The sequence below is a fragment of the Bos mutus genome, chromosome 19, assembly GCF_027580195.1.
Source record: "Bos mutus isolate GX-2022 chromosome 19, NWIPB_WYAK_1.1, whole genome shotgun sequence".
Lineage (NCBI taxonomy): Eukaryota > Metazoa > Chordata > Mammalia > Artiodactyla > Bovidae > Bos > Bos mutus.
The window spans coordinates 34,158,278-34,436,909 of NC_091635.1; the positions used below are offsets into that span (position 1 = coordinate 34,158,278).

At 47.8% G+C, this 278,632-nt stretch overlaps 11 protein-coding genes across 41 annotated transcripts in view; 7 read left to right on the top strand and 4 right to left on the bottom strand.

The window, feature by feature from the left end:
• The first annotated feature begins 3,000 nt into the window (after positions 1-3,000).
• Positions 3,001-23,727, top strand: ACE (angiotensin I converting enzyme). 3 transcript variants are annotated; one of them, XM_070390035.1, is made up of 25 exons: positions 3,001-3,352; positions 4,001-4,168; positions 4,789-4,882; positions 5,290-5,433; positions 5,832-6,023; positions 6,540-6,637; positions 6,983-7,155; positions 7,522-7,745; positions 8,058-8,202; positions 8,473-8,571; positions 8,820-8,942; positions 9,501-9,712; positions 10,329-10,465; positions 11,294-11,452; positions 11,773-11,860; positions 13,662-13,805; positions 13,938-14,129; positions 16,712-16,809; positions 17,009-17,181; positions 19,283-19,506; positions 19,779-19,923; positions 20,652-20,750; positions 22,537-22,659; positions 22,926-23,113; positions 23,280-23,726. In XM_070390035.1, exons 1-25 carry the CDS (start codon positions 3,104-3,106, stop codon positions 23,507-23,509), a joined length of 3,921 nt encoding a protein of 1,306 aa, XP_070246136.1. In that variant the 5' UTR covers positions 3,001-3,103; the 3' UTR covers positions 23,510-23,726. The 3 variants fall into 3 exon arrangements, with proteins under 3 accessions (XP_070246136.1, XP_070246137.1, XP_005905390.2); XM_070390036.1 differs by lacking the exons at positions 3,001-3,352; positions 4,001-4,168; positions 4,789-4,882; positions 6,983-7,155 and having other exon boundaries at positions 5,295-5,433; positions 23,280-23,725; XM_005905328.3 differs by lacking the exons at positions 3,001-3,352; positions 4,001-4,168; positions 4,789-4,882; ... (7 more) ...; positions 8,820-8,942; positions 9,501-9,712 and adding an exon at positions 9,804-10,236 and having other exon boundaries at positions 23,280-23,727.
• An 8,395-nt stretch (positions 23,728-32,122) lies between these two features.
• Positions 32,123-43,279, top strand: LOC102273543 (angiotensin-converting enzyme-like protein Ace3). The gene is made up of 15 exons (XM_014481309.2): positions 32,123-32,261; positions 32,359-32,495; positions 32,903-33,061; positions 33,328-33,415; positions 33,594-33,737; positions 34,490-34,681; positions 34,799-34,896; positions 34,976-35,148; positions 35,449-35,672; positions 35,774-35,918; positions 37,647-37,745; positions 38,134-38,256; positions 42,172-42,356; positions 42,855-43,046; positions 43,107-43,279. The coding sequence occupies exons 1-15, from the start codon at positions 32,123-32,125 to the stop codon at positions 43,277-43,279; spliced, it is 2,271 nt and encodes a 756-aa protein (XP_014336795.2).
• A 3,006-nt stretch (positions 43,280-46,285) lies between these two features.
• On the top strand, positions 46,286-69,082 carry KCNH6 (potassium voltage-gated channel subfamily H member 6). Of its 3 annotated transcripts, none has more exons than XM_070388860.1 (14): positions 46,286-46,361; positions 47,180-47,410; positions 52,708-52,869; positions 53,041-53,246; positions 56,428-56,853; positions 58,344-58,743; positions 60,157-60,356; positions 60,554-60,806; positions 63,662-63,855; positions 65,559-65,668; positions 65,946-66,051; positions 66,136-66,326; positions 67,880-68,066; positions 68,387-69,082. In XM_070388860.1, the coding sequence occupies exons 1-14, from the start codon at positions 46,286-46,288 to the stop codon at positions 68,669-68,671; spliced, it is 3,027 nt and encodes a 1,008-aa protein (XP_070244961.1). In that variant the 3' UTR covers positions 68,672-69,082. The 3 variants fall into 3 exon arrangements, with proteins under 3 accessions (XP_070244961.1, XP_070244963.1, XP_070244962.1); XM_070388862.1 differs by lacking the exon at positions 65,946-66,051 and having other exon boundaries at positions 58,344-58,498; positions 58,658-58,743; positions 65,559-65,643; positions 66,158-66,326; XM_070388861.1 differs by lacking the exon at positions 65,946-66,051 and having other exon boundaries at positions 65,559-65,643; positions 66,158-66,326.
• A 3,039-nt stretch (positions 69,083-72,121) lies between these two features.
• On the top strand, positions 72,122-103,298 carry DCAF7 (DDB1 and CUL4 associated factor 7). Its single transcript, XM_005911116.2, has 7 exons — positions 72,122-72,486; positions 91,838-91,996; positions 92,674-92,785; positions 93,160-93,278; positions 95,973-96,182; positions 97,108-97,225; positions 98,416-103,298. The coding sequence occupies exons 1-7, from the start codon at positions 72,349-72,351 to the stop codon at positions 98,586-98,588; spliced, it is 1,029 nt and encodes a 342-aa protein (XP_005911178.1). The 5' UTR covers positions 72,122-72,348; the 3' UTR covers positions 98,589-103,298.
• Positions 103,299-106,430: 3,132 nt separating this feature from the next.
• Positions 106,431-113,827, top strand: TACO1 (translational activator of cytochrome c oxidase I). Its single transcript, XM_005911115.3, has 5 exons — positions 106,431-106,898; positions 107,192-107,298; positions 108,762-108,889; positions 109,694-109,871; positions 110,207-113,827. The coding sequence occupies exons 1-5, from the start codon at positions 106,619-106,621 to the stop codon at positions 110,405-110,407; spliced, it is 894 nt and encodes a 297-aa protein (XP_005911177.2). The 5' UTR covers positions 106,431-106,618; the 3' UTR covers positions 110,408-113,827.
• Positions 113,828-117,592: 3,765 nt separating this feature from the next.
• MAP3K3 (mitogen-activated protein kinase kinase kinase 3) lies at positions 117,593-178,388 on the top strand. 4 transcript variants are annotated; one of them, XM_070390047.1, is made up of 17 exons: positions 117,593-117,958; positions 125,813-125,934; positions 127,507-127,599; positions 137,017-137,057; positions 142,960-143,059; positions 148,508-148,621; positions 154,066-154,186; positions 164,987-165,120; positions 168,847-168,908; positions 170,783-170,850; positions 171,039-171,131; positions 171,718-171,909; positions 172,408-172,556; positions 173,170-173,301; positions 173,781-173,910; positions 174,275-174,452; positions 175,644-178,388. In XM_070390047.1, exons 1-17 carry the CDS (start codon positions 117,955-117,957, stop codon positions 175,870-175,872), a joined length of 1,962 nt encoding a protein of 653 aa, XP_070246148.1. In that variant the 5' UTR covers positions 117,593-117,954; the 3' UTR covers positions 175,873-178,388. The 4 variants fall into 4 exon arrangements, with proteins under 4 accessions (XP_070246148.1, XP_070246147.1, XP_070246150.1 ...); XM_070390046.1 differs by having other exon boundaries at positions 117,594-117,958; positions 168,847-168,920; XM_070390049.1 differs by lacking the exon at positions 127,507-127,599 and having other exon boundaries at positions 117,594-117,958.
• Positions 178,389-179,794: 1,406 nt separating this feature from the next.
• On the bottom strand, positions 179,795-182,183 carry LIMD2 (LIM domain containing 2). Its single transcript, XM_070390074.1, has 5 exons — positions 182,042-182,183; positions 181,212-181,306; positions 180,989-181,033; positions 180,769-180,908; positions 179,795-180,694 (listed from the first exon to the last, which is right to left on the bottom strand). The coding sequence occupies exons 2-5, from the start codon at positions 181,251-181,253 to the stop codon at positions 180,535-180,537; spliced, it is 387 nt and encodes a 128-aa protein (XP_070246175.1). The 5' UTR covers positions 181,254-181,306; positions 182,042-182,183; the 3' UTR covers positions 179,795-180,534.
• Positions 182,184-184,621: 2,438 nt separating this feature from the next.
• On the bottom strand, positions 184,622-212,755 carry STRADA (STE20 related adaptor alpha). Of its 23 annotated transcripts, none has more exons than XM_070390056.1 (15): positions 212,167-212,314; positions 211,724-211,877; positions 203,874-203,929; positions 201,400-201,457; positions 199,221-199,249; positions 193,554-193,656; positions 192,921-193,042; positions 192,628-192,831; positions 191,371-191,479; positions 191,144-191,267; positions 188,922-189,093; positions 188,292-188,396; positions 186,280-186,521; positions 185,958-186,000; positions 184,622-185,489 (listed from the first exon to the last, which is right to left on the bottom strand). In XM_070390056.1, the coding sequence occupies exons 3-15, from the start codon at positions 203,883-203,885 to the stop codon at positions 185,337-185,339; spliced, it is 1,476 nt and encodes a 491-aa protein (XP_070246157.1). In that variant the 5' UTR covers positions 203,886-203,929; positions 211,724-211,877; positions 212,167-212,314; the 3' UTR covers positions 184,622-185,336. The 23 variants fall into 23 exon arrangements, with proteins under 23 accessions (XP_070246157.1, XP_070246153.1, XP_070246151.1 ...); XM_070390052.1 differs by having other exon boundaries at positions 203,850-203,929; XM_070390050.1 differs by lacking the exon at positions 211,724-211,877 and adding an exon at positions 211,878-212,087 and having other exon boundaries at positions 203,850-203,929; positions 212,167-212,310.
• A 3,701-nt stretch (positions 212,756-216,456) lies between these two features.
• On the bottom strand, positions 216,457-236,802 carry CCDC47 (coiled-coil domain containing 47). Its single transcript, XM_005911106.3, has 13 exons — positions 236,526-236,802; positions 230,074-230,342; positions 229,540-229,647; positions 228,861-229,035; positions 226,929-227,050; positions 226,574-226,639; positions 224,673-224,774; positions 224,175-224,285; positions 223,187-223,272; positions 221,825-221,883; positions 221,424-221,533; positions 221,025-221,192; positions 216,457-218,081 (listed from the first exon to the last, which is right to left on the bottom strand). Exons 2-13 carry the CDS (start codon positions 230,335-230,337, stop codon positions 218,001-218,003), a joined length of 1,452 nt encoding a protein of 483 aa, XP_005911168.1. The 5' UTR covers positions 230,338-230,342; positions 236,526-236,802; the 3' UTR covers positions 216,457-218,000.
• A 489-nt stretch (positions 236,803-237,291) lies between these two features.
• DDX42 (DEAD-box helicase 42) lies at positions 237,292-273,185 on the top strand. 2 transcript variants are annotated; one of them, XM_070390044.1, is made up of 18 exons: positions 237,292-237,477; positions 247,134-247,370; positions 249,097-249,247; positions 254,515-254,576; positions 255,866-255,902; positions 256,738-256,887; positions 260,196-260,300; positions 261,767-261,886; positions 262,954-263,130; positions 263,656-263,784; positions 264,673-264,772; positions 265,370-265,417; positions 265,929-266,026; positions 267,285-267,561; positions 268,316-268,542; positions 269,852-269,962; positions 271,022-271,123; positions 271,562-273,185. In XM_070390044.1, exons 2-18 carry the CDS (start codon positions 247,150-247,152, stop codon positions 272,288-272,290), a joined length of 2,844 nt encoding a protein of 947 aa, XP_070246145.1. In that variant the 5' UTR covers positions 237,292-237,477; positions 247,134-247,149; the 3' UTR covers positions 272,291-273,185. The 2 variants fall into 2 exon arrangements, with proteins under 2 accessions (XP_070246145.1, XP_070246146.1); XM_070390045.1 differs by lacking the exons at positions 237,292-237,477; positions 247,134-247,370; positions 255,866-255,902 and having other exon boundaries at positions 249,198-249,247.
• The window catches only part of FTSJ3 (FtsJ RNA 2'-O-methyltransferase 3), an 8,368-nt gene continuing 2,706 nt past the window's right edge, over positions 272,971-278,632 (bottom strand). Inside the window, exons 7-21 of the mRNA XM_070390075.1 lie at positions 278,586-278,632; positions 278,390-278,505; positions 278,164-278,268; positions 277,981-278,081; positions 277,669-277,749; positions 277,431-277,577; positions 277,170-277,305; positions 275,569-275,750; positions 275,293-275,407; positions 274,947-275,209; positions 274,617-274,710; positions 274,438-274,532; positions 274,164-274,347; positions 273,980-274,074; positions 272,971-273,897 (exon numbers count right to left, since the gene is read on the bottom strand). The exon at positions 278,586-278,632 is cut by the window's right edge and continues 148 nt beyond it. Of these exons, the coding sequence (XP_070246176.1) occupies positions 273,705-273,897; positions 273,980-274,074; positions 274,164-274,347; positions 274,438-274,532; positions 274,617-274,710; positions 274,947-275,209; positions 275,293-275,407; positions 275,569-275,750; positions 277,170-277,305; positions 277,431-277,577; positions 277,669-277,749; positions 277,981-278,081; positions 278,164-278,268; positions 278,390-278,505; positions 278,586-278,632 (1,954 nt within the window). The 3' untranslated portion in view covers positions 272,971-273,704. The remainder of the gene's footprint in view (positions 273,898-273,979; positions 274,075-274,163; positions 274,348-274,437; positions 274,533-274,616; positions 274,711-274,946; positions 275,210-275,292; positions 275,408-275,568; positions 275,751-277,169; positions 277,306-277,430; positions 277,578-277,668; positions 277,750-277,980; positions 278,082-278,163; positions 278,269-278,389; positions 278,506-278,585) is intronic.

A 278,632-nucleotide genomic window follows, 5' to 3' on the forward strand; every position in this document is an offset into this window, starting at 1 on the left:
TGGGTTCGATCCCTAGGTTGGGAAGATCCCCTGGAGAAGAACCCACTCCAGTATTCTTGCCTGGGAAATCCTGTGGACAGAGGAGCCAGCCCAGTGGGCTACGACCCACGGGGTCCCACGGAATCGGACAAGACTTGGTGCCTAAGGCTGCACACGGACATGGCGGATATGAAGTGGTGTCTCATTGCGATTCGATCTGCATTTCCATGATGACTGATGGAGCTGTGTGTCTTTTTATGTACTTATTGATCAGGTGTGTTTCTCTCGAGAAGGTCTATTCAAATCCTCTGCCCACTTTTAGTTAGTATGTCTTTTTATTGTTGAGGTGTAAGAGCTCTTCATACTTTGTGAACACAAGTCCTTTGTCATATTCACGGTTTGCAAATATTTTCTCTTCTTCTGTGGGTTGTCTTTTTTTTTTTTTTTTGTCCACACAGTGAGTCTTCCCTTCACCAGGGATCGAAGCCCAGAGTCCTAACCACTGGATTGCCAGGGAATTCCCTCGTGAGTTGTCTTTTCATTTTCTTGATGGTCCTTTGAAGCATGAAAGGTTTTAATTTTGATGAAGACTATTTTGTCTAATTTTTCTTTCGTCACTTGTGCTTTTGGTGTCATATCTAAGAAGCCATTGCCTACTCCCAAGATCACAAAGATTTATACTTGTTTCTTCTAGCATTTTTATGGTTTTAGCTCTTACAGTAAGTCTGTGATTAATTTTGGGTCAATTTCTGTAAATAGCATGAGGTAGGGGTCTAACCTCATTCTTTTGAGTGTAGAAATTCAGGTGTCCCAGCTCCATTTGTTAAAAAAAGACTTTCTTCCCTTTCCCCCTACCCCAAGAGTGCCATTTAAATTGTCCTCATATCCTTGTCAAAAATTGATTGACCATAAATGCAAAGGTTTATTTCTAGACTCTCAATTTTATTTCGTTGTTGGGTGTATTTTCTAAGGGATTTAAAAAAAAATAATTTTATTTAGTTAGTTAGTTTTGGCTGCACCAAGTCTTCATTGCTATGCAAAGACTTTCTCTAGTTGTGGCAAGCAGGGGCTACTCTCTGGCCATGGTGCACGGGCTTCCCATTGCGGTGGCTTCTCTTGTTGCAGAGCATGGTCACTCACGCATGGGCTCAGCAGTTGTGGCGCATGGGCTTAGCTGCTCTGTGGCAGATGGGATCTTCCCAGACCAGGGATCGAACTTATATCCCCTGCATTGACAGGCGGACTCTTAACCACTGGACCACCATTGAAGTCCCTAAGGGATATTTTTCTAACTGTGGTGATTGGTGACCTGTCCTTCCCTAGAAGAGTGATGCAGAGATGGGGAGCTCTCCAAAGCAGACTGCATTTCCTGGGCAGGTCAGGCCCTCATGGCATCGTAATCACGTCCTCCCCCAGGATTCGGAACCCTCTCCATCGTTCTGCTGGCAGCTAGACGGCAACTGACTGAGCTAAGGGCCTTATCTCTTTACTACCCTTAAGGTTATTATAAATACCAAATAAGATAACTTGTACAAAATAATTTAGAAAGGTTTAAAAAGGTACCCAAATGTAAGTTGTATGTACTTTTAGATCATCTTCCAACCCCTTCAGCCTTTGTTTTTATGGTTTTTCAATGAGGCCAAGGCTGTTCCATGCTGAACTCAGTCCCTCACCCAGATGTTCTATAGACATGGTCACCAGGCCATGTGTCTGACCTGAAGTTGGAACACTTGCCCCCCAGCCTCCCAGATCCAGTGCTCAAGAGCTCCTCAGAGATGAGGCCCGGCTCAAACCTGGCTCCCTCCTGCTTTCCACGCTTTCTTTCCTGATAGAGGAGAAGGACTCCCTGGTTTCAAGCTAAGCCTCAGACTCTTTATTCTCTCTACCCTTCCTCCCACTCCAAGACCCCTGCTTTGGGGCCTGAAGGGGTGCCACTCTCAAAATCTCCCCCACCCAAGCCTTAGTTGATGGGGAGACTGTTCCCTCCTGGAAGACAGCAGCTCCCTGTGCACACGACCCACAGCCTGAAAGCCTTAGGACCACTGGATTGAGAGCCGGCAGGCTCTGCAGAGGAGAGGCCGGACCCCCGTCCTTGGTGGGACTGCTCTGATCCCAGGTGTCCACTTTGCCAGTCCTGAGGTGTCTACTGGTATAAAGCCCTCCTCTCCCCTTCCTCCTGCCTCCCCTCACACAGGGGGAAAGACTGATGGGGAGTGTGGAAACCTGGGGTGACTGGGAGCAAGCCATTCAACCTGGGTCTTAGCGTCTTCCTCTGTTGTCGCTGTGGTCATCTTTGTAGCTCTCCAAGTTGGCAAGTCTGTGTGATTGTTCTTGCCTGAGCAAATGACAGCTTGTGTGAAGGAAGCAGGTATGCCTGTGGCTCTATGTCTCCCCTTCCAGAACAACCCCCCATTCTTTCCCCCATCTGACCGCCCCCCCCAGTCCCCAGGTGAACCGGGGTCCCTGAGCACCCCCCCCCCAGATGCCTGCAGAAGCCTAGGTGCTCCCCAGTCCATGCAGGCCACACCCAAGGCCTCGTGAAGAAGCAGGACCGGGTGACGGTCATTAACCCTGTCTCGCGGCACTAGCGACTCTGCGGACAGCTCCCCCACCTTGTCACTCCGAGCCCAGAGAGCCCCGGGCGGTAAGGCCGGAAGACTGAGCGGCAGAGGCCGCTGGGCTCCGGGTCCCTGCACCGAGGCTGAGTGATGGAAGGGGAGGGCACGCCGGCAGACTGGGGTATTCCAGCAAACTGCTGGGTCTCTCAGCTTCATAGGTGTGGGGTGTATGTGTGTGTGTTGGAGGAGGGGGGTTCTCCTTTCTAGCCTCCCCTGCGAGAGCCTGACCTAAGGCCCGTCCGCCACTCCCTCCCACCCCCACCCCAGCTGCATCTCGCCGGGGGCCGCCTCGGCTCGTCCTCGGTCCGGCGCCCCTGCCCGGGGCGGGCCAGGAAGCCTCGGTCCCCGCCCCGCTCCGTTAGGCCCGCGCGGCGGCCGGGGGACTTTGGAGCAGAGGAGGAAGCGCGGCGGGGCGGGGAGGTGGGGGTGTGTCGGAAGGCGGCCGGGTTTTATAACCCGCAGGGCGGGCGCTGCGCGGGAGAAGGGGCTGCGCTGCGCACCGCACCATGGGGGCCGCGTCGGGTCGCCGGTCGCCGCCGCTGCTGCTGCCGTTGCTGCTGCTGCTCCTGCCGCCGCCGCCCGTGATCCTGGAGCTGGACCCCGCGTTGCAGCCGGGGAACTTTCCCGCCGACGAGGCCGGGGCGCAGATCTTCGCAGCCAGCTTCAACTCGAGCGCCGAGCAGGTGCTGTTCCAGAGCACCGCCGCCAGCTGGGCGCACGACACCAACATCACCGAGGAGAACGCGCGGCTCCAGGTGGGCGCGCGGGCCCGGGGCGGGGGCGGGGCCCGGGCGGCCAATCACAGCCCGGCGGCTGGGCGCTGGGGGGGCGGAGAGTCCCCGCCCCGCGCGCGCGCCCCCGGCCCCGGAGCCGTGGGGTCGGGGCGGGGCCCGCCTGCCTCCTCTCCAGCCACCACCCCGCCCCGGTTCCCAAAGCGGTCCCCGTAGACAGGCAGTCGGTTCCCTGGCCCGGTGCTGGGCCCATGGTCCTGCCCAATAAGGAACCCAATAAATGAGGCCGGCCACTCTGACCCCGAGTCCTCCCAGGCGGCGGCGCCGGGGGTGCCTCCGGGCTGGATCCGCGGCAGTCTTGCTTAGGCTGCCCGCTCTGCTCTGGGTTCTCCACTTCTCTGGCCGCACACCTTCCCCTCTCTCCTTGTACCTGTCACCTTTCATGGCTGTCTGATCACCCTCTCCTCTCCCTCCCTCTCTTCTGGCGCGTTTCTGCTCCACCGCCTCCCTGAGGCAGACTCCCCCGCCGCCCCAGTTCTTCACCCGCAGGGCCCAGTTGAAGGGAGCAGTGCTCCCATCAGCGCCGGTCTCCAGAAGCCCTTGACCTTCCTCCCCTCCCCGAGCGCCATGGCGTCCCCTGTTTACCTTCTCGTGCCCTCCTGGTGCCCACAGGAGGAAGCAGCCTTGCTCAGCCAGGAGTTTTCAGAGGCCTGGGGCCAGAAGGCCAAGGATCTGTTCGACCCGGTCTGGCAGAACTTTACCGACCCCACGCTGCTGCGCATCATCGGGGCGGTGCGCACCCTGGGCCCCGCCAACCTGGACCTAGAGAAGCGGCAGAAGGTGGGCCTGAGGGGTGGAGGCAGAATTCCCCAGGGTACCCTCCCAGTGTCTACGGTGGTGGTGAGAGGTGGGGCTGTCTGGCCAGGAGGGACCCCAGGATCTCTACTGGCCCTGACTGCAGGGGAAGCCCCTGTGAGCAGAGTGGATTCCTGAAGTATTGATTTCCCTGGAGATGGGGTGCGAGAAGTTACTTTATATTAAAGCAAGTGTCATGGAGTAGAAAGCAAAATTCAAGTAAACAGTGGAAGATGAAACAGGGGTTTTCAAAGTTTCTCCACAGGTGGTTTGTTTTAAGGGCTTCCTCCGAAAGGTGGAGAGGGTATCAGGGTCAGGGAATGAAGGGGATTTGGTCTCAGTCAGGTGGTGGCCGAGCTCAGAATTGAACCCTGCTCCCTAGTTCTCAGGACGCCAGTTTCCCATCTCCACAGGCGGGCTCCAGTGGAAGCGAAACCCGTCCATTCACGTTCAGATATGCTCCGAGTGCCACGAGGCGGCCTTGTCCAAGCCGCATCCCCCCTCGGGGCGTCTCCCCTGTTCCTCCCAGCAAAGAGAGGAGGGGGCAGCCAGATTAATTCCAAGGGCTGTTCATCACTAACATTTTCTCAACTCTGACTCCCCAGTACAACTCTCTGCTAAGCAACATGAGCAGGATTTACTCCACTGCCAAGGTCTGCTTCCCCAACAAGACTGCCCCCTGCTGGTCCCTGGACCCAGGTAACGGGCCTGAGTCTCCTGTCTGTCTTCCGGGCCTTCCTGACCTTCCCCGCCACCCCTCGGCTCCCTGAGGATGGCACATTTCTGCAGAGGGGGGCGGTAAACCCAAAGGCCTGAACCTCTGATCAGGACCAGAGTGCCTGATGCCCCCACACCCTGCTCCTCCAGGCCGACTGACTTCTGGAATCTCCAGCCTCCAGCCCCGACCCTGCCCTCACGTGTGCTTTTCCTTCCCCATCACAACTGGCCTTCATCGTCGCCACCTGGTTTTCCCTTAATGGGCCCTCTCATCCCCCCAAGAGTCCTCCACAGGCCTTAGACCCCGCCGTGGTTTTCCTTACAAACCTCGTCTACTGCTGACTTCGAGGCAGCAGTCTCTGAACTGACCCTGCCCACCTGTGTCTCAGAGCTCACCAATATCCTGGCTTCCTCGCGAAGCTACGCCCTGCTGCTGTATGCCTGGGAGGGCTGGCACAACGCCGCGGGCATCCCACTGAAGCCCCTATACCAGGACTTCACTGCCCTCAGCAACGAGGCCTACAAGCAGGATGGTGAGCACACCCACCGGCCTCTGTGTGGGCACTACCCTCCCGTCTTCTGTCTCCACTGAGCCCCGAAACACACAGAGCGGCCATTACGATGACTCCCTACACTGGTCCAAGGTCTCACAGATGGTGGATGGCCAAACTGGGCTTTAGCCCCATCAGCCTCATGCTGCCCCTCCTGGCACTCCTCCCAGCTGTAGGGCTTATATGTGTCAGGACCTGTTTAGCTGGAGTTGGAGCAACCATAGTTAGAAAACTGAGAGCGGTAACCCCCAAGCTCTCCCTTGCAGTGAGCAGGCAGATACACTGGCCCTGAGCCGGGAGAATGGCCAGGTGATAGCTGGGGGGGAGGTGCCAGAGCCTAGGGCCTGAACTGCATCCCCAATGCCACCCGCCCCCTCTAGGCTTCTCAGACACAGGGGCCTACTGGCGCTCCTGGTATGACTCTCCCACCTTCACGGAGGATCTGGAACGCCTCTACCAGCAGCTGGAGCCCCTCTACCTGAACCTCCATGCCTATGTCCGGCGCGCACTGCACCGCCGATATGGGGACAGATACATCAACCTCAGGGGACCCATCCCCGCTCACCTCCTGGGTAAGGACCAGGGTCAGCCTCATCACGTTTCACCTTTCAGAGCATCGCATTGCTCACTCGCCCGCACGTGAACCTATAACGTCGATGATCCTTATGATCACTGCTGTTCAGAGCGGGGCTTAGGATGCGCGAGGGACGTGGCACAGGGCAGAGAGCTAGTAAAATGCAGAGCCAGGAGCCACCCTGAAGGCTTTAGCTCCAGTGGAAGAGGAGAAAGAACCCCACTTTATCCCCCAGAAAGCCAGCCCTGTGGGCCGGTGTCAGGGCTGGGGGAGGGCAGGGACCTGGCAGTCAGAAAGGACCCCAGCCGCATCACCTGGGCGCCTTGGCCTCTGCCAGCCCCAGGGAACGCAGAGCACTCGGGAGTGGGTGGGACTGCTGTGTGAGCCCAGCAAGCGGGCTGTGGCCCTGCCGCGCCCCAGGTCCAGACACCGGGGTGCTGTTCGGTGACACGCCTAGGGAAGCAGGCGCTGGCTGGGCTGGGCACCAAGCTGTCGGCTCCCCTCCTCTGTCTAGGGAACATGTGGGCCCAGAGCTGGGAGAACATCTACGACACGGTGGTGCCCTTCCCCGACAAGCCCAATCTTGATGTTACCAATGTTATGGTGCAGAAGGTGAGCTCGGAGTCAGGCCCTGGCAGGGGCCATGAGGGAGTCAGGCATGAGGAGCTGAGGAGCCGCAGCCTGCAGTGTGTCCCCACCGTGCGCTGGGCGCCAGTTCTTCCCTCAGGACCCCGCTGGGAGGGGAGGGTGGCAGCGAGCAGCAGGCCGCTTTTGTGTATCCTCTGTAGCCAGTAGGGGCCCGGCCTCCGGGAAGGGAGGCCACGGAGCAGAGGTGCTCTTCATGAGCATGGAACTGACCCGAGTGGGGGACCCCAGACGCACCCCCAGGGCAGCCGGGGTGGGCTCCAGCAGCTGGCCCCTGACCCGAGTGTGCCCCCCCCACCCCTCCACCCCCAGGGCTGGAACGCCACACACATGTTCCGGGTGGCGGAGGAGTTCTTCACCTCCCTGGGGCTCTTGCCCATGCCACCCGAGTTCTGGGCGGAATCCATGCTGGAGAAGCCAAGCGACGGGCGGGAGGTGGTGTGCCACGCGTCCGCCTGGGACTTCTACAACAGGAAAGACTTCAGGTCTCGATGCTGGAGGCGGCTTGCAAGGCTCCCCAAGGCCGGGCAGCCGGGCCACAGGGAGGCCAGCTCCCAGGCCCACGTCTATCCCAGCTCTGAGACCAGCCGGGAGGCTGGGTCTCTTCCAGGGCTGCAGCAGGCTGCTTTCACTAGGCAGCTCTGACAGGCAGCAGCCTTGTACCTTGGAACCAAGGGGAAAGGCTGGGTGTGGCTGGGACAGGGTGGAGGTTTGCCTGTTTCCACCGGTTCCTGGGAGTCCGGGACAGCGCCCGCCTGGCTTCGTTCCCTCAGGCACCAGCCTCCCTGAGTGCTTTCTGGTCCCCGTGCTGCCCGTCCTTCACCCTCACCCACACGCTCTCCCTGCCCCAGGATCAAGCAGTGCACGCGGGTCACTATGGACCAGCTGTCCACGGTGCACCACGAGATGGGCCACGTGCAGTACTACCTTCAGTACAAGGGCCAGCACGTCTCCCTGCGCCGAGGCGCCAACCCTGGCTTCCACGAGGCCATCGGCGATGTGCTGGCCCTCTCCGTCTCCACTCCTGCACACCTGCACAAGATCGGCCTGCTGGACCAGGTCACCAATGACACAGGTATGCGGGGGTAGAGAGGACCCAGCCCAGCCCACCCAGACCCCACTGGGCCCCCCAGCAGGACCCCACTGGTCGCTGCTCACATCTGCCCATCTCGTTTCCGCCTCTCTGCCCCACGTCAGGCAGGTCTGGGGATCCACCCAGGCCTCGAGGCCTACCCTGCATCCCAGCTCCACTGCCCAAGCATCCTCTTCCAAGCAGGACTCCATGGTCCCTGCCCAGCCTCACCTCCTGCCAGCCTCTCCCCCAGGGCCCCCTATCCCAGCTGGACTCCCCTCTCCCTCTGACCTCTCTCTTCTCATCTCCCAACAGAGAGTGACATCAACTACTTGTTAAAGATGGCACTGGAAAAAATTGCCTTCCTGCCCTTTGGCTACTTGGTGGACCAGTGGCGTTGGGGGGTCTTTAGTGGGCGAACCCCCCCTTCCCGCTACAACTATGACTGGTGGTATCTTCGGTGAGCAAAGAGGGATGGAGAGGGGCCTCATCCCGGGGGCCCTCGCCACCTTCCCGGGTTCCCTCCTCTCCAGGAACACCTCCCCCCTCCTCCTCACAGCATTCTTCTTTCCTGCCTAAAACTCCATCAGACAGGTGGTCATCCCCAGTTCTCCAGGGTGGGGAGGGTCGGCCAGTGGGAATGCCTGCTTGGCAGCCTTTTCTGCAAAGGGAAAATCAGCCTGTGTACAACCCTCAGGTCCTAAGACAACTTAACCACATCTTTTTCCAGAACCAAGTATCAGGGGATCTGTCCTCCGGTTGTCCGAAATGAAACCCACTTTGACGCTGGAGCCAAGTTTCACGTCCCAAATGTGACCCCGTATATCAGGTATTGCCCCCAGTTCTGGCACACCTTAGTTCCTTCCCCTACGCTGGGCCCCCATATCCTGGGCTTGTCCCCATCCTCCCCTAGACCCCCAGCAACCTGGAATTTGAGTGGGCCTCTCCCCTGAGCCAAGCTCGGTTCTCAGTTCTCCCCCAAGGCAGCCCATGGCCCAGCCTCTGCCCTATGGAAGCTAGCTGGGCCCCAGGCAGGGGGCCTCCGCCATCCCCCTCACACCCGCCCTGTGCCTGTAGGTACTTCGTGAGCTTTGTCCTGCAGTTCCAGTTCCACGAAGCGCTGTGCAAGGAGGCAGGCCACCAAGGCCCCCTGCACCAGTGTGACATCTACCAGTCCACCCAGGCGGGGGCCAAGCTCCGGTGTGTGGGGCTGTGGGGGAGTGAGGGGAGAGCTCAGTGAAGGGTGTATCGGGAGGGGGCACCCCACCATGCCAGTGGAGGGAGTGCTTCTCCACTCCCCCTCCTTTTCTTTCTCTCATCAACTGCTTGTTGAGTGGGCTTTCTGGCTGGCATGCATGATAAGTCGCTTCAGTCGTGTCTGACTCTTTGCCACCCCATGGACTGTAGCCCGCCAGGCTCGTCTGTCCAAGGGATTCTCCAGGCAAGAATACCAGAGTGGGTTGCCATGCCCTCCTCCAGGGGATTTTCCCACCCAGGGATTGAATCTACATCTCTTACATCTCCTGCATTGGCAGACAGGTTCTTTACCACTAGCACCAGCTGGGAAGCACTTCTGGCTGGCGTGGGGCAAGACAAATGTCCCCCTTTCACAGGGCTCCTAGGCCCTGAGACTTAACACTGCCATTCTTGCCACCCAGTTGGGAGAGAAGTGGCCAGAGGCGGAGCAGGTGGGCAGGGCAGCAGCCACAGACCCTGGCCTGAGAGCCCTGTGCCCACAGCACCCGCTCTGCCCAACAGGGCGCTGCTGCAGGCAGGCTCCTCACGGCCCTGGCAGGAGGTGCTGAAGGACATGGTTGGCTCAGACAACCTGGACGCTAGGCCGCTGCTCAGCTACTTCCAGCCGGTCACACAGTGGCTCGAGGAGCAGAACCAGCAGAACGGCGAGGTCCTGGGCTGGCCAGAGTATCAGTGGCGCCCACCGATGCCCGACAATTACCCGGAGGGCATTGGTAAAGCCCGGGGCAGGGTGCCGTGGGTTCTCAGCTCTAGGTTCGTGACCCAGGCCCCCAGTTCACAGTTCCCCATCAGCTTGTCCAGCCAGGCCCTGGCGTCCCCTGAGCGTTCGGCAGGGCGCTGGGGTGGAGTGGGCACATCTTTCCAGCCTCCTGGGGAGGGCGTGCCCAGATCTGAGGCCCCCGGCGGGGGGCTGGCTGGCAGGCACACTGCTCTATGAGGTCATACTGCAGGATCCGCTCTTATTGGCCGGGGGCGGGGACTGTAGGGCTCTGCTCTCCTGCGGCCATGGGCCATGGTTGGGCTGCTCCAGGACTGCCTCGCCTCCTCCTCCTCCTGCTCTGCTGTGGGCGCCCCCTGCTGGTCCCCAGTGAGGGGACCACCGGCCAGGGGACCACCAGCCAGGTGACAGTCAACCAGGAAACAACCAGCCAGGCAACAACCAGCAGTGAGACAACCATCCGCCACTCAACCACCCATCCCTCAACAATCAGCAGCCCGAAGAAAACCCAGAGCCCAAGTGGGATTGGCTGGGGGGCGGGGCGGGAAGGCCCAGGCGGCGGCGGGAGGGCGAGGGGAGGCCTGTCTGTGTCCCTCTGCTCTGTCCCGTAGACCTGGTGTCCGACGAGGACGAGGCCCGCAAGTTTGTGGAGGAATACGACCGGAGATCCCAGGTCGTGTGGAACGAGTATGCCGAGGCCAACTGGAACTACAGCACCGACATCAGCACGGACAACAGCAAGTTGCTGGTAGGGGCCCCTCCAGCCCAGCACACGGGCGCTCCTCGTCCCACAGGGCCCGTCCTCTGAAACCCAAGGCGCTACAGGATGCCCTCCCGTCCCCAACATCACCCCAGGGGGACACGTTCTCAGAGTTTGTGAAAAATCCTTGCAGCGTATTGAAAAGTGTCCAATTTCAGGTCCAGGTGGGCACACACCCAGTGCCTAACAAAGGTTGTCTTTCATTAATAATCTGTTGTTGGTAAAGGAATAATTTGTGTGGAAGTAACTGATGCCAAAGTCAGTTTTTAAAAAGACTGAAGGCTCCTGTGTGCCACCATAGCGAGGGCTACACCTGCCCCCCAACCTCGACCCCCTCCGCGTCTGTGTGGCCGAGCGGAGATCATAACCAAGGTGAGCCACAGAGAAATAACATTTCGTAAAGACCCATATGTACTGGCCACTGTTCCTTGGCACTCGACATCTATTGCCTCGTGTATTCCTCAACGGTCTTGCAAAGCCAGTGACCTTATTCCCATTTTACAGCTGGGACCCTGAGGCTCAGAAGCCACAGAGAGAATGCCAAGCTGCCTCTGTCCCAACAGCATTCAAGATACGGGGTGGGGTTTCCTTCTCTGCCTCTCCCACGCGATATCTTGCTGGATGAGGGCATGTGTACTGCACACAGGACATCACAGACAGTCCAGGCTGAGGAAGGTCTTTATAGGCAAAGGCAGCAACGTGATAAAGCCGCCCCCTCACACCCAGCCTCTTCGGCTCCTGCACGATGCCTCCTCCTAGGAGCCCTTTCCAGAGCTCCTCCTGGGCCTCATGATACGGCTCCCCCTGTGCCTGCAGATGGAGAAGAACTTACAGATGGCAAACCACACCGTCAAGTATGGCACCTGGGCCAGGAAGTTTGACGTGACCAACTTCCAGAATGCCACCATGAAGCGGATGATAAAGAAGATTCAGGATCTAGAGCGGGCAGCACTGCCCACCAAGGAGCTGGAAGAGGTGGGGAACTTGGGGGTAGGGTGGGGCAAAGGGGGTGGAGGATCCCAGGTCAGGAGAGGGTCCTAGCTCAAGGGATGGCATGTAGCCTTCATGCTGCTTCCTCCTCCTCAAGTTGTCCAGTCATGACTTCTGCCATGTCTGTGCACACCTCCAGACTCGTCTATGCACACCCCCAGACTCGCTGAGAAGGGAGGGCTTCGGGAGCCCCCTCCCCAACCCATAGCCCAGCAACCCCCCCCCACCTCCCACCCCACGCAATGGTGCCGGGGCAAAGCAGGGGGCCAGATCTGTAGCTTGCTGCCCCTCTGCTTCCCCCGCAGTATAACCAGATCCTGCTGGACATGGAGACCGTTTACAGCGTGGCCTCTGTGTGCCATGAAAATGGCACCTGCCTGCGGCTCGAGCCTGGTGAGCACACTGGGCGGTGAGCGGGAGGCCCGGGGAGGCTGGGGTGCTGTCCACGAAAGGGAAGTGTTCAGTTCTGACTCAGGAGGTCAGCACACCCAGGAAACTCGCTTCCCTCTTTTCCACCCGTGGGGCTTCTCTGCCACTGCTTAGAACCAGCCTGGCTTCATCTCTGCGCTGGTCCCCCAGCTTCTGCTCTCTCTAGTCCCATCCTCCCTGCTCCACCCTGTGCTCTGCCCTTCAGAGCAGGTGTATCTCAAATGTTTCTCTCAGGGGCTTGGACTTCCCTCTAGGCACCTACCTCCCCTTGCGCTCCTCCCTGGATCCCACCCCACCCCGAAATTGAAGCCTCAGCCTGCAGAAGCCATTCCCACCTCACTCCCTCCAAGGCCGGCAGGAATGGACCAGCTCTGGCGAGTCCTCTTCCTCTCGCAGGAGACTAGCCAGTCCTTCTTAACCTTCCCCCTTCTGAAGAAGCTCAGCCCAACACCCCAGTACCTGCACACAGAGACTCCCCACCCGCTCTGACCACGCTCCCCTCACCTTCCCAGGGTCAGGGAGCCAGAGACATAAACATTTTTCCTGAGGAATCTCCACCCAGAAACAGTCTCTTCCTGGCCCTCCGCCCAACTCCCACTTCAGAACAATCACAAATAGAAATGGAAATGGAAAATAAACAAGAGAGAGAAACAGTTTTCCTAGGACAGGGTTTGGCCTGGGGGTTGTGTATGAGGGTAGGCACGCAAGTGGGGGTGGATGTACATGTGTGTGTGTTTGTTTATGGACAAGAGTGTTAGAGGGAATGTGGCCTCCACCCCCATCAGTCAGCCCTTTGATCTGGGCCTGGGCTGTCAAATCGCTGCCGGTAGTAACAATAAGAGCATCCCCAAAAACAGAACACTCACATCAGCAGAGGACGGATGAAAAATTCTCAAAATGTGTTTTCCTCCAAACAAGTTACCTTGAATGTGCTTCCTCTGTGTAAGGGGGATGCACATAGCATATCTCAGCTCAGAGCGCGGTCAGCGAGGGGTGGATCCCCGCAGGCCTCCGTCTCAGGCCGGGTCAGGCAGGAAGCGGGGCCACCTTCACACCTGACCCCTGTGCTCACGGCCTCCTCATCCGAGCTCTGCGAAGGCCGTGTCAGCTCCATGTAACCCATAGCCCAGGAGGCCACTCATACAGGCATGGCTCTGACAGGACACGGATCCAAGGTGGTGCTTGAGTGGATCTCTGTACTTGGCCTGCACAGCGGTTATTCAGGCAGTTCAGTTACAATGTGTGAAAGGCACCCTGGGCCCCGTGGGGACGCAGAGATGAAGGAGCCCAGTCCCTGCTCAGGGTCCTCCTTCCCCTAGGCCAGCATTATCCCCATCTCACAGACGGAGAGAGGTCAGGAGGAAACCGACCAAGAACCCCCATCTTTTGACCTCCAGGCTATTTCTCCCAGGGAGGGGTTGCCAGGGGACAAACGGCGAGCAGCAGCTCTGGGGCCTGGGCCCTGGGTTTGTGCCCCGGCTTGGCCGCTTCCTGGCTAGGAGACACAGCCATGCCACCAGCAGCTTGTGTGGAAGGAGGCTCAAGGGCACCCCTCACGGGGCTGCTGCAGCCCTGTAGTTGCCTGAGGTTGCGTCTGTGCAGTGCCGAGCCTGGGCCTGGCACCTGTAAGCCCATAGAAAGGGCACCAGCCTGTCTCCAGTTTCCCCCGACCTGTGCTGCCCCTTCCTGTCTTTTCCTAGCTCTGGAGGAGGTGGGAGGTGAGCCAGGAGCTGGGGGCTCAAGCCATCCCACCCCTCCCACCCAGATCTGACCAATCTGATGGCCACATCCCGGAATTATCAGGACCTGGCCTGGGCGTGGAAGAGCTGGCGTGATAAAGTGGGGCGGTCCATCCTCCCCTATTTCCCCAAATACGTGGAGCTCACCAACAAGGCCGCCAGGCTCAATGGTGAGTGCTCCCTGCAGGGTCACCGGTGCCCTCAGAGGTGAGGGGGGCAGTCCTTGAAGGAGACAGGGAGTGCTCCAGGAACGGTCAGGTGTCCAGAGAGCCTGGGCGCACCCCCCACCCCCACACCCACAGGCTACCAGGATGGCGGGGACTCCTGGAGGTCCATGTACGAGATGCCCTTCCTAGAGGAGGAGCTGGAGCAGCTGTTCCAAGAGCTGCAGCCGCTCTACCTGAACCTGCACGCCTACGTGCGCCGGGCCCTGCACCGCCACTACGGGCCCGACGTCATCAACCTGGAGGGCCCCATCCCAGCCCACCTGCTCGGTGAGCGCCAGCGAGACGGGCCGCAGTCCAGGGGCAGAGGGCAGACTGGGAAGGGTCTGCAGGGGACACTGGAGCCTGGGGCAGGGCAATGTTGCCAGGCCCAGAGTGGGGTGGGGGGGTGGGGGTGGGAAGAAGAGCCCCCTACTTGCACTTGGTGCCACGTTTGCTATAGATCCACATGGTACCGGTCACCAGGGATGGGGCAGTGCACAGAGTTCACAGGCCTGTGCTGGGGAGACCACCTCCCAGGTCACAGCACCAGACGCCATGAGGGTGAGGAGGGGGCTGGGAGTGGGAGCTGAGAAGCCCTCCCCAGGAGGGGGCTGTGAACAGACCCGTGAAGGGCGAGAGGTTCTGACAGCTGGAGAAAGTAGTCATGTCGGGAGAGAGCAGGGTAGACTCGACGTTCAGGCAAAGGAGCTGGGAGAGTGTTGCTGTTGCTCACTCAGTTGTGTCGGACTCTTTGAGACCCCATGGACTGCAGCACACCAGGCTTCCCTGCCCTTTACTATCTCCCAGAGTTTGCTCAAACTCATGTCCATTGAATTGATGATGCCATCCAACCATCCCACCCTCTGTCTTGCCCTTCACCCTCCTTCAATCCTTCCCAGCATCAGGGTCTTTTCCAATGAGTTGGCTGTTCTCATCAGGTGGCCAGAGTATTGGAGCTTCAGCTTCAGTCCTTCCAATGAATATTCAGGGTTGATTTCTTTTAGGATTGACTGGTTTGATCTCCTTGCAATCCAAGGGACTCTCAAGACTCTTCTCCAGCACTACAATTTGAAAGCATCACTTCTTCGGCTCTCAGCTACTTTTTATGGTCCAGCTCTCACATCCATACATGACTACTGGAAAAACCGTAGCTTTGACTATATGGACCTTTATCAGCAAAGTGATATCTCTGCTTTTTAATATGGTTTGTCCTTTTTAAAACTAGGTTTGTCATAGTTTTTCTTCCAAGAAGCAAGTGGCTTTTAATTTCACGGCTGCCGTCACTGTCTACAGTGATTTTGGAGCCCAAGAAAATGAAGTCTGTCACTGTTTCCATTGTTCATCTATTTGTCATGAAGTGATGGGACCAGATGCCATGATCTTAGTTTATTGGATATTGAGTTTTAAGCCAGTTTTTTCACTCTCCTCTTTCACTGTCATCAAGAGGCTCTTTAGTTCCTTTTCACTTTCTGCCATAAGGGTGGTGTCATCTGCATATCTGATGTTATTGATATTTCTCCTGGCAGTCTTGATTCCGGCTTGTGCTTCATCCAGCCTGGCATTTTGCATGATGTACTCTGGATAGAGGTTAAATAATCAGGGTGACAATATACAGCTTTGATGTACTCCTTTCCCAATTTGGAACCAATCTGTTTTTCCATGTCCAATTCTAACTACTGTTTCTTGACCTGCATACAGCTTTCTCAGGAGGCAGGTAAGGTGGTCTGATGTTCCCATCTGTTTAAGAACTTTCTGCAGTTTGTTGTGATCCACATAGTCAAAGGCTTTAGAGTAGTCAGTGAAGCAGAAGTAGATGCTTTTCTGGAATTCTCTTGCTTTTTCTATGATCCAATGAATGTCAGCAATTTGATCTCTGGTTCCTCTGCCTTTTCTAAATCCAACTTGTACATCTAGAAGTTCTCCATTCACATACTGTTGAAGTTTAGTTTGAAAGGCTTTGACAGTTACCTTGCTAGCATGTGAAATGTCCCCTCAACTTGGGGACCCTCATTCTCCAGGGGTTGTAAACTCAGATGCCCTGAGTGCATGAAATGGGCAGTCAGAGACAACAAGGGGTGGCAGGGACTGGGCAAGCAGACGCCATGGGGTTCCTGTGTCTGTCGGACCATCAGGCCCTCTTCCTGGGGGGCTCCTCACTGTGAACAGAGAGACCAGATGGGACCACACACCGTTTACAGATCATGAGGGAGACCCCCTTCCAGCTTTGGGTCTAGTTCTTTGCAGCTCAAGAGACCAGCCACCCTTGGTCTCTCTGTGGTTAGACCAGAGAATGCCAGCTCATTGGCCGAGAAACACAGACCCCAAGAAGGAAAGCAGGTGCCCACTGGCCTGGGAGCTGGGCTTAGAGCAGAGCTTGCGCCCCCATCCCATTCTGGCTTCTCACTCACTCCTACCTTCACTGGCTTGCACCCATAGGCTCCACTCGATGTCAGCTCAAGCTTAGTCTCCTTTGGCCCTGAAGGTGGTAGTTGCTCAGTTGTGTCTGACTCTTTTGCGACCCCATGGACTGTAGCCTACCAGGCTGCTCTGTCCATGGGATTTCCTAGGCAAGAATACTGGAGTGGGATGCCATTCCTTTTTCCAGGGGATCTTTCCGACCCAGGGATTGAACCCAGGTCTCCTGCATTGCAGACAGATTCTTTACCATCTGAGCCACTTGGGAAAGCTTCTTTACTCTTGTCTTGCCCTAAGTGCTGAGACATCAACCTCTCCTAAAGGAGGGCAGTTGGGTGGTTCTTTTAATTTTGGTTTTGTGCTGGATCTGGCCCCTCACACTGTGTGACGGTGCTGAGCCTAAAACGCAACACTGTCTCCCCTCTCTCTGCCTCTCGTCCTCTGCCTGCCTCCAGGGAACATGTGGGCACAGAGCTGGTCCAACATCTATGACTTGGTGGCACCCTTCCCTTCAGCCCCCAAGATGGATGCCACGGAGGCCATGATAAAGCAGGTCTGCACTGGCCCCCTCCTCGCACACCTGCTCCTCTAGGGTGGCCCCAGGGTGTGGGGCGGGGAGCCCTGCCCCAGGGGGAGAGGGCCCCCTAATTCAGGAGCTGCTTCCAGCTTGGCCCTCCCCCCAGGCCCTCCCACAGTGGCACACAGTCTGTCCCCACCGTCCCCAGCTTCGGCAGAGCTCCGTCTGTTTGCAGGGCTGGACACCCCTAAGGATGTTTAAGGAAGCAGACAATTTCTTCACCTCCCTGGGGCTGCTGCCCATGCCCCCTGAATTCTGGAACAAGTCGATGCTGGAGAAGCCGACCGATGGGCGGGAAGTGGTGTGCCACGCCTCCGCCTGGGATTTCTTCAACGGCAAGGACTTTAGGTGCGTCCGGGCTACAGGTCCTGAGCCCAGAGGCCAAGGAGACGAGTCCGAGTCTGAGCTGGGGGCGGAGGGTTCAGAGAGGTGGGCCTGGCCTCAGCATGGCCACCAGCTTGTGGCAGGGGAACCCCATCCACCACACAAGGGTCTCCTTGAGCACTGACCAGCTGCGTCAGCTCAGGGTTCCAGGTCGCAGTTCTGGGGGTGAGCCTTGTGTGAGCCGCCAGCCAGCCTCCCTCTCGGGCAGGCCCTGGGCACAGCGGGCCTCTCCCTGCTGCCTGTGCCTTGAGATAGGGGAACACACGGGGGTGTGGGGGCTTCACACAGATCTGCTCGCACCTCTGACAGGGCTCAGGAGCTGTCTTCATTGGGGGACAGTGTTTCGGTTACTGCTCTGAATCACAGCAGCCCAAAACCCGGGCTGTAAAACAACTATTTGACTGTGCTCATGATTTTTTTTTTTTTATGATTTTTTAATTATTATTTTGAATGTATTTATTTATTAATGGCTATGCTGGGTCTTTGTGGCTGTGCGAGGGCGTTCTCTCGTTGAGGCAGGCAGGGGCTCCTCTCCAGTTGCAACATGCGGGCCTCTCACCGTGGTGGCTTCCCTCATTGCGGCTCACAGGCTCCAGAGTGTGGACTCAGTAGTTGGGGCTCATGGGTTTAGTTGCCCCGTGGCATGTGAAATCTTCCCCTACCAGGGGTCAAACCCGTGTCCCCTGCATTTGCAGGCTGGTTCTTAACCACTGGACCACGAGGGAAGTCTGCTAGTGATTGTATGGGCCAGGGATTCAGGCACTGCTCAGTGGAAGTGGCTCATCCTGCCTTGCAGGGTGGAGACCTTTGCTGGGGCAGCTCTGATGGCGGCAGAAGGCTGGCATGGCTCAGCGGGGTTTCGGCTGTGCTCCTGGCTGTCAGCTGGCTTCCTTGGTTTCTCTGTGTGGCACATGCTGGGGCAGGGACACTCATGTGGGTTCCTGCATTCACATGCTGGGTGCCTGGGCTGGCATGGCTGGAGCAGCCGGGGTCTGGCCGGGCATCTCTCTCTAGGAGAGCTTGGATGACCTCATGTGGTGGCAGCCTCAGGCGGTCAGATTTCTTACCCAGTGGCCAGCATCCACAGAGCAAAAGCAGCCAGATCTCTTAAAGACTAAGTTAGTCCAGAACTGGGACAGGTCACTCCTGCCACATTTTATTGGCTAAAGCAAGTCACAAGATTCAACCAGTCACAACCCAGGTTCAAAAGAAGATTAAGAAGTTTCCACCTCTTGGGAGAAGTGGCAGAGATGGTGAAGTATCTCTGATGAGAAGAGTGGACTCAGAGGTCCTGGAACAAAGTAGGCAGGTTCACTGGCTCCCCTGGCCTTGGGCTCTTCCTTCAGAGGCGTGGAGACCAGAGCTTCAGGGCTGGGCGCAGACAGACTCTCAAAGCTGAGGTCTCCTTGGGGAACCTCGCTCGTACAGGGAGTCCTAACAGAAGGTGGGCAGACCCCAACTTGTCACTGGGGCAGCTCTTTCCACTCACCATAGAATAACAAAAAAAGGGGTCCACTGAGATGAAAAGCTCTGGTTAGATCCAAGGGTAAACTTCCTCAGCTCACAAAAGGTGGAAGGGGAAGTGGAGCCCCTGCTCGGACAGCTCGGCAGATGTCCCATCAGTCCTGGCCCTGAGAAATCCCAGGGTGATCTGCCTGCTGGCATCGGGCACGTGGGGTGCAGAAGAGCCCAGACACCATGGTTTCCTTCAGGAAGTCTGAGACCAGGGAGAGACAGACCGTGAGAAGAGGAACCACAGGACCCACATCCTGGAAAGTCACTGAGCGTGACTGAGGGTCCCCGTGCCTCCAGAGCACATACCTCGCACAGTCAGAAAGCCACACACACAGCAGTGCAGGCTCGAGGTGTTCAGGGGAGCTGGAGGCAGGGAGTGGCCTGGAGGACCATGCTGTAGGAGTTTCCAATCCCCAGATCGCCTCCATTTCTCCTTTTGGTTTTCCTTCCCATGATGCTGTGGCGGTCCTGGGGACCTGCTCTGCGAGCAGGGTTGGCCGCTGCCTTTGCCCAGGGCTCCTTGCTGTCTCTCTCCCACCCCGTGCTCCAGGATCAAGCAGTGCACCTCGGTGAACATGGAGGACCTGGTGGTGGCCCACCACGAAATGGGCCACATACAGTACTTCATGCAGTACAAGGACTTGCCCGTGACCTTCCGGGAGGGTGCCAACCCCGGCTTTCACGAGGCCATTGGGGACGTGCTGGCCCTCTCAGTGTCCACCCCCACGCACCTGCACAAGATAAACCTGCTGAGCAGCGGGGACGGCGGCTACGGTGAGCGAGGAACGGGGAGATCCAAGCGGGCAGAGGGGCCGAGAAGGGGCAGCGAGCTTGGGAGGCAGAGAGGAGGCTCCATGGGCCACAGGCGGTGCCAGGACGGAACACAGGGAGCCAGGGGACAGCCAGCGGGGAGAGCAGGAGGGAAAACCCGTCCCAAGAGGCAGGTGGCCCCACCCATTCCACCCACTGCACACCTGCTCAGCCCCCTGCTAGGCTATGGCGGGAGGCATCCCTGGATCTGACGTCGGGCTCCCTTCTCTTGGCAGAGGAGGATATCAACTTTCTGATGAAGATGGCGCTCGAGAAGATCGCCTTCATCCCCTTCAGCTTCCTCGTCGACCAGTGGCGCTGGAGGGTGTTCGATGGAAGTGTCACCAGGGAGAACTACAACCAGGAGTGGTGGAGCCTCAGGTTCTAGAGCCCTGCTGCGGGGTGTGGGCCGGGGGTCTCCACGGGGTATATGCCGGCACCTGCATCTGTGTGTACCTGGTGTGTCTGCATGTGTGGTGTCTAGGGGAGTGTGTGTGTGTGTGTGTGTATGTGCGTGCCTGTGTTTGTATGTACGTGGCATGTCTGTGTGTACCTGGTGTGTCTGTGTGGCATGTAAGTGTGTGTCTGTGTGTGTGCCTGCATCTGTGTGTACCTGGTCTGTGTGCATGGTGTCTAGGTGTGTGTGTGTGCTTGTGTCTGTGTGTACCTGGTGTGTCTGCCTGTATAGTGTCTAGGGGTGTGTGTGTGTGTGTGTGTGAGCGACGGGGTACCTGGGGGCAGGGACTCACAAAGGCACAGCTTGCAGGAGTTGTCAGCGCCCTGTGCAGGCCCAGGGCAGGCACCATATTGCAAATCAAGAACACCAACTCTCCCAGCTTGATTCTCCCCAAAAAGTGAAAGTGTTAGTCACTCAATCATGTCTGACTCTCTGTGACCTCATGGACTGTAGCCCGCCAGGCTCCCTGTCCATGGGATTTTCCAGGCAAAAATACTGGAGTGGGTTGCCATTCTTTTCTCTAGGATTTCTTCCCAACCCAGGGGTCAAACCCAGGTCGCCTGCATTTTTGATGGATTCTTTACTGTTTGAGCCACCAGGAAGTGCTGATTGTTCCCAAACCCTCCCTCTAATGTGTCTTCCTCCTCTACAGGCTGAAGTACCAGGGTGTCTGTCCCCCACTGGCCAGATCTCAAGATGACTTTGACCCAGGGGCCAAGTTCCACATTCCTGCAAGTGTGCCTTACGTCAGGTAACAGGAAAGGGAGGAGGGCGTCTGGAGGGGCAGCGCCTCCGCGTGGTGTTGAGACACCTTTGCTACCCCTTCCAAGAGCTACCTGCTCCAGGAGCTGCCGTCAGGGCAACCTGGGGACCCGTGTGTGGTGCACTGTGTCTGCGCCTCTCACCTGTAACCAAGACTGACGTTGTTTCACTCTTGTGATACCATGAGAGCCCCCGCCCTCCAGACGGTTGAAAACAGAAAGTTCAGTATAACCAGCTAATGGTTACAAGACCTTGGTTAGTTAACATGAACCATGACCCATGGCCAGACCATGCCCTGAGCACTATTTTCTCATTTTTACAGCATTCTGTTCCCTTGTATGTATTGAACATATTTCCTGTGACATAATTTGAGTTGTACCTGGGGACCTTCTACCCACTGGAGCTAGGACTAGAGGCCCAGCTGGATGGAAGCCTGTATTGTTAGGGGTATGGGGTCACAGCCTTGGGATTAGACAGTACAGGTTCAAATCTCATCTCCATGACTGTTCCCTTGAGTAAATCCCTCCATCTCTCGAGCACCAGCTTCCTCACCTGTGGAATCCCATTTCATAGGATCGTTGCAAGAGTTCACATCTTAGCACACAGTTGTAATACAGAACACGCTTGGGGACTGGTGGCCATAACCCACCATCATTAAATCACTGTCTTAAATGGAATGCGGAAACACAGCAGCGCCATCAGTCGTGCAGCCACCACGTGCATGCGCCCAGTCAGCCCCTCTCCCTCTGCGTGCTGCAGGGGAGCACTGGCTGGGGGCTGGGAAGTGTGATTAGAGGAGCTGGAGCCCTCCCTCGAGGCAGAGATCTGGGGCAGAGGGCCCCTGTGCTCCCCAGGCCAGTGAAGGAGGGCTTATGTCCATCATGCCCAGCCTTCTACCCCAGCACCTGGCTCAATGTCAGCACAGTCAGGACCTAATAAATAAGCATGAGGTGGGTAAGCTCTGTGCCTGAGTCCAGGAAGGAAGAGAAAGCCTGCTCAGAGGCTCCAGGGAGCAGCGGGGTGAGCAGGGAGCCAAGGAGAGTCAAGGGCACCTCCATGCAGGCCTGACCAGCCAGTGTGCCAGGGTGACCTACAGAGAGACCCTCCGCCCGCCTTCCCAATGTGCTTCTGAGCTCCTGAGCTGGCACTCACTTTCACACAGAAGCCGGCCCACGTGACGGCTAGCTTCCCGGCTTAGCACAGATAATTCTCCAGGAGGGAGCGGGCAAAGGGATCGCCCTCCAGATTCTGACCAGCAGCCTTAGCAAAGCACATACAGGAAAGGCCAGGAAAGACAGTGCACCTGACTTGTGCCCAGCCTTCCCGTCTGCACTGCTGGTTCAGGACATTCCAAACCTCCCCACATTCAGAGAGGCTGCCCCTCCTTGACGGGCAAACTCCTGCAGGGAATTCTCACTGCTTTGGGATAAAGGAGGTCATTTGGGCTGGCTTCCCTGCCCGGTCAGAAGCATGACCCTGTAGGCAACGCCTCAGGGACAGAGATGTCATTTCTGTGTCCAGAGCAGCCCGCCACATCTCTGATGGGCTCTGCCCCACTCGGCCTCACCCATGAGCATCCCTAGCTCTAAGAGTCTCTCCCAAGATGCTCCATGCGGAGGCAGCTCTGTGGTGAGAGGCGGGGAAGGAGGCCTGATGACTCTGCAGGCCAGGACGGGCTCACCCTGACGCCATGGCAGGCAGCAGGAGGCAGGGTGGCTGGGGCTCGAAGGCGCTGCCCCCAGCGCCCACCCCAGGCCTCGCCTGCCCCCCTGCAGGTACTTCGTCAGCTTTGTCATCCAGTTCCAGTTCCACCAGGCGCTGTGTCAGGCAGCGGGCCACCAGGGCCCCCTGCACAAGTGTGACATCTACCAGTCCAAGGAGGCCGGGAAGCTCCTGGCGTGAGTCTCCTCTGGCCTTGCTCTGACCCCTGTCCTCCCCACGATGACCTACTTCCCAGTGGAGCTCTTCCCAGAACATCTACCATGGCCTCGGCCAGGGTCACCCTTTCCCCAAAGCCCCAGACCTGCCCAGGCCCTCAGTCCCGGGTGGGGAGCGGAGGCTGGGGGCAGGGGTAGAGAGAGCTGGTGTGAGACTGGGACGGGGTGGGAAATAGAGCCTCCCAGCCTGTTCCTCTGACTCGGTTCCCCGCCTGGGGCTCCCCCAGGGATGCCATGAAGCTGGGCTTCAGTCAGCCGTGGCCCGAAGCCATGCGGCTGATCACGGGCCAGTCCAACATGTCGGCTGCCGCCATGATGACCTACTTCAAGCCGCTGCTGGACTGGCTCGTGACGGAGAACGGGCGGCACGGGGAGAAGCTGGGCTGGCCTCAGTACAACTGGACGCCAAACTCGGGTACCGCCACCCACCCCCCTGGGCCCCGGGGCAGCCCCAGGGCTCGCTCAGGGCTGGGGCCCTCCCAAGATAAGGCAGGTTGGAGTCCCGCCGCCGCGCTCAGGGTTGGGGAGCCAGCGGTGTGCCCGGCCTGGCCCAGCGCCCGCTCTCGTTCCTCCCCGCCCAGCTCGCCTGGAAGGCCCCTTCGTGGGCTCCGGCCGCGTCAACTTCCTGGGCCTGAACCTGGAGGAGCAGCAGGCCCGCGTGGGCCAGTGGGTGCTGCTCTTCCTGGGCGTCGCCCTGCTGGTGGCCACGCTGGGCCTCACCCAGCGGCTCTTCAGCATCCGCCACCACAGCCTCCGCCGGCCCCACCGTGGGCCTCAGTTTGGCTCCGAGGTGGAGCTGAGACACTCCTGAGAGGAGACCGGGAGGGGCCCTGCGCTGCTCCTGACGCTCACCCCAGCCCCTCGCCCTCCTCCTGCCCCCTCCTCCTCCTGCCCCCGCCCCCCGCCAGTCCTCTGGACCTCCGGCCATCGTGGCCTCTGCCCCCCGGTCCCCAGAGACCCAGAGTCTCCCTCACGTGGCACCTTCTCCCCGTCTCCCTGTGGATACAATTAAAGGTCCTGCCTTCCCATCTGCGTCTGTGTCCCTCACGGGGAAGCTCCCTCGCTTCCTGCCAATCAAGGGCGTCACTTCTCGGGGGTCTTCATCTCTTTCCAAGAAGAGGCTGGAAAACGCCCCCCGAGCTCTGGCCCCAGCACCACCCAGCGCCCAGGCCAGTCCCCTCTCCAGCCCGGGCAGCTGGCCCCTGGCCTGCTGTGGCAGGCAGGCCTGGCCAGGCCTGGGCACTGGCCCAGGAGGGCTCTGGGCGGCAAAGAGGGAGCAGACATTCTGGGCTGCTGGAGCCCTGCCCCCGCTATTCCCATAAACGGTCCAGTCCCCGGACTGAAGGCTCCCAGCTGTCCTCCAGTCCCCGGGGGGAGCGCCTTGCTGGCTGAAGGCACAGAACTGGCTGGTGCCTGCCCCGGCTCCATGTCCACTCGCACACATGCTCAGAGCCACCGGAGTACTGCCCACAGGGCCCAGGGTCAGCACCCTTTGCCCTAGCCGGGCAGAAGGGGGTGCCCACGCAGGGACTGACTGCAGGGACCACCCCTGCCCCTGCCCCTGCCCCCAGCACATGCCTTCACCCTGAGTCTTCCTCAGAGGCCAGCCTGGTTTTGAGGGAGTATCATTTTGAGGGACATTTTAAAATCATTTATCTAGATGTTTATTTTAGAAAATCTAGAAAATACAGAAATGTGTAAAGAAAAGCCTTTTTTATATCAACACTGAGAGACAAGCACTGTTGACATTTGGTGTACATATTTCCAGCCTTTTTTTCTCAACACTATATTTTAAATCTGATCACACTGTGTTTACAGCTGTGTAACCTTTTTCCAGGTAGCATGACTAGACTGTCTTTTTCTTAATATTTAAATGCCAAACCTAGAACCTGGCCAAAGCCTGGCCCCCCTGGGAGGACCCTTGGCCCTGTGCCCTTTCTTGGCTTTGGCCCAACCCTAGTATCTGTCCTCCTAGTATCCTCTAGTGCCACAGCTTTTGCAGCCCCGCTGCCAGTCTCTAGCTGCTGTTGTGTCAGTGTGTGTGTATCTGTGTGTTTGTGTGTCTCTGTTAGTATGTGTGTCTGTGTTGGTGTCTGTGTGTTCCTGTGTCTGTGATTGTGTGTATCTGTGTTTATGTGCCTGTGACTGTGTGTGTGTGTGTGATTGTATTTGTGTGTGTGTGTTGGGGGGCACGTAGATGCAATCATGCAGGCCTATTCCATGGGTCAGGATGTGGAGTTGAGGTATTCCGGATTTGCAAGAGGGTGGAAGTTTATGATTACTTGAGACAGTGGAATTTATAAACATAGCCTCTAAATAGTTCCAAGCCTTCTACCACCCAAGTCTTCTTTAATGACCCCCCCTCCTCAGCCTGATGTTTCAAAAGCTGTTTGGCAGACAGAGGTCATTGTCATATGACCCCCTTCCTATCTTTACAAGCTTCAGGGGTTCCTGCTGCCAGTCAGAGTCTGTGGGCAGCACTCAAAAGGTCTGAGCTGCAAAGAAGACTTAACAGCCTTATATCCACGAGGGCTTTTGAAATATTAAAAACGTTTAGACTCCTGTTTCTGCCTCCTCAGATGATCGAGGTGAGGCCGTGCCTACCTAGGGGATAGCTGAGGGGGTGGTGACAACAGGAAGAGGGGCCATTCTGACATTTTCTGCCAGTGACCTGAGAGCTGAGCCCTGCCCAAGGCTGCCCCTCAGGGACCAGCTCTGATCCATGCGGGCCAGAAGTGATGATGGTTTGTCCAATCTCCGCACCCTGCCTCAGGCTGCCCACTCTGACTCTGTAGGGAATCGACTGGCTTCAGATTAGGCCTAAGTCAAATCCTACCTCTGAACTTGACCTTGAGCAACTTACTTCCATTTTTTGAGCCTCCAATTTCACGCCTGTGAGATGGTTCCTATGATAGTTCTTATGAACCCTCTCATGATTGCTGCAATTGGTCGGATGAGACAATGTAGAAATTCCTGGTGCCTAGTTTCCTGATCATCATCTCCTGATAAAGATTGCTTCATAACTGCCTCCCACTTCAAGCATCCCCTCGAGTCTCAGCCCGAGAGAGCTGGAAGGGCAAAGTTAGACCAGCCCCTCCCTGAAGAGATGGAGAAAACCGCCCAGAGCAGCTCACTGCGAGCTGGATAGACATTCTTCACGATTCCTTCCTGTACTATCGGATGTCCTCCCACTGGGAGTGCAGTGGGCTCATTCACCTCCAGGCCTGGGCTGCCTTAAGTTCTGGAGACCTTCAGCTGTCATCTCCTCGTCCTCTTCAGTCTCTTCTCTGGGACTCCTGCCAGGCCCTGCTGGGAGCCTCCTATTTTGTCCTCTATGTCTCCTCATTCCCGCTCGTATTTCTCATCCCTCTCTCTGTCCTGTGCTCCAAGTGATTTCCCTGGCTGTGTCTTAGCCTGTGCATTGAGATGACTACTTTTCCAATTTAATAACCATACTTTTTTTTTTTCACTTCTATTAGTTCTAGACCTCCCGTGTCTTCACAAAAGTTTATTCTTACTTCACAGATCCTGTTCCTTCTCTTATACTTTTAAAAACCTGCATTTTAAAAAAATTGCTGTAATATATACCGAGCATTTACCATCTGACCTTTTTTGGGGGGCGGGGGGGCTTGACACAGCATGTGGGATCTTAGTTCCCCGCCCAGGGATCAGACCCATACCCCCTGCACTGGAAGCACAGAGTCTTAACCACTGGACTGCCAGGGAAATCCCCATTTTAACCGTTTTGAAGTATACAGTTCAGTGGCATTGAGTATATTCAATTACTGTGCAGCCATCACCATATCTATTCGAGTCCCCTTCTCTTGGGTACACATCCCAAATTGAAATTCCTGGGTCACAAAGTAATTCTATACTCTTTTCCACAATGGCTGCACCATTTTAGTACCAGCAGCAGTGCACAAATGTTCCAATTTCTGCATGTGTTAGCCATCACTTGATGTTTTCTGTGTTTTGTTTTTTGGAATTTTTTTGGTAACAGCCATCCTAGTGGTATCTCAGATTTTGATTTGTATTTCCCTAATGATTAGTGGTATTGGACATCTTCTCAAGTACTTATGATCCATTTAGAGATAATCTTTAGAAAGATATCTAGTGAAGTCCTTTGCCCATCCTTGAATTGGCTTGTTTGTTTCTTCACTGTTGAGTTTGGGGAGCTCTTTATATATTCTGGCTATTAGTCACTTATCAGATCTAGGATTTGCAAATATTTTCTCCAGTTCTGTTGCTTGCCTTTTTACTCTGTTGTTAGTGTCCTTTGATGTGCAAAAGCTCTTAATTTTCATGAGGTCCAGCTTGTCTGTTTTTTCTTTTGTTGCCTATGCTTTTGGTAGCATATCCAAGAAATTATTGTCAAATCCAATGTTCATGAAGCTTTTCTGCTATGATTTCTTCAAAGAGTTTTACAGTCTGCGTTCTTATGTTTAGGTCTGTAATCCATTTTGAGTTTATTTTTGCAGATGGTGTGAAGCCTAGTTAAGTCCCTTTCAGATTTCCCTAATGCCTGTCCTTCCTTGGCTGTGGTCTAATCCATGCCTGTGTCCAGAGTTTAGCAGAGACTCTGCAGCCGAGCTATGTGGATTTGAGTCCCACCTCCACTGTTTGCTAGCTGTGTGACTATAAGCAAGTTTCCCAACCTCTCTGTCCCTCCTTTTCCTCATCTATAAACTGGATGTATTGATCACAGTACCTGCCTCGTAGTTTGTTGTGAGGATTCATATCCCAAAAGCCCTCAAAAGGTCCCTAGCCCCTGTACAGTGCTTAGTGGTGGAGGTCATTACTAACACTAACTGCGTTGGATTTCCTCTTGTACATGGTATTCTTGACCTATGAGCCATCTTCACTGGAATAGCCTTCCACAGGGGAGCCCTTCCCAGGCACACAGCAGGTTGTGAAGGTGTCCTCAGGATTGGTTTCATGGTTGTTTCTTGCAGAGTCCTTTTAGAAAAGTAGCCATCTGCTGGCTCCCCTGATGGAGGCATTACTTCCACTGTGGCTGACTATTCTCAGGTGGGCGCTGATGCTGCAGCCCTTTGCGCATGGATGCACTTTGATTGCTCACATGGGCTCCCACTCACTGCTGCATGAGCCCTCCTTGTCTCCCAGGCATCTGAATAGTCCCTTTCCTTGCTTTCCATCTCAGCTCTGTATTTTGCATTTTTAAAAATACTATATTTGACCCCAAATAGCCAAAGCAACCTCGAGAAAGAAGAACTAAGCTGGAGACATCACACTTCCTGATTTCAAACTTTATTACAAAGCTACAACAAACACAACAGTTTGGTACTGACATAAAAACAGACACATAGATCAATGGAACAGAATAGAAAGCCCAGAAATAACCCCACACATATATGGTCAATATGTTTATGACAGAAAAGTCAAGAATATACAATGAGGGAAGGATAGTGTCTTCAGTAAGTGGTGTTGAGAAAACTGGATGGCCACGTGCAAAAGAATGAAACTGGACCCCTGTCTTATACCACAGACAAAAATCAACTCAAAGTGGATTAAAGGCTTCAAAGTAAGGCCTGGAACCATAAAAATCCTAGAAGAAAATACAGAGAGTAAGCTCCTAGACATCAGTCTTAGACAAGATTTTTTTTTAATTTGACACTAAAAAAGGCAACAAAAGCAAAACTCAACAAATGATTCTACATCAAACTACAAAGCTGATGCACAGCAAAAGAAGCCATCAACAAAATGAAAAGGCAACTCCCAGACTCAGAGAAAATATTTGCAAATCGTGTACTATCTGATAAAGGGTTAAATATTAAACATACATGAAGAATTCATAGAAGTCCAAACAACTACAGGAAAAATTTGATTTAAAAATGGGCAAGGATCTGAATAGACTTTTTTCCAAAGAAGATTTACTGATGGCCAAGAAGTACATGAAAAGTTACACAACCTCACTAGTCATCAAGGAAATGCAAATCAAAACCACAATGAGACATCACCTCCACCTCTTAGAATGGCTATTATCAAAAAGACAAGAACTGTTAAGTGAGAGCAAGGAAATGAAGAAAAGGGAACCCTTGTGCACTGTTGGTGAGAATGTAAATTGGTGCAGCTACTTGGAAAACGGTATGGAGGTTTCTCAAAAAAAATTAAAAATAGCCTACCATCAGTTCAATTCAGTTCAGTTCAGTTGCTCAGTTCAGTTCATATATGTCCGACTCTTTGTGACCGCATGGAATGCAGCATGCCAGGCCTCCCTGTCCATCGGCAACTCCCGAAGTTTACTCAAACTCATGTCCATTGAGTCGGTGATGCCATCCAACTATCTTATCCTCTGTTGTCCCCTTCTCCTCCCGCTTTCAATCTTTCCCAGCATCAGGATCTTTTCCAATGAGTCAGTTCTTCTCATCAGGTGGCCAAAGTATTGGAGTTTCAGCTTCAGCATCAGTCCTTCCAATGAATATTCAGAACTGATTTCCTTTAGGATGGACTGGTTGGATCTCCTTGCAGTCCAAGGGACTCTCAAGAGTATTCTCCAACACCACAGTTCAAAAGCATCAATTCTTCAGTCCTCGGCTTTATAGTCCAACTCTCACATCCATACATGACTATTGGAAAAACAATAGCTTTGACTAGACAGACCTTTGTCGGCAAACTGATGTCTCTGCTTTCTTGTATGCTGTCTAGGTTGGTCATAGCTTTTCTTCCAAGGAGCAAGTGTCTTTTAATTTCATGGCTGCAGTGATTTTGGAGCCCCCCAAAATAAAGTCTGTCACTGTTTCCACTGTTTCTCCATCTATTTGCCATGAAGTGATGGGACCAGATGCCATGATCTTAGTTTTCTGAATGTTGAGTTTTAAGCCAACTTTTTCACTCTCTTCTTTCACTTTCATCGAGAGGCTCTTTTAGTTCTTCGCTTTCTGCCATAAGGGTGGTGTCATCTGCATATCAAAGGTTATAGATATTTCTCCTGGCAATCTTGATTCCAGCTTGTGCTTCATCCAACCCAGCATTTCTCATAATGTACTCTGCATATAAGTTAAATAAGCAGGGTGACAATATATGGCCTTAATGTACTCCTTTCCCTATTTGGAACCAGTCTGTTGTTCCATGTCCAGTTCTAACTGTTGCTTTCTGAACTGCATACAGATTTCTCAAGAGGCAGGTCAGGTGGTCTGGTATTCCCATCTCTTTAAGAATTTTCCAGACTTTGTTGTGGTCCACACAAAGGCTTTGGCATAGTTAATGAAGCAGAAGTAGATATTTTTCTAGAACTCTCTTGCTTTTTCAATGATCCAACGGATGTTGGCAATTTGATCTGTGGTTCCTCTGCCTTTTCTAAATCCAGCTTGAACATCTGGAAGTTCACAGTTCTACTACTGTGGGCAAGAATCCTTTAGAAGAAATGGAGTAGCCATCATAGTCGACAAGAGTCTGAAATGCAGTACTTGGATGCAATCTCAAAAACGACAGAATGATCTCTGTTTGTTTCCAAGGCAAATCATTCAATATCACTACCAGTAATGCTGAAAAAGCTGATGTTGAATGTTTCTGTGAAGACTTACAAGACCTTCTAGAACTAACACCCCAAAAAGATGTCGTTTTCCTTATAGGGGACTGGAATGCAAATGTAGGGAGTCAAGAAACACCTGGAGTAACAGGCAAATTTGGCCTTGGAGTACACAATGAGGTAGGGCAAAGGCTAATAGAGTTTTGCCAAGAGAACACGTTGGTCATAGCAAACACCCTCTTCCAACAACACAAGAGAAGACTCTACACATGGACATCACCAGATGGTCTACACTGAAATCAGATTGATTATATTCTCTGTAGCCAAAGATGGAGAAGCTCTATACAGTCAGCAAAAACAAGACCAGGAGCTGACTGTGGCTCAGATCATGAACTCCTTATTGCCAAATTCAGACTTAAAAAAAATAGGGAAAACCACTAGACCATTCAGGTATGACCTAAATCAAATATCTTACGATTACACAGTGGAAGTAACAAATAGATGCAAGGGATTAGATCTGATAGAGTGCCTGAAGAACTACCATATAATACAGCAATTCCACTCCTGGGTATGTATCCAAAGAAAATGAAATTATAGTCTTGATATCTGCACTCCCATGTTCATTGCAGCATTATTTACAATAGCTGAGATATGGAAACAGCCTAAGTGTCCACTGATGGAAATTAAAAATGTAATACACACACACACACACGTGTGCATGTACACGCACAGGAATACTATTCTGCCATGTAAAAGAAGGCAAGCTTGCCATTTGCAACAACATGGATGGAACTTCAGAGCATTATGCTAAGTGAAATAGGTCAGACAGAGAAGGGCAAATACTGTAGGATCTCATTTATATGCAGAATCCAAAATACAAAAGCCTGCCCAGTGGCTCAGCAGTAAAGAATCTGCCTGCAAGGAAGGAGACACAGGAGATGCGGGTTCAATCCCTGAGTGAGAAGATACCCTGGAGGAGGAAATGGCAACCCACCCCAGTATTCTTGCCAGGGAAATCCCATAGCTGGAGGAGCTACAGTCCATATGGACTAGCCTGAGGGGCTACAGTCCCTAGGGTCGCAAAGAGTCAGACATGACTGAGCAACTGAGCAACTGAGCTCACACAACAACAATAACAAAAAAAAAAAAAAAAAAAACCCAAACAAAACAAAACAAAATTGAACTCATAGATATAGAGATGGTGAATGCCAGAGGCAAGGGTGGGTGGGTGAAATGGGTGAAGGCAGTCAAAAAGTATAAACTTCCTGTTGCAAGATAAATAAGTCCAGAGGGTGACATGTATAGCGTGAAGATAATAGTAACCAAATAATAACCAAGCAACCAAAAAGTACTTTTTTTTTTTTCATCCTGGTAGATGGCCCCTTACCTTCTGTGCCTCCTGACAGCAAACTCATGGTCTAGGGCTCTCCCTTGGGAAACAGGTGTAAGGACAGTGAAAGAGAGGAGGAGCCCTGGGTCGATCATACTTCCCTCAAGAGAGAAAAAGGCCAAAAAACGTGAACATAAGCAGTCAAGTCAGAAGAACATAGAAAGACAACTGTGCTTCCAGAATCCAGAGACCCAGAGAGGTCTTTTCCTTCCGTCTGTGCATTCATCCATCCTCCCACTCACCTGCTCAGAAGTAATGCCAGCCTGTGGAGGGAGGGGGTTCATCAATCCCTGGTCAAGATCAAGGGTGGCTCCAACGCCAGGGAGAAGTGACCAAGAAGAGTGGAACAAGCTCTGGTCTAGACATTAAGAGCCCTGGTTGTCCTTTTGGCTCTGCCACTGACCTGGTGTGAAGGTGGTACTGCTAGACCATTCTAGACCTCAGTCTCCTCACCTGTAAAATGGGGACAGTTGGGCCAGAAGTTAGGCGGGGCCTTTCCCTTTCTGACATTCCACGGCTGACCCTTTAGCCCCTGATGTCACAATATGGAGCTGGACCATGATTGGGCCACAGCCTCCTCCGGCTCTGCTGTTCTTTTGGTCATGGGAACAAGATGGACTTGCCCTGGCCCTTCCCTCCTTGTGCTCTTCTGTTGTGCCGTGGCTCAGGGTGACCAGGACTCAGGTGGGGCTGGGACCTGAAGGAGCGTGGGATCAGACCCAGGGACCAGGCAGGGGCAGGCCCCTCCCAGGACAATTGACGCCCATCTCCTTCTCTGCAGACCAGCTCTACAATGAGACTGTGGCAAAGGCCTTCCTAGAGTTTTACGAGCGAACAGCCCAGGTTGTATGGAACCAGTTCATGGCGGCCGCCTGGAACTATGTCACCAACATCACAAAGAAAAATCAAGAGGAGATGGTGTGGCACCACTTCCGCCCCTGCCCCTTCTCCCTTTGTTCTTCTCAGGAGTCACAGTGCAGGGGTGCTGGGGGGCCAAGGAATCACACCTTTTGCCACTCTTCCAGAGCTAGATGAGAGAGGGAAGCCCCAAAGCACATGTCGGAACAGACGTCAGGCTCCAGGCCTCCTGGAGCCCTGAAAGCTGTCTGGGCTAGAACCTCTAGCTTCTTTCCTCTTGTAAATATCACCTGCTTGCCTGTAGGGGGCAGGTTCCCTCCCTTCTTGCTTTTGGCAAAGTTTCAATGACTCCAAACCCTTTAAAGGGGCTTTGGAAGGAGGTTGTGGGGCTGGGCCCTGGAGTTCCATGTGACGCCCTCACCCTCTCCTTCACCCTCACACGACAAACATGGTGACCGTCCTTCCAGCTGTACAAGGACGTGGAGAAGTCCCAGCACACACTGTACTTTGGCACGCGGGCCCGCATGTTTAAGATCGCCAACTTCCAGGACTCGGACGTGAAGCGCATGCTGAGTAAGCTGCTGAACGTAGACAAGGCGGCCCTGCCCAAGGAGGAGCTCCGGGAGGTGATGGACGAGCCCCCAGGTCTCCAGGCACATGCTCCCCACCTCAGGGGTGGGCAGGCCGCCGGGTGGGGAGCCGCCTGGGGCTGGAAGGAGTTTGGGGGAGGCAGAGCCAGAGCTTCCTCTGGGTGGGTGGGAGAGGTGAGCAGAGGCTAGTGGGAAGATGGGACGATGCCTTGGCCAGGCCTGCCTCTCCCAGCTGGTGGGACTAGCGCTGGGGGTGGGCCCATGGCTGCGGACCTGCCCTGGGTGACACCTGTCCCCCCCAGTACAACGAGATTCTGGCCTACATGGAGACCACGTACAGCATGGCCCAGGTCTGCCTGAATGAGGGGCCCTGCCTGCCCCTGGAGCCTGGTGAGCACCCAAGCCTACCCCCACCCACCCCAGAGTCTCAGCACAGCCCGTTCCAGTAGCCTCCAGATTCCCACCTTCCTCCCAGCCCCAGCTGCACTTGGGGAGGGCTACCCACGGCGGGACAGGGCAGGGGGCCGGCTGGAGTGAGGTCCCACCTCGGCTCCTTTTCTGGGTACAGACCTCGAAGAAGTCATGGCCACCTCCCGAGACCAGAAGGAGCTGCTGTGGGCCTGGCAGGGCTGGCGGGACGCCGTGGGTCGCCAGCTCCGCATGACCTTTGAGCGCTACGTGCAGCTCAGCAACAAGGCTGCGAAGCTCAATGGTGAGGCCCCTCACCCCTCACCTGCCAGCCCATCCAGCTGGGCAGACTGCATCCTGCAGGGGGCTCAGGGCAGTGCTGGGAAGGGTGAAGCCAAGTCTGGGTAGGACCTGGAGACAGGAACCCTGAGTCCTGCCACTGGGGAGTGCAGAGCTGGCTCACTCGTCCGTGTGGATCCACAAACAGCAACTGAGCACTACTCCTGGGGTGTGCCGTTGCTGGAGAGGGTCTGAGGATGCACAGGTGGAAAAACAGGGAAGGTGCCCACCTTCCCCGGGCTTACAGGCCTCTGGGAGACAGACGCTCATTTCCAGTCACCACCCATAAGTGCTGAGAAGGATGGGGCTTCAGAGAGAGAAGAAGGGACCCTGTTTCAGCCAGGTGGGCGGGGAGGGCCTTGCTGGCATTCATCCAAGGCCTGAAAGATGGAGCAAGCCGGGCAACAAGAAGCCCTCGGGAGGATCTGAAGAAAGGCAGCCTGGGTGGGTGGGGCTCCAGGTGGAGAGAGAGGAGCAGACCCTGTCTGCCCAGGCCCAGAGGATGCTCAGTGTGTGCTTTGCTAAGTGCCTGTCCATCCCACTCTCATCCTTTACGGATGGTGACTTGGTGGGGGGTATTTTTCCTGTTTGGCAGATAAAGACCTTGAGGATCTAGGAGGTCAGTTGGCTTCCCTAGCAGGTGCCTGGGTTTCCTGCCAGCCAGGCCAGGCTGAAGGGTGGGTGGGGATCACCCCTGAGCCCCCTCCCCTGTCCTAGGTTACCAAGACATGGGGGCCTTGTGGAGGTCCAAGTACGAGTCCGACACGCTGCAGGAAGACCTGGAGCAGCTGTTCCAGGAGCTGCAGCCGCTCTACCTGAACCTGCATGCCTACGTGCGCAGGGCCCTCTACCGCTTCTATGGGCCCGAGCTCATCGACCTGAGGGGGCCCATCCCCGCCCACGTCCTGGGTAAAGCCCCAGCTGGCAGCAGAGGCGGGCAGGTGGAGTAGGCCTCCCGAGCAGGCGTGCAGTCGGTGGGGAGAGACGGTCTCCCGCCTCCTCTTAACCCTGCCCCTCCTCTTCCAGGGAACATGTGGGCTCAGTCCTGGGTCAACATCTTAGACCTGGCCCTGCCCTTCCCGGAGAAGCCCCCCGAGGACATCACGAAGATCATGCAAGGCCAGGTCAGCGTTCGGGCCCCGGTCTGCCCTGCCCACCCCACAGCCCCCGGGTGGGGCCCCAAACTCTGCCTCTTCCCCACAGCACTGGAAGCCTGAGAAAATGTTCCAAGAGGCTGAAAAATTCTTCACCTCCATGGGGCTGCTTTCCACCCCTCCTGAGTTCTGGAAAAACTCCATGATGGAAAGGCCAACTGACGGGCGGGAGGTGGAGTGCCACGCGTCCGCCTGGGACTTCTACAACGGGAAGGACTTCAGGTGCTCACCCTGCGGCTGGTATCACCCCCTTCCTCTGCTCCTTCTGCTCTCCACCTGTCTGCCTGTCTCAGCGGGGTGGCAGCCGGGGGGTGGGGGGCGGGGAGCCGGCCACCTGGGGGAGATGAGTGTGAAAGCCACGCGTCTGGCCGCTGCTCGGATGTGCCACCTGGAGTACCAAGAGCACAAGGCCCTGCTGGTCTCCAGCCCAACCACCCAGTCCCTTTACAGAGCCTGAATAGGGAAATGTCTCCTTTTCCCAGGGCATCCCCATGCTCCTTGACCCCTGCCCTTTAACCCTAGGATAAAGAAGTGCACCGAAGTGACCATAGAAGACCTGCTGTCCATCTTCCACCAGATGGGCCACATCCAGTACTTCCTGCAATACAAGAACCTCTCGGTGATCTTCCGCGCAGGCGCCAACCCAGCCTTCGAGGAGGCCATGGGGTCGGTGGTCACCCTTTCAGCCTCTTCCCACAAGCACCTGCTCAACAGAGGCCTGCTCAGCCAACAGCACCAGGACAAAGGTGATGGGGACCAGGAGGATCCCAGGCCTGGGGACCCCAGGCAAGGCCTAAGGGAGGCGGGACCAGAGCCACCTCCTGACTGCCCCCACTGCTTTCCCCAGAGGAGGAGGTCAATTTCCTGATGAGCGTTGCCCTGGAGAAGATCGCCTTCATCCCCTTCGCCTACCTGATGGACCTGTTTCGCTGGAAGGTCTTTGACGGCACCATCGAGAAGGATGTGTACAACCAGGAGTGGTGGAACCTCAGGTGGGGAGGATCGCCATTCGGGCCCCTCTGGCCACGCCTGGACTAGGGTGGGCTTTGGGGGCAGCCTCAAGGGGACCGCCTGCTACCAAAGGGCACCACCGTCTCACCTCCGGGGGCAGAGCTGGGCGTGTGATGCTGCTAATCTGCGGCCATGGGGAAGCCCTGGGGTGGCATTGGCCGTCTGTTGTCACCAGACAAAAGCATCCCTGCTGAAGTGGGTAGGGCCGGCGCATGAGTCTTGGGGGATTGTGTTGAATCTGGCTCCAGCACTCAGCAGGCTCATAGCCCCTCGGGGGATCCCTGGAGGCCGGCAAGCTCGCGTGGTGGTTGCACTTGGGCCCCTCCAAGAATGGGATGCTGACCACCAGGCAGGCCTTCCTGCTCCTCCCCTCCCTTCTCTGCCTCCCAGTGGGGCCAGCAGAGGGGGTGTTTGGGGTCTGAGCTCTTTCCTTTTGGTGGAGAGTTTTTATATGACAAGGGCAAGCCCACTGCCCCCTTTCCTATTATCCCGACACACACACATACACAGACACACACACCTGTCTCTTACTCTGTCCCCAGGCCTGTCTATGGGCGGAACTGGCAGTGAAGGAGCCCCCCAGCAGTCGGGCGGCATCAGTCTTGAGTGAGGGGCACCCGTGTCCATCCCATCACCGACCCCTGGCTGTTAGATTGGATAATAATTACGCATGGGCAAGGCTTCCCCTTCTCCACCAATCCTCAGACCCACCAGCTCAGGTCTGCCAGCCACAGGTGCTCCCAAAGGGCCCACAAGTTCTGCATCAGGCCCTTAGGCTGACTTGAACCTTTACAGGTGCCCAGCCTGCCATCACCCTGCCACTCAGGGATGGCAGAGCAGGCTGCCCCTCCCTTTGTCCTCTCACCCTCTGACTCCCACCCCAAATTCAGGACTGGACCTCACTGGGGGGATTGGCAGAGTCTTGACCTTGTGCCCCCTTCAAGGGCACCCCCACCAGCCATCTGGACTGAGTGATGGAAACCAGAGGCTGAGGGAGGGGGCGACTCCCTGGCCCTTGAACAGAACCTCATGGATGAGAGAGGAGCTTCCCCATGAGGACTGTGCAGGGCTCCAGTGGGCTGACGTGAAACGACAAGCATTTCCAGAGACTTCATCCGCCCCAAAGATGGCTCTCGTTATGCCCATTTCACAGACAACACTTTACAGCCCGGCTCAGTAACAATCAACTTTCCCACAGTCACACAGCTCAGAGGGGCAAAGCCAGCAGTTATCGGGGTCTGCCCGCGACTCCGCCGTGTCCTGCTACCAACTCCCTGATCTCTAGGCCTCGCTTTTCCTCCATACCACAGGGATGGTGCTGTGTTTTCTTCTCAGCACTTCTTATCAGATGAAACCACTTGGTTGGTTGGTCCATGGCCATCCCCCATCATTAGGAGGAAAGCAGGGACCCTGCCTAGCCCGTTCCCTCCCGTGTCCCCGGAGCCAGGATAGTGTTGAGGGAGCCCGTGTGGAGAACTCAGCATGGTTCCTGCAGAGAGGACGTGCTTGATGTTAACTCCTGTAATTGTTTAATTCTCTGATTCCCAATCCCCTGTGTTTTCAACTCATTTATTTAATCAATAAAATGCATTAAGTGTCCTCCTCATGCCAAGTCGCTTTGATAGCTGTGCAAATGCTCCAAAAGGAAAAGGGCTCTGGAAATCTTACCAGGTGGCACTTTCAAGCCCCCAATTTAACACCACCCCCAGGTTGAAGTACCAGGGTCTGTGCCCTCCCATCCCTCGGACAGAGGAGGACTTTGATCCAGGCGCCAAGTTCCACATCTCTGCCAGCTTGCCCTACATACGGTAAGGTCTGGGCCACTCCAGCAGAACCGGCCTAGGGGGTGGGGGTTAGGGGACACAGGACCCAGGTGGAGGATTTTCAGGAAGGCCCCAGACCCAAATGTCCTCCCCCTGCACGCCTCCCCACCTCCTCCCATCAGACAGCACACCCTCCTGAGGGCCTTGTCCTGAGCACACTGAGCTTTCACATGAGCTCCCCTGCGGAGGGCAGCGTGATGGGAAAGCGTGTCTGCTGTCCTGAGAAGTGAGCAGGAGGGGGGAAGGGGCGCATGAGTCCAGAAGGTTAGGAAGCAGAGACCCTGCAACATCCCAGGGCCAGCCTACCTGATGGTGACCGCTGACCCGAGCCCACCCCGCCACGCCCCCAGCCGGCCTCGCCTTCTCTCCCCAGGTACTTTCTCAGCCTCGTGCTCCAATTCCAGTTCCATGAAGCACTCTGCAAGGCCTCAGGCCACATGGGGCCGCTGCACCGCTGTGACATCTATAACTCCAAGGAGGCTGGGAAGCTCCTGGAGTGAGTGCCCTCCCCCTTTCCTTGTCCTTCCCCACCTTGCTGGACGCCTGCCCTGGGCCCCTCTCCTCACTTGGCTCCACCCCAGGTCCCCTGCGCAGAGTTTGTGTTCTAGTGGAAGTTCTTCTCTCTGTCAGACTATGAGAGACTACAGAGTTTGAGAGACCATGGTCTCTCCTATGTTAATCAAAGCCCGTTTTCTCTTATGTAGCCCCTGTGGTCAGAGAGATGGTTTAGCCCCTCCTGCTAACATGCACACACACGCATGCACACATGCACGCACTTGTTCACGTTGTCAATAAATCGAACTGTCCCAGGTGGGAAGCCAGTGTTGGGGTCTCGCCTCTGCCTCCATCTTCCATCTGAATCCCCTTATTCTTTCCCTGCAAGGTGCCTGCCTAGCTTCTCAGCAGCACTTGATGCCCCCTGGAGTGCACTCTGCTTTGCCTGTCTTTTCTCAGAGGTGCCTGAACCCAGTTCCCGGGCTGATCCAGGCTGCTTTTGCACCAGCCTCTTGGCCCACTCTGATCAGCTTGTGGTCTACTTTGACCCCCTCCCCACAGTCTTTTTTCCCGGCTCTTGGTGTCTAGCCCATCCTTTCCATCCCTGCCTCTGTGGTGCAAGCTTCTGGCCCTGAAGGAAACCTGGAGTGGGGTGAGAGGCTGACCTGGGCTGGAAGCCTTTACTTCCACAGGCTGGCTCTCTAGCAAGCACTCTTACAGTGTTCCACATTAGCAGTTCATAACTTGCAAAGTGGACTTTATTATCCACATTTCATAAATGATGAAACTGAAGCTCAGAGAAGTATAATTTCATGTTGCTGATCTAGGAAGTGGCAGAATCATGCTTTGAACCCCAAAGTGACTCCAGAACACATTATCTTCCACCCTATTGCTTCCATCAGTTATAAAGGATGCTGTTCTGGTGAAGCTAGACCTGGGTCCTCTGGTCCCAGGATCGGCACTCCAGTCTCTGGGATATGGAGCCCGCCCCACTGACATAATCTTTTTCTCATTGCATTTCAACCGATTTCAGTAGGTCCATTACCATAATCGGTCAAGGTCATGTTGAGTTTATTCCTGGTTTCCCAGAGGATGAACAAAGCCACTATTTAGTATCCTAATAATTATCCACAATAATTTAGCCTCCTTTGGAAATGTAATGGGCACGTTCGTGATTCCACCATGCAGCTTGTCAGTACCCACGAGGCCAGACAGAGTTGTGAGACTAATCCTTGCCTTTGCTCCCAGGAGGGCTGCACTTGACATGCCTTCTTGTCTCCCTAGTCTTTTTGCTATTTCATCTTTTCATACTCCTGGGATTTGTTCTAGCCAACTGCCCAGGTTTGAGCTTCTCAGAATGTGTGGAACAGAAGGGGCCTCTCGGCTCCCTGCGTTCGTGTCTCTGGCTGCCCATCATTTACTCACTCAGCAAACATTTACCTGCGCACGTGCCAGCCTGCCCTGTGTCCAGCAGGGGGCAATGGGCCACAGGATAAACCCATAACCGTACACCAAGAAAGGAGCTGCTGCAGCAGGAAAGGGATTTGGTGAACGTGCAAAGAGGGGAAGGAGGTCTTGCTAGGGGACCAAGGAGGGAACTCTGTCCCTCAATGCAGGAGTACAAGAAATAGCAGACTTCCGTTTTTTTTTTTTTTAATACATTTTAATATTCATTGGATATTTTCAAGAGAACTCTTAAGTTTGTTTTTTTTTTAAATAATTTTATATTTTTGGCTGTGCTGAGTCTTCATTGCTGCTCAGGCTATTTCTCCTGTTGTGGGGAGCGAGGGGCTACTCTGCAGTTGTGGTGATTGGGCTTCTCATTGCCATGGTTTCTTTCGTAGCAGAGCCTGGGCTCTAGTGCTCAAGCTTCAGTAGATGTGACACGCGGACTCAGTAGTTGTGGCTCCTGTGTCCTAGAGCACGGGCTCAGTAGTTGTGACCCACAGGCTTAGTTGCTCCATCGCATGAGGATCTTCCCGGATCAGGGATCAAACCTGTGTCTCTTGCACTGGCAGGCAGATTCTTTACCAGTGAGCCATGAGGGAAGCCCAGCATCAACTCACTTTTGACTGAGCCTTTATCCCACTTGATCGGTGAGACATTTGACCTCAGTCTTTCTCATTTCCCTACCCCTCTCCACCCAGGACATATAAGGCTCCCAGGGTCTGACTTGGTACCAAAGCACGCTGAGGACTCACCAGTCATCTCTAGGCCTTTTGTGGAAGGATGGGGCAGGCAAGCGCTTGCAGGCGAGAAGGGGAAGGGCAAGATTCTTGGCTGCTCTTTTCCCTAATCGAGTTTAAAACTTGATTTTGCTACTTTCGACTCATCTTCCTAAGTGTGATCGCCCTGGGGCAGCCTCCAGGTTGGTGCCATTGAGAATAGAAGGTAGAAGTGGCCTTGGTCCAAGTTCCCAAATTCCTCTGCCTCACCCAAGCAGCCACGAGGACCTGATCCTGTCCATGGGCCCATTTCTGCCACCCTGGAGTTGAGGGCTCCAGGCAGTGCCCAGTTGTCACCTTCGCAAGTCTCACGTGCTGCCTGCGTCAAACCTCTTGTCCCACCCAGCCTGAAGGACTACTTCTGAGAAGGCAGACTCTCAGTGGTTGAGACTTTCCCCCACCAGGTCCTTCCTTTTCTGCAGTACCTGCCACTTGATAAAATCCTCTTACCTAAATGTAGTTATGGGATTTCGTTTGGTTTTTTCCTTTCTATCTTGATGACTTTTCTCCTCCATTTCTCTAGGGTCCTAACTACATTTTCCCCCAGTGGTCTCTGCCATGCATGGATCTACTGACCTTTAGTTTCCCCACCTTATTCTTGCCCAGTTGTTTATTAAGCAATGTATATAAGACTTTGCAAGCTACAAAGCCCTCTTTGCTGCCATTGAGTGTCTTCATCCTCACCACAGTGAAATTAATGGGGGCTGGTTTTACTGATGAAGGAGCTGAGGCTGAGAGAGGTTAAGTTGATCGTCTGTGGCTGTGCAGCCCATAACTAGCACTGCTGGGTCTTGAACCTGAGTCTTGATGGCCTAGATTTCATACTCTAGGCCTCTGGGCCTCTCAGCCCCACCTCTCTCCAGGTCAGATCGGGGAAGCAGGTTGAGAAGTATCACATACACCTTCTGCTGCCTCTGCAGGGGACGCTGGGGTGGAGGAGCCTGGAGCCCTGGCTGCAGCGCAAGCTGTCCCCCTACCTGAGTGCATGGGCCAAGCCTAAGGCTAGACCCCCTGCCACGGAGCACTTGATGAGCCTCGAGGCAGCTGACATTTCTGCAGTGCCGCAGGCAGTGGACAGAGCACATCCCACGCTTGCAATCTCACTAATCCTCCCAAACACTCCCTGGGAGACCGGAAGGGACTGAAAAGCAGTCTCTCTACTGACACTGAGCCCCTCATGGGAAAGAGTGTTTCATGACTTTAGGCTTATTTGAGTCCAGGATAATAATAATCCTCACGGTGGTAGTACTAGTAATAATAGTAATCAGACATTTATTGCCTACCTAATTATGCTCCCAGAATTGTGTTTATTTGGTCAACACAACCATCCTAAGAGGTAGGTACTGTTATTTTCTCCATTTTATGGATATGGAAATTGAGATTCAGAAAGGTTAAGTACCAGCCCAGGGTCCCACAGCTGAGTCACAGAGTCAGGATTCAAACACAGGTTAGTATTATTTCCAAGTTTGAGATTTCTTTTTCTTTTTTTTTAACTGGAGGATAATTGTTTTACTGTATTGTGTTGGCCTCTTCCATACAGAGCTTGTGATTTTATCCATTATGCTGAACATCTGTTGGGAGAGTCTGGCTAGCAAAGTCAGACTCTAAAGGTGGGGTTGGGCATACTGAGGGGTCCCAGCAGCATCAGCCAATGCCCCCACACACCCTCACAGCCGTACTTACCCTCCCAGGGATGTCCTGAAGCTGGGCTCGAGCAAGCCCTGGCCGGAGGTCCTGGAGAAGATGACCGGGGAGACCAAGGTGTCTACAAAGGCCCTCATGACCTACTTCAAGCCCCTGCTGAACTGGCTGGTCACTGAGAACGTGCGGCAGGGGGAGATACTGGGCTGGCCAGACTTCAGCTGTTCCTTTGAAGGTTTGATGATCTGACCCTCATCTCACCTCTGTTTCACCTCCAGGCCCGACCCTAGCCTGCCCTGGGCCAGCCCCTACCACAGCTCAGCCTTCACCCCTCGCCCATTAAGGATCTTGCAGTGTGACCCTGTCTGCACCTGACACAGCCTCAGCCAAGACCACAGCCCATGCCCCAGCCACTGGCTCGGAGGCTTCCTTGCCCACTGTCCGGCTAGACTGCAGGGTGGATCTGAGCACGGGGTGGGCATTTTACCTCTTGACCCTGCATGGAGCCACTGCTGGGCTCCATGGGGTACATGGCCCTACCTGTGCCATCCGCTGCTCCTCCTCCTCCTCCTTCTCCTCTTTCCTATCCTCCTTCCAGGGCAAGGCCCTCACTTTTGGAAGGCAGGTGCCAGAGGCTGGGGGAAAATGTCTGTGGCCATCAGATCCCCTCTGGTCACCATGAGGCACCCTCCCCAGCTTCACCTGCTCTGTGTGTTTCCTGTGTCTTCCACAGAAAGAGAAACAAGCAGGGCAGCATTCCTGGGGATGGAGCTGAACTCTGACCAGGTCAAATCCTGGCAGTGGACGTTGCTGGCCCTGAGCTTTGTCATGTTACTGGCAGTCCTGCTGCTGGGCCGCAGGCTGTACACCATGGAAAAAAGCTCACTGACCCAAGACACCAGTACACAAGACACCTGGTCACAGAGCACGCGGTCACAGAGCCCCAGATCACAGGATGCCAGCGCCATCAAGCCAGCATCGAAAGCCTGCTTTCTGGGCATAGCGATGGAGCCCCACCAAGTTGTCAAGAGACAGTGGATGCTGCTGGGCCTCTGCCTCCTCCTGATGCTGTGCTCCATTGGCCTCATCATTTGGATTTTCACACAGCACAACAGGAAGCCTCCGTGGATGAGAGATGAATGGGGGAGCTGGGACTAGACACCACTGCAACTGGTGAGGTTTAGGGGAAGGAGGAGGGTGGCCAAATGGAGAGGCGGTGGAGGAGGGGACTGCTTGCCTGAATAGCACCCAACTGCTATTGGGTGCAACCGTGGCAGATCTGGGTATATGGGCAGTTGTGCATTTGTGAACTCATGTATGTGAGGCCATGTGCATGGGTGACTGTGTGATTCCATGTCTGCCCTGGGTTCCAGACCAGCTTCCTTCTCCTGGGGTTCAGGATCCATAGTTTTAGTGGATCCCTCCAAACCAGCCCCTCACCCCAAAACTGGTTCTTCACATGATGTTTTCTTCAGAAATTCTACTGTGGGGCTGGACAGAGGCTGCAATACCCAAGGAGTATCTGCCATAGTTAGAAACAGGACACTGCTTCAGTGCCTTCAGAAAATGCATGCACGTAGAACCAGACACTCCTTATACATCCTGTCAGTTCATGAGCGCTGAACTCTGTATACTGGCCGGCACTGTGTTGGGCTGCATAACGCAGCCCCCAGAAGCTGCCTGTCAGCTGTCTGAGATGCAAGGAGCCTTATAAACTGCCCCATGGCCCATCCCGGCCCCAGACCAGGCCCTCCAAAATGCAGACAGTGGGTAGCTGGGCACCCAGCCAGGCTTGATTAATGATTGACTTCTTTAATATTTAAACAAAGCTCATCTCCAGCCACTCCACTCCAGAGATGGCCTTGTTCAACACACACACACCTGCTGCCTGGCCTGTTGCCCTGGGGATTGAGCACAGGGCAAACAGCACCTTTCCAGGCTCAGTGGAGGAGGGGAGGATGGGGAGGGAGAGCTTTAAGGAGGACATTGGGGAATGAGTGCTCTAGGGACAAGCCTAGGAAGAGAAAGGGAAGGCCTCTGCTCCTGCCCCTCTTTGCCCTTTCTTTCCAGCCTGGGTCTAACACAAGGGTGCCACACCCAGTGTATGGGAACTTACTGAGTTTGGAATGAGGCCCCAGGGGCCCCCGGGAGACTGAAAATCAATGTCTGTCGGAAATTAGGGGAACCTTGAGAGGAAGTAACATCACAGCCAGAAACCACAGAGGAGGCATCAGGGCTGCAGTTGAGCAAGCGGGAAGGTGGCCAAGAGATGGGACTGGCTTTCTCTAGATTAAAGATCTGAGCCCAGAAGTCAGGGATCAGGGTACAGAAGGACTGGGCCGAGCTCTCCATGGAGCCTACCTCTGTCCAGGTTTCAAGAGGTCTTCTTGAGTTCTGGCAGAGTCTGAGCACTTTCTGTTCTGACCGCAGGCTCCAGAGCACCCTCATTTGATGTCTCCGTCACTGCTGTTACTTTGCCTTGCTGTAATGTCCTTATTTGTCCCCATTACTAGCTGTCAGCTCTGTAAGGTCAGGACACAGTGAAACATCTGTAGCCAGCACAGGCCATGGCACACAGTGGGGATTTGGAAAATGTTTGAGTGAGTGAGGAAGTGAGTGAATGAGTGTCCCACTGCCCAAATTTCTCCTCAGAGCTCAGCACCCCATGCCCTGAGCCCATGAGAAACAGCCCCACCTTTCCTCCACAGCCAGCCTACCCCCCCCCACGACATGGGGCCAGCCAGGACAACTCAGCACCCCCCCCCCCAGGAGGCCACACTTGCAGCCCTCCCATCCCCCAGCCACAGTGGCCAACGAGATCCGCATCAGGCACTGTGGCTCTGCATGGCAAAGGTACAACCAGCCCAGGAAACCAAGCCTCTCACCTGGACTCCAGCAAAACTCTCACTGAGCCTCCTTGTCCGTCCTCCCTCCCCCACCCGCCGTTGTAAAGTTTCTTTCTTTGGACCTCCACTGTAAAGTTTCTTTCACTGGAATATTTCCTTCATGTCTAACTACTTAACAACTTGGTTGTCCATCAGTTAAATCTAGATGTGCAAAATGGCATCTGAGGGTCTTTATCATTTATCCCACCTCCCAGCTCAGCCCCTTGCACTGATTCCATCATCGGCCTTTGCCTAAGGTGCATGCCCTATTGAGTGCTTGCCCTCCAAGGATGGCTCCAAACTGGCTGTTGGACCCTCTGCAAAGCTTCAAGCTCACCAAGATGCTCAGTGAACAGTGGTCTCCTCCCACTCCTCTCCAAGAAGGCTCTTTCAGTAAACCTCACCCCATCCCCATCTGCTTATTCTATTGTATTCATTTTCAACCAGTACTCAGACACTTTTATCAGTGGTCACTTGCTAATACGTGGTTTTAAATCTGTTCTTTTCCCAAGCAGTATCTGTATGCCAAGAGCTCTCAGGCCTCTAAAGAAAGCACCTCATTGCATATTCCTTGTTTATTACACTGCCAGTACCAGGTCCTGGATGGGCTTGCCACTAGTTCTGCATGGGCACTGGGATTCAGTTGGAGGGCACTTGGTAAGGATGGGCAAAAGGTCTGTCCATACCATTGCCCGAGTCCAGTCCAATGGTCAGATCGGGAAAGAAACCTTCAGCAGAAGACCGTTTGAGGCCTTTAACAACCCCTTCGGCTCCTCCTCTCCTCCCCTGCTTGAGAGAGACGGCCTGGCAATGTCCAGACTGGCCCCCTGGTACCTGAACCGGGTCTGAGAGGGCCGAGGGCACAGTCCATTGGGACAGAGCAGAAGCTCCTCAAAGAGGCCCTACCCGATTGACTCCTGGCGCCGGACTCCCTCCCAGCTCCGCCCCTGAAGAGTCAGGGCCCCGCCCCTGCCCCACTGAGTCCCGGAAAAGTTGCCCCCGCCCCGCGGACCCCGCCCCGCCGCCGCTGCCGCGCGGCTCCTTTCAGCACCGCGGCGCGGACAGCTCCCGGGCGGCCAAGGAGGGAAGGACGCGCGGCGAGCGGCCGGCCGGGGAGGGCAGCAGAGGTGTAGACGCAGGCGGGCGGGCGGGGCACGAAGCCCTGCGGCCCTCCCCGGGGGCGGCGCCCACCGGAGCCGGACGCAGCTGAGCCAGAGGACAGGCGGAGAAGCAGGGAGCCGGAGCGCTGCCGGCTCCGGGCAGAGGCCGCGGCCGAAAGATGCCGGTCCGCAGGGGCCACGTCGCGCCCCAAAACACTTACCTGGACACCATCATCCGCAAGTTCGAGGGCCAGAGTGAGTGTGTGCGGTGGGTTGGGGCATGATCTGGAGCCCTGGTTCGGTGGCAGGAGTGGCCGGACCCTTTACTAACTTCGAATGGAGCAGGGTGGGGGGTGTCTGATATGCCAAACGCATATCCTTCCCTTCAATGTCCGAGAAACACCTTTTCCTCCAGCGAGCCCCTACTTTTACCTCCAACACCACCCTCCCTTCTGCTACATGGTGGGCAAAGTGCAGCTCCCCGCTTCACCTGAGTTGTTTTCTTGCCGGTTCTAAGCCCTGACCTCCCCTTGTATCCCTGCCATGCTTCCCTCCTGACTCCCCCACCCCACCCCCAACTTCCTCCAGAGGTTTCCTTTTCGCCCTCCTTTTCACCTCCTGACCGAGCCACTCTGGTCTTTCTAGGAGCTCACCCAGGCTGGGCCCCCATCTGGTCACACCCCTGCTCCCTCTCGCCTATCCCTTTCCCTGCTCCAGGAAGCCTTGGGCCTCTCTCCCACTTCACTGACCCCATTACTGCCCTGGTCTTCCCACAATTCCCAGGCCTGACTCTCCTTCCCCTTCTCTGGTCATCGTCCTGCTTCCCCCTCCTGACCATCCCCTCATTACTCCCAGGAGCCCCATGGCCTTCCCCCATGACTCTGGCCTTCTTGGTCTTCCCACCCTCCCCAGACCTGACCTTCCCCTTCCTTCATTTTGATCACAACTCTGCTCTGCATCCAGATCCAATCCCCCCCACGCACACACACACCAACCACTCCCACAAGTCCCTCTGATCTTTCCCTCCCTACTGCCTGGTCCTGGTTGCCATGGGCTCCCACCTCCCGCCCCAGGTCGTAAGTTCCTGATCGCCAACGCTCAGATGGAGAACTGTGCCATCATTTACTGCAACGACGGCTTCTGCGAACTCTTCGGCTACTCCCGAGTGGAAGTGATGCAGAGACCGTGCACCTGCGACTTCCTCACAGGCCCCAACACCCCGCGCAGTGCCATGTCCCGCCTGGCGCAGGCCCTGCTGGGGGCCGAGGAGTGCAAGGTGGACATCCTCTACTACCGCAAGGATGGTGAGGCACCCTCAGACCACAGATTCCGCAAGGCAGGCTCGGCCCCTCTCTCATCCAGGCAGAGTGGTCATGGGAAGGGCACCGACCCCGGGGACCAAAGGGCCTGGATGAATCTTGTCTCCTCAGCTGTATGGAGAAAGTGCTGGACCCTGGGTGCAATGCCTTCCAAGGTCCTTTTCAGGGGCCAGGGACGAGGCTGAGCCACCAGCTGGTCCTGGCCACATGCAGGGCCTCCCACACCATCGTCCCTCCCCCGTGTCCCCGGTCTCCTGGCTGTCCACTCTGTCACTGTCAGCCCCAGCTGTCAGGCAGCTGGGACGGAAATTAACCTTTCCTCATCTCCGTCTGCTCTGGGGATTAGGGGAGGAGTCACCCCCTCAAGGCCTCTGGGGCCAGGCAAGGCATGGGGGCGGCTGGCTTGAAAAGAGGGCTGGGTGAGGCTCTCCTTGGGGAGACAGAGTCTGGAGTTTGTGCTGGCCCTGGAGGCTTGTCCAGTTTGGGATATTACTGCCAGCCCAAGCTACTGCAGACAGAACAGAAGCATAGGGTGGGGGCCGAGGATAAGAAATTCTGGAGCCCTTCAAGGCCCTCCCCTCAGTACTTCAGTGTCTCCACTGGGTCTGTGCGGAGAGGAAAGAGATGGGTGGGAATTAGGGTCCCCAAAGTCCCTTTGAAATCACCTGGATCAGTGGCCCTCTCAGCCTGTTTCTGCGTCAGAATTACCTGGAACTTGTTTTCCAAAACATACCTTCCCTAGAAAGGGGCTGACTCAGAGGTGTGAAATGAGGCCCAAACAGGTATATTTGGGGAAATCCCCCTGGCAGTTTAGATGTTCTGTCAGGTTTAGGAACCACTGGCTTGGATTAATCCCTCGTTTCATGGGTGAAGAAACTGAGTCCCGAGAAAAAGAAAGAACTTGGCCAGGATTCTACTGCATGGGTCCCAGCTGGGACTGGACCCCAAGTCTCTGGATTCTTCCCTCAGATATATCTGGTCCGAATAACCCCAAGAGGGGTGAAAGGAACCCAACAGCCTCTGTGTTCCGAGGTGGAACTTTTGGGGAAGGAAGCCCAAGAGGGCCCTCCCTGGAGAAGAAAGCATGAGGGCCACTGGAGTGCAGGTGAAGGGCAGGCACCTTTGGACTGAGGCTGAAAGGTGCTCACGGCCTGGTTGCAGGGCCCTGGTGTGTGTGTGGAGCATGAACATAAGTGTAAACCTGAGCATGTGTGTGTGTAAGGTGTTTGAGGTGCTTCTTGGGCAGGTCCTGGCTGTCCCTCTGGCTGTAGTGATTAGGGGACTAGGAAGAACCTGGCTTAGTTTGGGAGCACTCACAGGGTTAACAAAGTCAGAATATTTTTAAAAGCTGTGACCTCGCCTCCTCACATCATTGCAGAGAGGTGACAGTCAAAGGAGTGAGAAGGGTCCCAGGGGAACAGGATGGGACAGCAGGGAATGACGGAGGCCCACAGGTCCCTCTGTCCCTCTCCTTGACCTCAGAGCCCTACCTGGGCCTGAGAGGGGTAAGAGCCGATCATAGACGCCTAGTGATGTCAGCTCAGGGCTCTTAGGGTCTCCTCAGCACCCTAACTGTGCCTGGGCCAGGGGCCGAGGTCAAGGTCAAACCTTGACCCTCTGAGATCCTCAGGTCCTCAGAACCCTGTTGGCGTCTTCTAGCCGTCAGAAGGAGCCCTAGAGACCTAGTCTTAGAGGTTTTCTGTGGGTGACAATGAAAAGTTACCCACATACCTGTGCGTTGTGCTTAGTCACTCAGTCATGTCCAACTCTTTGCAACCCCCTGGACTGTAGCCTGCCAGGCTCCTCTGTCTTCCACATTGCAGGCAGATTCTTTACCATCTGAGCTACCAGGGAAGCCCACCTTGACCCATTGTAGTCCAAGACCTTGAGCACCTTGGAGCTACCTGAAATTGGTGTGAAACCTAGAAAGGGGAACCTTCTGGCCAGCATTCCCCTAAGAGAAGGATGTGATGCTCAGATAACTTATGTACACCCTGTGGTCTACTCTGACCATGTGATTGTTTTTTCTGTTTTGTTTTTATCATATTCACATGGCTCTTATAGCCTGCTGAAGGGCATTCCCTTCCTCAGGTCAATACCTCCTCTCCCCCATCTTCCATTGATTAGAGGAGGTGTCACCACCCCCCCACCTCCTACAGAATTCTAGCTGATTTATAATCCTCTTTTCCTCTAAAGGGGTAAACCACTGATAGTTCTCCAAGTTCAAATAGAGAGTCTGTGGCCATACACCTCCACATTGTGCATCTGTGTAAAACTGTGCTCAAAGAGGCCAGGCCATTTGACAAAAATTACCCCATGAGACAGGGCTCAGAGACCCCTGAGAAACTGGCTCTGCTGCCATCTACCTTCACGAGGAAAAGTTAAGACCCTAACAGCTAGGAAGCATGGGGATGGCCGCAAGACTCGAGCCAATGAGAGTCTGGAGGGAGCCCTGGACAACAGTCCTACGGCTGCACCCCCTGGGGACCTGCCAGAGGGGCCCAGCCCCGCCTGCCTGCCTTGGCTGGATGTCTTCTCTGATGACCCCAAGCCAGAGAGTCCCCCAATCTCCAAGCCAGACTCGAGGAAGCCTGGGGCTCCTCCAGTCCTCAGCTCCAGTTCAGGAAGAAGGGTGTGGGCAGAGGTCTGGGCTCCCAGTGTCTTGTGTACACTTACCCACGAATGCCAGAGACACCCAGCGGGGAGGCAGGGTGGAGCAGCCGCACTCTTAGTGGCGGCCTTTGTGGCACCAGCTCTTCCCTGAGGGCTCACCACATGCCGGATGCAGGGTGTGAAGAGATGGGGACAATAGACAATACTAGAGCCTCCAAGGGGAGGGGCGGGGACTATGAGAAACTGAAGGAAGGGGCGCATCTAGAGGCAGAGAAAAACCGGGAGCAGTGTGCTGTCCGGGGTAGGAGGAGGAGAGACGAGCCCACTGTCCAAGGTCAGAGAGGTGGGCCCCGAGAGGAAGCCCTGCAAGAGAGGGCGAGCAGAGCCTGTCAACCACCCTCCAGGATCAGGGCGAGGGCACAGGAACACTACCACTCCCGGGCACCCCTTAGGGTGACACACTCACCCACTTGTGGTCGCCCACACTCACTCCTGAGCAAGGACAGCTTGTGATGTGCTTAGTTGCTCAGTCATGTTCAACTCTTTGCGACCCCATGGACTGTAGCCCACCAGGCTCCTCTGTCCATGAGGATTCTCCAGGTAAGAATACTGGAGTAGGTTGCCATGCCCTCCTCCAGGGAATCTTCCCAGCCCAGGGATCGAACCTAGGTCTCCCGCATCACAGGCAGATTCTTTACCATCTGAGCCACCAGGGAAGCCCAAGACAGCTTAGGGATCAGGAAAAGAATGCTCTGTTCTTGTCTGAATTCTCCTGTCTCCATCAGCGCGCAGGCAGTGAGTGTGAAGGTCAGGCAGGGGGTGTTACGTGAAGCTGCCCTCCAGCCCTCACTGCTCGGATGGGCTAGTCTTTGGTTCACTCTCAGCCTCAGTTTTCCAAAGATAGCATCAGTAGGTACAGGCTGGGGCTTGGCAGCCCCTAGAAGCATAGAGCCTGGAAGCCCTGCCCAGCTGTGCCAGCTCCCCACCAGGCCAGATTTCCGCAGTGCCAGAGAGAGTGAGGAGAGAGAATGGCCTTGGGGGTGCTGTTTCAGGCCACTGGCCAAGGAGGCTTCCTGGGTGGGTCCCAGCACCCAGGCCTTGCCCTGCCCTGGGCTGACAAGTGTGCCAGGCTCTGGTCTGGGAAGCAGGCCCACAGCCCTGCAAGCCCAGGAGTGGGTCTCAGAGGCGAGCAGGCTGCCTCTCCTTGGTGTGGATATCTCCCCTGGGGCCAGCGCAGCAGCTGGCAGATGGCTGCCTGGTGCTTGGGAGTCCGGGAATCTGATCCGGGAGATTCTTGCTCCAGGGAGGAAGGTGGGAGGGAGGAGGTGGACAGCTCGGCTGCACCCCAGCACTGAGGGGGTGAGAAGGTACCAAGGGAAGGGTGCACCAGAGGGTGATCTGGGGAAGAGGGATTCTAATGGACCCCAAATTAGTAATAGCCTTCCACCCACTCACATTTACACTCATTCTTTCATTCACTCAGCTAACAACACCTTGGACAGGTCCTGGCCTCCAGCAAACAAGACAGACGAATCTGCCTTCTGCTAGTCATGTTTACCCTAGTCCCCCGCCCTTAGCGTCCTTGGACGTGACACCCATCAACATTGAACTGAGGGATGTGGGATGACCGGGTCCCGTGGAGCAGGACGCACAGGGCATCCACCCAGCCTGCTGCCTGGCCTCTAGGGAACATGGCAGTTTCAGCTTGTTTTGTTCCACTCACCTATGGGAGAGGGAGCAAGGCCCTGGAGCAGAGAAAGAGGAACAAAAGGGCCAAGGGCTGGGTCTGGGCTGCCTGTGATGGCTGCATAAGCGGCAGGAGAGCCTGTCCCACCCCCACCCTGCCATCTATCTCCCTCTCCCTCTGCAGCCCCCAGGCCACTGCCCCACCTGCCCCACCCCTAGTCCCAGCACCTCTGCCTTGAGATGACAGGCCCCTTCCTGGTCTGGAGCTGCAGCCTGGCCCTCACTCCAGTGTCCTCGGCCCAGACGAGTCCCTATCCCTATCCAAACTGTTGTGTATGAGAGCGCAGGGCTCTCCGCTCCATGGCCCCAGCCCTCCTTGATGCATGGCTCAGCCAGTCCTGGCAGGTCAGTTTCTCAGAAGCCCAGGCTCTGCAGAACAGGGGTCCGAGTATGCCCTCCCAGGGCTCCATGCGCCATCATGGAGCTTGAGGCCTAGTGCCAGTGGGCTCGGTGCCCAGCACTTGGTGTGTTCTCAGTGAGTTCCCTCCAGCATCAGGGGAGCAGGACATCTTTGGGGAACAAGAGTACAGGAGCTGAACCCAGGGCCAGCCAGAGCTACATGGGGGTAGGAGACCCAGCCTCACTTCCCCACTTAATCCACCCCCATCTGCTCAGCTTTAATTACAGCAGAAGCAAACCTCAAGGTTAAGCCCCGAGCTGAGGGCCGAGTGTGGACTTGGGCCCGAGGCTGCATTATCTCCTAATGAGGAGCTTAGCGGCTTTCTCCACCTCTGCTCTGTGGGCGGGGCCCTGCTGGGCAGTGTCACTAACAGCTCTGGTCACTCTGCGGGCCTCCTCCCCCACCCACGGCTGCTCTCAACTTGACCTTAACCCAGCCCCCTGCCTAGCTTCCCCAGGCCAGCTTCCTGCAGGAGAGGAGCCCTCCGGGGACATGCTACCCTCCCTTCCCACGGTGTTCACAGCCTCCTGCTTCCGCTGCCTGGTGGATGTGGTGCCCGTGAAGAACGAGGACGGGGCGGTCATCATGTTCATCCTCAACTTCGAGGACCTGGCGCAGCTCCTGGCCAAGCGGGGGAGCCGCAGCCTGTCCCAGCGCCTGCTGCGACAGAGCTTCCTGGGCTCGGGTGAGGACGGGGGCAGGTGGAGGGGGTGGGGCAGGGGGGATGGGAGGGGGCGGGGCGAGGCCGGGGAGGGGGCGGGGCGAGGGGCATGGGAAGGGGAGAGGCGGGTGGCGTTTTGTGGGGGCAGCATCAGGTCCCCAGCCCTGACTGCTGTGACCCGGGCCTTGGTTCCAGATGGCTCTCACGGCAGGTCGGGGGCACAGGGGCCTGGCGCGGGCAGGGTCAAGTACAGGACCATCAGCCAGATCCCGCAGTTCACACTCAACTTTGTGGAGTTCAACCTGGAGAAGCACCGCTCGGGCTCCACCACAGAGATTGAGATCATCGCACCCCACAAGGTGGTGGAGCGGACCCAGAACGTCACCGAGAAGGTCACCCAGGTGCGGCCTGCAGGCCAGGGTGGGTGGGGCTGTGCTGGGCCCTACAGTCCCTCCTCAGGCCCGGGCTCTGGACTCCTCCAGGGCTGGGTGAACAGAGGGAGCCGGCCTGCCCAGCCTGGTGTCTGGTCTGAGCTCCAGGCCTCTTGTCCTGCTAGAGTCTGATTCTTCAGACCTAAAGGCCCACCCTGAGACTCCCACCCTGACTCCCAGCTCCCAGACCCAGGGGAGGGTAGGTCAGCAGTGCCACATCCTAGGCCTGGAGAAGCTGAGAGGGGGAACCGGCAGGACACCTTGGGACCCGCCCAAGGCTCTGCCAGTCCCAGAGAAGGAGAAGCAGAGAGAGGAGGTGTGAGGGCCATACTGAGAAGAGGGTGGGGAGCCCCAGCCCTGCTCCTGCCCCTGGCCTTCGAGGTGACAGCCAGCCCCTAGGACAGGATGCTTCCGCAGTCCAGGCAGTGGGGAGGAAACCTGGCATCTTCAACTCCCTTGGCGCGGGTCCCTGGGGAACAGTCAGGAATGCCTCAGCCCCTCCTTGGCCAGCCCAGGGCAAACTGCCCTGGGTTCTCTGTTCCAGCTGACCACACTGTCCCTCCTCCTGGGGCCTGATGCCCCGGTCCCCAGCTGACCTCTCCAGAGGGAAGTGCAGAGAGCACTGCCTAAGTTTCAGGGGCCCTGCCACTGTCTGCTCTGTGACCTTGGGCAAGAGACCTGCGCCTTTTCTGGGCCCCAGGGTCCCATCTGGAGGAATGACTTGAACCACATAGTCTCTGAGGACTCATTTGACATTGAGGGTGCTGGCCCTAGGAGGCACTGAGAGATGCCTAGGCCAGGGCTGAGCAAGGGGGTGCAGGGCAAGGTCAGGGGCCTCCTCCAGCTCCCCTGGGACTTTGCTTCCTGAGGGAATGGAGCAGCTCTTTGCCTCCCACCTCCTTTCACCTGAAGCATCCTCTGTGCTGGAGCACGTGGGCTGGAAACTCCTTGTGACCCAGCCACTCACCAAGTACAAGAGCCCTGGGGCAGAAAAGACCCCAGGCTGTAGGGCTGGACCCTTGGACATCAGGCAGGGCGCGGGGGGCCAGTGACCTGGGAAGCCCACCTAGCTGTGCATCTGGGGACCCTCAGGTTGGTGACGGGGTGATGGGGGCTGTCGGGCTGGAGAGTTGTGCATGGTCCCTGCCCCAGCCCCTCTTGGCTTTACTAACCCACCCCATATTGTCCCTAAGGAGGGGAGGAGCCTGCCAGAGCTCAGAGCATGGCCCAGAGCAGGGAAGTCACACCGGCCTCAACCAGAACTCAAAGGGCCTAGAGGGCTGTGAGCCCATACCTGGACTCCTATGTCCTGACAGCCCTGCAGCTCCGAGGTCACTGGGGAGGCCCCTCATGCTGGCCCCAGAGGCGGTGGGAGACTCAGGAGATCTGTGGTGGAGGAGGTGGCACCCTGACCAGAAGCCCCCAGGATGGGGACACGTCTTCTGACCCCACCGTCCGAATTCTGACCGCCTCCCTCCCTCTCCATGTGCTCTGCTGTTTCCTCCTGGTTGGTCTTGAGTAGCCAGGGGTGGACATGGCCATGATGACCCAAGCTCTCCGTGCTCATTCAGTCCCCTTTAGTTGAGCCCCCACGTGGACTAAGAGGGGCATGTGGGATGAGGGAGCTGCCGCTGTAAGTCAGTGGAGATAACTGTGCTGTCAGGACATTTACAGGGAGCCGGGAAAAATCAAAAAACATGGGTCAGGTCTGTGCAGGGTCAGAGGAAACTTCCCAGGGAGGCCAAACAGGAGCTGAGGCCAAGGCTGAGCAGGAGGTCCCTGCAGGGTGAGGATACTGTGGCCCCTCCCAGGGGTTTGGATGGCAGATGGGGGACCGTGTGGTTGAAACCAGCCTTTGGGTGGATCTTCCCTACTGTGATCCCATCTGCTAATGGACCCGGCTTTCAGGGCCAGAACCTTATGTTGCAGATTTTCTTAAACCAGAACCATCTGCAGGGCCCTATCCTGTGTGTGTGTGTGCGGGGTGGGGTGATGATCCATGGGACACCTTTCAGGCCCCATCCTTGTCAGGGCAGTGTCTGACATCGGATGAGCAGAGAGGAGTGATTATCGAGTGTAATGGCCTGTGCCATCAAGATGTACTAGCTTGGGACTTCCTTGGCAGTCCAGTGGTTAAGACTCCGAGCTTCCAAGGTAGGGGACATGGGTTCCATCCCTGGCCAGGGAACTAAGATCCCACATGCCGCACGGCACTACCCATAAAAACAGATGCGCCAGCTCATTAGTACAGCCAACAGCCCCATGGAGTTTGTGGTCCTTTGTCGTCCCCTTCTGCCGGTGAGGGAACTGAGGCTCACAGAAGTTACAAAACCTGCCCCAAGACAGACAGCAATGTCAGACCCCAGATCAACCTGGGAAATCTGGCTACAAAAGGCATGCCTTCTGCTCCCAACTGCCCAGGCTCACGCTGGGCAGAGCCTGGGCATGTTAGGCTGGGCCCTGGTGATCGTATGTTGGCCTAAGTCTCAGAGGTGGGGGTCGGAGGGGCAGAGCAGAGGGGGTTCAGAATGCAATGATCAACACCTCCTTGGACATGTGCAAAGTAGTCAAGGCCACCAGTACCCAGACCCATCAAGGGTCCAGGTTAACTATACACCCCCAAAATTTGATTCCTTCCGTGGAAGGCTCTGAGAGTTGGCCCCAGAGTGGGCCCTAGTGGTCCAGGCTCCAGAGGGCCCTCAGGAATGAAGAGGCTACTTTGGGGGTAACTTGTCCCCATGCAGAACCTGATCACTGGAAACTTCCCAAACCCACCAGACAGACTAGTCACCCCTCATCACCCCCTCAATCGGCCTGAACCTGGCCCCCCTTCACCCTCCCCTGTCCTGTCTTCACCCACTCCAGCCTGGCCTGTTTATGAGGGAGTTCAAACCTGGGGTCACCATGAGACAGAGCTGCCCCCCGCCTCTGGACCCCACCTCCTCCCAGCAATCCTGTCCCCTTAGGAACTGTCCCTGTCCTATGGGCCACACCCCCATCTTTGCCTCATCCCCTCTCCCCTGCACTGCCCTGCCACCCACCCTCTCCCACATCTCCCTTCCTCGGCCTCACCCTTGCATCTCCACCCCTCCCAGAGCCATCTCCCAGGCAGGGGCCACCCGGCTGACCTCTGCCCGGTCCCCACCCCCAGGTCCTGTCCCTGGGAGCGGACGTGCTGCCAGAGTACAAGCTGCAGGCCCCTCGCATCCACCGGGGGACCCTCCTGCACTACAGCCCATTCAAGGCCGTGTGGGACTGGCTCATCCTGCTGCTGGTCATCTACACGGCCGTCTTCACGCCCTACTCAGCCGCCTTCCTGCTCAGCGACCAGGATGAGTCTCAGCGCGGGGACTGCGGCTACACCTGCAGCCCGCTCACCGTGGTGGACCTCATCGTGGACATCATGTTCGTGGTGGACATCGTCATCAACTTCCGTACCACCTACGTCAACACCAATGACGAGGTGGTCAGCCACCCCCGGCGCATCGCCGTCCATTACTTCAAGGGCTGGTTCCTCATCGACATGGTGGCCGCCATCCCCTTCGACCTGCTCATCTTCCGCACCGGCTCTGATGAGGTGAGCAAACCCTGTTCAGGCCGGCCCCCCACGGTCGTCCCCTGCGCCCTGGGTACAGGTACTACCTGGCATGGGGCACCTTTGCCAAAGCAAGTGGTGGTAGGAAGGAGGGACCTCAGACATCTGTCACCTCCCAGCCCTGGAGAAGGAGTGGCTGGGGCTTCCCCTAGGCCTGGGTGCCCTCTCTGTGCTCCCGAACCCCGCCCCTTCTGGGACGGGCACTCCTATGCAGCTCACCCATCCTGCTGACTTCTACACCACAGTTACCCTGGAAATCCACAGGCTGCCTCTCAGGGCAGCCTGACTGCCTCCTCAGCCCCAGCCCCTCCACTCTGCCCACTCCGCCTCTCACGGCTGACATGAGGGCATTTTCATGCTGTTCTCGTAGCTTCTAGCCCCACTGTGTCCTTTTGTTCCATCTCCTTGGGATCAGCTTTATTGTTATTGTTGCTTTAATATTTATTGTTTATTCATTCACTCATTCATTTATTTATTTGGCTGTCGGGTCTTAATTGCTGCCTGCGGGATCAGCATTGCATCACGCGAGATCTTTCGCTGTGGGGCGTGGACTCTCACCAACTCTCTCATTGTGGCTCTTGGGCATAGGAGTTGTGTCTTGAAGGCTTAGTTTTTCCGCAACATGTGGGACTTTAGTTTTCTGACCAGGGATGGAACCCATGTCCCCTGAATTGCACGGTGGATTCTTAACCACAGGACCGCCAGGGAAGGCCCTTGGAATCAGATTTCCACTCAAATAGCTCACCTCCTGTGTTCCAGTCACACCCCAATCACCTCTGCCCCAGCCCCACACCTGCCAGCCTCACCCCCTGCACACAGGAGCCAGAGCAAGTTTCAGATCACTTATCTGACCCTGACCCTCATTCAATCCAGTCTTCAGAACTTTCAATGGCTCCCCAGTGGCTTGGAATAAAAGCCAAGCTCTTTGAGGAGACTGTAGCCACAGCAGCAGCCCCTGCCCACCTTCCAGGCTCATTCCTCACCACTTCACCATCTTCTGCTCTGTGCTCCCGTCTGCAGAACCTCCTTTGGTTCCCCAGGTGGACCGCGCCATTTCACACATCCATGCCTTTGTTCATATTGCTTGCTCCCTGTGCCTGGAATGCCCTTTCCCTCTCCCTCCTGTCTGGAGACCCAGCTTCATCTTTCAAGACTCAGCTCCTGTGTCACCTCCTCTAGGAAGCCTTCCCTGCCTTGTCGCTGCAGACTTTTCCTCCCCTTCCTCTGTGCTCCCCTTAGACTTCTGTCCTGGCAACCATAAAGCTATTTTGAGATTTAGGCTGAGAGCTCCTTAAGGTCCTACACGGTGTCCCACTGCTGAGAGCCTGGCCCAAAGCAGGCTTTCCATAAGTGTTTGTTAAATGACTACGTGACCATACCTGCAAGAGAGTAATTGTGGTCCTAAGGGACCTCAAGGTCACAGTCTCTCAAGGGCTGACCCTAGCCCTGGGGCCCCCTCCCTGCCTCTCCAGACCACAACCCTGATTGGACTGCTGAAGACAGCGCGGCTGCTGCGGCTGGTGCGTGTGGCTCGGAAGCTAGACCGCTACTCTGAGTATGGGGCGGCCGTGCTCTTCCTGCTCATGTGCACCTTTGCGCTCATCGCGCACTGGCTGGCCTGCATCTGGTATGCCATTGGCAACGTGGAGCGGCCCTACCTGGAGCCCAAGATCGGCTGGTTGGACAGCCTGGGCGCGCAGCTTGGCAAGCGCTACAACGGCAGCGACCCAGCCTCCGGCCCCTCAGTGCAGGACAAGTACGTCACCGCCCTGTACTTCACCTTCAGCAGCCTCACCAGCGTGGGCTTTGGCAACGTGTCCCCCAACACCAACTCCGAAAAGGTCTTCTCCATCTGCGTGATGCTCATTGGCTGTAAGTGTCCAGGGCCTCACCCACGAATCCCAGGTTTAGTTTTGCAATGAGATATAACACAGTAACAATTTCTGTGATTGGCAGGTCCTAAGTTTGCAGCACAGTGAATATTTGCATGTGTGTACACTAACTGTGGGCTTCCGTGGTGGCTCAGACAGAATCTGCCCGCAATGCAGGAGACCCAGGTTCGATCCCTGGGTTGGGCAGAAGAAAATGAAGGAAATGGCAACCCACTCCAGTATTCTTGCCTGGAGAATCCTATGGACAGAGGAGCCTGGCGAGCTACAGTCTATGGGATCACAGAGAGTTGGATATGACTGAGTGACTAACACTTTCACACTAACTATATACAGAATCTATAGCCCTCGATATATACCAGGGATCAGGGCCAGCTGCCTCATTTTCAGGGCCTCGTGCAAAATGAAAATGTGGAGCCCTTTATTTAAAATATTATTAACTATTTCAAGACAGTGAGAGCAGAGCACTAAACCAAAACCCAGGGCCCTTAGCACAGGTCCACATTGATGAATTGTGCTTGCCAGGCACTTTTCTTTTCAATATATGTTCATTTGGCTGTGCTGGGTCTTAGTTGCAGCATGCAGGGTCTTTAGTTGAGGCATGTGAACTCTTAGTTGCAGTATGTAGGATCTAGTTCCCTGACCAGGGATGGAACCGGGGACCCCTGCTTTAGGAGCATGGAGTCTTAGCCACTGGGCCACCAGGGAAGTCCCTGCTAGGCACTTTTCTAAGTCCTTATCAGAGGTCCATGTTTTGTTCCCATCACTACTCCATGACAGCCATAGTATGAGCTGTTTACAGACCAAGGAACTGAACATCCTAACTTGCCAGGGGTTACAGAGAGACCCAGTTCCAGCCCAGGGGGCCGACTCCCAGGGAACCAGCTCCCAGGGCTGTGTGCTCTCAGGCCCCACACTGTGCTTCCTGCCTTTCAAGACATGTGGCCTAGGAACAGGAGAGGCAGTGTGGAATGTTACACGCAGATTAAGTTGTCATGTTGAGAGTATTTAGAGATGTGAAAGCCCAGAAAAACAAAAACAAGGGGGGAAAAAAGGGTGAAAACAAGAGACCAAAAGTTTTCTTTTTATAATATTTTTACAACTTGAAAGAGAAAACAAATCTGAACTAAAAAAACCCATTGCCCTAGTTCTTTCTTCTCAGGAGTTTGGCCTATGGGGCCCCGGAAGCTGCCAAGACGCACAGGGTGGAAGGAGGAGGGCAGGAAACCCAGGGGTCTTTGTTCCCCCCCAGACACCCTGGCACCGTCCTGGACACTTCTGACCTCGCCCTGGACAGAGGGTCCCTGGCTGGGGGATCCCAGGGTGGGGGAGGCTGGAGCAGGCCTGGTGGAGATGCTCTGGAGCTCAGCCGCCGCATCCCGCCACCCTGCCCCAGCCCTCATGTACGCCAGCATCTTCGGCAACGTGTCGGCCATCATCCAGCGCCTGTACTCGGGCACGGCTCGCTACCACACGCAGATGCTGCGGGTCAAGGAGTTCATCCGCTTCCACCAGATTCCCAACCCGCTGCGGCAGCGCCTGGAGGAGTACTTCCAGCACGCCTGGTCCTACACCAACGGCATCGACATGAACGCGGTGAGCCCCTGCCCCTCGGGCCCGGGTGGGGCGGGCCGCCTGGCTCAAGTCCCAGCTCCGGCGAATGCCCCCGGGGCAGGGCGGTGGGGGGAGACCAAGGTCCCGCAGGCACTGGGCGTCCCGGAAGCCTCCTTACCTCCCGCTCCCCCAGCCCCCGCCCCGGCCGCGCCCCGCTGGACGCCCCCGCCGCCCCGCAGGTGCTGAAGGGCTTCCCCGAGTGCCTGCAGGCCGACATCTGCCTGCACCTGCACCGTGCGCTGCTGCAGCACTGCCCCGCCTTCCACGGCGCCAGCAAGGGCTGCCTGCGCGCGCTCGCCGTCAAGTTCAAGACGACGCATGCGCCGCCCGGGGACACGCTGGTGCACCTCGGCGACGTGCTCTCCACGCTCTATTTCATCTCCCGCGGCTCCATCGAAATCCTGCGCGGCGACGTGGTGGTGGCCATCCTCGGTGGGTCGGACGGGGAGGACCGGACCGGGGGTGGGTAGGGTGGGAGAGGTGTCTTGCCTGGACCAGGCGGTTCCCAGGAACACAGATGGCACCTGCCACGTGATGACCATGTGCCACAGGGGAGCTTGACACCCAGCTCACGGAATCCTTCCACCAACCCCAGCCACAGGCTCCATTTTCCTGATAGGGAAGTTGAGGCTCAGAGAGGTCTGGTAGGTGGACAGACAGGGATTCCAGGGCTGAGGAAGTCCAGGCAGGCTGCGACTTTTTCCCGCTTTTGGGAAGCTCGGGGTAAGAAGGCAAGGGTTTGTATGGGGTGGGGGGCGGGGGTCACTGCAGCTGCAGGGACAGCTGGACTTTGGAGGAAGGATAAGGGACTCTGGACAGGGGAGAGATTGGGGGGCACACACAGCCTCTGCCGCTCACCTGGGGCAGGTCACTCACCTTGGGCAGGTCACTTGCCGTGTCTGAGGTGGTTCTCATCTTCCACACCTCCCCCCTGCCTTCAGCCCACCCCAAGCCCCTGACCAGACCATCAGCCTCCCCGTCCCCTGGTGCCCCTGGCCGGGCTTCCCTCTACCCCTCCGCCCAGTCCTCTTCCTCTGGCCTGCCCTCGCTACATCCTCACCTGGGCCAGCTCCTTGCTTTCATGATCTCAGCCTCACCTGTGGCACATGGACCCCCAGAGCTCTATCCCGGCTCCAGTCTCTCCATAGACTGGAAAATTCCTTTCATCTCCAGACATGGCCATCCTTATATTCCACAGGCAGACCAAACGGCTTATCTTAATCTGAAATCATTATCTTCCCTCAAAGGCAGCTCCATGGACATCCCTGTCACTGTGAACCTCTCACTGCCCGGGCCAGAAACCTGGGAGTCAGCCAGGGAAGTACCCTCCTCCTTTCCTGGCCCACCCCCACCATCCAGGCAGCCACAGAACCCCGTCTGTTCCCTGCATTGAGATCTCTCTGTCCCATACCTGTCTCCATGTCCCTGCCTGGACCCAGTCCTCACTCTGTCCTTCCTGGGCAGGTGTCAGGAGCTCCTTTCCCACAACCCTGAACCTGGTGTACCCCAGACTCCATCTTCCACCTGCCAGTGACCTGAAATTCACATCTGTGCATGGTCTTCTGCTCAAAATCTTTTCATGGTTCCCTATGACCCATGGGGCAAATGTCAACCCCTGTGCACGGCCCTCCACATTCTGGCCACCCCTGGGTCCTGCCACCTTCCCTTTGGTGGCTGCTGCTCTAGCCATCAGACTACTCAGTTCTCTGCACCATCTGTCCCACCCCTGTTCCTCTGCACATGCTGCCACTCCACTCGGAGTACCTGCCTCACATCTGTGCCTGGCAGACCCCAGGCATCCTTCAGTGCTGAGCTCAAGCTCAGCTCCTCTATGAGCCCGTCCCTCATTCCCAGCCAAGTTTAGAAGTGCCATCCAGGTGGGAGAGAGATAATTATTATTAATAATTAAGAAGCCAGTCCAATTTAAGTTTCAGTTAGAGACATGAACTCTCATTTTGTCCTGAGTAGAAATGGACATAAGGTCATAATCCTTCTTCTACTGGAAAACTATCACTTTATAATGTTGCCCAGATTTCTAGCTTCTGGGTTTTATATGTGACCCTGGAGAGTCCTTCCCTTCTCTCAGCCTCCTCAGTCGCCTCCTCTGTAAGAGACCTTTTATCCTGTTCTCCTGCGGGCACATGTCCTGGCCTCCATCCATCATTGAGCAGACACTTAGTAATGTTTGTGCAGAATGGCCAGGCTAGGGGGCTGGACTTTCCTGTGGGAAGTGGCCATCATAATCATGGTCTGTGGCACTCTGGCCCTGGGTTCTCTGCCCTGAACCCTGACTGCTGCACAGACCACAGCCTGCTTCCTCCACCGGATTGCCTTTCTCCTGGAGGACCAGCCTTCCTAGATTCTCACAGCCAGGCTCCACTCCAGTAGTTCTGTAAGACCCTTCCCCGCCTCCAACCACTCCGGGTGGGATGAACCCCTCCCTCTTCTGTAGGCCTGTTGCTCTTGGCTCCTACTTGTTCTGAGGCTCTAGAGATCATTCTGTAATCTGTCTGTTGGGGATTTGGGGGGCTCCCATGGGTAGGACAGAACCCTAGTCATGTTTTTATCCTGTGGCTAGCACAGTGCCTGGCAGCAGAACGGCCCAGCACCCTCACCACCTGTCCCCGCATCCAGCCCAGGTCCACCCCGTGACATTGTCCATCCTAATGCCTTGCATCTGCCTGTCTGGTGCCTCTCGCTCTTCGAGGCACTTCCTCCAGCATCACCTCTGCTCCTCTGGACCGCCCAGGGGGGCGGCCAGGGCAGATATGGTTAAAGCCATTTTAGAGATGGGGACACCGGGGTGCAGAGAGGGCCATGCCAGTCAAGTGGCCCACAGTGGGAGTGGGCACCGAAGAGAGAGAAGCCTGAGGTGCTGTCCCAGGGAGCTGGGTGGTCCTGACCCCTGGTCTCCGCCACTCTGCAGCTCCATGGCCAGCCTGAGAGGAAGAGGTTGGGCAAGGAGCCTTTGGTGTCTCTTCTGCCTGCTGTTCCCTGGGTAGGGGTGGGTAGGGGCAGTTCCCAAGCAAGTGGGAAACAGGAAGGAGATTCTGGTAGAAGGTGGTCCCGAGGATCCTGGAGATAGCAAGGGGACCCACAGGCTGGGGTGGCAGGGGTCTCTGCATACTCCCTTCCCTCAGCCAGCACATCCAGCCTTGTTCCAGGCACCACCCCCTGCAGGATCCCTGAAGCTGGGCGAGGTCAAGGTTAAGAGGTCCTCAGGGAGGCTCCTCAGAAGAGAGCAGGGAGCCAGGCCCTGGAGATTCCCCCACCCCTCTGGCTGGCAGGAAAGAATGACATCTTTGGAGAGCCCGTTAGCCTCCATGCCCGGCCGGGCAAGTCCAGCGCAGATGTACGGGCCCTGACCTACTGTGACCTGCACAAGATCCAGCGGGCAGACCTGCTGGAGGTGCTGGACATGTACCCTGCCTTCGCAGACAGCTTCTGGAGTAAGCTGGAAGTCACCTTCAACCTGCGGGACGTGAGTCTGGGATGGGTGGCCCAGGTTGGGGGTGGCCCTCGGCCAGCGTGTAATGGGCCATGGCCAGTCAGCCTGCTGAGCGCTTGGGCTGCTTGGCTGGAGAGGACCCGTCTGACCGCTTCCCTTCTTTTCAACCCCCGCTCTTCATCCTTTGTCATAATCACTTCTGTGCCTCCCATGGCCAACATAATGCTAAGTATGAAGATAGCTACCAATTACGGAGCACCAACTATGTGGTAAGCGCTGGGCTCCTTCTACACAATCTCATTTAGTCTTCCTGCAGGTGGTGTTAGTATCCCCATTTTCCAGATGGGGAAACTGAGGGTCCTAGCAGACAAATGACTAAAGCCACAGTCACACAGTAAATCATATAGTCAGTGGCGCAGCCAAAATGGGACTCAAGTTTGTGCATCTCCATAGCCCAGGCTTTTCCCACCACATCCTTCCAAGCTGCAAGGTGGGAGTGGGGGGTGGGGGGGGGCAGGCAGCAGTGTCTCCCATCCATGAGCTCATGGTCCAGGTCCCAGAGGTGTAAGCAGTGATAGAGCAATCTCTCCTCTCAAATTTATTACTCAGTGGAGGAGATTATAATAACTCAAGAAGAAGAAAGAAAAAAAAAGAAAGAGCTAAATAGTTCTCTCTCTTTTTTTTTTTTTTTGGCCTTACCAAGCAGCTTGTGGGATTTCGGTTCCCCGATCAGGGATTGAACCTGGGCCGCAGCAGCCCAGAATCCTAACCACTAGGCCACCAGGGAACTCCCAAGAGCTCCATAGTGAAGAACCAAGGCAGTCTCAAGGGTGTGCAGTGAGACCAAGTAACTGTGGAGCTCAGGGTGGCCAAGGCGTGGGATAGCCAGTACAGAACAGAAGTGCCCAGAAGGGTCTGTGTGCAGGGGAGGGCTGGGAACCAGCTAGTGGGAAGGAGGGGGCAGGCGCGGCTGGCAGGGGCCACAGTGGCTGAGGCCCGGGCACTGAGCCCCCACCCCTGGCCTCAGGCGGAGGGTTCTGCTGGCCCAGCCCCGCACCCAGCATCTGGAGGTGGAGCTGAGGCAGGTTTACCTGCTCCGGATGGCCCTCCCCACCCTGCCCTCTGCTGTCCTCCCCTCCCCAGGCTCTCCCCTTCCCGCCTGGCCTGTCTAGGAGGCCTCTTGTGAGGACTCTGCCTTGGTGGGCGGCGGGGGGCAGGGGGTGCCCAGCTGCTAGGAAGCATCAGGTGGCCCAAGTGCTCAGTGGCTGGACACTCGAGCAAGAGGGCTGTGGTATCCATGGCCTGGGACATCTGCAGCCCCTGGGTGCCCCCAAGTCCTATTACCAGGGGGGTGGGCTGCCAAGGGCATGGATGGGGCACCCCCGAAGGGATTGGGACTTCCAGACTTCCACCCCTCAGGGAGAATTGTCGCGTTGGCCCAGGCTGAGGGCGGGGGTCCCAGAGCCCTGAGGAAAAGGAAAGAGAAAGCTCCCCTGCCTCCCCTACCCCCACGCTGCTGCTCAAGGCAGCCTCTCGCGGGACTCCCTGGGGTCTGCCCGGCTCCAAGCCCCTGGGCATCCCTGCCAGTCCACGCAGGAGAGGAGCTGCTGGGAGCACGCTGGGGGTGCCCAGCCGCCTGCAACCACCCTCCCCTCATTGCCACGGGGGTGGGGGAGGGGAGAGAGGCCCAGTCCCGGCTGTGGTCCCCGTTACTTGATGCTCTTGTTCCCCACAAGGCAGGCGGTGGTCTCCAGTCATCACCCCAACAGGCTCCAGGCAGTCAAGACCACCAGGGCTTCTTCCTCAGTGACAACCAGTCAGGTGAGCAAAATCGGCCCCCGCCAGAGTCTGCCCCTCCTGCACCTGAAGGCCCTGCCCAGCCTCCTGGCCCTTGGCAGGTCCTCCCCTGCTTCTCCTAGGAGAGGCCTCCTCAGGCTCAGCATCAGTGGCCCCTGTACCCCTCCTCCCCCTGTGTTCTCAGAGCCTGAGTGAGGGCTGCCCGCAGGGGTGGATACCGGCCCGCCCCCGGGGCTGCACATCAAGGTTCTACAGGCCCTGCTGGGCGGCAACTCCCTGGACAGTGAGGCCTGGGCTGAACATCCCCACCTGGCCAGCTCCCGCAGGCTGGGGCCCCACCCCTGCTCCCAGGGCTACAGCCTTCTGGGTCCCAGAAGCCAGGCCTCTATGGGGGCAGGACACCCAGGGAAGGAGATGCACTCCTCCCACCCCGTGTTCCCACAGCAGGTAGGGAACGGGGCCCCGGCTCTGCTCGAGAAGGCCCAATCTCCAGAACCAGCTGGACCTTGGCTCAAGCTTCCCTCTCCCCATCCTGCAGGTGCAGCCCCTTCCCTGAGCATCTCAGACGCATCTGGCCTCTGGCCTGAGTTGCTGCAGCAGGTGCCCCCCAGGCCAAATCAGAGCCCCCAAAACCCTCAGGGAGACTCAGACTGCTGGCCTCGGGAGCTAGGCTCCAGGCTAGAGCAGCTCCAGGCCCAGATGAACAGGTGGGTGACTGACCTGTGGGCAGGGATGGGACAGCCACAGAGGGCAGGCCCGTGGCAGGCTAGGCACGGGCGCCCCCTCCTGGTGCCTCGGGGACATCGCTGCGTGTCCCGTGGCTTTGAGAATGAAAGTGAAAACCTGAAAGTGAGTCACTCAGTTGTGTCCGACTCCTTGCGACCCAGGCAAGAATACTGGAGTGGGAGTCCTTTCCCTTTTCCAGGGGATCATCCCAACCCAGGGATTGAACCCAGGTCTCCCGCATTGCAGGTGGATTCTTTACCAGCTGAGCCGCAAGGGAAGCCCAATGATTTGAGAATGGCCAGCCCCCTTTAGCTGCAGACCTCCCCAGCCTTCTCACTGAGGACAGTTCCTTGGATGGCTTGTCCCAGCAAATCGGGAACATGCCAAGTGGGGAGAGGGGTGTAACTTCATGCCGAAACAAATTCTGTGAGTCCAGGACTCCCTGGTGGTCCAGGGGCTAAGACTCCATGCTCTCACTGCCGGGGGCCTGGGTTCAATCCCTGGTCAGGCAACTAGATCCCACATGCTGCGGCTAAGAGTTCTTAGGTCGCGTCTAAAGATCCTGCGTGCCACAACTAAGACTCGGTGCAGCCAAATAAATACATATTTAAATATAAAAAAAAATACCGTGAGCCCTTGGAAAAGGGGTGTGGCCTGTGGATGTCAGGGCTGTGTGGCAGAGTGAGGGCTTAGGGGCAACACAGTCCTGGGTTCAAATTCTGGCTTGGTAACTTACCAGCAATACTGTGTATAAGTAACAACCACTCTGGGCCTTGGTTTACCCTTTTGTGAAATGGGGGTAACCAGAATACCTGTGTCGAAGCTTCATGACGAGGGCAGAATGTCTCTTTCTCAAGCACCCTCTGGGAAACAGTGATAAGGAGAGCTAAGCATTAGGCTGGTTTCTTGTAGCTGGGGGTGGGGGGCGGGGGTGACTTCTCTGGTCACCAAGGCAGTACAGGCGTGTTTGGGTTACCTCCACCTATTCTATAAGTTGTACTGAAACATCTACTTGAGTTCTTTCCTTAGTACCATTCCTTCAAATTAAGTAATTTGGTACCCACCGTCCCTCCTAAAAAAACTTCACTGTGAGGACTAAATGATGTGTGCAGCTGCCTGATCACTGTGATTATCAGAGTCAGGGGTGTACTAAGGGGAATTTGGGCGGAGGCTGTAGATTGTAGGAGATTCCCTGGTGGCTCAGACATTAAAGAGTTTGGTCTGCCTGCAATGCAGGAAATCCGGTTCAATCCCTGGGTCGGGAAGATTTCCCTGGAGAAGGAAGTGGCAACCCACTCCAGTATTCTTTGCCTGGAAATCCCATGGATGGAGGAGCCTGGCAGGCTACAGTCCATGGGGTTGCAAAGAGTTGGATGTGACGGAAGCGACCTCACACTCATGTAGATTATAGCGGGGAAATAGCTTCATCCAGCAGGGACAGCCTGCAGCCTACAAAACTAAGGGCTGCCCTCAGGACCTAAACTGCTCTTGCCAACCCTGACCCTGACCCTGACTGTGGGGTTCTGCCTGGCAGGCTGGAGTCCCGCATGTCTTCAGACCTCAGCCGCATCCTGAAGCTCCTTCAGCAGCCCCTTCCCCAGGACCACACTGGCTACATCTTGGGAGCCTCCACCTCTAATGACCTGGCCTTGTTCCCTGCAACCTCAGCAACTCAGAGTCCAGGAACTCGGCTGCCCCGGGGTGACCCACCCCCGGCACAGGTGAGCAGTGGAGGGGACCCCCAGGGGCTTGCCTGGTGGCGGCTGCATGTCTTCCCCCACCCTTACCTTGGTCTCAGTGGTCATCTGGCCCAGGGCCTTTGTGGCCTGAGAGCAGCTGTGACTTCTGCTGTCCTCCCTTATGGTCTGAGTCACAACAGGCAGCCTGGACAGGTGGTAGCAGAGCCCAGACTGTGACCACGGACTCCACATCGGGAGCAGAGGCAGCAGGATACATCTCCTGCTGCTTCCCAACCCTGAAGTCAGGGTGCCTTGGGGAGGCTCCCCACCCTGCTTGCCCCCCTCTTTCTTGCCCCCCGCAGATGCCCAGCTATGGTGACATGGATGAATGGAGGCCGGAGCCCAGGAACTCTTCCTCTAGGATGCCCCCCTCTGCCGTGGAAATGGACAGAACTCTGACACTGTCCTCAGAACAGAAGCAGCCCGAGGGGCTCCTGTCACCCCTGGCCTCCCCTCTGTGTCCCTTGGAGGTACAGGGACTTGTCTGTGGTCCCCGCTACCCCTCCCTCCCTGAACACCTCAGCTCTGTGCCCAAGCAGTTGGAGTTCCAGAGACATGGCTCAGATCCTGGGTTCTCAAGGAGCTAGAGCCACTGTGCCCCAAGATTTTTTAAAAAAAGCACTATGAAGGAACTGAATGTGGGTAAGGTGATAGTTAAGGATGTGGGGGAGGCAGACAGCCTCTAAACTAGCCCTTCACCTAGAGTAGCTACAAACTGCCAATCCAGGTGACCCCAAACGGTGCGGGTGAAGAGGCTCGTGACTTTCCCCAGCCTCCTCCAGGGCTCTCTTTAGACAGCAGGGCTGGTGGAAGGTGGATGAGCCTCAGGCGTGGAGGTAGCTGCCAGGACAGAGGGCTCAGGGAAGAAAGGAGACATTTCTGATCTTTTCTGTATGAGAGCCTGACTCTGTGCAGAGTCGTCACCTCCCAGCTCAGAACTCTCCCCCACCATGCAGCCAAGTCCCCAGGGTTGGTCAAGACCTCCTGCCGAGAGCCTGTGAACCAGCTAGAGACGGGAGTGCCCTCTGCAGTGGACACATCAGGGCCCAGAACTCCAGCCCTCAGCCACCCTGCCCTTATGGTTCTGTGATGACCTTTGGGACCTAATGGGCAGTAGAGGGTCTCAGAGCTAATAAAGTCTGCACACTTCATGTTGGGCTGGGTGTGTAATTTGTCTGAGGGTAATCAGGTCCTCGCTGGGGCTGTAATCCTGACAGTTGTGATCTGCTTCCAAGGAGCTGTGTGTTAGGGACCTGAAGGTGACTCCACTGGGTCTTGGAGGCCCCAGAGTAAGGGGCTCTTAGCCAGGCTGGGGTGAAGGGAAGCAGAGAGGCACTGGTATGGTAGCCACAAGGAATCATGACAAGAGCTAACACTTCCAAAGCACTCTTCTGTGTAAGGGGATATCATGCTGGCTGCCCTGCAGATATCGTCGACTCTGCAACAAGCCTATGGGGTCAGTATTATTATCCTCATTTGAGAGAGAGGGATCAGAAGTAGAGAATAACTAAGAAATTTACCCATTGGTGCCAAATAAATGCTCGTATTTATTACCGAAAAAAAAAAAAAGAAATTTACCCAAGCAAGAGGAGAACTTCTGGGGTGCTGGTACTCTTCTGTTTCTTGATCTAAGTGCTGATTGTATGAGTGTGTTTCAGGTTGTAAGAATATGTGCACTCCTATGTGTAAATTATACTTTGATTTTAAGAAAAGAATATTTCCCAAAAATATATCAAAAGGAGGACATAATTTCAACCCAGATGGTCTGGTTTGAGGACATGTGCAGTCAACCACTCCACTGAAATGGGCTGTTGTTCAAAAAGTCACAGGTCCTGTCCTTTTTCCCTAAAAGAATTTTGAAAATGTATTTCTCCTTTATACATTTTGAGTTGACATCTGGAGTTTTCCACGATAACTTTAAATAGTTGCAAAGGACACAATTTCCAGTGTGTTGTAAATATTGACACTTTATAAACTGTTGCCTTTATATTGGTCCATTTAGATCCAAATAGCAATGATTCAGAAGCCAATATTGGGACTTCCTGGCAGTCCAGTAGTTAAGACTGCACTTCCAGTTAGGGGGTGAGGGTTCAATCCCTGGTTGGGGAATTAAGATTCCCACATGCTCTGCTCTGCCCCCCACAGAACAAGTCAGTGTCATTCATTTTAAAAACAGGAGAACAAGCTCTCCTTTAACAGTGTTCCTTTAACACACTCTCTGCTCATGTGTGTGCTGTGCTTTGTTGCTTAGTCGTGTCTGACTTTGCGACCCCATGGATTGTAGCCCTCCAGGCTCCTCTGCCTGTGGAGATTCTTCAGGCAAGAATAATGGAGTAGGTTGCCATGCCCTCCTCCAAGGGATCTTCCCAACCCAGGGATTGAACCCAGGTCTCCCACATTGCAGGAAGACTCTTTACAGTCTAAGCCACCAGGGAAGCCCTTTCTTTGCTCATAATTTCACTCTATTCCATTCAAAGTTTACCCAACATGTAATTTGTTACCATGGTTGAAAGTATATATTGATAACCTTATTATATGTGTTTGTGACACACACACATATAATTTTAAAAAGTAATTGTTTCTAACCTTACCAAGGCTTTAAGGGTTACACTTATTAGTACTGGGTTTTTCAAAACAACATAAATACTTCTATTTAAATTTTTACAGAAACTAAAATTTTATTGACATACACCTCTTAAGAGAGGGAATTTTTCTCTCAATTAGTTCATGTGAGTGGATAAATATTTTTTTGTTACAGTAAAACATAAGCCCAGAGAAACTTGTTCACATAAGGAAGCAGATGGTACTTTAAGGGGGTTGTTATATATATAACAGTGGCACTCAGTTCCTTGAATTCTGAGTTAATCACATCACTAAAAGCTATACTTAATGATGTGTTAAGTCACTTCAGTCCTGTCTGACTCTTTGCAACCCCATGGACTGTAGCCCCCTAGGCTCTGCTGTCGATGGGGTTTTCTAGGCAAGAATACTGGGCTGGGTTGCCATTTCCTCCTCCAGGGGATCTTCCCCACCCAGGGATCGAACCGGCGTCTCCTGCATTAACAGGCTAGCGCCACTTGGAAAGGCCCATACTTACTGTTATCACCAACAATTCATTACAATCCTCCTTTAGTTGTGTTGAAAGCAAACCATTGGAAACCATTTAAATTATAAACAGATATTACCTAGAATCGGACCTTTCTCCATTTCAAACTGAAGACACAGATACATCATTTAGGGCTGGATTAGCAATTGCCTTGGTACCCTAGTGGGAAGGATGAAATGGGGAGGAATTAACACAGAGCCACGCTGGTGTGGCTGCCGCCTGCTGAGGGCCGACCCTAGAATTCCGAGCATTTTTACGATGACAAGAACGCACGAAAGCCGAACTGTAGCTGGGCCTAGGCCCGAGTACACATCGGTGTGTCCATGTGAAAACGGTGTGTTCGCGGCCTGCCCTTGGGGTTCTGGGGAACAACATTACGGCTTAACTGGGACGCTGGCACGAGCAGGGAATTAGAGGTTCGCGTTCCGGCCCAGGCCAGGCAGCCAGGCCACCAAACTTAGAGCCCTGAAATACAGCAGGTCCTCCGGTAAGGGAGAATTTTCATTTTTACTCGACAGCGTGGAGTAGCTTCTGGGAATAGCAGCTGCAGTGGGGAAATGAGAGCAGGTCACACAAGAAGTCTCAGACACTTGGCCTAGAACTCGGAGTCCTGCTGCCTGCCTCGCCAGCCGCTTGGCCACCCACGCCCCCATTCACCCGCACTGCGCCGTTATCTCTCTGACTGACACCTTTGTCAGCCAATGATCTTTGGGATTGTGTAAGCGCCTGCCCCGCCTCCGGAGTTGGGCGGGGCAAGTAGCTGGAATGACAAACACCTAGGCCAATAGCAAGGAGGTTTCAAAAGCTAAGGGCACAATAGCCAATGAGGGGAAGGAGCCGTTCGAAAGGACGTGTCACACAGCCAACGGCCAGCAGCGCTGCGGGGGTCGCGTGGCTTCCGTTCCGAGTGGGCGGGGCAGTATCTCAAACGGAAGGTGGTTGTTGTCCGAGCCAAAGCTGGTTTGAAACTGGGGGTCGGGCCCGGCAGTCGTTGTCTGTTGCCACCGCCCCGCTTCCGGGCTAGGCCGTCCCTGCCCGCCCCCGCCCCGCCTCCCTTCGGACCCCTGGGTCCCAGGCCAGGCTCCCTGCCCGTTTTGCGCCCGGCTCACAACAGCCCGCTCCCGTCCCGGTCCTCACTGCGGCCCCTTCGCCTCCACCATGTCACTGCACGGCAAACGGAAGGAGATCTACAAGTATGAAGCGCCCTGGACCGTCTACGCCATGAACTGGAGCGTGCGGCCCGACAAGCGCTTTCGCCTGGCGCTGGGCAGCTTCGTGGAGGAGTACAACAACAAGGTGGGCCGGGCAGGGGCTCGGAACCCGGCTGGCGGGGAGCGGGCCCCGGGAGCCCCCTTTCTGGGCAGGAGCCCAGACCCCAGGATCCTCCTGCGGACTTGCCTTAGCACCACGGAGCGGTTCCTCTGTGTCTAGTCCTGTGCAGAGAGTTTCGCTCTCTTTATCGCATTTAATCCTTGAAACATTCCTGGGTATTCAGGAGTGTAGTTACTCCCATTTTACTGATGGGGAAACTGAGGCACCGTGTTGCAGCTTACCCGGGTCAGTTATTTCGTGACGGAAACAGGTCTCAAACCCAAGTTTACACCCCAGAGCTATGCCATTTATCACTAGTATCCGCTCCCCTGCTGCACTGCTTCAGTTAAGGGGCAGAAGAAGGATGAGGGAATGATGGCTGTGAAGAAAATGCGCTTACGATGGTCATTCACTTCTGGCCACACTAGATTTCTGTTAGGTCTGGTTATTGCGCAGGGTTTCCCGCCCCCTACACCCACCCGCAGGTACTGTTATTGATGGATTTGTCGGGATTGCCATCGCTGTTGCGGCCTCGTGTTCCTCCTCTTCACCGCGATCTCGTTTTGGAAATCTTGACCAGTGATCCTGCCGTTGTTTTCCAAATAGAGAAGGATGTTAACTTGCTGTATCTTTTCTTGGCATCTTTCTTGCTAATACAAATATGTAGCCTTGAGTAGTAAGTCTTTCTGGACATCCGGAATTTGAGAATCCTTCATAGAAGGTAGTAGGAGGAAACTTTAAGCTGGTAGTGCAGTATAAATTTGTTTTTGAAAGTTGTTGAATAAGTTAGTGAGAAGAATTTTCTTTCCTTTGCTCTTTAAATCTCTTCCATTTTGTATTAGAGTAAACGTGGTGATTGATCGTAATCAGAGCGACTGAGAGCCGTGCTTAGCGGTGTTTAAAGCCTGTGTACCTGCTTGACACCGTGGACACTGAGACTTAGGAAGAATAGCCTATGTGGATGGTGACAGGCATGGTGCAGGGAAGAAAGGCAGGTGCTCTAGGGTTGGATGCCCTGTCTAGTCCACTGACTGGCGGTGGGGCACTGCACAGGTCAGTTTTATTATTTCTCATCCACAGATTGTTATAGGGAAGTTCTTTTTTAAACATAAAGGTCCTGTAAAAAACATTTGAACACTGTAACTTTGTTTACAGATTTCCAGGAGCTCATCTGTTTCTCTGGAGTTAAGTCTTAACCTTTCTGGAATCCCCTTTAAGAAATTGATGAAAGCGATGGACTCTCATTACCCGGACATCATATATACATAATTTACAAACAAATCCCAGGGAATATGCACTGATCTTGGGGCCCATCCATTGCCCACAGAAAGCAGAGAGTCCTGACAAGACTTAGCTTTAAAAGACATAGCTTTATTTCCTTTTCTCGGTTGCCTCTTTCTTCCTAATGGCCGGGTAGTGCATAGCAGAGTGGGGAATAGAATTCAAGGTACTAATGTGTGAAATGGAATAAAACTGTTGTTTTAAGAATACATGTTGGGAAGAAAAAAAAAAAAAGTTGAACGTATCTTTCAAAGGGCTTGAGTCTTTCACACAGACTTTTTTGCCTTGCAAGTTCTTGCCAGGTCATATTTTGGGGGGCGGGGCGGGGCGAATTAGAAAAGAATATCTTTGTTGCTTTGTCAAGGCAAAGGGGACTACAGTGGGCTAATGCCCTCATAACTGTGTGTTCCAACCTGGAGGGAGCAGTGAGAAGTTTTATATAAATGGTTCAAAGAGAGGGTGATCAGCTCGTGGGCATTCTTCTGATGGGTTGTGATTGGTGGGTGGTGAGGTAAGTGGGAGTCAGCATCATCAACCTTCTGGTTGCCGCTGCTCTGGGCTCTACATGCTTGTGAGAGCATACAGTCAGCTTCCTCCCCCTGGGGGGGGATTTCAGTATTGAGCCCCAGGTTCTTGATGTCTTATCTCAGAAAGAGTTCAGTGAGAGACAAAGTGATAGGTAAGAAGTGGATTTATTTAGAGAGAAACACACTCCACAGACAGAGTGTGGGCCATCTCAGAAGGTGAGAGTGGCCTTGCAATCTAGTAGCCCCATTTCCAAGAGGGGATAAACTGAGCTACACCGTTAGGCTGCTGGTGGAATCAGTGGAGTAATTGGTGTCAAACCTCAGTTGCAGGAACTCCACCCCAAAGTTTGCCCTTCTATTTAGTAACTGTACGGAGCTCCTTCTTTGTGCCAGGCACACAGGCAATGCGGTTTTAGGGAGATGCAAACTGCTAATCCCAGGAGTAACAGGCAAGCAGTTACCTCTCTCTTAACTCACTTGCATGGGGTAGGCAATGCAGCATTTTGCCTTCTTTTTTTGTGTCCCCACCTATCTAAGGTTAGAGTTCTTAACGTGTGTGTGTGTGTGTGTGTGTGTGAGAGAGAGAGAGAGAGAGAGAGATGGACACCTTTGGCACCTTGAAGCCAACAGACCTCTGTTCATAATTATGTTTTCAAATGCATAAAATACATAGGGTTACAAAGGAAACCATTGTATTGAGCTATAGTTATTAAAAACACTTTTTAAGAAGTGGTGAAAATGAAAGTCGCTTAGTTGTGTCTGATTCTTTGGGGCCCCATGGACTATACAATCCATGGAATTCTCCAGGCCAGAACACTGGAGAGGCTAGCCTTTCCTTTCTGTGTACTTTAAAATTAACTCATTACGTGACATCATCCATTAATTTGAAGTAGTAGCATTTCAGAATGTTCGCTGTGGTGTGATATGAAAGAAAGCAATGATTTCTGTTAGTGACAAATCACAGATATTAATGCCGTGGTAAGTAACTGCCTCCATTTATAATGGAAGGAAATGGTAAATTTCAGCTAGAGGTTTGTGAAAATGTAAGTGTGATTTTCGAGTTCGTGGGCCTCAGGGTAAGAAACCCTGTGCTTTGGGGCTGACGGGCAGTAAATCTGGCTACCACACAGTGATTATCAGGCTCAGTTTTGGAAAAACCTAGCCTTGGAGGTGCCAGACTTGATGTTTTAAGCTTGAAAATTATTGGTTGAAATTCTCAGACTGTTGATTCTTGTTTGCTGTCAGTAGTGATTGCCGGTAGAGGACAAAATTAATTGACTCAGCAAATTAACATTGATAAAAAAGCCGAGATAGGGTCTTTTTTTCCTACTCTGAGACATTAAGAAAACATGATCATAATTTTTAAAAAAATTTGTGTTAATGTCATCATACTTTTCTGTAGTAAAGTTATTTGTAGTTTGCTAGAATTAAATCTGTTAGTGTTTCAAGGACAACTTGACTTTTAGGTGTTCATCACCTGAATAAATTTGGGAATTGCTGCAGTGTAAAGAACTAAATTCTATCATCTGCATCTGGCTTGAAGAGTCCCATTATCGATGATAATGTTTTATGTTCTTTGTGTGTGTGTGTGTGGTCTCTGCTGGGGGATAGAGCAGCACTGGCGTTGGAGAAGGATTTTCTAAAATTTAGCGTGTGTGTGACTCCTCTGAGGGACTTACACCTTCCTGGGCTTCACTCCTGAAGTTAAAAGACACCCAGGTGATTCAGACACAGGTGGTCCAGGTGGCGCTGCAAGACCATTTCCCTGGAGGTACCTGTCCATCTCCTGACCAGCGGCGGGAATCATTTTTTGTATCTGCATGTGCCTAAATATTGATTCTGCCCTTCCATCCCATGAAAAGTTCAGTCACCAGATAGCCTCTTTGAAGGGGTCTGGGTTGAGATCTCAGTCCTGACACTTCCCAGTTTTGCGTGGCCTTGACCAAGTGAAAGCCGGTGCCTCAGTTTCCTCATCTGTAAAATGAGGGTAGTGAAGAAGATGAAAGGAGTTTTAAATGTGATGGGTTTAGGAACTCTGCCTGGCACATGGCGATCACATCACAACTGTAGCTGTAACTGAAATATCATCTAGGAGAATTATCTGAGCGTTTGGTAAAGGTACGACAAAAGGTCACTGTGTTCGTTCTTTGACTTTTAAAGACCTGGGGGGAGAATCCCTTGGTTCCTTTGAGCCAAACCTACTTTGTGGTCTAGAAGCTTCTTGTTGTTGGACTTGGAGTACCATAATGTGCTAGTTGAAGCCCATTTTCTCTTGTTCTACCTGGCTTAGACAAGTAACTGATAGAAGAACTCTGGCATTTCTCCTGAGTCTTGACAGTATCTGTGGTCTTTAGACAAGTGGTATTTCCCTTGTTTTGTGGAGAAAGATGACTAGCAGTTCCTGGGCTTCTATTCCACTTAGTTGTGTATTTCAGGGTTGATTTTGACTAGAACTGGCAGTGTGATTGGGCTTTATTTTGCACTAATAGTTAACTAGCTGACCATTTGTGCTTTAAGATATAGCGTCTAGAAAACATTTTTGAGATTCTGAGGAGAAACCGTAGGTATACCTCCTGCTTTTTGAAGACTATCAGTAGTGAATCTGAGTAAGGCTACCTTGTAATTCAAATTCACATGGGATGAATGCTTGCCTTGAGAGCCTGTGTTGATTCCTATGAGATCTTTAATGCTGAGTTACTTTATCTATTTGACACATAATGATTTTGACCCTGGCATACAAGTTTTCATTTCTCAGTATTTCTGGCAGCCTTTCAAGATTCCCATTCATTTGTTCATTAATTCAATAAGTACGTATTGCATTTTAGGCACAGTGATGATACTTGGTAACCTTCTGTATCCTTTTTAGCAGATGTGAAACTGGCAGCAATAAAGAGAAAGTGTTTTGGTACACATGAGTGTTTTTGATAGCTACTTAGAATTTTGCAGTGCTCCATCCTTCTCTGGCAAGACTGCAAGCAGGAGAATTTAAAGTATCAAACTCTCTGGTTTTAATTTCCTCCTTTCTTTTTTCTGGACAGTGAGAGCACTAATGCCTCCAGGAGACCACTAGATAAAACTTGTGCTGCTTTATTGCTTTTTGCCCTGACCTGGCTCACACAGACTTCCTAGAGATGCTGTGATGTGAACAAGGGGTGAATCTGTGTTCTGTAGGTAGTCTATCCCGCCTGGGGCTATGGGGCCAGAGCTCGTTGGTTAGACTCAGAGTCAGGAGCAGAAGAGGTGCTGTGCCAAGGCAGAGCCTCTCCACAGACAGTGATCAACAATCATCAGTCAGGAACAGGCTTGAAGGGAGGACACATGGAAAAGATTAGGAAAAGCTGGTTTATTCTGTCAGAATTTTGCCTTTAGCTGGTTTTGGTTATACTAACAATTGTGGGAAAATGTGCCACTGACAAGAGGTGGTGTTATTGATTTAGATCACTTTTTTTTAACACGTGCGCACACACACACACACACACACACACACACACACACACACACGGGTTCACCTTTGTGTTCTAGTACCAGCACTAGAATTAAAGAGGAATACACAGTGTCCTCCACCGAGATAGACACAGCAACTCTTTTAATTTTTTAAAAATATAAGGTATGAGTAATGTGAGTAGTAATTTATGTTGTTATTCATGAAAGTAATTGAAAGTGAAGATGTCGTCATGCCTCCGAGGAATAAATACATAATGTTTTATACCTGCTTCTTAGGAGATATCTGACATAGTAATCTCCACAGTTTAAAAACAAGTAAAAATGATCTTGTTTCACAGGGTGTTTTTTTTTTTTTTTTAAGGCCATTTGTTTCACATGCTGGGGTAAAGTGTTAAGCAAATAGTTGCAGAAGGGTAGTGGGTGTGGGAGATAGAAGAAGTTTAGCAGGAGGACAGAGAAGACTGGAGGAAAGAAAGGGCAGAGGGGTAATAACCTAAATGTTGACAAGATGATTAAAATTGTACTTTTTGGTTATGATCCCACAATAAGGGACTGTAGTGAAGATCAGATGGGCACAGTACAGGAAGAGGCCAAGCCAGGATTCAAACTCGGAACAGCACAGTTCTCCAGAACAGGATTTTGATGGGCAGCATCAACACTCCTTGGTTTGGGGCAGTGGAAGCGGGTGCGTGCCTGGCAGCAGGAGCTTCTCCAGTTCCCCGCCTTGACAACCGTGGATAAGAGGAGAGCTTAGCTGTACAAGGAGACAGATGTGCGAGCGTCTCTAAAAGCACTGGATTAGGCAGGTTGGAAGAGACTGAATTGTGAGCAGCTTGACAGTTCCTCATCTCTGTTGCCTGGGAAGATGCAGAAACTTCAAGTGTTTATCCTAACTTGGAACAGAGTCCTGGCCTCTTTCCCATAAGAACTTCCTTGAGATCATCTAGAAGGAACTTGCCTCATTCAAAAGGAATCAGCATAGTAGCAACAGCAAGATACTATAAGAAAGAGGGAAAAATGGGAAACACATGTAAGGTAAAGTATCCACACTAGAAAATGTTTTCACCTTAATTGAACATATAGCCAGTCCTCCCGCCATGAATTCAGAGAACTTAAAGAACTCCAAGCAGAGAGAGGTACAGAAGATCAGGTAAAATGAGAGATGGTGACAGGAGGAAATGGAACCACCAGCAGATAGAATCCAGGAAAACAGTGGAAGAGAAAGCAAACATTGCCACAGAACTAAAACCCACATTGGAAAGAGAATAAAAATGAATACAAACTCCTGGAAACAGTGACGACTAGGGAAGACAGGTTGAGAAAATGAAGTGGAAATGAACAATTAGGAAGAATATAATAGATGCAGAAAATAAAGAATACCTAACTGGTATAGTTGGTGTCTCTGAAGAAGACCAAAGAAATGAAACACAAAATCTCAAATATGCAGTCAGACTATAGAATAAAGGTAGGAAGTAATGCCTTCAACTGTATATCTCAAGAAAAATGGACACAGAACACTTGGCACTGAAAACTTCCTTAGGAAAATATCTACATTTTAAGGGTGAAGAAAGAATCTTGGAGACGTCCAGGCAAACTGATCTCTTCCTCTGAGACGGGAGAAGGAGAAATTAGGCTGGCCACAGTTGACGACAGAGGCATGGAGCAGTTTGTGCAAATCTGCCACTGTCATAGACTGTGCTCATGTAAACACATGAGCATGTACTTACGAGTATATGAGATTATATGGGAAAAGGAATATACTTTTAAAATAGAGAATTTATAAAAATTGACCATGTATTAAGAAAAAAACAAGTTTTTAAGTTAAGGGAAATCAGCTGATTGGTAAAAGATAATACATATCAAAACGTATGGGATGGGATTTCCCTGGTGGTCCAGTGGTTAAGACTCTGCCCTCCTAATGCAGGCGGCCCAGGTTTGATCCCTGATCAGGGAACCAGATCCCACATGCCACAACTAAGACCCAGCAAGTCAAATAATAATTTTTTTTTTTTTTTAAACCCTCAAACTTATGGGATGTTGAGGAATCTCAGGCCCAGATATGCTAAGTAACTTCCCAAAGTGACATGGAAGGTAATAGCAGGGCCAGAACTGGAATAGTCTGTCTCCAGAGTCTTGACCATATACTGATGTCAAAAAAAAAAAAAGATTGGGGGGAACAAAAAAGAATGTTTTGGAAACAGAGAGGGGAACACTTGCCTTACCAGATCAGAGTAAACATACTGCAGTTGGTACAGTTATAGCCAATAAATACCACATCGAGTTGATGCAGTCACACAGAATGTCCCAAAGCAAATTTAAGTATCTACAGAAAAGTAGTTAGTGATAAAATTCACTGAGGAAAAAATTAATACATTCTGTGGCGTAATTGGCTTCCCAGGTGGCAGTAGTGGTAAAGAACCTGCGTGCCAATGCAGGAGATATAAGAGACTTGGGTTTGGTCCCTGAGTCGGGATGATCCCCTGAAGGAGGGCATGGCAACCCACTCTGTTCTTTCCTGGAGAATCCCATGGTTGGAAGAGCCTGGTGGGTTACAGTCCATGGGGTCGCCCAGAGTGGGATGTGACAGAAGCAACTTAGCACGCATGACATAATTAGCTGTCTACCTGGCAGAACAATTTAGAGTCCCCTATTACATGTCATATTTGTCATTGTTCAGTCGTGTCTGACTCTCTGCAACCCCATGGACTGCAGCATGCCGGGCTTCTCTGTCCTTCACCATCTCCCAGAGCTTGCTCAAACTCATGTCCATTGAGTCAGTGATGCCATCCAGCCATCTTGTCCTCTGTCGTTCCCTTCTCCTCCTGCCTTCAATCTTTCCCAGCATTAGGGTCTTTTCTAATGAATTGGCTCATCACATCAGGTGGCCAAAGTATTAGAGCTTTAATTTCAGCATCAGTCCTTCCAATGAATATTCAGGGTTGATTTCCTTTAGGATTGACTGGTTTGGTCTCCTTGCTCAAGGGACTCTGAAGAGTCTTGTCCAACACCACAGTTCAACACCACATGTCATACATGAAAATCAATTCCAGATCAAGTATTTAAATGTAAAGAAAAGTCCCACAAACATAGTAGAAGAAAACTGAGTAGGAAACTTGTTCTGGGGCAGTGGGGAGAAGAGAAGGCAGACTTTGAGCCAGTCGTTAAATCCATGGTCAACTAAGGCAAAGATGGACAGGCTGTAGTACCGCTGACCCTTGAACAGTGCAGGTTTGAGCTGCATAGGTCCACATAAATGGGCATATTTCAATGATAAGAACTCACAAGGCCCGTGGTTGGTTGAATCCAAGGATGCATAGGACTCAGATACTGAAATATACACAGATTAACCACTCCCCACCTCGTGTTGTTCATGAGTCAGTTGTACATACAAATAAAACATTTTTTTGTGAAAAGATGTGGCAAAAAATCAAAAGACAGATGGTAGGCCAAGGAAAGATACTTTCAAAACCTGACAGCTGGTAGGAGCTAATTTACTTACTGTGATAGCAAAATGAACAAAGCATATAAATAGCCTTCTCTTTGGAGAAGGAAATGGCACCCCACTCCAGTGTTCTTGCCTGGAGAATCCCAGGGACGGGGGAGCCTGGTGGGCTGCTGTCTCTGGGGTTGCACAGAGTCGGACACGACTGAAGCGACTTAGCAGCAGCAGCAGCAGCAGCAGATAAATAGCCAGTACATAGTAGAAAAAATGCAAGTGATCGTTAAACAGGAAAAGATACTCAACCTCAGGTAGTTAAGGGAAATGACCCTGTGATGTTTCTTCTCCCTTTCAAATCTATAAAAATTAAGTTTCTTCTTCTAGTATTGCTGAAGTATAGGGAAGTGATCACCTTCGTGATCCTGGGCAAGATACTCAACATCTCATTTACTCAGTATCTTAATGAAAGTAGAGAGGATAATAGTACCTACCTTATGGATATGTTGAGAGGATTAAATGAGAAGTGTGAAGCCTTAAGCACATTGCCTATACTTGGACCATTATAAGCACTCGAATATTAAAAATAGCTCCCCAGAAGTAAAAATAATAAACAAGTATGCTCAGCTTCAGTAGTAAAATTCCATTTTTCATCTATCAGAGTAGCAAAACGTTAAAGATTCTTTTCAGTGTTTTCAAAGATACGGGGAAATTGGCACTCATACGCTGTTAAATGAAAATGTAAACACACTTATTATCTCAGAGTTTCTGTGGTATTAGTGTCTGAAATGGGATGAGCAGTTACACTTCTAGCAACCTGTCCCAATAGCAGCATTTGCACATAGTGTACAAAGTATTGTTTGTAATAGCAAAACAATGGGATATAAGCACAGGAACTGTGAATAGTTAAATTATGGTGTGCTCACCACAGTTGGCTGTGGAAGAATGAGGCAGAACTATTTGTACTGACAGGAGATCTCCCAATATGGTGTTAAGAGCAACTCGCAGAATGTGTTTTATGGTCCAAGCCTTTCTGTGTGTTGTTGTTTTAACCCACCATATACACACATATACAGATGCAGAGAGAATCATTTGGAAAGTAGTTCATGTCAGACTGGGTTGAGACTAAGTAGAATTGAGGGTGAAGTTAATGGGAGACTTTACTGTGTCACTCTGTATTATATGAACTGAACATTCTCTTCCATTAAGTTTTTAATGATAGGCCAAGGAAAAATATTTGCAAAACGTGACCGTTGGTAGGAGCTGACTGAATAACAGGGAAAGCTAATTGTTATTCCTGTCAGTGCTTGGTTGGCAACGTGGAGCAGAGGAGCTGAAACAAGTTAGGCCGTGGATGAAACAGGAGTCTGAGCAAACCCATAAAGTCTCTGGGAAGATGAGGAAACATTAAATCCCAGCCGTTTCCTGACTTCTTCCCTGGCTTAGGGACAGTTGTGCAGAGGTTGTCAAACCTAGGTGAGTCAGATCACTGGGGAGGTTCTTAAGAACCTAGACTCACAGGCCCCAGTTGACACTTGTCGAATCAGAATCTTGGGCTAGCGGTGGGGAGCCCAGGCCTTGTAAAGCACTCTTTAGTAAATCTGATCACCAGATTTGGAAAGCATTGCTATTGGCAGTACAAGCAGGAGTCAGACATAGGCCCTGTTTTTACAGCATTTACTAGGTGAAATAGTATGACAGTCATGTAAGGGCTTTCATGAGGCAGTGTGGGATGAGTCATCAAATGGATGGAGTAAATGAATACAAAGGGCTTCGCAGGTGGCTCAGTGGTAAAGAATCTGGCTGCCAGGCAGGAGATGCAGGATATATGGGTTCTATCCCTGAGTCAGGAAGATCCCCTGGAGGAGGAAATGGCAACCCACTCTAGCATTCTTGCCTGGGAAATCCCATGGACAGAGGAGCCTGGCAGGCTACAGTCCCTGGGGTCGCAAGAGAGTCGGACAGGACTGAGTGACTGAGCACGCCTGAGAGACCACTGTGTTAGGAAGACTGAAGATGGTTTATGAAGCAGGTGAGATGTAATAATATTAAAAGCTCATACGCTGAGGAGGGCACCAGGCTGAGCAGCTTACATATGAAAGGTGTTACATACAACTCTGTGGGGTATGGGTAATGGGAATATCCTCACTTTACGTGGAAATAGGTTTGGCAAAGTTAAGTAACATGTCCAAGGTTCCACAGCCAGCAAGTGGTGAGTAAGGAGCCCTGGAAGCCTGATGGCCCTGCACTTTATTAATACCGGGCAGACTTGGATCGACAGGACGTACAAGGGTCTTAGAGCATGAGGGCAGTGTAAGGAGAGGGATGGGAAGCACTGACTAGATCAGTGAGGGGAAAGTCAGGTAGGCTTGTCAAAGCCTTGAACACCTAGGTAAGTGGATCCTAAGTGGTACATGTTCCCAAGACCTGATATTTTGAGCTCTGCAGAGAAATCTCCAGTGGCCTGAAAAGCACCTTTTAGAAGTAGCAGCATTTTTCTCTTCTAATTTAGCCTTACAGTATTACCTGCATGGTTAGAGAGAGGTTTTTTTTCCTTTTGTGCCACAGTTAAAACAGTGCCTGGCACCTGACAGTCACTTGGTAAATATATGAATAAATACCTGAATGCAGTATCTGGCTCAGAATCTACATGAGAGGCTGATTCTTTATTCTGCCCAATGAGCCACAAAATTTAGCTTCTCCTCTAAAGCTAAATTTTAGAGCTCCCTCCCCCACCAAGTCTGATGCGTTTTCCCTTCCCATCGTCCTTTATGTTTTGTTCTCTGTAAAGGTTGGAATGTCAGCTTTTTAATTCCTTTAAGAACTGTTCATCCTGCCAAATTCACTCTCGCGTCCTTCTCTGGTTATCCCTTGCCATTCTCACTGCCAGTCACCATAAGCCTTTAACTTGCCCACCTGTTCCCCTGTGGGTCTCCGGGCTGAGCTCCCCACCTCCAGCCTCTTCCTGGATCCGGTCAGTCCTGCCTGGCATTGCCAGGCCCCATACTCATACCTCCATGGCCTGATAGTCTGGCCTTTCAGGCACTTGCACGAGGGAGAGCCACCCCTGCCCTCAGTTGGCTCTCAGGGCTCCCCAGCCCGCTCAGGGCACGTCTCCTAGGGTCCTCAGCGTGGCTGTCTCAGGTGGTTCCTCTTGGTGCCCCCCGGCCCCAGTGGGTCATTCAGTTAGTTCCTCTGCCCCGTCTGCCAGTGATGTCTTCCGTTTCTCTGCCTCCTCAGAACCATTCCACAGACTTTTGTAGACTGCTCAGATCCCAGCTTCTCCTCACTTGCCTACTTTGAATTATTACTCTTTCCTCTAAGTGTCGGTTTATATCTGCTATGAATAAGCAGCTAATCGTATATTACCTGTGACATCACTTGTATTGTCCGAAGACAACCTTGGCAGGGTTGTGTTTTCCGGCAGTGGGTTTTCTTCTCCTTTTACATCTTCATACATTATCTTCCCTGGCATTATATGATTTTTGGAAGTCTGTAGGTACTCTATAAAAATGAATATTTAGTGTTAGTTTTCATATGGATTTTTTAAAAAAGTCAGACATGGATGGCTCAGTCTATCAATGTACATAGAAATACACTGAGGAATCTACAAAACTACTAAAACTAATAACTAATTTGGCAGAATTACAAGACCCAAGATTAATAGGCAAAAATCAGTTGTATTTTCATATAGTAGCAATAAGCAATTGGAAATTTGATTTTAAAAGCCATTCCATTTATAATAATATAAAAATGCTTAGGAATAAAGTTAATAAAAGAAATGGAGGACTTCTGTATTGAATACTTCAAAACTTTGGTAAGAGAAATTAAAGAAAACCTAAACAAGTGGAGAATAGGTTCTGTTTGTGAGTTAGAAGACCCAATACTGTTAAGACAGTAGTTTTTCAAAACTGATTGTGGATTCAGCACAATCCCAATCAGAATCTTGACTTTTTATATATGTATATGCATAGAATTTTACAAGCTACTTCTAAAATTTACACAGAAAAGCAAACACGTAGAATAGCCATTTTGAAAAAGAACTGCAAAATTGGAGAACTGACGATATCTGATTTCCAAGCTTCACTAGGAAGCTGGTATGTAGCCAGGATGCTGTGGTCCTGGTCAGTGGACAGGCATATACATCAATGGGACTGAATAGAGTCCAGAAATAGATGCTTAAATACCTGGGCAGTGGATTCTCAACAAGGAGACCAAGGTAATTCACAGGATAAAGGAAGAAGAAAACACAGGAGAAAATATTTATGAGCAGGAGTTGGGCAAAAATTTCTTAGCTCGGACACAAGCATGAACTGTAAAAGAAGAGAAATGATAAACTAATATCAAAATTTAACATTTCTATTCTTCAATAAATACTGATAAAATGATGCAACAGCCATAGACTATGAGAAGATATTTGCAAAATATAAAACCAGGGACTTATATCCAGACCATACAAAGAACTCCTCAAGCTCAGTAAACAAAACAACCTAGTGAAAAATGAAGTGAAAGAAACTATTCTATATGATACCGTACAGTGTGGATACGTGTCATTTTACATTTGTCAAAACCTAGAAGTTGTACAACACAAGAGAAAAACTTGAATGTATATGAGAACTCTACTTTCTGCCCGGTTTTTCTGTGAATCTAAAATTATAAAGTTTTGGATGGGACTTCCTGGTGGTCCAGTGGTTAAGACCCTGAGTTTCCAGTACAGATGGCACAAGTTTGATCCCTGACCAGGGTAATAAGATCCTGCATGTGGCAGGGCCAAAAAAAAAAAAATGTTTTTTTTGAAAGGCAAAAGATTTGAAAAGAGAGAATAAATATGCATGGCAAACAAGTACATGAAAAGATGTTCAGTATCATTAGTTATTCAGTTCAGTTCAATTCAGTTGCTCAGTCGTGTACGACTCTTTGCGACCCCATGAATCGCAGCATACCAGCCCTCCCTGTCCATCACCAACTCCCAGAGTCCACCCAAACCTATGTCCATCGAGTCGGTGATGCCATCCAACCATCTCATCCTCTGTTGTCCCTTTCTCCTCCTGCCCTCAATCTTTCCCAGCATCAGGGTCTTTTCAGATGAGTCAGCTCTTCGCATCAGGTGGCCAAAGTATTGGAGTTTCAGCTTCAACATCAGTCCTTCCAATGAATACCCAGGACTGATCTCCTTTAGGATGGACTTGTTGGATCTCCTTGCAGTCCAAGGGACTCTCAAGAGTCTTCTCCAATACCACAGTTCAAAAGCATCAATTCTTTGGCGCTCAGCTTTCTTTATAGTGCAACTCTCACATCCATACATGACCACTAGAAAAACCATAGCCTTGATTAGACGGACCTTTGTTGGCAAAGTAATGTCTCTGCTTTTTAATATACTGTCTAGGTTGGTCATAACTTTCCTCCCAAGGAGTAAGCGTCTTTTAATTTCATGGCTGCAGTCACCATCTGCAGTGATTTTGGAGCCCAGAAAAATAAAGTCAGCCACTGTTTCCACTGTTTCCCCATCTATTTGCCATGAAGTGATGGGACCGGATGCCATGATCTTCGTTTTCTGAATGTTGAACTTTAAGCCAACTTTTTCACTCTCCTCTTTCACTTTCAGCAAGAGGCTCTTTAGTTCTTCTTCACTTTCTGCCATAAGAGTGGTGTCATTGGCATACCTGAGGTTATTGATATTTCTCCCGGCAGTCTTGATTCCAGCTTCTGCTTCCTCCAGCCCAGCGTTTCTCATAATGTACTCTGCATAGAAGTTAAATAAGCAGGGTGACAATATACAGCCTTGACGTACTCCCTTTCCTATTTGGAACCAGTCTGTTGTTCCATGTCCAGTTCTAACTGTTGCTTCCTGACCTGCATACAGGTTTCTCAAGAGGCAGGTCAGGTGGTCTGGTATGCCCATCTCTTTCAGAATTTTCCACAGTTTATTGTGATCCACACAGTCAAAGGCTTTCGCATAGTCAATAAAGCAGAAATCGATGTTTTTCTGGAACTCTCTAGCTTTTTCCATGATCCAGCAGATGTTGGCAATTTGATCTCTTGTTCCTCTGCCTTTTCTAAATCCAGCTTGAACATCTGGAAGTTCACAGTTCACCTATTGCTGAAGCCTGGCTTGGAGAATTTTAAGCATTACTTTACTAGCGAGTGAGATGAGTGCAATTGTGTGGTAGTTTGAGCATTCTTTGGCATTGCCTTTCTTTGGGATTGGAATGAAAACTGATCGTTTCCAGTCCTGTGGCCACTGCTGAGTTTTCCAAATTTGCTGGCGTATAGAGTGCAGCACTTTCACAGCATCGTCTTTCAGGATTTGAAATAGCTCAACTGGAATTCCATCACCTCCACTAGCTTTTTTCATGATGCTTCCTAAGGCCCACTTCACTTCACATTCCAGGATGTCTGGCTCTAGGTCAGTGATCACACCATCGTGATTATCTTGGTTGTGAAGATCTTTTTGTACAGTTCTTCTGTGTATTCTTGCCATCTCTTCTTAGTATCTTCTGCTTCTGTTAGGTCCCTACCATTTCTGTCCTTTATTGAGCCCATCTTTGCATGAAATGTTCCCTTTGTATCTCTAATTTTCTTGAAGAGGTCTCTAGTCTTTCCCACTGTTTCTTTGCACTGATCACTGAGGAAGGCTGTCTTATCTCTCCTTGCTATTCTTTGGAACTCTGCATTCAAATGGGTATATCTTTCCTTTTCTCCTTTGCTTTTCGCTTCCCTTCTTTTCACAGCTATTTGTAAGGCCTCCTCAGACAGACATTTTGCTTTTTTGCATTTCTTTTTCTTGGGGATGGTCTTGATTCCTGTCTCCTGTACAATGTCACAAACCTCCATCCATATTTCATCAGGCACTCTGTCTATCAGATCTAGTCCCTTAAATCTATTTCTCACTTCCACTGTATAATCATACGGGATTTGATTTAGGTCATACCTGAATGGTCTAGTGGTTTTCTCCACTTTCTTCAATTTCAGTCTGAATTTGGCAATAAGGAGTTCATGATCTGAGCCACAGTCAGCTCCCAGTCTTGTTTTTGCTGACTGTATAGAGCTTCTCCATCTTTGGCTGCAAAGAATATAATCAGTCTGATTTCAGTGTCGACCATCTGGTGATGTCCATCTGTAGAGTCTTCTCTTGTGTTGTTGGAAGAGGGTGTTTGCTATGACCAGTGTGTTCTCTTGGCAGAACTCTATTAGCCTTTGCCCTGCTTCATTCTGTACTCCAAGGCCAAATTTGTCTGTTACTCCAAATGTTTCTTTACTTCCTACTTTTGCATTCCAGTCCCCTGTAATGAAAAGGACATCTTTTTTGGGTGTTAGTTCTACAAGGTCTTGTAGGTCTTCATAGAACCATTCAACTTCAGCTTCTTCAGCGTTACTGGTCGGGGCATAGATTTGGATTACTGTCATATTTGAATGGTTTGCCTTGGAAATGAACAGAGATCATTTTGTCATTTTTGAGATTGCATCCAAGTACTGCATTTCGGACTCTTGTTGACTATGATGGCTATTCCGTTTCTTCTAAGGGATTCCTGCCCACAGTAGTAGATATAACGGTCATCTGAGTTAAATTCACCCATTCTAGTCCATCTTAGTTCACTGATTCCTAGAATGTCGACGTTCACTCTTGTCATCTCCTGTTTGACCACTTCCAATTTGCCTTGATTCATGGACCTAGCATTCCAGGTTCCTATGCCATATTGCTCTTTACAGCATCAGTCCCTGCTTCCATCACCAGTCCCATTCACAACTGGGTGTTGTTTTTGCTTTGGCTCCATCCCTTCATTCTTTCTGGAGTTATTTCTCCACTGATCTCCAGTAGCATATTGGGCACCTGTATGCCCTTGGTCCCAGAGAAGGCAATGGCACCCCACTCCAGTACTCTTGCCTGGAAAATCCATGGATGGAGGAGCCTGGTAGGCTGCAGTCCATGGGGTCGCTAAGAGTTGGACATGACTGAGCGACTTCACTTTCACTTTTCACTTTCATGCATTGGAGAAGGAAATGGCAACCCACTCCAGTATTCTTGCCTGGAGAATCCCAGGGACGGGGAAGCCTTGGTGGGCTTCCGTCTATGGGGTCGCGCAGAGTCGGACACGACTGAAGCGACTTAGCAGCAGCAGCAGCATGTCCTTGGTACAGAATGACCTGGGGAGTTCATCTTTCAGTGTCCTATCCTTTTGCCTTTTCGTACTGTTCATGGGGTTCTCAAGGCAAGAATACTGAAGTGGTTTGCTGTTCCCTTCTCCAGTGGACCACATTCTGTCAGACCTCTCCACCATGACCCATCCATCTTGGGTGGCCCCATACGGCATGGCTTAGTTTCATTGAGTTAGACAAGGCTGTGGTCCATGTGATCGGATTGGCTAGTTGTCTGTGATTGTAGTTTCAGTCTGTCTGCCCTCTGATCCCCTCTCAGTGCCTACCATCTTACTTGGGTTTCACCTACCTTGGACAGGGTTTCACTTACCTTGGACGTGGGGACTCTCTTCACAGCTGCTCCAGCAAAGAGCAGCCGCTGCTCCTTACCTTGGACTTGGGGTAGCTCCTCTCGGCCACTGCCCCTGACCTCCAGCCCGGGGTATCTCCTCTTGGCTAGTTATTAGAGCAATGTAACTTAAAATACTACTTCATGCATATTAGAATGACTTTTAAAAAGCTGGCAATACCAAGTGCTGACAAATATATGTGGAGCTCATACACTGTTACTGAGAATGCAAATGATGCTGCCACTTTAGACACTGGCTGTTTATTATTTTTTCAAAATAGAGTTAAACATATGCTTATAAGATGACCCCAGAATTTCACTCTTAGTTGTTTGACCAAGAAAAAGGAAGGCTTGTCAATAAAACAAAAACAGGGCCATCGCTGGCAGTCCAGGGGTTAAGACTCTGTGCCTCAGTTCAGGGCGCACAGGTTCAATCCCTGGTTGGGGAAAAGAAATCCCACATGCCACATGGTGGGGCCAAAAAAAAAAAAGCATTAAACAAGTTTTTTTTTACACATAAATGTTCAAAGCAGCAGTATTTCTAATGGCTTTAACCTGGAAATAACCCAAGAGTTCATCATCTGGTAAATGGATAAATGTGGATAAACAAAATCCATATACTGCAGTATTTCAGTGATAAAAACATGGCTGAATCTCAAGAGCATCCTGCAGAAGGTAGCCAAGTCCCAAAAGACTCAGCACCACGAATCCATCTATGTGATGTTACAGAATAGGCAGAACCATAGCCAGTGTGGCTCAGTGGGTGTGGACTGACTGCAGAGGACCCCAGGAAAACCTTTGGGAATGATGGAAATTGTCTATGTTTTTCTGTGGGTTTTTTTTTGCCCTGCTGCATGGCTTGTGAGATCCTAGTTTTCTAGTCAAGGATTGAACCCAGGCCCCCAGCAGTGAAAGCTCAGAGTGCCAACCACTAAACTGCCAGGAAATTCCCAAAATATTTTACATCTTAATTGTTGTGGGAGGTTATACAGCTCTATACATTTGTAAATGTATACATTCCAACTCATGGAAATGTACACTTAAAGTGAGTAAATTTTATTGTATGCAGTTGAACCTAAATAATATCGTTTTACAAAAAAAAGATAGGAAGATACTGGTATCTTGAGACAAAAGTCAGAAAGACAAGAGTGGAAGGAATTCTGTTTTCTTCTGTATGGTTAGTGCTTATCCTCTGTTTATCCTCCCTACCAATCCGTTCCATCTTCCACTGGGTGGAAGTTCATGAACAAATGGATAGTAAGTGGCATTTCCAACTGGGCCAGATCAAGTCTGACAGCAAAGTTTGGAAGTTAATATTGGTCCAAAACTGACTCAAAGAAAAGGTAGTCAGAACCAGGTGGGACTTTCCCATCAACAGCACCCACTTTTTTGCCCATTACAATGGTTTGGATTCTCAGATGCTCATTTGGCACACTGTTCTGTGTAAACATGTTACTAGCCAATGGGGCAAAAGGCAGGGGTGGTTAGAGGAGGAGGCAGTTCGTGTACGATTGCCTTTTTAAAAATACTTACTTTTGTCTGTGCTGGGTCTTGGTTGCGGCATGTGGGATCTTTTCACTGCGGCATGTGGGCTTCTCTCTAGTTGAGACCTGAGGCTCAGTAGTTGTGGTACGTCATGTGGGATCTTGTTCCCGGACCAGGAATCAAACCTGCATCCCTGCATTGCCAGGTGGATTCTTAACCACTGGACAATGACCAGGGAAGTCCCACGATTGCCTTATTTTAGGTGAGATGTTACTTTGTTGGATGGCACTAAATGCCCACAGCACTTCTAGTCATGGAGTCACTAAAACCATGGCTGCACGTCGTCAAGGGCCTTGGGTTGCAGGGAAAGATGTAAGCAGCTGGGTAGATAATGGCAGCTCTGTGGTTGAATCAAGAGTGCAGAGAGTTGGATTCAGGAAGCCTGTCTTCAAATTTGGTCTCTGCCGCTTACTAGCTCTGCAGTCTTCAGTGTGACTTGGTCCCTCCAAGGCTGGGTTTCCTCGTCTGAGCAGCGGGTCGGCTGGACTAGATGCCCACCCGCCCAGTGGTTCTTGACTGCAGTGAAGGGTGGTACAGTGTTAGGACTGCTGATGGGCTCTGGAGTACTTGGTAACTGAGAAACCAAAGTTTACATGGCTCCATTTTGTGGTGTTACAGGTTCAGCTTGTGGGTTTAGATGAAGAGAGTTCAGAGTTTATCTGCCGGAACACCTTTGACCACCCGTACCCCACCACCAAGCTCATGTGGATCCCTGACACAAAAGGCGTGTATCCAGACCTGCTGGCGACGAGCGGCGACTATCTCCGCGTGTGGAGGGTGAGCGGGCGCTCGACTGGCCTCGAGTGGCAGCTGTGGACTCACAGAGAGCAGGCCGGGGCTGGAGGCCAGGTCACTGCAGCCAGGAGAAGCAAGTGGTAGTGGGTGGACTGAGCTTGTTGGGCTCAGCAGATGTCCTGGTCAGTCTGGCCCAGATTTCCTTGAAGTCGGGCTGCAGTCTGCCCTGGAAACTCAGGGCTCAGTGAACGTGGTATAAGGACGAGAGCCTTCTGTGGGGGTGGGGCACCTGCGGCCTCTCATTCTGCTCACAGCCAGGATATTTTTGAGTACACTGAACAAAATCCTGGGCCACTGGTTCTGTTGCAGCGTGGGAGTGGACGGTGGGCCTCGCCTCCCCTCAGCTGAGCCGTCACCGCAGCCTCTCCTGTAGCTGGAGGTGTAGCACCCGGCCAGGAGGGTACAGATACTGCTTTGGGCAGGATGAGAAGACCTCTTGTCTTAGAAGGATTTGGGGGTGAAAATTTGGAAAACAGCTGGGCGGAGGAGAAAGCTTGGAAAGAAGTAGTATTCAAGTCATTCCTCTGGGCTGTAGTATTCTTCATGATAAAACTGTCTCCACACGTCTTATATTTACTAAGGTATCATCTGAAAGAGGCATGGAAGATTTTTTGTGAAACTAAGACTGGCTGAGTTTGTAAAAATTATTCTTCCTTCAGGTTGGCGAAACAGAGACCAGGTTGGAATGTTTGCTGAACAATAACAAGAACTCGGATTTCTGTGCTCCTCTGACTTCCTTTGACTGGAATGAGGTGGATCCTTATCTTTTAGGTAAGGAGCCAGGGAAGGGGTATCCCGGTGTGAAGAAGCAGAGATACGTGTTCTCAGCTGTCACACTGGGCCTTGAGGTACGTGCAGCCTCCTAACACGGGGGTGAATGGGAAAGAGGCTAAATAAGGAATGTGATTATTAATTCCTCCTGTGGAATCGAGCTTCCCACATGTGCAAGTCTCATCTCTCCAGGCAGAGGCTGAGGCCCTGGGGTGAGGATTGAGTCCATGACGCTTGCATTCTCCTGGTACCCTCCCTGTACTCAGGAAGTGCTTGCTGCCTGTCTGCAGCTCAACAGATGAACAGGCACAAGGAGAGGGGCTGGTGCGGGACCTCAACACTGGCAGCCGCTGACCCACACTGGTTGTTTGCAGGTACCTCTAGCATCGACACAACGTGTACCATCTGGGGGCTGGAGACCGGGCAGGTGTTGGGGCGAGTGAATCTCGTGTCTGGCCACGTGAAGACCCAGCTCATCGCCCATGACAAAGAGGTACTGATGCTGCTCTGCAGGTGCTTTCTCTGCCTTAGTGTGAGGTCAGGCCGTTGTCTTCCTTTTTTGCAAGTGATGTGGAAGATAAAATGCTGATGTCTTCTCATCTAAATTGAAAACAGTAATATGTCAAACAGTGGAAAACAGTATGACATGAGTGCATTTTTGTTGACTCATATAAACAACTTATTCTGTAGTCTGTTGTTTTTCTTTTTGTGCCAGAGACTGCTGGTTTTTAATAACAGACTCTCTTAGAGGCAAACTTGGACCTGATGTGATTAAAAAAATAATCTTATAATTTTAGAGTAACACTTACCTTGAAATATATTTACTTTTTTGGGAGCAGGAAGGCAAGAAGAGGGGAAATTTCCTGGCAGACAAAACTAATTGATTAACTCTTCTGTAAACTTGTTTTATGAATTTCTAGTATGTTCACTTAATACTTACATGTGTAATACTATTTGGAATTGAATATGCTTAACTTTGATGGTGATGTTTTTCCTATGTGTATTTGAAGAGCTGAAGGGAGCAAGCTCTAATTGTATTTACAGAGCCTTCTTCTGAGTGATTTTGTAAAATGGTCATAAATCTTGTAACTCCCAGAGCTACCACGTGCTGGTCCTCCCACCAGGGAAATCACAAGATGTCTCCTGTGGGTAGTGTTTCCTTTTCTCTCCAACTCCTGCGCAGCGAGGAGTGTTAATGTCTGTACAGATTAAAAGGATGCCTAGACATTAGGTGAGAGCTGTGAGGTTGTCCACAGAAGTTGGTGACCAGGTTATCATTCTTAGTGAGAGGTCGTTCTTCAGCTTTCTGTGCTCCCAGCGCCGAGATCTGTTAAAGTCTGCTTGACTCGGTCACCATAAAACAAGGGGCAGAGGAAGAGCGTGACCTGCCGGGAGCACCAGTAAGCGCGTCCTGGCACCCAGTGGAGCAAGTTGCTACATTTTGGTTCTGTGACACTTAGCCTGTCATTCTCTGTCAGGGTCCAACCCGGAAAACTAGAGCTACTCCGCATGTTTAACCTGAGGGGATTTAATGAGGAGATGGCTCACACAGATGATGGTAAAGCTGAGGAGCCACACTGGCCACAGTGAGGTCGTCTGGGCAAGAGGAACAGCAAGTTTAACAGCCAGAAGGCCCTGAACCAACACCCTGGCCTCAAAGACAGGAACCTCAGGGTGGTTGTCCCGAGAGAAACGACACCTCCCAGCGCCTTTGGTTTTTCTCCGTCTGGATCTCTGTTGAAGTAAAGACTTGCTCGGAGGTTCTCGTTGCTGCTGGCGGGTTGGTGCAGAGGAGGGTAGTGTGTGTCTGGGAGTTGTCACCCTCTCTTGGCTTCTGATGGAATATGTGGGTGGAACCGGGAGGAAGGAGCAGTCAGAGTGGCTTTACACCCTTGGCTGTACTGCCTGTGGGCACCTTATCGCTCAGTGAAGCTGCCGGGTGTCCCTGTCCCTGGGAGTCAGAGCGCCAGCCGTGGGTGCACGTGTGGATAAACGCACCCCAGCCCTGACGCAGCTGGCCAGTGCTGGCCAGTGCCTGGGTCTGTCAGGTCTTGGAATGGCAGCCTACTTTCCTGTTGAACCACTCCTCGTTCCCACCATAGAGAGAGAAGTGCAATGTCTTCATTGTCAGCCAGAGGAAGGGCAATTTATGATGTTGATTAGAAACAGATGCTTGTTTGTCGGTGTCCCCCAGAAGGTAGAACCTCAGGGAGGCTGGAGTCACAGTGTGAGGGACAGGTTCCACTCATGTCTCCCCAGAAGTCAGCTCTTATAGTCCTTGGCCCCAGGAGATGGGTTTTGTTTGGCATTTTTGTTTTTCTTTGTTCAGCATTTTGTTCTTCTTTTTCTCTCTCTCCGCTTGTCTGGCTCTGGCTTTGTCTGTCTCTCTTTGTCCCTTTCTTTCTCTGAAACCCTCGGTTGCTCTCTGTCTGTTTTCTCATAGACGTTAGTGCAATACAAAGTTTGCAGCAGGTAATAAATGCAGAAGACAATAATTCAAAACCTAAGTTGATACACTTATGAACACAAACCAACTAGGAGAAGAAACAGCATTTGCTAGGAGAGCAATATTAACCCTCTTTGTAAATAAAGGAATACCCAAGCCTCCCGTGATTCAGAGTGGCTCTTAGCTCTTTCTTGCACATGGGTCTCAGGTCCAGGTTTCACAGCAGAACTGTGGTCAGAGGAGGGCCACTTCCACCTCTCCAATCGATGACCTCAGCCTTGATGTGGTCATGGATCTGCTCTGATTGTACATACATGAAAGCCATGAGGGCCAGGAAATAAATGTCTCAGTCTCCTAACAGGGTGGCGGGAGATAGCCACTGGTTCTGGCTTCATTGAGCCTGTCCAGGTCGACCGGGTAGAATACTTGCTGAGTTATTTGTGCTCTGTTGGTCAGCAGGGTATGTGCTATGTTATTACGGGAGGTGGAGGAAGAATACTTGGAAGGTAGCAAGTGAGAGGAAGCCTACCGGCTTCCACCGTAGGATGGTTGTCACTCTTTGGGTAATCATTGGTGTTAGCACTCTCGGTTTCCTGTCCTCACAGGCGCGGTGTGGCTTTATTCACCTCCTTCCAAGTCATGAGCAGGGGTTTAGATGAACCAGGGGACAGTAGGTTTCCCTGTGACATGAAAAGGAGGTAACTGACCTGAATCTGACTGTTGCTTCTTACTCACCAACAGGTCTACGACATTGCATTTAGCCGGGCGGGGGGCGGCAGGGACATGTTCGCCTCCGTGGGTGCCGATGGCTCGGTGCGGATGTTTGACCTCCGTCACCTAGAACACAGCACCATCATTTATGAAGACCCACAGCATCACCCACTGCTGCGCCTCTGCTGGAACAAGCAGGACCCCAACTACCTGGCCACCATGGCCATGGATGGAATGGAGGTGAGAACCCCACTTCAGGCTCACCTAGGCCTTGCGACTCTGCTCCAGCCCGGCTTTGTGGATCCAGGAAAGCGGTTCTCAGCTGACGGCAGTTTTCCCCCCAGAGGATTTTTGGATCCACCTGGAGACGTTTTGGATTGTCCCAACCGGAGGGGGTGGGGGGTGCAGGAAGGGGTGGTGCTCCTAGAGTCTGGAAGTTGGGGGCCTGTGGTACCCAGGACCACTCCCCACAACACACAGCACAGCGTTATCCCACCCCAATGTCAGTAGTGCCGAAACTGAGAAAACCTGATCTAGAATAAGGGTGTGTGTCAAGAACTTGGAGTACATAGAGAGCTGGACTCTGAGCCAAGAACAGCAGTATCTAAAAAGTCAACCATATCATTCATGCTTCTGGTGCCGAGTAGACGAACAGGCAGGTTTCCCTCTGTCATCTGGGCAGAGTCTTCTAGCCTTAGTGAGTAGACGGGGAAATGGCCACTGTATAGCCTATTGTTTCATAGAAGCAGTCAGCTGTGGGTGCACATGATGCCGTGATGAATTGTGTTTTGAGGAAGCCAGTACCTTTCAGATTTTGCTTTGGGGTTCGGGGGCGAGGGCTCTCATCTGCCCAGCTGAGCAGGCACAGAATTCTGAGTACACGCACCTGATGGCACGTGGTGGACTGTCCACATTCATGTTACCTGCCCCTCCGCCTCCCCTGCAGCCTAGAAGCCCCATGTGGCTTATGATACAGACTATAAATGACCCGTTCCTTTGTTTCCTTTTTCCTCAATCTTATAGTTACTTTGGGGACCCCTCTGTCTCTAAGAGTCTTTTAAGTCTACAGATGAGCAAGTTATATGTACACGTTTTTTTTCCCCTTGTGTAGTATCTTTTTTTCTTTTTTCCTGTCACCCACTGGGGTTTCTTGTTCTTTCTGCAGGTAGTGATTCTGGACGTCCGAGTTCCCTGCACACCTGTTGCCAGGTTAAACAACCACCGAGCATGTGTCAATGGCATTGCGTGGGCCCCACACTCATCCTGCCACATCTGTACTGCAGGTAATTACTGGAGGCGGGTGATGGGAAGGGAGGGAAGGGGAGGTTTTCCTCTGGTCTCTTTAGCATCGTAATCCTCACTCTATCCCAAGGAAGGTTTGAGAGATTTACACAGAGCGATGCCACTGAGAACCTCCCTACACTAGCACAGCTGAAACAGTCTGAACTCCCAGATGATCTTATACCCTCAGTGATACCAGAGAATCTGTATACTGTCTCCATCATATACAGTTACAGGCTTATGTTGCCCACTGTGTGCCCCCAGAATCCTGGCTTGCACAGGAGGTGCATCCAGGAGTATGAGAAGGGGCAGTCTCCTTGGCTGTAACCTCTGCCCCGCCGCCCCTGGCCCCTGCACTGAGCTCTGGGTGCCTTGACGGGCCCTGCAGAACCTGACTGGATATGCAGCATGTGGTGTGTAGTTCCCGTTTCACCATCTGCTAGACCCCAAGAGTACCCCTTAAAAATGTGGTGGCCGTCAGAGTTCTTTTATCATAGAAATAATGTCTGGTATTAAAAATTAAACAACACTGAAACAGGCCGAGGTGTATGAAACAGGAGGATGAAAGGCATCTTCCCTCCTTCCTTTCCCGTTTCTACCTTAGCAATGTAGTTTGGTGGTTTGGGGCCAATTCAGCGTGAATTTGAAAGCATGAAGCTTTTCCTGTGGGGGGCCTGTTCATGCCTGTCCATGTTGAGGAGCAGCCAGAGGCCCAGGCCCACCCACTTCCTCCGAGCCTTGCTGTGGCCTGACTTCTTCACTGTGGCCCTCGCTGATGTATGCATGTCCATAGCATGGGGGAAAATCGCATTAAATAACTGAATCATCAGAGAGGCATCTTTAACGACTCGGGTACTTTAAGTGGCTGAAGATGCCATGTGTGGGATCCCATCCCAGCTTTCTTCCCTGATGTCCACCTCAGAGGAGATGAGGTGTCGGTCTGAGTCCCTCTGCCATCCCCACTCTGCTGTGGTGAATGGGCCCTGAGACGCAGAGGTGGAGGGCTCTGCCCTTCACTGGTGCAGAGCTCTGTGGCTCAGGGCACCTGCCTTAACGTTTCCTCGTCATTAAAACCTCCCTCCATGGGGTCTGGGTGAGTGAGTGCTCTGTAAAGTGTGCCCCTGCCTGATGCAGGGCTCGTGACCCTCACTGCCTGAGTGGTGACTTGCCTGCCGGCTCTCTGTGTCCCCAGCGGATGACCATCAGGCCCTCATCTGGGACATCCAGCAGATGCCCCGGGCCATCGAGGACCCGATCCTGGCCTACACAGCTGAGGGGGAGATCAACAACGTGCAGTGGGCGTCGACCCAGCCTGACTGGATCGCCATCTGCTACAACAACTGCCTGGAGATACTCAGAGTGTAGAGTCAGTGGCGCTGTGCCCGCAGCGGGGCTCCTGTGGCTCCCGCCCCTGCCCCACCCCCGGAGTGAGAAGACGCGCGTTTCCGGTGGCCAGTACGTCTGTCGTTGCTTTGCACCCGCTGTTAGCAGAAACTGCTCCAAAGTCCCCGGCCAGCTGCCCACCGCTCGCTGTGCCGGACTCAGCGCCGCGTGGCGCCTCCTCAGCCCAGGGCTGAGTGTTTCGATTTCTCTCTCCTTTCCTCATCTCTTTTGGTTCTGCTATTAAAAATTTCTGTATATCTGTTTGTCAGCCGTCATGTTAATGAGCTCTGTGGGCAGCGGCTACGTCTGTATCCGTCTGTCGCAGATGTCTCTGTCTGCCCAAGACAGCAGTCTGGGTCCTTGTCCATGTGAGCACTTCCTGGGAACAAACACCAGTTTGAAACTGTCTTTCTTCATGTTATCCATGTCTCTTAACAAATTTCAACTTTGTATATTTTTTAATCTATCAGGCTAATTTTTTAACGAAAAGAATTTTACTCCCTGGCCTCTTCCTTGGTTTTATCACCCTCCCTGTTGACACCTTCTTCTCTTCCCTCCCTGCCTGGATCTGGCCCCAGGCCCCTGACCCTCCGAGCAGTTTGCCTTCTTGAATCACTGCCTGGGCGGAATATACCTGACTGGGAGTCCCAAACCTCCTCGGTGCTCTGAAGTCGGCCGGCTCACGCCTTTCCTTGGCCTGGCTCTTGTCGAGGGCATTCTGAGCTCCAGAATAGTCGTGCAACCCCTGCTCTTACTCCCTCAAGTACATACGCCTGTCCAGCCCCCCAGGACATACTGAGCTAGCCAGGCTAATGGGGGTGCCTGACTCCTGGGGGACGGTGGCAGGAAGGCTGAGCTTAGAGTATGTTTCGGTCCACAGTTTAAGAGTCTGTTTTTCTCTCCAAATATTAACCCCCAACCATTCTCTTTCATGTCTTGAACAGTAGACAGGAATGATGTAGCAGCTGAACTTCAGTATCTCTGTCTGTTTAGTTCACTGTGACTGGTGGTACGTTGGCCACTCTCCCGCTAGAGAGGAGAGAAAGCCCTCCTTGGCAGGTGCCCAGTCTGAGTGTCCATCCCAAACAAGATCTCTAGAGCGTGGGAGATGGTCAGCTCTTGCAGAGGATGGATTCAGGCAGGGGTGATCCCAGGCCATCGATTAAACAGAGAGCAAGAAAAGCTTCAGAGACCCAGGGCCAGCCAGTTCAGAGCCCCATGAACCCATCAGCCGCTCTGCCCCGAGTTTTGGTTCTGAGCAGTATTGGACATGGAGGCGGCGGGTGTCTGTTTCCGTTAGATGAACGAGTTCCAGGGAGGGGTCTTGTGTGTGACTCTGGTGGTAGGCGAGTCCTTGGGCGGGCAGAGTTTGGGATGTGCCCAGAGTCTGGGGGAGTATGGTTTGCCGCGCTCTGCCAAGTGCCCGAAGGTTTCTGAGACCCTCTGAGTTGAGCAGCTGGGAGTGGAGAGTAGCAGGCCTTGGCGCCAAAGATCTTGTCCACTGGGGCTCTCGCCTGCCCTTGAGAAGCAAAGCAGCTAGCTTTGTGTTTCTGGGCCCTTAAAGTCTCTTGGTTGAGTCTCCCTTTTCAGAAGCAGATGGATTGGTATCCCCAAAGTCATAGCTCTTTGCTTTCATACATGGGGGCTTGTCCCAAAGAAAAAGCCTCTTTTTCCTTTTCAGTCAGGGTATTTCCACTTCCACCTTTATTCTTGCTTCTGATTTGGGGGCTCTCCAACTGGCTGTCCGCTTGGCCAGTCCTCCTGCGTTTACCGCCAGCTTTGCCCTGCATCATTTTTGGACATGTGACACGAACCAGTCCTTGGTCAGAACCCTCCTCTGCTTGTTATTGTGTTTGATGGTTCCAGGGTCCTTCCCTCAAGGGTAGCAAGGCTAAGTTGAATGTCGCTGGCTCTGGGAGGCCGTCAGTTCCTTCCTGTGGAAAGGGTCTTGAAATGGAGTCTAGTGGGAGAGGTCGTTCTGGGGACAGGGCTTAACTCCACTGAGTTCTGAGTTAAGAGCCCTTCCCTGATCTGCACTTTTGTGGTCTGAGTGGTGAGGAGATTTGTCACCTGGAACTTGAAAGCATCCTGGAGAGAAAAGTTCGTTACTAGGAATGAGGATATTTTGGACAAAGTTGCTATTTACCGTGGAAACCAACAACTTTTGATTTTTTTTTTCTTTCTTTTTTTCCTTTGCCCTGTGGACTCCCAGCCCTGTCACCCTCCTTAGGCCCTGAGGTGTGGTCCTCTTCCTCCCAACATCCCACCTGGGCCCAGGTGAGACTCCGCAGCTCACCTGGGGGGAGAGAGACGCACACACGCATGCACGCGTGCACACGCAGTAGCTGGGATGCTAGAATGTTGAAGGCTCCCTCTCCTTCCCTTCATGCCCTGAACCAGATGGCCTCAGGGCTGAGGAGGGGATTTCTGTAGTCTCGGGATTTAGAAAGCCTCTTAGTCAGCCACGCTCCAGGAAGCAGAGATCTGCTGTAGTTTCAAAAGCAAGTGTTTGTTTAATTTGTTTAGGTTCTCAGATTGCCAGCTGGAGAGAAGAGGTGGGAGGCGCTGCCTCTGTCCTCCTTGAACGTGAGAAGAGCCCTGGGAAGGCTGTGCTGGCACCTCTTGGCTCTGGCTCTCCCGGCTGTCGCGCTTTGACGTGGTCTTGGACCCCTGAGCCACAGCCACCTTTGTTTTTCTTGTCCTTCCTGAGGGGAGGCAGCTGCTGAATATGTCAGGCTTCAGGCTCCCCATCAGAGAGTTGGCAAAAGTCCTTTGAAAGCGTGAGTGTTTACACCCAGGAGAATCGGAAGCCTTTCTTTCCAGGAAGGAACTAGGCGCACGATGAGGACTTGAAGAGAGAAGATGTTTGATGATCAGGGGAGAAACTCTTATCAGAACCAGGATTGGCTCTCAGAGTACTGGTTAAGATTTGAGAAGAAACAGAAAAAAAACTGAGACTCCAACAAGTTTTTGATGACAGGTGTGGCTGAAATTTTAGGAGGAGATTGAGGATGGGAGAGGAAATCAGTGATGATGAAGAAGGTATTCGAGGGTGGTACAGGTCTGAGGTGAGGAAGTAGGCAGACTGTCAGACTGTCATGTGGCTGTGGGGTGAGACTTCTCGGGCTGTGTCAACCTTCCAGGACCATTCAGCGATGTCTGTGATGCTGGGGACAGGGTGACAGAGGGACCCCTTCCTGCTGCATTTCAACCCTGTTGCTATTTGGTGGCAGAAATCTGTAGGAGTTGAGAGCCCCTCAGTCCTTCCAGACCATGGCTCTTCTTGGTCGTAGGTTTGTAGATGGCAGAAGCGGAGGTTGCAAGGTCATAGCGACTCCCCACCCCGCTGTCCTCTTTCTCTTCCTCTTACCTCCCCACCCTTTGCCCCTGTAGATCTCTCTTCCTGCTGTAGCCTGGGCCTTGAATTCCCAGCCTGCGACATATGTAGGAGCTTCACAGTCTGCCAGCTATGGGAGGCCCGCCTCGTATCTTCCCTCCACCATCCCCAGATCCTTTGACTGCCCGGCTTAGGGGAAGGGAGACCATTAAAGCAGAAGCCCCAGAGCAGACTCTGCCCTTTCCTGTCTGTGCTCCGGGATAAGCAAGGAAGGTCATGCTAGTCACTTCAGTTGGGTTTTCCCTGGGAGGAGAGCTGAGCCGAGCAGTCAACTGTGACCCCTGGGCCAGGCTCTCCAAGAAGGGTCGTCCCTGCACTGGCTGGGCCAGCTACTCAGTGTTGCAGAGCCTCGCCCTCTTTTCCCACCATGTCATTGCTGCTAATGGTCAAGGTCAAATATATGGCCACATGGAATGGGCCAGGTCCTCTCAGGCTCCTTTGTGGATGTGATTTTTTTTTAAGAATGCAAACATGCAGGTGCCTTCCCGAGAGGCTTGGACTGGTGTCTCCAACCAGAAACAGATAAGCTAATCAGAGTATGAACTCAAGAGGAGGGATGTCAGCAGACTGTGTAACAGCTGGAAAACGTCCACGTACCGGCCTTTAGGACAACCCAGGGGATCAGAACTCGGGATCCCTGCTCTTTAAAAGAACGTTCTCCCCTTGGGTTGATAATGCAGTGTGTTATGAAACTTGTGGAGCTAAAGCTTGGACTTGCTGGAGTCAAAGATGGATCATTTGATGTGGTTCCTGTGTATGTGATGACCCCTGTCAGTGACCTTCCAGCCTTCCTCCCCGAGCGTGAATTTGTAGCATGATTGTACAAATCTCTCTGTAGAAAATGGAGGTTTCTTGTTCTCTGAAGTGTTAAGCTCTAGCCAATCAGTTTCTGTCCCCTTTAGCCTAGTGTGTCCGAACTTAATTTCTCGCTATGTATTTAAACTTTTTCTCTGTATCATAGGTTTTGTGGCATCCCACGGTCAGGTGGAGAGGAAGCTGCCCCTTACAGAACTGTACTGTAACCATTTTTTAGAGAAACATTATTTTCACAGGACTGATTATACACAGGGCTTGTAAAAAAATTTTTAACACTGTGCTGTGAAGCCACGCTGGTAAATCTCCATTGAAGGCTACTTCAAAGGCACCTGAAAGTGGAGTGTTATATCTATGACTTTATTTCTTGCTTCCTAAGTATATTAAACCTAATTTTCACCCTTTCATTCTGTTTCAGCCTCCTGTATAAGAAGTACCGTATTTTCTGCCCATCATACTTTGTAATAAAACTTGAACATGTATAGACTGACTGAATTTCTTCTTGTGATAAATTCAGTTTTTCCCATTCTGCCATGGCGGTCATGTTCCACAGACACTGGCCAGGGGATTAGACTCTACCTCAGCCCATCACACTATCGGATGGCCTAACGCATCACCTGTAACAAAACACAGAGCATGTACTGCCTGCCAGGGGCCCATGGCCTTCAGGTTGCTTGCAGAGGACCAGGAGAGACATCCATATAAACAAATACTGGCCACGTCCCATGCGGTGACTCAGGTTCAGGTTTCCTGGTGGCCCTGTGGAGGAGAGGATCGCCTGCGCCTGGGTGGGAGTCACAGGATCAGGGAAAACTTCATGAGACAAATGCTTGAACTGGGTTTTGAAGACTGAGTTGGAGTTTTCTGGGTATAGAGAAAGGCATTTAAGGCAGAGAGAACATCCATGTACAGATCTAGAGAGGGTAGATTTCTCCCTCAGTCCAGTGATTAAGACCTCACCTCCCAATGCAGAGGACACGGGTTCAGTCCCTAGTTGGGGAGCTAAGATCCCGCATGCCTCCTGGCCAAAAAAACCAAAACATGAACCAGAAGCAATATTGTAGCAAATTCAAAAAGACTTTAAAAACTGTCTACATCAAAAAAATTTGCAGTTGCTGGAGGGGAGGGATGGTTAGGGAATTTGGGATGGTCATGTACACACTGCTGTATTTAAAATGGATAACTGACAAAGACCTATCATAGAGCACATGGAACTCTGCCCAGTGTTGGATGGCAGCCTGGATGGGAAAAGGGTTTAGGGGAGAATGGATACATCTATATGTATGACTCAGTCCCTTTGCTGTACATCTGCAACTATCACAACATTATTAATTGGCTATACCTCAATACAAAGTAAAAAATTTAAAAAATAAAGGAAAACCTAAAAAGTAAATGTTAAGGTACAGACATGTATGAAGGGTTATGTGAACACGCAGAGGGCATCTGAGCCCAAATGGAGAATTTGGAGAGCTTTCCTCTGGCGGGAAATAATGCCTGAGCTATAAATCTTGAAGGAAAGACAAAAACTAGCCAGAAGTAAGATTGAACAGCAAAGACACAGGTTTGTGGTTAATACAAGAATTGGGAGAAGCAATCTGATATTTCTACATAAACTGCAAAGTACAGGGAGGAGAGTGCCTAGCCCCAAGGAGCTTCAATAAAAAAAGAAATGGAACAATTCATAAGTGTACTATGGGCTTCCCTGATAGCTCGGTTGGTAAAGAATCCACCTGCAATGCAGGAGACCCTGGTTTGATTCCTGGGTCTGGAAGTTCTGCTGAAGAAGGGATAGGCTACCCATTCTAGTATTCTTGGGCTTCCCTTGTGGCTCAGCTGGTAGAGAATCTGCCTGCAATGCAGAAGACCTGGGCTTGATCCCTGGCTTGGGAAGATCCCCTGGAAAAGGGAAAGGCTACCCACTCCAGTATTCTGGCCTGGAGAATTCCATGGACTGTATAGTTCATGGGGTCGCAAAGAGTCGGACATAACTGAGCGATTTTGACTTTCACATAAATGTACTATTAATTACAGCTAAAAATTCAAAGAAGAACTCAAGATCGCTTTACCTGAGGTGGTGACAGCTGAACTGGGTCTTGAAGCATGATAAAGATCTTACCAGCAAGATAGTGACGTCACTCCAAGCAGAAAGGAGCAAAGAAGTGATAACTTCTATTCAGAGTACAGTGAGTAACTGCCTCCGACCTGACTCTAGTGTCAGGGCATGAGACCAGAAAAATGAGTAGATCTGAGTTTATGGAGATTTTATATAATAATAACAAAGTCTATACCTGTGTATTTTATCCATTATCCCATTTAATCCTAGCAAGGCTATTCTGGCCTCCCTGATGACTCAGTGGTAAAGAGTCTGCCAGCCAATGCAGGAAACTCGGGTTCCATTCCTGGGTAGGGAAGATCCCCTGAAGAAAGAAATGGCAGCCTTCTATAATATTCTTGCCTGGGAAATCCCATGGACAGAGGAGCCTGGTGGGCTATATATAGTCCACGCCGTGGCGGAAGAGTCAGACACAACCTTGAGACTAAATAACAAGGCTATTTACAGGTCAGGAAATTGAAATACAGGAAGTAAAGGAGCTTGCTCAAGGTTACACTAGTAATAAAACAGCCGGGGTTTGAACCCACCAGTTCAAACCAGAGGGCACAGGCTTAAGCTGTTTAACACACCAAGTCCTTTGGATTTAACCTCACCAGCCTGGGGAGCCACTGGAAAGTTGTTCACGGTCGCTGGCTTTGTTTCTTCTACCTTCTCTTCCTAATGGCCTCAGTTTTCTCTTCTGGGAGAGAAGAGGGAAAGCGCAGAGGGGAATTTGGCTCTTGAAAATTCTTCTGATTTTTCTCTCTCTCCAGGATGGCAAGCGTCAGTTACTTTTAGGGACTTTGTCACTATGGTCATCTCTGCTATTTACGTAAGACTTTATTACTTTAAAGCCGTCCCTGGTGGCTCAGATGGTAAAGAATCCTTCTGCAATGTAGGAGACCCAGGTTTGATCCCTGGGTCGGGAAGATCCCCCTGGAGAAGAGAATGGCTACCCACTCCAGTATTCTTGCCTGGGAAATCCCATGGACAGCGGACCCTGGCGGGCTGTAGTCCATAGGGTCGCAAAGAATCGAACATGACTGAGCGACTAACACTTGCACTTTATTACTTTAAAGCTCTAAGGGCTTACTTTGCGTTTTCAACCCTCCTACGTTGGTAAAGCAAGTAATAGCATCCTTATTTACAGATAGTGAAGAGGAAGTTCAGAGAGACTAAATGACTGGGCAGATCACATCTCTGCGGACGATTTCCTTACCTGTAAAGTGAAGTGACTGAACTATCCCTTTGCAACAACAATACATTTATCATTATAGACCTGCTCAGAGTTGGGAAGCCATTCTGAAGCAGAATCAATTTCATGACCCAGATACATCTCTAGTAGATCATTGTGGGACGTAAAGTCCGGCGCTCCCCAGGCAACCGAAGGGATTGAGTACAGGGCTGCCTCACGTAGGTCTGGGGTTTGCTCAGCGGGTACAGAAAAGCACGTACCAGGCTGCGGAACGGCTTTTGCGGGCGGTGGGGACGCGTTTTTGGAACGGACCAGGGAAAGGAAGTGTGTTACACCATCGAGTGTACCCACTCCCGGCTGCCGCGGGCACGATGCGGCGTCCTTGGCGTTCCGGCTGTCCTGGGCGGGCCTGAGCCTTTGGGTCTCCGGTGACGGGCAGAGGAGCCTACCGGCTCTGGACGGGCTCGTTTCGGTGGCAGACTGGGAGGGCAGACCTTGGCCCAGAGTCGGAGCCGATGGCAGCTTGGGCTGTTATCACCTTGAGCAGGGCCGCTGCCCAGTGCTTGTGGGCGCGAGGCCCCGGGGTCCGGGGGGCTGTTCCGCCCTCCGCCCTGGCCTTCCAGCCTGAGCCCCCGTGCTGTAGCGCCGCTGGGGGCCGGACGCTGCACCTCACGGCCGAAGTCCCCGCGGGGCACAACAAGTGGTCCAAAGTCCGGCACATCAAGGGTCCCAAAGACGCAGAAAGGAGTCGCATCTTCTCCAAGCTCAGCTTGAGCATTCGCTTAGCGGTTAAAGGTGAGAACCTGGCGGTCACCCACCGCTGGCAGCTACCACCCTCACTGTGCCCACGCTCTCACTTGCCTCCCAAATCCCTGTCCCCGGCCTTTCATTTCAAATGAACTGAAAACGTCTTTCCCAAAATACTTACCCAGCTTTCATTCAAACATCGGATAAAGTGTCCTAAACGAACCGAAATCTAAGCGGTGACTTGTCTCTCTTGGCTGATGGAGGGGAGGAGAGGGCGTGGATGTCTCTTTTTTCCTTTCATGTCTTATTGAGATGTCTCTGCTTACTCTTTTCTATCTCAGAAGGAGGCCCCAACCCTGAGCTCAACAGCAACCTGGCCAGCATCCTAGAGGTGTGTCGTAGCAAACACATGCCCAAGTCAACAATTGAGGCCGCGCTGAAAATGGAGGTGTGCTCTCAGTTTGACCTTCCTGTTATTGATCACAGCCCCTACCGAGCACATGTTTGGAAGGCCACCACACTTTAAATTATCAGAGAAGCGGTGTTGTTGACACCCTCATCTTAGAGCCTTCTGGTTACTCTTGGGCATTAGTTATGGGAGCACAGTCAGGAGTAGGATGTATAGATGGTGTACAGAACTGCCGGCTAAGACTGTTGAGCTGAGTTGAGGAGCTGGGGGAAAAAGAAAGGGCAGAGTATGATGTTAGGTTGCAGAAGGTTTGTTTTTCTGATATTGATACATAAAAGCAGAAAAGCCAGTAGAAAGAAGGTGCAGATGATGGTGATGGTGGGAGGGACTGGGATGTAGAACCCAGGTGTGGGAATTATCTTCAAGTCCAGGTGAGGAGACACGTGTTCTCTGGGATGGATGGGAAGAATTTGAGGAAGTAGTAGTCATCTTAGTAGCTAATAGTTATTGAATGTTTACTCCAGGCCAAGTTCTTTTTATTTTTTTTCTGGCTGCATCGTGTAGTTTGTGAGATCTTAGTTCCCCAACCAGGGATGGAACCTGTGCCCTCTGCAGTGGAAGCACAGAGTAGAGTCTTAACCACTGGACCACCAGGGAAGTCTGGAGGCCAAGTTCTTTGATAAAAACTTGGTGTGCATAATTTCACTGAATCCTCGGAACAACCTCAAGTTGGAAACTGAGGCACAGAAAGATTAGGCGACTTGACCAAGTCACACAGAAAATGACCTACTGGGAACCAGACGGACCCCAAAGCCTATTTTCGAATTATCCTACACACCGCCTTCATATCAGGTGTGTGCAGATAAGGCACACACCTTTCCCCCACCTGGGGGTCCTTTATTTCCTCTGTGAAAGAGGGAGAGAGAAGTCATCAGTTGAGTGTTCCTGGGAAGATGGCAGGGCAAGGGGACAGAGAGAGAGGTGAAGATGGGGTGCATGGGCGAGGAATGAACAGAGGCAGCGTGGGGTGTCCCCATGAGATTGGTCCCTGGAGTGTTTGTTTGAACTTTGAGGCCATGCTATTCGATGAGGCCCAGGTGTGTGATTTCTCTTAGCAGTACTCAGCAGCCCAGGGTAGACTCACAGGGGTTTCATGCAGGATAAGGTAGAGGAGGATGAGTTTTAGTAGGAGTGATAGAGGGGTGGATGTGGGATTCAGCTGGGGAAGGGAGAGACCAAAACTGGGAGATGAGTGACTGATGGTTCAGGGACAGGATAAAGAGACTGCCTTACAAGGAAGGGGTAGCACTTTCAGTTACCTCTAACATTGACCCCAAGAGCTTCCTCTCAGAGAGGGAGGACAGAATTAAAGCCTTAAGAGCCTAGGCGTCACCCCAGAGAGCCCATTCCATGGAGTCAACTTTGTGGTGGTTGTGGTGCTTGGGCTGGCATGGAGGAGGGAATTAGGAAACAGGAAAATGTGTTTGTGTTATCTATTGCAGAAAACCAAGGACATGTATTTGTTGTATGAGGGCCGAGGCCCCGGTGGCTCTTCTCTTCTCATCGAGGCATTATCTAACAGTAGCTCCAAGTGCCACTCGGACATCAAACATATCCTGAATAAGAATGGGTAGGTGTGTGTCTGGGGAGAGTGGAAGGGGACAGAGTCTCTAGGTTCTGATTCTGGGAGAGGTAAGTACTGTCGTTCCTGGTGGGGTTTCAGGTTTTACACACATGTCATCCTTAGCAGAATCCAAATGGGATCATTTGTTCTCCTTTAATGTGTTCTGTAGTGGGCAGGACCCACTCCAGTGTTCTTGCCTGGAGAATCCCAGGGACGGGGGAGCCTGGTGGGCTGCCGTCTATGGGGTCGCACAGAGTCGGACACGACTGAAGCGACTTAGCAGCAGCAGCAGCAGTGGGCAGCATCCAAAGGACAGGTGGAGAAGCAGTGCTGTCCACTTGTCTCATCTGTCCATAGAATGTCCAGGCCTTGGAATGTCCCGCCAGCGATGTACTCTCAGTTGTACAGGAATTGATGAACAAAGTCTTTGCAGCCTCCAAACTCCAGTCAGGGCAGAAAATAGAGGATTGGGGACTTCCCCTGGTGGTCCAATGGCTGAGACTCCACGCTCCTCATGTAGGGGCCTGGGTTCGATCTCTAGGGGAACTAGATCCCACGTGTTGCCACTAAAAGGTCCGGCATGCTGCAGCTAAGACCTGGGCAGCTAAATTAATTAATCAAAATAAAACAGAGGGTTAGTGTTATGTTCGGATCATTCCCTTGTCCGGAGGTAGCTGGATCTTCTTCAGGAAGAGAGCTGCTCCGTGTCTGTTTATACTCCAGGGGTAGGGTGGGAATAGTGATGGGCAGTGCTATGTGGAGGCTGAGTGTCTAAAGGGATCCATTCTGGCCCATTTCCTCGCCTATTAGGGGAATGATGGCCGAAGGAGCTCGCCACTCCTTTGACAAAAAGGGGGTGATTGTGGTTGGAGAGGAGGACAGAGAGAAGAAACCTGTGAACCTAGAGCGTGCCCTGGAGCTGGCGATAGAAGCAGGAGCTGAGGATGTCGCGGAGACTGAAGACGAAGAGGAAAAGAACATTTTTAAAGTGAGTAAGAAGCCTTGGTGTCTGGTGGACTTCTGAGAGGGTCCTGATAGACATGTTAAGTATTCTTCTCTCAGTCTCTTCTGTCTTGTGCCCGGGGGACAGGTGAGATAAAAGAGCTCGCATATTGCACAGACAATTTATTAAGTGAATACTGGATAGGACTTACTCTCCTGAGGACGAGAAGGATTCAGAAGGCGGAACACTCTGTTTCTGCCAGTGAAGACTTAAACCCAGTGATACATTTCAGGAATTTCATGCAGGTGTTTGCAAACTTCTGTCCAGCTTTGTCGTGTTATCTCCTGGCTCCTTACCTCCTGACTTTCCTTTGTCCCTAGTTTATTTGTGATGCCTCTTCACTGCATCAAGTGAGGAAGAAACTGGACTCCCTGGGCCTGTGTTCTGTGTCCTGTACACTAGAGTTCATCCCCAACACAAAGGTGCGGCTGGCTGACCCCGACCTGGAGCAGGCTGCCCATCTCATCCAGGCACTCGGCAACCACGATGATGTGATCCATGTCTATGACAACATTGAGTAGCCAGACTGTACGTGCCTCCAGGCGGCCTATTCTGTAGCACAAGCTTCTGCAGCGTCCCCTAAGACTCAAGCAGATCGGGGGAGGGTGTGGGGCGAGGACCGTGCCTAGCAGGTTAGCAAGCATAGACCTGCAGTTTTGTGGTCAGCTGAATCCCTACATGTCCATGAAGCCTCTTTGTCAGCTCTGCTGGTGTCTGAGCCCTCCTGAGTGAGTCCCCCACATCCTTCTCGATGTGGGGGGTGTGGGCAGTCAGCTGGTCAAGTTCTGATCTCAGGAATCTGGCCCTTGGGGGGACAGTAGGGGCCCTGAGGGCCCATGTACTAGAAACTACTCTTCAATAATAACAGTAATTATTGACCTGAGTAGCTGCCCTGCTGTTGTGTGACTTGAGTTTTCCTGGGTTTGTGTCCAGTTGGTGGGACCCTCTTGACTTTCTTTTAAGTCTGTGGGCTTAGTTCCACTACTCCAGTCCCAAGACTGTATTTTTTTTGATTGGCCATAGAAACGTGACTCGCAGCAGGTGCTTTGTGTTCTAGTGCTGGTCTAATGGCCTAAATCTGTCATTTTTTCACATACCTAATATCAGTCAAACGCCTACTGTGTACCAGGAACTGTACTTACAAGCTGTTCAATTGATGCCTTGTGCTGGATTTGCTCTAAGACATTGGACCTCAGGGAGAAGACGCAGGATCTCTCTCTCCTGGAGCTGTCTGAGGGCAATGTGAACTGCTGTGCATGCATCCTTGTTCTCTTCCTGTGGCCTCTGTATCCTTCTTCTGCCAGAGAACTTAAGGCTCTAGCCCAAAGGGTGCAAATGTAAGGGACTCCCACGCCTTGCTTTGTCCAGGTCCCTCTGTGTTCCGAGTGCTTTCACTGCTGAGTGAACCTATCGGTGGGCTGCACTCAGGAAAAGAAACACCACGCTGGTTTTGAAAGCTGCCTGATGCCCAGAATGCCCGACTCTGGCCCCTCTTAATCCCTGATGCCAGTTGGATGATGGGGCACTGGGAACTGGAAAGGAAATGAGAACAGAAAGAAGGGTGAAGAGCTGAGTCAGGAGCCTGGCCAGATGGGAAATAGGAGCCATGGTACGTTTTGCTCCAAAGAGTCACTTTTAGGTTTAGAGACACCAGGAGTGCCAACCACCTGTGCTGGAGCCCATCAAGTATGTGGGGCCTGGAGTAGCTTTTTGATCCCAGTTATTCACCTTCTTATAAGTTGGTTAAGGCAGTTCTGAGCTCAGTGTAATTTTCCTGAAGGAGCCTTAGGTAAATTAGGATGGAAAAGAACTAAAACCAAATTGGCTCTAAATGATAGCTTCACTTTCTAGGAAAAACAGATCGCTAATTCCACGATGACTTCAACAGCTGGAGAGTGAAGCCTGGGGGAAGAAAATCAATTAAATAATCCATTATGGTGCCAAGGCATGCGCTCTTATACCTCATTTCATAATGGAGGTACTACCTGGGATTTTTAGTTTTTATAGGAGATAACTCATCTAAATATCTGAATAGCACATCATTAAAACAGGGCAACATAAAGTTTAAATGCCACTTCCTAATTTATAAGATACTTTCATATTTTATTTATTTGACTTTCAAAACAAACCTATAAAATAGTCAGGCCAAGTATTTTATGCACAGATGATCTCATACCAAGCAGGTGAAAACTCTGTCTTGCATTCATAGACCTTGGTTTATAAAATAGTTTGGTTTTGTGAATGTTGAATATAGGTTAATTTGGAGAAATGTGATCATTTCTGATATGAGTAGTCTTGTACTAAGGAAGCCTGCTCGAGAGGGGAACTTGGTTACTCATGTGAAGTCCTCTGATCTAACAGATAGGATTTGTTACTGTGAATTCTGTAAACCAGTTTGTTTGCATCAAGACATTCTAGACAGCTCTACACTGACCCCTGGCGGTGCCCTGCAGTCTTCCTGCAGTTAATATGGGAAAGGCAGAAATGAAAGCTTTCTCAGACCTGTTCTGACTCTAGATCTGATAAAGACGTCCTTAGCTACATAAGTTAAATTGTTAAATAGCTATTTAACTGAAAATTTAAGTAAAGATGGTATGAGCTGTTTTGCTACTAGAAATTACTTTTTAAAGAATATTTTATGTCAGAGAAAACATTTACAATATAATGTCAAATGAAAAAGATTAAAAACTGTATGTATAGTGTGGTCCAAATTTTAAAATATATATGATGCTGTATATATGAAATTTTAAGAAAAGACTAGAAGGAAGTATACCAGAATAGCAAAACTGATTATCTCTGGGTGGTGATGTTATAACTGAGTTTTATTTTCATGTATTATATTTATTATGGAAGCATTTTTTAAAAAGAAGAAAACTAGTCACGTTATCTTCCTACTAAGGAAGCAACATGTGAGCACCTGGGATTCAGGTGACCTTGAAGTCAAAAGAATAGGGTCTGGTCCTGGCTTGCCTTATCTTTGATTAGTGTCTTAACAACAAAATCATTTAGCACCTTGAGCTGGCTTGGGCTCACTTTCAAGTGTCCTTTCAGTGGGCTGGAAGTATCAGTGACAGGCTTTGTCCACAGCCTTGACTCTCACTGGGAAACGCTCATGTAGTATGTAGCTGCTGCATCTCTGCCAGGGGCCCCGGCTGAATCAGACTGGAACAGTGAGAGCTCTGCCTCCAGCTAACCATGGAAATTCAGTTGTGTGGTTACTTTTTCTTTTTTCTCTTGAAAACATATGACATAGATGTCATAGAGTTGTCTTGAGAATAAAATAAGTTAATATATGCTAAGCATTTAAAACAGTGCCTGGCAGTAGTAAGCATTCAATATATGTTGGCCTTTTTTCCCACTAAGTATGAATGAACATTTTTTTTAAGCATTTTTTATTTTATATTGGAGTAGAGTCAGTTAACAATATTGTGATAATTTCAGGTGTACAACAAAGCAATTCAACCATCCATATACATGTATCCTGAGTGAACATTTTTAAAAACTGAAATGTGACCTCCCTGTGTTTATGTGCTTTGTAACCTGTCCCCCACCTTCTCCTTCCCCTTCACAATATATCCTAGATGCCTTTTGGTATTGGGATGGAGAAGTCCACTTCTTTCTTTTTAGTAGCTACATGGTATTTTATTATTATTAATATGTGTCATTATTTATTTAATTAGTCTCTATCAATGGATATTTGGATTGTTTATCTTACAGAAGATGCTACAATGAATACTTTTTACCATTGCTGTCTTGCAAAGTATTCTTCACAATAAATTTATAGAAGTGGAATTACAAAACACAAAGCAGTTTTTCTTTAGACGTAAATGTCAATATGTAAAAATGTAAAGATGTAAAAACAAAGCAGAGAACCCAACTGAGTGAACTGGCGATCTGAATATATTGTATGTTATCTCTGAATTAAAAGAATGTTCATCGAATCACGTGATAGGCTTTTTGGTTTGTTTCCCTGTTTTACACCAAATTCATTGAGATATCCCTTCAGAGAATTTATTCATTGGTATTTGTTGTTCCCTGTCATGTGTCCTGTGCTCTTGAAAAATGAAAAGCAATGTGTGCAGCCGGTGTGTGAGTGGCTGCTTAATGGGACCAGTACTCGGAGGCCCTGAGCTCTAGGGTTGGGTCATGAATCTTGGGGTCAGGGAAGGCTCAGGTGCTTAAACAGAAGTGTGAGACTAGGGTGACAGACCTGAGGAGGCCTGGCCCAGTGGGGAGGCTTCACGTGGGGAAATGAAGGGGGAGGAGACAGCATAGAAAGGGGAGATGAAACACAGAGCTCAGGGAAGTAACAGTCAGCAACATCCCCATCAGAGGCTCACCTATTCATTCAACAAATATTGTTTTTTGAATGTGCCAGGAAAGATGGTAGGCCATCTTTTTTGAATGACACAGCTTCTATTTTGTTATTGTTGTTGTTGTTGTTGTTTTTAGAGGATAGTACACTCCTGTGAGACATGGGAGCGGGCCAACCCCAAAGGAGAGGCCCAACTTCTGTCTTTATGCTTACTTTCTTAAAGGCAGTTACAGTAGAGTAAGATAAGTGCTTTGATGAATAAAGTACTAGGTGCTTAGGTGCCCAGATTTAGGGCTTTCTGTCTGGAAAGGCTTCCTGAAGGGAGCAATGTCTAGGCTTACTTCTTCCCTGAAAGAATGAGTGTAGGGGCAAGAATGGAGGCGAGGGGTGTTTGAGACAGTGAATATGCAAAGGTTAGAGGCAAGAGAGAGTCATATTTGAGGAACTACCAGTCGTTCTCTGTGGCCAGAACAGAATTTGAATGATGGGGTTGTTGGAGGTGGGAAATGGAAAAACTTAGGCTGCAGAAGAAATGGTTCCAGGTCCTTCTTAACTACATTGATGTATTTGATTTTCCCTAAGGATAATGAGGACTGTAAAATCTTTCAGGAGATCATGGCAGGATCAGGGATCCATTTTAAAAGGTCACCCTGTGATGAGAGTGATCTTGAGAAGCTGTTACACTAAATACTCCAAGTAATAGACTTGGGAGGTTTGAACTAGGAAGGTGGAGCTGGGACAGGGAGGGGAGTGGACAGATTGGAGACATGGCCACGATTAGCTGTGGGGGAAGGGAAGTGGAGAGGAAGAACTCTTCAAGTTTGATAACTCAAAAGCATCCAAGGTGGGAACCTGATGATGGAGAGAGCAAATGAGAACCATGGAGGAAAACGATCAGATCACTTTGGACCTGTGGAATTTGAAGTACCTGCAGAGTACTCAATGGGTGATGTCTCTGAAGTTCAGAAGAAAGCCCAGAAGGATCACTGCAGCGTGGGGATGTTTGAGATGGCTGGTTCAGTGACAGACAACGGAAATGGAGTCCTCAAAAAAAGCAGTTGCTAGGAAGGTAGAGGAAAAATTAGGAGACTGTTTCCAGCTAAAAACTTATGTTGTTGTATTGTATGCGCTACTATGTGCGAGGCACTGTTCTAAGTGTTGGTGACAGGGCAGTGAACGGGACATAGTCCCTGCTCCTACACGGCTTATGTTCATTGTAGTCGGAGGAAACTGTATAATTTCAGGCTATATGAAGAAAAATAAGGCAGCATATGGAAATACAAAATGTTGGAGGGGAGAGGGCCTATTTAGGCACTTTTGAGAGTTGACATTTGAGCAGACCTGAATGAAATACAGGAATTAACTGTGGGAAGAGCGTTCTAGGTGGAACAAAGGGCAGGTACAAAGGTCCTGAGCCTGGTAAGCTCTAAGTATGGAAAGAAGGCCAATGTGGCTGGAGTGATTTGAGGGAGCTGGAGAGGTGAGGTGGGAGAGGATGGCGGGGGCCAACCCCTGTTGGGCCCGGATGGCCATGACAGAGTTTGAGTCTATTCTGTGTGTGATGGGAAGCCCTCGAAGGGTTGAGAACAGGGAGTGACATGATGTTAATTACACTTTACAAGGATCACTTTGGCTGCTGTGTGGAGCACATTTGTTAGGTAGCCGCAGAGGAAACAGGCAAACCTGTTAGGAGGCCAGAGCAGTCACCCAGTACATAGGGTGGTGGCTTGCACCAGGGTGAAAGTGGTGAGAAGTAATTGGATTCAGATACATTTTAAAAGGAAAGCTGAAAAGACCTGCTGGGTGATTGGATAGAGGAATGTTAGAGAAAGAGTGAAATGAAGGAAGATGCCTCCTTGGTGTGTATTTTTATGACTGGGAAAACAGAGGAGCAAGGTTTTGTGGGGAAGGGGGAAAAATCAAGAATTCAGTGTAAAACACGGTAAACTGGAGTTGTATTTTAGACATTCCAAGAGACCCTGCTGAGTAGACAGCGTCTACAGGCAAATATTTGAATTTGAATACAGGCAAATATTCCTAAATCTAAGAGGTGGATTTAAAGAAAAAGGTCTAAAGTAATTCTTAAGAGATTTGATACCCAAGGCAAAGCCACCACTAAAGGCTCTTAGTTGACAATTGAAAGCGACATCAGAGGAAGATGTTTTTGGCGTCTGATTTATCTTACACTGAACAGGGGCCCGAGGAAGGGAGCCCAGATTGTGGCGGCCTTGGAATCTGAAGATGGAGGTGTATAACATGCCGAACAGTGGAGGCTGGGAAAATTAATTATGGTCATCTCTATTTTGAAATATCATGCAGTCAAGTACAATTGTTTTGGGACAATATTAAGTGCCACGGGAAAACAGGATAAAATTTAAGCACACTACAAAACAATATGAAGCCGTTTTTATCAAACGCTGTATATTTAGGTAGGAAAGAGACAAAATATCTCTGGGGTGGAATTTTTATTTTTTTCAATTTTAATACAAAGAGCTTGTGTTGCTTTTATGACCAGAAAAAAAGTTTTCTTCCCGAAAGAACCTCACATAATGGTTTCGGTCCTGGCCAGCAGATTCCTAGGACCCACTTCCCGGCACTACCCCAGCCCCTTAGGGTGTGTGGCTGTTGAGACCCAGGAAAAGGCAGGCAGTGGTAAACCGCTCCTGCCTCCCGGCAAGCGCAGTCTCTGGACCGGAGGACTTGCTTGGGGGTCCGGCGGCAGAGGTGGCCACACGCCGGGAAGCGCTCAGAGCCAGAACCCTCCCCGCTTATTACGCGCCGGTGTGGGGACACGGAGCGGCAGGACGTCAGCCTCAGGATCCGCGGAGAGCTGGAAGGGCGGGAGGCAATGGGGCCCCTCCAAACGTCTTCCTAAACTCCAGCCCCAAAGTAGCCGGCGGGGAACCGCGCCAGCCCGCGCGCCAGTCCGCGCGCCAGCCGAGACTTGGGTGACTGACAGGAGGTGGGAATGTGGGCGGAGCCTCAAGCGCGAGCTGTGATTGGAAAAACCCACACCTCCCGGGGAGAGAGGGCGGGCAAGTCTGCGAGGGATGCGCAGAGGAGGGTGCTCAGAGCCCTGTACGTGATTGGCTAGCAGCGGAGTGAACCGGGAGCTGTTCGGATGATTGGCAGAGGGTAGACAACCCTCCGAAACTGCTTTGGCTTCGCCTATTGGCATCCAGCGAGAGTAGGCGGGATTGGTTCATCGAGGGGTGCCGTTGATTAGCTGGCGGCTGAGAGTTAGGGTGTTGGAGAGAGCTGGGGGAGGAGGGGCGGCGGGGGCAGCGACTTCCTCCTTGTTATTGGCTGGTGAAGTGAGTGAGGGGTGGCACCATGGGCCAGCGGCTGGCTAGGATTGGCGGGTGCTGGGGTGAGTGACAGACAGGGGGGCGAGCTGCGCGACCAGCGGTTTGTTTTTCGGAGCGTTCCTGAGGTGGAGAACGGCGGCCGGACGGAACGACTTCGGGACTGAGGGACTGGCGGTCGGGCGGGCCGAGCGGCGCCGCCGAGGCCGGGCTGGGCCGAGCCGAGGAGCGCCGGGGATGTAGCGGGCCACCCTGCCCATGCCACAGCGCCCGGCCGCGGGCGGAGCCGGAGCCGGAGCCTGGGGAGGCGGCGGGGGCCCCGAGCGCAGCCCGCGCCCCCCGCGCGGAGCCAGGCCCGCTGCCGTCCCCGCCGCCCGGGCCCCCGGCATGCAGCTCCGGCTGCGGAGGTGACACTCGGGCCGGAGCCGCCGCCGCCGCCATCGCCACCATGGGTGAGTGTCGCCACCGCCCCGGCCTGTGCCCGCGCTGCTTCGCGTCGCCCCGCCCCGGGCTGAGGGGAGGAGGACCCTGGGCCGCCGCCTGACAGGCATGGACAGCCCGCCCGGCCGGGGCTGCGGACCGCCGGCGCCCGCCCGCCCCGCTCGCGGCTTAGCGGCTCCGCGGCCCAGGCGGGGGTTCTGGCTCCCCCGGCCTTCAAAGGCGGCCCCGGTCCGCAGAGCCCACTCGGCCGCCTCTTTCCGGGCCGCGCTACCAGCACATCCCGAGGAAGCGGCGGCGGGTCGAGGGCCCGTGCTCGGCGGAGCAACCCGCTCCGGGCCGAACGAGCGGGACCCCGAGCCCGAGGGCGGGGAAGCGCGAGCGCAGTGTGGGGCCCGGGCTGGAGGCTGGTGCAGGCCTAGCTGCTGTTGTGTCTTTTCCTTGATTTGCTTTTTTTTCCTGCCTGTGTCATTTCCTTCCCTTTGCTCACACAGGCCGGCCTGTGAGAGTTCCCGGGGCTTGCTCTCGAGCCCTGTGCGCGCCCCAGCGCAGGGGGGAGGGCGTGCGGGGAGACAGGCTGGGAGGTGATTAAAATGGCAATCACTGTTATCAACCGCGCGGTTGAGAAATGCGAGCTGCACGCAGATTGCTGGGGTTTAGGAATCGGCTGCCAGTGATAATACACATCCTACTTTTGGAAAAATCTCGTTGCAGTGTTTTACATCCATTAGTTTAATCTAGCAGTCTCTCTGAAATTATGTAACTTTGAAAGAGAGAAACATTCACTACACAAAAGAATCTCTATGAAATCATTTCCTTTTTAATCGATAGTTGCAATTTCTGTTGTGAAGATGTAGTCTAAGGAACGCTTTTAATGTCTTCCACACGCAGCATTTGAACTGAATTATATTTCATGTCCTTTGTGGTAATTTAGCAGACGACTATTGGAGTAGATTAAGTAGCAATAACATGTTCGATGTATTTTGCTTCTCTTGTTGGATCAGTTATTTTGATACAGTTGTCTGCAGTGGCAAGTTTTGCAGAGTATTTGGTATTGTCCTAATTAATCAAGGGGTAAACTTCAGTTAAGGGATCATTTGCACAGCCACTGATTCCATCTGTGAAGAGGGAACATCAATGTTTGCTTTGCCCTATGGCAAGGTCGAGTCGTTTTTGTAGAAGGATAAGTGTTTGCTGTGTCACATTGGGCAGATAATCTTTTGTGGCCCATCTTTACACTGGCTTTGAATGAATTGCCTTGTTCTGTTCCGTACTGCCCCTCTACAGTAAGGAATGGGTTCCTTCATTTATTGGGCTGTTTCCTTTCCATGCTTTATTTCAGAAGTGCTTGCTTTTCTGGGCAAAGTCTGTGACAGTAAGCAGAAAACGAACTCAGTGAGGCCTGGTATTTATTGAATAAATACATAATTCAACAAATACTCGTTGAGCATTTACTGTAAATGGGGAACATAATTCTTGTCCTCCCCAGGTTTCACACAGTTATCTTATGCTCTGGAATTTGATGATCACACTAAATCTTTGAATTGATTTGTGAACCTACATTTGTGATCATCTTTCTAATCAGTCTTTCCTTTTTATCCTGCGGGGACAGGCTTAAATCCCAAAGGGGAGTGTGAATACTTAAGGGTGTGCAGACCTCCTATTTTTCACTTTCTTGACTGCTAAATCAGTGTCCAGATACACTGATGAAGTGTCCACTACATTTCGTGCCTAATAATAAAATAGAGGTCAGCCTGTTTTCATATTTCAAGATAATTTCAAAAAGTTGAAATGTGTGAGCATATGGAGAGACAATGATGGGGAGCAAAGGAACTATGTGGACAGGGTCCAGAGCCCCAAAGGAAAAAGGACCAAAAACTCAGTATCTTCTCATTTGTTCCCATGTCGGTTTTTACATGAAGAAAGTGAGACAGTGAGGGGAAAATGAACTTGCCTGGTGGCTGCAGTATATTAATTGGCAGACAGGCTGGTTTAAGAACCCCTGCCTGGCTTTCTTCACCACTCTTCCCTCATACCATTCTTACTTTCTTTTAAGTAGATGACCTTGACACGCACTTAGAACTAGTACTGAATTCTCTTAGAGCCTGACCTTCAGTTTGCTTTGTATAGGGCTCAGCAAGGGTGTATGTACAAACACACACGGAGTCTGTCTCTTAAGTACTGGTTTCCATTTTGGTGATATAAATGATGAAAAGTCAGATTCCCAGGTTAGCATGTGTTAGTTGGTGTATGTAGTCCTAAATAAGTTCAAGGGGTAATAAGGGAGAAACATAGACTTATTAATATTTTATTATACTTGTTAAACTCCAGCCCAGCAAGGAAAGGACTAAAACTAATTTGAGTCCCTGCCCTTCAGGTTCTTTGGTTAACAGTCATATTTTCCTGAGCTGTTCTAAGCCCCAGACTCAAGCTTGTTTGACAGCTTGGGTTGGTAATGAAAACAGGTCAGATTTTATATTGGCAGTTAGCCCCAGTAACTTTCTAGTGGAAATTACACTTATTCTTGTAAATAATAGGAAATACTCTTTTTGTTTGTTTTTGGCCTTTTTTTTTTTTTTTTTTGCTTTGATGTTATGTGGTTATAAAAAAAATTGAAAATTGGTCGTTTTTTCTTGGTCACACCAAAATTCCCTCCTGGTTTTAGTAATTATAGTGGCAAATGCTGCTAATTACACCTAAGATTAATTTGCTAGTGCTTACTTGGGCTCTATAAATGCAATCTAAAATTTGGTGGGAAGTATTACTGAAAAATATGTAACAACTTGGAAACATTACAGGAACGTGAACTGAGTGTAGGATTTAGGATGGTGTGGTTCTGGTTTGATAACTTGGTTTGAAGTCAGAATCATTGTTTCAAGGCTGTTGGAAGCTCCCAGTTACACCAATTTCAATTCAGTTTGGCTAGAATCTGACTGCCTGTGTAGATCTAAATAGTTGGCAACTGTTTGTTAATTGAAATTGGGATCATAGTTTAATGACTCAACATGGCTATGTTACGACTAGACTTCTGATGTTTTAGAAAATTATGGTTGGCTTTAAAACTGATTTTAGGCATTTATAAAAAGTAAGTATCAGTCCAACTGAGCATAACTTAGTGAAATACACAGGATAAGAAGCAGTTTTCTTGGTTCTGACTATCTAAGCTATCCATTTTTCCTTTGCCCCTTTTGTTGAACATCTCTTCTGTGTCAGATACAGTACATGGCCCTGTATATGTATTTATTCTGTATTTAAGAAGTTATAGTTAGGTAAGGTGAAGCAGAAACATATAAACAAATAAGTGGTGTTATAGATACCTTGTCAAAACTGTAAAGATACATTGGACGGAGAGATCAATTCTGTAGTTTTGCGATTGACATACATTATCCTATAGTCCTCAGACCTCAAAGGTTAAATTTCATTAACTTAAAATAAAATATGATGGTGATGTATGGATTCTTATGAGGAAGCAATAGCTTACTTTGTAATATGTATTTTAAAATTTTAAGTCATCAACTAATATTGAAGGACTCTTATAGAAACAGAAAAATAAACCCCAGAATTTGACTTTGCAATCTAGCACAGTTTTCAACCAGGGCCTTGAAGGAAAAAGGAAAAATGTATCTTATGAATTGAGGATCAGACCTTTTTGCTTATGCTTATTATACTAGGAGATGATGTTTGCCCAGACGGACAGGATGGAGGAGGACCGTGCGGGTATGTAACATGTCATGAACAGTAAGGCAGTAAAATCAGACTCACAGACACTGAAGCACAGGATCTCCAGAGTGAGCAGTGTGATCAGATGATCTGACACAGTTGGGTAGAGTAGAGAGAGCATTGTCAAGATGAAGAAATCATTTAAATGAAAACAGATTAAATTTGGGAGTTGTACGTATGGGAAAAAGAGTGTCTGGCATCATGCAGGACAACAGTGTTTATCCAATGACTTGTTGCTCCTGGAAACTTTTCTGGGGTTTTAGCCAAGGGAATTCATAAATGGGAGTGCCTTAAGACCCTGCTTTTAGATAGAAGTAATAGCTCAGTCTGGAAGGGTGACTTCCTGCTGGGGTTAATGAGCAAGGAGCATGTTTGCCTGGCAGCCCCCATGCCTTAGGTCAGGATATCAGAAGAAAAAGTACTCGCTGCTGAATAATTACGGATAGCTATCTGCTTGAGACTGCTGACAGAGCTTCCACTTTTTAAGCCTGGATTGTAAACCCTGTTTCATAGAGCCCTTCTTTTTTTTTTTTTTCTATGAATATTCCTCACCTCTAGATCTTTAACCCCCTAATCTCTAGAGTTAACTTCTTCCTTTGTGCTTCTTTCTGGTAGCTTTGAAGTGTGTCATACCACCCCCATCCTTTGGAAATCTTTTCAAGGTTATAGCATACTCTTACCTCTGCCTCAACTTGTTCACGTGTAAAGTTCATAAAAAAATTATTGACTTCCACTACTTCCAATCTTCAGCTTCCCGATTCCCTGTCAAGATGTTTCTGCCTCTGTTACCCTATTGGACCTGCCTGCCCCTGCTCTTCTGCGGCCTTAGCTTCTGTCGCGTTCCTTTTGTCTGTTTGTTTGTAGTTCTCTTAAAGACGTCTGTGCTGGCACATCGTCTTCCTACTCTTCTTGTTGGCGTGAGTATTCACTCAGGATCAGTCCCTGAGCCTCTTCTCTTTTCCTCCGCTGTTCACTTGCTTTCACCGTCCCTTCTCCTCCTCAGTTCATTTATAAAGCTCTCATCCATAGCTGGAACAGCTTTCTTTTTTGAAAAAATCTTTACTCTGTAAAATTATCTATATAACCCCTTGCTACTCACGTGGTAAAAAAACTTTTTTACGCATGTGTTTATGTATTCTGGTTTGTATCTTGTCTAATTCGGTCTCTTTATTTGCATAACCTTGTATGTGTGTTGTTTGTCTTTTTACGCCTAGAGTTTGAGTATCTGAAAGTATCTTTCAAAACTATCTAATGTATAATACATGATAGGTAGTCAGTAAATGGTTATTGTTAATGATTAATAAAAATTCTAAAATAAAATTAAGTATTAGGATAGATTGTGGCCTCCAGTCTTTTCCCATTAACCATTTTTTCCCCATTGATGATGATAATAGCCAGCATTTTTTCAGCATTAGGTACCATGAGAAATAATTTGTAAGGTTTTTTTTTCCCCTCTTAAGTCTCACAGCAGCTCTGTGTAATGATACTTTTATTATGTACATTTTACAGATGAGGAAATTGAGGTTTAGGGAGAATAAATGATTTGTCTAAGGGCTCCTTAGAACCCAAGTCTTTCTGACTCCAAGGTCCATATAACTGCTGCACTCTAAGAAAACTATTTGTTAATTTTTTTTTTTTTTTTTAAGGAATGCATACGGTAGCACAGATAATTCAGTTAAAATCCCAATCCAGGAAGAAATGCCTGAAAGAACCACTTGATGTGCTTCCCGTCTATCCATCTCCTCAGTTTGAATTATCAGTTTAAGAACCAGTTTGCCTCTAGAAATGTATGCGACTCTGACACAACAGCAGATTCTATAACTGTGTTTCACTGTGTCGGTTGTCCTGGATTCCAGGAGATAGAGCCAAACCATTCCTCCAGTGTGTTCTCAGCGCTGGAACTACCAAACAAGTTTATCCGTTAAGTAATGCCAGGAATTGGTTAGCTTCCTGGAAACAGAATTTGTCAACCTGATAAACCAGCTCTTATAATAGCATCATCTTATACAGAATTAGAAACAATTTCTCTAGTCATACTTGTCATAGATGTGATTTGAAAAGCATGTGTGTATCTGTGTGTGAATATACACATCCATTTTGTTTCAATATCTGAGTTGACACAACTATTCTCAGTTCTAAGGCTGGTTTCCTTGATAGTGAAAATCACGTGCATTCTGCTGTTAGGACTATCAGTGGCTGCTCCTCAGAAAGCACCCGTCTAGTGCCATCTAGTCATAATCATAGTGATCCCAGTTTTCTGTGAAGTGCGTGCATGTGTCGCTCAGTCGTATCTGACTGTTTGAGACCCCATGGACTGTAGCTCGCCAGGCTCTCCTCCAGGGGATCTTCCTGACCCACGGTTGAACCTACGTCTCCTGCATTGGCAGGCAGATTCTTTACCATTGAGCCACCTGGGAAGCCCTCATTTACTATTATAGTTGGTCCGATAATTTTATACATATATATTTAATTATTTATGTTAAATTTAATATAAGTGCACGTGTGTATGCTAAGTTGCTTCAGTCGTGTTCGACTTTTTATGACCCCATGGACTATAGCCCACCAGGCTCCTCTGTCCATGGGATTTCCCAGGCAAGAATACTGGGGTGGGTTGCCATTTTCTTCTCCAATATAAATGAGTATATTTATATTATATGTATATAAGCCAGTCATTCTAGTTTAGGTGTTATACTCTAGTTTTAAAATCTTGGTTTAGAGGTTAAAAAACAAAAACCAAGCAAGTTCTCTTTAAGGAGCCTATGGGTAAATTGTGAGAAAATATAAAATAATTGATGGGCTGTATGAGTTTTAATTTTTTAATAAGTGTCTTTGTGTAAATACCCGCTTCGTCCTCATTCATTACCTCATTTACTTCATTCTTTTTGTACTACAACTGTATCACTCTTACTTTTGTATGTATTTTGAAGTGGAATTAGTAAGGAAGCTACTCTAATGGTGTTTTTCTTAGAAGTCTTGAATCTAATTTTACTTTTCTGAGCAGGCAGAGATCTCTTCATGGGTACCCTTCTCCTTCCTTCCTGCACCTCCTCAGAGGGCAAGTAGGGCACCTGAGCAGATTTGGTCCAGGACAAGGGGAGAGGCGGATGATGCCATTTACTTCCTATGCTTCATGCTGGGCTTTCCTGTACACAGGGTATTAGAATATTTTCAAGGGACAGTGATAAAGGGCAGAAGATAGGCACACTCTATGGGTGGAGTCTTGTGCTTGCTTCTTTTAAGGTGTGCCTCAAGTCCGTAAGTGACTCACTTGTCATGAAAGCAAGTATAACAACTCATTCCTCATGTTTCTTTGCAGATGAACAGACCTGTTTATTTTCAACCTCCCACTGCTATTTGAGTGGACAAGGATCTCTTGAAGGACCTGGGAGAATTTGGCAAAACGTGGAATTGGCCTGGTTTTAGGTTCTCGGGTTTTGGCCAGTTGTCTTCAATGCATGAGAACTCTAGTGCTCTATGCTATTTCAAGAAAGGGGGATTAAAAGTAATACCAATAAGGCAGAGACAATACACTGCTTGCTTGGTTAGGGAAGAAAAACAATAGAACTGCCTTTTGACTTCCCTGTGGGAAGCAGAAGGCCTGTAAACTTGTAAAGAGTTGGGAAGGGGCATTCAAAGGCTAGGCTTGTGATACAACTTCTGTTCAAAGCAGCAGCCTTGCTTGGTACCTTTTAAATATGCTCTTCTACAATACTTGAAGAATAGGTCTGTGACTGATTCTGTCTCATAATTGATTCTCCGTGAATTCATCTTTCTACTCAGTTCCCTGCTACACTGTGCTGTGTTGTTCTTCACTTCACTCCAACTTTTCATCTATTTTTCCTGGTTGAGTTTCTCTGGCACTGGAAGAATTGGTTTGTTTGAGTACCTCTCTCACTCCCAGTGAATAGGTAGATACTGCTGCCAGAAATCTGATTGGAGAGCTGTTAGAATCTATTAAAATTTAATTTGCCATAGTCTGATCTCAGTTATCCTCTTTTCACAGATAGCAAATTTATGTCATTTAGTTACAGGGTCTGTCATTTCACCTGGGCAAAACTCCCTGAGTATGAGTCATACAATTTGTGAAAGTACATTCTTTTGTGATCTGTTTTAAAGTGTCTTAGCCCATGTGCTCTCTTTCTTTGCAGACGAGCAGGAGGCATTGAACTCGATCATGAAGGACCTGGTGGCCCTCCAGATGAGCCGACGTCCCCGGGTGCCTGGATATGAGACCATGAAGAGCAAAGACACAGGTCACCCAAATAGGCAGGTGTGTGCAGCTGTGGCTGTTAACTAACTTTGTTGGGGATGAGTTTCAGATGGGAAATATGTGAGAAGCCAATGATACTCTAATACAGGTTTAAATGCTGTTGGCCCCTTCCTCTTCCAGTCTGTTGAATGGTAGGTGAGTGATGTGTACCCACAGGTATGGGTCATGATCTGGAGTCCCAGTGCCTTGTGCCTCTGACCTTGTAAATAGTATTTCATTTGTGGAGAATAAGAGTAATTTCTTTGCTAATTATGGGGACAGTATTCATTGAATTTTTCCTTTACTTATCATTTGGCAAATATTTTATCCAGATGCATGATCTCTAGCTTAGAAGGTCTTTAAACAGTATATTCTCAGGAAGAATTAATTGATTTTAGTTTATTTAAATGTAATTAGGAAGGGAAATATATTTAATAAAACATCATATATTCTGAAGGTAAGAATGAGTGATTTTGTTATTATTGTTATTTACAGCTGTTTCCCCTAGTTAACTCAGGTAATTGAGAGTGCCTGTTTTATTGAGAGCTGTGTGCTTTCTTAGGAAAATAGTTTCTATTTTGTTAACATTTCAGCTTGTGCACTGTTGAGAACTTTCTTCTCCTGTTCAGTGTTGCTGACCTCCTTGTTTGCTGGGTCCTCTGGCAGCAGAGAGGCGTGAGTGAGGGGAGCCTTCCTTCTAGTGGGCATCAGAGGGTTGTGTTCAGCGTGTTTGATGGTTTCCTCCTGTGGTTCTCTTGGTTGTCAGCTGACCTTCTCTCTCCTCATATGCACCTTGTCTACCAGTTCTTCAAAAGCACTCTTGGTTCCTGGAGAAAGTAGAAGGAGCTGGAACTTTTTCTGTCTGAGGTCTGCTAGATGTAACCTCCCAGAGTATTTCCTGCCTTTAGGAAAACTGGGGACCCCAAGTCCTTTTGTTTCAGTTATAGCGGAAGGAGTAGTTTAGAGAGCTGCTTTTATTTTTTGTGGTTACCTTGTAAACTGGGGGAGCAACAGAATAGGGCCCATTCTTGAACTGCTTTCATACGTTATTCTGATTGTGTGGGTTCCCCCTTGCTGTAACATTTCTATTCAAAGCTGCTTTTGGAAGGAGCATTTTACCAGAAGCGAATCCCCTCCCCCAGGCTTGAGCCTAATGACCTCACTTTCCTTCCTGTCTTCCTATGTGGAGTGTGCTTGCTAATGCTGCTCCAGTCAGCTGATCCTTCTCCAAATGGGACTGTAACCGTGGATATCAGTTAGTAGGTGAAAAGGGGAAGCTTTCTTGAGTTGGAATGCCCGAAAGAACCCGGCCGAGGAGTGAAGTGGTCTGTTACTGTTTAGGAATCCTGCTTAGAAGGTACTAAAGCTACTATTAGAAAATCCTGATCTTTTACTGTGCCTACTGCTGTGTTCTTGGGAGTGAAGGCAGTGGTTATAGAAGTAGAAGCCTGTGAAGAAGATTGACTACTCTCAGGAAGTAATCTTAACAAGAGATACTAGCTATTTGGATCCACAGTTTACTTGAATATCATCAGACTTTTTCTGCAGCATGAAGGATACAAATTATTAACCTCAGTTTTTTTGTTTTTAAAGAAAAAGCACAACAGCAGCAGCTCAGCCCTTCTGAACAGCCCCACAGTCACAACAAGCTCATGTGCAGGGGCCAGTGAGAAAAAGAAGTTTTTGGTAAGGAATAAAATCACCATTAAAGCTGAGATGTGCTTTTAAATCTTGCAGTGCTGGAAGTGTATGGAATTCATATCCTGGACAAATTGTTTTAGTGGATTTGTAGGCAGCACTGGTTACTCACTACCTGTGTTCTGTTACCGTTTCTCACAACAATATTATTCATAAGCAGCCTGTGTCACTGCTGAACAGTAAATTTCTGTGGTGATAGAAATGTTCTATATTTGTGCTGCCCCGTGTAGTAGCCACTGGCCACACGTAGCTGTTGAGCAACTGAGGAACTGAATTTAAATTTTTATTCAGTTTTAATTATTTTAAATTTAAATAGCAACATGTGGCTATTGGCTATGGTCTTAGCACAACTTTATATAAGGGACTATTGATTTGTTGGGCAAGAAATTGAGTACATCCTTGGAGATGTGTACATTCATCCTCCATGGACTGGTCATGAGTTCATGGGTTTCTACACATTGTGATAAACTCATCAGTGGGAAACCTATCTAATAGTCTAATCCAAGGGCATGGGGTTCTGGGGAGAATGTGAACCTGTGGAACTATCATGGCTGTTTAGAAATTGAAGCTCAAAGTTTTATGCTAACTTTAGGTAAAAGGACAATGAAAATATCAGACTAGCTTCTGCTGTTAATAAAGTCAAGGTTGTAGAGTGGTCTCTTCTGGGAAGTGTAGCGGATGTTCAGCTTCTGACCAGGAGAAATATTCTTCAGCAAAATCCTGAAAGCAGAAGGAGAAAGAAAGTCTTAGTGAATGCATTTCTGAGGAAGTGTGAGATGGGGTAAGATGGGGGTGGTGAGAGCCATTGAGGGGACAAGTGTTTACAGCCTGATATAATGAAAAGAGCCCAGCCTTAGAGTCTTGAGATATTAATAGTTTTTTACTGTAGGACTTTACAGTTTACAAAGTGAATTCCCTTTTTAAGAATTCTTGCTTCTGTTTGCTTGGGCCTGGGATAGGAATAAACAGTTTTTTCATTACCACTTCTGCCAGAAGGTCCATGCTTAGGAGGAGAGAGGACTGAAAGATCAAAAACCTAATTTAAATGGCTAAAAGATGCCAAATTGGTCTAGCAAATATCACACTGGGCTAAAGATTCAGGTTGCAGAGTCCTGGTTGACAGAAACCAAGTATTTTGGCCAGTAGGAAAGGTGGTTTGTTTGGGGATAGATTGGTGCTCGTAGGGGCAAGCAGCGCTTCAGAGTGAGAATGGTAGCCTCCTGGGGCTCAGGCTTGGCACAGCAAGGAATGCCACAGGAGCTGGGACTTCACTGACAGAACTGTTTGGGACTGAGGCCTGGAAGAATGGGAAAGCCTAATTTAATATCTCTGCTTGGCAAGACTTCAGACATCCTCCTCCCTGAGTAAACAAACTAGGCGATTAATGGAGAAAAGAGAATGGTTTGAGAACAGCTAAGTGTTCTGAGCAGCTGTGGAAGTACAGGGGCATGACGTGCTTGGTTATCCACCTATTTGATAGGAGTTAGGATCTGTGCGGTTTGTGTTTTCCCATTAGGTCCCTGGAAGCCTACCGCCTGGTTAGAGCTGGCTGCACATTTTTGGATCGGTGTGGCTCACCCTAGGTGTGATTGGGGCCCATGGATGGCTCTGTAGGCCATAATGTGCAGACTCTTTAGAAGTCATCACTTGCAGTGCTTTAGCAACAGGTGCTATTTCTCCAAGTTGACAGCTTAGTGTACTGAAAGGAGCACTGGCCCAGAAGTCATTGAGTTGTTAATAATCCATTAACGTGGAATTTTATAGTTTGGAGAATGCTGTCAACAACGACAATTAACAATAACAACAATATAAGCATGTGTGTTATACTTTAAAAATTCTCAAAGTGTTTATGCAAAGGTTTTAAGTACAGCCAGGAAGCAACCCAGGTCTTCTGACCCCTGGTCACAGTAGTTTTACCATGTGTGAGTCTGATGACCTTTCTGAACCTCAGTTTTTCTGTTTACCTCTGGAAGTTGTGAGCTCATAGAATATAAAGCACTTTATGCATTGGAACACAAGGTACGGGTGTAAAGCAGTAGTGACTGCGTCAGTTCTGTTCTCATGGAGCTGAAAAGGTTAAGGTTTTCTGCCTTTATTGGATTGGCATTACTATCAATCAGATGGTCCTTTGCAGGCTTCTGCAACTAACCTAGCATATGAAAATCCCAGTGAAGAAAGAAATAGAATCCTTATTACCACAGATTCCTGTTTTCCTTGAATCTTATCACAGAGGTAGGTAGAGGCTTGAACGGAGATGTTCACTAGTTGGTACTTGAGAATGAAAAAGTTGTTTTCTTCATAGCAGGCACCAGAAGGGCAGGCTCTTGGTATCAGCTCTAAAGGAGGAGAATTCTAGGAGCTGTTCTGCCAGCAGCGTCAGGGACTGAGAGGATTGTCTTTTGCTTTTACTGTGATAGACCTGACTCTTCAGGACTTCCTTTCTCTTTCAAGAGTTATTGATAAGATAGGCTGGCTAGTTTGAAAATAAAACACAATGCAGTGTACAAGTCTCACATTCTATCTCGTAAGAAGCTTCCTTTTCTGTGATATTTAATTAAGTAGCAGTAAGTAATGAATGTACCGTTTCATCACTGATTTATTCACATCCTCACTGAATGCCTTGCACAGCGCTAGGACTGGGGACTGAGAAAGAACTGGGGCAGGAAGACGGTTGCTCTATAATCACCTCTTCCACCGATCTCTTAGGACTTCTCTGAGTCACACAAATAAAATTATTTTTGGTGCTCTTTTCTTCTCATCTATTTACTATCTTTGGCAAAATAAGGACTCCGGTGCCAAAGATGTGGGGGCCAGCAAAGGTACATAGCAATGTGGGGGAATGGGAGTGCTACAGAATCAGAGAGAGGGTGCCAGAGATGCTGGCTCGTGGGGGCCTTTGCCAGGTCAGAGGTTCACAGACCTTTGTTTAATAAACACTTTGATTTTTTTTTTTTTTGAATTCTTGAGAATCTTCTTAGATTACATGTTCAGTTGTTGAGTTCAGACTTTGAGAAGGTCTTTTCTACTTAAGTTTGGTATCGTTGATCACTCTTGTTGCCCGTTTGCCGTTCCCAGACTGTAGCCCAGCCTGGAGGCCTGCACTGCCTTCTGGCTATGGCTCTTACTCTTCCTTTCGCCATACTGGCTCTGGTGGGCCGGGGACTTGAACCTCCCTAGGCCTGAATTTTTGTACCAGTGCTTTTTTCTCAGCAGCTGTGGCATCTCTCCTTTCAGTTCAATGTGAGCTTATACTCAAGCTTCTTAGACAAAAGAAATATGTTATATTCCCTGTACCCTAGGAATCACGCAGTCTTATTATAAATGAGAAACATGTGAAAAAAAAGAAACTAAGGTAGGATGTGACTGTGCCTAAATATATGGTACAAATTCTGAGAGGTGAAGGCGGCCAGGAAAGTGAAAGGTGGGCCAGAACTTGGGCCAGAGGAGTCACAGAGTCATTTCCGGAGAAGGTGGCACCAGAGCCAAGCAGTGAAGGATGTGTAGGAGTTTAGTCAGGTGGAGAGGAGGAAATGCAGCACTCCGTGGTGGGAGACTGCATCATTAAGGGCCTAGGGGAAGGGATGCATATGGCGTATTTCAGGAAATAGGCGGGCATCGATCTGGCTGGAGAGAGGGTTCCCTTTGAGAACAAACAATGTGAGATGATTAAGTAAGCATAAGTTCCAGGGGGCTTTGAATAATAGTTAATAACTTAGACTTTATTCCATAGGTCATGGGTATCGCTGATTACTTTTTGAATAAAGAAGGGATGTGATGAAAGCAGTGGCTAAGATGATTGAGACTGGAGGCATGTAGAATGTGCTGGAAGAGGGGAGCTGAGAAGTGCAGAGGTTGCTTCAGGAGTTCAGGAGGGGAAAGGGACTCGAGGCGAGTGAGGACTGAGAGAATGGGAAGCAGTCTCATCTGGGAGTCTCTGGAGGGGAGAGCAGGGTCTTGTCATCTGCTGAGAAAGGGAAAAGAGGGAACGAATCAAATGGAGCTCAAAGGTTTGAGCCTGTAGCCAGTATTATAAGTGGCACCGTTGACAAGGGGGACTAGTTAGGGAGGGAGCTAATTCAGACACATGATCAGGTTGAGTTTGCAATTATAGCGAAAGACTGAGATTGTGTGTGCAGGTATGTGTGTGCACTGCTTTGCAGTTCTGAAATCCAAAGAATACTGCCAACTAAAAGGTACTTTTTAAAATTTATGTATTTTAAAATTTCTGGCAAACTCATTTGGCAGCAAAACTTGGCCTGAATGGACACAGGGCTATTTACAGTCTTTATTTATTGCACTTATTGTGAATATTCATACTTTTCAATACAGAAACTGACTTTTGCTGTTAACAGGTAAATCTCAGTGACTGTACAGCTGTGTCCAGTGCAGGGAAGGAGGTGACAGTGTTCCCCACAGCCACGTCAGGACCCTGATTGAGGGTGGCTCCTCTGACCTGGAACATGTGGCTGCCAAGGAAGAGAGTGCAGAACTCAACTTTGTCCCCAGCTATTTGTCAGAACTAGTTACAAAGCCCCAAACTAATTTCCGGAGAGGCTTAGCAGTGTAGAGGAGGGCACGAAGTGTCTGTGTGTGTTCTGCCTCTGCCATGGGAGCACCACCTGTTACCCTCTCCCAAGAAGGGCATCACTTAACATACATAACACATACCACTGTTCTGAAACACTTTTGGCTCCAAGGGTTTGGCTAAAGGAAAATGGACCTGTATTATCATTTTTTGAACATGTGTATCAAGTATTCTTCTCATATCTTTCCCCAATTATTTCATTTAATTATTTTGATAATTCCACGAGACAGATTGCCACTGTTTTCACTTTGCAGATGAAGAAACTGGGTCACAGAGAGTCATGTTCAAGGTCATAATGGGGAGGTCATAGAGCCAGCGTTTGAAGCAGACAACTTGACTCTAGTGTTCCATTCCTTACGACAACTTACCTGCCTCATTTACATGGCAGATGGATGACGTTTTGCTTGAGAAGCTGGGGCTGGACATAGAGATTTGGGAATCTTCTATTTAGAGGTGACCTGATTTTTTAATTCCTACCGAGGAGAAGAAGTGAAGAGAAGGAGAGAAATCCAGAGGCCAAAAGTTCAAACCTTGAGGCATAGTCACGTGTTGAGGGGAGGGGTGGGAGAAGGCACGAGGAAGAGGAACCAGCAAAGAAGCAGAAGTGGTTAGAGTGGTGGCAGGTTCCCTGGGTTGAGCAGAGTCACAGAGGCAAGGAGGACACAGCCACCAATGTGAAATGCCTCAGAGGGACACAGAGAACGGTGGCCGGAAGGAGTCGAATCCAGAGAGCTTTAGCTGAACTTTCTTGTCCATGGCTTGTTCTAGTCAGCCCTGACAGGGGAAACCCAGGGTTAGGAACTTGGCAGATTTGGGCACACCATGTGGTACATGGAAACCAGTCACGGGCCTGCATCCTGCTCTGGAAATGCTGTAGCCACATCAGACACAGGACTCAGAAGACTGGGCGTCTTTGTTTACACTGCTTGCTAATCACAGGCTAGGTTAGTCTTGAGTAGGAGTGATTTGTGGTTTGAGGCAAAAGTTTAATTCCCTTTCTGACTGAATTCATGTCGAATAGCATTTGGATTATGTCCCATCATGAAATAAATTTAGTTCATTTAGTCCCACAAAGGGACGGAGGGAGTTCCTTCTAGGTGCATCTGAATATCGTAAGTGCCCCACAGATGAACCTTCAAGTTGTGAGCTTTCAAAATGCGAATGTGCCTTCCCATGTTCAGTCACGTGAGCTAGTTCACATGCCTGGCACACCTTGTCGCGCACGTGCATCCTCTGCCGGCGGCTGTGCTCTTGTGTGCTATGCAGTCCTGTGTACAGTAGTACAGTGGCTTTATTTCAAGCCCAGGACGTGCAGAAACAAGTGTAAAAGCGGCAGTGATGTAGCTGGTGCTACTGTACTTCTCAAGGTACTGTACTATAGGATTAAAAATGTTTACATTTTATGTTTTTTACATTATTTGTGTGAAAAGTATTATAACCTACTACAGTACAGACTATATAACTGATTGTATTAGTTGGGTAACTAGGCTAACTTTGTTGGACTTGAACAAATCAAACCTACGAATGTGCTCTTGGAAAGGCACTTATTGGTATGTAGGGGACTTAACTGTAATAATGTTGTAGGTGAAAGGCATGGCACCCTACCTGTAGGGACAGACAGACTGCAAACTGTGGTGGAGACGTGGGGTCCTCTAGAGCTGGTGTGAAATTGGACAGTATGGGAAGCTGGAGGTGGCATGTCTGAGCGTGGCAGCATGATGCAGACACTGTGCTTTGGAAGGCCCTTCCCATGGGAACTTGAGGGGAAGGAGAAAAGGAAGACAGTGGCAAAACTGCTGTCACTCATAAAACCTTGAAGCCGCATAACTTCCTCTGCAGTGTGGCGCATCTTTCCATCTGACACGCTCACACTCGCACACAGTCTCTTTCACCTAGAATGCAGACCAGGTGGAGCACCCTGCCTTCCCATTCCACCTTCTTTACCTCCAACCATGCACAGCTTCAGCCAGAGCCTCCCCTACTGGTTCCCCAGCCCTCACAGCTTCCCGCGGTCACCACCCGATCTGATGCTGACTCCATTATTACTTCATCTCCTCCATGAGTTCTGAAAAGTAAGGTTTCAGAAGATCCTGTGATTCTTTCTTTCTTTCAGTGTTCCATTGAGGCCCTGCATCTGTGAGTAAAATAAACCTCCCTTGCCTGTGTAACACTTAAGTTGTAGCCTATTTGCTGCTGCTGCTGCTAAGTCGCTTCAGTCATGTCCGACTCTGTGTGACCCCATAGACGGCAGCCCACCAGGCTCCCCCGTCCCTGGGACTCTCCAGGCAAGAACACTGGAGTGGGTTGCCATTTCCTTCTCCAATGCATGAAAGTGAAAAGTGAAAGTGAAGTCGCTCAGTCGTGTCCGACTCTTTGCGACCCCATGGACTGCAGCCTACCAGGCTCCTCCGTCCATGGATTTTCCAGGCAAGAGTACTGGAGTGGGGTGCCATTGCCTTCTCCTTGTAGCCTATTTAGGCTTCTTTTAAAGCATTATGATCTTGAGAGAATTTATTTAACTTCACTGTAACTCAGTTTCTCCTGTAAAATAGGGATCGTAGGAGTTCCTGTTGTGAGGGTTAGTTTAATTGATGCATGTAACATACTTAGAACAAGGCGTAGTACATAGTAAATGCTCTATAAATGTCAGCTACTGTCATTATTATTGATGATGGATAAAGTGGTCCATATGTTAAATCAAAGGGTGAGTGGGCTGTATCAGGGCTGTATTTTGAAGAGTTGTCACAGTGCAGGCCTGTTACTCCAGGGAGCTTTGCTGTCCACTGTTTAGTATGTGAATTTTTGGGGAGAATCCCAGGGACGGGGGAGCCTGGTAGGTTGCCGTCTATGGGGTCGCACAGAGTCGGACACGACTGAAGCGACTTAGCAGCAGCAGCTCTTTAAGCCTCTATTTCCTTGAGTTTAAAATAGTGGGTTAGAGGCTGTATTCTTATATTTTAATTCAGTGACTCTCAAGGTGTGTTCTGGGTCCCCTACCAGGTTCCCAAGAACCTTTAGGGTGTCCCTCAGGTTAAAACTATTTTCATAATAGTACTAAGATGTTCTTTGCCCTTTTCACCCTCATACTCTTAAAAAAGTACAGTAGAGTTTTCCAGAGGCTACATGATACATGTTGTCACAATAGTTTGAAAGCAGAAGCTGATCTGAGAACCCAGCCGTCTCCTATGAAGCCATGCATTAAAGAGTTTCCCACTCTCTTGCTTCACTTTTTCTTTCTCCCCTCCCCGCCCCCAACCCCAGTATTTTGGCCATGTTTCATGGCATAGAGGATACTCCCCTGACCAGGAGTTGAACCTGTGCCTCCACAGTGAAAGTGCCAAATCCTAACCACTAGGCCACCAGGGCACTCCATCTCACGTCACTTTTTAAAAAACATACAGTTTTTTAAAAGTGCTTATGTTAACACATAATGGTTTTAAATTATTTTTAGATGAATAAAATTTAAGTTTTCTTAGTTTTAATTTGTAATAAGGCAAATATCTGTAGATATCATATACATAAACAAAAGCTTTTAGGGTTTTTTAGAGTGTAATTAGAGTCTTTAGAGTGTAAATTTGTAGAGTGTAAGTTAGAATCATCAGTCTAGTTCCTTTGACTGGAAGAGAATTCTAGCCCTCCCGACTCCTGGAAAGGGGAAGTCCTTTGTGCACCTGCCCCACCTTTCAGCTTTCTCCTTTTTCTGTCATCTTCTCTGCCTGCTCTATGTTCTTCATCTTCAGATGTCCTGAAACCCTCTTCTTTCTTCAAAGCCACAGTCTTTGGTCTGTCTCAGTATTATTTTCATTCACTGACTATGAACTCTTTCTTACCTTTATCTCTATTGCTTGTTGGTTTCCTGACAATCTTAGTTTTCTTTTTCCCTTGTACCTGTTCTTCTGTAGTATCTCTTCTCTTTTCCTATCATTTCTAACTCCCTCAAGTTATTTGTTTGACCTTTATAGTATCTCTTCCTCCCTGATTTGTTCCTTAACCTTCTAACACCCCTTCTTTCTGTTGTTTCTGATACTTATACTCAACTCTGTGTTTTTCAGTCAATGAATTCATTTAACAAATATTGTTAAGCACAAACATTATATACCATTACGTTTGCTTGTCCCTGGAGCTACGGAATTAAGAGAGGCATGATTCCTGTTCTCCCAGAGCTTATAGGGTACCCTGATCGTCATCTAGGCTAAAACTGGGAGCAATTATAAGGTATTTGTCCAGAGTGCCACTCTACTCCCACTTAGGGCAGCCGTGATAGGATAGTGGAAATCATTGGTACCAGTGGCAACCATTTATTGCATGTCTACTGTGTATTAAGTATTTTACTTACATTTTCTTGTTTAGTTCTCATAACAACTCTGTGAGTTAGGTATTTAGCCCTATTCTGCAGATGGAAGAACTGAGTTATAGAGGATAAGTAACTTGGTTGTGGTCATATAGCTAGAATTATCACTATGAAGACTGTTTTTCTTTTTAGTTAGGTCAGCCAAGAAGGAATGGTATCCTGGCCCAGAGGTGGTGACATAGTGGGAGCAGCTCCAGAGCCAGTTGTGGAGATAGCGCTTGTGAACTTAGAGATGACATGTCAGAGCAGATCTCCTGAGCTGGGCAACCCCGAGGGTTCTTGTCCCAAGACCTTTGTTGCCCCAGAGGTTAGAACTCAGTGACAAGAGTGCTGTCAGGGCAGAGAAGCTCCAAAGGAGCCTTCAGGGATGCTGCCTAATGTTGCTGAAGGGCAGCTGGAGGCTACCTGGGTGGGGCAGGAGTGACACAGGCCAGAAAACCCGCTAACTTGTCTATCCTTTCTTTGGCAGAGTGACGTCAGAATCAAGTTTGAGCACAACGGGGAAAGGCGGTAAGTCTGCATTCCGATGAGTGGCTGTGTCAGCTGTGCCCCATTTCTCAGAAAGCGTGCAGCTTGTGAGAGCCATCTCCCTGGAGTGATCGTGTGGGGTCCCTGGCTGGGTAATGGGGTTGACGGGGCATAAAGGGGAATGTTGCATGCTTGGTTTGGCATATTGACTGAACCTTGTTTCTGGTCTTAAAGCATCAACTGCTAATGTTTTACCCTTCTGCTCTTATTCTGCTGCTGTGAGGTCCACTATTGTGCTGGGGGAGGAAGTCAGGGCTCCAGCTCCACTGAGTCATAGCTTCCAGACATGCTGACCCTGTGCCAGCTGTGGGCATCAGAGGGAGAGGAGGCTTCTCCTGTGATGTGCTGCCATTCCTGTCCTGAAAGAGTGTCCCTGGTTTTGTCCACATCAGGGGTCATGTTGGGTGAATTGGAAGTTTTTTTAAAATGTCTCTAGGTCATGGGAAGCTGCATTAAGTCCCTCATTTGTGAAAGATTTCAGCTCATTTGAGGACATAGAGAGAGTTCTCAGTCTGCATTCTGTATCTTACCTTGGGGAAGTGAAAGTACTGTTACAAACCCTTGTATCCTTTTCCCATTTTCACTATTAAGGTTTTTGTAGGAAGTCAAGATAGAAGTTCTCAGTGGAGAAAAATATGACTTCATTTAATTTCCAAGTTATTTTAAGGAAAATCTTTAAGAAAGCATATAGAACTCTGGTCAGGGGATATTTGGGACACTTTGTGTACATGTATGTAGCATGTATATGCACAAGCATGCTTTTCAGTATCTGTTTCTTGCTCTTTGCCTTTCTCCCTCACGGATAACTGCCCTGCCCTTTTTCCTTTATTGTGAACATCTGGAGGGCAAAGAGCACACCTATGAGGGTAAGACCCTCCTATTTTACCAGTCACCAGAGGACCTCGCATGCGTCCTCAGTCTCTTCAGTCGTGTCCAGCTCTTTGTGGCCCTATGGACTATAGCCTGCCAGGCTCTTCTGTCCATGGGATTCTCCAGGCAAGAATACTGGAGTGGGTTGCCATTTCCTTCTCCAGGGGATCTTCCCAACCTAGAGATCGAACCACATCTATTTCGGCTCCTGCATTGCAGGCAGGTTCTTTACTGCTGAGCCACTGGGGAAGCCCCCAGAGGACCTTAAGTGCCTTCAAACGTTTTTGTCCTGAAAGTTCTCTGCTGCTGGCATCTTTCAGCCCACTCTCAAACTAGCTCTGGAGCTCTGGAGATCTGTGGCTCTGCTTTTCCTTAAAAAGATACATTCAGAAGCCTGCAAGTTGGTCAGAGGTGGAAACATTGTGCAAAGGGCCATCTGCAGAGCCAGGGCCTGCCTGCTGCTGCTAGGTAAATTCTAGGGCTGTTCCAGGCCGGGAGGGAATAAGGTTTTCTGAGCTCTGTCCCCAGCTGTTTGTTCTAGGACCTGCCAGTAGCACGGAAGTTAAATTGTCACTTCATTGTTGCTGCTTTTCACACTTCTGACCGGACTGGATTTTGGAGGGATTGCCAAACTCAGAGCAGCCGAGAGTTTTCAGAAGTAGATACGAAATCAAAGGCTCGATTGTGTTGGAGCCTAATTACGCAGTTACGCTCTCCTGAATTCCTGTTCCCTAAGTGGTATATAGTTACAGTGAGCGGACTTACACTGAGAAAGTGTGTGTGTTTAGTTTCAGAGATGCTGCCAGATCAAAACCACAAATATTTAAGGTGGTCAGGCAGGAATGGCCTTTTGAAGCCCCGAGCAGCAGTGTTGGTATCAAGATTTTGAGAACTGCATGCTCTTTTTATGGAGCTGTTTTCTGGAGCCATGGTGTTTCACTGTTCATGTACTGTGTATGGAATTGAGGACTTTATAAAGTCTGTGTGGCGAAGCCACGTTCAAGCTGCTCTGTGCCAGACAGCTCTGGTTTCATGTATTTCATATCTTAAAGATTTGGTTGAAAATATTTCTGTGGGCTTTCTTTACTTTTTACAGGACTAGGAACAGTATCTATTTAAATGTTGTAGGCTCTTATAGACTTAGAATTTACAGAAAAGAGGAAAGAAAGAAGTAGTGACTTTTCCCCTTCGTCATTGCCAGATATCCATTCTGGTGGGCTGAGTTTCCCTTTGCTTTGGATGGGTGGGCATCAGACTCTGAACTTTCCTCCCTCTTAGCCTCAGGAGGGCAGAAGAGGACTGTAGACTAAGATCTCCCTCCTTGGAAATGATCTTGCTGAATGTATTAGTTTATATCCACCAGGAAATCCATCCATATTGTAATCCTTGTATTCCCTCCCCACCTCAAATCAACCATCCCCCGCATTAATCAGGTGCTGTCTTTAAAAAAGAGAGAGAAAGTTAAGTGCTACCTAGATATGAGTTATCTAGATACATGTGTTTGATGGATTCTTCTGAGAGAATACCTTTCTATTTATTCCTTATAGTAAATCATATCTCCTTCATCAGGACCTCAGCCACAGTTCAAAAGGGGCCTGCCTTTTGAACTGGTGGGGATGGTTGTGCTGGGTGTTAGACTCGTCTTTGAAGTACTAGCCTGAAAATGCCAGTTATTTAAGGTGATGGTGGCAGCTTAGATCTTAACTAACCTGGGAGTCCTGGTTTCTTGACCTTGATCAGACTTTTGGGCTGCTTTTAAATGGTTTTGGAAGTTCTAAATGGTTCATCACCAGGCCTGACGCAGGAGAATTTATCTCTGAGCCTGATCTTTTTCTGACTGTGTTAGGGACATCTGAGTGATCTGGTATTTTATTCGGAAAGGTGGACCCCTTTTGAACCATTGCTGAGGTCCTGATGAAGGGGATATGGAATTAATTATTATGGAATTTAGTAATTCCTTAATTACAAAAGAATTAATAGAAAGGTATTCTCTCGAAAGAATCCATCAAACACTCATATCTAGATAACCCATATCTAGGTAGCACTTACTTTTTTCTCTCTCTCTTTTTTAAAGATAGCACCTGATTAATGCTTGGGATGGTTGATTTGAGGGGGGAAAATATAAGGATTACAATATGGATGGATTTCCTGGTGGATATAAATTAATATATTCAACAATATAATTTTCAGAAATGAAGGTAGTGACAGATGAAGGAAAAGTTGTAGAGAAATTATCTCCCTGAGATATTAGGCTTTGCGTGAAGGATTATACTAATAGCCTATCAACGTTGTTCAGTAGAACTTCCACTCTAATAGAAATGTTCTGCAGAAATCCCTTGGTAGCTGAGGAAATTGGTTCCAGGGCCCCCTGTGGATATCAAACTCCTCGGATGCTCAAGTCTTTTGGATGAAATGGTGCAGTCTTTGCATGTAACCTATGTACATCTTTGTGTATACTTAAAATCATCTCTAGATTACTTACAAAGCTAAGACAATGTAAATGCCATGTAAATAGTTGCCAGCATGGGGCATATTCAAGTTCTGCTTTTTTTGGAACTTTCTGGAAAAATTTTTTTTTTCCCAGATATTTTTGATCTGCATGTGTAGACCTGGGTATAAAAAGGGGTGACTTATAGCTGTGTTCCGGAGAAGGCAATGGCGCCCCACTCCAGTATTCTTGCCTGGCAAATCGCATGGACAGAGGAGCCTGGTGGGCTGCAGTCCATGGCGTCGCTGAGTTGGACACGACTGAGCGACTTCACTTTCACTTTTCACTTTCATGCACTGGAGAAGGAAATAGCAACCCATTCCAGTGTTCTTGCCTGGAGAATCCCAGGGATGGTGGACCCTGGTGGGCTGCCGTCTGTGGAGTCACACAGAGTCGGACACGACTGAAGTGACTTAGCAGCAGCAGTAGCAGCATAGCTGTGTTCTCCAGTATCTAGTGAGCACTTGAATGTGCTGATGGGACTGAAAGAGCTGATTTTAAATTTAATCAATTTAAATTTAAATAGCCACTTGTGGCTAGTGGCTACTGTATTGAACAGCTCAGTTCTAGATATGACTTTCATGATGCCCACTGATTTGAGACAACCAGATTTCATGAAAATCCAATGGCTTACCTATCACATTACCCATGACATTTTTCACAGAACTAGAACAAATAATCCTAAAATTCATTTGGAACCACAGAAGGCTAAATTGCCAAAGCAATCTGAGGAAAAGAAAGCAGGAGGCATAACCCTCTCAGACTTCAGACAAATTTAAAAGCTGCAGCCATCAGCAGTTTAAATTCTTGCTGTCAAATTTGTCTTCTTCCTTTTGGCCTCTGTATTTTATGTAACTTTATATAATGCTTAGGAAGACCTTCCCTATGCCAACATTTTTTTAATTCTACATTTTCTTATATACATGTACATATGTAGTATGCATATAAGTTTCTTTTTTATATTCTCTTCTGTTTATCTCTTTGTTTATTTCTGTTTTAAATAAGTTTTAAAGTATTGGGTTGGACCCCTATGATATGGTCACTTTTATATGTCAAATATTGTTGGCTATCCCCAGTATCCCTAATACATTAAAATTTTTTATTTAAAAAATGTCAAACACACACAAAAGTAGAGAATGTGAAACTGAACCTCCAAGGATCTGTTACCCAGCTTCAACATTATCAATATTTTGCCAGCCTTGTTTCATCTATCCCCACTTGTAAATTTTGTTGTGATGTGTAATGACAAATTATTTTAAGACCTCTTTGAACATGTTCCTACTCTACCATGTGTTAATATTTATAGAAATTGTTCTTTGAACAGACCTAGTGAGTCTCTCCAGAGAAGGCAATGGCACCCCACTCTAGTACTCTTGCCTGGAAAATCCCATGGATGGAGGAGCCTGGTGGGCTGCAGTCCATTGGGTCGCTAAGAGTTCCACACGACTGAGCGACTTCACTTTCACTTTTCACTTCCATGCACTAGAGAAGGAAATGGCAACCCACTCCAGTGTTCTTGCCTGGTGAATCCCAGGGACAGGGGAGCCTTGTAGGCTGCCATCTATGGGGTCGCACAGAGTCAGACATGACTGAAGCGACCTAGCAGCAGCAGCAGCAGCAGCAGCAGCAGCAGCAGCAGCAGCAGCAATGAGGCTCTCTCAGAGAAGGCAATGGCACCCCACTCCAGTACTCTTGCCTGGCAAATCCCATGGACGGAGGAGCCTGGTAGGCTGAAGTCCATGAGGTTGCTAAGAGTCGGACACGACTGAGCGACTTCACTTTGACTTTTCACTTTCATGCATCGGAGAAGGAAATGGCAACCCACTCCAGTATTCTTGCCTGGAGAATCCCAGGGACGGGGGAGCCTGGTGGGCTGCTGTCTATGGGGTCGCACAGAGTCGGACACGACTGAAGCGACTTAGCAGCAATGAGTCTCTCTAGAAAAGCATCAATATCAACACTATTTACAGGCACACGTGTCACTGGTTAAAAAAACTAATCAGGCATATAACCAACTCAAGGGAAATTCCTGTGACTCGGTGGTGAGAAATGTCAATTCTTAGGATAATCAGCATTGAAATTCCTGTGGCATGTCAAAAATGAACAGTAGAAAAGAACATTTCAAGTCCTGGATGTGAGTCATTTAGGAGTTAAGACTGTGTTTTCAGGATTGCGGTTCCCATCTCCATGTTTTCTTCCTAATAGGAATATTTGGAACATAGTTTTTAAATCCAGGTGTCCTGCCATGATACTCAACTGTCATTGACTGAAAGATCTGAGCTGAAGTGGTAGAACATTGATTGAGATTGAGTGCTGCCTGTGGGTACTATTGAAAAACCTGAGAGATGCTCAGAGAAAGGGTAAAAAGATAAAGGCAGATAAGAGAAGAAAAAAATACAGAGAAAGGCAAGCTGCATGAAAAATAAAAAGAACTCTTGAAAAGAAAGGAAAATATCACTCAGGAGTCATACCTTCTAAACCCTGCATTTAAAATACACAGTTAACCGTGCTTCTGTTCTGTTTCAGAATTATAGCATTCAGCCGGCCTGTGAGATACGAAGATGTGGAGCACAAGGTGACAGCAGTGTTCGGGCAGCCTCTGGATCTGCACTACATGAACAATGAGGTAGGCAGACAGATAGCCTGGGGATACTCGGAGCACCTTGCCTACCTTGTTTCTCTCTGCTTAACTGAGGATCTCCGAGTTTGTTCTTCTTATGTCATCTGCAGGTTTTCATTTTCTGGAGCCTCTTTTGTTAATTCCAATAATTCTGGGATTTTTCTTTTTTACTGCATGGAAGATTGCACAGCTAATTCCATTCCCTCTGCTCATTCTAGGCCGGTAGCTCTAATAACTCCATGGTGGAGTCAGGTACGGGGATCAGGGTCAGAGCTTAGCATTGCCTTGCTATAGCAGAGGGTTCAGCAGGGCTGGGGATGTGGGGAAAACTGGTGGGTAGGACTGTCAACCTCTGCTGCTGCTGCTGCTACTAAGTCACTTCAGTCGTGTCCGACCCTATGCGACCCCATTAGATGGCAGCCCACCAGGCTCCCCCATCCCTGAGACTCTCCAGGTAAGAACACTGGAGTGGGTTGCCATTTCCTTCTCCAGTGCATGAAAGTGAAAAGTGAAAGTGAAGTCGCTCAGTCGTGTTTGATCCTCATCGACCCCATGGACTGCAGCCTACCAGGCTCCTCCGTCCATGGATTTTCCAGGCAAGAGTACTGGAGTGGGGTGCCATTACCTTCTCCGGTCAACCTCTATTGATAGTCATAAATGTTGGATTCTTCTCAGAGTTTAGCTTCTGATTGTAGCTGGTGTCAAACATTAGCACCTGCTCTAATCATTTCTTTAAATGTTTACTCCTCCTAACCCCACCCAGTGGTCCTTATTTATGCATACTTTGAACATCACCCAGGAAGGAATTCTTTTGAATGTCAGTTACTTGGCTGCTTTCCCAGCTCCAAGGAAGGTTCTAGAGGCTGTAGTCTGCTTAGGTTGATGCTTTAAATTAGTCTGAAAGGCAATGTATTTGTGCCCAGTAAAGAGCCTGCACTTTGAGGGGCTTCCCTGGTGGTCTAGTGGTTAAGAATCCATCTGCCAATGCAGGGGACATGGGTTCGATCCTTGGTCTGTGAAGAACCCACATGCTGCGGAGCGACTAAGCCCATGCATCACAGCTACTGAGCCTACGGTCTAGAGCCCACAAGCTATAACTACTGAGCCCATGTGCTGCAACTGTGGAAGCCCACATACCTAGAGCCTATGCTCTGCAACAAGAGAAGCCCTTGCAATGAAAAGCCCAGATGCTGCAACTAGAGAAAGCATTGAAGACCTGTCACAGCCAAAAAATAAAATAAATTAAAATCTTAAAAAAAAGAAAAGGATTGATTCATCCCTTAGTGGAAAATAAAGGCTTAAAAAAAAAAAAGCTTGCTCCTTGAGGGAACTAAGTTGAGGGGAATAGACAGGAAAGCTGGGCAACCTCATGGCTCTTTGAGAGGCCTTTCCTGTGTAGTTTTATTTTAGTGGTTGAAAAGTTAAGAATTTCCTCCAAACTCTGGGGCTGAAGTCTGTAGAAGCTGAGATTTGTTGGCTAAAAACTTTCTGGTCCTCTTTAAACAAAATGTACAGCCACAGTTGGGTACGCATGCTTGCTCAGTCACTTCAGTTGTGTCCGACTCTGTGATCCCATAGACTGTAGCCCGCCAGTCTCCTCTGTCCATGGAATTCTCCAGGCAAGAATACTAGAGTGGGTTGCTATGTCCTCCTGCAGGGAATCTTCCTGACTCAGGGATCGAACCTGAGTCTTCTGCATCTCCTGCATTGCAGGCAAATTCTTTACCACTGAGCCACTAGGGAAGCTTCCCAGTTGGGTATATGCTGGCATATAGCTAACAAAAATAAGACCATATGAGCTTTTGCTTTTTGGATAGATTTTAGAAATACATCAAATTTAGAAAATCAGTAACACTATGGTTAATAAATAAAACAGATGTAAGCATTTCAAAGTATGTAAACTAACACATTTTAAATCCAGAATATGAGAACCTCCAAAATATAAGTGAAAAATCCATAGAACAGTTCAAGCATCCATGACTATATGAAAAAGTGAGGCTAAAATCAGCTAGCCAGTCAGCATTCAAGAAGGTGTTCTTTAGTTAGGAAAGATTTTTCTGGATGATTTAGCACTACTTGTTTCTCTTTCCGTTAATATTTCCATTAAGAATTCCGTATGTCCCAAAATCCATTTTCAAACTCTTTTGCCAAAGAAGTGACTGCCCAGAATGTTGGGCATTCCTTTATTCAAATATTTATGCAGATATTGATTCTAAACCAAATATATTTTAAGAGTCAGTGAAGACTAATGTGTTTGAACATTTATTTTTCATCACTTTTTTACTGTTGTTGTTGTTTCTGTTTTTGTTTTTTGACCTCATTTCCCAGACCAGGGATTGAACCCAGGCCATGTCAGTGAAAGCCCAGAATCCTAACCACTAGGCCTCCAGGGAACTCCCATAATTGTTATTATATTAAATCATTCATATTTTTCCATACTCTGCTAATGTCAGTGACTAAGAGTTGACTAATTTATATCTTATTAATTTCAACTCTCTCAACCTATTTTTCTTTGCCCTCTAAACCCTGCCTTGTCAGGACTTGTGAACCACAGATGAAAAATCTTTGATTTTACTTATATTTTTGTTAAAATAGCTTTTTTGAGATATAATTCACCTACCATATCACTTACCCTTTTATTTTTAAATTTACATTTTTAAACTGTATAATTCAGTGATTTTTAGTATATTCAGAGTTGTGTTAACTACCAGTACCAGATTCCAGAACCTTTTTATCACCCCGAAGAGAAACACTATACTCATTAGCACTCACTTCCCATTCCCCCTCCACTGCCTAACCCCCAGGCAACCACTTATTTACATTACATCTCTGGATTTGCCTATTCGGAACATTCTGTATATATGGAATGACACAGTATGTGGCCTTTGTATTTGGCTTTTTTCACTGAGCATGTATTCAAGGCTCATCTATATTGTAGCATGTGTCAGACTTCATTCCTTTCTGTGGCTGAATAATATTCCATGATATGGGTATACCACATTTTGTGTATCCCTTCATTCACCTCTTGATGTTTTTCTACTTTTGACTGTTATAAATAATGCTGCTATAAACATTTGTGTACCAGTTTTATATGAACAGATGTTTTCAATCCTCTAAAATATACCTAAGAGTAGAATTGTGGGTCTTGTAGAAACTCTGTATCTAACTTTTTGAGCAACTGCCCAATTTTCTCATATTGGCTGGTGCCACGTTACATTCCTACTAGCAATATATGAGGATTGCAGTTTCTCCACATTCTCACCAGTACTTGTGATTTTTTTTTTTCTTTTTTAAAAAAATTATAGCCATCCTAGTAGGTATGAAGTGATATTTTATTGTGGTTTTAATTTTCATTTCCCTAATGACTAATGATATTGAGTATCTTTTCATGTACTTATTAGCCATTTATTGATTTTTCTTTGGACAAATATATATTCAAATCCTTTGCCCATTTAAAAAACTGGATTACTTGTCCTTTTATTGTTGACTTGTAAGAGTTCTTCATATATTCTGGATACTAGATCCTTAACATACATTTGCAAAACTGTAGCTTTTTTTTTTTAGTTAAAACATACTCCAGTAATTTCTTTATCTTCTCGTATCTCCACCCGACACTAGCCCTTATTTATCCTTACTTTATATGTTACTCAGAAGTGAATTCTTTAATGTGATATGATCTGTAGAATTTCATCTCATTCCATGGGTTGTTTTGAGATTTTAAATACTGTTTTTTACTATTTGTTATTTCCTGGCCTAGGATTTAGAGTTCTCATTTCCTTGTATTATAAATTGGGAATCGCAGAAATTAATTGGATTTTTGCTTGTGTTTGCCACAGATGTATAAGAGCTGACATTCGTTAGGTCTTAAGGCATAGCATATTTATGCATCTTTTAATACTAAGTACTCATAATATTTCAGAAAACTAAGATCATGGCATTCGGTCCCATCACTTTATGGCACATAGATGGGGAAACAGTGGCTGACTTTATTTTTTTGGGCTCCAGAATCACTGCAGATGGTGATTGCAGCCATGAAATTAAAAGACGCTTACTCCTTGGAAGGAAAGTTATGACCAACCTAGATAGCATATTCAAAAGCAGAGACATTACTTTGTCAACAAAGGTCCATCTAGTCAAGGCTATGGTTTTTCCAGTAGTCATGTATGGATGTGAGAGTTGGACTATAAAGAAAGCTGAGCGCCGAAGAATTGATGCATTTGAACTGTGGTGTTGGAGAAGACTCTTGAGAGTCCCTTGGACTGCAAGGAGATCCAACCAGTCTATCCTAAAGGAGATCAGTCCTGGGTGTTCATTGGAAAGACTGATGTTGAAGCTGAAACTCCAATACTTTGGCCACCTGATGCGAAGAGCTGACTTATTTGAAAAGACCCTGATGCTGGGAAAGATTGGGGGCAGGAGGAGAAGGGGACAACAGAGGATGAGATGGTTGGATGGCATCACTGACTCAATGGACATGGGTTTGGGTAGACTCCCGCAGTTGGTGATGGATAGGGAGGCTTGGCGTGCTGCGGTTCATGGGGTCACAAAGAGTTGGACACGACTGAGCGACAGAACTGAACTCAACATCTTCTGCTTTTTAATAGCAAGTAAGACTTGTCTATATCCTCAAGAATCTTCTCTTTAATACTTCAGTGGAATGAAAACAGAGGAAGTCATTTTTGGTTCTAGTCATGGATTTTGTTTTTAACCTTTAAACATTAAGATATTAAACCCTTCTGTGTGGTCTAAATTTGTGTTCTTATTTGAGTAATGTTTTCATCCTCAGCCCTCCCTCTCCTCCTCCTCTGCCTTTTTGCTTGTTCTGTTAATGTCAGCACAGAGTAGGGTGGGACACACTTCTGCTGCTCAAGTTGGGAAGAAATATGGGGGCTAAAACTGTTTGGGACTTGATGCTTTGGAGTAAAGAGTATTTTGAGAGAGGAAGCTCTTCTCAGAAAATATCTTGAAATAAAGTACTAATGTGCTACATCATGGATGAACTCAAAAACACTAAGCAAAATGAAAGAAGTTGGATGCAAAAGTATGAATTGAATCGAATATATATGAATTGTGTGATTTCATTTATATGAAATGTCCAGGAAATGCAAATCTCTAGAGACAAAAAGTAGATTAGTGGTTGCCTGGGGTGAGAGGTAGAAAAAAGGAGTGACTGTGAATGGGCACAAGAGATCTTTTTAAAGCAGTGAAAATGTTTTAAAATTGAATTATGGTGATGGTTGCACAACTCTGTCATTTTCCTAAAACTTATTAAATTGTGCACTTAATGAAGAAAAAAAGAAAATATCTCTATGGCTTCAGTTAGGTCTTTTGAGGACTCCAGAGTATGCATTGAGATTGTTTTTCTCCAAATTTATTTTTAGTGTTAATTTGGTTATTTTTGCAGACTAAAGACATATTTTATATGATTTCCTTTTTCTGGGTCCTGTGTCACAGCTCTCCATCCTGCTGAAGAATCAAGATGATCTTGACAAAGCAATTGACATTTTGGATAGAAGCTCAAGCATGAAAAGTCTTAGAATATTGTTGCTGTCCCAGGACAGAAACCATGTAAGTAGCCCCTGCCCTGGACTGACAGCTGAAGACACAGCTTGCTGTCCTTCAGGAGTTCAGGTTCTTCCTTGATGGAGTTTTGTGTTCCTCTGTCACTGCTAAAGCGAGAACATAAGTGCGGTCTAGCCCACTGGGTCAGCAGTCAGCTAGCCTTTTGCATTTGGTTTTACTCCAAAGCCAGATCATCAGTGTTAAAGTTGCAGCTGAAGGTTACTTGGCTTGTGGTGTGGGAGGAAGGAAAGCATTTTATGATAAAGGAGAGGATTCTTTTTCTGTATAGTTAATGTGTTTTTTTTAATTTTAAACTAGATTTGGACCCCAGCAAGGGAGATTTGCTTAGCGTGGGGGTGCTGATTAGCAAAGACTGTCAAGGATTTGAGACTGTCATGCTTTGTAAACCCAACTCCCACAACTCGGCAACTGTGACTTTCCCTTGGGACACATGTAGAAAACACACTTTTCCGTCTGTTCAGTGGGAAAAAGGCCATAGACTAAAGGGCCTCTAGTAAGTTAGCATCTGCTGCCTTACCAAATGGCAGCAATCTTAGGGACCTTCAGAACTTAGGGATTTTTCCTTACACAGTTTCCTTTCCTAAAGAATCCCCAAGGGCCTATGTTTCGCAAGAGTGCTTGTAATCTGTATCTGTCTTCTGTCTGATTCCTCTACCAGTTTTCTTCACATACACATCCCTGAAAGTTTCTTTGGTGTTCTTTCCTTTCCATATACTTGAAAACAGCCAACTGTGGACAGCTAATGTTGCTGCCTGAGAACCGTGGATGCCCTATACCGAGCAGAATTTAGAGGGAATGGTGCTTTATTTTTAAAGAGACTTTAGAATGTCTGTTGATTAGGGAAAGACACAGAAGAATGTAGTTAGGAAGCCTTAGAATAAAGAAGATGTTTTCTAATATTATAGAAGTGTCCTTGTGCATGAGGACTGGTCTTCTCTTTCCCAGTGCCTTTTTTTCTGGATATGTTTTGGAAAGTATTCTGAAGTGAAATACACACTTTATTCCTTCATTTCTCTGTCCCAGTTCCTTCCCTTCTCCTTGAGGTCCTTCCTCGTTGCCCAGCTTGTAAGATCTAAATGTAGCCTCGCACCCAAGGTTTTTCTCTAACGATCCTTCTTTCAGCTCCCCAGTCTCATCTTTCCAAGTTCTCCAGCATACTTCCCTTCTTCTGCAGTTCTTTCTTCCTTTTTGCCAGACCATGGTTGTCAGCCTTTTTTTAGGTTCTAGCTTGATTTACCTGCTACAGTTTGGCCAGTATTTTTGACTGAGGCCATATTGATTATTCCCCTTTCCTTTAGTCTTTGGATATAATTTGCACACTAGTTTATAGGTTGCTTAGTAATTGCCCTAAAGTTGTTGCGTATTTATAAATTTTATCCCAAAAGATTGTAAGGTCCTTGAGAACTGGAGCTGTATTTTATTGTTCTGGAACCCATCTTCCTAAGAGAGCAACAGTGACTACTTGAAATGTTAGCAAGAGTCAAGTAGAGACCGTATTTAGCAAACCCCTTCTTTACAGAAGAAGTTGGGATTGAAATTTAATGACATGATGGTTTAACTGGGAGCCAACAACCCTGATGGTGATCCCTCCACTCCCCTGACGAGAAACTTGAGACAACTGATTCTATACATTTGCCTCCACATCCATCAAAGGGTGCGCTCAGCTGCAGGTGCTGCTGCAGCACCCAGAGCTGTGTGAGAGATGACCATCTGATCTCTGACACTCATGGCATTACATTAGATGTTGCATGAAATAAATGCCATATTGATGCCTCTCTTTCTAAGGATGTATATTTAAAAAATTACAAAGTCAGTGTAACATATTGTAAAGTTAAAATAATAAAAAAGGATTGTCTTACATAATTCTGGCACCAAAACATTGATTTTTCCATATGTTTCTCTTTGGCCATATGTATACACACTTTTACGTGTTGTCATGGTGTTTATGCAGTTTTCTAATTTAATTTTTCACTTATTGTCATGTACATTTTTCTGTTAATATACAGTCTTCATGATTATAATTTATAAGGATGCAGAAGTCCCTTGAATGGATAGACCATACTTTTATTCAGTAACCAGTTTTGCTACTGTTAGAATGCTTAAGCTGCTCCTATTTCTTGACATTTATACAGATTTACATTTAAGACTAACAGTATTGGTGGTGATGAAATCTTTCCTTGGAGACTTCCTCAACTAGACTTCAGACTTCTTTGTAAACAGAGGTATCATGATCCAAAATTGCTATGTGCTCAGGTGTCAGAGAAGGCAATGGCACCCCACTCCAGTACTCTTGCCTGGAAAATCCCATGGATGGAGGAGCCTGGTAGGCTGCAGTCCATGGCAGTGCTGAGAGTCCAACACGACTGAACGACTTCACTTTCACTTTTATGCACTGGAGAAGGAAATAACAACCCACTCCAGTGTTCTTGCCTGGAGAATCCCAGGGACGGGGAGCCTGGTGGGCTGCCGTCTATGGGGTCGCACAGAGTCGGACGTGACTGAAGCGACTTGGCAGCAGCAGCAGGTGTCCTCCTTTAGAAGAGTGCTTCTCTGTTTGTGATGAAATCTCACTTTTGTTCTTCTAGTTTCCAATCTGTCATAGACCAGTTCTTTTTAAAAAACACAAAAACTGAAAAGTGGAAAAATTAACTAGAGACATATAAAACACAAGCCCCCGATTTTCATTGTTAGATTCAATAGGCATAAGTCACTCTGCCAAATTGTTACCAAAGTGTTCATTAGCAACTTACTCTTCATTTCAGTACTTAAATTGTAGAGGACTGGTTCACCATAGGTTGGAGCCTGGCACCAGCCCATAGATCACACTCTGCATACACTTCTTCAGGACACCACATACCCCGGTCTTCATCCCATCTTGATGATCACTGTCAGCTACTTTGTTCTCTATAGTTTCCTTCAGTTTTAGCAGCCTATCACCTCATTAACCTTTTGTTACCATCTGAACCTTTACTTCCCTTCTCATTCTTGTTTTTAAATGTACTGTCTCTTCTCTGGATTCCTTTTTTATTGCTCTTTCTATGACAGATTTTAGCCTTTCATCTGTCTTCATCCCTCAGCAAGGTGGATAGTCATACTCCTCCCATCTCACCTGGCCAAAGCCATGAACCAAACTAAAGCAAACACATGGATACCCCTTTTTTCCCCCTGCATCATTGAGTTCAACTGCTCCTTTTGTCTGATGCCACCAAATCTTTTATCAAGATAATTCGTGGGTCAACTTTTATAATCTTTTTTTGCTGGTTTCCAGTGACTGCAGTCTTTGTGCACGTGGTTCCCTGGTGAAATTTCATGTTGTTTGTGTCGGCCACAACACACTGCTACCCACAGAGTCTTTCAGTGAGGTTTTCACAGAATGGTCTAGTGCCTTCTATTTGCTATCTCTAGAATGTTCTGCCAGCTACACACTTTGCACCCATTGGGACCCCTTTCACTCTCTGCAGGCCCTTTTATTTTTCCCTAGTCCCACCTTCCTCCCTCTCTTTCCCACTTCTAGGTCGTGTTCCAGGTTCCTTGAATCCTTGCATCATCCTCATTTTTGTTTACCATGTCATTCTCATGTCATTCCTAAAATCAGGGTTTTCCGAACTTGACCAAATATTACCAACACTTGGGGGAGATTTTAAAAATACCAGTCCTTGGGTCTTACCCCCAGAGAGTGTGCTGTAGTTGGTCTGAGGTGTTGAAAACCCCACAGGCAGTTCTGCTGGGTAGATGGGGCTGAGAAGCACTGCTTTAAACCAAATATGACTCACCTCCCAGGACCTCACTGCTCTGAGTGTGGTCTATGTACCACCTCATCAACATCACCTGAAAGCTGGTTAGAAATGCAGATCCTCAGTCTCACCCCAGACCTGCTGAATCAGAATCTTGCATTTGAACAAGGTCCCAAGCAATTTGTGTGCACGTGGCAATGTGAGAAGCCCTGCTTGGAAACCTTCGCTGATTCCCTTCATCTGTTTTCCAACTTGATGCCGCAGTCAGCCTTTCCTCTTAGAAACCTATGCTTGTGCCGGCTATTGAACCTCATTTCCTGTCTCAGCTTTTAGATTTGAAAATTGAGAGATTAGAATTTATATTCTTCGGTAATTTCAGATTGTGTTGCCAAGATGTATGGAGTTCCCACTCTGTGTCAGGCCCTGTGTCCCAGCAGGTGTCCTTGAGGTCCTCAGCACAGCTCTTCTCTTTCTGACTGCAGGGCTTGTAGCCTTTCTGTGCCCCTTACTGACCTGCTTCCCCAGCGTGTGGCTTTGATTGTTTTTTCCTCTCTGACCCTTGGCGGAGAGCTATTGCACATCGGAGGCTTCAGCAAGAACACTCACTTCCCCTTGGTCCTGACTTCCCGTTAGAGCAGGACAGTGTGTCAGGACAGCCGGCATGTGATCAGGTCTGGCGCAGGGAGACCAGAGAAGGCTGCTTGGCAGCTGGATCTACCCCTGAGTGCGTGCGGGAAGCCTTTTTCCTGGAGGACAGGATAGAGTTTGTTTTGGTTGTACTTTTTTTTTTTCTTACGGGAGGTGTGTGTGAGAGAGAGAAAGAGAGAGAAAAAGAGAAACAAGTAGAAATTTTGACCCAAGTTATTTATAAATTCTGAGCTCCCACTCTCCATAGCACTCTACTTACTTATGAGCACAGCCTGACATCACTTGCTCCCCTTCAGGCTTCAGTTGTAAACTTTCTCATGCCAGGCCCCCTTTTATTGCTTTGTTTTCTTTCTAGGGCTCACCTCGTGGCCCAACTGAGTCAGTGCAAAGTGGGGTGGATGTAGCAAGGCTGCTGACCCTGTCCTGAAGGCCTTGACCTCTGGCAGCATGGTACCTGTGATAGTCTTTCTGAGATGAACACGGTCCCAAGATGGTTCACATGTAAACTCCAGGAATATGAAGTAGCCAAGCTCACTGTACCCTAATTTTCAGGGAGCAATGATAGGGGGGAAGAAGAAGCATATCACATTATTTTTAAAATGTTTTATCAACCAGAGTTTTTGATGCAGAGGTGGCCATCATTTTCCACTGTGAACCCCCATGCAACAGGTGATCTTGCTGCTGAGAAATCTGCTTTTCCTGCTATTCTCCCCAACCCTTCAGAGAGTTTTATGAGAGGATATTTACAGCTGTTTTCTGTTTGGCACATTACTACAGGAATGCCTGGTATTCCTGTGTGTCTGGGTCATCACCTATTACATGGGAGCACTGGGTATCAGTGCTTTCTATCAGTGAAACTGTAAAATGACATTGAGCAAATAGCGATGGGCCAAATCTGATTGAGGAGTGAGGTTTGGGGGAAAGCTGAGAAGCTCATGCACTGAAAGCATGAAGGTGGCTGAGAGCATGGTGAGTTCCAGGGAGGGGCGAGGGGACGTTTCACAGCCTGCCTCCTTAGTAAGCTGCCTTTTTCCTCTTATCTTGCAGACCAGTTCCTCTCCCCACTCCGGGGTGTCCAGGCAAGTGCGAATCAAAGCTTCCCAGTCTGCGGGAGATATAAATACCATCTACCAGCCCCCTGAGTCCAGGAGCAGGCACCTCTCTGTCAGTGAGTATCTCATCCCTTTTTTTCCTCTTATCTATCTGCCTATGTTTTTTTTTTTAATATTCTTTTAAAAAATAATTATTAATTAAAAAACAGTCATCAAACATTATTGACTGCTAGGCTGTTTGGAATAATCTTCCATGCGTTTCCTTGGGGAAGAGAAATAGTGATATGATTGGGATGGAGTCCTGACCCTTATGGTGTCATGCTGTGGTGGGATAATCAGGTCCTCTTCAACAGCCCCGAAAAAGTGATCTCAAACATCTGCTTGAGGACCTTCAGTGACAGTGGCCCTCACTTCTGACCATACTTTGCCCAAAAGACTAGGGACTTGTGGAGGTAGAAGTCAGGTCCAAGTTTGAGTTTTGATATCAAGCCTCTTGCTTATGGTTCCTGAGGACTTCTGATACTTCACGGAAGATGCAGGCCAACAAGACTCCTGGAGCGTCCTAAGTTGTCTAGGAGGACAGGAGACTACTGACGTAATATATACAGTTGGCTCATTAGTCAGAAAGATATGTAGCTGCTGCCAGGCCTTCCTGGGAAAGAAATCTAAATCAGATCTGTGCATTGCACCAGGCAGTCCAGTTTTGCTCTGGATCCCTTTTCCCACATTTGAGGAGAAAGCTCTCTTTTTGAATTGTGCAGTTTGTTTCAAGGGGGAAGTCTGGCCTTGTCAGCATTTGCATTGAGATTGCTGCCCTGATGTTGCTGGAACCCCTGCTGCTGTCCATACAGGTTCTCTCTGGGCGGGTAGAATTGCATCAAACTGAACAGTTTTCCAAAGAATAGCAAGAAGAGATAAGAAAGCCTTCCTCAGCGATCAATGCAAAGAAATAGAGGAAAACAACAGAATGGGAAAGACTAGAGACCTCTTCAAGAAAATTAGAGATACAAAGGGAACATTTCATGCAAAGATGGGCTCGATAAAGGACAGAAATGGTGTGGACCTAACAAAAGCAGAAGATATTAAGAAGAGGTGGCAAGAATACACAGAACTGTACAAAAAAGATCTTCACAACCCAGATAATCACGATGGTGTGATCACTGACCTAGAGCCAGATATCCTGGAATGTGAAGTCAAGTGGGCCTTAGAAAGCATCACTACGAACAAAGCTAGTGGAGGTGATGGAATTCCAGTTGAGCTATTTCAAATCCTGAAAGATGATGCTGTGAAAGTGCTGCACTCAATATGCCAGCAAATTTGGAAAACTCAGCAGTGGCCATAGGACTGGAAAAGGTCAGTTTTCATTCCAATCCCAAAGAAAGGCAATGCCAAAGAATGCTCAAACTACCGCACAATTGCACTCATCTCACATGCTAGTAAAGTAATGCTTAAAATTCTCCAAGCCAGGCTTCAGCAATACGTGAACCGTGAACTTCCTGATGTTCAAGCTGGTTTTAGAAAAAGCAGAGGAACCAGAGATCAAATTGCCAACATCTGCTGGATCATGGAAAAAGCAAGAGAGTTCCAGAAAAACATCTATTTCTGCTTTATTGACTATGCCAAAGCCTTTGACTGTGTGGATCACAATAAACTGTGGAAAATTCTTAAAGAGATGGCAATACCAGACCACCTGACCTGCCTCTTGAGAACTGTATGCAGGTCAGGAAGCAGCAGTTAGAACTGGACATGGAACAACAGACTGGTTCCAAATAGGACAAGGAGTACGTCAAGGCTGTATACTGTCACCCTGCTTATTAACTTCTATGCAGAGTACATCATGAGAAACGCTGGACTGGAAGAAACACAAGCTGGAATCCAGATTGCCGGGAGAAATATCAATAACTTCAGATATGCAGATGACACCAACCTTACGGCAGAAAGTGAAGAGGAACTCAAAAACCTCTTGATGAAAGTGAAAGTGGAGAGTGAAAAAGTTGGCTTAAAGCTCAACATTCAGAAAACGAAGATCATGGCATCCGGTCCCATCACTTCATGGGAAATAGATGGGGAAACAGTGGAAACAGTGTCAGACTTTATTTTTTTGGGCTCCAAAATCACTGCAGATGGTGACTGCAGCCATGAAATTCAAAGACGCTTACTCCTTGGAAGGAAAGTTATGACCAACCTAGATAGCATATTCCAAAGCAGAGACATTACTTTGCCAACAAAGGTCCGTCTAGTCAAGGCTGTGTTTTTTCCTGTTGTCATGTATGGGTGTGAGAGTTGGACTGTGAAGAAGGCTGAGTGCCGAAGAATTGATGCTTTTGAACTGTGGTGTTGGAGAAGACTCTTGAGAGTCCCTTGGACTGCAAGGAGATCCAACCAGTCCATTCTGAAGGAGATCAGCCCTGGGTGTTCTTTGGAAGGACTGATGCTAAAGCTGAAACTCCCGTACTTTGGCCACCTCATGTGAAGAGTTGACTCATTGGAAAAGACTCTGATGCTGGGAGGGATTGGGGGCAGGAGGAGAAGGGGACGACAGAGGATGAGATGGCTGGATGGCATCACTGACTCAATGGACCTGAGTCTGAGTGAACTCCGGGAGTTGGTGATGGACAGGGAGGCCTGGCGTGCTGCAATTCATGGGGTCGCAAAGAGTCGGACATGACTGAGTGACTGAACTGAACTGAACTGCTCTCTGGAGATCTGGAGCTGAGCTGGCAGCCAGGCGGGACGGGGCGGCCGGGGTGCTGCATTCTAAGCATCAGTCCTGTCATGGAGCTTGTGTGGGAATAAGAAGCCTCCCCAGGGAGCAGCAGAAAGATTGTGCTGCTGATGCACTGACTCTGCCTCACTGAGTAATTTCTGGAGCCTGAGGAAGCTCTGGTAGTAAGTGTTGCCAAGCTGGAAGTCCATATATGCATTTCATATTTCCATAGCCTTGTGGATGATTGATGGGTATGTTTACAGTAAGCTGGTTGAGGGGAGAGCCAGTACCCGAGCAGGGAGACCTTATCCAGAGCATCTCTGGCCCTAGAATCCAGGTGTCCTGGAACCTGCGTATCTCTGCTAGTTTGGCCTCTGTTCTGGAGTCCCTGTAGAGACCAAGGGGCTGGAGGGGGTCAGCACTGCTCCTTTGTGGAGGAAGCAGTGAGTACTGACACTGGGCAGTGATGTGGCCTCCTGCTCCTAAGCAAGTGCCTGTGACGTGTGTGGAGGTGGGTGCTAAAAGGTTGGCCATTGTCATAGGGGCCCGATTTGGAATTTCCTTGTCTGAGAGTGCTGAGGAGTAAAATCTCTACAAATGAGTTCCTGTCTATATAAAGAATGGGCAACACAGCCTCCCAGCATGCAGAGATCCTGGGTTCCTCCCTTCAGCCAGCATTATATCCCAGGCTCTAGGCTGGTGTGGGGTCTACGGTGGAGGCACCTGGAAGGCCGAGGGTGGTGTGGGGACACAGAGGAGAGAGAACCAGCTCCGCCCAGGACTTTGCTTTCACAAGAGAGGGAACATCAGAGATGACAAATGAAGGGAAGATTTACTGAGTGTGAAATGTAGACAGATATTCCAGGCACAGAAAGGGGCATCTGCCAGGCACGATCACCAAAGAAGATGGTGACTTCTGAGAACACCAGGTGGTTCTGGATTATGAAAGAGACTCGTAAAGCTGGGATGTGGCAGAGGCTATGTCTGACTAGAATGACCTGGGATGTACATCCAATGTGAGCTGGAATTTTAGAGGTTATGGAGGATTTCCATAGGCCAGGATGAGGGGAGAGGTCATTTCAGGGGTCTGCTGGTGGTGATCCCACGTACCCTTCTGACTGGGCTGATGTATTTGAAGGAGAAATAGAGATGTCTGCTATGACCAAGGAGCCTCAACTGCACATGGACTTGCTCTGTGGGCGGTGGGCAGCTGCTGGGAGTGGTGACCCCTGGTACCATCTCTGTTCTAACGCTTATCACATTATCTTATGGTATCTCTCTCCTTTTACTCATTTGTTCATTTAGGAAATAATTAGCTAGAATATCTGCTGTGTGCCGGAATCATGGAAATCAAAAACACAGTTCCTGTCCCTGTGGCCCTTATATACCTGTAGGAGGTCAGATCTCACTTGTCGTGACTTATCTCTAATTATACGCTGTGACCAAAAGGTGTGTGGTGGTGTTAGCACATACAACTGAAGGATATGACCTGATTTTAGGGCCAGTGAAGCCTTAGGCTGTGACCTAGAGCATGAATGGGAGTTATTCAAAAGGACAGGGAGGAGAGTTCCTGGCTTTGCTTGCAGAGGCCTCATGAAAAGGGGAGTGCCCTGTGTTTCAGGAACAGGAGGAAGCCCTGAGGGCTGGAGACCTGAGAACAGGGCAAGGGGGATGGGCTGAGGCTGAGCAGGAGGGGCCAAGCCTTGTGGACTGTCAGGTAGATTTCAGTCCTATGGTGAAGGCAGTAAAAAATCCACTTTAGGATTTTTAAGTGAAGAGGAATGGGTGATGTATTCGGATTTTTATTTTGAAAAGATTTTTCTAGCTACATAAGGGGTGGAGAGCCGATCCAAGAGGGTCAAGCATGGCTCCAAGGGAAAGCCATATTAGCCTATGTAATGGTCCAGATGAAAGAAGACAGAAACGTGGATTAGACTAGTGATGGTAAGTAAAGCGGAAGGACCAGGTGGATTTGAGACATTTAGAAGGTAACGCCATTAGAACATGGCATTGTGGTCTGGGGAGGTGGTGGGGTGGTCACTGAAATCCATTTAGGATCTGCAGGGTTTGAACTATTTTCATGATAATACTAAGACGTCGATCGGCTTTTCACTAATTCTCTCACAAATAGAGGAATTTTCCAGAGGTTACCTGCTTGGGGTAATATCATTGCTCTGTGGCTAATGGGATGTGTGCTTGTGTATCAGTGTGTTTTAAACTTTCTGACCCTAATTTCTAATACAGTGAATATCAACTGGTTATAACCCCCATAAATAAAAGATCTTTGGTGTCCTCAATTTTAGAAGTGAAAAAGTGTTCTAAGATCAGAAGGGTTAAGAACCACTGTGGTATTGGATTGCATTTTCAGGTGTTGAGAGAGCAGGATGGTAAGTTACTGGTTTATGGATATCTGGCAGTACCTTTCACCAAGACAGAGATTAGAAGTGAGCCTGGTTTCAGGTGCTGAGAAGGGCATGAAATTTTAGGCAGGTTGAATTGGAGATGGATTTGAGTCAGCTAAGAGAAGACAGCAGATGGGCAGCTAACTCTGCAAATCTCTAGCTCAGAGGGGAGAAAACTAGCAGTAGAGGAGAAAAATGGATGTTATCAAGTTGAAGCCATGGGCCCAGATGAGAGTTTCTAAACGTACTCTAGAGTGAGAAGAAAAGAGGCCCTAGGACTGAGCCTTAGAAATCCAGACAGTGACCAGTTAGAGGAGGATGAACCTGTGGAGGACACAGGAAAGGAGTGACCAGAGAAGTAGGAGGGAGAGTATGCCAGGGTGGGAAGGAGGTCCTCCACGCCGCCAGCCAGGTTGAAAAGGACAGACCAAGAGTAAAAACTTGTCATTTTCATCCATACATCTGATTGCTTGCTCTGCTCGTATGGGGTAGGGCCTTCTGGAATAGAAGGAAACAGAAAGAGAGGAGTTAGGGTTTAAGCATGAGGGACAGAAGTCCTAGCCATGCAAATGGGGTCAAATGAGAAGCCTTGGCGACGCAGCCCCCACCAACAGGAGGGGCTCTTGGCCTTCCTTCCCCACCAGCATCAACATACCTGTGCGTATTGAGCGGAAGACTGAACATGCAGGTCATTCAGCTCCCACTGCAGCATTTTCAATAATGAGGAAGTGCAGCAAAGCCCAACCCAATTTGAGACAACTTTATTTGAGATTAGTCCTTATTTTGAGTTGAGATTCTGCCTTCTCTCACTTCACCCATTGACTCTAGTACTGCCATCTTGAGCAGCACAGATAACATCTTTCATGTGACAGCTTTTTAGATGCTTGAAACCAGCTATCATGTTCACCTTTGGTTTTTCCCATCATAATATACATACCTTGAATTCCAGTTTTTTTCAATCCAATTAGCTTTAAAAAAAAAAAACAAAAAAAAACCACCCCAAACCAAAAATAAAACCTACTAGATAATATGTTAACCCAAAAGAGAGACCCCTGGGGAAGATCTCCAGACAAGGCAGACGGAATTTCCCTATGTGAAGATACCCTTCTTTGTGTCCTTGCCTCTGGAGATTCTACCCACCTTTGACACTGAGAGCTCAAGCACTGTTTCTTCCGTAATACATCAGGCGATGCCCTTAAGCCCTCAAGTAAAGGACTCATCCCTGCCACATCTGACTCGCGTTTGGCCGAGCGCATCTTAAGTGCCTTTGTCTCTGTTCTCATTCCATTTTGCTCCTCTTCTTGCCACTGTGACCTGCAGTGGGCATGCCAGATTGCAACCCCTCAGGAATGGGAAGGTGATGAGTAGAGGCAATTAGTTCTTTTTCAAAGGGTTTGGCCGTGAAAGAAAAAAAAGAGGTGGGCTAGTGGCTTAAGGGAGTGGCAGAAATAAGGTCAGGCTATTTTTAGGCTAGAGATCTGAGCTTGTTGATGAAAGGAGGCACAGAGACAGCTGAAAAGGAGATTGGAGCCCGTGAAGAGGGGACCCTAGGGTCCCCTGGGGTCCTGCTGAGAGTCAACGGGGGAGTCCAGGCCGAAGGCTTACAGTGCCTGGGTAAGGAGGAAGGCAGCCCTGGTCCTCAGAGAGGAGAGGTGGAAAAACGGGAGTGTTGAAAGGATGAGATGCCTGACAGTGGCACCTGGACAGTAACGGGTTAGAGAGCTGCGCGCGGTGCGGACCTCCGCCCTGGTACAGATGAGGAGAGTGAGCTGCCGAGGCGGTGGCCGCAAACACAGGAACAAAGTGGCCAGCTCCTTCACTCCCGCAGGTTTTTCTCCTTGCTTAAAATTCTGCAGTACTGGACCAGACCAGAAACTGTGTAGTGGTAGTAGCAACTTCAGAACAAAACGGGAGGTTTGCAAGTTGAAACACAGGATTTTCTCAGGGTCTTATGGGATGACAGTATCGAGAAGCTCTGTTCTGTACAGCCTGGTCCAGTGTGAGGAAATGGGGATATATTGGTTAAGCTTTTCCATTGATGAAGAAAAAAAAGATTGGATTCCTCCCCTCATCGCCCCCCAAGAGAGAACCGGGTTTAGAGAAAATAGTTGATGGCCAAAAACAGCTATCTCTTTGTACTTGTAGTGACCTGCACATTAACACTGACCCAAAGCCCTAGAACTCCCTGTGGAGGCAACTTCCTGACTGCATCAGCTTCCTGACAGGAGTCTCCTATGAGAAGGGCTCAAGTCTGGGAGACTCTCTTTCAGCTTTGAGTCAAAGAACAGAGCAAAAGACTCAGCCATATCCTGGGGTAAGAGTTTTGCTCCAGCTCTGCTGCCCTGGATCAAGGAGGAATGTGGCCAGCCAGCAGCATGAACCCCTGTGTAGAGAGGCTTTGTAGGAAGCTGCGGCCACCCTGAACACAGGATTATCAGTCCGTTCTTTTGCTTCAGCTGGTAATGACAGGGGCCCCTTGGCACGAGTGGCCTGGTGAGACTAGAGCAGGAGCAGGCTGGAGTGCCAGGGGAGGGTGGCCCAGAGAAGCTGCTCTCCCTGTTGTGCCCGCTGGGACCTGGGTTGACTGCAAACCGGCATGGCACTGTGCTCATGCCTCCTGGCTCGCTGCAGTCCTGCTAGTAAACATGTGAGCATCAGTGAGTCTCTGTGGTCAGTATCTTGTCCTGCTCTGGTCCCTGTCTCACTCATTCTCAGCGGCTGTTGTGTGTGTCATTAGCCCCTAATTTCTGAAATGAAGATAAAAACAAAACTGAAAATGCTCCGGAGCAGTTCTGCCAACTCCTGATTTTTCCATTCGCTTCCTCTGATAGCCATTGGTTTGGGGAGACTTCCCTTTCCTGCCCCAAGCTGTGGGCCTGTGCACAATAGCCCCTGGCCCACTGCCCATCAGATAACAAGGCTGGCTCTCGGCAGGCAGCAATGTGTATTGGAAAAAGTGAAAGTCTCTGGCTGGAAATAAAAGCTCAGAAACCCTCTGCTGTTTTCCCCCAGCCCCTCCTGGGTCTGTAGTGCAGGCTTCATGTGAGCTAGTCCCATCCCACCTGCAGAACCAGCGGGGAGTTCAGTGGTAGCTGGTGGAGGAGAGAGAATGGGTGGTGAGGGGCCATGGATCTTTTGTCCCAGGAGGTCTCACCCTAGACACCCTGTGTGACAGACTGAGGGTACTTCAGCCTGTCTTGGGATAGTTTGGACCAATGTGTGGGATTTCATCAGTATGTAAGAGTTTTTCTTTCTCTCTAATCATAAGAGACACCTTTTGTTTGTTTTAGGTCAAATATGTAATACCTTTTCACTCCAGAATATATTGGTCAGGGTTGAGTTGCACAGAACAGAATCCACTCTGACTAGTTTCAGGAAGAAGGCATTTAAAACACATTCTGGCTTATAAAATCAAAAAGAGTGAGAAACAGACTCAAGAAGTCTAAAAATGCTACAGAGCTCCTCTTCCTCCTGTAATGAGGAAACCAGATCCAGAATTAGGGCCCCTCTGCTCTGTCCGCACACCACTTACACGGGGATCCCTGCACCTGTGTCTTGACATCAGGAAAACTGGGAACCACAGGTGAGGCCTCTGCTAACGCTGCAGCAGAAAACCAAGGCTTCCAGGACCGTGCCCAGAAACAGCAGGGATTTCAGGAAGCCGTGTAAATGTACATAAGTGCATCGACTGGCTGAACCTAAAGGAGGTCTTAGAATTAATAGTTTCTAGCTGATTAACTTCTGAAGTACAGGAAGGCACCCTGCAAGGGCAGAATGTATCTTGAGTCTAACCTGTTATCTCCTCCACATATAATGAAGGAAACAAATGGAATTCTAGCATGTAGGTGTGTACCTGTGCTACCACATTTCATTTATAATTTTCAAAAAAGGCAATAAGATAGTTCTTCCCATTTTCGTAAGTGAGGAAATTTAGGTGAGAGTTTAAATCATTCAGCTAATGAGTGACAAAACCTGCTCTGAATCTCTGCACATCTGATTTTCAAGCTTAGGCTTTTCTCACTATACCTTGCTCACCTCTTTGGGTTGCTTCTGCTGCTGACAAATTGTTGCCAACATAGGGATTGGATTTCCATAGGACTTGTGGGCTACTAGAATGTTATCCAAGGCTGGAAGTGGGAAGCAGGCACTTGGCTAATGTTTGTAAGCCAAATGTTAAAAAGTGAACTGTGCTTTGGGGCATGGTAAGGCTTAAGAAAGCCATCTTTTTTCCATGGTTACACTGGAATTTTATGGTACAGTGGGGAGAGAAATGGCTGGCTGCCTGGATCTTTGACATCTGACCCTCTGACAAATGGAGTAGCTTTCTTATTCCCATTTGATTTCCTCTTACCTCCATCTTGTTGTTGCCTTTGAGCCCTCCGTTGGCCAGAGGGCATCTTGCATCCAGCTTACAAGTGACCATGGACAGAACACCTCTGAATCTGAGTGATGTAAAATGTGGCCCTGTGTTTCTCTTGTGCTGTCGAGGAATCCCCATATTAGCCTCGCTCCTGCTCCTTGAAGAAAGGCAGTTGGGTTCCCCCTTGAGTGGAATCCCCCCACCTCCTCTGTTTGGATTGCTTCTGGGGAATGTATGGCCTGGCCAGCTTGGGGAGAAGTTTTGCTTTCCATCTCTGTGTTGAATGGTATGCCTGCCCTTTCTGGAAGTAGATTACAGTCTCAAAATGGCCTTGCCCGAACTGTACTGGGAGTCACAAAGGCTGTTTTCTGGCTGCAGCACCACCGTTGAGTCACTATATGACTTTGGGCCTTGGCTTCCCTTCTGCACACGGCAGATGTGCACAGTGCGCCCTCACTGTAGGAGTGTTGTGAGAATTAAAGGCGAAGTAACAGAGGATAAAAAAGAAAAGGAGGACTTTCCTGGTGGTCCAGTGGTTAAGACTGTGCTTTTACTACAGGTTGTGTGGGTTTGATCCTGCGTCAGAAAACCAAGATCCCACATGCTGTGCGGGTGACCAGAAAAAAAAAAAAAGAAAGAAAATGACTCATTTCTTTGCTCTGTTAGTTGATGGCACAGTATCTCTAAATTTCTACTCTGAGCAGCATCATTTTCTGCCAGGGCTTAGAAAGCTTGAGCAGACTCTTCCATGGGTTGTTTGAGATCATTTGAAAGGCATGGTTTAGGCACCTCCTTATCTCAGAATTTGTAGCTGTGAATGAGGTGTTCAAAGTGGAAATCCAGCATAATTCTACACGTGTTTTCAGAGCAGTTTGGTTTCTAGCCTCTACTTTAGAGTCAAGTGGGGAAGCCAGGCTACCGAGAGTCTCAGGTGCTTCCCACCTGAGATACCTAATCCAAGTGGTTCTTGGAGAGAGTGTGAGTTGATACCTCCAACAAGAGATTGGAATACCAACTCCTCTTGGTGGCGAATTCATTAAAATATCTTCTCTACAAACTGAATGATCCATATATTCTGAATGACTGACTTTGTGTAGAAGAATGAAGGGATCACTTCTTTGAAAGACGTTGAAAATAGTGGTTTTAAGCTCCTCAAAGACTCTCTTTCAAAGAGCAAGCCTGCCACCATTCTTTGACTTTTCTCTTAAGGAGTTTTCTTCCTTCTTGGGGTCCTTGGATTAGGGGGAGAAGCTGCCTGGTTCAGGAAGTTTCCTTCAACCCCAGGACTTTGCTAGGAGGAGGCCCGCCTTCTCTTCCTGGATGTTCAGAGAGACAAACAGGCTTTCCACCACCAAGCAGACGCTGGGTCCAAGCTGGCTCCGTGTCTGCTCCTCTCAGGCTCTGGGGCCTGGGCTCTCCCGTCAAGGGTCTTGTTTCTGTGCTCTAGGCTCCCAGAACCCCGGCCGAAGCTCGCCTCCCCCTGGCTACGTGCCTGAGCGGCAGCAGCGCATCGCCCGACAGGGCTCCTACACCAGCATCAACAGCGAGGGGGAGTTCATACCAGAGACCAGCGAGCAGTGCGTGAGTATAGTCTGGGTTATATATAGAGGGTGTGTGTCGTGGGAGGTGTCAGACCAAGGTTATAATGGGGGTCCTCAGTGGGCATGGTGTGCAAGTGAGGGACTTGAGTCCCATCCAGTAGCTCTTTTGTAAACCAGGCCTGCCCAGGTATGGATGTTTCCTTTCTAAGGGCCAAATATCAATTCCTACCAAAGACAGGGTTTCCCTGATAGCTTAGTTGGTAAAGAATCCACCTGCAATGCAGGAGACCCCAGTTCAATTCCCAGATCAGGAAGATCCACTGAAGAAGGAATAGGCTACCCACTCCATTATTCTTGGGCTTCCCTTGTGGCTCAACTGGTAAAGAACTCACTTGAAATGTGGGAGACCTGGGTTTGATCCTTGGGTTGAGAAGATCCCCTGGAGAAGGGAACAGCTACCCACTCCAGTATTGTGGTCTGGAGAATTCCATGGACTGTATCGTCCACGGGGGTCACAAGGTCGGACACAACTGCGTGACTTTCACCAAAGCCAGGGTCTGAGCACCTGGCCTCCTTGGTGCCAGGCGTGTGTCTGGCCGCTCTTCCGGCTTCTGTGGCCCTCTCGCTGGTCTCGCACAAACTGCACAAAGCCGCTCTGCTGTCTGTGTGCTTCCTTACAATCCCCCTGGCCTTTCAGCAGAGTTTTAGCTGAATTAAATTAATTAATTAATTAATTAAATTAAATAAATTAATTAAATTAAATCAGACCAATTAAAAAAATCTAAACACACAGATTTTTTTTTCTTTTCCATCAACCAGCTTTTAGTTTTGCTATTGCTTTATGAAAGGTAGGGAGTATACCAGTCCAAAGTAGGACTGGCTACTTTGGGTGAACTTTTATGATAGTAGACAACTAAATTAGTTATCTGTTGCTATATAAAACAACCACAGGCTTAGCAGTACAAACAGCAGACATTTATTATTTTACAGTTTCCTGGGGTCTAAGATACAGGCACAACTTGATTGGGTTCTCTGCTCAGGGTCGCACAAGGCTGCAGTCGAGTGTCAGCCAGGCTGTGTTTCTTCCTGAAGCTGGGGGCTCCCTTCTAGGTCCACTTGGTTGTTGGTCAGTGTCTTGTGGTTGTAGCCTTGTGGCCCCTATTTTCTTGCTGGCTGTCAGCCAGGGGCCCCTCTGAGCTCTTGGAAGCCACCTGTAGTTCCCCGCAGTGTGGCCCTCTCACTTCCAGGCTACCAGGAGAGTCTCTTGCTCCAGTCTGCAAAGACGGAGTCTCATGTAGTTTAACACAATTATGGGAATGAATATCCCATCCACTTTGCCATAATCTATCGACTAGAAGTGAATTACAAGTTCTACCTATACTCAGATGAAGGAGTTCTGAAAGATTGTGACTCACTGAGGGGAGGGTGGTCGGGGGAGGTGGGGGTCATCTTAGGGTGTGTTCACCACAATAGCTTACTCATTTTGATGGTTAGCTTTTTAAATTTGTGGCTCACTTGATGAAAATGTCACTTTGGCTTAGTGAACTCAGCAAGAATGAGATCTCTGGCTTCATTCTGAAGTTTTTTCAGTGAGCTTGCTTTGATTGCAAAGAAAAACATACGTCTTCTAAACTTTTGGAATTTGATCTTGAAAGGGGAAATTTCTTAAAGGTAAAAGCATCCAGCAGAAGGCCAGCACCAACACATGGGGGATTTTACCAAAAACTGATTCTTACAACTTTTCCTAAAACTGATTCTTATGACTTTTCCAGCATTGTTTCAATTGTACAGACTATGAGAAGCATTTTTATACTGCTTCTGCTCTCTTCTGTAGTCCTGCCTTCCAGATAAATTTATGTTTAGAACAGTGACCTAGAGTACTTTTATCTGCAGAGTCCCCTCTTGGTTATCTTACTGACCATCCTTTCCTTTTTCTCTAACCAGAGTGCTTCCGGACATCAGCTGTACGAGGGGTAACGGGTGTAAAACCTCAGAGGTTGTTAATGAGTTTGATTGCCTTTGCTTTCTGTCCTTCCCCATGGTCCTGTATCCTGGTCCTTTTACTTCTTTATATTACTTTCATGGCCCTGGAAGGCATGGGAGTATTAGACTTGTAGTGAGGAGAGGCCTTTAGGGAGAGGCCGTGGAAGGTGGCAGCGGGGGAATGACTAGGTCCTTCTTCAGTGCCTGCATCTTTAGCAGAAGAGAATTGCTGCTGGTAATGGGCCATTCAAGATAAATCTACTCAACAGAGACCAAAACAGCATGGTATGTAGTGAAAGAATATCCGACTGGGACTTTCTTGAAAAGTGAAACTAAAATAAGTTTGTTTTATTTTTTCTTTAATCAGATTTGAGCAATGGCTGCATCTATTTGCTAATTTTCAGAATGAACAAAGCATGGTTCAGGCTAGTTTTTTTTTTTTTGGCTTGGCGGTTCTAACAAAATTTTTCTAATGCAGCGTAACTTCCTTCCCTTTGACTTCTGCAGCACTGTCATGAAGAGGGTGTTTATTTTTGGCTGAGCGGCATATGGGATAATAGTTCCATTGGGGATCGAACCCATGCCCCCTGCAATGAAAGCACGGAGTCTTAACCATGGGACCACCAGGGCAAGTCCCGAAAAGAGGGTCCTTTTTTTTTTTAAACAGAAACCTTCACGGGGTTCAGTGTGTTTTCCAGTGGCCTCTCTTGAACCTTTGGTGTTCCTCCTTCATCACACCTGTCATGTTGTTATTCCTGCTCATTCTCTCTTCTGTTATCTGGTCTAACTTTGCCAAATATGTACTTTCTGGATTGGGAGCAATTCTTTCCCACGTTGGTTTTATCCACTTGGGGAAATCCTATCGCCTTAGCAAGATTTGGGGGATTTTATTTTGCAATTAATTTGCCTTGATTGGCAGTTTAAAAAAAAAATCACGTAGGACAATATACGGGTGAAATTATGGGTGAGATGGTCTCCAGCATTAAATGGGAAGAGATCGTTTGACTTGGAAACCAATTTTATGAAAGTTGTTCGTGGATTCTCATAGTTCTGATACTTTGCTTCTCTATGTAATGCTTGACTTTGGATCTCAGATAATGAATTCTCTGACAGTGAATACACCCCTTCACCGCCCCCCGCCCCCAGGCAAAATGAAGGGAGATCAGTTGGAGAAAAGGCTAATCTGAAGACTTTTTGTTACTGCATTTGACCAAGGGCCAGAGAAACATTTCAACTCACACAGATACCTGTTGGCCCTGCCTGAGAACCAGGAACCGGGAAACTTGTGTTCTGTGTCAGTTGTGCATTGACTTGACTTGTTTCATGACTTCAGACAATACTCCTCCCCTTTCCAGACCTGCAGTGGCTCATCTGTGAAACGAGGACACTCCTTGTCTTTGTAAATTATAAATTATGGAGTGTAAACAGAAGCATCACCGTCCCACCCACACACACACTGGAAGCCTCTGCAGGGTAGTACCGTCTCCAGCACCAGGCTCCAGCATTCACAAGCCAAGAAAATGCCAACCAGAGAAGCAGCGTCTCTGCTTTGCTGTCCTGGCAGAGCGCCTTGGGATGCCAGCCAGGCATTTTTCTCACTCCTGGAAACTTGCCTTTCAGACTGTGGGGGAGAACGGTACCTGCCTAACCATTCTTCCCACTGCCCAGGCAGAGAAAGGGCACTTTCATATTTTTGGGGGGAAAAAAAGGACCTTTTGCTGGTCTTGGCTGGGTACCTGGCTGGGGCTGGGGCTGGGGCTTTACTGTATGCCTTGCCTTGCAGATGCTGGATCCTCTGAGCAGTGCTGAAAACTCCTTGTCGGGAAGCTGCCAGTCCTTGGACAGGTCAGCAGACAGGTATGGGACTGTGGCTGGTTTGGGAGTTGGTGCACAGGCATTTTTGGAACTGATGAGCTAAGGAAATAGAGTTAGCTAGTGTGTGTGTCCCTGAACTAGACACTGGTCTGCAGGCCCATGGCTAGAACCTCATGCTTTTGGGAAAGAAACTTCTCGCTAGCATTCCGAGCCTTCTCCTTAATTTTCCAAACACCAGGAGAATGTTCTGTTTGTGTAATCAGATGGATGTAATAGGTCATAATAGCAGTTCACATGGATAAATGCTGGCTCCGTTGTTTCCAGCACTTTTTATGTGTTTTGACTGCCCACATAATACATGGTGCCCTTGTACCCCTGGCCTCATTGCTGAGGTCTGGACTGAGAAGCAGTGGACCTTCAGTGTTTTGGGGACAAAATTGAATTATTACCTGTAGGTTTACTTTCATTTTTTTCTTTCCTCCAAGTGTTTCTGGTGGAATAAGAAACTGGGGTATAAAAACCAGAAAACAGAATAATCTAGACTGCCTAGCTTACCACACTGCCCGCTTGGTGTGTAATCTTACACACCAGCTGTGTTCTTATTACACTTTGGGAGGGAACAAGTGCTGTCCTTCACACACCCCATAGTCTGTGGAGCTGGTTTGTCAGTCAGCAGGGGTGTTTAGAGATGGCTTTGGCATTGATCCAGCCAGTCTCTCTCCTTGACCTCATCATGCCCAGGAGCACATTTTGACCCTGTCTGGCTGGGCTCAGGGCTGTGGTCAGAGGCCACCGAGCAGTTTGGAGGGTTTTCTTCTCTTTGTGGAACTGATCAATTGCTCACACGGACAATCACCTTGTGACCCTGCCATGTCTGTACTGTGTCTCTTCTAACAGATCTGTGCTCTGATGAGTGTGGTCTCCCTCCAGGTGTCATAGAGCACAGTCACAGTTGCTTGTTGGCATCCAATTTGAAGCCTTATTTTAGGCTTTCCAAGCAGAAGAGCAAGAAGGCACTGGTAAAAGTGCCAGAGTTTGTTGCTGCAAACTGAGGGCTCTTCCGGGACAGGGACTGACTGTGGCTTTGAACTCTCTGCTGAGTGTTGTGGCCACACTGGTCGGGGAGGGTAGATGTGGGACAGGACCACAGAAAGTCTGGCAGTTGGGAAGTAGAGGACAGTCCCTGCACCACTGCCTTGAGAGTTTCTGAGTTTTGATCTCCAAAGGCACTCACACATGAGGGAAAAGGGCCATTCAGGTGGATGCTGGTAAAGATGACTCTCTTGATTCTTGAGTTTTTCCAGTGGCCCTCCAATGGTTTGTTTTCATCTCCTTGGGAGTCAGACTCAGTGACCTGGACTTACTTCCTTGGGGCCCAGCATAACCAAAGGTCAGAGCTTTCATCTTCCCTTCATGGGACCTGGAGCCATATAGACCCAACTCCACCAAATATTAGTCGAATAGCTTTGGACAAGTCCATTAACCTCTCTGTTCCTCGGTTTTCCATATCTCTAAGAGGAGATAGTGATGATTAGTCTGAAAGGAAGATCCTGGGTGTTATTACTGTTTTTATGACTGCCTTGAGCAAGGGATCCTTTGCATTCTTCCTGTTACCAGAGTGGGAGGAAAGGGTAAGAGACAGCACTCTGCCCCCCAGTGGAGATAGGGAGCACTGGAGGGCCTCATTAGGCAGGATCATGTCAGATGTGGGCCTCAGACTAGTGAAGAGAAAGTAGGAAGCATAGGAAAGGTCTGCTTCTCTTGAACTTTACTTCCTACCATATAATGACATGTGTGGAAAGGAGTCACAAAAAGCAGTGTGTCTGGGTATCCTGCCCTCTGACCTGGTGAGCTACTTTGGAGGGACCCTGAAGTCTGCTGTGTGATTGATTTTGTTTTTCTAGCCCATCCTTCCGGAAATCACGAATGTCGCGAGCCCAGAGCTTCCCAGACAACAGACAGGAATTCTCGGGTGAGTTCTGCAGAGGGTGGGTGAGCACTGCAAGGTGTCTGCCCTGGACGGCTCGGGGGGAAGAGAAGCCAGGGCTGTATTTACTCTTCCTGGGGCCTGCTGCTCTGAGGTCTCAGGTGACCTGGAGGCTCCCCTGAGGCACTCACGGGGGCCTGTCGAACAGCCAGTGACCCCTCTCTTTTCCTCAGATCGGGAAACTCCGCTCTATGACAAAGGGGTCAAAGGTGGCACCTACCCCCGGCGCTACCACGTGTCGGTGCACCACAAGGACTACAACGATGGTGAGTGCGCCTCCACGCTGCCCCCTGCTGGCCACCGCAGGAACAGCCACCGGAAGGGGGTGGCCCAGGCACTCCAGGCCCCACGTTTCCTGCATTCCTGAGGAACTGCATCCAGGCTTGAGGCAGTAGAGTCAGTGTTTTTTAAAAAGAGGAGGATGGTATTGTAGATGGATACTGCCTCCAGGAAATCAGTCCTTTGTCTGAGGGCACGGAGTGCTCCAGGCGCCAACTCTCCACTGCCCTCTTCTGCCTCAGGCAGCAAACGGAATGGAGCTTCCACAGAGGTGTAGGATTATGATGCCAGGGAAAACAGAGAGCAGCCATGGATTGGCCCCACGGGTGTTGTGGGGCATGAGGGCCAGCCCTGCGCTTTCCCTTTGGCTGGGTTTCCCTAAACCCCTTGGCTGCTTGCCGATTCCTGCTTTTGTCCTGATCCTCAGGATGCTTGAGACATCAGCCATTCTGGCCAGAGTCAGGTGGGAGGGAAGAGAGGATGGACTGGAGCTGGTGTTATGACCTGGTTGGCACATTTGGCCTTGTGGTCGGGGTTCTGACCTGCTCTGCTCTGGCCCCGGCACCCCTTTAGGCAGAAGAACGTTTCCCCGAATACGGCGTCATCAAGGCAACCTGTTCACCCTGGTGCCCTCGAGCCGCTCCCTGAGTACAAATGGCGAGAACCTGGGCCTGGCGGTGCAGTACTTGGACCCCCGCGCGCGCCTGCGGAGCGCCGACAGCGAGAACGCCCTCTCCGTGCAGGAGAGGAGTGTGCCCACCAAGTGTGAGCAGTGCGCCCTGGCTGGGGAGGGCCTGCCTGAGGGATGCTCAGGGCGGGGGGCCAGCGAGTCCAGTGGGCTTTTGGGCTCAGCGGGTGGCTGCCCTGGCCCATCTGTACCCAGGGGAAGAGCCTGAGGGGGCAGCAGATCCCCTGGACCTTAGTCCTCACTCCACTGTTGTGATGAGCCACTCCTCTCTGGCCTTTAGTTTTCTCCACGTTTAAATTGAAGAGTGATCTCCTTAATTCCTGACATAATGAGCTATCTGGGGGCCTTGGAAGTATAAAGGTGTTTAATCAGTTCAGATAAGCATTTAATCATGATTTTAGCCAGTCCTGTGCTTCTCAGGGTGTGGGCCTTGAGTTCTGATTGGTCAGGGCCCTGAGCCTGTTCCAGGTGAGGGTGGAGATGCTGTGTTGAGGTGTGATGATGCTGGGTGAAGGGCAGCTCGGGCCTTAGCAAGTGCATTAGCTCTAATGCTCTTTCCTCCTGTTCTCCTGTAGCTCCCAGTGCCCCCATTAATTGGCGCCGGGGGAAGCTCCTAGGCCAGGGTGCCTTTGGCAGGGTCTATTTGTGCTATGACGTGGACACAGGACGAGAACTTGCTTCCAAGCAGGTGCAGTTTGACCCAGACAGTCCTGAGACAAGCAAGGTACTGCCTTCCCTACGGTCTGACTTCCAATTCCTCCTTCTCAACAAAATGCCTGTCTTGTTGTACAGACTAATTGCTTTAGATGCTACAGGTTGTTTCTCCCATCATTCTTCCTTCCAAGCTCCTTTACCATCTACCCCGGTCCTAGGGAGAGATTAGTTGGTGTCAAAGTACCTAACCGCCCAGACTGGTTTGGATGGCAGTGGCACAACGAGCAGCTCCTGCCCCCACCCCCCACCTCAGCAGACAGATGCCGTTCTCTCCCAGCCCCCGAGCCAGGAAGGAGCCCGTCTTTGGAGCTTAGCTTGGGCTGTGGCCTTCACTCCAGTTTGAGTGGACAAATGCAGCAGTTACCTGAACTCCTTAACTGCACCCACAAACCCATCTCCCACCCCACTGTCTGCTGTCTTCCAGCATGGGAGTGCCCAGTCCCACGGCTTAGCCAGCATTGTGGGCAAGGGCCAGACAGTCGAGAACATTCTCCCTTTTCTCCAGCTGAAGTTCCCACGGCAGATGGGCTCCTCTGAGGCCACTGACTAGGGCAAGCGGAGCTGACGCCAGGCAGGTAGAACTGAGGCCTGCAAGCCTCGGTGACCACTGGGCCCCTTCCCAGGAGGTGAGTGCTCTGGAGTGCGAGATCCAGTTGCTGAAGAACTTGCAGCATGAGCGCATAGTGCAGTACTATGGCTGCCTGCGGGACCGTGCCGAGAAGACTCTGACCATCTTCATGGAGTACATGCCAGGGGTATGTGCCCCGTGATGCAGGCAGACAGCAAGAGAGGGACTGTCATGGCACTGGGGCTGTGGAGGAGGGGTCACTTTGACATGAGTGGTTACCTGAGTCTCCAGAGGCTCCAGGGGAAAGGCGAGGCAGGGGCAGGGCGTGGAGTCAGCATGTCCTGCGTCTAGCTGCAGTGATGGTTTGGGGTGAGAATTGTCCCAGGCTCCCCTGACCCGAGGCTCCCAAGGCAGCTGCACTGTCCAGTAGGTACTGCCTTTATGTGGAGCACATAGACCTCCCTTCTGGGTTTGGGTCACCCTGGCCTGAGGGAAGGGCTGTCTCATACTTTTCTCCAAGCTGCCTGACAGCCCTTAGCTAAGTGCCTGGCCTGTCACAAATGGGGACTGGACCTTACTCCCTTGGTAAACACTGGGGTCTGGAAGTAGCCTTGCCCCCTTCCATCCTCCTTCCTGCAGTGACCCCTCTGACTCCTGTGGCTTTAGGGTTCAGTGAAAGACCAGCTGAAGGCCTACGGCGCTCTGACAGAGAGCGTGACCCGGAAGTACACCCGGCAGATACTGGAAGGCATGTCCTACCTGCACAGCAACATGATTGTTCACCGGGACATCAAGGGTGAGCGGGGCAGGCTGTGGGCTCTCCATGACCTGGGAACTTGGGGACTCTCTACCTGGTTGTTGTGAACTTTCTGAAAAGTGAAACCCTCATGACTTCCTTGGGGGACTGGTGTGAAGATCAGTTAAGTGATTTGGGGAAACACAGTGAAGGGCTCTGCAGATGTTGGCTGTGGTGACGACTGTTGGCTGCTGTAGGGCAGGTGCCTCCCACCACTATCCTGTTTGCTCTGTGCAGTTTCGCTCCAGCTCACAAGGCCCCCATCCTACCCAGCAGCCCTTTGGACTGGGAGGGAGGGACAGAAGGAGGATGGTGGCAAGTGCCAGGGGTCTAGGGCTGCAGCCTCTGCCCTTTCATGCCTTAGGAGCCAACATCCTGCGAGACTCTGCTGGGAATGTGAAGCTGGGGGACTTTGGGGCCAGCAAGCGCCTGCAAACCATCTGCATGTCCGGCACAGGCATGCGCTCAGTCACTGGCACTCCCTACTGGATGAGCCCCGAGGTGATCAGCGGTGAGGGCTACGGAAGGAAGGCAGACGTGTGGTAAGTGTGCTGGGGACGTGCTGGGACCCTCATCTCCTGGTCTGGGCTGTAGTGGTTCCAGCTTAGAAATGGGGCTGAGGGCTCTGCAGTGTGGCAGGAGTGAGGATTGGCCTCTGGCCAGTGAGGCCAGGTTGCAGGCTCCATGTGGGCAGGGGTGGTAGTGCCTGCAGCAGTACACACAGCAGATGTGTTGTGTTTTCACTCTGAACAGCAACTGTTTGTTATTGCTGAGAACTAAGGCCGTGGTAAACATCCCTGGGGTGTTTGCTAAATCCTTGAAAGAGCTCGGATCCCATCTGAAGGCCTGGATGGGTCTCTAAGCAGCAGTAGTAGGCTTCGGCTCCCTCTCCTAGTGCTCAGGTGGCTTGCAGCTGCTCTAATTTTGTGTCCATCCTCTGAAAGGTCCTGAAAGTTATGAGAGCATCCCTTCCTCTTAGAATGTTACTGTAGGGGGTGGAATAGTGGTCCCTGAAGATGTCCATGTCCTAATCCCAAAGGGATGAGAGAGTGTTACCTTATGTGACAGTAGGGCCTTTGCAGAGTGATTTTTAAGAATTTTGAGATGGGGAGATGATCCTGGATTATCCAGATGGGCCCAGTATACTCATAAAGGTCCTTATAAAAGAGAGGCAAGAGTAAGTAGTAAATGGTGTGACAAAGGAAACAAGAAGTTGGTGTGAGACAAGAAAGGAGCCATGAGCCAAGAACGCAGGCAGCCTCTAGGAGTGGGAAGAGGCCAGGAGATGGGCTTTCCTCTCAGAGCCTCCACAAGGAACTGTCCTGACTGGCCCACTGACTTCAGCCAGTGAGACTGCCCTTAGATATCTGACCTCCATAGCAGTAACACACTTAGGCTGCTTTTTTATGCTACTGGGTTCGTGGTCACTGTTAAAGCAGCAGTAGGAAACCAGTACCGTTATTTCAGAGCGCTTTCTGCACGTGCTCAGTGGTTCCCCCCGATATCAGGAAGCAGCCAGGTGGGTGCAGGTTGATGAAGCCCACGTGGACGAAGTTGACAGGGCTGTGAAACCTCTTCTGGCCATGGGGACCCTCTTCAGGGGTGTTAGCCCCCAGCCTGGCCCATCCTGCCTCAGTGTGTTTCGAGAAAGGCACCTCCTTTCACAGTGGTGTGCAGGGCGGCTGGGAGCTTGGGGCTGGCTGCGGGGTGACACAGGGGTTCTCTGTCTCCAGGAGCCTGGGCTGCACGGTGGTGGAGATGCTGACAGAGAAACCACCTTGGGCAGAGTATGAAGCCATGGCTGCCATTTTCAAAATCGCCACCCAGCCCACCAACCCTCAGCTGCCCTCCCACATCTCTGAGCATGGCCGGGACTTCCTGAGGCGCATTTTTGTGGAGGCCCGCCAGAGACCTTCGGCCGAGGAGCTGCTCACACACCACTTTGCACAGCTCGTGTACTGAGCTCTCAAGGCCACACTGCTGCCGGCCGCCCCTTCTGCATGGGCAAGGGGCTGCTGGGGGGCTCAGCCAAGTTGCTGCTTCTCCCGGGCAGGGCCATGGACCACAGAGCTGAGTCCAGCCAGCGTTGTCTGTGCCCTTTTGCTGCTGGGGCCCGGGGCCAGGGAGAGCGGCTGCAGCCTCACAGACTGGGAGCCCCCAGCCTGCCAGACCCGAGGCGCCAGCGTCCTCAGCTCAGCCTGGAGGGGAAGGAGCTGGAACAGTGTGCGAGGCACCCAGGGCCCCACCCTTGGGGCTGTGTCTTGACATGGCCATCAGCACCAGACCCCAAAGAGTCTGGGGCACAGGATGGACACAAGGGTCTGAATAGTGTTACTTTCATTCAGAGTGTTACTTTGTTTCTCCTCCCCATGTCTGGAGACTACCAGGGCATCTCTGGGCTGGATGAGCCCACCCAAGCCTGAGGTAAAGCCCAGCACCCCACAGCCAATGGAGAGCAGAGGCCGGGGCGGCCCTCTCCCTGGAGCCCCAGGCCAGCTTTGCCAGCCCCTGTCCTTTACCAAAGATGAATGAAGCAACTGTTATGCTGCCTTATTCAGGGAAGGAGGAGCCTGTCCTGCCTGCCCCCATGACCCTGCCCCACCACACACACCCTCAAGCAGGGGCCTGAGATGTGGAACTACCCCCACTGAGGGGAGACCCAGTTTTGTCAATGCAATTGTCTGTGTTTTACAAGTTGGAGTCACTCTTATGCTGTACCCAGTCTCTAAACTGGAGACTTCGTGTGCCCTCTGGGCTCAGTACCCCTGCTGTGGGCTGGGGCCTTGGGCCAGATTGGAAAGAGCTGAGGGTCATGGCCCCAGACCTTGTGCTCCTGGCTGGCACCTGTTCCCCCACTGGAGCAGAGAAGACCGACAATACGGTGAGGGCATCTGAGCCGGCTGGCTACCCTGAGCGGAGCGTTCCGCAGAGCCGGGGAGTTGTATCAGGCTGTCTGCGGGCTGTGACCTGCTAGGCCAGAGCTCAGCCTGGTAGAAGGGAGAGCCTGTGTGATGCCACCACCCGTGTCTGGAACCTCCAGCTCTGCTCCTCCGTGGCCAGCCTCGCCCATCCCCATGGGGTCTCAGCCCCTTTCCCTTCTCGCTCCCCTGGGGGAGGAATGGCAGCAGGGGTCAGGGAGCCAGTATCTTCAAGCAGCTTAGAGTCGGCCTTACTTACCTCAGCCTGGGCGCTGGTCCTTTCTTCCGGCCCCTCCCCTCCAAAATGTGCCTATTGCTAGAGCTCCTCCCTCTCAACACCCAGTTTCCTTGGGAGTTGTTGTTAAAAGAGAAAAAAAAAAAAAAGCCAGTGCCCAGGGATGGGTGTCTCCAAGGAGCTGGGGATTCGCGCCAGGCAGCTCATTGCCAGCCATGCCCACTCCCCCACGGGCACCAGAACAAGCCAAAGCCTTCGTTGTATGTTGACGATGCACTTTTATGAATGTAGTTTCTATCGCTGTTTTTAGCCTTTTCACATCATGTAATGTGAGGCTTTGTACTTGTTAATTTATATCTCAGATCATATTTGATGGTTTTTATATATATCAATTCTAGACTGTTACAGGTGGACGCCTCAAGAGAGAGAAGAGCAAACGAAAGCAGCTGGTTTTGCAGGAATGTGTGTTGCACGGTGCCAGTTGGGCCTGGTCCCCTGTTTCCATCCTTGCCCCCCAGGGGCCTCTGTCAGGCACCCCAGCAGGGCCCTCTGAAGACAGTGAGCGTATGCTCCTGCCTCCACCTCGGCTCTTGCCCAGGGAGGGGACTGGCCCCTTGTCTCGACCAAAGCTGCCGATGGGCAGCTCGGCCTCTCCACAACCCTGTCCTGATGGCTGTAGCATTCTTCTTGGGCCCACACCCTGACCCCCAGTCCCCGACCCCAACAGGAAGTGGTGCCGGTGCCAGATGAGACGACTCTGCGTCCCAGGTTCAGGCTCTCAGAGCCCCACCCCCGGGGTCTTACCTCACAGGGAATGTGTTTTTAAAAATGAATTTGCCAACAAGCCAACAAATCCTACACTCCAAAAAAACAAGACCCTGAATTTTTTTTTTGTGCCAAAAACTGTGGACATGCTGGCTCAGCATCCTCAGGACCAAGCTGTTGCTTAATTTTAATTTATTGTTTTTTTTTTATTAAATAATCCAGATGAAAAGTTGTGGGGCCTAGGATGGCCTGGCCCAAAGGATTTGAAGGGCCATCTCCTAGCAGCCCCAGGCTGGCTGTGGGAAGGGCCATGCCACCATTTGCTCATCATTCCGTGGGGTATGTCGGCCTTGGCCAACCCAACATGGAGAGGCCAGGGCTGGGGACAGTCCACTCTCCACTGCCCTCCTGCCCACCCCAGCTCTGTGTGTCTGAATTGTGGATCGTGCAGAAGAACCTGCAGCCATAGTTATTTGACTATATCTTGACCGAGGGCTTGCAGTGCAAAGCCAGGCCAGTGTCGTGCATTACTTACAATAAAAGGGATCATTTATACTCAAGGGGTCCTGTGGCAGTGCTTTTGGTTGTGGGGTGGAGGCAGTAAGTGTTTACCTGGGAGAAACCAGGTTATGCTGCCTGTCAACAAGCTTGCATCCCTCAGCAGAGAACTTGAAATGACTCCCAGAGGGGTCCTCGGTTGGTGGGACTTGGCTGGTACCACTACCAGCTCAGAGGTGGCACCCTCTCTTCCTCCCTAAATCCTCGGAGATCTACTGAGGATGGTCCTACCACAGCTGACTTCCTGAGGTGACACTGTCAGCTCACCCGACTTGAGCGTCACCATGGCTCAGTTCCTAGGACTTCTGTGGCACCCACTAGTCCTCCCAGCCCCGGGAAGTCCTTGCTGACTGGAGTCACATCCTTGCAGGGCAGGTACCGCCATGAGCCACCTCTGGTAGCTCTTGGGTGATCTGATGCTGTTGCTTAGCTCTGAGCAGAGGAAGACCATCCTCGTCTCCAGCTGAAGCCTCTGGTGCAGAAGTTAGAGCTGCCCTGAGTGAGGCTCTCTGCATTCCCCTCATGCTCTGAGGACCCAGGTTCAGAATGCCTACTCTGCGTCCTGTTAGCTCTGTCACTTCCAAAGGCAACACAGCACAGTGGCCTGTCTACCACCGGAGCTCGAGGCCCTGCTTCCTGCCCTGTTCTGTGGGCACGAGGTCACTGAGGAACTTAAGGACTTGCATAGCGTTAGGGTCGGGTAATCCCCTAGGAGTCTGCCCTCTTGTTCTGCCAATTTACACAGTCCAGTCAGCTGGGGGAAACCAGGACAGTTGGGTCTGGGGCAGGACAGTGCGGACTTCCTGTCTGTATTCTCCTGAGGGGTGGGGTCTTAGGTCCTCCTTGTTTGTGTCACTGTAAACTGTTGTCCCCAAGAGAAGCAGAAGAGCTGTTTCTCCTTTGACTACTTGGGATGGTGACCGAGTGCCCCAGTCCCTGGAGCTGGAAAAGCAGAAGGAAGAGGGACCCTGAAGGGGCACACTGACTCCTTGCTGAGGAAAGGGCATATAGACTAAGCTCTTGGACACAACTTGTTGGATCCGCTGGTTCACCATCCCTTCCTGATTGCCAGGACAAAGAGGATCTAGGTAAGGACTCAGCAAAAGTGCAGTGAGGCTCAGCACTGTCACCCGCTGATGGCCCGGCCTTGGGCAACACAGGTTGAGAGACCCAGTGGGGTTCAGTCCTCAAACTGAGTTCGGCAGCATGGAGAGACCTGGTTGGGAAGAACACCCCCTTTTCTCAGGCTGCCTGATAGACCCCTGACACCCATTACCCTGACCACCAGCCGCCGCCACCAGTCAGGGCCAGGAGTGCGTCGGCCTGATGCTGTTCCCCTTCACCTCTGTGTGGTGAGTCCTTCCTGCCACAAACTGCCCCCCATTGGCCATACAATACAGAGTCAGAATCTGTCGAAACACGTTTAAAATAGGATTGATTACAACAGTCAAAACCGGCAGAAGTAGGAGGAGGGGGAATGTGGCCCCGCCAGCCCCCCACCAGTCCCTGTGGCTCTCAGCCTGGCGGGTGCTTTCCCTTCCGCTGCCTCCGCACTGTGGGGTGGTCCCGGCCCTAACAGGCATGCCCTGCCTCACCTCTGCAGGTGGAGGGGGCCCAGAGCTGTTGCAGTTCCCCTCCCTTCCCCCACTGGGTCCTGGGGGACATTTGGAGAGGCCCAGAAGGGGGCACCCTGGCTCACCTTCCTCCAGTCTCCATGGCTCAGGACCAGGCTAAGGGCAGAGGTAGATGGGGAGACGTGGGGGCCACACAGGCCCCTGGGTGGCAGTGAGGGAGCTTGGGACCCTGAGGGGGCATGCTGACTCCTTGCTGGAGAAAAGGCACCTAGATAGGGAAGCTGAGTTTGAGGGCCTCCCAGGGGGGCCCTGGGGTGAGGTGGGGTAGGCTGAAAGAAACAGGAAGTAGGGTGGTGAGCAAACCCCAATCCTGGTTCCCGAACCCCCACCGGCTGAGGAAGAAGGAAGGCATCCTGGAGCAGAGCCCTGCCCCTGCAACCCTCTGCCTGAGCAAAATGGCCTCATCCCCTTTCCACCCTCACCCGGGGCCGGCCGTCCAGTCTCTCTCCCACCGTTCCGATGCCTGCTCCAGGCCCTCTGTGTGGGGAGGAGGGAGTGGACAGCCAGAGGGGCCTCAGGCTGTCTTGGTGCCCGGGTCCACCTCCTTGTGGGCCCAGAGCTCCTTGTGCTGCTTCCGGCCGAAGCCTTCATCGTAGTTGCCTTTGCTCTTAAACAGCTGCTGAAAGTGGGGCTTGCAGTAGAATTCCCCGTGCAGTGCCGCGTAGCTGCCCAGGCTGCAGAAGCAGAACACTGTGGTCAGGTCAGGCCGGGTCAGGAGGGCTGGGGCGGGGTCAGGACGGGGGCGTACCTGAGCTTGGTGTGACAGTGCTTGCAGCAGAAGCAAGAGCTGTGGAAAATGAGCTTGTCGGCCACCAGTCGCTCCATGGGGTACACGGTCTTCTGGCAGGCGGCGCAGGTCTCCTTCACCTGGGCCCGAAGGCTGAAGGACTGTTCCAGGAGAGACTCCATCAGGGGCCTGACCGGCGCCCACCCCTTCCTCCCTGCACAGTCCAGCCTCGGGGCCCTACCTTGGAGCGCTGAACCGTGCTGCTGGAACCGCCACCTTTGGCTTCCTGAGAGAGAGGCGGTGGGGCAGGGTCAGCTGAGGAGGGCCCTAGACCATCACCAGCCCAGATCCCAGGGACACTCAAGGGGGAAGGGGAGGGAGACCGGCAAACAGGCAGCTCCTCGTCCCTTCAGGCCAGACACCTGCAGGGATGGAGTGCCCTCCCACCCCGGCTGATCACCTACATGGGAGGGGGTGGCCTGGGCGGCTCCGGCGGCCTGGAACATGGCTCGTTGGAGGCGATGGAGGCCCAGTGTGGAGACGCGGCACCCGCTGGGTTCTGCAAGGGGAAGTCGGTTGGGAGGGCCCTACAAGCCCTTCCCAGGCCCCAGGGTGGGGGTAGGGGTGTTTACAGGCAGGGGGCTGGGGGGCTGTGGTTGGGACTTTCCCTAAGTCATTTCCTGTTGCTCTGGGTCTTGCCACTTCCGCCCTCACCCACCCCCTGCTTCGCCCGCTCGGCCTCCACGCGGCTCCCCAGGGGGCAGGGGTCCCTGAGTGGAACCATGTGTCCCAGGAGGAGCGGAGTTAGCGGGCAGCGGCTGGGGGAGGGGATCCGCGCAGCCGCCCGAACGCTTCGCGGACCCGGACGCCGCCTGGTGCGAGTGGAGGTTAGAGGCGGGCGGCCCCACTGGGGCCGCGGCCAGAAGCGGCTGCCCCGGCCTGACCCCGGCCCGAAGCTGCCCAGTGCGGGGCCTCGGGTACGCTCCGTTCGGCGGACCCAGCCCCTGGACAGCGCCCGCGGCTGGGCCACCCGCCCCGCCCCGCCCCGCCCCGCCGAGCTGCCGCCCGCTCCTCCGCTCCGAACCCGCGTGGACCGGACCCCAGACCCAGGACCCCGGCGGGCCCAGCCGAGGGGATGGACACCGGCCTCGGGACCCCGGGCGAGAGCGACGGACTGAGACGCTCGGCGTCGGGACCTGGTGGGCGGCGGCCCCTGCGCCCACAGCCCCCACCTGGGCCGCCCGAATCGCGAGCCGGACCCCGGCCCCTCCCCCGGCCCGCCCGCGGGTCTCACCGGGCCCCGGCCTGGGCCGCGGGACGGGGGTCGGTCTCCGGGGGAAGCCTCGGGTGCGAGGAGCGCGCGGGGGCGAGCTGCCGCCGCTGCCAGTGGTCCCTAAGCGGCCGCGGCCGCCGCCGCCTTATCGCGGCACCGCCCCCGCCGGCCCCGCCCCGCGCCCGCCCATTGGCTCCGCCGCGCCCGGTGCCGCCTCCGGGGCCCCGGCGCCGCCGCCGACCCCCTTTCTGCGCTTTGTCTTCCCCTCGCTCGGCGTCCCCCGCCTTTGTCTGCCCCCCGCGCTGACCCCGCGCTCCGCACCGCCCCTCGGGCTTCGCGCTTGCCCGCCTCGCGAAACCCGCCGCCCCGTCGGCCCGCTCAGGACCGAGGCAGGGACCGGAGCCGGGGGGCCGCGCCGGAGGCCTCGGGTCAGGGACGAGTACAGGTGGAGAGATGACTCGGGTGACAAATGGCGCTCCCGACGAGGCGGCGGCAAAGGATAACTGGGCGCGCCTGGGCCTTTGGCTGCTTCCATTTCCCCGCTCCGGGGGCCCTGCCGGCGTCCCCGCGCGGCTCCCACGCCCCCTCGGACGCAGAGATGGCAGGAGCGGCCCGGCACGCGATCCTGCCGTGCGAGGCTCGGCCCCGCCACAGGCAGGGCCCTGGGGGCCCCCGTGGCCACCAGCCCTCAGCCCCTTCTGGTGCCCTGCAGCCTGCGCCTGCGGTGCCCATTGCAGTGGCCCTCGCGAGGGCCCCGTCCCAAAGCGCCTCTGGGGCCCGACTTTGTCGGCTTAGTCAACCCCCACTCCCGGCTCCAGCAGGCACCGCTGCCTGAGAGGTCGAGGGCACCCCCTCTGGGGAAAGATTTCCAGCCTTCAAACATGTAAACCTGGGTTCATCCAAACCTCATTTGACACAGGAGGCAAGGCCTGAAGATCTGAAGTGACTTGTTCAAGTAACAAAGCCGAGCACCAGGGTTGGCGTCAGAGGCTGGGCCTCTGGACCCCTGTCCCTGTGGCCAAGCCGGTGGGCACCACAAGTCCTGGGTACACAGGAGGCCAGGCGTCTGACTTCTCAGCTCCCCAAAGAGCACAGGGGAGCCTGTCCCCACGGCATCTCTGCAGGGACGCCAGGGACTGCTGCGCTGCGCCTGCCATCCGGCTGGAAGCTGTTTCACAAAGCACAGCGCTAAACATAGCTCCTGCCCACATGGTGGCAGGAACAGAAGGAGCGGCTCCAGACGAGGCCCACACACTTGTCAGGAACAGAAGGGCTCAGCGCTGTCTGCCTGGCACGGGAGTGAGGGAGGCATCGGGCACCCCAGCCCCAGGCTGTTCCCATGGCTGCCTCAGGGCACCCTCCCTGTGGTTCACTTTTCTCCTTAGACCCCTGTCCCTCTTTGGAGGAAGATTTACATTCGGGTTGAGCTGGAGCCCTCAGGCCTTCCCGGATGGGGTGTGTGAGAACTGAAACTGTTAAGGGGCCTCTCTTTTCTCGCTGAGCTTCCACACCTGTCTTCAGATTCTCAAGGGGGTTGTGGTGATGTGAGAAAGGTGAAGCCCCCGGAGGTGTGGAGAGCAGCGCTGGGCTAGCCCCTGGGCACCGCCTGCCCCTCGGCCCCCCTGCCCTTCCCAGGACCATCCGTGTGCTGAGCAGCAGCAGTTCCCACAGAATCAGCACTCTGGGCGCTAAGGATGAGCTGATGGCAAGGTGAAGCAAGCAGACCAGAGTAAAGAAAACAAGCTGATAATGGTGTAAAGAAAAGGGAACTTGAGGTTTAAAGAAAAAAAAAAAAAAGAGCTGGGCAGGAGGAGTGGAAATAAATGTGAGCTGGCCTGCTCACTCCCTCCATTTCAGGGCTCCCCGCTCCCGCCAGGGTCCTGCCTTCTCCTTAACCCCTGTAACTGGGGAAGGTCTTCTATTTTTCAAAGTGTTGTTATAGTTTCTCAGGAAAGGGAAAGCGAGGGCATGCGATGGGTTGAAGCAGCCACAGGGAAGAGGGAGGGGTACTTCCCTGATCTGACGTTTGAAGGCTGGGGCTCGCTGGAGGGGCACCCACCCTGAGGGACGGGTAGGGGAAGGGGCCCGGCCGGGGCACACGCAGGTCAGGAGGAAGCAGCGTGGAGGAGACCCAAGTCATCCCCTGACCCCTGGCCCAGACTCCTGGCCAGCAGCCAGGACAAAGGGGAGGACCGGGTCTGGGTCTTGGATTACCTGCTCTCTGAGTATTAGTTTCCAAGGTAAGGAGACACCACAAGTTCTGTTGCAAAACAACCCCCTTCACCTCCTTTGCTTCCAAAAGGGAGCCTCTTCTGCCTGGCCTCCACTGGCCCAGATGTGGTCCCGAGGAAGGGCCAGCACTCAGACCCTTCCTGCTCCAAAGTGTTTTGATGGAGACAGGCTAAAATGGTCCCAACATCAGATAAAAACAAATCTATCATGGGTTTTAAAGGAAACATGTGTTGTGAGGCTGTCTCGTGAAGGAGGTCACTGCTATGCCTCCATGGGCATGCATGGAAACGCTCTCAGATGGCAGAACCCAGGGCGGGATGACCTGTGTCCGAGCCTGCATGGCCAACGCACAACGATGCCACTCTCCAGTGGATTCTCTGGAACTTTTTAATTTGTTCTGGCAATGAAACTAACATGGCATAAGAACTTAAGCCCCTCAGGCTGGGCAGCACCAAGGCAGCCAGCAGGGGTCAGTTAGATGGACTCCTGGTGGGAAAGGAAGGAGCTACCCAGATGAACCAAAGTGAGGTGTCAGGGGCCGAGTGAAAGGAGGATGGACCACCCAAGCCTTAATCTAGTGCTTAAAGAGAAAAAAATACCCTGTCCTTCAGTTATTAGGGAGAAGCCTGGGGGAATGGGGCGGGGTCCCTCCTTGGACCTATAGGATCTGAGACTAGGGGAGAAGAAAGGAACTAGGCTGATGGGAGAGCCAGCATGGGAAGCCACAGCTCCCCAGGCAAATATAACCCTGGGCTTGGACTTCACAACCCCCACGGCCAGGCCAGGACAGTGGCTCTTTCTTCTGCAGAGGTCAGGCTGCCTGAGCTCACAGGACAGGGAATGTTAGATTTCTGGCCCCTCCCAATCCCTGGGTGTTGGGGTTCCCTCATGTCTCAAAAGCCTTGAAGCAGTAAAGTTTCTCTCCAAGAATTGCCTTTCCAGTCCCTAAGCAGCCAGCTCTCCTGGTGGAAATGTCCTTTCTGCCCCATCTGCCCCCAAGAGGGTGGGAATGTGGCCAGCCCTCAGGAAGGGTCCCGGAGGCGCACGCAGCCCAGGATGGAGAACAGGCACCTTCTTTAGAGGCTCAGAACTCCCAGTCGTCCACCTCCAGCTCCTCCAGGTTTGTTACCAGGCCAAAGATCCCACTGTGATCCTGAGACTGTCTGCCTTCAAAAGTGGTGATGGGGGTGACAGGTCGGAGTAACTCGGGCAGAGCTTCTGAGGCACGTCGCTTGATCTGGGGAGAGAGTTGCGGGTGGATCCTGTTGCTTCCAGCCTCAGGACATGGTGGGGCAAGGGACCATGGGTCAGGGACAAGCAGGCTGCTAGAGGCAGGAGTCTCTGAGGGGAGAGGAAGGAGCAGCGCCTTTAATGGACTTTGGAAACATGGTCATGTCTCTGACCCATCGAGAAAGTGAAAGTGTTAGTCATGCAGTCATGTCTGACTCTTCTGCCACCCCTGGACTGTAGCCTGCAAGGCTTCTCTGTCCGTGGAATTCTCCAGGCAAGAATCCCCTTCTCCAGGGGATCTTCCGACCCAAGGACAACCCGGGTCTCCCACACTGCAGGCAGATTCTTTACCATTTGAGCCTCCACCAGGGAGGAGGAGATAATATCTAAAGACCCAAAACTAAGGGGACTGAGGGTGGCTGGAGCCACAAGCAAGGAAAACCACCAGCAGGGGGCCCAGGGAAGGCTACTGTACCTGCTTGAAGAAAGAATGGTTCAGGAGGGTGCTGGCGCTTGGTCTGCAGAGGAAGAAGAGGCCAGCATCACCCCTGTGCCATTTCCAGAATCCTGCTGCCACTGCCTTACCCTCAGGTGCCCCTCTCCTTCCCTCGGCTCAAGAAACAACAGCCAGAGTGACCCAGCTGGCTTCCTGGCAAACCCTGTGCCACCCGCTCCCACTGTGGGGACTTCGGACTCCTCCAGGGAACCCAGACCTTTCTGGGACAGGTGCGTCCTCTCCAACACCCGCCCCAGCCCCGGGTTCCCCGCAAGGCCCACCCCAAGCCCCACAGGTGCACCTCATGTCCGGATTGCGCTGAAGGCACTGCTCCACAAAGTGGTGGAAGTGGGGCGAGAAGGTGCGGTGGTAGGGGTGGGAGGGCGAGTCGCCGTTGGAGGTCCTGGGGGTGCTGGGGGCCAGGCTCTCGCTCAAGCCCGAGTTGGCCGCGGAGCGCGAGGTGCTCATGGTCAGCTCCTCGGCGGGGATGGTGCTGGTGTCCAGCAGGCAGGGCACCGTGCCGTTCAGCTTCTCCAGCAGCATCTGGGGAGGACAGAGCCAGGGCCGGGCTGGAGAGGCCCCCGGAAGGACTAGAATTCCTTCACAAGTCCACTTTTCCCCAAACACATGAGTGATTCAGGGGCAGCAAAGACAGAAGTGGGAAAAGGCCTGTCACTGTCTTACTCTGATTTTCTCGACTCTGTACCTAGACAGACATCCACACCCTCTTGTCTAGTCCATCAGAGCTCATCCATCTGCGAGACTCACTTTTCTGAAACACGCATCTGATGCTATTACTCCTGTGCTCAGAAGCCTTTGACAGTTCTCCACATGCCCTAGGACAGGAACGGAACATGCTGGCCTGGCCCACAAAGGCCCTCGTGACCTGCCTGGGCTTCCTTCTCCAGCCACGCCACCTGGCAGCCCCGCAGAAGCACTCACACTTCAGCCATATGACTACCTCCTGTCCTCAGATTCTGTGCTTTCTTGACTGGGTCTGTCACAGGCTGTTCCCTCTGCTGAAAAGTTTCCTTCCACTGGAAGCTCCCATTCTTCACCTAGTTAATTCCTATTTGCCTTCAAGTCTCAAGTGTCCCCTCCCTGAAGCCGCCCCGGGTTCCCTCCTCGAGAGCTGCCCTCTGGCCCCTCTCCAGCCGCCTCTGTCCCCACGGGGCAGGCCATCTGTGGGTTCAAGGAGAGGCTTACTCAACGGGCACAACCCACCCCCTCCGGCCCCCACCACCTCCTCCAGGTCGAGATCATGCTCCAGGAACTTTGGCCCCAGGTAATCCTTGCCCAAAGAGCCCAAGTCCACCTCCTGGACTTGGCAAGATCTGGATAAGTCTCTTCCCTGAGTCCAGCTCCAAGGGAGACAATACAGACTCCTGGCTGCATGTGCGCCAAGAAGCCAAGGGCAGCAGGCAATTCAAAGGGGCGTGAACAGGGTGGGAGGTGGGAGGGAGGTTCAAGAAGGAGGGGACATGTGTTCACCGATGGCTGATTCATGCTGATGTACGGCAGAAACCAACACACTATTGTGAAGCAATTATCCTCCAACTAAAAATAAGTAAATTAAAAAAAGCGGAGGGAGCATGAACAGAAGGAGGCTGGAGATTGCAAAGGTATTGACTGGAAAGTGGTAGCACTGAACCTGAGAAGTCTAATTCTAAATTAGAAGTCGGCCTTCTACAGCATCACCGACTCAATGGACATGAACTTGAGCAAACTCCGGGAGACAGTGGAGGACAGGGAAGCCTGGCGTGTGGCAGTCCATGGGGTTGCAAAGACCTGGACATGACTTAGTATCTGAAGAACAACAGCTTTCAGGTATACTGATCAAAGTGAAAAAACAAAACATATTTTATAAACTTGAAAAACTTCTCAGGGACTTTCCTGGAGGTCAAGTTGGTTAAGACCACACTTCTACTGCAGGGGGCATGGGTTCAATCCCTGGCTGGGGAACTAAGATCCTACATGCCATGTGGTGCAGCCAAAAATTGGGTGGAGGGGGGGAAATGTCAGTTTAAAAGTAAAAATAGACACTTGGTATGTGGGCTCCAGGCCTGTGATCATGAGCAGCGCTTACTTCTGTGACCCCCACCTCCCAGGCTCCATTTCCACCACAATTATCACAGACACAAGTGAACAGTCACACAACTATACCCTCTCCACACACACTGGGGCTCTTGGAGGAAAGGCCTGGGGTATTCATCCTAGCATCTCGGGCTGGTGTCCAGAGTGTGAGGTCCTCAACAAGCATTTGTGGGAGGCAGACAGGAAAGGAGGACAGGAGATCCCTAGCTGTAGGCTCACCTGGGTGGCAGGCATGTCTTTAAAGGGGACGTGGCCATTGGCCAGCTCACAGGCCGTGATTCCCACACTGTAGATGTCAGACTTGGCATCGTAACCCTGGAGATTCTATATCAGGAGAGAAGAGCCACAGGTCACTCCACCGGAGCCTTGGTTGTTGTTCTTAGACAAAGAAGCAGGTGGAGCAGAAACTCCCCAAACTGGGATGAGCTGCGAGGCTTCCCTCGCCTGTACGCTGAGGAGTTGCTGCTATTTTAGAACTAAAGAGTGTCTGGCTAAGGCTGTGTGGGAGCAGGGGGGAGTGCCCCGCTTAGAGCAGGGATGCAGAGCGCCAAATGCTCGAGAATCTGGCGCTCTCTCTTCCCGTAAGATGGGAGCATCTCTGAAGGGAGTCTCAGTGCAGCTCAGGACCCGCCAGGGGTAATGGCATCACCTGCCAGGGACACAGCATACCTGTGCTGCAAGGGGCCTCCCAGGTCTACCGGCCAACAGGGGAGCCCTCTTTCCAAGAACCCCCGACTCCGCTCAGAAGCAGAGGGCGCCCCCCCATCCCTAGAACTTCCTGAAGGCCTCCTTGGAGGGTGGTATCACAAGTCGGTGGGGGCAGGGGCTCCTGAGATCCAGGGCACCGACCTGTTGGAGGACCTCCGGGCTGAGCCAGGGCAGAACCTTGATACTGTACTTGGGGAAGTCATGGACCACACGCTGCCGCTGCCCATGGCTGATCATGCTGAGGTTGCTGCGTAAACCCGAAAGGTAGACCTTCCCATCGGCGGAGATCAGAACGTGGCTGGCTTTGACGCTCCTGGTGGGCGGGGGGTGTGTGTCACCAGGCGGCAGAGGAGGCCCTCACAGCACAAACCTTTGTCTTCACACACTAGAACCAGTCAGCTCTCTCCCCTGGGGTGTGTATTATACACATACATACAGATTATTGCTTTCCTGGTGGCTCAGTGTTAAAGAATCCGCCTGCCAAGAAGGAGACTCAGGTTTGATCCCTGGGTCAGGAAGATCCCCTGGAGAAGGAAATGGCAACCCACTCCAGTATTCTTATCTGGGAAATCCCATGGACAGAAGAGCCTGGTGGGTTACAGTCCATGGGATTGCAAAAGAATCGGACGTGACTTAGCCACTAAACAACATATATATATACATATAATATGTGAGTACACATATACATACATATTATATATACCTGAACATGTATTTTTGTGAAAAATTCCAAACATACGGAAAGAGAAAAGACATCATGACCCCATTTACACATTACGAGGTTTTAAAACTTATTTATGTTTTGTTCAAGTTCTCTTTTATGCTCACAGACCACTGCTTCCTCTAGTGTCTTCCTCTTTAATCTGTACTTTCCGTCTGTAGGTGTTCTCACAAAGTGTACTACTGTTTCGCACGCATTTTCTGTTTTGACCTAATGGTACTGTGTTAGGCAGCCCATGTTTCAGGGTTATGTTTCTGAGCTCCACTGTGTTGCCAATGGTATACACCTCATTGTTGCTTCTAATTGCCACCTGCACTCTGGAGTGGGGTCTGACATTTACTAATCCATTCTTCTAGGAAAGGGCACTCATGTTGACTCTAATCAGCACGAATATGAACACAGATGTCTATGCACACATCCCCTGAGGTGCCTGTGGGAGGGTTTCTTTGGGGTGTGCACCCAGACGCAGCACCGACGGCCCCGGGTCTGAGTGACGCTGACTGGCTGTGTGGGGCCACCTTCTACCATGTGGATGGGAGGCCCACCTCCTCACCACACTGGTCCTCACCCAGCCTCTGAATCCCTGCCAGGCCCCCCACGGGCATAAAGTGACATAACCTTGTTTTCATTTGATTTTCTAATTCTTGCTGAGTCATGTGTGACTCTTTGTGACCCCATGGGCTGTAGCCCGGCAGGCTCCTCTGTCCATAGGATTTCCCAGGCAAGAATACTGGAGTGGGGTGCCATTTCCTACTCCTGGGGATCTTCCCGACTCAGGGACCAAACCTGAGTCTCTTAGGTCTCCTGCATTGGCAGGCGGGTTCTTTACCACTGTGCCACCTGCAAAGCCTCTCTGGAGTGTTCATATGACCATTATTAGTGTTTTGGGTTTTCCCTTGTATAAACTTCATATCCTTTGCTCATTTTTCTATTGCTTTGCTATCTTTTTCTTACGGATTCACAAAATCGGTTTTGGACAAAATGAACAGCTTCCACACTCTAACTCCTTTCTTAACTTTGTCCCTGGTGCCCTGTATTGGAAAGAAAGCTTTAATCTTGATATAATCAAATCAAATCCATTTTTTTTTTTTGGCCTTATGTTTTGTGTGTGTAAAATATTTAGAAGTTATGGTGTGCCTCAGGTCACAAAAATATTTCCTTGCATTTCCTTCTATGTAAGCCTAGAGCTTGCATTTAGGCCTTGCAAACATCTGAACTACTCCTCCGCACATGGAATTAGGGAGAGGTCCTGGTTGTACCATCTTTCCTACCCCGAACTGCTTCTCCCCAACACCATCTACTGAGCAATCTGTCTTTTCCTGAGCCTCCCAGCTGAGGGCTGACTCCGGGGAGCACACCCCAGCAGGGGTGCTCCAAGGAGGGAACGGGTGGGTGCAGAGGCCCACATTGGATAGTCAGTCCCCTCACACAGTCCTCAGGAAAAAGCTGCTCAGTAAAGAGAAAGTCAGCAGCTTCGCACGGACAGGGCAAATGCTCCGCGCCTCCAGCAGAGGCAAGGGCAGGACTCGCGCCTCGACTTAACCTCTGGCTTCACTGACTTCAACCTTCAACCGTTCCTTTGAGGGCTCACAATCCCAGACACCGCTCGTGGAAAGGCTGAGAGGCCTGCGAAAGCAAGCACCTGTGCACGTAGCCCATGTGGTGGATGTAGTCCAAGGCCTTGAGCGCCCCCTGCAGGATGTAAGCGATGGCCAGCTCGCTCATGCCGTCCATGAAGTGCGTGCAGATGAGGTCCTTGGCGGAGCCTGAGGAAGAGGGCCGAGGGGACAGGGTAGGTAGGCGGCGCATAAGCGAGCTGCTGGCAGAGCGCACAGAACCCCTCTCCGCCAGGACCCCCTGCCCACTCACCGTACGCCATGAACGACGTGACGACCCACAGCTCATTGTCTGCAATGAAGGTGGCTCCGTAGGGTAGGATGTTGGGGTGGCTGAAGAGTTTAGAGACGTGGAGCTCCCCCTGTAAGCATTGGTGAGCTGCAGTCAGAACCAGGGGGCAGCGACTGCCCTGGTGGTCCTGTGGCTCAGACTCCACACACTGCAACGCCAGGGGCCCGGGTTCGATCCCTGGTCAGGGAACTCAATCGCACATGTCGCAACTTACAGTTCTCATGCTGCAACTAAGACCTGGTGCAGCCAAATAAATATTAAAAAAACAAAAAAGAACCAAGGGTCCCCGAGGAGAAGGCACAACGTGACAGTGGCAGCGTGAACACTACGGGGACCGAGAGTCCCGGGAGCGGCCGGGACTGGGGCGAGAGGAGCCGGGCTCTGCTGTCTCTGCAGGGAAGTCAGCCCTGCTCCACCAGCTTCTGCCTAACTCCGGCTCTGCCAGCCAGTCCTAAAGGGCCTGAGAACCATTCCCCACCGCCAGGGCAACTGCTGAGACAGCAGAGGGTGGCAGTGCACTGCCTCGGAGACGTGAAAACAAACTGCAGACTGAAGACTTGGGAAGTTAAAAGCTTAGCTCACCTTCAAGGGCCAAGGCACACAACTCCTCTTTAAGACAAGAAAACAACAACAACAAAAAATGTTTTCCTATTACAAAGGAAAGTGTTGTTAGAAACGGAAATGTGGAAAGAGCGCCTTAAGAACAACTACTAAACATGAGAAGAGATTTCTCCAGCGACCTCAGGTTGAGAGCTCCTCTCCTCAGCAGCAGCTATAGAAAGCCTAAGACTGATGGAATTCTAAAGTAAATTTGGACAAAAGATGTGAAAAAAAATTGCACAAAAGAACTGCAGAAACTCCAGGGTCCTGGCCTCTGGGAAATGAGCCAAGGCCAAACAGCCAGCCCCTTCTAACCTGTCCACAGTTCTACAGAATGAAGAAAAGAATCACAGAACCCAGTGCGCTCTCGAACAAACTCAGGTATGCTTTTTCCAAATAACTGAGCTAGGATTGACTTTCTGTCCCACCCCGAGACCCACAAAACTACTCTGAACATATGAACTGGTATCAGAGCACCTTCAGAGGAGTTGAATTCAGAAAAACGCTGTAACTGAAGAAGGGGAAGGGGCCCAACCAACTGTACTTAAAATACACTGACTCAGGCCCTCCTCCCTGCACCAGAAAAGAGACTGTCTGAGTGTGGAGCTCGTCACTTACTAGTGTGTGTGTGACCAGGGGCGAGTTACTTAGCCTCGCTGAATAACAGATACACGAATACATGAGCCACAATGCGTCTCTAGAGAAGAGGGAAATATACATCGGGCTGAGCAGTGCTGCAGAATCCTTAATACCAAACGTCCAAGATTCTTCACTGGGAGCTTCCTTAACTTCTTGGCTTGGTCTACCTTCGTTTCCTGCCAGCTATTTCAGAAGACAGATGTAAACATGCCTTGTAATTACTACTGGGACTAAGAGCCCACCCTCCAAGTGTCACAGTCCTTTCCGATTACCTGTAAGAATGTCACCATCTCATTGGAGCAAGCCTCGAGGTTAATCCTTCGCACCGTCACATACTCCCCTGTTGGTTTGTACCTTGCTAGATTCACTGTCATCAGGTCCTCGAATCCTTTGCCTAAAAGAGAAGAAGGCTGTAAACAGGGACAAGAGCAATACCAGCTTTCATCTTCTTTAAAGAGACTTGATTTTAGAATGAATATATGTATATGAGTAACTGAAATGCTTTGCTGCATACCTGACATTAACACAACACTGGAAATCAACTATTCCCCAATTTTAAAAAAAGACTTGATTTTAAAAGAAAATTCAGATTAAAACTTTCACTTCTGTTATATCTTGATTTTTTCTTCTTCCATCAGTTCCTTCTCAGACACCTATCCTAACTGATGATGGCCCAGGACACCAGGAGTGTGCAGAAAAAAACTGAAAAAGAGCTCCTCTCCTGAAAACGTGATTGATCTCTTTCTCCATACCTTGAAGAAGAAAACCACAGAAGACCTTCCCCAAAAAGCCAGTTTTGTCACCACATATCCTGATAACTGGCTGACAGCTTCTGGCACACATTCATCTGAGGATGCTGAAAAGACCACTGCGGTTCCCTGGAGCATGACAGTCTCGGACATTACCTATAACGGTGAGCAGCTCGTAACACCCTCCCTCCGGCAGGAAGCTACTCATGATCTCCGGCTTAGAGAAGGATGCTATCGACTCTGAGCTCGCCTCATTGGTCTACAGGAAAAGAAAAAAAGGTTAGTCAGAGAAACTTGGGGGCAGGGGTGGGAATGGGGAAGACGGTAATTCAGACCTATGAGGAGACTGGCATCTAAACACCCAAATCTGGACTCTGGAGCAGTTCCAGCACCGTTTGATGAGAAAGGTAAAGTAAAATCTCACCAGTTCAGTGCCGCCACTGGCACTATATTGAGAGTACGCGTGAGGGCTAACTACAAATGTGGATGGGGATGAGGGTCAGGCATAGTTGAGTTGATTTGCTTGTCCTTCCCAACAACTGGCTCATCTCATAGCTAAAAGCTGTGGCTTTAGCTGGCTCATAGCTAAAAGCTCTGAAATTCTTACCTGGGAAGGATGTCCGGAGAAAGGCACATTTAGAAAAGAGAAGGGAAATGGGTGGGTAGGGGGTTCTCTTGGATTTCCAGTTGCAATTAGGGTCCTATTTTTAAGATCCTGATGAAAATAATTCCCAAAGATCAAATGTTGAATCTCACTATTGGCCATAAGAGTCTCCCTCTTGAGCAAACCAAGAGGCCAGCCAAGGGATTTCCCTGGCAGTCCAGTGGCTTAGACTCCGAGCTCCCAATACAGGGGACCCAGGTTCAATCACTAGTCAGGGAACTAGATCCCACAGGCCACAACTAAGAATTTGCATGCCACAACTAAGACCCCATACAGCAAAATAAATTAATTAAAAAAAAAAAAAAGGCCAGACCAGTCATTCCCTGACATTTCTAAGGGAAGCTAGAAAACAGCTAACACATGGGGCTACAGGCAGGGAAGAGAGCCATCGAGTCTCGGCCCTCATCCCAGGCAGCAGAAGGGACCTGCTCCCCGTGCACTTCAGCTGCAGATGAAGCTGGGTCTCAGCCACTTCGGATGCGGGCATCACAGGTGAGGTCCTGATGGGAAATGCCCAAAAAAGTAAATGGCAGGCCAATCGCTCTTCCTTCAGTTTAATAGGCTCAGTGTCCTTCTTCCAGATCTAACTTTATCTGTATTATTTAGGGACTATCAGTACTTTTCTCTTGGATCCTCTTTTCTTCAGATGTGTGTCTAACTGAAATGAAGACTCTTAGACCAGCTCGTATTTCATAGGCTGCGTTCATAAACCTGCCCTCTGGTTAGGAAAAGGTCTTCAAAGACTCAGAGGCTCTTGGCTCAGCATGAGCCAGCGGAGTGTGTGAGCTGAGCAATGTTCTGGTATCGCCTTGTGGGGGGTCCCTGACGTTTGAAACACATCTGCTTTCAAAACAACTGATGCTGCCAGTGGTGCAAGAAACCAAATGGGGTTTTGTCTCCAGCAGCGCTTACACTAAGGAGAACCCAGTCGAGCAAAGTTGAGCCTTGTCAGCAAACTGTAGTCTTCATTTGATTGACTTTATATGTCTGAGACTCACCTATATTGTTGTATTTAGCCACACTGTGTAATATTCACCTTATGAACAACTTCAGTCTATCCTTCAATGCTGATGGGCTTTTGGGGTTGCTATTATGAACTGTGCTACTAAAAACACACTCGAATGGGTCCCTTGACACATACATGCAGGAGTTACGCTAAAGCTTATACTGAGGAGTAGAACTGGAGGTCACAGAGTATATGAACATTTGACTTTAGGAGAAAAAATGCCAAATTGGTTTCTAAAAAGGTTGTATCAGTTTACACTCTCGCCAGCAATACTCTTGCTCTTGTCAACCCAGCTTTTCCTCAATACTTGGTGTATTTGGACTTAATTTTTGCCAATCTCTTTGTGGGTTTGATTTACATTTCCGATTGCTAATGAAGTTGAGCATCTTTTCATGTATTTATTGGACATGTGGATTTTCTCCAGAGTGAAAATGCCTCTGTCTCTTGTCCATTCTTCTACCACTTTTTGATTTCCCCAAAGTAGGCCCCATGGAACACTGATCCTGGCAGTTAATGCATAAAAAACAGTCGACACATCCAGTTAAGTTACAACATGCAGCACACTCCTCCTCGTGGACAATCACAAGGGGTGCACGCATGTTAAAGGCTTTGAGAAGTTCTGTAGTTTGACAAAAACTAACATTGTTTAACCTAACATATTTCTCAAAGATGCCTTGTGTGTCTTACATCTGTTAAATCTGGGGGAAGATAATTCGGGAAAGACTATCTGAAGCAAAACATACGGGATAATGCTAAGACTCAAGGCTTAGGGGCCAGGGAGAGGCTGAACTTGAACTCAGTCTGTCACTTGTGCCATGACCCTGGGCAAGCCCCTCTGACCCCTGGGATCTCCGTTATCTCATCACTGGAATAATTCCCGCTTCACGGAGTTGGAGTTTCTGTGACAATGGGACGAGATGAAACATGTACAGAGCTCAGCGCTGCTTGGTAGATCACAGGTATTCAGTAAACATGTATTCTCCTCCCTCGCCTGCTGTCTACTTTTTGGTCATTCTCCTGTTCCACAAAGAAGGTGGAACAGAGAAAATGGAGAAAACAGAGACTCCTAAATAGAGCTTGATCCATGGTTAAGGTTGGTTTGCTTTTGGTTTTTGCATGTAGCTGTGCTTTCAGATGCTCTGAAAACAGGTTCCAGGATCACTTAACAGCCACTGCAGCTTCTTCAAAGTCTCATCTTCAGACCAGATACTGGTTACACGCCAGGTGCCTCCCGCAGCTGAGAGAGATTCAGACCATCAAGGAACAAAATGGAGTAGCGATCTGAGCAAAAAGCCTAAGCCAAAAAGAGCTCCAAGGTGGCGACCCCCAGCTGTGGAGAATCTCAGCGGCAGGATGCGCTCATCGAGGAGACAGCCATCATAACCTTGAACCTGAAACCTGCTACACATATTCTCGCTCTGCTTTGCTGTTTTCTCAAGTATCAATATACCCTCAGGAAAATCAGGGTCGCCAGTTAACAGAAAATCCAAGGGGGTGCTTTCAGACCCAGCCCCTACTCTGGCCTCCGAGGATCCACCTGACTCGGCCGCTGCCTCACTGCCCAGACTCGCTGCACCTGACCCCCGCGAGCAAGTGGTCGTAGCAAACGCGCGCCAGCTGTGCCTTTGTCTGGATCACTCCTGACCTGCTCCTTCCCTGCCCTCCCCATCTTCTCACTGATGCTTCCTCCTCACCTCCGAGGCTGCAACTCATCTATTCTAGTCAAAGGCAAACAGGCGCCCAGTCACTTTATGATGTCATCTCGCTTCTTTTCCCCACTGGGGTCACTGGCATTTTCTTTGCAGTGATCACCGCAGTTTATCTGTCTACTGTCTGGTCTCCCATGCTAGAATATAAGCTCTGTGGGGACAGGGCCTGTATGTCTCTTCACTGATGTATTCCCCGATGCATACAACCATGCTGGCATCTACTTAAAAAAGAATCATTTATGGGACTTCCCTGGTACGGTGTGGCCAAAAAATGGAAAAAAAAAAAAAAAAAAGAAAATTTAAGCCAACATTTGAACTCAGGAGGTTTTCTGCCCATGACCTTGTTATTCCCATGGGTTGAAGAGGAGAAGCAAATGTACCAGCCCGTTCCATTGGAGACAGTTCAACATACAGACCTAGCCTGTGAATGCCAGCCCTCCTACAACACACTCCCTAGCTCCTGTTACCAGGGGAACTCTGCAGATGAGAATCTGACACCTGCATGTGAGAAAGTCCGTGTTATTAGCAGCCAACAACTGGCCCCGATGAGAACACATCCGGAACGACTGTGTTTTAAGGTCTCTCCTCTGACCTCTAGGCAAAATGCCTTCTGTTTCTCTAATTTGAAAAAGAGGACTGTGAAAGACAGCTGAGTCCTGAGATAAATTTTTTTACACGCATTTTAAATAATTCCCTTTGGAAAAACTACAGATGGGATACTTTTTCTTAAAACTACCCATCTCCGCGTCTCTTGCCAAGAGTGCATATAAGACATACTATCTATGCACTAAAGCCATACTTCTGTTGAGCTTAGGTAAGGAATGATTCATTTAAGTACTGATATGATTAGCTTGTAACTTGACAAATGTAGTATTTCAACTGTCTTTGTGGACTACAGAAAAGTACTTTAAAGTGTTTTAGAAAATGAAATTCTTTAGGTAACTGGGAATATGAATGAGTTCATTGGGCAGTTTGGAAGTTTATGCAGTGAACTAGCGCTGATTGCTTGGCCCCTCTACCATTCTGTCCCCTGCTCCCTGGAAATGACCCCAAAATGGAGGCTTTCTGCGTTGTGGATGTTCCACGGTCTAAACTCAGAGAGAAACTGATCTTTATTTAGGAAAACAAACAAAGGCAATAATATTTTGAAAGGAAGAGGTTTGGTCTGATTTTCCCACAAGAAACACAGGTTAGTCCATTATACTGTTTCAGATTTAGACAAGGTCAAAATTCAGATGAAAAGGATGAGATATGAAGTCCATTCTCTTTAAACATAGCATGGCGTAGTTTTATTAGTGTAATGTGTACTCTCAAATTGCCTAAAGAAACTTATTCTATCAAAGTCTTTTCTTAGTTTCCCCTACCGTGAAAAGTATTTTGTTCATTCTGAAGCATTTGAAAAATACATAAGCTACTGATATTGAGAAATGACCATTAAATAACTTTGTTTAAAGAATGTAAAACAAAATGCAATAAAGCACACAGAGACGTTATCTATGAAATGCCCAACAAATAAGTACATTCAACTTCCCACAGGTTTCACACAGGATGACTTTTGGTATAAAATCAGCAGCTGGGGAAACATAAAACTATATACAACTGGCACTGGACTCCGGAAGAACACCTAACTGTTCGTATAGGGCACGTTTTTGGTCTCCCGACTGGAAAATATTCGGATCTGAAAGACAGGCACTGCCAAGCAAGCTTCGCTCAAAGATAAACTCCTAAAAAAAATCAACTCCTAGTGAGCAGCATTATCTTTCACCCACCTTGGAGCTGCCTGCAAAAGGCACGAAGGTCGTCATTGGAAAAGAGAAAGAGGTCTATGGAGGAAAGCGCTCTGATTCTCTCTGCATAAGACACTGAGTCACCGTATCAGAAACAGCTTGGTTTGCTGCTGTTATTCCCGTTGGTAAAATAAAGTAGAAGAGTCAGAAGTGGGACAGGATTCTTAAAACTTCTGCCAATAAAAGAATACATTTTCTGTTTTGTACATTAAAATCTGGGGGTTTGTTTTTAAAGTAGATCTGAAGTCCTGCCTTATAATCTAGACAAAGATCTATATTCTCTCTGTGGACTGAAATCTATTATTAATTGACTAAGGACAGAAAATATAGTACCACCAGTCACTGCAAGATAACCACGTTAGACTGTTGAAACTTTCTCTCTTTTTTTTTTTTTGGAGAGGGCAGCCAGGTGACGGGGAGAGCTAGGAGGGGAGGAGAGAGAAAGAGTGCCTGAGATGTTTTTTCAGTTTTCAAAGTACACATCAGAATCTCTCCGGGGTGAAACCTGAGTCCCCACAAGAAGAATGATATTGCAAATAAAACTCAAGGGCAGACGAGCAGAAATGTAAAATGATAAGCCAACCAAAAAACCAAACAGAGCTCCACAAGCCAACTCCATGCAACAGCCACGGTGCAACAGCCTAGGAAATCACTTACTTTTCTCCGAGCGTCACCCGGAGGCTGCTCTGGAGTAGAGAAATTGGTTGTTGGCATTTTGTGTTTTTGGCAGAAGACACACCCACATTTAAAACAGCAATCACTGCACTTAGGGCTACATTTATTAATAGAAACCACTTAAGTCATTATAGCAAAAACTGCCTACAGTGCTACATATAAACACACACACACACAGAGATGCACAGTAAAAATGCTGCAGATATATGGGGTTTTAAATATGAATCTATGGCTCTTCGAAACTTGGCAAGACTCTTATTCTACAGGTATTTACTGAGTACAACTCAACTGCTATAGTTTCAGTTATACAATTACTTTCCATCAGCACGCAATATTACTTTCAATAAGCTGGTTTCAGAGTCTTATACTTTTATAAAAATTCATTATAAAATTATAGACACTGTTGGTGATTTCCCAGGGAGTACAGGAAATAAAAAATAGATTTGCCAAAAAAAGACAAAAGAAGTTTTAATACAGCAACCTGTGTTTGTGGGACCATTACTGAATTTGATTCTTCAGTCAGATACATTCTGTTCTGAATGAAAGCAAGGGCTTTTGGGCCCTCTGCTACACCTGGTGAACACGAATAAAGCAAAGCACAGCTTAAATAACTTTCTGCTCCAAAAGAGGACAACTTCTGTATCTGTGCTTTTTATTTTCTCCATTCTGAAAAATAATCGAAGTAAAGATTCTAACTGTAAAGGACTGGAATGATTACACATCTCCAAAATATCTGCAGGGTAAATTAGCCTCAATTTATCGAAATAAGATGTGTGTGTGTGCCGTGGATCAGTTTCCTGGTGTACAAACGGCAGGAGCGGTTGCTTAAGACAGCTTCTTACAGGCAAAGATAAGAAGCCAGGTGAACAGGTGAAAGGAAATGAAACCCAGTCTTCATAGAAGGCAAAGCCCAAGCTGTATTAACCTCAATATACACTTCATTAAGCTGTAAACGATATACAGAACAATTTCTTCATCCTCCTCAGATCAGAGACTAGGCAATTATCAAGACACCCAGAAATCCTACACTCAAGACACTCAACTCATCTAATTCACATAACCGGAATATTTTAAACTAATGTAAACTGGACTTCCAACTCAATTTTCATCAATGCCAGTGTTTACTTTTAAACCATCGTGTTACCATTAGTGATGGGAAGACAACGAGTATGGGAGCAGATATAGTATTTCTGTTCCATAAGCCTTGCCTGTATTGTGTAATCATTTTTATTCTTTATAATCAAAACAAAAATAACTCATCGTTTTTCTAAACTCTCATTTGTCTTTTACACAGCCCTTCGACAAAGTTCATGAATAATTCAACTCCAGAAGTTTTCTGAGTGGCATTAGGGAAAATAAATTAATAGGTACCACCTGGTAACTAACGTGTTTGAGTTTTCAATTACTCAAGTCTTTCAGGGTGTTTTGGATCAGCTAACCAATATACTCAATTTGATAAGCCATTTCTTTAGCTATAGGAGCTACAGTGAGTATCTGTGGTGTTTAGACACAAAGAATGGGGCTTTATTACTACTATTTTTATAGAAAAGGAATCTTCCTTGCCTTCAGTTAAGATCACAGTTCCCAAAACAGCTCAATTTGAAAATAGCCAAAGGGAAGGGGTTGGGTCTATTAAACCTCCAAACTGCAAATTTACTTTACTTTGAATCAGCATTTAGAATTTACATAGGAAGTTAGTGCCTTTGTGCTGACAGATTTTTTTCTTTAGTCTCTTTTAAGTCTCATGAAAAGATGAGTCAACTAGATTCATCAGTAAAACCATAACTTTTATATCACTGCTACCTCTGTCCTGATCATAATTTTATTTTTTAAATCTTCAAGGCTAGAGGCTTTTAAACACTTATTTTTTTCCCTTTAAGTATTTCAACTTGACAAATACTTAGAAGAAACATGTGTGCTTTTAAGTAAATACTGGCTTTTTAACAATCAAGACAGGCCAAGGACAACTAACTGCCAGATTAGCCCTCAAATTTGGGGGAAACCATGGATTCAAAAAAGAGCCAAATAAATATAACAGCTGTAACCAAATAAATATAACAACTTTCCCTTGGAATTGCTAATATCTATAAATTGATTTTAATTAAGAAAAGGGTAGAGATATTTATCCTGAACTGATGGCTAAAAGCCATACTGTACTTACCTCCAAATAGTTCCAAATCTCTTAAGCCCTCAACAATGAACTTTTCCGAGACCCACCGCTAAAGAGGAAAACCCCAGAGAGAATTAGTACTTCTTCCAAGCCACAAAAAATTAGCGATCAGCCATTAGAAAGACAAAAATACAACTATGAAAACTGAATCATGTAGTATAGTTAAGCTACATTACTAAGGAAAAGTTTTGAAAAGAAACTGGGATTTAAATAGACCAAAAACAATAGATTAATTCCTTGCTCTATTCTTCTTTGTCTAATTTGGTGAGCATTTCTTAAATCTGACAGATGACAAGTAGTACTGGCCCTAATAATGAGAACTGTTTTTGTCCTTCCTGTATATAAAACTGCCTTTGGGTTGCATCTTAGTCAGTCCATGGCTGTCTACTCTACATGCTTTGGGTCATTATTGCCAATTTGAAAAAAATATGAATTCACAGCACAGAAAACAGGGATGAAACAGGTTTTCACAAGCCCCTGCTGCTGCTGCTGCTGCTAAGTTGCTTCAGTCATGTCCGACTCTGTGCGACCCCATAGACGGCAGTCCCTTGGCTCCCCCGTCCCTGGGATTCTCCAGACAAGAACACTGGAGTGGGTTGCCATTGCCTTCTCCCAATGCATGAAAGTGAAAAGTGAAATGAAGTCGCTCAGTCGTGTCCGACTCTTAGCGACCCCATGGACTGCAGCCTACCAGGCTCCTCCATCCATGGGATTTTCCAGGCAAGAGTACTGGAGTGGGGTGCCATTGCCTTCTCCATCACAAGCCCCTAGTAGTTTGTAAAAGGAATCAGCCAGCTACGTATTCTTTCATCCAGTAGGGGTTCTAAAGACATCATCAACATTTAAATTTTCTACCAAGTTTACAAGGACTGAACTAGCATGACTGATCTATGGTTTCTATAACTGGCCTATTTCAAACAAGTATGGGTTTCCATCATACTAATCAGAGGTCTGGTTTCACCTGAATCACGTTGAGAGAGAAAAGCAGCTCATACATAAAAACAACGGGAACAAGGCTGCATTTCACTTAAGGGCTGGTATCACTTTGAATCAACATTCAGAGTTTACAATACGAAGTTAGTGGCTGCCTGTGCGTGTGCCCAGCTGCATCTGACTTTGCAACCCCATGGACTGTAGTGTAGTCCGGCAGGGTCCTCCATCCATGGAGTTCTCCAGGCAAGAATACTGGAATGGGTTGCCAGTTCCTTCTCCAGGGGATGTTCCCCACCCAGGAATCGAACCCACATCTCCTGCACTGGCAGGTGAAAACCTTTACCACTAGTGCCACCCAGGAAGCCCATTGGCTTGAGGGTATTCTTTCCACTGGGCAGAGTTCAGGATTCTGGATTTTTTTTCCCTCTTAATAGCAAAGTATTCTTTATTTTTTTCCCTCTTAATAGCAAAGTTTATTCTTTCCAATATAAATTATTCTTATCCACATGAACAGAAGAAAAGGATAAGGAACATTCAGAAATAAGTTGCAAAAAAAAGCTGCATAATAAGGACTATGAATTGAAACGATACCATCATTCTCTATCCTTCTCTGTATCAATTTTTTCCTAGTAAAAAAGCAACACCCTAAAAAAAAACTTCATATAAAATATTCATATGCATTGTACCACAAAATATAATTTACACCTTAATATTTAAAGAAAGTGGTATAGTCAGGTAATTCCCTGGTGGCCTAGTGGTTAGGATTCCAGGCTTTTACTGCTATGGCCCAGGTGCAATCCCTGGTCAAGGAGCTGAGATTACACAAACCACAAAAGGTGGTGGTCTATTCACAATGTCTCATATTACATATATACTGTTAAAGAGTTTTAAAATGATTACTACTGGATTTGAATACTTGATAATAAATAAGACAGTCTTTTACGAAATCATGGAAATTAAACCCAGTATTTGTTCCTGAGGTCATTTTAGCTAGTGAAGTTCTCAGGTGTAACAAAATTTTTCAGAGTCTTCAGTCAAAACCTATGATGGCAGTTCCCTGGCAGTCCAGTGGTTAGGACTCTGTGCTTTTACTGCTGATGGCCTGGGCTCAAAAAAGTGTTCCAATGATTACAATTTGATGCTGATTTTTAAAACCCACAAACTCACTGAAAACACGCAGAAAACAGGCAGATCATTAGTGGGTGCATATCTACAATGAAAAGGGCCAGCAACTCATTTAATGTGTGACTGATACTCATAAAATAAGCCACCTTGTTTCTTATCAGACAAGCTGGTGGGCAGTATGATATTCTGTGTCTCTGGTCAGCTTGTGCCTGCAAGTTCTGTTCTGTGCAGTGGAGGCTGCAATACCTGCTTGACTTTCTACATCTCTCCCTTCTATATGATTCTGAGCATCACATTGGAAAAAAAAAATGTCTACAATATTTGCTAAAACACACTGCTTTTCAGAAAATAAAAAATAGTAAAGGTAGAAGAGAAACACTCACCCTAATTCGCTCTGGTTTACTTACAAGAAAAGACATGAGTTCCTAACGTGTAGACCTACTTCAATTTCAAAAATTTAAACCTAAAAGGAAAATAGACACAAGTTGTTAGTCAAGTCCGCTTTTGTAGAAATATTTGTTGATTAACAAAAACTTACTGAGTTTACCGTTAAAAGCACTGAACTAAACCTATAAATTGCTGGACTATAAAGATATTTTAGAGAAACTTTCAGTGACAATAAACCTGGATGTACTATGGCCAAATACATTCCAAAATACTGCTTCTCTGTAAGGAAAGTGAAGTTTGTTATAGGTTTTAAAAAAAATGTTTAATTTATCTTGACCCCTTTGTATAAGCAATTACCTTTAATTCTTCTGGTTGTTTACCCTTCTTTTTAATCATCGTTTTTACATGTTGTTTACATGTGATGACTTACCCATTTTAGACATTTATCTACTAACTTCCCACCACGGTAGGAGAAAACTAGGCTCTCCTACATCAACTGCACCCTACTTTCCTGCCTTCATTCTCCCAACATAGTTCTGACATAATTTTTGGTTAAAACCATGGTCCAAATTTACATTACTGAGTACACCAACATGGTTCTTGCATGCTAAGTTGCTTCGGTTGTGTCCAACTCTTTGTGACCCCACGGACTGTAGCTGGCCAGGCTCCTCTGCCCATGGGATTCTCCAGGCAAGTATACTGGAGTGGGTTGCCACGCTCTCCTCCAGGGGATCTTCGTGACCCAGGGATCGAACTCATAAGGAGTCTCTTATGTCTCCTGCGTTGGCAGGCAGCTTCTTTACCCCTAGTGCCACCTAGGAAGCCTGAGGACTTGGTTCTTAGCAGAGGCAAACAGTTAGAGATGACTATGTCTTTTGTCTTACACACACTTTCTCCCACCCCACCCCCAGCAGAGTTAATAACTGCCTCATTTTTTCACTTGCTTGTTTTTCCATGTAGTTATTAACTTTTCCCAAATACCTCAACATTTCGGCTATTAGTCTTATCAATGTATTTTTCCATACACTCAAACTCATTCATTGCAATTTTTCCCTGGAGACTGCCTTCCTGAGGCCCTCCATCCTCTGGCTATAATCCAGACTAGCTACAAAGTATTCAGCCTTGTAATGTGGAAATGTGGGTCTTCCAATTCTGGGGAATATTAGTTTTGTAGCAAGAAATAGCAACAGAAATTCTAATAGTTAAAGGTGTACTTCTAGGATTATCCACTGAAGTTATATTTCACTCCTACTTCACAACTTTCTACTTTCCAGGAAACTTCTTCAAACTTTATTTTCCAACCTTTTTGCTAAGTTTTATATTTTTGTTACCCATTCCCAAGACCTTTTGCCACTTCTCAAATGTATGTTTTTTCATATCATCCTGATTTTGTTCTATGTTTGCTATTTATAGTTAAGAATTTATATCTAGAATGGCTAAAAGATAATACATCATGACCAAGGAGGGTTTAGTTCAGGAATAAAAGATCAGTTTAACATTAAAAAATGAATCAACATACACAAAACTGTTTTTGAAGCTGCTTGCAAATAAAGAACAACCAATTTTAAGGAATTTTTTTAAATGATGTAATTTTATCTTATTAACTGAGTAAACAAGTAAAAATACAATCATTTCAATAGATGGAGAAAAGCCATCTAACAAAATTCAACACTAAGCCACAAGTTTAAAAAAAAACCAAAAAACTCTTAGTCAACTAGGAATAGTCAAAAAGGAATAGGATAGAAATGGGATTTACCAAGTCAACTTGGTAAAAGATACACATAAAAATTTATAGCTAACATCTATTAATAGTAAGAAGAATGAATGAGTTTCCTCTAAGGACAGAAATAAAGCAAAAACGTTATCACTTCATCAATGTACTAGTGGTCTTGGCCAATGCAAAAAGGCAAGAAGAAATAAAAGGCATACAGATGGGAAAAAAAGATGTAAAATTCTTTATTCATAAATAACAAGACTGTATACATAGAAATCTAGCGGAAGCCGCTCAGTCATGTCCAACTCTTTGCGACCCCACTGACTGTACAGCTCATGGAATTCTCCAGGCCAGAATACTGGAGTGGGTAGCCTTTCCATTCTCCAGGAGATCTTCCCAAGCCAGGTCTCCTGCATTGCAGGCGGATTCCTTACCACCTGAGCCACAGGGGAAGCCCAAGAATACTGGGGTGGGTGGCCTATCCGTTCTCCAGCAGATCTTCCTAACCCAGGAACTGAACCGGGGTCTCATGCATTGCAGGCGGATTCTTTACTAACTGAGCTGTCAGGGAAGCCCTATGTAGAAACCTAAGTTTTCTACAAAAAAAATCATTATACTTAAGAAAATTAATTTATAAAGATCAATTATAAAACCCAGTTGTATTTCTATATATAGCAACAACAAATCAGAAAATGAAATTTTAAAAATACCATCAATAAACCAATGGAAACATAAAATGATTAGGAATAATTTTAATAAACTATGAGTAAGACCTGTAAAATGATAAAACACTGCTAAGAGAGATTAAAGATTATCTAGATAAAAGATATGCCATGTTCATAAATTGGAAGACTCAATATTATTAAGATGTCATTTCTCTCCAAATTGACTTACAGATTCAGTGCAATGCTTATCAAAATCCCAGCAGACTTTCAAAAGAAACTGATAAGCTCAGGCTACAATTTACATGGAAATATTTGGCTAAAATAGCCAAAATAATTTTGAAAAAGAAAGTCAGAAGACTTTTATTACCTGAACTCCAGACTTACTTTATTGCTAAAATAATCAAGATGGTGTACTTTGGTCTAAGGATAGATACATGGGTCAATGAAACAGAACAGACAACCTAGAAATAGACCCATACATATATGGTCAATTACTTTTCAAGAGAATGACCAAAGTAATTTTATGGGGAAAAACAGTCTGCATACAACTTCATATTTATTTAGAAAAAAATGAACCTCAATGCTGACCTTATACTGCACACAAAAATTAACTTGAAATGGATCATAGAACTAAAGAAAAAGTTAGAACTACTAAAGAAAAGAGAGGAGAAAATCTTCATGATCTTGGGATAAGTAGAGATTCAAAAACAGAACATCAAGAGCATGAAACATAAAAGAAAAATATGACAAATTAATCTTTATCAAAATTTAAAATGTCTGCCTTAGAAAGACACCACTAAGAAACTGAAAAGACTGGGAGAAAACATACTCTGTGCATGCATGTGTGTGTGTGTGTGTGTGTGTGTGTGTGTGTGTGTGTATCTACAAAGGACTTTATATACAGAATATATAAAGAATTTCTATACTCAATAATAAGATAACCCAGTTTAAACAATGGCAACAACAGATCTGAAGAGAAGATAAAGGAGCAGCCACTAAGCACATGAAATGATGTTCAACATTACTTGTCATCAGGGAAATGATGACACACACAAAGCCACAAAGAGATACCATTAAACACCCATCAAAATGGCTAAACAAAGACTGACAATACTAAGTGTTGACAAGGACATCCAGCTGGAACTCTCGTACACTGCTGGTGGGAATGCAAACAACTACGGCCCCTCTGGAAAATAGTTTAATAGCCTCTCATGACTCAATAATTCTGCTCTAGGTCATCTACTCAAGGGAAATGAAAACATATCTTCTCATTAACTTGTATATGAATGTTCATAAAAGCATTATTCAAAATAGCCCCAAGTTAAAAACAATTCAGGCATCTACCAACTAGTAAATAGATTTTAAAAATGTGGTACAGCAAAACTAATACAATTATGTAAAGTTTAAAAATAAAATAAAATTAAAAAAATAAATAAATAAAAATGTGGTACAGGTCAGGAAGCAACAGTTAGAACTGGACACGGAACAACAGACTGGTTCCACATAGGAAAAGGAGTTCGTCAAGGCTGTCTATTGTCAGCCTGCTTATTTAACTTCTGTGCAGAGTACATCATGAGGAACGCTGGGCTGGATGAAGCACAGCTGGAATCAAGATTGCCGGGGGAAATATCAATAACCTCAGATATGCAGATGACACCACCCTTATGGCAGAAAGTGAAGAAGAACTGAAGAGCCTCCTGATGAAAGTTAAAGAGGAGAGTGAAAAAGTTGGCTTAAAGCTCTACATTCAGAAAACTAAGATCATGGCATCCAGTCCCATCACTTCATGGGAAATAGATGGGGAAACAGTGTCAGACTTTATTTTTGGGGGCTCCAAAATTACTGCAGATGGTGACTGCAGTCATGACATGAAAAGACACTTACTCCTTGGAAGGAAAATTATGACCAACCTAGAGAGCATATTAAAAAGCAGAGACATTACTTTGCCAACAAAGGTCCGTCTAGTCAAGGCTATGGTTTTTCCAGTAGTCATGTACGGACGTGAGAACTGGACTATAAGGAAAGCTGAGCACCAAAGAATTGATGCTTTTGAACTGTGGTGTTGGAGAAGACTCTTGAGAGTCCCTTGGACTGCAAGGAGATCCAACCAGTCCATCCTAAAGGAGATCAGTCCTGAGTGTTCATTGGGAGGACTGATGTTGAAGCTGAAATTCCAATACTTTGGCCACCTGATGGGAAGAGCTGACTCATTTGAAAAGACCCTGATGCTGGGAAAGATTGAAAGTGGGAAGAGAAGGGGACAACAGAGGATGAGATGGTTGGATGGCATCACCAACTCAATGGACATGAGTTGGGTAAACTCTGGGAGTTGGTGATTGACAGGGAGGCCTGGCATGCTGCAGTCCATGGAGTTGCAAAGAATCATACGCAACTGAGCGACTGAAGTGAACTGAACAGACACCAATGTAATACTACTCAGCAATAAAAAGGGACAAACTGCTGATATAGGCAACAATTTCAGGTTAAGGGAAAAAAGTCAGACACAAATCTTCATAATGTTTCCATTCACATAAAATCCTAGAAAAAGCAAAAGTACGACAGAAAGCAAGTCTTGGTTGCCTGGACCCAGTAGTGAGATAAGGGACCAACTTCAAAGAGACACACAAGAACTTTTCAGGGTGATGGAAAAGTTCTGTATCTTTATTGCATGGTGGTTATGTAAATGTACTTGTCAAAACTCAACAAACTGTACACTTGATATAGGTGTATTTTGTTACAGGTAAATTATATCTGAACAAAGCTGATTTTCAAAGTAAAATGACTAAAATAAATACTCAGATATGCTTTTGAAGAATCTAGAAAAAAATCGCCACATTTCCATTCTTTTTTTCAGGTGGGCTAGGGTTGTGAGGGGCTTCCCTGGTGTTTCAGCTGGGAGGAGAAGGGGACGAGAGGATGAGATGGTTGGATGGCATCACCAACTCGATGGACATGAGTCTGAGCAAGCTTCGGGAGTTGGTGGTGATGGACAGGGAAGCTGGCGTGCTGCAGTCCATGGGGTTGCAAAGAGTTGGACACAACTGAGCGACTGAACTGAAGGTTGTAAGGGGTTGTATAATCTGCTAAGAGATGTGAGAGGAGGGAGGTAAAAACAACCCAGAGAAAGGAATGTTAGTTAGAATCCAGTATAATGAAAAAAAGAAAAAGAGGGAATACAATTATTCTGGGCCACATCTGTGGTGATATGAGCCTGTGGCAGAAGGAATATTGAGAAACAGATGTGGATGGGTGGGAAGGAGGCTCTAGAGGGAGGGGATACATATATATAGTTATGACTAATTCATGTTGTTGTAAGGCAGAAACCAACACAACACTGTAAAGCAATCATCCTCCAATGAAAAAAACAGATGGATAAGGAGAAAGAAAAATAAGTTAGTAAGGACACCATAAGTCATTGAGTCTATCCTCCACTCTTTGGAAGAACAGCTTTATAAACACCTGGATATAAGATTATCAAGTCTCTGCTTGAAAACTCACTACCTTATCAGGGAACCTGTTTTACCTGTGAACAACTCTGATGACTTTTTTGTGTGTGTGTGCCTGAGTAACCGCAAAGAATAGTGTGTCAAAGACAAAATAGGAAAAGTCAGAGATGGAAGTTATTTTGGTGGAAAGATGAGTTTGAGTTTTTAAGTTATGCTGCAGTTAAGAAAAGTTATATATCCCAAGTGGAAATACCATTTAGTTAGAAAAGTAAGGCTGATGCTTAAAAGAGGGGTTAGAGATGGCTCTGAAGCTGTACAAGTGACAGAAATTCACTTTAGAAGAAAATGCTGAGAGAAAAACAGAAAACTGGGAAGTAAGCCTTGGGATAAATTCATATGTAGGACATGGAGCATCAAAGGCAATGGACGTCCCACGTGGCGCAATAGTAAAGAATCCGCCTGCCAATGCAGGACACGAAAGAGACAAGGATTTGATTCCTGGGTTGGGAAGATCCCCTGCAGCAGGAAACGGCAACCCGCTCCAGTATTCTTGCCTGGAAAATTCCATGGACAGAGGAGCCTGGTGGGCTACAGTCCATGGGGGTCACAAACAGTTGGGTACGACTGAGCACAACTTCAAAGGCAGGTAGGAAATGGAACCCAAAGGAAAAACTTTAAAGATCCTGCTTCCCCTCGTGGACCACTTACACTTTCCCAATCTATTCATCTTTTGTCTGTCCTTTTACTACAGGAAGTCCTACAAGACTGCCCCACCCAACCCAGGTTAGATGCTTGGCCTCTGTATTCAATCCTTATACAGACCACTCTCTCAACGGCCTACACTAGAGTCTGTAAAGGCAGGGAATGCATCTTGTTTACTGTTGCATTCCCAGGGGCTACTGTGACCAACACTTAACATGGACACTCTTGTGTCTGTTAAATTAATAATAGTGAAAATAATCAAAGCAGCAGACACTTATGGTGAACTTAGCATGTGCCAGCATCTGTGTTAAATGCTTCATGGAGATCAGCTCACAATAAGTTATTATTGATCCTAGTTTTACAGATCAGGAAATTAGGACTCAGGTTAAATGCCTAAATTACACAGACATGGGACTTCCTTCACAGTCCAAGGGTTAAGACTCCCTGCTTTCACTGCAGGAGGAGCAGGTTCAATCCCTGGTGGGGAACTAAGATCACACATGCTGTATGACATGGCCAAAAAATTAAAATAAAAACAACAACAACAACCAATAACCAAAGTTACACAGGCAAGTAATAGAGAACTGATCAGGTCTATTCCAAAGCCTGTGCTCGAGAAGCTGTAAGTGATAACAGAGAAGCTTAGGGAGAAGCCTCAAGACTGAGTGTAAAGATGTAATGACTGAAAAGGCATCATCTGATTTGACAACACTGACCAGATGCTAAATGGTATAGAAAGGAAAATTTATTTACCTTATCAATTTTTCTTTTTCCCCTATTTTTGTCACTGGTTTTCTAAACTTCTTCCATGTCTGGGATTACAACTATAAACACTGCATTTGGGTCACAACACCTCTAAGAAATCTAGTTAAAGGGCAACAGATTTAACCAATTCAACACTTTATCTTATGGCTGAATAGGCTTGAGGCAGATAATCAGAAAAGATTTGGTTTCTTCAACTTTCAGGGACAAGAAACAATGTTGGGGATCTCTAAAGAAAAGCATAGATCAGTCAATGAAAAACTGTCTTAATGCCACAAAAACATACTGGAATTCGGTTCTACCCCAACAAATGTTACAGTAAGAAAAGGATCAATTGGCACGTCTTTTCCTCTTTGGGATGAAGTTAAGTTCGAATATAGTAGGATACCTTAGCAGAAGGCTGGGCAGAAAAGTTGGTTCCCCATTTCCTGAAAACTTGAACAATTTTACTTAACCACTCCCCTCCCTCGCGCTCACTTCCCTACCCCCATCCCGCATCTCCACCCCAAGGTGCTGTGGGCACTTAAGCATTTTGGAAAACAAGACAATCAGAAGCTCTGTTTAGGCTGATTCAGGAATACCTGAGCTCTTCTCTTAGGAGGGCTTGACCTACTGCTGCCTGTCCCGCCTGGGAAGAGATGCGGATGAGGGAGGCGCAAATGGGGTGCGGGGAGAGGATATGCCTCCTCTTCGCTACATCAGGACAAACTGTCACCTGGGCCCCAGGTTTCCCACCTGGAAATCAGGGGGGGAAGAGGAGAGAGAAAGCAGGCGCTCGCCTCTTCCGCCCGGCAACTCCGCTGCGGTGTCTCCGGGCCAGGCCCAAGCCTATTCTCTTCTCGGGCTACAGCCCCTCATTGTGGGAATCGAGAAGGATTCGTGTGTAAAGGGGGCCCGCGGAGGACGAGGGAGACGAAGGGTGGCCGCTATGATGAAGGCCCGCCCCTGAGGAGATGGAATCGGCGTCAGGGCGAGGAGGAACTGATCCCCGGAGCGCACCAGGCGGCCCCCGCCAGCCCGGTACCTGGTCCTGGAGTTAGCAAGCAGTCCCGGCCCAGTCTGAGCTCCGCCTCCTTGGTTTAAGGCCGCGCTGCCGCCAGGCCGGTTGCTGGGAGGGAGGTACGCAGCGTGCCATGCGCAGTAGAGGGACGCGGGGAGGGCTGGTAGAGGAGAGCTCCGTCCCGCCCCGCCCCGCCCCGGCCGCCTCGGCCCGGGCGCGGCAAGTGGGGAAGCTCCGCCCCACCCAGCGCGGGAGAGGAAGCCCCGCCCCGCCCCGGGCCCCTAGGCTCGGGCGCGGCCCTTGGGGAAGCCCCGCCCTGCCCCGGCCCTCTAGGCTCGGGCGTGGCCATTGGGGAAGCCCCGCCCCGCCCCAGCCCCCTGAACCAGGGCGAGGCTAGTGGTGAAGCGGCGTGGTTCCTGCATCTCCTCGAGTGCGGCGGGGTTTTTCTTAGCAGCTATCGCACAAAGCGGTTCTCCAGTTCTGAGTCACCTGATTACGCGCAGCGCAAACCTGAGGGCATTCGGTCTCCAACAGATGAAACCTGTGTCCCCCGCGTGTGGAAGCCAGAGACCTAGCTTGTCCTTGATGTGGTCTTCTTCGGGGTCTGAAAAGGGCTCTGTGAGCCTCGGTCCCGGAAGCAGGAAGGAAGTGGGATGATTTCAATAATGAAGAGTCAAGGGGACTAGAGGAAGGCAAACCAACGCTGGCTGCTGACTTGGCTACTTTTTGGCGGGTCCTTTTTCCTTTCCTGTGGTAGGACTTTAGGAAAAATCAGTCTCGCACTTTCTTTGAAGATGTCTTAAACGCCCCTCACTTTGGCCTCTCGGGCACCAGACTGACAAGCTACAAAGGGGAAACCCACCCTTTCTCTGTGCCGCCTTCTATAAAGGGAGGAAAACTGCTCAACTTTTTTTGTCCCTCTCTGGATCTTTTGTCCTGAATCCTTCCGTACCCACGACTTTGAGACATGTGCCGTTTGCAGAAACCTGTTAAGTTTGCCTTTCCGGGGAGGCTAGCCTCAGCCAAGGGATGCAGGGCTTGAGAAAGGATGAAGCAATGAGTGATGGAGCAAGACTTCCGTGAGCCCGCGTTTTTTTCAGTGACTTGCTCCTCTCACGGAGGCGGGGGTGGGAGTGGGCTGGATCCAAAATTGGATCTACACCATCCAATAATGAACACTGGCCCTTCCTGGCTAAGATCCTTGACAGATTTATATTGGTTTAACTTCCAAGATGGGTGAGTTCAGCTACATTCAAACAGGGAATGATGGAAATTTGATGCCTAAAGTCAATGTGAACTCTTTGCAGTGCATCTCTGGATCTTCCTGAATTTTACACACATCAGTCTGATCTTATCTATTACTTTAGCATTCCCAAGCAGTATTCTCACTATTCTCTCATTATCAAATAAGATGCTTACCCAACAGCGAACTTGGTAAATTGACAAAGCAAGATAAAGTAGAAAAAGTGAAGTAAAATCCTTGTGATGTTCTTCGGAAAAGATCGTTTTGCCATGTAGACTTTGGAAATAAGAGTACTGGAGGAGTCAGTGCCTGAAAAGATGCCAAATATAATGCAGCCACCAGGATAGGGAATTTAAATACAGAAGTACTTCCCATCTGATACCCAGCCCTGTAGCTACATTTTCTAGCTGGATGTCAGTTGGTCAAGGGGGCTAAAAGATCTCACCATCTTCATGACTGCCCACTAGTTTTGAGAATCGTCGGCCTAGACTGTTTAAAGGAGCAAATTTCCTTGCAGAAAGGCCTCCTAAATCCAGATAACTTAGAAAACTGGTGTAATGAAAGGCCAATTTTTAAAGTTTACAAACTCAGTGTCTTCTTGCTTTGCTTTTGACTTATGAGTTCTGGGGTGCACAAGCTCCGTAATGCTTCTCACTTATGTATAATAAGGGCTAGAACTCTTCAAGATTTCTGGAGCCTTCTGAAATTTGCTTGAAGCCTAGAGGAATGGAGATGGGACTGATGAGCACTGCAATGCCCTCTTCAAGATAGCACATAAATTAACTGTGGGAACAGTAAAACTAATTGCCTAGAATACTCGAGTGACAGCTGGAAATGCTTACGATGAGTAGTTTAACAAGTTGAGCAGCATTATTTATAGAGCATTTTTTATGTCTAAGCAGTTTATGTGTGCTAAGTCACTTCAGTCCTGTCTTAGACTCTTTTCGACCCTAAGGATTGTAGCCTACTAGGCTCCTCTGTCCCTGGGATTCTCCAGGCAAGAATACTGGAGTGGGTTTCCATGCCTTCCTCCAGACCAAGGGATCAAACCTGCATCTCTTGTGTCTCCTGCATTGGCCGGCGGGTTCGTTACCACTAGTGCCCCCTGGGAAGTCCTGAGCACTTTATAGCTATGATCTAATACGATCCTCTGAACAGGCATTTCAGAAAGGTCAGATGATGCCCAGTTACAGATGAGGAAAGAGACTTGTTACAGCACTACAACACCACCTGGGTCGTAACCCACAAACCCAGAGCTCTTTCCTGAAGCAGAAAACTGGCTTCAATTCTAGCTTTGCTTCAACCTTGGTAAGTAATATAAGTACATGCAAGAAAAGGTAAAAGAAAGCTATTTAAGCATTTAAGTTGAAAATGTGATAGGAAAGCAAAGTTGATACAGCAAATAACCTAAATACTTATATGGAACTAAATACTTTAAAAGGACTGGGTGTCTTTTAATTTTAAAAGACGAAAATAAAACCTAGTAATATCCATTAAAAGCAAATACAGTAATAGACATGAAGTTCTTCCTTTTAGGGGGGAAAAAAACACAAAACTTTTTTCTGAAATTTGTATCACTTCTCAGATCACAGCTGAGATGATGACATTCAACTTGCACAAAGATAAAACCATCACACTTATCCAAATGCAAATAAATCTTTGGCCCTTCACCAAATTCCAGAAACTAAGAAAAGCAGTATTTTTCACTATTGTTTTAGCAGTCTGTAATAGAAGCCACTCTTACGAGTGTAATAACTCTCTCCTCTCTCTTATCTCTTTTCAAATCATTTAAAATGAATAGAGCCCAGAACTTAAAGAAGCTGGAATGATAAAGTACAGTATTTCGTCCCTTGCACCGAAACCAATAGGTCCTTGTACAACACTGCTCTAAATAATTTTCCCATTTCCAATTCCTATTGGATGGGTGGAATGAGAATGCAAATTGTCCCATTTAAAGGAAAGTTTCACAATGGTGCCTGACAAGGAAAGGTTCTATCACTAAGGAAACAGAATTGTAAACTGCCCACCCCCCACCGCAGTAAACTCTGTCATGGCTTCTGTAGACACACATGTTATATCCAGAACTTAGAGAACTCTGAAAGGGTCTGCTTGGTTTCCACTGAGAGAAAGAAAAGCAAAACAGAATAAAGCAAAAATACACCACTTGGAGAATAAACCTAGATGATACACTTTTATAGTGCTATCATTTACAGGAGAATTTTGCACGTATTACCTCTTGGTGTTGATCTACATGTGAGGCAGGTTGAGAAAATAATTACTATCCTTACTTTGTAGAAGGAAGAACAAGACTCAAAGAGGTTAGTGACTTACCCAAAGTCAAAGGATTAGTAACTGGTTTTGCTGGCACTAAAAACCAAGTCTCTATCTTCCAGTCCAGCACTTGTTGCGGTACTGCTAAAGGACCACGCAATGCTAAATGCCCACGCAATGCAGACAAGATTGGATGGCTTAGTGGTTTTCTAACACGTGACAGTCAACAACATTCTCCTTTCTTTGTCCTCTCAGTCACAGGAGAGACAATGGTGTCTTAACTTTAGTGGGGGACTTGGGGGGAGAAGCCTATTAATAGGGCTCTAAAAATAGAAAACATTCTATAAACAACTGGTGGGAATTAGGAGAGGGGTCCAGTGGTTAGGACTCCACGCTTTTGCTGCCAAGGGCATGGGTCTGATTCTCAGTTGGGGAACTAAGATCCTGCAAACCGCGTAGCAAGGCCAAGAAACAAAAACAAACTCCAAAACCAAAACCTGCTAACAATTACAGGGAAGCCTGGTGTGCTGCAGCCCAGGGAATCACAAAGAGCTGGACACGGTTTAGCAACTAAACAACAAAAGGATTATTGTCAATGCCAACTCTTTTGAGGGAAAAGCATTTCAGTGCTGACTTTTACTGAACAAGAATGACATTCCTATGGGCTTATACTCTTGTAGGGAAACCCCAGAAAAGTAAAGGCGGCACTCTGAGACTTTTGTCAATTAGTTTAATATATGTCCATAGGTAGTTCATATTAATGCTTAAATTACAAAATTAGCTGCCATGGTCCAAATGTGTGGGACTTTAAGAAAGCTTTTATTAATCAAAAGATAGCTAAGCATATCAACTTTGATTTCTAAAATGCAGGTTAAAGGTTTGTAAAACAAGGCTAATTTGAGAATTATATAGCATTAAAGTAATTCAACTTTATCTTATTTTTGTTATATTTAATAACTTAATTTCATAAACTGTTAAAAAAAATATTACATTTGCATCTCCCAGCTTACACATTTCTGCACTGACCTAGAGAAAAACCCATGTGGAGAGTTTCCATGCAGTTACAAAGGCAGCAGCACATGCTGTTTTCACAGCAACTTGTTATTGCCTCGGAACACACTGGCACATACAGCATCAACAAAAAATACCCACCCACCCCTCTCCCACAAAAAACCCAACCCTTTCCCAGCCCCAGCAAAAATTACCTGGTACAAGCAGTGACTTTAAAAAATGCTTTCTTAGTAGGAAGCATTTATAAAATGCAGAGATCTGAACAAGCTAAATGCTCGTGCAGAACAGATGGGCCTCTCCCCAAGAGTTCCTTCCTCAAGAGGCAGGAAGAACTCTCTGTAGTTTAGGAAAGCTCATGTTAAAAAGTATATTTATGCATATTCATGGCTACTTCTTTGAAGAAATATACCCAGCCTCAACTGTGGAAGATATAAAAGCAGAAGGAGAAGCACAGGGACACAGCCATAACAGAGTACAGAGCTTCTCCATGAACATCCGACAGGTTGCAGCAACCAAGGAGAACGTTTGTTGACTTCACGCAGACCACTGATCTCACCTAGGTGAAGCAGGTAATTTTCATGCATTTGTTACTCAAGAAAACATACAGCCACTTAAAATACAGCATTCACATTGTCATGAGCTCATTGTATCAGGTAAGGAGAAAACCGTGCTCCTCTTCTTCCTATCCCTAGAAGTTTCCATGTACATGTAAGTATCCTAAAGCCTACAGATAGCCTATGATACTGTCATAAGCACCTCCCACCTATAAACATATACTAAACTAGACTGTTGCGTCCCTGAAATTTCCATACCACATACAGTGTTCTAAATTTTATTTTTTTCCACAAGTTTAATGTAGACACAGAAGAGAACACCAAGAAATGTTTATTGTGTAATTCCAATTGTTATTTGTGGAATTGCGGTTTATAGTCAATCTTCATTGCTATTTCAACTGCCTAGCTTAAACAAAAAAGCAGCAATCTAATTATATATCTATAAATTTCATGATATTTCTTCAAATATCAAGCACTAAAAGTACTTATGATTCATGTTATAATTTTTAAAATGTTTTAAAACTACACAGATTTCATATATCATTCCTTTTATAAAATAATCAAAATAATTTGACTATCTGGAAGAAAATGACTGAAACAGACCCCTTCCAATGTATCTATAACCTCTGTAACACTCCAAGCCAAAACAGAACAGGTGATGAAATAAGGATTTCTCAGTCACAGGGAAACTTTAAGATGAGAAACGAATTGGTAGCTTTTGTTTCCTGTGAATTTTGAACTTAAAGGTGGCGTTAGGACTTAGCTCTCTGGGATGGCTATTACATGGCTTTCACTTTGATTTGTTTCATCTTCATTTGCTTCTTCTCCAATTTCTTTTGCTCACGCCTCAAAGCAGCTTCCTAAAGAGAAAGAGGGAATCCAAACTAAGATTTAAGTACTTGTTAAAAAAAAAAATCAGAACTGAATACTGCCTATACTGTTTAGACTAACACCACAAATAACATTTCAGAAGATAGTTATAAGAATTGCTAATACGTATGTTGGTTAATGAAAATTAACTTGAAGTAAAGGTAACTAAAATCTTTAGAGCGAAATTAGACAGTACACTTATGCAGACTTTGTTATTTTGATTTTTCCCAAATACAAGAAAGAGTAGCCCAACTTTCATCTTAACATATGTATATGCAAAGGATTTGTATTTCAGTTCAGAAAACCTTAAGATCTTCTTTGATCAAGTTATTAATTATAAATCTCTTATTAGCATAGCCTTTACACCCGAGCCCAAAACCTTTCAATCCATAATGTTTGATTGAGAATTTTTATCATATTTTTATTTAGGAATTAGGAGTATGCTTGAGTGTGTGCTCAGTCACTTCAGCCGTGTCCGATTCTTTGTGACCCTATGGACTGTAGCCTGCCAGGCTCCTCTGTCCATGAGATTTCCTAGGCAAGAATACTGGAGTGTGTTGCCATGCCCTTCTCCAGGGGATCGTCCTGACCCAGGGATTGAACCGATGTCTCTTGAGTCTCCTGCACTGGCAGGTAGGCTGTTTACCACTAGCGCCACCTGGGAAGTCCCAATATCTGTGTATATGTTTCTCTATATTTTTCAAATTAAATATGGAACAAAACAAGCAAAGCTCCACCAGCAGTGGCAAAAAAGTCAAGATCATATGTATACATGAGCCATTCAAGCCAGAAATTCATTACAGAATTTTTTTTGTGGGTGGGGGGGAGGGGGGTAAGCTCCTTTCCCATTTAATTCATTGCATCTTCTCATAAGATAACTAGGCCTAGATATTACAAAGTGGTGGTTCTAAAAAAAATACATGGTTTATACCTACAAGCAACTTACAATCTGACTTAAGTTCTGGGCCCCCCTTTTTCTTAAGCCTATTATAGTTTCAAACCCTAGAAATATTTGGAGAACTTTTTTTTTTAGAAAAACATTTTCATAGAAAATTGAAAGGCATTATCTATTAATGAGTCCATGTAGATTCTTCCTGTGTGTCTATTAAAAAGCCAATTATATTTATAAAGAAGATTGCACAAACACAGAGCTCTATTTTCAGGGGAAAAATATCCATCAACTAAACCAAACCAAATCAAACAAAAAATGCTAAGAATAGGTAGGATGAGAGGAGGCCTGTGGTATTCTGGTCACTTCGCTCGATGGCATGACTCTTCCTGGCAACTAAAGTACCACACGAGGGCTCACTTTTTCTTAGCAGCTTGCCTCCTCCACTTCCAAGTATTTTCTTCAATCCGTGAGGTTATTCTCATTAAAATTCGCATTTCCCAGGACTCTGTTTTTCTCTTTTTTTGACTAGCATTTATAAGGTTTAAAATTTTCCAGCTGGACCATGGTATCTTAATTCACAAAATATGAGAACATGCTAATGTTTGAAACACAACATAACACAACCTAAAAACAGACTTTTCTCCAAAGAGGACATACAAATGGCCAACAAACACATGAAAAGATGCTCAACATCACTCATTATTAGAGAAATGCAAATCAAAACTACAATGAAGTACCACCTCACACTGGTCAAAATGGCCATCATGAAAAAATCTACAAACAATAAATGCTGGAGAGGGTGTGGAGAAAAGGGAACCCTCACGTACTGTTGGTGGGAATGTAGAGTGATACAGTCACTATGGAGAACAGTATGGAGATTCCTTAAAAATCTAGGAATAAAACCACCATATGATCCAGCAATCCCACTACTGGGCATATACCCTGAGAAAATGATAACTGAAAAAAAAAAATGTACCCCAATGTTCATTGCAGCAGTATTTACAATAGTTAGTACATGGAAGCAACCTAGATGTCCATTAACAGATGAATGGATGAAGAAATTACAGTACATATATACAATGGAATATTACTCAGCCATAAAAAGGAAAGCATTTGAGTCAGTTCTTTCTAGTGAGGTAGATGAACCTAGAGCCTGTTATACAGACAGAGGTCAGAAAAAAAAGAATTTCATGTATTAACACACATATATGGAATCTAGAAATATAGTACTGACAAACCTATTTTCAGGGCTGGAATAGAGACACAGACACAGAGAACAGGCTGCAGACACAGCAGGGTAAGCAGAGGGTGGGGCAGATTGAGAGAGTCGCACTGAAACACACGCATTATCGCATGTAAACCAGACAGCTAGTGGGGAGTCGCTGTGTAACACAGGGAGCTGCGGGTGGCACTCTGTGACATCCTGGAGGCGTGCGATGGGGGCGACGGAGGCTCAAGAGGGAGGGGACATACGCATACTTCTGGCTGATTCATGTTGTTGTATGGAAGAAGCCAACATGATATTGTAAAACAATTATCCTCCAATTAAACATAAATTTTTAAAAAATCCTAAAACAAAAGCAACTCTTAAGTTTGAGATTCTAACTGTACAAAATAAAAAACAAAACACAAAGAAAAAAATTAGAATTTGCTAATCTATAATCAAAATAAAATTTTATAAAACAAGTTTATTTGGATCGTAGGTGCATGTGTTGGCTTTTATTAAAATTCCTAATTTCTTTCTACCTCAGTACGTGTTTGGCCTGAAAGATGATAGTGGAACTTTCAGAAAGGGCTTGTGCTGGGAACAGAATAATTCATATCATTCACCAGGATCGAGACTCAATCTAACACGGTTTGAACAGGGAAGATTACTCCTCCTTTTTCTTCTTATAGTGCTAACTGTCCCAAATACTAAGAAAATGCTAAGCTTTTAGCCTGTGCACATTCCTACAAAGAATTACATTTAACAGCCAAGATGGCGCCAACAGACATCCCCTTATAAATGTTTTACCCCAGTGATAAGAAAAGTCTGTCTTACCTCCAGCCTGCGCTGCTTCTCAGGATCCTCCTCATTCATGATTCGCTCCTTCTCAGCTCTTTTCTTCTCCTCCCGCCGGGACTGGGCTGCTTCCTGCCTCTGCACATGCGTCAGCTTTAAGAAGTTCTCTTCCACTCGAGCTCGGTTCTTGTCTGCTTTTTGTTTGCCCTTTCCCCAGGAAGCAAAGCAATTCATCAGAAATCCATTTCAGTCCAGCAGAAACAAAATCCCATTCAGTATTCTTTTATAAAACCACTCCCACCAAGCAGTTTCAAGCCAGCTAGCAAAGATAAAATCACTGAAATAAGCAAAAGATGACCCCCCTCCTCCCTGCTGCCCCCCAACAGGGAGAGGGGAACAACAAAAAGGCTCCAACTTATAATAAAAATAAAGTCTTACTTCTCTGTTGAGTCGGAACTTTTTGGCTTTATCGATAGAATAAATCACCATGTTCATCAGGGGTAATAAAGCCTCCATATCCTTTGGGTAAGTGTTACCTGAGCCAGGCACTGGAAAACAAAACCATTTTCTTATTGAGTTAATGGCAGCATTTAGACTTCTGGTATTAACTTTTTATATTAATAGGCTCCTTTCTCCAAGTTTCTTAGATAGCTAAAATGCAGCAACAAGTAGAAATTAAAATATATACAAGGATCTCTTATTGAAGAAACCTAGTAACCAAGATGCTGCCATGGGGTTGGTTTTATTGTAGTTTTTTATTGCTATCTTTTAGAAAGAAGCCATATTCTCCTTAAGATCATCTCACAGAAAACAAAGAACTCAGGAAGCAGAACACTTACCATTAAATGTAAACAATAGTGTCCTCTTAGTGTCAGGCAGCTTTAAGGGCTGACCCTCCCTGTCATAAAATAAAAGGTATTTAGAAGAACATAAGAGAGAGACTTTCCATGCACATAAGTCACACAATTCACTTAGATGAACAGATACCTGCAAATAATCAGCACAGTTATTTGTCTTGGTATCCCCAAGTCAAATACAATCTCAGAGACCGAAGGAGCTTTACAGGTCATCTGGTCCTCTCGTCTATCTGATGGATGCATTCCCAAGTGATCTTTATCCTATCCTTGAACACCTCCAGTGATGTCCCCTCTAGGCAGGATATATTTCATCTCACCTGGGGAGCCAGAAATGAGCCTATATTTAAGTATGAGGCCCATATTTTAAAACCTTTTTATTTTGACGGATTTTAAGTTTTATTTCCAACTCTTTATCTATCTTCCTATAATGAAAGCTATTGTTTTTTGAGTCAGGATCAGAATAAATTTAGAAATAATCTACTGTAGCATATAATAATTCATTTCTGACTCACCAAAGATTCCTCTTGTAATCTTTGACTTTCAACCTTCCATACCCCCACCCCATATAAGATGCTCCATGAATCCGCAACGTGATACTTTGCCCACAGTATTATTACTGAGTTGAGCAAGGTAAGGATGATGTAATGCTATCTAGAGGCATAAGCAATTTTGATTATCTTGGTGATTTTGACACAAAACTAAAATCCAAACTGGCTTTTCTACTGTACTCAACTCCACAGTCCTTAGCCAAAAATTTAGGTCAGAACCAATTCTACACCAAGGGTAAACGTAAATGTGCTCCCCTGAGACCAGGTGTGAAATCAAACAACACATTTAAGTCCTGAATATGTGTGTTTGAACAATGTTTTTATAAAGCCAGAAACTTTACAAGCATTAAAGGTGTCTGATAATACACTAGAAAGAATATATTCACCCAACCGTTAAAGAAGGAGGAAAAGGCCACGAATTACAAAATGCTTACATTTGCAATCAATCAAACACAAGTCAGACACCACAGATTCACATCATAAATTAAAAAAAAAAACAAAAAAACCCTAGACTATAAAAGACCGAGATTACTAGCTGTATTTTCTTAGTACCAGCCAGTCTGTAAGATTCTCCTTTACTCACTGAGTGGGTGATGCGTACATGCAGTGACACATGCTAACGGGGGTGGGGGGCTTATTTGATTGTTTCCCATAGGTTTTCAATTACCTTCACGATGCATGCAGTCAAAGCAAAGGAAAACTCATTTGGGAAGGGTAATTGCAGAAGCACCTTGCAGGTATTTCAACACAGAAAGCTAGTGAAGAAAACTGATCAATATTTTTATCTCATACGTACTCTTGCATAATTTTTGGACCAGAGAACTGGTCTGAAAAATGAATGGATTCAATCTTGTCAGCATAGTGTGTAAGAAAGTGAAGCATCTGAAATAAAGAAAAGAAAATTATTTTTTTTAAAGTAGGTTTGATGCAACTCCCTTTTTTCATAAAGATATTCATTCTTTAATCCTCCTGACTTTTGTACAATGTCATGAAGCCTAAAGCTTTACAATGAAACTAGCACCTTTTTTAGTCACACCAATGATCAAAAGTCTTTCTATTGAGCAACTGAGAATTCATCCAAAATAACGTTCAAAATACAAATGAAAAAAGCAACCATACCCCACCCCCCCAAAAAAAAAAACAAACAAAGAAAAATACGAATGAAAGCATGAACATAAAATGTAAACTATTTTCAGGGATTCTTCACAACCATATTACCCAGAACTTACATTTAGAACTGTCTTTCAGCTATCTTATATTTTTATGATAGTAAGATGTGCTGCTACCATATACGACCAAGAGAAAAAAAATAGTTTATTTCTTTATTGGCTGTGTCGAGTCTTAATTGCTGCATGCAGGATCTTTTGTTCTGGCGTGTGGGATCTAGTTCCCTGACCAGGGATTGAAGTCAGGCACCCTGGGGATTGGGAGCACAAAGTCTTAGCCACTGGACCACCAGGGAAATCCCTATACCCATTTTCTATTCTCACTGAAACTTAAAAAAAAAAGATACTAAATGATATGGTGATAAGGATTAAAGTTGTAGTCCTTTTCCAAAAAGCCTGAATGCCATTAGCAATCCTACGGACAACTGATTCTTGGTTTAGAGAGAACTTCTTGGCTAATAAAATTGCCTTGACAAGTGAGTCTAGTGTTTTAAGGAAGGTATTTTCATGGTTGTGTGGGAAAGGAAGATAAAATGGTGAACTTGTACAGCGTAACTTTCAGGGAGGCTGCCCTGTGCATGGCCAAGGTTTGCAAATGTATGTTGCTACTGTCTTTACCTTTGTGTCCATCATTCCGTCTGTGACTTCTCCCATCTCTGACAGGATGGCCAAGGAGTCAGGCAGTCCATACTTCGCTCCTGACTTAGGTTTGTCACTACAAAACTCACTCTAGAGGAAAAAGCGGTTGAAAGTAAGACACGATATTTTATTATGCACAGGAACTTCTTTTCTCAAGAGAATAGGTACTGACCTGTTTCAAGGTGATACAACTGGTCAAGTTATATAATTATCTTATGCCCTGAAGTTGAACTTTTATGTAATAAAGAGACACAGTTTCTTTTTTTTTTTTTTTTCTTTAGCCAGTCTCTTTGTCAAAAGGAACAGTGCATTTTCGTACATGGCCAAATTGTGCAAAGTGTTCTCTCAGCTCACTTGAGGCCGCCGTCCAGGGAATTTTTCTGACAAACGCAACCGGCCGGCCGATGTTTGTACGCAGCGCCATAGCCAAGAGACACAGTTTCTACGTATTATTTGAGTTAGAAGAACCTGACATACCAGATCCTGCATCTCCTTCTGCAGTCGCACCAAGGCTTTCCGAGCACCAACAGCAAACACGTAGGTATCCATGTCTTCATCATTCATAGTTACTTTTATTTGCTTAAAAAAAAAAACAAAGAAACCTCACTTATTAGGTTCTATGATAGGCAGATTTCTAAGACAGCCTCCAAGATTACTGCCGACTGCCACATCCTCTCCTTGAATATGAGCAGGACTTGGGAATGTGGTATTATTGCTCCCATGATATTGTGTTACTTGGAAGATGGTCCCTAATCAGCTGACTGAGTTAATCAAAAGGGACACCGCCCTCCACCCAGGTGGACTGATATAACCAAGGGAGTCCTCAGACGGGACTGGGCCCTACTTAAAGAAAGAGTCAAAGTGTGAAAGGGCAATGGAGCGGGACGAGGAGATGGAGGGGATGGGGGGGGCGGAGCGGTGGGAGCTGGACGGACCACATGGCAAGTGCCTGAGAAAGGCCTCAAGGAGCTAAGAATGGTTCCCAGCAACAACTAGCAGGAAAATGGGAACCTACAACCACAGGGAGCTGAATTCTGCCAAAGCCTGAATGGCCCTGGGAAGAGGGCCTAAGCTCCGGAAGCATGGCAGCTCTGTGCATCACCCCACCCCCATACCTTGCCCCACGCCTCTCTTCCATTTGGCTGTTCCTGAACTTCATCCTCTACAACAAACTGGTAAGTGTAAAATGTTTTCCTGAGCTCTGTGAGCTATTCTAGCAAATTATTGACTCTGAGGGGACGGCTGCGGGAACTCTATATATTTATATCTGGGCAATCAGATGTCTGGTGGCCTGGGACCTGTGAAGTGTGGGCAATCTTGTGGGTCTGAGACCTTTAACTCGTAGGTCTGGCACTAACTCCAGGTAGACAGTATCAGAACTGAACTGAATTGCTGGCCACCCCGCTGGCATCCGGAGAGTCAGAGAATCGGTTGCCAGCACTGGGAGCTAGCAACACCCCAGAAGCAAGTTACACGGTTTTTAATGCTCTACACTGGACCAGAGAGATAAAGTTATAAGCCTGAAGAGTCTGGTATGATAAAACATGGTCCTATTTCTTTTATTAACTCTTTAAAAGTTTAGGTAAAAATTTACCAGTATATATAAGGATGAAGGAAATGTTAACAGAGGGAGATATGGCAAAGATCTGAGGAGATGGCAGCTGCTAAAGAAAAGGTTTTCTACCCTTTGATCACTGAGGGGAAACTATACAAAGTAACACCTTAAGCAGAACCCTCCTGATAAAAAGGGCTTAAAAATACAAAGAACTTCTTGTTTGCTGAGGTTGTTTATGATTGCAGGGGGAAAAATAGAAAAACAAAAACCAACAAAAAAAGGTAAAAGGCTGCCTGGCTCAGAGGAAAAGCAAAGATTAAATCTACCTCAGGAAAGAACTAAAACTGATTACCACAACACAATAGAGAATAATTTCTATGAAAAAGATGCTGAAGATGCAGCAAAACTTCCTCCTTTGAGTTTTAATTGATGAGGCTCTAAAAATGTGTAGATTAAATCATCTGTGGCCATATTAGAAAAATTACATAAACAAACAGGTTTGCAACAACAAAAAAAGGAGAGCTTTTAAATAACAATTGAGTTTCAGTCCAATAAAAATATACAAAATATTGTATATTATTGATACAGCCCTTATTAACCAGATATTATTTGTAGCTCCTGGGTCACCCCCCGCACCCCCAGTTGCAGCTAGCTGCCAATTGTGTAGAACATTATCTGTCTAAACAGAAAAGGTTCCATTTTGGAGGGGACAAAGGACACAAGTTGTCACAAAGTCCAAATATAATCCAGGCAAGAAATGGAATAAGCTCTAAGACGTGAAGAAGCCAATCTGTACAGAGAAAACCAGGGGTCGAATACCTACCACTTGATCACTCACTGGCCTCATCATCCGGGCCAGGACATTCAGTAAGTCCTGCCTCTTGAGGAACTAGAAAACAAGAAAAAAGAAACCCAAGAGAACAATTGCAACTTCTACTTGCTATAAGGAAAAGCCCTTAGAAGGGAACTCACATGCTTCATAAAATACACGCTACATTAGCCAGTCAGTAAAAAGACAATACTTAAGTTATTTGCTTGCATAGCTTGCACGATCTTAGCTCCCTGACCAGGGATTGAACCCAGGCCCCCTGCAGTGGAAGTGCAGAGCCCTAACCACCAGACCACCAGGTAATTCCCCAAAGATGATTTTTAGATCTCATTTTAAGTTCCCCACTTACCCTCAGCTGGATAAGCATCCCCTCGCAGCACACCCGGCCAGAACACCACAGATTGTAAATGTGCTCATTCTCCTGGTTCAGCTTTCCTGTGCTGGTGGCTTCTTTGTTGGTTCCATCATCCCCTGGGGGTAAAACCACTTACCATGATCCGCTGGAAATGTTGGGCCTAATCACCACACTCTCTTCTACTCTGACCCCAACATGATGGTAACTTTAGGTGAGCAATACTTAGCTATCTTATAGAAGTCTTCTTTACACATAGATTACAAGAGATAGGCATTATTCCTTTTACTTCTTATTGTTGCCATTCAAAAATTATGGACTCTAGCATTACTTGCGTGTCCTTATCAGTTAATGACATCCAGCTTGGAGTATAAATATCTCAAGAATAGGTACAAAATAGAACAAAGTCAATTTAGGTGTCTGCCAAAAGTTTTTTAAAAAGAAAGAACTAAAACAAAACCTATGTACTGAATAAAAAATATCATTAGTATTAACTAGTCAGCACTCCCTCATTGTGTCTCCTTTCAGTTAACTTTATCCAAGTTTGCTTTTTCAGCAGCAAAATAAAAGTGGTATTAAGTGTTGTATTTTAGAGCTAGTGTGTGTTAAAGCGTTAAGTCACTCAGTTGTGTCTGACTCTTTGTGACCCCATGGACTGTAGCCCACCAGGCTCTTCTGTCCAAGGAGTTCTCCAGGCAAGAATACTGGAGTGGGTTGCCGTTTCCTTCTCCAATTTTAGAACTAGAAAAAGCTCAAATTCTAGTCACTTCCTCTCTTCATTTAATTCATTAAGTGTACCAAAAAAGTGTCCAACCTTACAAGGTAAAGCAGACTGATACACCAACTAAACACATACCAGAGGAAGTGAAGACATTAAAGGCTGCTTATATTTTTCCTAATTTCCAGGTCAAAAAGTACTGAAAGAGTATACTATTGTGGAAAGCATGGATTTTGGAAGTAGGTAGACTGCTGCTGCTAAGTCACTTCAGTCATGTCCGACTCTGTGCGACCCCATAGATGGCAGCCCACCAGGCTCCCCCGTCCCTGGGATTCTCCAGGCAAGAACACTGGAGTGGGTTGCCATTTCCTTCTCCAATGCATGAAAGTGAAAAGTGAAAGTGAAGTCGCTCAGTCGTGTCCGACCCTCAGCGACCCCATGGACTGCAGCCTTCCAGGCTCCTCCATCCATGGGATTTTCCAGGCAAAGTAGGCAGACTAGGTTCTAATATATCATGGTTGCAACCGAATAGCTTAGACAAGTTTTAACATCTCTGGACTTCAGTTCCCTCTTTAGGAAAATAGAAACTATATCCAACTGACAATTTTGTTCTAAAGATTGAATAAGAAACAATGTATGCAAAGCACTCAGGAAACATAGTACACAGTCCCACTAAGAGCAGAAGAGAGGGATACTTGCTTACTACCAAAGGGAAATAAAGTGTTTAAAGCCAAACAGAGGTGAAGGTGGGTGAGGCCACCTGACCCCCTACCCTACACAGTGACAGGGCCTCCTCTGAGGTCCTCCAGCGTACACCCCTGCAGTGGATCTCAAACCAAAGTGCCCAAAACTTGAAGGAATTCTGCAGGGCTTCTAAAAGATGAATTGAAAGCATTTCACAAACTACCAAAAATGTCAAAACTCTTTGCTGTTGGCTAGATTTTTATCAACCTGTTTTGATAACACTGATTACTTCAATTCTATCAGAAGCTGCATAGCAAATGACGAATAATGAAAGATAAGAAAACTATTTCATAAATGCAATGTATTCATTATGCAAAAATCTAACAAAAAAGGGATCCTTGAGAGAGGGAAAAAAGCATCCTCTTCACAGTGCAGGAAAGCAGTTAGATGCTGATACTGAGAATAAGAAGCAGTTCTTACCGCGTAGTTTTCAAGCAGGTGGCTAGACCTGCATTAGCTTAACTTACCTACTAAGGTAAAGTTGCTCTCCAAAAGCTCCCTGTGAGTGTTAAACCAGGCCTGAGCAAGGCGACTGTTTTTATTCTTCCCGATTATATAATTCATGATGTATGCAAGCAGACCAGTCACCATCAAAATCTCTAGATAATAACTCTCCCAACTGTTCTGGAGGTGTGCAGGAACCTGAGGAAGGACAGTCATTCCGTTTAATGTTGACTGAGGCTTTGAAGGACAAAGCTAACTCAAGGGATAAAGGAGAAGGAGACTATCCATACATGAAAGCGGATACTTTAGATAACTGTCACTGAATATGGTTATGCTTTGAAAATAGGCCCATTTCGGTGTTCTAGGTCAGTTTTGTAAAAGATTCTTTAAGGAAATCTGAGGATAATCATACGGCATGAAAAGCTGGAAACCCCTCTGTATTTATCTTGATTCTGAGCCCCATCCCCCAAATAAACCCAAAGTCTATCTTCTTCATTCCTTGGTAAATAAAACTAGGAAGGCTAAAATAAAAACATAGGGGTTGCTTTTCTATGTGCACAGTGTTATCAGAGGAACTGATGTCAAACTCTTCCACGGCTCCCAGGGTTATATCAACGCCAGCTGCATGTCACTAATTATATTTCTGAGATTAATGACAGCAAGATATTTTGTCAGTTTGGGATTCAAAATCTATATACCTACATCAACAATTGTTATTGGGTCTTTACTTTTGCTAGAAGAAGTATCTGGTTTGTCTTCATAACCTTCAAATTCTTCATCATCATATGGTTCACTCTCGGTATCTCCCTCCTACAAAAACGAGGCACAATCTGTTTCCCCCATAAATCTCACAAGCAGTTTTATCTCATTTTTACAGGCACCATTTGTAGAGGAAAACAGAACATGAAAACAGCAAGGGCAGGACACAGAGATATGACATATTTTAAACAAATGACAACTCTCCATGCATTTGAACCCTGGGTTCCAAATGACACAATTTCCACCCACCCACACACCAATACCCATCTAGCCCACTTCTTCCCCGCTTTCCATAGAGAAAAATACAATTCATTCTTTGTTGAATGTAAAAGGTGGCAACGAGCCACAAACATTTAGAAGAGCTCCACCTGCTGAACAAAAAGGAACATACCAGAGAGTAAAGGTCTCCCTAAGTGCTAGTTACACCATGTCCCATCCTTCTAATTTCCCGAGAAATCAGTGGAAAAGCAGCTTTACCTGGGTATCTGCATCTTCAAAGTCTCCTTCTTGGCTTTCATCCTGCCCTTCCAACTCCACGGTGGTCTCATCTTCATCATCTTCAGTGATGATCACCCGTTGAGGAGACTCAGTGACAGAGTCTTCTGCGACATCCTCAAATTCAGCAAAGTCATTATCATCATACTCTACGATGTCTTCCTCATCCTCAAAATCATCAAACTTGGCTTCAGAGACACTCCCAAATATCAAAAGGACAACACAGAAAGCATGGAAGCCTTTCATTGCACCTGAAAAATGAGTCAAAAAAAAAAAAAGACAAAACCAAAAAACCCTAAATGGACTGCTTTTCTACATATACTGATCACATTTTGTAAATAGTTAAAAAATAAATCTAAGATTCTCCCACTTTTCTTATTGAATACTACTCATTTCAGATAGTATTATAGAAACAACAATAAGGTGAGGCTCAAGAGGCCTGGGTTCTAGTCTGGGCTCTCTCACCAGTTATCTGTAAAATCTTGGACAAGTCATTTAATTCCTTTAGGTTGGGTTTCCATTTATGCTGTGTATTCAGGAAGCATTTTTTTTTGAGTGCCTATAAAAAGTTTTATATAGAAACTGGGAAGAGGAATAATAAAAGAATGTGATGCAACTATTTATTAGTTGTAATAAAAATAATGCATAAATAGAAAAGCTCTATTTATAAATATTTATAAATAGAAAAGCTCTATTAAATCAACTTTATACGTGCAAATCATCATCACCATCAAAGCAAATGTTTAAGACACAAAGTGCTACACACTGTCCTAAAGGCTTTACAAAGAGCAACTAATTTAATCCTCTTAACAACCCTCTGAAGGAAGTAGTTTTATTAACTGGCCCATTTCATATAATGAAATGTGACTGGCAACAAAATGTGCCAAATGATATGAAAATATTAAGGATAATGAAATCATCTTACCAAATGCGTAAGGTTTTACAAAAAAGGGGAGTGCATGTGAGGCAGAGTTTGAATAGTAGCTAGATTTCAATCACCAAATCTATTTAGGCTATATTTCTAGTCCTCCTCTCTTTTTATCTAAACACCAGCCCTACATCACCAAACATCTAACAGACTTGTCCATTGTGATGCCTTACAAACTTTTTCTGTATAGTATAATAAATATCAGGTAGTATGGCAGAAAGTGAAGAGGAACTAAAAAGCCTCTTTATGAAAGTTAAAGTGGAGAGTGAAAAAGTTGGCTTAAAGCTCAACATTCAGAAAACGAAGATCATGGCGTCCGGCCCCATCACTTCATGGGAAATAGATGGGGAAACAGTGGAAACAGTGTCAGACTTTATTTTTTGGGGCTCCAAAATCACTACAGATGGTGACTGCAGCCATGAAATTCAAAGACGCTTACTCCTTGGAAGGAAAGTTATGGCCAACCTAGATAGCATATTCAAAAGCAGAGAATTACTTTGCCAACAAAGGTGCGTCTAGTCAAGGCTATGGTTTTTCCTGTGATCATGTGTGGATGTAAGAGTTGGACTGTGAAGAAAACTGAGCGCTGAAGAATTGATGCTTCTGAACTGTGGTGTTGGAGAAGACTCTTGAGAGTCCCTTGGACTGCAAGGAGATCCAACCAGTCCATTCTAAAGAAAATCAGTCCTGGGTGTTCTTTGGAAGGAATGATGCTAAAGCTGAAACTCCAGTACTTTGGCCACCTGATGCGAAGAGTTGACTCATTGGAAAAGACTCTGATCCTGGGAGGGATTGGGGGCAGGAGGAGAAGGGGACGACAGAGGATGAGATGGCTGGATGGCATCACTGACTCGATGGATGTGAGTCTGAGTGAACTCCGGGAGTTGGTGATGGACAGGGAGGCCTGGCGTGCTGCGATTCATGGGGTCGCAAAGAGTCGGACACGACTGAGCAACTGAACTGAACTGAACTGAAATATCATAGGCTTTGTGGGCCACATACCTATCTCTGTTGCGTATTCTTTAAAAAAACAACAACAACAACAACCCTTTAAAAATGCAAAAACAATTCTTAATTTGCAGACTGTACAGACAGCCTGCCTCTCAGGCTGCATTCTGACCCTGCCCAAAAGTCACCTCAAACTCAACAGGTACTTGAATTTCTCTATTTTGATATTCGTATCAGTCCTATATTTCTAGTTCTTACTTGTTGAAAAGAGCAAGATACTAATTTCTCATCTTCTTTTCCCTTTAAAATCTAACCAGTCACCAAATTCTGGTGTTTCCTTCTTAGATTCCCAAAGCCACCATAACCCAAGTTATCACCGCCTACTCAAGAAGTACAGTATTATCCTAAATGGTCTTCCCTGTCTCAACTCTCTCCCTACTTCTCTCTAAAAACTACCATTATTCTTCTCAGACATGACTCTTGTTTTACAAGGATTCAATAACCAATGAAGGCTAACCAGTTCCTGTAAAATAACATAAAAACCCCTCTGGCTTTCACTGCTTTTCATAAAATGCTCCTACCAAAGCAAATCAAACATACTGTCAATGAGCACATCACTGTTTCAGATGCTATGCCAAGAGAATCTAGCTTTAAGGATATGTGTTACAGCATGATAGGAAAAATCTAAAACTGGTTAAATCATGCATATATACAAAAACAAGCTTACTTTTTGTTCATTAATGAATGAAGTTAGAACCCAACCCGTGTTGTTTTAGAAGCAAATACTCAAACAAAAAGGTCTGGAAGGTTACACATACATCTACATACAAAGAGTAGTTATTACATATGATAGGAGTATGGGCAATCTGCATGATTTTTCTATTTTTCTAATTTTTCTATGATGTTTTTGTAATAAAATGTTCTTTACAAAATAAAAGGATAGTTCTTGCACTCAAGAAAAGGCACTGTAATGTGAGGAACAGCTACAGCACAGAGGCAGGAAGCAGCACATTTTAGAAGTCTGGAATGATAGAACATTGGGTTTGCAGACCCAAATGGGATAAAGGAGGCTAAACAGGCCTGCACAGGCCAGATCGTGATGATGTTGCTGTTTTGTGGCTAAGTTGTGTCTGAGTCTCTTGCGACCCCATGGACTGTAGTCCACCAGGCTTCTCCCTCTATGGGATTTCCCAGGCAAGAATACTGGAAAGAGTTGTCATTCCCTTTTCTAGGGGATCTTCTAACCTGGGGAATGAACCTGAGTCTCTTGTGTTGGCAGGCCAATTCTTTACCACTGAGCCACCAGGAAAGCCCAAGAACATGATGGTTCTTATTTAAATACCACACTAAGACGTGTGGATAATGAGAATCAACTAAAGGATTTAAGTAACAGAGTGCCACAATCAGATCTCCAATTTAACCCTGACAGCTCATACACAGGTGAATCTGAGAGGGGCACCTGAGGTGGGAAAAACTGGAAGTGGCTGAGAAAGACAGAAGATAAAACATGACTGAACTGGCAGTGGTATTGGGAATGAACAAGAAAATAGATTTGACAGGTATTTAAAAACTCTATTTGTCATCATAAAGAATGTGGGAAAAGAAGATCCTGAGTGATTCCAAGTTTTGGCTTGATTAACAGCTGGACAAAGCCGTCCTTGAGATAAAGAACAACAAAGGAGGGGAGAAAAATGGGGGGAAGACAATAAATTAACTTTAGTACCGGCTGAAAGGTTTGGAGTGTTTTCAAACAGTACGTTAGTTGATTAACATTTCTCTCTTAATTTTCACAATTCCAAAAGGTATTATAACTTATTTTACAAAAGAAGAAAAGGAAGCAGTTTGAAATAAGGCTATGAGCCTAAGTTGGAAATAAGATGGTTCAAGAATGGATCAGATCCCCAGGGAGCATGAAGAGTTAGATTAAAAAAAAAAAAAAAGGGCCAAAACATCTTGAAACAAATCATAACAGCTAAAAGGTGGGCATGCTGCTGCTGCTGCTAAGTCGCTTCAGTCGTGTCCGACTCTGTGCGACCCCAAGGACGGCAGCCCACCAGGCTCCGCCGTCCTTGGGATTCTCCAGGCAAGAACACTGGAGTGGTTTGCCATTTCCTTCTCCAATGCATGAAAGTGAAAAGTGAAAGTGAAGTCACTCAGTCGTGTCTGACTCTTCGAGACCCCATGGACTGCAGCCCACCAGGCTCCTCCGTCCATGGGATTTTCCAGGCAAGAGTACTGGAGTGGGGTGCCAAAGGTGGGCATAGTAGGGAGAATTAAAATGGGAAACTAAGGAATGGATGGAGAAAAAGAGACTTTGGTTCAAATGCTATCATATTACAGAAGCCAAAGGAGAAACACATCTCTAAGGAAACAGAGGTTCGTTTCAATTGCAGCAGAAAGTTCAAGTAAAATACGGACCAAAAATTTCCAAATGTTAATGAGGAAGTCATGATTGGCAACTGCAAGGAAGTGGTGCAGGATGCAGGGAGCTGAGCACTGAGAGTGAATGGGTGGCAAAAGGGAGTACAGACTAATCTCTCAAGGTGCTCTGGCATCGTGAATATTCTGTATCTCATATTTACAATACCATAAATTCATAAAGGAAATTGGTTCAATATCAAAGACTATTGCCCAATACCCTCCAACTCATGGCGGCTCAAGCAATAGTCTTAGAATCGGACAAAGTTCATAAATTTTGAAAGGCACAAATGATTTGAAAAATGCCTCCAAGGAGAGGTCAATATTCTATCCTTTCCAACATTTCATCTTTGAGATTAGCACCAGGGGACATTTTATAAGAAAACACAGATGCCTTCTTGACAACAGTCTCGAAGAGGTTTTTGCTGTGTCTCTACTCACTCTTCAGCTTCATGGGCAAAAGTGGAAAAAGTATGAAAAGGAGCACCTATGTCGGTGGAGTTAGATTTGCTTTAAAACATCAGCTCTGGGCCTCCCTGGTGGCTCAGTGGTAAAGAATCCACCTGCCAATGCAGGAGATGTGGGTTCAATCACTGATCCGGGAAGGTCCCACATGCCTTGGAGTAACTGAGCCAGTGCAGCACCACTATTGAGCCTGTGATCTAGAGCCTGGGAACTGCAACTACTGAAGCCCACAGGTCCTAGAGCCTGTGCTTGGCAACAAGAGAAGCCACCACAACGAGAAGCCCAAGCACCACAAGCAGAGAAAAGCCCTCCCAGTATCGAAGACCCAGCAGAGCCAAAAATAAATAAATAAAATTAAAAGCAAAACAAAACATCAGCTCTACCATTTGCCAGCTGTATGATCTTGGGCAAACTACTTAAATCCGTTTCCCAGGTACAAAAAAAGGAGGTCCATTCACTCCATGCCTCGTAGGGCTACAGTGGATGTGACAGGAGATAGGTGCTTGGCACATGTAAGGCCCGCAATAAATAGCAGTTCCTATTACTTCCTTCCACTGTGCCTTATGAACGCCCTGTAAGATGTAAAAATACTTTATCTTTAGTATTCCCTTTTAGATCCGTGTTAGAAACTTTTTCAAATAGAGAAGCAAATACAGGTTAACATTGGCACAGTCAGCCTGACTGCCTGCCTGCCAAAAGGTCTGTGAATTTCCACTTAGAATGTTTACACCACAGAAGCACTTCTAAGATAACTCAGCATTGTAACAGAGCCCCTTTAAGGGTATTTAGGTTAAAATTATCCAAGCCATCTGTGCCTTGGCCTTCAGTCTCAGAAGTCTCTCTGCAGGCACCTGTCAACTCATTTCTCAAATGCACAAACCCTGCCGGAGGGGCAGACCCAAGACTCCCTCGACAGGCCACACTGGCACTGACAAGTCCTGTCTGATTTCTTCTCCTAGCTTATTCGGCAATCTCAGCGGTTGGTTTAGTCGCTAAGTCGTGTCCGACTCTTTGCAACCCCATGGACTGTAGCGCCAAGCCTCTGCCCACTGTATTTCCCAGGCAAGAATACTGGAGTGGGCTGTAGTTGGGTCAGGACTTAAAAACGAAAGATGAGCGTTAAGTGTGGAAATCATTTCTTGTTGGCGTTTTAGAGTGGGCCTTTCTGACAATGGCCAGACCCTAAAGCTTCTGGAGATCATGGAGACATTCCAGCCTGTCTCCTTCCAAACGCTGGATAAAAATGTCTTATGTTAGAAACCTGCAGAGAAGAGTCACCATCGAGGTTGCTGCTTCTGTCTGTCAAACTAGCTGGGTCTAATCTCTCCCCAGCACGGAGAATCAGTTCTCTGCTCCATTATTCTTGCTGCACGCTCTAACTTTGCTCTGCGGGTTGGCATTTGCTCAGAGTTCTGGAAGTTGCCCAAAACCGTTAAAGTCACCCCGAACAGAACTCCCAACAGAAAATAGGGACTCGGGGTGGACAAAGTTTGGTTATGTTCTTAAGAAAATCGGGAAAGGAGAGAAGGCGAGAAGGCGCGAGGATAGAAGCATGTCACCAAAAGGCTGGACTTAGGGGCCGGACTGGGAATAGGGACCCGGGTAGGCCACGCAACTCAGCGTCACCGCTCGGCCCGGCCAGGCCCCACCGACCGCGTCACGGCCCGCGCCTTACCTGCACCGGGGGCTAGAACTCGGCCCACTGCTCCTGCAGCCGCCGCTTCTATCCCGCCTGCCTCTGGTCCCGGCCACCGCCTGCCGGGTCGCCGCGATTTCACTGTCCCGACGCCTCTAGGACACAGCTTGACCAGGCAGCTCAGTCACGCCGCGCCAGTCTTCACGTAGCCTCCGCCAGCCGTTACGTAGAATGCGTGAGGCCGGCCCGCGCCTGCGCGCGGCACGGGGCCAGGACACAGCCCTGGGGACTGCGCGAGACCGCCTGCTCCCCCGCCTAGCTGAGACGAGGTAGGGCGGCCAGGAGAATTACATAAGCACCGCCCCTGGGCAGGAGCTGCCGGCGCCTATCCCAGTGCTCTCCGCTAGGGTTCAGTCTAGTTGTCATCACGCTGAACCCGTGCTCCGGAAGTTAAAAGTCACCGTGCTCTACAAGACCACGTGTCCAGGGGCACGCGGAGAAATGTCGCCCAGGTCGTATTTGCTAAGGAGCAGAGTTTAGGGAATCGGCAATTTCATGTGCATGTATTTTCCACCCGAGCCCCTTGTGGGGGATTATTTTTTTTGGCAGCTCCCTGCCACTACTACTTTCTTCACTCCCAGACCCACTCCCTATACGGGCCATGAACACTCCTCACTCAGGTCCGAGGCGTCTGTGAAGTTATCTGGGAGCCTTAAGGCCCAGCGCCCGGGGCGCCTTCCGGGAGCCGTAGACCAGGCCCCGCCCTTCGGCCCGCGCTCTCCGCACTGCGCATGTCCGGTTTTGTTCCCCTCCCCCCTCCGTCAGCAACGGGCCAAGAGGCGGTGGCGGCGGCGGCGGTAGCGAAGGGGGCGGAGAGGGAGGAGCGCGGCGGGACTGGGCCTGGACCGCGCGTACTTCGGGCCGTGAGGTTCTCTCCGAGTCGGCGGTAGCAGCAGCTGCCTCCGCAGCCGCAGCAGCAGGTTTGCGCGAGGTGGGTCTGGACGCGGGGCCGTAACCCCTTGGGGGCACCACAGGCAACTGCGGGGCCTAGTGAGGGCCAGGGAACCGCGGCCTCTCTTAACAAAGAGTCGGCGGAGCTTCCAGGAAGCCGAGGCGCAGGGGCCCGGGGAGGGGTAGGAGTGCGGGACTGAAGACTCAAGGAGCCTTTCGGAGCCTCGTCGCCCTCCTACGGCTCCCGCTTCTCCCACAACTCTTGATGAGGCCCAGTTGGCGGCTTTCCGGAGGCGGCGCTCGCCCGTCCGGGAAGGGATTTGCAGGGTTCTGGGCTTCGGGAGGCATAGGCATGGGGAGGATTCTGATCCGAGCCAGCAGCAGTTAGCAGATGCTGGTCTCCAGATCGGGGGACCTGCCAGGCCAAAGTTGCCAAATCTGAAGACAGTGAAAGGCATAGTCGGTGATCTTTGTGTAGTTTTGAGTGTATCTGTGACTAGCATCAGCCTCCTCACAAAACTTTTCTATGGCCTGCTAAAGAGCCTTTCTAATGTGGGTAAATAATTTATATGGAGTTGCAAGCTTAGGCACCAATAATATAAGGAAGAACAATCATACTAGTCGAGACTTCGGGGGAATCTTAGCTTTCTTATCACCTTAGCGGAAGCTTTGCCCCCTCACCCCTTTGGGCGGTCATTCAGATTCCTCAGGGTTCCCATACAGTTTGTTTTTTTGTGAATGATCTTTGTATATATCTGTTTTCTGTATACACACCACCGAACTCCTAAAGAGCAGAGATGCTGTTTTAATTCGCTTTAACTTTCCAGAGCCAAGCCCAGTGGAAGGTCTTTGACACCAAAATTCATGTTTAGACTTTAAGTGGTGAAGGAAAAAAAATGTATGTTGTGTTTTCCTGTACCCAGATGGGACATACTATGGCCTAATATGCAGTTCATTCACTCAAGAAATATTTTTGTTGATAACTTCTGTGTGCCTATTCCCTACCAGTGTGCTTGGTTTGTGACCCTGACCCTCATGAAACGTTGTAGTGAGGGAAAGAGAGAAAACAAATATATAAATTATACTGTATGTTAGAAGATGATTAATGCCTTAGGTGAAAAAAAAATAAAGCTGAAGAGAGGAATGGGGAGATGTTGCCTTTTTAAACAGCATGGTCAGGGAAGTGTTTACAGACAAGCTGATGTTTAAGTGGACTAGATAAGGAGGTGAGGGAGTGAGCCCACCTAGTTTCTGGAGGAATGATCCTTCCAGGCAGAGGAACCAGCAAGTATAAAGACCTTGAAGAGGACAATGCTGGCTTGTTAGAGGAACAGTTACAAGACCAGCATGTTTGGAGTACTGTGAGCAAAAAGGAGGAATTATTAGGAGGTAAGGTCAGGGAGGGGAACAAGGCGTTGCAGGGAGCACCAGATAACCAGGACCTTTTAGGCTGTTGTGAAGATTTCATCTTTCTTCTGCCTGAGATGGAAACTGAGAGTTTTGAGCAGGGGAATGGTAAGATCTGACCTACACTGTTAATAATTCAGTGCAATTTGTGGAAGAGTACAGTTCTTTATGTTTTAGTTTTATCACATCTTTATGTAATCAGCTCTTAGTTTCTTTAAGCTGGCAGAGAGAAAAGAGATGCTTCTAAAACAAGTGTAATCTAGCAGTTACTTATTTTGGCTTTAGAAGAATGTGTTGAAATTCTTGGGTTTTGTACAGATTCTTGCTAAATAATCAGATTTATAGTGTGTGAGTTATTCTCAAGGCAGATTATTAGATAGAGTAGATGGTGATCAACTGTCACTAGAAATCTTACTCCTACTCCAAAAACACAATGTTAATGATAATGAAAAAGTAACATTTTATAATCATTTGTTTTTAGTCCACTATTTTTAAAGTCATTTATATCTTATTTTCCACCATTTCTCAAAACATAAACTAGCCAAATTATCTTCCTTATGTTCCTACACTTATTCTACTTTCCTAGACTTTGCTGTTTCTAGCTTTCCTCCTTGCATCATACTTCTCTACTCAGCTTATATCTTTCCGTGTTAAAAAAAAAATAAAAAACTCATCTTCTGGGTTCTAGCTCTCTTTTGAAACCTGTCCCCATTTGTCAACTTGTAGTGATCTCTGACATTTTCAGTGTCATATGGCACCAGGGTATGGAATCTCTAAGTTGAAAGAAACTTGAGAAGTCTTAGCTTGATATTCTCCATTAACCAGTGGAGAGATTGATTTCTGGGGAAAAAAAAAATAATGATAAACATGACAGCTAATACACATTGTGCACCATTTGCCAGGTTTTGTTCCGGGTGTATTTTTGTATGTGAATTCAGTTTTTCACACCAACCCTATGAAGTAGGTGATAGTCTCACCATCTTAGAGACGAGCAAAGTAAGGCCGGAGAAGCTGAATAACTTCCAAGAAGTTCACATCAAGTTAGTTGGCAAAGCCAGTGTTTAAACATAGGCAGCTTGCCTCCATGGTCTGTGCTGCTTTACTGTGCTGTTAAGATTTTCTACTAAATCACATTTTAGTGCCTAAAACGGTACCAAGCAGGTATTGATACTTTATGCTGTCCTTAATTTTTCTCGTTGGCCAAGTTGTGAATCTCCCCAGGTCTCCTATATGTTGAATAAATATGAATGATGAGTGTATTCTCTGGAAAACAGAAAAGAAAAAGAAAATGAATAAGCCATAGAGTTTGTAACATGGAGCTGGAGAGAGAAAAAAAGAACACAGATAGTTTTGAATAGATGTTGGGTGTTTTAAGACTAGAACAGGAGTTTAATGAAGAAAGTAGCTTTTCTCTGGGAAATCATATTCATGTCATAGTTCTAGGAGTTGGTATTTGAGATGGGCGTTGAAGGATAGGCTTTGGCAGATAGATAAAATGAGAGATCTGGTGGGAACAGAATGCAGGTTGAGGGAAGAGCATTCACCAGAGTGCATGTAAAGCGGTTCATTGCCACAATGGAGAGTCTCATTCCAGCCTGATTGAGTAACTAGAGAGCTGTTGAATTGAAGGGAATGATGGGATCAGAAGTGTGTGGCCAGAAGGTGAGGGGTCAGGGTCTGGAGAAACCCCGAAGGAGGTTTGAGTGCTCACCCCCTTTGAGTGTGACTTTCCCTAGTTCCAAAATATTAACAAACACCTGCCAAAGAGGTGGGAATTCTTATTTTCTCTTATTGCTATTTATTTCTGACCCACTGTTACTTCAGTTAATACTTTACCTCATAGGGCTGTTTCCCTCACTTCTTGTAGGTTAAGGAAGGGAGAGATGTTACCTCTCAGTACTGGGCACAAAACAGAAGGTGATTATTGGTCTACATAAAACATGTTGGTGATTTCTAAGACCCAACTCATATTGCTGTCTTTAAAGCAAATGCTGATACATTTTGCTTATGGTTCTATTAGCTAATTCTTTTCAAAGTAAATGTTTTATTTTTAAAAACAGTATTTTTTAAAGAGAAAAAATGTAACTGAAATTTCACAAGTATATTTGCATTTTAGAGTAGAAACTGAGGTCTGGACAGCATCATTCTCCCTCATAAACCAGATAAAATAACACTCTAAAAATACATGTGTAGTTGAATTCTGATTCTTTGATTTTCAAGGGTGTTTTTTTTTTAACTTGTAAAATAACACATGAAAAATCAAAACCACTTTCAAGTGGCCAGGTCACGGACGCTGAGTACGTCCACACTGTTTTGCTACCGTCAGCACCACAGTGTCCACAGAACTTCTTTCATGTTAGAAAACTGAAACTCTGCCCCCATTAAGCAGTAACTCCCCATCCTCTCTCCTCCTAATTCCTGGCAACCACCCTTCTACTTTGCTTCTGAGTTTGACTAAGTACCTCATGTAAGAGGAATCATACCATATTTGTCCTTTTGTGAGTGGCTTATTTCTTTTATTTATTTCTGGCTGGACTAGGTCTTCGTTGCTGTGTCCAGGCTTTCTCTAGTTCTGTAATAGCGAGGGCTACTCTCTAGCTGTGGTGTGTGGGTTTCTCATTGCGATGGCTTCTCTTGTTGCAGTTTCCAGGCTCTAGGCCCGAGGGCTTAGTTGCCTCAGGGCATGTGGAATCTTCCCGGACCTGGGATCAAACCTGTGTCCCCTGCATTGGCGGGTAGATTCTTATCCTCTGTATGACCAGGGAAGTCCAGCTTATTTCCTTAACTTGACGTCCTTAAGTCTCATCCGTGTTGTAGTGTGTGTCAGAATTTTCTTCCTTTTTAAGTCTGAGTACTACTGCTATATATTTATCTTGCCACATTTAGTTTATTCATCCATCTGTAGACACTTGGGTTGCTTCCACCTTTTGTCTTGTGAATAATGCTACTTGGAACATGGGTGTAACAAATGTCTGTCCCTGTTTTCAGTTCTTTGGGGCATATACTCAGCCAGGAGAGGAAATGCTATATCATATAGTTCTATGGTTAGTTTTTTAATAAGCCACTATAAAGGGAGCTTTGAGAAGACCCATGAATGGTGGACTACATTAATTTTTTAATGTCCTCACTATGTTTTGACTTCCTTATTAACTATTGAGTAGATTTCTCTTCTCCAGTGTTTGCCTAGAGAATGCAAATTACTTTCATTGACTTATAACCTAAGCAGAGGAGGGCTCATTAAAAAAAAAAATGATAAAACCAAATAGAGATGAGGTTGGCCATCTTGTGCTTCTTATATCTGCTACAGTCCCTCAGACCTCTGATTGTTGAGGACCTGTAGCCATACACGTGGACTAATAGTAGGAAAACGGTTCAAGAAAGTCAAAATCAGTGGTATCTGAGGATGACCTGGCTTAGATTTCATCAGGACAGCTGGTTGGCTAGATAGCAAGGCTTATAATAATAGGAGCTGATGGATTTCACAGATACTGGGATGAATTTTGAAGAGCCTGATATTTATCCATTCAACGAAAAATTTTTGAGTACTGTGTACACCAGGCACTAAAGATACTATGTTGGACAAAACAAGAAAGTCCTTGCCCACGTGGCGCTGACATTCTAGTCAGTGGGTTGTAGAAAGCACAATTGTTTGGCATTGCTGGAGACAGTTAATTGGGGAACATGGGCAGTGTGACCTAGATCACACTAGTGAAAGGTGTGGGGGCACTTAAGGGTTCTCAGTCTTTGGGTTGACCCACATCTTGGAAGAGTTAAAGTATTGCATATTTTTAAGCTATTAAGCAACTCTCACCTGCCCAAGGTCATGCTGCTTGCCTGTCTGCAGAAGTTGAATTTTTAAAACCAAGTATTTGATTTATTTCTCTTTAATTTGAGCCCTTTGGTTATTTAGTGGGATTAATTTATGCCCATCCTTTTCTCCTGTCCTCAGCCTAGGGGGAAGTGTTATTTACTCCTTGTTAAAGGTTTTGGTCTTTTCTCTTCAGCTTTCGGCAACACCTTGTTCCTGTGATTTTTCCTGTCATCCTAAATCTTCAGTTTTTCTGTTTGTGTTGGCCTTTCCTCTTTAGCATATAAACGTGGTTAGATGTCTTCCTTAAACAAAAAGCAAAATTCCTCTCGTTAACACCTCACACTCTCTTTCACATTGATAAAAGGCCTAGAAAGTAATCTGTACTCCTCTTGGCCTTGTCTTCAGCCTCTACCCCTTACCAATCATCACTTAACCTTTTCCCTACTGCTTCAACAGGGGCTTTTCAGTTCTTACCCCGCCACGCCCCGTCCCCCACCCCATCTCCTCTTTTGTTATTAACATTGGACATTTCTTTCTGCTTGTAAAACTTCGCACCATCTATGTCACTGTTCTCTGCTACCCTCTGTGTCTCTCTCTCTGTTCTTTTTCAGGTTTTCACATGAGCTTCTCTTCCCGATCCTTCCTAAGTATGGACCTCCACTAACACCTCTTTTCTCGCTCTCTCTGCCCTCTTTGCTGGCTTATCTACATTAGTAACCTCAAATGCGGATATCTCATGTGGTACCTAGAACTCCTTCACAGATCTCTCTCTGCACTTACAGACCTTACTTGCCAGCTATCCTGAGTGCTCCCATAGGTACTGTGAACTGATCTCACTTTCTACCTGCTTCTCCACCCGTGACTTTTCTGGGTTTCCATCTCTGTTAATGGCACTGTCATTCACCCAATCTGTAAAAGCCAGAACCCTCCAAAATTATTCTAGACTCTTCCTTCTTCCTCCTCCTCCTTCCTCCTCCTCAGCTTCCACGTCTGATTTGGTCATTCTCCCCAGTTGATTCTTCCTCATAAATACCTCAGTAAAACATCAGATCTACACCCCGCCCTTCCTCATAGCCACTTCCTTAGTTTTGTAGTACCTTGTTGTGGTTTATCTACATTTTTATGATAATGTCCTAACCACTTTCCTTGTGTCCCAACTTTTCATGCCATCTCTCATCTGATGTCTCTAAAATGGTGATCCAAAACATGTCCTCTTTTTTGCTTAAAATTAATGATTCCTTACAGTTGGCAGAGTATATTTTTGTATGGTGTATTCTTAGCATAGTACACCAACCCTATATCTGGGCCGTTTGTCTTTCTGAACATGTGCATGCAACTTTCCCAAAAGTCCTAGAGAACTCTAGCTGCACTGAACTATTTCCAGTCCTTTGTGGTAGCATCTAAAATTTCTCTCGGGCACTTCTTCCCTGGTCTAATACCTCTTCAGGTTTAAAAAATTAACACCACTGTCATCTCCAGAAAAACTGCCTTGTCCCCCATTCATGGTAGGTTGGGTACTCTTCTACTGGGCCATCAATGAATGCGCTTTCTGTAATACCTCTACACATCATTTCTTTTTGTAAGCTGCCTAAAACTACACTGAATTCCTTGAGAATGGGACTGTATCTTTCATAGATAAATGCCCAGCGCCCAATACAATGCCTGAACTTTCTCAACAGGCTTTCAATAAGCCATGAGATTGTTCATGTAATTCTTAAAATCTACCAACGTTTGTTTTTTCCATCCTTCCTTTACCTATTTCAATGGCTTCTTTATTACTAGATTTTTATTATGCATTATATACAGAAGGAAAAGGGATAAAATTCAGAATCCAAAATTTAATGGATTAATTACTAATAGCCTCTTATTACGCATTATATACCCTAGGAAAAAGGTTAAAATTCAAAATCTGTAATTTTTGTTGCTTAGGAACAGCTTTTGGAAGGCCAGGCTCACAGATTGGTTAAACAGTACTCTCAGATGCTAAAATTTTCTGGCTTGTAAATCTTCTAACTAAATATCATCTCACTAGAATTATGTTGATTCCTCTTAAGGAATTCCAGAAGAAGGCAAGAAATGGTCTTAATTATGTTTGAGTAAGCTATTACTTATTAAGTGCTTTCTCTAACCGTGAATATTTTCTACGAAAGGTCCAAAATGAGTAAAGACAGTCCCTACCTGGAGCTAAGGGTAGAGATTGACATAGCATAGATCAAATTCAATACTAAACAGACTGAACCAAGTACTGTGTAACAGCAGTAAAACAAAACCGGTGAGCGGGGTATAGAACCAGAAGAGCAGAGCATATTGTTCCTGTTCCTAGTCACTTCAACAGTGCCATCGTAAAAAGCAGTTTTTGAAACTCTTTTCACATTGACTTCAGAGTCTTTTATAAAAATATAAACTTTTCTTATTAATGGTAAACTTTAATACCATTATTAAAAGAGAAAAAAAGTAAAATTCAAATGATTGGTATTAACATTTTGATAAATAGCCCTCCAGCTATCTTGGTACAGGTACACATTTTTACATTGAATCATACCACCAGGCTTGTTTTACGCCCTTACCATGTTACTCAGTGTATAATGGACACTTGTCCATAAATGTGAAACTTCAAATGCACTTTCCCTTTGATAAGCAGTTGTGTTTTTAAAAAATTGAACCTAAGGAAATAATAAAGAGTATAGACAAAGACACAGGATATGTTTCACAACTTAAAAAAGAAACAGAAGTAGAGAAGTGTATTTATTCACATAGTCATGTGTATCATAAGGTGAAGAAATCAGTAAAACAATTTGTACAGTATGGTTTCAGTTTTGATCTTAAATTGTGTGTGTGTATACACACGCATAGAAAAAAAAAGCAAAATATATCAACAAAATTGTGTATCTGGGAGAGGAGTTTCAGATAGTGTTAAATTTTGTTCTTTTTTGCTTTCTGAGTTTTCTGCTGTTCTGTGAAACTTAGGTAACTTGTTTCATTAAAAAATAGTTTTTTGAAACCAAGACTAATAAGATAAAAAGTTTTATTTTTAAATGAGTTTGAATGATGCTCAGGAGATTTCTTTGTAATCTTTAACAGTAGGCTAACTGAATAAGATATTCAACTGGCAATCAAATCTTTTTGAAGGGTATGATGTTAAATACTGAATTCCTGTTCCAATTGAGAGCTCAGTAAAATAAATTACGGTGTCTTCGGTGTTTTAGGAAATGTGACTGTTTCAAGGGGAGAGGAAGGGAGTTCAAGAGGGAGAGGAGTGTATGTGTGTGTAAAAGTATGACTGATACCCGGAGAGAAAGGGGGCTCAAGATGGAGGGGAGGGGGTGTGTGTGTGTGTGAAATTATGATCGATTCCCATCGTTGTACAACAGAAACCAGCAATTTTGTGTACAACTTTACACAAAATTGTAAAGCAGTTATCTCCCAATTAAAAAATGTGTATCAAAAAACAAGAAAATGTGACTGTTTTATTAAGGTTCAGTTCAGTTCAGTCGCTCAGTCGTGTCCGACTCTTTGCGACCCCATGAATCGCAGCACGCCAGGCCTCCCTATCCATCACCAACTCCCAGAGTTCACTCAAACTCAAGTCCATCGAGTCGTGATGCCATCCAGTCATCTCATCCTCTGTCGTCCCCTTTTCCTCCTGCCCCCAATCCCTCCCAGCATCAGAGTCTTTTCCAATGAGTCAAGTCTTCGCATGAGGTGGCCAAAGTACTGGAGTTTCAGCTTTAGCATCATTCCTTCCAAAGAACACCCGGGGCTGATCTCCTTTAGAATGGACTGGTTGGATCTCCTTACAGTCCAAGGGACTCTCAGGAGTCTTCTCCAACACCACAGTTCAAAAGCATCAATTCGGTGCTCAGCTTTCTTCACAGTCCAACTCTCACATCCATACATGACCACAGGAAAAACCATAGCCTTGACTAGACGGACCTTTGTTGGCAAAGTAATGTCTCTGCTTTTGAATATGCTGTCTAGGTTGGTCATAACTTTTCTTCCAAGGAGCAAGCATCTTTTAATTTCATGGCTGCAGTCACCATCTGCAGTGATTTTGGAGCCCAAAAAATAAAGTCTGACACTGTTTCCACTGTTTCCCCATCTATTTCCCATGAAGTGATGGGACCAGATGCCATGATCTTCGTTTTCTGAATGTTGAGCTTTAAGCCAACTTTTTCACTCTCCACTTTCACTTTCATCAAGAGGCTTTTTAGTTCCTCTTCACTTTCTGCCGTAAGAGTGGTGTCATATGCGTATCTGAGGTTAGCATATTGCATATGTGAAGTCCAAAGTTAAAATTTTTTTAATTGAAGTATAATTGATTTACAGTGTTGTGCCAATCTTTTTTGTACCAAAATTAAAATTTTAATTGAGAGGCAAATGTTTAAAATTGTAGGTAAAGGTTGGAAGAGACATGAACATCAGTGGGCTGTTCACTTTTATATAAAGTTAAATTTGTCCATGTGTCTTGTTCCTAACAGATCAGTCCCTGACACCATGAACTGGAATAAAGGTGGCCCCGGCACCAAGAGGGGCTTTGGCTTTGGCGGTTTTGCCATCAGTGCTGGCAAGAAGGAGGAGCCGAAGCTCCCGCAGCAGTCCCATAGTGCCTTTGGGGCAGCCAGCTCTGCTTCTGGCTTTGGAAAGTCGGCTCCACCCCAGCTCCCTTCTTTCTACAAAATTGGTTCTAAACGGGCCAACTTCGATGAAGAAAATGCGTAAGTGGTAATAATATCTGGTAATTTAGCAAGGTTAGTCTTTGAGGTATTCATTCCATCAAAAAAATTGAAGCAAAGAAACCATTTGTTTCTCAAATAATAACGACTTCTTAAATTGGTTATCTCACTGAATTGCATTGTTCCTAACAAGTTAAATTGTTACATTCACTCATTCCCAAGGAATATAATACTTGTGTGGTCCTTTATTTTTCCTTGTTCCAAAATGGATTTGAGGCCATTGAAACCTAAATATGGCTAAAGTGTTTTGTTTAAAATTGAATTATTTAATTTACATGGTTTTTGATGTTCTTCACTGAAGTTTTTTATTTAAAGCATAGAAGTTGTTTGGTAAACACAGGCAGTTATCAGAACTGGTAGAGACATAGTTTGACTCAACACCGAAGTCCTTAAAACTGTTAAACTGTTGTGTTGTAACATCTTATAGTGGTAGGAAAATCTCAGATTTTTGCTCACAGTTCTCAGGAACCATATTTACCAGTTACCTTTTGTAACTTGATTGTCTAATAAAGTGATTGTTGAAAAGCTGGGGTTTGAAAGTTTGAGCTCTAATTCTTTACAGATTTTAAGTTCTTTTTTTTTTTTTTTGCCAGATCTAAAGAAATGTTGTATTGCTATTATTTCTAGCCTGGTCGTTACACTGTTGAGCTTTTTTTTTTTTAACCTTCAAGATCACAGTTTTTAACGTATTTAGCAGCATTTTAAAAAATTGGTATATTATTTAGCAATTAAGTTCATAACTAAGTGTTTAAGATTTAGCAAAGTCCAGGATCATTATTCTAGAGACCAGTTTACCAGCTCAGGGATACATTAAATGCAACTATTGTATAGAGAAATATGCATTTGTGTGTGTGTATATAGCATGTAAGAATGGTTAGAGCTTTTAAAATGAAGACTTGAAATGCTTTGAAGTTTAGACTGTAGTTTTGATCTCTTTAATATTCTGTTGTATTACTCTTTCATTTAATTCTGAGATAAGCTCTAAACAGTATTTTTGTTTTGTTTTAGTGTATAGCTATATCAATATTCTTTTCTGGGATATCTGTTAGAGGGAAAGTGGTACTTTTTCCAGATGTTGAAGTTGTTTTCTGAATACATAACACAGTATGGTGAGGAAGTGTGGTTCGTGTACAATGTTATATTAGTTTTGAGTGTACAACAGAGTGATTCACAGTTTTTAAAGGTTATTCTCCTTTTATAGTTATAAAATAATGGCTATACTCCTGAGCATTTATTTTCAATTCTAGAAGTTTTTTTGTTGGTTCTTAGAAAATAGCCCAGAACTTTTTAAGAACATCTCTAGCCTTATGAATTTAATCTCTAAAAGTTTTTAAAGTGTGGTGAAAAATAAACTAGGCTTTTGATATTTCATACAAAAGTATTTTTTCCATAGCATGCTTTAATATTTGCTGTATCTGTTCAACAGTGATATGCTGTTGATAATTTTGTATTGGAAACTCATCCCTTTTGACAGAACTAGAAATGTAATTTTTAGCAGACAGTACTGAAATGGAGAATCTGCTGTGGTTTTTTTGCCGTATTAGAATTTGGCATATATCAAATGATACTTAATAATTAAGTCCTAAGCCTAAGGACCAAAATCTGTTAATGGTAACATACATACCATAATAAAAATTTTGTTAAATGAAAGATTCACCCACCCCCAAATTAAACATTCACTTTATCAATCATGAATCTTAATTTTCAGATATTTTGAAGATGAGGAAGAAGATTCTAGCAACGTTGATTTACCTTACATTCCTGCTGAGAACTCACCTACCCGCCAGCAATTCCATTCCAAGCCAGTAGACTCTGACAGTGATGATGATCCCTTAGAGGCATTCATGGCTGAAGTGGAGGCAAGTATCAACTCTGTTACGTTAACATCTTTAGCAATTAGAAACAGGTCAGATTAACCTAGTGCTTCAGTCCTCAGAATTTGTTTATTGGCCCTTTGTTGAGAGAATTTTGCTCTTGTATTCCATAGTTTCTTAAATATACTTGCATGGCCCTGTAGCATTTTCAGAGATGATTGGTACCTAGGAATGTGAACTGTAGCCCTTGAACATAGTGGCTCAAGTGTGCGTTTGTGTGGTATGTTCTATTTTAATAATTCTTGGTTTAGTCTTAAATGGAGTGAATACTATCTTACTCAATCTAGCTTTTATTGAATACATATTTATGTAAGGTAATTAAACTTAAGGAATTTGCTAAAATTACAGATTCTGTATTCCGTACTTCTGGTGTTTATTTCTTTTTATCCATGTTCGTGACCTTGCTGTAGAAAATGAGACTTGTGACCTCTCCCTCCTTAAAACTCTTCTCACTAGGCTTTTTGTGATTTTGTATTTTTTTTCTTTTCTCCCATGTCTCTGACTTTTCTATTTAATTACTTTGTATCATGAAGAATTTCAAACACATAAAGTAGAATAATAAGATGAGTTCCCATATGCCCTTCACCCTGCTTTATCAGGTAACACTTTGGCCAGTCTTTTGTTATCTGACACCTCCCACCCCCTTTTACATTATTTAAAGTAAATCTCTGACATATCATTTCATCTATTGGTATTTCTATGTCTATAACTCTTAAAAAACAACAACCATGTGATTACACCAAAAAAAAAGTCCTTACCTAGCCATGTGACTGTTATCTGTCATTCTTGTGATTCTCTTCCAGTTTCTCATATGATTCTGCTACAGTTCTCTTTATTAATGTGCTGTCTTCAGGTTTTATACATTCCTTAGTGACCTTACCCACTTCCAAAATTAACTTCTGTGTGAATAAATTAATATCTTTAGATCCATAGTCTCTCTTTAGTTTCAGCTCTGCTTTTCTAGAAACATATTGGCTATTTTTACATGGATGTGTTCCCCTGGTCCCTTTAACTTTTTTTTTTTTTTTTTGGCCCCAATAAATAGCTTGTGGAATTTTAGTTTCTTAACCTGTGATTGAGCCCTGGCTCTCCACAGTGAAAGCACAGTCCTAACCACTGGACTGCCAGAAAATTCCCAAATTGGCTTTAATTTCTTCCTTCAAATAGCCCCTCTTTTTTTTTTCAATTTTATTAAGGTATAGTTGATTTACAGTGTTGTGTTAATTTCTTCTGTACAGCAAAAAGTGACTCAGTAATTGACTGAAAAATTTCATGTACAGAGGAGTCGCCGGCTATAGACCGTGGGGCTGTAAAGAGTCAGACGCGACTTAGCATAGCACACAGCACATATACTCATCAAAGATACTGGCCTATACTTTTATTTTTTGGTAGTGTCTTTGTCTGGTTTTGGTTTCAGGGTGATAGTGGCTTCATAGAATGTCTTTGGGAGTGTTCCTTCCTCTGTGGTCTTTTGGAAGAGTTTGGGAAAGATCAGTGTAAGTTCTTTGTATTTTTGGTAGAATTCCCCAGTGAAGCTACCTGGTCCTGGACTTCTGTTTGTAGGGAGTTTTTTAATTATAGATTTTATTTAATTTCTTATGTTCGGTCTGTTCAGTTTACCTGTTTCTCTTCTTCATTCAGTTTTGGTGGGCTGCATGTTTCTAGAAAGCTGTCCATTTCTTCTAGGTTGTTGGATTTGTTGGCATCTAATTGTTCATAGTATTCTCTTATGGCTTTTTTGTGGTTGTTGTGATTTCTTCTCTTTCATTTATTGTTTGGGTTTTCTCTCTCTTTCTCTTTTTTTTTTTTCTTTTTTGCTGTGTGGTATGTGGGATCTTAGTTCCCTGACCAGGGATGGAACCTGTGCCCCCTGTATTGGAAGGCAGAGTCTTAGCTACTGGACTGCTGGGGAAGTCCCTTCTTTTTTTTTTTCTAGTAACTGATCAAGCATGTTCATGTCTTGCTTTATTCCTCAGAATAACAAAGGTGAATAGGCAGAAAAACTATATAAAACTTCTTAACTGATAAAAAAAACTGAACCCTGAGATAATCCAGATCACTTCTCCAAACCACATTGGTACTGTGTGGCAGAGCTGGGATGCAGATCTGATTTTTCTTGCTTAGTAGTCCTGAGAACTAGCTTTTGCAGAACATAGTGCTGCCTTCCTCTCATCATTTGCCAGCTTCTGTCAGTCTTTACAGTATCTCTTGTATCTGTTTCTGTTTCCATTATGGTCATCTTCCCCTCTACCTTAACTCTTACCTGGTCTAAATTAATTCCCTCCTTTCTTTAGGCTCTCTGCTCTCCTATTCATGTAGTGGACAGCTACAGAGTAATTGGGCTGAAGCGTGTTTCTTGTCATATTACTCCTCTTACTCAGAAACTGTCGCTTCATTGTTTATGAAGTAAAGTCCTTCTAGATTCCTCAGTTACTTGTTACCTGAAGTCTTCAGCCAGAATTCATCTCTCCTCTGAGGAAGCAGGGGGGGAAAAGAATCCAGTAAAGATGTGGTTTTGTTTGGTGTAAACGATGCTTTTTAAAAATAGGAGCCAACATTTTTTAAGATCCGGAGATTTTTGTCTAAAAGATCAGTCTCCTGAAAAGTGAAAAATGTGGCAGGACTGGGACTGCATTCGTGTGTGGCACAAAACAGGCTGTTGCTGACAAAATAACTGCCTGCTTTGGGCAAGGCAGGCTTTTTCTACTTCGCCCATCAGTCCCTGTTGTCTTCTTGACACTGAGGCCATCGCTTAGAGCCTTTTACCGTCATATTTGTGTTATAATTTTCTTATAGTGGAGAAGTAGATTTCCTGAGTGTGGGTCTGTTGTCAAATATCCGAAAATAAAACTCAGGGCTATGTGTTTAAAAGAAAAATTAGAGCATGCTTCTTTAGAATATTCAGGGCTTCCTCTGGTGGCTCAGTAGTAAAGAATCTATCTGCCAAGCAAGAGATGTGCATTTGATTCCTGGGTCAGGCAGATCTGCTGGAGAGGGAAATAGCAACCCACTCCAGTATTCTGGCCTGGGAAATCCCATGGACAGAGAAGCCTGGAGGGCTACAGTCCATGGGGTCACAAAGAGTCGGACACAACTTAGCAGCTAAACAAAAACAACTTAGTAAAATGCAAGCAAAACATGTCCGTGTCAGAAGTATAGAACTTTCCTTATCTTGCCTCACTTCATTCATTGTGAAATTGCTACCCATTGAGTATTTTGGGTTTCCCACCTTTGATTTAGAATAAATTACTTTCCAAAGAGTGTATACCTAAAAAGTAGCAGAGCCAGGATTCAACTCCAAAGCCCATGTTCTTTTTGCTATATCATTCAGCATCTGAGTTCTTGTGTTGTGTATTTCTGCATAATGCTTACCAGAACTACTCAGAACATACCTGTGCTTTGCAAGATGGTAGCAATTTTGTAAATACAGTGTGTTAAATGATTCTTTCTAGAAGTAAAGGCAATGGATAAATGGTTTGTTTCGTTTGAGATATCATATACATATTGGTTTAGGTTTTTTTTTTTAATCTTCTTGATACATGGACATTTCCCAAAGGGCTGTGTTTCTCATTATTTTTTCAGATCCCTAGTGATGAATTAGAATAAAAATCAACTCTTGATTTTTGAGGTTTAAATTTAGATTTAATTTTTGGTAGTGCAAACTGGCATAGCCCTTTTTGAGTAGGAGTATCCAAGAATGGTCCAAATTCTCTTGCTTGGAATTTCAAGTAGTTGAAGCTGTTTGGAGGTTAAATCTTTTTGATACAACATCATTCTTCCAGATATTTTCTGCTGTAGTATCCAAAGGCATTTTGCTGATTTTCGGACGGAGAGATTGGATGTTATCTGATCTTGGGGAGAGTGTTGTTGCCAAGGTATTGCATTAATCCAAATCAAAGAAGTCAGAAAAACTCACATTGCTTTACAACAAAAAACAGTTAGCAGAATGCGTTTTAACCTTGGCGAAAAGTAGTTTATTCTTCTACCCTTGATTTTCACGTGTATAAAGCAAAGAATTAATTTAGATCAATAATTATCAATTTGCTATATAAAAATTACCTATGAAAAATGGGAAAAGTACATGTATTTCACATGTAAGTGGGGTGGACATGTAAGTCCACCCCAAAGGGTTCTGATTTAGTAGATTTATTTGTTGTTTTTCCGTTGCTAAGTTGTGTCTGACTTTGAACCCCTGAACTACAGCATGCCAGGCTCCCCGTCCTTCACTGTCTCCTGGAGTTTGTTCAAACTCATGTCCGTTGTCAGTGATGCTGTCTGTCCAGACACCTCATCCTCTGTTGTCCGCTTCTCCTGCCCTCAGCTTTTCCCAGCGTTAGGGTCTTTTCCAGTGAGTCAGCTTTTCCCATCAGGTGTCCAAAGTATTGGAGGTTCAGCATCAGTCCTTCCAGTGAATATTCAGGGTTGATTTCCAGTAGGATTGATTGGTGGTCTTGCAATCCAAGGGACTCTTAAGAGTCTTCCCCAGCACCACAGTTCAGAACACCAGTTCTTGGGTGCTCAGCCTTCTTCATGGTCCAGCTCTCACATCTGTACATGACTATGGGAAAAGCCGTAGTTTTGACTATACGGACCTTTGTTGGCAAGATGATGTCTCTGCTTTTTAATATGGTCATAGCTTTCTTTCCAGGGAGCGAGCGCCTTTTGATTTCATGGCTGCAGTTTACTTAGTGCAAGGTTTTCACCCTAAGGGCATTTAGGGCTGGGTAGTTCTCTGGTGGGCTGTTCTGTGCGTTGCAGGATGGTTAGAGGCATCTGTGGCCTTCACCCACTGGATGTTAGTAACAGCTGCCCCCACCCCAAGTTGTGCCCGCCAAAAAATGTCTCCTGATATTGCCAGATGTCCACGGGGGATAGAATCACCCAAGGCTCAGAACCACCTTTCTAGAGCCAGATACAGAAATCTGCATTTTTTTACTAGCCCCTTTGGTAATTATGGAGAAGGCAATGGCACTCTTTAAAAAAAAAAGTCAATCAAGCATTTTTACTAATTTTTCCACACATGGTATATTTGCAGATAAAAACTATGGAATCTGCATATATAGTCAAGTTTTTAGAACATGGGTATTTCTCTCTAAAAAATAATTGTCAAAAAACAATTTGCATCAGTGCAGTTGTCAAAATGCATAGCTAAAACCGTGATGGTGCTTGTTTGAATCTAAAAATTCTTTATAAAGAAATTTTCCTTTCAATGTTTTTAGTTGGTGATTCCATACGGCCTTTTGTTTCATTAGGATCAGGCGGCTAGAGACATGAAGAGGCTTGAAGAAAAGGACAAGGAAAGAAAAAACGTAAAGTAAGTTGTTTTCTTCTCCTTCAGAAAGGTTACATGACAATTGCTACATTATTGCAAAGCCTGTTCCCCCAAAGTTTATAAAGAAAAATTAAACTGCACAAATGTCCTGACTTAAAGTTATTACCTTAAATAATATTTTTGTAGGTAATAGAGATGACTGCATTTGCATTCTCTTTGGTATTCAACTGTAAATAGTTTTTAGGGAAGCAAGAGAGCATCATTACTAGTTTGGGTTCATTTTTCTGAGTTTTGTCCCCATAACTAATATAAAATAGGTTTATGCATATGTGATTGATTTTTAAGATGTAACCGTAATTATATACAAAAAAACTATGTATATTATTAATAAATAATAAAATCTGATTTGAGGGCGACATGCTTTAGCATCTAGTCAGAGCTTGAAATACTTTATTTTCTAGGAAAGAGAATTCTCCTCTTTCCCTTGCTGAATATACTTTTCTTAAGGCTTTTGCTACCAAGCACAGGCAGGCAGGTTGGACTTTGCCCTCTGCTTGGCAGTCAGTGCTCAGCCCCTCCCCAAGGCTCCTGTGCCAGACGGAGGGTCTGCCCTCGCTTGGGTGCTTATTTTGTGTTGTGTTCCCTTCCAGCTACCCTCCACTGGTGGTGTTGCTTGCCCTAGAAATAGCAAGTGCTCTAGGGTAGGCAGAAAGTCTGATTAAAAAGCAATGGTTGTGGGAATTAAGCAACTATACTTTCATAGTTCCTGAGAGATGCAAGTGGAGAAGGTCCACTTCTCCACATGAACTGTTTTAGTCCCAGATTTTAAAAAGAGTTGATGTAGTTTTTCTCCCTGTCCCTGAGGATTTTGGCTGAATGCAGTTACTCAGAGCTAAAAACTCTGGGGCACCTTAAGGCAGTTGTGACCATCTTTAGTGTATACCAAATGCAGGTGTTCTTCTTGTTTCTGCTTTTAATACAAAATCCTTTTCACAACTGCATTGTGTTTGTTGTGTGGGATATACAAAGCTAGGGCCCTTGGGTATCTCTTCACAAGTTTTTACTCCCTATATTCTTGTTAGTATTGATATATTTGATGTTTCTAGGGGTACCACATCATCCCATTCAAAAGAAATGCAAACTGCAGCTTATAGTGTGAAATCAGACATGCGTGGTGGATGGATGGCTTCCAGTGTGCTTACTGCTACTTTGTTATTGTTAGTGTTGAGAGTTCCTGTCCTGTATGGAATTCAACACTAATGTGCTATAAGTATGGAGCTGGGTATGTGGAACATTTGCAGGGAAGTTTGTTTCTCCGCTTGTTTTTCCAGGGGTATTCGAGATGACATTGAAGAGGAAGATGACCAAGTGAGTTCCTATGCAGTATTTCTATCTTTTACTTTCACCCCACAAAGTCTGTCCTGGGGACAAGCTAGAGCTTGTCTTCACTGAAATGGCCATTCCTGACGTTCAGCAGGGAATGTCATTTGACTTGCTCCTTTTCTACCTGTGTGACCAGTTGGTAATATAAAGATTCATGTGGCTTTCCCCCATGTTGAAGATGGAAATTTTGGTCAAGTACGATATCACAAATAAAGATGAGCTTTACTCAGCGTGATTTTTTTTAATCCAAAATTAATGTTTATTCTGATAAATCAAGAAGTAGAATAGTGTGGGATCTATAGACAACCTCTCGTAACACCTAACCTTGACCTGTTTCTAAGGGTTCTGTTTGTGATTCTTGTGTTTCAAGATGGAACATTCGTTAAATGACAGTCCTTTAGTATTTTTTCCCCATTCAGTTGTGGGATGGAGAGAAGGGACCCAGAGTGAGCCCTTTCTAGGTTGGTGACCCTTCTGATCAGTGTCAGCTTCCAAACTTGGATTGGTAAAGCCACAGCATGTGTTCCACAGCTCTCAGCAGGGTAGGTAGTAGACACTCCACCCCAGGAAGGCTGTGGAACTGACAGTTTTATAAGTCTTCTGTTAAGCAACCTAAATCACTTTAGGGTAGTAACTGTCTCATTTCCTCTGATTGTCCCTCTGAATACTGCTATTGTTAAAGGAATTGCTAGTAAGAGTCTTATCTTACTGGGTAGGTATGTATACTGTGCAGTCATCTGGTACGCTGTGTGCACTAATTACAGGAGCAAAAATGTTCTGTTATACTTGGGTATGATTATGATCTTGTGCTTTCCTGCAGGAAGCTTATTTTCGGTATATGGCAGAGAATCCAACTGCTGGTGTGGTTCAAGAGGAGGAGGAAGATAATTTGGAATATGACAGTGATGGAAATCCAATTGCACCTTCAAAAAAAATCATTGATCCTCTTCCTCCCATTGATCATTCAGAGGTATGGTATTGCTGAATTTGACTCTTCTTTCAAGTTGATGCAGTTTTCTCTTTCAAGCTGATGCAGTTTTCTTCAGCTTTAATATTTAGATTTTCCCAATATCAGAGTACTCCTCTGATTCGTACTCCTCATTATGTCATGAGAATATTTCTTTGGAATTTTGTCGTATTTGCCAAGTGATTGAATCAGAAGGTGACTGAATGGTTGAGACTTTGTAGCCTGTACTATTCAAGGTACAGCTGAGTCTCTTGCTCACATTCAGTTTTAAGTGAAAAATTGTATTCAAGCAATTGTACTTGTTTTCCATACCATCACTTACCATCTTCCTTTAACTGTGGGTCCCTGGACCTGCATTTGCTTTTTAATTGCTATAAATCTTTACTATTTCTCCCAGATCTGGGGCAGATGAAAGGCTGTTCTTAAATCAGGAAAAGGAAATGAGGATATCTGTGTACTCACTTGGGGGAAAAAAATCAGTATTTCATCCAGGTTAAATATCAGACTAGAGCTTGCATGCCCTAGTGATTCTAGATCTAGAGCAGTGGTTTTCAGAGTGTGGTCCAAGGACACCTAGAAGGGTCTTTGCACGGAGTCTACAGAGTCAAAAGAGTTTTCGTGGTAATGCTGAGGTGATTTGCCGTCTTCACTGCGTCGGCATCGGCACTGATGGCTGAAGGCAATGCTGATACCTTAGCCTGAATCGGGACAGTGGTGCCCGTTGTCCCGGTGGTCACTGCCTTCTTCCCTGCCTGACTGTCACAGTACCGAAAATAGAAGCCAGCTTCACGTCAGAGTATCCTTGATGAAACAAAAATTATTTACATTACTCTTACATTCCATGTGACAAAATGGGAAAGGGCAGGTAAACATTTTTATTGCATGCCGAGATATGACAGTTGTCTCAAAGAAAGACACTTAGGTGCTCAAGTTGTGAACTGAGCTGCTGCTAAGTCGCTTCAGTCGTGTCCGACTCTGCGACCCCATAGACGTTAGCCCACCAAGCTCCCCCGCCCCTCGGATTCTCCAGGCAAGAACACTGGAGTGGGTTGCTATTTCCTTCTCCAATGCAGGAAAGTGAAAAGTGAAAGTGAAGTCGCTCAGTCCTGTCTCTTAGCGACCCCCATGGACTGCAGCCCACTAGGCTCCTCCATCCATGGGACTCTCCAGGCAAGAGTACTGGAGTGGGATGCCATTGCCTTCTCCCGTGAACTGAGCTAGCTGCTTTTTTTTCATGGGACACCATTTTCACTTGAGAAAATGAATGGCACATCAAGGAAAACAAAAGTGTCTCTTGTCAGTGATAGAGACTCAAGTTTTCATGCAGAAATTAGAATTTGGGACACTGTATTCATCACAGTGAGTTTGACAGCTTCCTCCCTTCCAAGTACTAACCAGGCCCGATCCTGCTTAGCTTCCAAGATCAGACGAGATTGGGCGCTTTCAGGGTGGTGGCTATAGGTGACAGCTTTCTAATCCTTAAAGTCTGTTGATAATCAGCCATGAAATGTGTATTTTTTTAATTACACAGTGAAATGTCTTGGATGATCTTCAAGCCATCTCAGTGAACCAGTATTTTCAGAGAGCCAATGCATGATGTTACAGAATCATGCATGAGTAAAGGCCCCATTCAAAGTGCAGGATAGACCCATGAATTATAGTGTGACAAAATGTGAAAATTCGTCCATATGGTTTTGGATTACACAGTGAAAATAACCTTTAAGAAATGTGTACCTGTCAAGGTTGAGTGTAGTGTCAAGAGTAAAAGTCTGCAAGCATCTGAAAAGGTTATTAATAAATATTCTTTTTCCCTTTTCCAACTACATATCTTTGGGAGGCCAGGTTTTCTTCCTTGGCTTTAATCAGAACAACACATTGCAACAATTTGAATGCAATAGAAAATAATAAGATTTGGAAAAATGTGAAATAGTATTATAAAATAAAAGTTATCTTTATTAAAGCATATATGTTAAAGTGTCATGAGGTTTGTTATTTTAACATGAATTATAAATTTAAAAATTTTCTTTTTTTAATACAATAAATAACGGTAGATAATAACCATTTTTAAAATCAAATCTCATTGTATTTCTGTTAAGTGTAGAGGGTACCTGAGACCAAAAAGTTTGAGAGCTACTGGTCTAGACTAGAGTGTGGGTTATATTCAGTTCTTTAGATTTTCCTTTTGCGCAGCTGTTAACCACTTAAGCAGTTGGCATTTTACATGTGGCAAATGAAGCTACCTAAATGAAATCTATCTAGGAGGCTGCATCCGTGATAAAGAGTGAAAATATAATAAAGAAACAAGTACAAGTATTTGAAATAGTTGTCTAATAAGATATCTGAGATACTTGACAGAGTACTCAAACTTCATCCTGCCTGGGGTATATCCCATAGTTGTCCTAATGTAATGAGAAGTCTGCCAGGAGAGACCAGAAATGAAGAAAGAATACCCTTTCTTCACATTCTTTTTTTTTCCCCCTCTTGCTTGGAAACCAAAGGAAAAAAAGTGTGTGTGTAAAAAAACTTCGATATTTGTAGATTTTTGTTAAGACAAAAATTGTTACCCTCATAGAGCTTCTGTTTTGATAAGAGAACTGAAGAAAAGGGCTTGGTGCAGCATTGTGGGGAGCGTAATAAAAGGTCCTGTTAATAATGCTAAAGGAGAACTTAGTTCTTTCTCTTTGTTGATAGTACCATAGAACGATAATTAATTTTAAGCTATATCTAGAATTATGAAGTTTTTGACCACCTATCAAATGCTTAAGTTCTCCTTAAAAAAAAAGAGATTTGTTGTAGACATACCATGTCAGAAAGAGAATCGTTTAGCCAGGTTCATATGTGGTGATATGCTAGTGTTTCGTTTCCTTGGTACAGTGAGCTATGAGAGGAGTAGCAGAAACGACTTCTTCCCTCTTTGGAATTGGAAATGCCCGACAGTACGTTTTTTTTAAAGTTAACAAAAACATTTCCGTGTTTTTAAAAAGAATGGAACTCCTTAGAAATATTATCAGAGGCCTAGATCTAGGTGAACAGCTTACCGGAAAGCATATTTAAATGTTACAGGGTGGAATATCTGAGTCCTTTGGCATTAGAGATTCCTTAGTCTGCATCAAGGCTGTTCAAACAGGAATGGGAAAAAGTTCTGGTTGTACTTTGAGGATTTGTGTCATGAATAAGTGAATTCCTTTTTTCTCTCTAGCTGGTTATGGCTTTACTTGTATAGTATTTGTGAAAGGTGATTTTGCATTAAAATCAAACTTACAGGATCGAATCTTGAATTCTAGACTAACTTTGAATAATTGGACCTGCAGATTGACTATCCACCATTTGAGAAAAATTTTTACAATGAACATGAAGAGATAACCAACCTCACCCCACAGCAGCTAATAGATCTCCGGCATAAGCTCAACCTTCGGGTAAGTCAGCTAGTAAGGCAGAGATTCATATTAATGTTAATTAATTAGTTCAGGGTTAGTATTATTGCTTATCCATACTGAAATAATCTTGAATTTCTTCTCCAAAAGTCCTTGAACTGTCTTTGGTAGAGTAATAATTAGACCCTTTGGACTCTGTGTCTTGATTTTACTGTTTTAGTTTTACAGCTATTTTAGGATAGGATTTTTTTTTATTTTATTTATACACATGAGTTGCTATATGTATGTGTTCAGTCAGCTTTGTGTAGTTGTTTTTTTAACTGTGTGTTGTGTTGGAACAATAGGTCATATGACCTTAAAACTAATCAGTAAGTGTTTCTGATTGCCATGAGAGCAATGTGCTAATTAAGAACTGTTGGGTGGGCTAAAGGCAAGTGGTCCCCATCTTTAGAAAGAGGAGACAAGATTAACTGATGTGAACAATATGGGAAGTCTTAAAATATTTCAAGATTAAGATGCACTTGCTTTTCACATTATATACAGCACGATTTTCTAATTAGATGAAGAAATTAACAACTTTACAAAACATGCATGCACTAATATCAGAATAATAGTTTTAAACTGTCCACTAAAAAGCTTTGGGTTGTACCTTGACCACATTTGTTTAAGGTGCTGCTAGAGATTAAGTGAAACATACGGATAGTACAATGATGTCTGCTCTGGTGTGGACAGCTTTCTGGCCATACCAGTTGCTACGTGATGTTTGAACTTGTTTCCTGAGGGGTAGGTGGTTGAGTGGTTTTGTGTGTGTGTACGTACTTGTCTGTTTTCTAAGAAATACCCCTTAAAAAAAAAACTTTTAAGTGAAACACTGATTGGAATAGCAACATTACCCCAGAAGCATTGAAAGCTTAGCACTGTTGGAGTCAGCATGGAGGTGGAGCCCCATTCCTCACCTGGGTACAGTTCAGACACTCAGCGTTTGCAGTGTCTGCATCTGCACTAAGCAGGACACTGTCTCTTCAGGCATGACTGAGATTGGAGCAGTAGATAGTATCTTTGTAACCAGTGGGTTATAGGTGTGTCTGCATTTGGACCTCATTTGCACTCTATTTCTAGAGTAAATTTTATTTTTTCTACCACTTGGTTAATAGTTATACACATGGAAAAAATATATTGACTTTTTCCAGTTTTTTGAACCTGACTTCTTTTTATTTTTTATGAGAAAATTAATTGTGATTGAAGAGATTTCAAGGCCCGTAATCATTTAAAATAACCTGACCATTATCTCAGAAATATTTATTTTGGAGTTTTTTTAATGCGAGATTTAGGTCCGTTATTATTTGAATTTACCTTTTCACACATTGTAAGCTATTAGGTATAGACTTAGGTTTTCACTTCTTCATATTCCAACTAAACACTGGAGAGCTACAGGTAAATATTGTTGACCTTCTAGTGCTATTTATATTGAAGTACAAGTCATTCCTGCAAGTCGTCTTTGTCTCTAGGTTTCTGGTGCTGCACCTCCTAGACCAGGAAGTAGTTTTGCTCATTTTGGGTTTGATGAACAACTTATGCACCAGATTCGGAAGTCTGAGTACACACAGCCCACTCCAATACAGTGCCAGGTGAGTAAACATGGTCACAAAGAGTCGGGCAGGGCTGAACGACTGAACCGAACCGAAGTAAAGACAGCGAAAGAAAAATGAAGTGGAATGATATTGTGATCTTTTTTTTTTAAACTGACAAAGCAATAAAACACTTTAATACAGAACTGTATTGACAGGGATAGAACTTTTGAAACCTTTAAAAATTAAAAAAAAAGCAGAAGTGAATATTTTACCACTCTTTAAGTTACTGACTGCTGTCACCTTCTGAGATGGACAACATTCTGTCCGTCAAACGTGAATCTCCAAATAAACTGCCTTCATTTCACTATGGCTCGCTTTTGAATTCTTCCCTGTGCAAAAGCCAGGGGCCCTCATTTGGTGACCTGTCTTAGGGACTCAACTGAGACCTAGGACATGAGGTGTTCTTCTCCCCTTCGTCACTTTTCTTTGATTATAAAAATGTAGCCCACTCTGCCCTCGGGTCAGAGCCCTGTTATCTGGCCACTTGTATCTTTCACTAGTGTGCTGTATTAATAATTCTACTTCTTACCTGTTTTAAAAAGTTGCTAAAGGACTAAGAAGTGTTCTTTTGTTTCTGATAAATGTCTTGAAAATATGATCTGAAGAAAACTGTTCATTAAGCCTAAACTAAACAAAAGTTTGTGTGTGGAGAGATGTAGCACTGTCAATTAAGAGGATTCCTTTGTCCATGGCCTGAAACTTCTCATTTATAACTGAAAGTAATAGCTTCCGTTTCCCATTTATAAATGGACTTCATTCTTTTCCACACAGTTCAGTATGTGGATGAGACATTCTATACCTTCATGGTGAGGGGGGACAATTTTTTGTTAAATTTTACCAATGATAATGTTTCCTATAAATGAAGTTTATGGGAATCCAGATGTTTCATTCTTTTTTTTCCCCCAGGTATTTCTTGTTATTTCATAACCAGTGTGCATAGCCTAGGACATTTTTGTCCCATTGGAAATAAATGTCATTATTAGTCATTTGCCCTTTCTCAGGGTTGCCTTCAGTTCATCTTTAAAATTGAAAGTTTAGAGTGGATACTACTTTTTTTCCTCTAGGGTGTACCTGTGGCATTAAGTGGTAGAGACATGATTGGTATTGCCAAAACAGGCAGTGGGAAAACCGCTGCGTTCATCTGGCCCATGTTGATTCATATAATGGACCAGAAAGAACTGGAACCAGGTGATGGACCAATTGCAGTGATTGTGTGTCCCACTAGGGAGCTCTGCCAGCAGGTATGTGCTTTATGTAGAGTGTCCCCTTCCATATGTCAACTAATGAGGACTAATCAGCTGGGTAGAATCACCAGGAAACTTTGTGTGTCTTTTTTTAATAATTATGTGAAAAACACAAAATTTACTGCTTTAACCATTTCTAAGTATACAGTTCAGTGACATTAAGTAGATTCACATTGTTGTGCTCTCAGGAAACTTCTGGAAAATATTGCATGTTATGTATTTTCTATATAACCAAGTGATTTGGGAACCAGTTGATTTGCCTTTTGTTCGGTGAAAGGCAATAACAGGGTCAGGAAGAGAAGTGAAAAAGAATAATCACAACAAGATTTTAGATAGCCTCTTAAGATGTGATAATGGTAGCCTGTTTATTTTCTCTATGAATAAAATTGTGTTTGTATTTTCTACCTTTTGATTTTCTATTGACATCACATTTTGTGTGTTTTTCATAACTCCTTTTTGGACTGTGACAGAGGTTAGTGTCACAGAGGTGTGTGTTCATATGCCATTATGTTACCTTTGCAGATCCATGCAGAGTGTAAGCGGTTTGGGAAGGCATACAATCTTCGATCAGTGGCTGTGTATGGAGGAGGGAGCATGTGGGAACAGGCCAAGGCCCTTCAGGAAGGGGCAGAGATTGTTGTTTGTACACCAGTAAGTATGTCTTGGGTTTAAATAGCTTATCAGCCTCTCGGTATGGAAAAAATGTCAGTTGTTGGAGGGCATTTCCCCTGAAATGTGGTGAAGCAGGGTTGAGAATACTCTGAGGCAGTGATAGCTGTGGCTTTGGTTTAATTTTGGTTGCTGTACTAAAATAGCAGTCTAGTAAGATTCTTTATATGCTACAAATTTCTGTCTGCATCAAACAGTTTTTCTTAACACTGTCCTGGAAAATGGATCCGTGCTTATGGAGAGCCTAAGTTCAGAATATGGTCAAAACTGCCTTGAAGATTGTAGTTTAAACATTAAGACCCATCAGTAAGGCTTTAACTTTGGTCATTTCACAAAGCCTCACAAAAAATAGTTTTCACCTTCTTTCTACAGTTTAAATCACAATTAATGTAAAGGAGGAAGCCAGTGAGTTTTCAGATTTTCTGTTCTTTTGAGCGCAGTAGTGCATAAATTCCAAGGCTGTCAGACTAGTTGTATATTGCAGTCTGAAACTGGAGTGTTATTTTTTCCAGGAGCAGAACTCTAGAAAGTTCTTGTAAATACATTTAATTAAACAGCCCTCAACATTGGCAGGTTTCCCTGTGGGATCCGCCAGCCAAGGATTGAAAATCTTCAGGGGAAAAAAAAGTCAAGAAAGCAAACTTGAATTTTCCATATGTTGGCAACTTTTTATGTAGCATTTACACTGTGTGTTATAAGTAATGTAGAGATTATTTAAAATATACAGGAGGGTATGCATAGGTTGTATGTGCAAATACTGCTTAATTTCGTTTAAGGGACTTGAGCTTCCTCATAGGGAATGAGGCTGGAACCAGTATCCAGCAGATACTGGGATGACTTGACTTCCTGTTCATTTTCTGGCTCTCGTAGGGTCGACTGATTGATCATGTGAAGAAGAAAGCTACCAACCTTCAGAGAGTCTCCTACCTTGTGTTTGATGAAGCAGATCGAATGTTTGACATGGGATTTGGTATGCTTTGAATACCAGATTCTTCTTTCTCTGTCTTAATGACACTAGTTTTTTCCATGTCTTTCTAGACTTAATTTTTTCTCTGTGTGAGAAGCTAAAAATACTCCTGGGTAGGGTTGGACCGTAGAGATAGAGCTAAGACATTAGCTATTTTTAGGAGTTCTTTCAGGAAAAGTATGTTAGGCTTAACTGGGTTGAGGACATTTGAAAGTGCCTGTGAATATAGGGAGAATATTCTAGGCTTTATTTTTATTCACCTGCCTTTGATTGTGGAGGTCAAGGTCTGTGTTATTCGGGAGGTAGGTGCCATATCCTTCAAGGCCTTTGCTTTCCTGTCCTCCTTGACTTAACCAGCTGTGTGAAAATTCTGAATAACTGTCTTTGTTGAGTGGAGCACCACTGAGCCTAACCCAGCTAGGTGTTGGGCTAAGTGTTTCTGAGTTTCACACTGAGTGACAGGTCTGGGAGTTCAGAACTTCCTTAGTTCCTATAATGTCTTTATAGAAAGATTTTTGCTATTAATAAAATGATTTTCCAGGTATCCCAAACTGTCCACGCAGAGTTATAATACTGATTTTATTCTTCTACTTCTTCCAGAGTACCAGGTGCGATCCATAGCAAGTCATGTCCGTCCTGACAGACAGAGTATGTATGAAGCAGTTTCCTTAAGCCACATTTGTACTCAGAATAAACACCTATTTATTTTATAACTCTCAGTTATGGCAGTAAAAATAATCATGTTTGTACTTGTGAGGAACCATAAAGGGGAAGATAATGACAGTTTATCTGAGCTAGACAGGACCTTAGAGATCACCAGATAGAACTCACTCATTTTTACACATGATAGTCCCGAGACTGAGAATTAAATGACATGCCGCAGTTCATAACGTTTTATCACTGGCTAGAGGCGATACACAGTGCAGATCTGCTGACTTGAAGTCGAGAGCCTTTTTCTGAACCATACTGACAGCAACATCTGCCTTAACTGAAAATGTGTAAAAGTAAAACAATGGTAATTTTTTTTCCTTAGTGAATTAATTTGTAAACTTCACTGGGCTTTCGTTTTTCAAAAACTGAGCAGTGAATGTCAGTAGGAGCTTTAGTGAGTATTCAGAAAAGAAGTGATACTGTTTCTTTAACATGGTTTACCTTTTAGCTCTCTTATTCAGTGCAACTTTTCGGAAAAAGATCGAAAAACTGGCCAGAGACATCCTGATTGACCCCATTCGTGTGGTACAGGGAGATATTGGAGAGGTAAGCCTGAGCAGGGCAGATGGAGTCCCAGTGGGTTATTTTTCACACTGGTGACATGGATTTCATTTCTCACTATTGAGAGAAAAAACGTTACGCACTTATGGATGAGGCAACGTGTTTCAAATTTGCTTTAAAAGCACAAGGGTTGGGGGCAATAGGTGAAATATGTTTGGCAAAATGTTAATAATTGTTGAAGTTTGGTGATGGTTACATGGGAGTTGATTTTGTTCATTTTATTCATTTTGAGTGTTAAAATTTTTTCCACAATAAAAGGTTTCTTTTTAAAAAAATTTATTTTGGAGAAAAAAAGAGCAAGTCTTGTCTGAAAGATGCTGGTCGGTTTGCATGGAAGTAACATCTTCAGTGATTGTGGGAGGCGGCCTGTGCAGTGTGGAGTGGGGAGATTTGAAAGGCCTATGGAATTAAGTTTTTGTTTTCCTCACCTATACATATGCCCTATGTGGAAAATTTCTCTGAATTGTGATTAGGAAATCAAATAAGGCAACCTTGAGAATTCCTTAATATGCTTAGTACGCTAGTAAAGTTCTGTGCTGCTTCTGCTAAGTCGCTTTAGTCATGTCCAACTCTGTGCGACCCCAGAGACAGCAGCCCACTAGGCTCCCCCGTCCCTGGGATTCTCCAGGCAAGAACACTGGAGTGGGTCGCCATTTCCTTCTCCAATGCCTGAAAGTGAAAAGTGAAAGTGAAGTCGCTCAGTCATGTCCGACTCCCAGCGACCCCATGGACTGCAGCCTACCAGGCTCCTCCGTCCATGGGATTTTCCAGGCAAGAGTACTGGAGTGGGTTGCCATTGCCTTCTCCAAAAGTTCTGTGCAGTTAGCTTTTAAACATTGTCCACTTTGATTGCTGAGTGCCTTCTATGTGTGGATATGAGTTGTACTAGGACCTCTTACTCTATTGGGAATAATCTGAATAGGCATGTAGAAAAGTATTGCAGAGCATTGGGGCTTAGAGATTATCTAGGTGTATGTACACATGTTAGCGGAGGGCTTCCCAGGTGGCACACTGGTAAAGAAACTCGCCTGCCAATGCAGGAGGTGCATCAGGGGAGGTGGAGAGCACTGTGATTTGAGAAGGGATGTAAAATTTGAGTTGCACTTGACTTGCTGAAGGAAAGCCCAAGGATACGGGGATTGTTCATGGTTCTTCTAGACACAGGTGGAAAGTGTGGTGTCGAGTTCTTACTCAGGTGCCCTGTGGCACAAATGTTGCCGTCATCTTTTTCATTTCTTTTCAGGCAAATGAAGATGTGACTCAGATTGTGGAGATTCTCCATTCTGGACCTAGTAAATGGAACTGGCTCACCCGGCGTCTAGTGGAGTTTACCTCTTCAGGGAGTGTCCTCCTGTTTGTTACTAAGAAAGCCAATGCTGAAGAGCTGGCCAATAACCTTAAGCAGGAGGGTCATAATCTTGGCCTGCTCCATGGTGACATGGATCAGAGTGAAAGAAACAAGGTTATTTCAGACTTTAAGAAAAAGGACATCCCCGTCCTAGTGGCCACAGATGTTGCAGGTAGGGTATGCGTTTCCCCAGTAACCCTCGGGTCCTGTGTTGTATGGGTTGCTCTGTCTGGCTACGTAGACCTGTAACGTCTGAAGAGGCCAGTTGAAGGCACTCTGCTGGCCCGGCTGTCCACACCCCATGAGGCAGCAGCTCAGAGCACGGTGATCACAGTCTGGAACTCTGAGTACCACTTCCCACTTAGTATTCCTCTCTGAAAAAAAAGAATCCCTGCAATTGGAAGACACTTGAGGATGAAACTGTTAACACAGTTACATCGTAGGCTGTGTCCCTAAATGTAGTAGATATCTTAGTTTGATTATGTAGTTTGACATATTTCACTCAAGATCAGAAAAAAATTTTGAAGTGTGATTTTTGAGTTTGTTCTGATGAGTTTTAATAGCTACACTTAAAAACTTGGTATTTTCTCCCAGAAAGGTGATCACTTCTCAGCCTCAAGACACATTTGATGTTGGTTGTAAATTTTTTTTTTCCCCCAACATATTTCTGGTCAAGAGAGAGGCCACGGCAGGTTACTGGTAGTAGAAGATAGGTGTCACTACACACTTAGTGTACCTAGCATTGTAGAATCTATAATAGTAGCGTTCCTTCTAGAAGGGTGGCTCACGTACCTATATCTCAGCACATCAAACCATGTGCTTTGCTTAGATAAGAGGAATGTGGCTTCTTAGGAAGTAAGCATTTTGGGTGACTTTGGTGTTTTGACTTCTGATAAAGAATAAAAGAATTTGGTATTTTATTTCAGCCCGTGGTCTGGACATCCCTTCAATTAAGACTGTCATTAACTATGATGTGGCACGAGATATTGACACCCATACTCATAGGATTGGCCGCACAGGACGAGCGGGTGAGAAGGGCGTGGCCTATACCTTGCTGACACCCAAGGACAGCAATTTTGCTGGTGACCTTGTTCGGAACTTGGAAGGAGCCAATCAGCATGTTTCCAAGGAGCTCCTAGATCTGGCCATGCAGGTGAGTGGCTGGACACACTTCAGTGAAAAAACTTCAGTATGCCAGAGGCAGGTAACCTAGAAACATGACAATAAAGTTGGGCAGGTAGCACTTACAAAGCATAGATTGGTATTGTAGGACATTAAAACTCATCTGATTTGCCTTCTCATTCTCTGAGCAACATACACATTGAAAAGCTATCCTTTCTTGTGCTAAAATCTGTCCCTCAAATGTCTTCCTTCTTGCCGCATATCACACTTGTGAGCAATTTTACCATCAAAGTTACTATTCCCCTCACTGCCCTTTACCCCAGTTTTTTCTGATGGGGGCTAAAAATGTATGATGTCTTTTTTAAAAAAGCATTTCACTACTTCTCAGACCTTTGACTACACTGGTTGTTTAATCAAAACTGAGTGAGGCATTCTACTGAATTAAATCTTGAGTCATCTTGATACACACAGTTCCCAAATTGCCAATGTATTTGGGATACATGTTCTGATAGTAGAGACTTCCGTGTTTTTCAGATTCATAGGTCAGCCTGCAGGGCTGTTCACCTGTAATGCAGTTGTACTGTGGTACTACTGCCCATGCTTCCCACCCTGGGAGTAAAGGACCGGCATCTCAGGGGAGAGTAGAGTGATGGTTCCTTCCCTGTCCTGGAGAGCCAGTCCTAAACTATATTTTGTCTTTGGTGTTTTCCTACATCTCATTGTGTTTCAGGCTTCCTGTGTTGTCAGACTGATCAGCTTCTCTGGTCATCACCTTGCCACCTTTCCCTCTCCTGGGGAGCCAATCCTAACTAAGTTTCTGAACCAGATATATTTTGTTTTTGGCGTTTTTCCTACATCTCATTGTGCTTCAGGCTTCCTGTGCTCTCAGATTGATCAGCTTCTCTGATCAGCACCTTGCCACCTTTCAAGTACTTTTGACTGTAACTTGTGATAGTCAGATAAAGCTCTAAGCTCCCCCAGAGATTTTACATATAGATTGTCTGAGAAATAGAAAATAAATTCATTTTCCACGAGGAAGTTAGAAATGGCCCAGAGGAACTGCTCTGCATTTGAAGTGTGTTGTAATCATTTCCCTTCCTGGAAGCTCTGAAGGAAGAAAGGAGCAGTGAAAGGAAGCCTTAGCTAAAGGCTCCTGGCAAATCTGACAGATTAAGCTACCAAAAAGAAGCTGACCTGTGGTTCCTGCGAACAGTTCCTCCTTTGCTGCAGATACATTGGCTAAAGATTCTCCCTCCCCTTTAGTTTCCTCTTTGACTTTGTTCTCTTTCTCTGGGTGCCTCTTCCTCCCGTGACTTAACCTTGAATTGTGTTTGCTGCAGAATGCCTGGTTTCGGAAATCCCGCTTCAAAGGAGGAAAGGGGAAAAAGCTGAACATTGGTGGCGGAGGCCTGGGCTACCGGGAGCGGCCTGGCCTTGGCTCTGAGAACTCGGTAAGTGCAGACTAGAGCAATGTCCTTCAGACTGGTCCTGCGCCTTTCATGACGTTAGGACTGTTCTTATTTACCTGAGTCTCAGTTCAAAACGCTGTCATCTGCTGAGTTAAGTCAGTACAGTGCTGGTTCTTAATGTGACTTTATATTAAAGAAGTAACTGTGTGTCCTTGACTGACTAGATGTGCTCAGGAAATCAGCGTAGATTAGCATTGGTTCTCAAAGTGTGGTCCCTGGACCTGGAGCAAATGCAGTCTCATGGCCCACCCTAGACCTGGTGAATCAGACTCTGGAGGTGGGGCCTAGCAGTCTTTCTACACGCCCTCCAGCATTGGCCTGAAGCCAGAGGGTCCCTCTATAATTCAGCTGTATCTTGTAACTAAACGCACAAACAATACTACACCCTGGGAAATTGGTTCAGATACGAGAGCTGGCTTTTCTCACCAACCAAATAACAAAAGCTCCCCCTGCCTGGCTCTCATAACTTTCTTGTCACTTTGATTCTTTTTTTTTTTTTTTTGTCACTTTGATTCTTAAGCCAAGGAAGAAAGATGTCAGTCTACGTGTCTGGATCACTGTAGTTAACTTGGTGTCTTGGTGAAGTGGTCTGTCCCCTTGTCACAGTGATGCTGCTGCTATGGGTCATGCAGGTGATGGTGGTAATACCGAGCACGTAGTATGTGCCCGGCCAGTTCAAGCAGCCACACGTGTTAACTCAGGCTTCACAGTCACTCAGAGTAAATGCACTGGCACACTGAGGCACCCAGGGTTACACTGTGGGAAGATTGAAGCTGAGGTTCAGACTCCTCGGGGTTTGGATGTAGAGCCTGAGCAGTTATGTATGTGCTGCACTGCCTTGTGGTCAGCTTTGGGCATAATCTGACCTCATTTCTTATTGTTAGGGTGGGTTCTCAGAAATAGATTTAATGGGTTGAAAAGCATAAAAAAATCCCACACCTATTTCAGCTCCCTCATGAGTTTCCAGCATATTGAGGCCCTTCTGTGGCAGTGGGCGTCCCTGCTTACTCTTCCTTACTCATGCGTGTGTTTATTTTTTAGGACCGAGGAAGTAACAACAACGTAATGAGCAATTATGAGGCCTACAAGCCCTCCACGGGAGCCATGGGAGACCGGCTGACGGCGATGAAAGCGGCTTTCCAGGTGTGAAATCAAGCACTGGGGGCAGTGGTGAGGGGCCCTGATCTTGCCGAGATGGTAGCTGGCCTTGTAGACTAGATGCTGGATTTCCCGAGGGCCTTCCCCCATTTTCAGTTCTGAATATCGGCTTAACTGCAGCTTACCTAGAGCTGCAGGTGTAGAGGCTGGACAAACCCCTATTGCTGGTCATCCCCTTCAGGCACGCTCAGGGCCCTCGACCTACAACAGTATCAGTGTTCCCTCCCTGCTCTAAGAAACATCAAGGTGCCAAGGCTCTTGTAATCTAGTTGAGAGTGATTGCCATTTTTCAGCTGAGACAAGTTTGGTTCTGTGTCTCTTATGCCCTGAACCGCCTCTCATCCTTCTGTACCTCCAGTTAGCTAGCTGGGCCATTAGGTTTCTTAAACTTACTGTCTCACCCACTGCTCTTGTCTCTCTTAGTCACAGTACAAGAGTCACTTTGTTGCTGCCAGTTTAAGCAACCAGAAGGCTGGAAGCTCTGCAGCTGGGGCGAGTGGATGGACTAGTGCAGGGAGCTTGAATTCAGTTCCAACTAATTCAGCCCAGCAGGGCCACAGCAGTCCTGACAGCCCCATTGCCAGCGCCACGAAGGGTATCCCAGGCTTTGGCAGTCCTGGGAACCTCAGCAGTGCCCCGGTGACCTACCCTTCTGCCGGAGCTCCAGGGGTCAACAACACAGCTTCAGGGAGTAACAGCCGAGAAGGGACTGGGGGTGGCAATGGGAAAAGAGAGCGATATACTGAGAACCGGGGTGGAAGTCGTCACAGTCATGGAGAGAGTGGCAATCGGCATGGCGATAGCCCACGGCATGGAGATGGGGGTCGCCATGGAGATGGGGGTCGCCACGGAGATGGATACCGCTACCCAGAGAGCAGCAGCCGTCACACCGATAGCCGCCGTCATGCTGATGGTCATCCTCATGGAGAGAACAGGCATGGAGGGGGCGGAGGCCGACACGGGGAGAGCCGGGGTGCCAATGACGGTCGGAATGGTGAAAGCAGGAAGGAAAGTTGTAATCGTGAAAGCAAGATGGACCCCAAGGTGGACAGCCCCAAGGTGGACAAGATGGACAGCAAGACAGATAAGACTCCTGATGGTTTTGCTGTCCCCGAGCCGCCCAAGCGCAAGAAAAGTCGGTGGGACAGTTAGAGGGTATGTGCTGAAGTGTGAAATCAGTTGTCTTTAATTTTATTTTTAGATTTGGTAACTAGGTGTCTCAGGGCTGGGTTGGGGCCCAAGGTATAAGGACCCTGGGCCCTTAGTGGACAGCTGGAGTTTGGAGACGTGACCCATTCACCTAGGGAACGTTTCAGGTATTTTCTTGGGAAGCTGCTTTCGTCTTAGAAGAAGCCAGAGTCGGCAGCTTCTTTTGGCTCTGGGTGAGTGTCACGAGGGTCAGTTGAGGATACCTTGGGAGAAGGGGCCTTACAGGGCACAAAACTCACTCTAGGTTTATATTGTATGTAGTGCATATTTTTTACTAAAGTGTCACCTTAAAAACATCAACAAGTTTTTCTGTGGCCAGGCAGTCCTCATTTGAGGCTGGATTGATGGTGTAGATCAGTCATTGGAGGTGTTGGGATGTGCACGGAAGCGCTTCCAATCCTCTGCAGGGGAGGTGGGGGGAGGGGAGGGGCCTGATGCTACATGAGAGTTGACGCTCAGGTTTCCCAGCCAGCTTAGTGTCCAGCCCTGAGGCAGGAAGCAGCAGCCTGCCAGACCCAGAGTCCCTGCAGCTGAGGGGTAAAGACGATCCTGGAAACAGGACTGCTCTGGGCCTAAACTGTTGCTAAATTTAAAATGAAAAAAAAAAAAAAAAAAAACCCAACAACAGCTTTTAAAGTGTCTTCTATTTCATTGTATTTTTTTTAACTTGCCACAATGGTAGAAAAATCTTTTGCTGAAATGATTTTGATGATTTTTGTTCTATCTTGTTTATAAAAGGAAAAGAAATATACATACTTCAAATTTTGTGACTTTGTGAAGGTTTCTTTAAGATGTGCATTCCTTTCTGCTTGCTCTAGTAAATGTTTTACTACTGGGACCTGTGGATTGCTTGTCATTTCTACTTCACCATGAGCTGGAACATAGAAATACGATTAGCACAGTGCACAGGGGTGCGAACACCCAAGTGTTGGATCTGTCACGTTCCCAGGAACTGAACTGTCAGACATCTATCCTGGTTTTATTCAGATGATAACGGGGGAAGACTCGAGAGAACCACTTGCCCAGGCACAGGCTGCAGTGGCTGCCACTGTGGTATGGGGCTTCCCTTATGATTTAACGGTGGTGAGACTTCTTGCCCAGTGCCCGACGTCCTTCACAGAAGGGTTGTGGGCTCTGATAGCGCCAACGGCATTTTTAGTGGGGCTCTGATGGGAGCCCTTTCTTCCAGTCAGTATGATGCCCCCCTCACTGCCCAGGACCACTAGAGTGCAGGTAGCTGGAACCTGTCTTTTCAAAGACTGAGGCAGGCAAGGGCAGGGCTGGCACCAAGGAGGCCGGAAGGGGCACTGAACCCCTCCTCGTCCTCACAGTCCCGCAGAGGCCCTAGCGGCCCCGCTCACTTCCGCTTGTGCTTTTTCTTCTGCTCCTTCCTCTGCTGTGCTCTTTGGTCCTTCTTCATCCTCGAATCCACCACCTTGAAGTGACCTCTGACCCCAGCTGGCCGGCGCACTTTGCGGCCCACACCTTTTTTGGCTACCACATAGGTGACCTGGCGTTTCTCTTTTCCAAGCCCGGCCTTCCTGTAGAGACTGTAAGCGGAAGACACAGGTTAGAGGCTTCCTGCCGCTCCCTGATTCCGTGTACCTTTGTGGGTGACCCCCGGCCCCTCACCTTCGAAGCTGTGCCACTTTCTCCCGTTCTGAGATGTCCACCGTGTTAACCACAGCTTCTGCCTTCTTCTTAGTCTGCTCCAGCTTCTTGAGCATCTGTCGGGGGACCTCACAGTCAGGCCAGCCTCTTCTCCTACCCCTGCCCAGCCCAGCCCACCCAGCATCTCAGGTAGCCCCAAGCTCACCCTCCGTTTCTTTCTGGCCTTGGCCTCGGCCACTTTCTTGATGGGCCGTGCATTGATTTCCCGCCAGCGTTTCCGGTAGTGTTCCACTTCCTTCTTATCGACAGGCAACTGTCGTATCCTGTGCTGCTTTTCCTCCTGCACAAACCAGTCTGGAAGCTCCCCCTCGTCCTCATTGAACGTGTACCTAGGTGGAGAGAACACCAGATCAGATTTCACAGAAACCAGCCCTGCCACGCCCTGCCCAGGTCGATTCTCATGACTTCTGGCCCCTCACCGGCTGAAGGAGTCGTCTATGAGGTCCCTCTTGGCTTTTTTGGAAGAAGCAATAAGTGCACCTAGAGCAAGGCCTTCAGGGTCCAGGATCCGATGCTTCACTAGGGAGGGAAGCAGAGGTCACAGCTCCACCCCAATACCCACACCTCCGGCGGCCTTCCCTCCCACTCAGTGCCGCGCTCTCACCGGGTCCTCGATAGGCACCACCTCAAACCCATCGTCGTCCTCTGACTTAGGCCCACGGCCGCGCTTCTTCCCGCGCTGTGATTTCCAGCTGTGCAAGAGGGGAAGGACGTGCACCCATGTCCCACCATACCCCACGCCACCCAGACCCAACCCTAGTTCTTAATTAAAACTGCCTGGGGAACTTCCAGAAACCTTGCCCTCAGGCTGTACTGCAGATCACTTAAACCAGAACCATCTGTATTTAGCTCTCCATCTCCAGCTCCCAGACGATGGGCCAGAACCACTGCTGCTCTTTGAGCCCTCCCGTCAGCCGCCACCACTCACCTCTCCTCGTCCTCGCTGCTGCTGTCACTGTCGGAGCTGCCATCGCGCTCCTCCTCTCCAGGCCCAGGGGCGACCTCTGACCCCTTAGGAGCCCCCACCTCCTTAGGGGCCTCACCCTGGCATGGGGGAGGCTTGCTTTTGGTCTCCTCATTGGAAGGCAGTGGCGGTGGCTGCTGCCCCTTGCGACGGCTCTCAAACAACAGCTGGGCCTGACTGATCTCCAGGGCCTCGTCGGCGTCGTCCTCAATCCCACTGAAGCCGTCCTGCGATGGGGGAATCGTCAGGCACCCCCTCTCTCTCGGGGAATGCCAGCCCTGGTCTGTCTCGGCCCCTAGCCTCTGCTTACCTTGGAGAACCACAGGCTGGCCTGTTCTTCCTGCAGCACCGCCTTTTCCTCCAATGGTACCAACAGTGGATTCTCTTCCTCCTCTTTATCATCTTCCGCTTCAGCAAATCGTACACTGTAGTCCCAAGGTCAGTGGGTGCGTCAATGCCCTGGAGGGCTTGCTGCCCCCCACTCCCACTGGGGACTTGAGCTGAGGGTGCCCTATAGACACCTCTGCAGACACACACACACACACACACTCACTCACTCACTCACACTCACTCACTCACTCCTTACCACTTTCGGTCCTTTAGACTCTGAGGTTCTTTGACTCCTGCCAGCTCCTCTGGATCCAGGTCACTACCCAGAGATGCGTCGTCGTCATCCTCACCATCTGATACATAGATGTCATCTCGTGGCAGGTCGGACAAAAACGCGTCTGCAGCACTCATGTCCCCCTGTGTTACCTCCTCTAACAACTGAGGAGCGACAGAAACAGAGATCAAGGGCACGACAAGGAACACACTGCTGTAGCCCTTCCGGTTCACCATCTTAGTCTCAGCAACGTTAGAAAACACACTGTGGCAAGTACATTACCTCCTTTTATAGACAGGGAGGTGACGGGGTTAACTGTTTAAAACACCCCATCCTAGGCCACACCACTCAGCATTCTCTTCTTCAATTACTGGAAGGAACAGGTTTATGGAAAAGCACCCCATGGCCTAACTGGTGCCAAACTTTAAAATGTTTTAAAATCACTGGTTTTCGAATTACTCAGAAGGCACCTTATCACTGGAGAATGTCTACAACTGTTGTTTCCGTTGAATAAAGGAGCCCAGCAACATACATCTAACAGGAAGAACTGTTTCACTTATAAACCACTTGTCAACTCCAAAATCTGTTCTCATGGCAAAGACAGCTACTATTTCCTGACTTACACACCAGCAATCACATCTAACCATCTTTGTTTATTCCTTCCTAGCACCCTAGTAGGTGGTTTCTGTTAATATCTTTTACAGATGAGGAGAGAGGCAAAGCATGCGAAAGGCATGGTCCGCTCCAGGACCAGCATGCTCTCTGGCTCCAGTATGATGTGACCCAGCTGTTACCTTTCCACACAAGACCCACAGAAGCTCATTTTATTTGTGATGCTGCTTTTACCAGAAAAAGCAGGCTCTCTAGCATTCAGCAGAAAGCACCGTCCAACAGCCCAGTGCAGCCAGGCGCTGACTTGGTCCCAGTGAACTGAGCAACACTGTGCCCGCCTCCCCGAGGCAGACCCCCGAGCATACGCGCTGGAAACCCAGGAACCCTGGCTGCATCACTTATCACCTAATCTGGCAACAAGAGCCTTGTGGTTCTGATACTCTAGTTCTACAAGGACAAATAAATCTACATCACACTCACAAAGCTTCCTCAGTTCAGTTCAGTCGCTCAGTCGTGTCCAACTCTTTGCGACCCCATGAATTGCAGCACGCCAGGCCTCCCTGTCCATCACCAACTCCTGGAGTTCACTCAGACTCATGTCCATTGAGTCAGTGATGCCATCCAGCCATCTCATCCTCTGTCGTCCCCTTCTCCTCCTGCCCCCAATCCCTCCCAGCATCAGAGTCTTTTCCAATGAGTCAACTCTTCGCATGAGGTGGCCAAAGTACTGGAGTTTCAGCTTTAGCATCACAAAGCTTCCTACTCTACCATTATTTTAGGTGTACGTCTCCTCCTGGTCTTTGAAATACAAGGCTCTTGTTTTTTCCCAGCCTCCCCTCACCAAGTCATTTATGGGCGAAGACAGCAGCCACGAGCCATTCAGCGTACCAAACCAAAGGCCTCCAGGGCGCCCACCTCTAAACACCCACACAGGTCCTGCCATCTCCTGCGTGGGCCCCACTCCACCTCACCTGGTGACCCCGGATGGTACGCAGGGAGAACATGCCAGTCTCCCCCTCGTCTGCGATAGAAACCCCGGGAAGATCCATCTTCAGCTCCACGCGCTCCCGCTGCTTCCTCTGCTCACGCAGCAGCTTCTTCTTCTTCCTGAGGGGCAGGGTTGAAGAGTTACAGCTGCCCAGTTCTGGAGATTCCCCAGCCAGGCCTTCACACTCTTCCGGATCTTTACCCACCAAGGGACTCGGCCGTGGTGGTCCCCCAGCTCCCCTCACCTCTTTAATTCTGCCACCTCCTGGGCCTTCATCTCCGCCAGAGTCCGGTTCAGCTGTTCCTCCTCCTCCTCCTCCTGAGATGGCTGTGGCCCAGTCCTGGCTGTGGCCTCCTCCTCCTCTCCTTCCTCTTCCTCCCCAGAGCTGAGGCTGACACAAGTGTCCCAGGAGCTGATTATCTCCACAGACGCCTCCCGCCAACACCTGCTCAGCACCTGCCCTGGCTTAGCTCCCTCCTCACCTGATGTCCAGTGCCTTTGCTTGCTCCTTCAGCTTCTTGGCCACGTATCGCCGAAGCTTCGTTCTCCAGTTCAGTAGGGACCTGCCCCAGAAATACCATTCCTGACCCTACTGTCGCCGTCCCAACCTCCTCCTGGTTTAGGTCCATACCCCAAACCTCACGTGTGAGCCACATAAGTCCGAGGACTCAGGCCCCGACCCCACATCTCCAGCACAGCAGCATCCTGTTCCCCAAGATCCAGCGTCATGTCCCTCCCAGGCCTCCCCGCTGCCCTCGGGGCTCCCAGAACTTCTGCCCACCCCCAGCGTGAACCTGAGCTCCTTGCGCCCCAGCACTTTGATGTCCTGACAGCACACCCGAATGTCCTCGGTGGTGGCTGGATGCTGTGCCAGCTCTTCGTCGTCTAGTGAGATCTGTTTTGGGGGGAGAAGAACAGGGAGATGCTCAGGCCCTGTTTCCGGGGCTCCCCCACAGCCCTCAAGTCTGGGGACTCACTTCACTGGCTTTGGAGAGGAAGTCAACAGGGTTGGCAGCTCGGAGGAAATCAGTGATGGAGGTTCGATGATAGAGAGTAAGGTCACCCTCAGCGTAGCCTTCAGCCTTAAGAAGGGATATAACGAAGGTTGAGCAGTCAGTCCCTTCTGGGCTGTCTGTAGGACCCACCAGGCCCAGCCTCCCCCATGTTCCATGACCTGAGAGTGGGCCCACTCCCTTAACACACCTTTGGCTTCTTCTTAGTCACCAATTCTGTAACAGTCTTGGCCTGAACTTCAACTTCCTTGAATGCAAACTTGGGGTCAAAGAATTTACTGTCAACCTTGTCAGGAGCCAGGAAACCTAAGATAATAGGATTCATAAGCAAGTGTGCTTTGGTAGGTAGGAGACTGAATCAAGAGAACAAATGAAGTTACACCCACCTTGGCAGACTACAAAGATCTCCGCAGATTCATGACGAGAGGCTTGG

Excerpts from the sequence above, each read along its gene's own strand:
- DDX42 (XM_070390044.1), top strand. The coding sequence starts at position 247,150 with ATGAACTGGAATAAAGGTGGCCCCGGCACCAAGAGGGGCTTTGGCTTT. Across the intron at positions 255,903-256,737 it reads TTGAAGAGGAAGATGACCAA|GAAGCTTATTTTCGGTATAT; the intron begins GTGAGTTCCTAT and ends GCTTTCCTGCAG. Across the intron at positions 256,888-260,195 it reads CTCCCATTGATCATTCAGAG|ATTGACTATCCACCATTTGA; the intron begins GTATGGTATTGC and ends TTGGACCTGCAG.
- LOC102273543 (XM_014481309.2), top strand. The coding sequence starts at position 32,123 with ATGGAGCTGGACCATGATTGGGCCACAGCCTCCTCCGGCTCTGCTGTT. Across the intron at positions 34,682-34,798 it reads CATCCCCGCCCACGTCCTGG|GGAACATGTGGGCTCAGTCC; the intron begins GTAAAGCCCCAG and ends CTCCTCTTCCAG. Across the intron at positions 35,149-35,448 it reads TACAACGGGAAGGACTTCAG|GATAAAGAAGTGCACCGAAG; the intron begins GTGCTCACCCTG and ends CTTTAACCCTAG.
- ACE (XM_070390035.1), top strand. The coding sequence starts at position 3,104 with ATGGGGGCCGCGTCGGGTCGCCGGTCGCCGCCGCTGCTGCTGCCGTTG. Across the intron at positions 3,353-4,000 it reads AGGAGAACGCGCGGCTCCAG|GAGGAAGCAGCCTTGCTCAG; the intron begins GTGGGCGCGCGG and ends TGGTGCCCACAG. Across the intron at positions 16,810-17,008 it reads CGGAGGCCATGATAAAGCAG|GGCTGGACACCCCTAAGGAT; the intron begins GTCTGCACTGGC and ends GTCTGTTTGCAG.
- TACO1 (XM_005911115.3), top strand. The coding sequence starts at position 106,619 with ATGGCAGCTTGGGCTGTTATCACCTTGAGCAGGGCCGCTGCCCAGTGC. Across the intron at positions 107,299-108,761 it reads AGGCCGCGCTGAAAATGGAG|AAAACCAAGGACATGTATTT; the intron begins GTGTGCTCTCAG and ends TATCTATTGCAG. Across the intron at positions 109,872-110,206 it reads AGGAAAAGAACATTTTTAAA|TTTATTTGTGATGCCTCTTC; the intron begins GTGAGTAAGAAG and ends CTTTGTCCCTAG.
- MAP3K3 (XM_070390046.1), top strand. Across the intron at positions 168,921-170,782 it reads TTGGACAGGTCAGCAGACAG|CCCATCCTTCCGGAAATCAC; the intron begins GTATGGGACTGT and ends TTGTTTTTCTAG. Across the intron at positions 173,302-173,780 it reads TCATGGAGTACATGCCAGGG|GGTTCAGTGAAAGACCAGCT; the intron begins GTATGTGCCCCG and ends CTGTGGCTTTAG.
- KCNH6 (XM_070388860.1), top strand. The coding sequence starts at position 46,286 with ATGCCGGTCCGCAGGGGCCACGTCGCGCCCCAAAACACTTACCTGGAC. Across the intron at positions 52,870-53,040 it reads ACAGAGCTTCCTGGGCTCGG|ATGGCTCTCACGGCAGGTCG; the intron begins GTGAGGACGGGG and ends CCTTGGTTCCAG. Across the intron at positions 53,247-56,427 it reads TCACCGAGAAGGTCACCCAG|GTCCTGTCCCTGGGAGCGGA; the intron begins GTGCGGCCTGCA and ends CCCCACCCCCAG.
- STRADA (XM_070390054.1), bottom strand. The coding sequence starts at position 203,885 with ATGTCTTTTCTTGTAAGTAAACCAGAGCGAATTAGG. Across the intron at positions 193,657-199,220 it reads CGGGTGACGCTCGGAGAAAA|ACCAATGAGGCGAGCTCAGA; the intron begins GTAAGTGATTTC and ends CTTTTCCTGTAG. Across the intron at positions 186,522-188,291 it reads AAGACATGCCTGCCACCCAG|ATGCTGCTGGAGAAGCTGAA; the intron begins GTGAGCCTACAG and ends TGTCCTCCCCAG.
- LIMD2 (XM_070390074.1), bottom strand. The coding sequence starts at position 181,253 with ATGTTCCAGGCCGCCGGAGCCGCCCAGGCCACCCCCTCCCAT. Across the intron at positions 181,034-181,211 it reads CCCAGGCCACCCCCTCCCAT|GAAGCCAAAGGTGGCGGTTC; the intron begins GTAGGTGATCAG and ends CCTCTCTCTCAG. Across the intron at positions 180,909-180,988 it reads GCACGGTTCAGCGCTCCAAG|TCCTTCAGCCTTCGGGCCCA; the intron begins GTAGGGCCCCGA and ends CTCCTGGAACAG.
- CCDC47 (XM_005911106.3), bottom strand. The coding sequence starts at position 230,337 with ATGAAAGGCTTCCATGCTTTCTGTGTTGTCCTTTTGATATTTGGGAGT. Across the intron at positions 224,775-226,573 it reads GGCCAGTGAGTGATCAAGTG|CAAATAAAAGTAACTATGAA; the intron begins GTAGGTATTCGA and ends TTTTTTTTTAAG. Across the intron at positions 224,286-224,672 it reads AGAAGGAGATGCAGGATCTG|AGTGAGTTTTGTAGTGACAA; the intron begins GTATGTCAGGTT and ends TTTTTCCTCTAG.
- DCAF7 (XM_005911116.2), top strand. The coding sequence starts at position 72,349 with ATGTCACTGCACGGCAAACGGAAGGAGATCTACAAGTATGAAGCGCCC. Across the intron at positions 92,786-93,159 it reads GGTGGATCCTTATCTTTTAG|GTACCTCTAGCATCGACACA; the intron begins GTAAGGAGCCAG and ends GGTTGTTTGCAG. Across the intron at positions 96,183-97,107 it reads TGGCCATGGATGGAATGGAG|GTAGTGATTCTGGACGTCCG; the intron begins GTGAGAACCCCA and ends TTCTTTCTGCAG.